Here is a 288,358-nt window from a genome sequence, read left to right on the forward strand (position 1 = left end):
GCTCCTGCCGCAAATTTGGTGTAAAACCGTCCAGCGGTTTGGGCTGTAGGCGTGAGCAAAGTTTTTTCCCATTATGTCTATGGGAAAAAAAAAGTTTTGGGACCCCCCCTATAACTTTGCCCCCCCCAGATGAATCCTCACCAAACTTTGCAAAACAATTCAGAGTGACCCAAATACTTTTTTTGCAAAGTTTGGTGAGGATTCGTCCAGGGAGAGCGAAGTTATAAGCCACCCAAAAAGTGCACTTCCTAAGGAAACACCATATATATATATATATATATATATACACACACACACATACACACTGGCAAAAAACTTTGTTAAAGTAACATTATGGTTAAGTTGCACTAGCAAAAACGTATGCAATTCAATAGACAAACGTTGTTACAGGGACGTTATGGTTACAGGTAAAACCGAAAACCCCCCAAAAATCACGCCACCAGTGTGCACTGCAAGGACTAACACCCATGAGATCAAAGATGCCATCACAAATCTCATTCATGACATCACTGATGACATCACATGTGTGGCTCCCTCTTTTTTGTTCACTGACCTAAGTAGGGAAGTTGCTTTTCTTCATTAACAGTCAGTATGTTAGAGTTGAAAAGGTTCTCTCTTTGTGTACGGCACACTTCTCATATGTTCTTGCACTACTTTCTTTACGGTACATGCATATGATGTCATAAATATACATATAGGGGAAGAAGAAAGCGTAAAACACAGCAAGCATTTTTGTGCATGAAAATAATCAGTTATGTTATGAACAGTTTCTGGTAATAATGCTCCTTTTTTGTTTACTTTAACTTCCCTGTATATGCTCATATTGGTATGCATTGTGGTGTCTTTATGTTTTCTGTACAGTAGTGCAATTATGTAGGTATTAAGGTAATGGCAGGTACTTCTCACATGTTTCACAGTACCCAAAACAGCAAAACAAAAGCATTCATGATGTCACTATGTGACATGGGAACATTTTGAATAGTACACTAACATGGGGCATGGTGCAGACAATGGCTTCCTTTGCACATCAGTTGGTTCAGGTACTGCAAAGAAGCGTGTAATAGAATGGTATGTATAGCTATGCATTGCTGAATGAACTACTTGTCTCATGGTAGATCTTCCAATGATCTTTGAGAGTTTTTTGCCACCATTACAATAAGAATCCCTTGTGGAAACTTTGCATGAAAACTAAATGCCCATGTGATGTCATCAGTGATGTCATGAATGAGATTTGTGATGGCATCTTTGATGTCATGGGTGTTAGTTCTTGCAGTGAACACTGGTGGTGTGAGTTATGGTTGCTTAGCTTACCATAACTTGCAAATTTCGTTTTTTTGGGGGTTTTACCAGTTACCATAACGTCCCTGTAACAATGTTTGTCCATTGAATTGCATAGGTTTTTGCTTGTGCAACTTAATCATAACGTTCCTTTTAACAATGCTTTTTGCCAGTGAATTTCATTGGTTTTTAGCAGGATACCCTTGGTTTGTAAAGAAGAACTGTCCAACATAGTGAAACTGCTGGCTGCATGCTTAAGCAGACAGCAATGGCGGACTATGCGTCTGTTAGCGCACATTGGGTGACATCCAACCTGCTCAGGAAGGCACCTGCTCTCTTACATAGTGGTGGCAATCACTATACGCAAAAAATATATGATGACAGCAGCATGGCAAAGAATGGCAAGAGAAAATGTAGTAGGTGTAGAAATTGTGTACGTACAAAGCAAACAGGAGAAAGTCATTGGGAGGACACCATAAGGGAATGCATCAACAACAGAATTAACGCCTGCCTTCACCAATCGTACCACACTGGTACTGTACATGGGAACAGAGAAGCAGCGGGCAGAGTAACAACTGGCAAGAGCTAAAAGTAGAACATCAGTACAATGTAGTAAGGAAGAACAACTGTCTCTAATGATTGCACAGGTGTTGCAGTATGCAATAGTACATATGTGTAGCGTGTCTTTTTGTAAAGCGGCAATGGCAAGCACCTTCGAGTTGTAGGAAAGAAATATCCCTCGTAACAGAATGACTTTGTACAGTTACCCCATTGGTATGCACTGCACTGTGAAGCGTACATTATGTACTATATATTCCTGCATGTGCACCAAACACATTCTGTTTTCCTTCAGAAAACATATTGGAAAGAAAAGGAAGGCAGTAGAAGCTGCAGTCCTTGCACAACACCATTTGTGCATAGCAAAGGAAAGAAACTGTGCAAATAGAAAAAAGGAGAGGCTGGAAGGCAAAGTGAAAAAATGTGGAACAATTGTTGCCCCTTACAAGTTGTGTACAAACAAATGTTTTGGACAAAATGAAATGGCTGTGGCACACATGCACATATACTCCTTCCCCATGTCGCAGGCCGCCATCACTGCAAAAATTGTGTCATGGGAGACGTGACAGAGACACAGCAATCTCTTCCTTCCCTAACAACTAAGTACTTCAAATCCGAATTTCCGCCCAGTAAGTATGGAATTGTGCTAGCCCTTCCCTAATGGGTTGTTGGAATGTGCAAAAGTGAACATTAATTGTGATAGTGTTGCTAAGTGTGTGGGTGATATGCTTTTTTTCTGAAATGGCGTTCACTCAGCCGAACACAGTCCTCCTTGCAATGCTTGCAATGAAGCAAAAGATAAGTGTCCTACGGAATACCCACAATCACAATGGACGTATCCGTACAACGCCAGCAGGCTCTGCATGGCCGCATGTTGTCCACCACCTAGCAATCCATGTGGGAATGGACGTTTGTGCATACTGCAAGTACATGCATGTGTATTTGTGCCTCTGTGTCCTCGGAACATCAGCACTCTGTAGCATATGCGAAGGAACGTTAATGTGGTTGGGGCGTAAACCCACGTCCTACAAATAGGTCTGCAACTAAGCATCCCACCTAGTGCACCCTATAAGTAGGCAGCATCTTCCCAAAATGGTCAGCGCACATATTGCGCACTGCTAGTCCGTTGAAAATTGGCAACAGTGTGCATAGTACACCCACGCACATGCCCACAATGCAGTGTGACCAAAACGCGTCCAGCAGACAGTCGTCCAAAAGCATAGATGGGAACATTCTGTGGGCAAAAATGTGTAGGGATATTAATGTTTCAAAAATCGTACCTACCATACTGATGACATAACGGGAAATGATGGCACATCAACTTCACCCAATTAAATGACAGGATACATCACAGGAAATCATTTTACATTAACTTTCCCATTATGACATCACAGGAAATGGCCTCAGATAGCATATGGCCTTCAGGAGATCACAGGAGCGTATAGGGGTGGACTGGGAACTAAAAGAGGCCGTGGAAATAATGACTGGGGCCAAAAGAGGCCCTGGAAATAATTTTCAAAGTGGCCCCATATGACACATTTTCAGCAAGCCCAACCCTTTGCCTATGAGAAAATGTGGAAATAACACACAAAAGAGGCCCAGGGTGCAGAGGCCCACCGGGAAATCTCCAGAGTTCCCTAAAGGCCAGTCCACCTCTGGTCCGAGCGCAGTGCCTGGTATGCTCCATCCCATATCCTCAGACCCATCATGATGAAGAGAAGTACCACAGGAGTGACGTGTACATAGTGTCACCAGTTTCTTCCTCAGCACTACACAATTCCCTCTTCAAACATATGAATAACAACAATTTAATTCACCATTCACTTTGGATTTTTAGAACTGGATGAAACGGGTATGAAATCACAACAGATGTACTACTTATGTACAAATGAACCATTTTAATAGGTCTTGGTTAAAAAAAACGACATGTCAGTCAGTAAAGATGAGCAAGTAAATCAAGTGATAATAGTGTACGCAGTAGGTAAATACAGTAACTTTTTAAATAGCAAAGTGTACCTTCACATCAAACAGATTTTGTTTTGTAGAGACCTAAGAAAGGCTACATTTGTAAAAAAAAAAAAAAAAAAAAAGTGTACTTGGTGTAAATTACCCTAAATTATGAGCAAACATACAGGACAGGGTTCCAAAATCAGGGCAGCTTGGAGTAATGTAGATGGTACTTGTAGCAGAGATGGGCCTCCTTAGCTTAACACCCAACAGTTACCAGGAGCTACATTTCACTCCCACACCAACTACTACCAAACAAGGAGACCTATGTCAATTTGAGAAAATCTGTAATTAAACATTAGGACACATCTACATAAAAAACATGCGAGAAAACAATCCGTAGTTAGTCATGAAAAAGTCCTCTACACGTGTTGCACCACAAAGTGTGGATCTACAGGAGGTGACAAGTACTGTTATGTTCATTTATCCTATTTATGATTTGTTTTGTAATTTCACCAGACAATTTGTCAATGCTGTTTGTTCTGGTTGAATGGAATGGGTGTCATAATCCAAGGTTTCTTTGATGGAGAGGAAGAAGCAGATACTTCTTTCCTTGTTGGCCGTGAGGAGGAGTTTCTTTGTTAGGTCAGGCAATCCTTTAAATTAGCTTTTCTTTTGTGCATTGACTGGATTCTTGTGTGTTCGGATTGCTTAAAGGATTGGAATGTGTGTAACGTCTTTATAAATTTATATCACTGTAACCAAAACCTAAGTATCCCTATGTAACTAAGACAAGTCCATGTAACTAACACAATGTCATGCACCAGCGCCTCCATGGCCTTGGGCTGCCAGTGAGCTTTACAAAGCCAATTACATAAATAAAAAAATTAATAAAACATAATATCTCACTCAGTTTCCTACACAGGCAATGTCATTTGACAAGGAACAGATACAGTATTGGGGGTTTGTGAAAGGTGCATAGAAGCGCAAATAACACATCACTGACTTTGCTACACAGTCACTCAGACCTCACAAGATACACATACACTGTTGGGGGTGTGTGCAAAGTGCATTAGCGACTTTCATAAAATATCACTCAGTTTCCTACACATTCTGTCAGACCGCACAACTCGCATATCCCATATGCATGCCGCCGTAGTGGATGACGACAACATCTGCTCTACCAAAAGTGGCCAAGTCTTTGCAAAGTGCATGCATGTCGGCGAAACTACGCTCGGACACAGCGTTCCACAAGGCGTCCACTCCTTCCAAGCCAAAATTGCCAGCAAGGTTTCTTTCCAGAGCATATTTGTACAGATCTAGCACAAAGGTATCATTCAAAGTCCAGACAATGCATTTCGCCATGTCAGCCATCCTCACTACGCACTGTAGAATATACTATTTCACTGCCCCTTTCTGTCAATCACACCCACAGCACCTCATTGGGTAATCCGGACAGTTCCATGCCCATTGGGCAGCATGGTGAGAAGGACAGATTGTGGCACATGAGGTGCTCAAAAGACCGCAAAAGCCTCATCCCAGTACAGCATTAGCAGTCCATCTTCCCTTTCCCCTACTTTCTCCTCGCCGCTACCTCATTGGATATGAGTACATAGCACACACTATTCCGCCAATACCATGGAAGACGTTCGCATCTAACACTGTTTGTTTTACACAACACTTTGTTGGTACCGTTACAAAATGAGCCTGCTACTGTGCTGTTACTGCACAGCTGGTGCACTACAAAGGTTAGTGCACAATTGCAAGATTACTGCATCCACATTCACTTCCCTAAGCTTGCAGTACCACAAAACGAATGTGCAGTATGTTTAATAGTGTACTACCAGTGCCTGTGCGCACAGCATGTGCCACACATCCGCCATTACATTGTTTAAAAGCATGCTGCTTTCTTTCCCATGCCTTCAGTGACATGTGCGTGCAACCTTCTCATTTACCCATATCATCCCTTGTAATACCGAAAAAGGATCTCTGTGCTTTCCTGTCCAGAATGGAACAGAATGTTTTCCCCACTAACCCATCGCCTACAGATATCGCCCAAATATGCCACCTACAGCAGCATGGAATTTATGGTTCCAAGCTAAATCAACTGTAGAAAATATCATTATCTACACAGCTGTACTTGTTTGTAGGCTGCACGATTGCAACACTCTTTTCAAATCTGCCACCTTGTACTCTCCGCCCTCTACCACACATGCAGAACAGCAGTGCCCAACTTCCAATGGTATCTGTCGTACACTCCAATATCGCTAATAGTTCCCAGTGGCTACAAGGCATAAAGTAAAAAAAAAACTCTGCATTATGCAGAAGGCCTTCTGGGCCCTGGGACCTCAATACCTTCAACTCCAACTTTCTATACATGTCCGTGCGCAAGCTCTTTCCGCTTCTGCCACCAGCTCCCTTGGGGTCTGTCACTTTTGCAATAACCCATTTGGTGGTACATGTTTATTTTGCCTGAAGCCTCCCTGTACTACAGCCTCCCTGCCTCCCTCAAACTAGAGGATGAGCATTGCCTGTTCCGAAAGCACCAGAATTGTGAACTGGTCACCTGCCCACTCTGACATGTTGGGCCCATGTGACCTCTCCCCGCCAGGTGAACCCCTGCACTGCCTTTGTAGCAAACCCAGCAAATGGCGAGTGTTCTCTGTATCCCTAACAGTTCCTACGCCACCTCATGTGTCCACTTATCCGTGCACTTGTCGCAAGGGGGCTGTATTTTCACTTACTATTACTTCTTGTTCATCCCATGTACTGTACCTTCCCCTCCCTCGACCCATACACTTGGGCGATGTACGTGACACCTGCCCTAGTATGGTCGTACTCTCTGTCACCCTTCTGTTTCCCCTCCCTTGCCCCATTGTGCTTTTGTTAACGTCTCTATGGCCGCATTACAAATGCCATGGCATACAATTCCACATTATACCATAGCATACACACAATTAATGCACAACAGTACGATGGCTGCCACTTACCGTGTACTCTACAAAGTTCTTCCATGTTTTCCCCTGTACCCCATGAAGTGCACACTTTCCTGAAACATTGCTGAAAAGCAACGGTGCTTCGATGTTACAGCCTTCAAACAAATGCATACCGTTCATGCATACCCCCAGGATACCAGCCCCTTACCTTCCACCATACCCTTCTGCACTTCTTTGTACAAACAAACATGCTGCCACAGTGTTTCTGTACACACCACACCCACTAACCTTCTACAGCACTGTATGTCCCTCCAAACTTTAATTTCCAAGTCTCCCATCCAAACAATTCCTACATGTGGCACGTGCCATCGTGAAAGAACAGCTTAATCCACTCAGTCGTTGTACCCCATTAAGTGCACACTTTCCTGAAACATTGCTGAAAAGCAACGGTGCTTCGATGTTACGGCCTTCAAACAAATGCATACCGTTCATGCATACCCCCAGGATACCTGCCAATTACCTTCCACACTCCCACCATATCCTTCTGCACTTCTTTGTACAAACAAGCATGCTGCCACAGTGTTTCTGTACACACTACACCCACTAACATTCTACAGCACTGTATGTACCTCCAAACTTTAATTTCCAAGTCTCCCATCCAAACAATTCCTACATGTGGCACGTGCCATTGTGAAAGAAAAGCTTAATCCACTCAGTCGTCATACTAGCGAAGGGGCGGTGGGAGGTGGGGTGGTAAGAATGTGAAACAGGGTAGGGGTTTCAGTCTGCAGTACTGTCTCAGAAAGTACTTGTTTTGTTCAATTATTTTCCTCTTGTCCTGTTTTTGTTATGTACGCACTTGCTTCCATTTTTTTTTTCTTGTCACCTGTTCCAATGAGTGTCTGTTTCCTTGTCCTCATCACATTTGTAAGTACTGAACGTGAACATTTACTGTAGACTTCTACAGGATTGTGTTCAACACTTCCTGCAGAGTCCCAAACAAAACTGCATTGCCAATGGAGGTGATAAACATGCAATTTCCTTGAAACCACTGCAAATGTTACTTTTTCATGCTGTCATAGTGGGTACAGATCATCGCAGCACTACACAAACACTCACACATCCTTTTGCTTATAAAACACCTGCTGACCTCTGGCTGTGGCCAAATTACACCGTCATTGTACCATGCACCTCTTGGTGGGATGTAGGAAAAACATCACCTTGGCTGTGGGAAACATTTGCATCACTGCTCTCATCACCTTCTTCAGGTGACGGAGAAAACATGAGCAGGACATCTACCCCAAATGTAGTCCGCCATAATGCAGGACCACAACATGCACAGTACCGACACAGGCCACACATGTACAAAGGAAAACCACACCCAGCACAACACAACAGATGCATACAGGTTAATAAGTGGCCAGCTGCATGCCGGTCACCTCTAGGAACTTCTAAGCGTGCACTACTTCACCACTACACCGGCACACCACACTACAGAAGTACTGACCCCATTAGGTCCACCCATGCACTGCACAGTGTATGAATTGCAACCAATCCCCACAACCATTCAACCAACATGTTATGCCATCATTACAAATCACACACCCAGGGCAACAATGTAAAATCTACTTCACCTCGGTGCACAGATTTCACTGTACACTGTGGACACCCATTCATCGAAGGGGCTACAGCCTTAGCACATGCATCACGCCCTACTGCACTGTTCGTTTCAAGTTTCACGTCCTCTGCTTTGCCCTCACTGACCACTAGCCCATCAGCACACATAGCACATCCTAGCGCAACCCATTTTGCAGTCCTCCTATCATGTCTAATGCACTCTCTATCTGCAATGTGCCCTGCCAACTTTCACCCTGGCCCGATCTGCACATGCATGGCTCCATGACGTTCTGCTACCTGTTCAAAACAGTACATAAGTGGCTGTTTATGTACAAAGGAAAACCACACCCAGCACAACACAACAGATGCATACAGGTTAACAAGTGGGCAGCTACACGCCAGTCACCCCTAGGAACTTCTAAGCGTCCTCTACTTCACCACTACACTGGCACGGCACACTAAATTTCCAGTGCTATGCTGACGACACTCAACTCATTTTCAGGCTGCCCTCTGTCACCTCCTCTCCCTCTCTCATCTCTGATTGCCTAACTGCCATTCAAGATTGGTGTGTCGCCATGATCTTTGTCTGAATGCCAGCAAGACGGAGATCCTCCTCAACGGCACACCTTCACCATCCTTTCCCCTCACTCTCTGGCTGGCCTCCCTTGGCCCTCCTCCTACCCCCACATGCAAGGCTAAGAACCTCGGGGTCATCTTCGACTCCACTCTTTCATTCTCCGCCCAAATCTCTGAGGTCTCTAAAAAGTCAAATTTCCGACTGCACCTCCTCAGCCTTTCCTCTCCTTCCCCCAGAAGCTCATGCTATCTCAAGCTCTGGTTCTCTCTAGCTTGGACTATTGTAACAGCCTCTATCTAAATCTACCTGCCTCTACTCTCCGCCCTCTGCAACTAATCCAGAACAGGACTGCAAGACTTGTCCTTGGACTCAAGCCCTGAGATCGTATCTCTCCAGCTCTGAAATCTCGCCACTGGCTCCCAGTGGATGCAACGATTAAATTCAAAACCCTTTGCAATGTCCACAAGGCTTTCTGGGGCCTGGGTCCAAAATGCCTTCAGCTATCTCTGCGCAAATACCTCCCCTCTCGAGCTCTTTGCTCCTCTATCTCCAACTCACTCAGGTTCAGTCGTGTTTCTAAGAAACGAGCTGGGGGTGGATCTCTGTCTTCGGCTGGGGCCTCCCTCTGGAACAGCCTCCCTGCCACTCTAAAACTTGAGGAGAACGATCTCCGGTTCCGGAAGCACTTCAAGACCTTCCTCTTTTCTTCTGCCTTCGCTCCCCCTCTCCCCTGCTGATCTGTTCTCTCTTGGCACCGTGCACCTGGCCACCCCCTGTCTTTTGGGCCCAGGTACATGCTCATCCTGCCACCCTCCCGCACTGCCTCCGGGCCACCCCTTGCACTGGGGTCTGTATCTGTACCAATGCAGCCCCCCTTGTTCTTCCTGCACTTATCAGACCTACCCTGTCTGCTGCCTTAAACCTAGCACTTGCAAATTGCTGGCTGCATTACCACTGTTTGTTGCCTATATTATTTATTTATTGTTATTTATCTGTTTCTCCTCTGCTTCGCACTTTCCACCTCTCCCCCCTTCCATGCACTTTTCCCCTCCTCCCTCTCCCATGCACTTGCGTGTTCTCAATGTCACTGGGCCTAGTAAGATTGCTGTTTTTTTTCTACCCTGTTCCCCTCCCTTGCCTTGTCGCGATCTGAAACACTTGTGTACGAGCGCGATAGAAATAAAATACCAATCAATCAATCAATCAAAACAAGTGGCCAGCTACACGCTGATCACCCCAGGGAACTTCTAAGCGTCCTCTACTTCACCACTACACTGGCACGACACACTACAGAAGTACTGACTCTATAAGGTCCAGCCATGCACTGCACAGTGTACGAATTACAACCAATCCCCACAACCACTACACCAACACCAACTTGTTATGCCATCATCACAAACCACACTCCCTGGCCAACAATGTGAAAGGTAATTCACCTTGGTGCACAGATTTCACGGTGCACTGTGGGCACCCATTTATCAAAGGGGCTACAGCCTTCGCACAGGCAGCACGCCCTACTGCACTGTTAGTTTCAAGTTTCATGTGCCCTGCTTTGCCCTCACTGACCACCAGCCCATCACCACACATAGCACATCCTAGCGCAACCCATGTTTCACTCCTCCTATCATGTCTAATGCACTCCCCATCCTCAATGGGCCCTGACAACTTTTACTCCATCTACACCTGCATGGCTCCATGACGTTCTGCTACCTGTGCAAAACAGTACATAAGTGGCTGTGTACATTCTCCATATGGCCTTTGGCCATGCACCCAACACTCTAGGTCTTGCCCACACCCACCACAACTTAACGGAGCCATTAAAGCCACCATGTACGCATGTTCAAGAAATAACAAAGCCGACATCTAGCGCCGAGAAAGCCCCATTGGGTCCAATGGACCCAATGTGAATGGGGATTTACTGCCCCACCGCAGCTCTGGATACGAGTTGCGGTAACACTATTGGCGTTGGGCGGTATCCCAGCGGATTTGCTGCCAGGAGACCCCCAACTCGTGATGAGGCCCATAGTTAAGTATCTTGAGTGACGACTGTGCTCAAATTCCAGTGTCATTACTTAACCTCTTTCCCTGGGGAAACCATGTTATGCCACTGCGGTGTATCTGCCAAAATTAGGACAATAGGTATTGATGTTGTGGGTGGTGTGGGGTGGAGAGCCAGACACCCACTACTGCGTTTGGGTGGAATGAGGGAGTCAGCTATGTGTTTTGTGTCATTGGAGGTATGGAAGCAGGGAAATACTCGTCCTTTCATGTTTTTTCTTTGCATTCTGGCAGTTACAGTAATGACCTTATATTGCCAAAAGCCAGAACTACAAGTCGCAGAATACAACACAGAAACAGGACTGGCCTTGAATCTCCCGAATGCCTACATACTAGAATTCGGGAGGCATTAGTCCTCTCCTGGTTTGAACTCTGCATTCTCGGGTTTGCATGCTTGGATTTACCCATTATAATACCAGGACTACATGCCACAGAATGTGTGGCTGTAGTTTGAGAGATACAGTATTTAATCTACTGCCCATGCGCCAAATTCGAGATGCATCACCGGAATACGCTCCTAGGCCTTACAAAGGGAGTGCCGCTCTCTACTGCACATGCGCAAAGGAGGCGACACTAACCTCACAGGAGGACATGCTCAGATGGAGCACCAGGTACAGCATTCCTGACATTAAAGGGGCGCACAGATTCCTCCCTTCCTTCTTTGGCGAGATCAAGGTCAAAGAAGGATCTCATTGGGATGGCGAGAGTGTGTATATCCTCACATTCATTGTCCCTTAAATTAACATGTGACCTTTGAACCCGAATCTTTTCCCAGAGGTACCAGGTGTCCTAAACAGTAGTGCTACCTCTGAACCCCCTGCTGCGACGCTCTCGAGACAAATGCCCTCATCACAGCAGCCCACTACACCCTGCGGCCTCGTAAGCACTGCTTATCGCTTTCTTTCTTAAAGCTGAGCATTTAAACTGGGAGTGATTTAAAAATGATGGCCTATTTAAGTTGAATGTTAATGTTAAATGGTATTTGTACCGCGCACCGTCACCAACGGAGTTGGTCCCCATGCGCTCTGGCGGATCTGCAAGCGTGAAGGCAGGATGGGTTAGTAAGGTGAAGAGGGAGTAGGATAGTGAGAGGGGTGGTGTTCTGTTGCCAACTTCAGCTCGGTATGCACAGTGTGCTGAGCTTTGGTGCGAGTATCGGATCAGTGTCATTCCTCGTGTGCTGTTGGTGCGGCTTATGTGTTGTTGCGGTGTGGTGAAGTGCATGCGGTTTACGGTGCGAGAGGTGGTTGTGTGAGTTCTTGAGTGAGTTAAGTAGGCAGAACGTTTGAGCTTTTTGGTTAGTGGGTTACATGATTTGCATCTAATCTTCACAGTATGCCTAAATGCCTCGATTTCGGGAATCCTTCATGGAGGGCAGAGGCATTAGTCCCACAGTACTCTCTGTTTCAGCATACACTTTACAAGTGTGTATACCACCTCTAGCTCCGAGTGGCCCGCAAAGTCGTGAAGAGGTCTGGACTTCACAATAAACTACGTCTCACCGTACAACATGCAAAGACGGAGGCTATCCCCAGATGTGAGAGTCTTGCACAGTGTGAGAAAGGTCCTGGCCCCACAGTGGGTGGGTCTCCGCATACAACTGACAGATACCGAGGCCACATCCAGATTTGAGAGACTATTGTTTTGGACAAGACATGCTGAACGTTTCCTTGTTAAGAACTGCAAAGGTCCATTTTTATTTTGGAAGCACACGCAAAGCACCAGTTAGTTGCCTAAAATCTGTGCACTCCCCGAGGACAATTAAACATATCAGACAAAACCGTTTTAAACACGCGGCCTTATTTTCACATGTTCATTTTACCATGCCAAAAGACGTTTATTTTAGGTAGAATGTAACATTTTCCTCACATTATATATGAAGCTTGCCTTTGTCAAACATTGAAACACAAACCGGTGCAAACCTGAGTGTTTGTCCTGAAAGTATATTTTCAAAATCCACAGGGCATTATTTTGCATTTGCCTGAATTGCATTCTGGTATTTTTTAGTCTTCCAGGTGGGGTGAATAATGCCACAGTTGTAATCCTTTTCCCTAGCATATTTCTGTAAGGATTTTCATATTTGTGTGTGCACTTTATTTATTATGCACTTTATTATGGTTTAGGTACTTTTCAAGTTCTCTTTCTAAAAACAGAGTATTGTTGAAAGTCAAGTGTGGTGGTGAGAAGGGTAAGGATGGGAGAGCAAGTGAATAATCACTATATGCCCAAGATGTGGCAAGAGTGGATGCAAACCTGCAGACTGGAGGGCTTATTTTCTCTGTTTCTGGCTGTGTGCTGATTATCACAGCACAAGTTGAGGATACATGTGGGAGGACAGCATCCGCCCACTTTTTCTCAGAGCATGTTGGGGCATTTCGACCCTCTACTGGGATTGCATTCCAGATGGTTTGGGTGTGGCAGAAGGACTGCTTGTGAGCCATCTCTTTGTGGGCTAGCTTTGACTCCAGCCTTTTGATAGTTTTGCTACGTGAGGTGCAAGAACCTCCAGAGGTGTAGAGTTTAGCCGCAAGTATGTTGGTGTTCCATTTGAGACTGCTTTGTAGGTGATACATGGTGTTCTGAATATAATCCTGGCAGTGAGAGGGAGCCAGTGAAGGATGCACAGTGTTGGAGAGATGCAGTCAAATTTGCAGGCACCTGTAATGAGGTGGGCTGCAATGTGGTTTGCTGCTTTGAGGGGGGGCAGTTGTATCTGAGTTCATATTCTTATCAGCGAATATAGGTGTGTTGTAACTCATTTTCCATTCTTGTCAGTGAAGAGAAGAGGAGCATTTTATCTGCGTTCCAATTCTCAACAGTGTAAAGAGAAGGTGCGTTGTATCTGATTTTCTATTCTCGTCAATCAAGAGAGAGGTACGTTGTATCTGATTCTCTATTCTCGCCAGTCAAGAGAGAGGTACGGTGTATCTGATTCTCTATTCTCGTCAGTCAAGAGAGTAGGTGCGTTATTTCTGGTTTTTTATTCTCGTCAGTCAAGAGAGAGGTACGTTGTATCTGGGTCTCCATTCTCGTCAGTCAAGAGAGTAGGTGCGTTATATCTGATTTTCTATTCTCATCAGTGAGGAGAGGAGGTGTGTAATATCTGATTTTCTATTCTTGTGAGTGTGGGTGTGATGTCATCAGTGGAGTGGAAGAGAATGTGGAATATTATGATCCTGGGTTTCTGCACAAAACAGTTGGAAAGATGAAGACTGGTGGTGTTCACTGGTGCACCCATCTACTTAATACTGACTTAGGATGTAACTAAAGAGGTGCCTCACTGAAACCCTTAAATGGAAAATTAACTGAGTGTCTAGAGGCCTCACTTTACAACAAAAATTACCTGAATAATAGTGTATTTTTGCCTAAAATATCATCTCAGTTTTCAATGCGCTCTGCACAGAGATTTGCTGATTTCTATTCATTATGTGTAGAAGAAAATGTTAAATTCTACAAAGTAATTTTGTGTTTGTGATAACTAAGTAAAACTGAAATTAAGCAGCCAAATGCTTGTGATCTTTGGGCTGTTGTCTACTATCGCAAACCCTCTCCTCTCAAATAAGCGATGTCAAATAAAAAGCAGGCACTGTGCTTAAAATTGCAGTCAAAAAGTGAGGATGCAAATCCTTTTACAGAAGAGTGCGCAGTACTGGACAATGATATAAGGCACCAGGTAGACTGTATCGTCCTGTGGCAAAGCTGGGATATGAGCCCAACAAGTATGTTCCAGTCTCGTGTAGCTACCTAATCACCTTTGCAGACTAACAGATCAAGCTTTTTATTGACACTGGCGGACAGTTCTTGAATCCTTTTTTTAGAGCAATAGAGCTCAAGATCCTCAATAAACCGATGTTATGTTCATTTTTAAAACTAGCGCAATCTTTTGCTGGTCCGTACTCTTGTAGCAGCATAGGAGGTGTTACTATCTCCAAAGTATAACTACATTCAATCCACCTGAGAAAGATGAAAGGAGGACCCACCTAAGCCTGAATTTGGTACTGTGATCAGGGATCAGAATACTGATCTTCGCAGCAAGTGCATAACACAGCGAGCCATCTTCCCGACAAGAGTGACATTCAGATGTATTAATATGCATTTCAAATTGCCTTCACATGATCAATATATTCTCCACGTACAGGTTAAAATACTATGCCTTGTGCTATAAACAGAGAACATACATTGGGCCTCATTAAGAATTTGGCAGTATTTCGGTGTTAAACCCACCAAAATACTGCCAAACTCAATTAGTGCGCAGTACTGGACAATGATATAAGGCACCACTTGGTCCTGGGGATTTACTGTGGGATTACAAATGGTGGTAGGTGGTGTTCGTCCTCAACTTTGGAGCGCATAGAACACCATGGGGATTTGGGTCGAATTACTGCTGGCTATAATTCCGCCTGCCATAATTCTGCCGATTTCGCTGATGTTTAGTGATAACTCGTAGTATGGTGGTTTTTACTGCACACCACACTCGTAATGAAACCCATTATTTGCTAATGTGAACACAATACATGCTGTGAGGGGTCAGAAATTCGAGATGGACACAAGGTTGTAGTTTACTCAAAGTTTGCTATTTTAATTTAAATAAAAGGGGTGAGACAAACGCCTATACGTCCCTATCCTAATGAGAAGGTGCCTAACTAGTAAACTAAATGCCAAAGAAGGATGACCTAGTTTCCAAATGTATCTGACCCTCACACTAACACATATAGCCAAAGTGAATACGGTAAATATACATGATTTAACAAAACAGTGCGGAAGTGCACAATTCTTAGAAAGTACTCCTTGTGACCAGGGGTTGGTTCCCTTCCCCTGGATCAATTCAGGAAAATCTTTGAAAAAGTTCGGAGCCAACAAAGTTCTGTTTAGCTCAACACAAAATGTCTTTTCCATCCAATATGTCCTTCAACTTGGTAAAGAAAATGTCTTTTGCACAAAACACTTGTTCACAAACCAAAGCAATGATTTCCTTCCCATGATGTGAATCAAATACAAGAATATGACTATTCTTCCAGTGGAATATTTTTGTCAGGACAGCACAACAAATGTCTTTTGTAAGGCAACACATTTTTCAGGATGACAAAGTTAAGTTTCTTTTCAAAACACTTTTTCACAACCACATTTCTTCAAAGCAAATCTTTCTTTCATGGTATACTCGCCTGCCAGGACTAACTAAAGTTGATCCCTTTCCTGGTTTGTTTGCCTGCTAGGAGAGAAAAACTCCTACAACTACAATTGGTCTCTTCTGTTAGTGGCAATGTTTGTTCCAAGGTACTCCACACCTGTATCCTACGTGAGCAGGGTTGTACAATGGTTGCCTATCTTTATAGTCTCCTGACTGTTGGCAATATGGGTTAAAGGTTTCCCCAAATGGGTGTCTCAGGAAAGGGGACTTGTGCCCTTCTTGCCCTTTCACTTCTTCTTTACGGCATCTTGGCTGTTGGCAATGTGGATTACAGATTTCCCCTAGCTGATGTCTCATAAAAGTAAAATTGCACCCTTGCTGCCTTTTTTACTGCTTCTGGTAGCCTCTTGGCTGTTGGCAATGTGGGTTACAGATTTCCCCAAGTTGACATTTCATAAATGGAGAATTTCACCCTTGCTGCCTTTTTACTCTCCTTGTTCGATATTCATAATAGTCTGTTACTGCAAAATGTCCTGTTTGGAGTGCCCCAGGCTTACCTTTCTCTTTAGGCCAACTCACCGGTCTCCTTTGGCATCTCTGCTTCACTCCTTGCTGCTGTAGCAGACCTTCTGCAGTCGATCGTACTATTGACAGCTACTGCAGCGCTTCAGCTGTCTGCATGGCTCTTCTCCAGAGCTCTCCAGGCACCGTTTGGTCTCAGCGTCCTCCTACACACCTGAACAACTCGGGTTGGGAGCACGTCTCCCACATGGCTGGGCTTCTCTCCCCACTGACGTTCTCGACTCTGCTTCCTGCTGCGTGTACTCTGCAAAACCGCATGCCGTCGCTCTGCCTTCTGTGGTAACCACTTTTCGGCTGTCGGCGATCTTCCTGCCTTCATCGGCCTCCCTCCTGACTGCTTCTTCCTCTGCTACTCCTTCCCTCAGCTGTGGCTCATTTACATATTTAAATGTCCCGCTCATGTCCTTTGCCTTGAAACAACTAGACTGCACAGTTCTCTGAGTAGCACTTTTGATGTTCTTTAACGCCCTGTCCCTGTTCCTCGTCCCAGTAGCCCAGGCATTATGGATCTTGAAGTCCCTAGGGGTTGTAGTTTCTTTCATCTCTATTTAGTTCTGATTGATTTATGGATTGAATATAATCCGAATTTGGAGATGGTATGTGATTTGCAATTGCATTGTTTAGCTCTACTTTACAATGCACCATCAATGTTTCAGGGGGAATAAAGGAATCATGATAATTTAGAAGTTTTCACATTTGACTCACAAACTTTCAAAGTACAAAACCTATTCTGTGTAGTGGAATTTTTCACAGAATGTTCTTTGGGTTGTCTCATGGGAGGGACTTGTGCAGTGACAGCATGTCATCAGATATTTTGAAATTATAAGGGTTTCGGCCTCATAAGAAGATGAATACTGCGTCCCTCCCAAGGGAGTCCCACTTCCCCCTGAGAGTCACCCCTCCCTTTTAATTCTCCCTCATGCCGCTACCCCGAGGGTTAGGATCAGGTAGCAGCTGCCTTCCCCTAGGCCACATGGGAAGAGAGTTTAGGCTGGGGTTCAGTGATGGACTCCGCAGGACTCATCACATACCCTTCCCCTGAAGACCCGACATCCCATCCCAGTTTCACTATCCTGACCAAACGGAGGTTTTTTGGGATTCCCAGTCCCAAACGGAGTCTCCTGAGGAAAGTCCTTCCTTTTCCTATGAATTAACTAGAGAATAGGAAACATATGTTTTCTGTTTCTCCTCTTAAGGGCGGTTAGATATTCTAAAATTGACTTGGGCTACCCGATGGACCCACTGATCAAAATGTGGTATTACACTAACCAAAACCAATTGAGTTGGAAGTTCATGTATTATTGCCACTAATAATGGTACCTCCTTTCCTTTCCTAATATGGTATCTGGGTTAGTGGGTATCCCTTTGTCTGACCATGAACACAACCTACAGTCCTTTGTCCAGTAGGTTTCCAATCTGGAGAAAGAAGATCTGCTTTTATGGCACCTCCCCTACTTCCCGTATCTAATTGAGCCCAAACAGTTTTTCCCTGTAGTATTACTGTAATTAGATACTGGCACTTCTGCCCGGTACAAAGCATAACATCAGGTTTTTCCAAAGACATTGCTTCCCTGGAGTGAAAAGATCTATCTTTTCTCCAAGTCACCCATGCAAGTTCATATACCAAATCCCCCACTCTACCACCCCTATTAATTTTACAAGGGCTGGGGGAAGTATTCATGAACACAAACCCCAATTCTTTCCCACAAATAATGAGAGGAAATATTTTCAGTCTTTTCTCAATGAAGGTATAATGTAGAGGGCTACATTGGCTGGGTATTCTGTCTTTAATTGTAAAGAAACTATAATGTTGTCCTTCCCTGGGACTATACAGTCAAGAGGACAAAAAGATGATACTGGTTGCCCTCTACAGTCTTTCGCATAGGGTTAATAGCTTGACTAGATAGCCTTTGAAAAATCACCCCTACATTAACGCAAAAAAGACCAGCACATTTTTATGATCTAGAGTTACTTCTTCCACAGTTATAGATGTAACAGAGGCCTGGTGTTTCAGCATATGACCTGTCAAGAGGAGTGTGCCCATTCCAGTCTTCCTCTGATCTAACGTATGTGCGGTTAGTATCTACCACACTCATGTGGGATCCCCAGTTTCTTTCAACTGAATCCTATACTGATTCCTATCCCATTTCTGACACCATATGTGAGGGATCAGAAATGAGAGACGGACACACCGTGTAGATTTCTTAAAGTTTGCCATTTCTGTTGAAATGAAAGGGACAGATAGGCGTTTATCTCAACCCTATCCTAATGAGAAGGTTCCTACCTAGAAAACTAAATACCAAAGAAGGATGACCTAGTATCCAAATGTATCCAACCCTCACACTAACACATAAAACCAAAGTGTACAAGGTAAATATATCTGATTTCAATTCAACAAAACAGTCTGAAAGTGCAAACTTGTACATCTTAGAAAGTACTTCTTGTGACCAGGGTTTGGTTCCCTTCCCCTGGATCAATTCAGGAAAAGCCTTGAAAAAGTTCTGAGTCAACAAAGTTCTATTCAGTTCAACACAAAATGTCTTTTCCATCCAATACATCCTTCCACTTGGAAAAGGAAATGTCTTTTCCACAAAACACTTGTTCACAACCCAAAGCAAACATTTCCTTCCCAGAATGTAAATCAAATACAAGAATATCACAATGATTCTTCCAGTGGAATATTGTCAGGACAGCACAACAAATGTCTTTTGTGAGGCATCAAGGTTTTCTGGATGACAAAGTTAACGGTTTCTTTTCACAACCACATTTCTTCAAAGCAAATGTGTGTTTCCTGGTATCTTCGCCTGCCAGGACTAACTACAGTTGATCCCTTGCCTGGTTTACTCGCCTGACAGGAGAAAAAAACTGTTACAACTACAATTGGTCTCTTCTGTTAGTGGGCGTGTTTGTTCCAAGGTACTCCACACCTATCATATGTGAGGAGGGTTGAACAATAGTTGCCTATCTTCATCTTTATAGTCTCTTGACTGTTGGAAATATGGGGTACAGGTTTCCCCAAACTGGTCTAAGGAAAGGGCAATTGCGCCCTTATTGCCCCTTCACTTCTTCTTTATGGCCTCTTGGCTGTTGGTGATGTGGGTTACAGATTTCCCCAAGTAGACATTTCATAAATGGAGAATTACGCCCTTGTTGCCTTTTTACTCGACTTGTTCAGTATTCAAAATAGTCTTTTACTGCAAAATGTCCTGCTAAGAGCGCTCTGGGGTTACCCTTCTCTTTAGGCCACTGGTCTCCTTTGGCATCTCCGCTTTACTCCTTGATGCTGCGGCAGACCTTCTGCAGTCTGACCATACCTTTGACAGCTCCGACGTAGCTTCAGGCTCTGTTTGGTCTCTGCATCCTCGTGCACACCTTAACATCTCACGTCGGGTCGGGAGCACTTCTCCCACATGGCTGGGTTTCTCTCCCCAAGGCCGTTCACAAATCTGCTTCCTGCTGCATGCACTCTGCAAAACCGCACGGCTTCTCTTTCCACATCGGCTTCTGCTGTCGCTCTGCCTTCAGCTTCTGTGGCAAACACTTTTCGTCTCTCAGCGACCTTCCAACTTCTTCAGCCTCTCTCCAGACTGCTTCTACCTCTGCTACTCCTTCCCTCAGCTGTGGCTCATTTTCAGATGTAAATATCCCGCTCAGGTGCCATGACCTGAAACAACTAGACTGCACAGTTCTCTGAGTAGCACTTTTGATCTTCATTAACTCCCTGTCCCTCTTATGCGTCCCAGTACCCCAGGCATTATGGATCCTGAAGTCCATAGGGCTTGTTTCTTTCATCTTGATTTAGTTCTGATTGATTTATGGATTGAATATAATCAGAGCTTGGAGATGTTATGTGAGTGGCAATGACATTGTTTGGCTTTACAATGTGCCATCAATGTTTCAGGGAGAACAAAGCAATCATGATAATTAGGAGGTTTCACATTTGACTCATGAACTCCCGAAGTACACAAATCATTCTGCCTAGATGATTTTTCACAGAATGTTACTTCGGTTTTATTTTGTGCTGGTGACAGCATGCCATCAGATATTTGGGAATTATAGGAGTTTCATCCTCAAAGAAAGACTAATACTGCATACCTCCCAAGGGAGTTACCACTTCCCCCCTGACATCCATCTCCTCCCATGTAATCCTCCCTCATGATGCCACCCCCAGGGTTACGATCAGGTTGCGGCTGCCTTCCCCTGGCCACATGGGAGAAGATTTTAGGCTGGGGTTCATTGATGACTACGGAGGAGTCATCACAATGCTAAGTGGATCAAGTGAAAATGTACTTTTCTAAAAACAGCCAGCTAGCAGGCCCAGAGCTAATAGCATTACTAGTATCATGTGCAATATAATGGGGTGTGGATTTGATGAACAAATGTGGGGCGCTCACTTCTTTGAAACCAGCTGCCATGTGGTGGACCCTCCCGAGGTGTGTGCCCCGGGCATGTGCCCCTTTTGCCTCATACAAAGGCGTCCAATCTCTATCCACATCCCACAAAACTATTTGTTGCTGGTTCACCCTGTTAACAAAAATTAGTTTAACAGTAAGCTTGCACATGAACAAAGATCACCCCAGAAAGTGTTTCACCCACACAGCAGCTGCTGAAACATCACATATTACTATGCATTGAATTTGTTATAGTCTATGAACAATATACCACATATAGGTTTGTTTGTTTATTTGTAATGTGTGCTGATTCCGTAGGTATCTGGGCGCGGAAATTCACAGGAAAAGCAAGTATATGTTATGCTTATGTTACAGACAGCAATAGACAGTAATAGAAATATACAGGATACATAGTGAAGATACAAGTCAAAGTGCATTTACAAGAATTGGTAAGAGAAATGGCAGCGTGATTTAACAGAATAAGATATACGAATAAGGTAAGGATATAGGCCTGGGGCAAGTGCCTGGTGGGAGTGCGAGTCGTGCATCTCAGGAGGTGCAGTTTCAGTCATGGAAGGTAGTAGAAGCCATAGGAAGGGGGCAAGTCAAGAGTCTTTGGCGACAAGCCAGTTAATAGTGTTACGCCTGAAGTGTAGGAAGGGTTGATCTATTCTCAGTGATGGAGGGAGGCCATTCCATAGTTGTGTTGCTAGGACAGGGAAGCTACTCCCTCCTGCCTTTTTTTTAGTTTGAATCTCGGCACAATCAACTTGGCAGAGTTGGCTGTTCTGGTCGGTCGAGAGGAAACTTTCTTGATAATTTTATCAGATAGGTAGCGTGGGGCCGCACCATTCAGACATTTGAGGGTGAGGGAGAGCGTTTTAAGGGTGATTTTATCATTGGTGGAGAGCCATTTATTCTGTCTTCTTACGTGTGAGATGTGCTCTCTCCGAGCGATCCTGCATGCAGATTTCAGTGCATTGTTTTGAGAATCTGGATCTTCTTGATGATGCCCTTATTAGCTCCTAAGTAGAGTGCATTACAGTCAGCAAGTTTCGACAGAACAAGGGTCCTTGCCAAGTTCAGACAGTTGTTTTAGAGAGAAAGGGTTTGCATGCTCTAATTAGTTTACAAGTGTAAGCTGTCAAGGATGATATGGCACTTACTTGTTTGTTTAGAGAGAATGTAGAGTCGAGATGGAAACCTAGTGTCTTGGCTTCTATCTCCATTTTGATGGTATTTCCATCAATATTAAGTGAGGAATAGTTTGGGTCAAGTTTGCTTAGGTTGGCTGTCGATCCAAGTATGAGTAGATCTGTTTTATCATCATTCAGGCATAGGTCATGGGCGGCCATCCATGCCTGAATGATTAGATACATTTTGTTCACCAGAGCCAGGTCCACACTGTAGTCGCCCGTAAGTGGAATGAGGATCTGGGTGTCATCTGCATATTTAGTGTAAGTGACGCCCAGGTGGTCCAGTTTATCGAACAGAAGTTTCGTAAAGACATTATACAGTGTGGGCGAGACACATGAGCCTTGTGGCACACCACTGGTGATGGGAATGGGGTCAGCAGCGTCGGTGGTGGAGAAGACTCTCATAGTCTTATTATTCAAGAAGGATGTGATCCATGTGATAGCATCCTTAGAGAAGAGGGCAGCGCTAGTCAGATGTTGACACAATACTTTATGGTCGACCATGTCAAAAGCGGCCGATAGGTCAAGGAGAAGTAAGAGGGCAGTTTTACCAGAGTCTTTAAGGGTGTCAATTTGGGTCTTAAGGTCTAATAGGGCTGTTTCAGTGCCATGTAGTGGCCTGAAAGCTGATTGGCGGACTCCTAATAGTTGGTTGGACTTTAGGTGTTTCTGAATCTGGATATATGCCACTTTATCCAGTATTTTGAGGAGAAATGGTACAGTGGTGATGGGGCAGTAATTAGTGGGTATAGCAGGGTCCAAGGATTGCTTTTTTAGAAGAAGTACCCAGGATTCGTTTAAGGTCCTAGGGCTGGTCCCTGACAAAAAAGAAGCATTGATTAGTTTAGCTATGAAAGGGGATAGGTCTCTCGCAGCATCTTTGATAAGTTTATTTCAATATTTTTCTGTAAAAGGGAAATTTTGATGGATAGGGCATTTTGGATTTTGGATGTTGGTACACCAAGGTTTGTCTTTAATGCAGTCATCAGATTGTGGAATGGGAGCTTCTAGTTCTCGTAAGATTGTGAAAAGTTCCTTGCAGCTGGAACTGGTTTGCTGAATCATGTTATTGTAGGTTTCTTGTTTAGATAGTAGTATTTCTTTTTTATAATGTGCAATACAGTTGGCCAGGTTAGTTTTGTTGTTTGCTGTAGAGTGGACCCTCCAAGTGGATTCTAGCTTTCTTTTATCTGCTCTTATAGCTTTAAAGTGAGGCGTGAATCAAGAGTTCAAGTGTGCTCTTGGTTTACTTTTGCGCAATTTGAGGGGTGCTACTGTATCTAATGCGTTTGTCATGGCAGTGTTGTATGCGTTAACCAAGGTATCGGGGTCATAAGATCCTGTCAAGGCGTTAAGGGCAGGGATGATGAGCGGTAGAATCCTGTCTGCTGTTATGTTCTTTTTATTGCGGGTGAGTATGGGGGTGGAGGCAATTGTGTTAGGTTTAGGGCTGAGAATATTACTTGAGAGATAGAAGGTTAGGAGTGAATGGTCGGTCCACATTAGAGGAGTTATGGATAAGATTGTTGCATTACAGTTTAGGTCCGCCACCTAGTCAATGGTTCGGCCTTTGTCGAGAGTTGCTTGTGTCTCTCTCTGCGTGAAGCCAAGCTCAGAGAGTATGTTGACGATGGAAGAGACCTGAGAATCGTTTGGGTCATTGAACCCGAGATTGAAGTCCCCTATTAGAAGTATTTGGGAGGAAACCTTTGTGTTTTCTGATAGGATAGTGGAGATATCCTCTTCAAATGATCCAATGGGGGGTCTGTAGATTAGGTGTATAGTTAGGGTGCTGGATTTGGAGGTAGGTAGTTTGATCGTAAAGAGTTCGCAGGAGTTTGGGGCTGGGGACAGGTTTATTCTCATATCAAGGTTAGCTTTAGCGATAATAGCAATACCTCCACCTCTAGCTTCCTCTCTATCTGCTCTTAGTATATTGTAGTTGTCCGGGGCGGCAAGAGAGATGGTAGGACCTGCGGCTGAGTGTAACCATGATTCGGTTATGGCTAAGAAGTTGAGGTTGTTTGCCGTAATCTGATCTGCAATCTCAGAGGCATGTGCTACAAGTGATCTGGCATTGACTAATGCCGCTTGAGGTTAGGGGTCTTGATATGTGTCAGGCAGGTGGAGGGAGTGTCTTGAGATGTTTTAGGTTCAGAGGAAGAGTGGATACTAGTGGGGGCACTTTTATTAGTGGTGCCTGACGTATTGAACATGAAGTTAGTAGAGTAGGTCTCATTTCTATCCTTATGTAGGGTTGGGCAAATAGTTGTGTTATTGTCATTACTTCGGTTAGTTTTGTGGTGATTTCTTTGTGGTATTCACCAAGGAATTGCTCGTGGCTTTAGATATATTAGTAGTGGAGGGTTCGTGCATTCTAGGTAGTCTGGCTCTGAGTCTTATATTCCTAGCCACGGTGGCACAAGGCGCATAATATATAGTGAGATCACTGTTCACTGGTTGAAAGGGGAATAGATTAAGGGCATAGTTTGCCATACCAGTATATGCTAAGGTACTGGTTCAGGGTGTGCATGGCCAGTTGCTATAAGCCATAGTTAGGTAAGGTGATTCAATATGTGCTATGTCTGTTAGAAATGATAAGTGTGTGGTTAGGGTAGTTATGGCCAATGCCCAGAGCACTATATTAAGGAGTGAAGCGGGGGCTTACATAGTGATGGTGAGAAACTGGGGTTGAAGGTAATTAGTTGGGAGCTGAGTATGGGTGGCGAGGCTTGAAATAAAGGGTCTAGCAACTGGATACTATTGTGAAGTCAGGAATCATAGGCTGTGCAGCGCAAGGCCTGAGGTGCAGTGAATCAGGGCTGTAGGGGTCGGGGCCCGGGCAAGGCAGACCTAAGTAATAAAGGCAAACATTGGTTGATTGTAACAGGCAATGAAAAACTGTACACAGAAGACTAGTATCAGGCTACATTGAAGTATGGCGATGTTACAATGCAGGCTAGCATCGTTAAATTGCAGCAGGCAATAAGATATGGTGCGCATAAATCAGGTATCGGGCTGTAATAAAAATATGGCAATAGTACAATGATATAATTAGCACTGTGGTCTATACTGGCCTCTTAGTGCTAGTCATGGCCAGATGGGAGCGGCAGCTAATTAGGTAATGAGTTTTTAATAGGACAGCTGAGCTGATAGCATTGAAACATTAAGCATATAAGTACAAACTCAAGCTAACTGGGCAATGCATTGATAGTAAAACAGCTGCTTGCGCATACAGAAATGTACATGGCCGGGGGAGTGTAACTTGGTGGAGGCGGTGTGATGAGAAATAACAAAGCGGGGGCCAACGGTTCGCGGGCACAACATGTTAAAAGTCAGTGGCCGTTATTGGAAATCAGATAATATGTCAAAAGACATGGATAGAGTGGTTGCCAGTAGTAGTCATTCTATAGTGTTTGTACATTATGCGTGTGCTTAGTCTTACCGCACACGTCGAGGCTTTGCTTTACTGTCGAGGTGATCTGGCACAGTTCGACAGGATACGAGGTAGCAGAGATGGGAAAGAACAGTCGGCGAGCATGGAGAGTCCTCTAGTCCTTCATGCTCCGTCAGGCTCAGTCAGGTGTCCTGTACATGATGCCTTAGACGATGGTGCCGGCTTCTGCCTACCGGTCAGGTGGTAGGCGGGATATTGCTCAGGACCACCAATCAGTAGCGGCCAAAGTGTGCAGTGCGTTTACTTCTGTAAGCTCACACCGCCATTGTGGAAAGGCATGGCATGCCTTGAAACAATAGGCTCTGGGATAAAAGGTGCAGGCGTTGCATCTATGGCACAAAGTTAAGCAGAAGTCTGCCACCCTAGCACACGGAGGGCCGGCGTATGAATGTTGATGCAAGTGGCATGCGTAGTGAACATACTATGTCGATGGTCTTTCCAGGGGTACCAATAAGCCCGCAAGCTTACCTATGCCTGGAATGGGCTCTGTGCCTCTCGAGCAGTGCGGGGTGTCGAGGGGAGAGCTCCTGCTCAATCCCGGCTCCCCACTCCGATGCAGAGAGTATGAATGAAGGTAATGAAAATAACACTACTGTGGAGCAGGTTAACATCCTTGTGATTAGAGCATTGGGGCCTGTTTACCAAACACCATCAATATTATGGGGTTGTGTGACGAATCAAGGGAATTCGTCCCTTCTCTCCAAGGGGGAGCCACCCCCTTTGAGGCTAGATTGGTGAGCCGTCTCTGCAAGACCTTCCCTATGGGTCTGGGTGAATGTGACCTCACTGAGAGTGACTTCCTCTTAGGCAAGAAGGACTCCTGTTCCTATGAGGAACTCCCTAGATTGCCCAACATGTCAACAAATATGGGACTGCCTGCTGGGAAGAAGAATGTAACATCTTATTATTTGGCTGCAGGCAGTACTGAACTAAAGCCACCAGAAAAAAGAAAAGAGAATGTCTCTTTAAGACGAGATATGTATTTAACTGAGAAAAGTGGAGGAAGGAAGAGGATGGTATGCAGGGGAAGCCCCCTGACGTGATCACGCCTTGGAGGGGCAGAGCAGAAACAAGTCGCAGAGCCCACGACTTTCCAATTGGCAAAGCCAGAGCAAGACGCCTGTAGACCGGTGAGAACGTCAAGACGTATGCAGGAGCTGGTGGTGGCGTGAACATGAACGCCTTGTGGAGGGTGAGACACCGGCTGTAACAATGCCGAAATCACCACAGCTGTAGGTGAGAGCGCAAGTAGCTTCCTATCACTCGCATACGTAGACAGCTGCATCCTGAGGGAAATCCGAGAACGAGACACCACCAAAAGTCCAGAACAGGATAACCAACAATGGAGAAGGAAGTGTGTGCCCCTCTCCCAGCAACATTCCCTGACGCAGCTGAAGGTACCGGGGAGCACGGGAAACGCGGGAGGCCGCCGGGACAAGCGCACATGAAGAGTGCAACTCGTCCAAGTCACAAAGACGTGATAAGAGGAATAAAGTTGTTTAGTTGTTTGCTTGCCAATGTGAAAGGCTCACAACACAAGTAACAAATAACCCTATGAGTAGAATAAGGAGAGACTGGAGACCATTACCTTGGGAAGAAGGGAAAAGGTCTTATAAACAAAGAGACAATGGCCCTCATTAGGAGTTTCCCAGTACCCCGCTGATTATTCCAGCGGTATACCGGCAAACTTCACTTGGTGGCGGAGAGCCGGTAAGTTCCCATAGGACTCCATGGGATGGGATTTACTGAAGCACCGGCATTCCCAGTGCCAGTGATTCAGGCACTTATCTGCCGTGGGGGTCAGGCCTGCCAGGAGATCTGTGGCCTTCACTGGCAGACTAGTGCTTTGCCGGTCCAGAAAAAATGCTGGTGGCAGAATGACCCGTCATTTTGTTTCAGCATTTTATCCCGACCATCAAAGTTGTAAGGAGGCCCAAAGAGTGGGTAACACAAGACCTAAGCACGGCCTCTGAGGAATATGATATATATATATTTCTGAGGCTTGTGGAATCTGCTTAGATCACATGCTGTGCATAGGCCGACATCTAGTGGAAGCTGCGGAGTATTACAGTTTGTTTTTCGAAACTCGAAAATGGGCGTCGACGCAGGCGTGCCAGTAATACTATCCCTAGTGTGACGTCCACTGTACCCAAGATCCCTCACGCGTCTAGGATCCTCAGATTGTTTTTTTCCGCCATACTGGTCGGAAGCATCTTGCGGAGTTCCCTGGCCTTAGCCATACTTTTGCTGTTATTATAATTATAATTCTTATTCATTCCCTTCCCCACCCCAACGTCGACCCTCGACCTCGACGACGGCTGGAGAAGTCATCGACCGTCGACTGCTGCACGACGGATCTGGGCCTCGGAAGGCCGCTGGCCTCGGCCCGGGCCTAGTAGGCCGCTGGCCTCGGCCCTTACAAGTAGGGAGAGTGGGGGGTGGTACATACTCTTCACTCTTGATATATAGTTACATTTTATATATTCCTACACTTAGCAGCCCGCTGCCTTAAGGTGCGTATGGAGGGTACCCCTTTTCAATTCTGCCCCAAGTGCAATCGCAAATACCCTTGGATCACCCCGAAGCGAACTGCAGAGCGTGTAGTAGGTTTAAACCTAAGACACTTAAGGACCGTTCCACAAAGCGTTGGGCCCACCACGCCAGGCAGGAGGCCATGGCAGCGGAGGGCGCCTTCAGCGATGGCAGCGACGCCGTACTTTCGGACGGCGAGGGCATTACGGCGTCGAAAGACAGCCGGCGAGCGCAGGTCCCCGACCTCGGAAGGTCGTCCGGCAGGGCGGCTATGGGGAAGACCCCCGGCGACGCAAGCGCTACACACCTAACACACACTAAACACACTAAGACCAACCGGACCTCGACGACGTCGACTTCACGGAAAGAGGCACAAAAAGAACGGTCCGACTCGGTGTCCTCTGGGCGCTCTCGATCGAGATCACCTCACGACGCAAGGCAATCATCCACTCTTGCCAAGAGTGCCTCGCTACACACATTAACGGAAGTTCGATCGTCGGGAGACGAAGACGACTTCCACCCCCAGGCCGCGCTCCAAGATACCGAGACCGCGGTTAACACCAGTGAGGCCCCACGAAAGCACACAGATACCTCTCCAGACCCTCGGCGCCAGGCGTCGAAAGTCTCTGGGGCCTCCAAGGGACAGGGAAAACATTTTTCCACGCACGGGGAGGGGGGGAAACAGCGGAAAGCACAGCCTTCCACTCCTGTAAAGCCATCCTCTCACCCTAGGCAGACAAGCAAACACAAGTCTACCCTTGAAAAGTCCCATAAATCATCACCTACTAAAGTAATACCCTGTTCCAGGGAATGGTCCAGTGAAGACATAGACAGGGTTATGTCTAGGATGTCTTCCTTGGCTGATTTTTATGATAAGAACCCAGAACATTTTCTTTCATATAACCCTCAAGGGGCCACACCCTCAGGCTCCTCCGATCCTATCCCGCTAAGTAAAAAGCCCCGGTTCGAAAGACCTGAACCCCTCGAGGTTCAGCCTTACTCCATTCCATATTCTACTCCACTCCCCAGTTTCCAGGGACAAGTTTTCCCTGAAGAGGACCAGGAGTTTGAATTTATGGAAGAACAAACCGGGACAGATTACCTTGCAGAGGATGAGGACCTGGAGGAGGGAGAAAATGAGCAGGAAATTTACAGAGTAGATTCCCCAGTACAAAGCGAAGCCCCAGTTACCGACTCTCCAGTTGATAACCAGCCCCTCCTCAACGAGGTTCTCGCTCGAGCAGCGGAACATTTCCACATCGACACCCACGGTGTACAGGAGGAAAGGGACTTCGCGGAGGAGTTTGTAGGAGAAAGGAGACCGGTCGCTCAGACCATCCCTATCCTCAAATCCATTCAACGAAGAATAGATCCTTCCCTGGTGAATCCTAACCTCACCAGAGCTGTCAACCCCAGAATTGAAAAGATTTTCCGGGCAGCCCAGTCTGACCCTCTGTATATAAGGGGACATCTTAAACCAGATTCCCTAGTGGTTACCAACACTAGAAAAAGGGCTGGCACGCCCTTATCTTCATCAGAAGCTCCTCCCGACAAGGAGAGCAAAAAACTTTACGAGTTTGGCAGGAAGGTAGCCTCAACGTCTGCCTACCAAGCAAGGATTGCGAATTCCACCACCCTGTTGGCTAGTTACAATTGCCATCAATGGGAAGAAGTCGCGGCGCTCATTGCCTCTGCTCCAGAACCGTTAAAGGGCCAGCTGGCTCGGATCTCGGCAGAGGGGAGAGCCGTGTCTGGTTGCATTTTAAAAGCAACTTTCGATGCCGCTGACAACGCAGGGAGATTGATAGCAGAGGGTACTGTTATCAAGAGACATGCGTGGTTACGGCAGTCGGGATTCAAGACAGAAACCCAGGCTTCTTTAATAGACAAGCCAGTGGAACCCGACCTATTGTTTGGGAAAGCGGTCGAAGACGCACTTAAAAATGCCAAAGATGAATATGAGACTCTCAAATCCCTTGGCCAGCTTACCAACAAACCCCCTAACCAGAGGGGGAACAGTAATTTTCGTCGCCCACGCGGCCAAAATTCACAAAGAGGCAACTATGCCCAGGGACAGGGTACACAATGGAATAACAACCAGCAGTCTACCCAGAGTTACGGCAGGGGTAACAAGAGAGGTCGTGGAAGAGGCAGAGGCAGCCCCAACAAGGGAGGTGGCACGCCTCCACCAAAACAGTGACGCTCAGTTCAGGGTCCCTTGTCACGCAACCCCAGTAGGGGGACGCATTTCCACCTTCACCCAAGCTTGGGAAGGGATCACCTCAGACAGATGGGTGCTGTCAACAGTATCCGCAGGATATTGTATAGAACTACTGCAGCGTCCCCGGAACCATCCTCCACGACAAAGAGTGCACTCCCTAGAGCATCAAAGGATCCTTCTCGAGGAGATCGCCATTCTGCTAGAAAAGGACGCGATAGAACTCGTCCCAGGACACCAGGTAAACAAGGGTATATATTCAACTTACTTCCTTGTGCCAAAGAAAGATTTGACAATGCGCCCAGTATTGGACTTACGGCCTGCCAACAAGTATGTCAAGCCCCAAAAATTCCGTATGACCACGCTACAAGAGGTAATCCCCCTCCTAAAAAAGGGGGATTACATGGCAACCTTGGATATGAAAGATGCTTATTTTCATATTTCCATGCTCCCAGCGCACAGAAAGTACTTACGCTTCAAGGTGGACAGTCGCCACTACCAATTCAAGGTACTGCCCTTCGGGATAGCTTCAGCACCAAGGGTATTCACCAAGGTACTGGCGGTGGCAGCTGCACACCTACGCAGGGAGGCAATCCCGGTGTACCCTTATCTGGACGACTGGCTCATAACGGGGGAAACCCCAGGAATTTGCAGGTCGAACATTCAGAGGACTATCGACCTCCTCCACGAATTAGGCTTCTCTATCAACGATAAAAAGTCAAGTCTGGTGCCAAGCACCTCAAAACAGTTTCTAGGAGCTATCCTAGATACTCAGAAAGGATTGACCTTCCCCTCGGAAGAGAGAATTAGGAATATACTTCTGCAAATTCCGCATTATCAGTCGGGTCAACAGATAACAGTACGCAAAGCTATGCGGTTACTGGGCATGATGGCGTCATGCATTTACCTGGTCCCCCACGCGCGTCTACGCATGCGTCCCATGCAAGAATGGTTGGCGAAACAGTGGTCTCAGGCAAGTGGTCAGTGGGACGATCTAGTGGTCGTTTCGCCAACACTCGTACAGAGCCTACACTGGTGGACAAGAGAGAATCTCGCAAAGGGGAAACCCTTTTACGATCCCGAAGTACAAGCCGTGGTGACTACAGATGCATGCCTGACTGGGTGGGGAGCTCACCATCTCCACCACACAGCTCAGGGTCTCTGGTCTCACTCAGTAGCCAAGAACCACATCAATCTGCTAGAGCTTCTGGCAGTATTCCGAGCGCTAAAGGCGTTCGAGCCCCATCTACTGAACTTGTCGGTGCAAATCAGGACGGACAGCACGACAGCCATGTTCTATCTGAACAAGCAAGGGGGGACTCGTTCGCCAAATCTGTCCAAGCTTGCCCAGAAAATATGGATATGGGCACTCAGACAGAACATCTTCCTGTCATCACAACATGTTCCAGGGGAGCTCAATTCCCTAGCGGATGCTCTAAGCAGAGACTCCCTCCCAGAAGAACACGAATGGGTCCTTCACAGAAACGTAGTAGAAGATCTCTTCTCTCAGTGGGGTTTCCCCACTATAGACCTATTCGCCACAAGCGAAAACAAACAATGCCCAGGATTTGCATCCAGGTTTCCCCAGCCAGACTCCCAAGGGAATGCCCTGTGGATGAACTGGTCAGGGATGTTTGCGTACGCTTTTCCACCAACTCCTCTGATCAGGAAAGTGGTGTACAAAATGAACAAGGAATCGATGACGCTCATCCTAGTTGCTCCCATGTGGGCGAGACAACCATGGTTTCCACACCTACGCAGGATGGCGGTGTGCGAGCCCATCAGACTCCCAGCCTGGTACAACCTACTGTCCCAGCAACAGGGTCAAACAGTGCATCAGGAACCCAACTCTATGAACCTAGCAGCATGGCTCCTGAAGTCATAGAGTTTGGACATCTCAAATTACCACAGAGGTGTATGGACATTCTAAAAGAGTCCAGGAAACCAAATACAAGGCACTGTTACTTTGATAAGTGGAAAAGATTTGTTATCTGGTGCCAGAATAAACAAATCAACCCGGTTGATTGCACTCCTTCCAACGTTGTGACATACATGCTCCACCTGCTGGATGCAGGGTTGGTTTTTAACTCGCTGAAAGTACACCTGGCAGCCCTCTCGGCTTACACCACATCCCATAACAAGGTCTCGTGGTGGAAAGTACCAGTGGTTAAAGCCTTCATGGAAGGAGTAAAGAGACTTCTCCCTCCTATTTCGAACCCACCGCCAGGATGGGACCTCAACGTGGTGCTAGCTAAGCTCATGGGACCCCCATTCGAACCCATGCATAAAAGTAGTCTCAAACACCTGACTTATAAAACGGCCTTCTTAGTAGCCATTACCTCCATAAGAAGGGTCAGTGAAATTCAGGCTCTGTCAGTGCAGGATCCTTTCTTTACTATCCACAAGGACAAACTGGTTTTACGCACACACCCTAGGATCTCACCTAAATTCATATCCAAGTTCCATGTAAACCAGTCCATCGAGCTTCCGGCTTTCTTCCAAAACCCGCAAAGCTCGGCTGAGGTGAAACTACACACCCTAGATGTGCGTAGGGCGGTCCTATACTATGTAAATAAAACCAGACCGCTAAGGAAAACAGATCAACTGTTTGTTTCCGTAGCTACAGGCAGAGAGGGGGATCGCGTCTCTAAGGGCGCTATCTCGAAGTGGATTATCAACTGTATACAGCTGTGTTACTCTCTCTCTGAAAAGACTCTGCCTTTTACGCCAAGGGCCCACTCTACTAGAGGCATTGGTGCCACTCTGGCTTTCATTGCAAATGTTCCCCTCGACACCATTTGCAAAGCAGCTACTTGGAGCTCTATTCACACTTTTACTCAGCATTACGGCATTGACACTCATTCCAAGACAGATACACAAGTGGGACAAGCGGTTCTAAGACACCTGTTTGCTCATGACCCTTCTCACATCCCACCTCCTTCTTCTGGTACTGCTCGCTAATCTATGCACAGCATGTGATCTAAGCAGATTCCACAAGCCTCAGAAGGGATACATTACTCACCGTAATCGTATTTCTGATGCTTGTATCTGCTTAGATTCACATGCGACCCACCCTTCCTCCCCTCCGAGAGAAGGCGCATGATTGCTTGTAGTCTTACCTTTCTGTCTATCTGCTTGGATTATCTGTACTCACGCTACTCCTCATGCTTCCTCATGTCAGAAAAAATACAATCTGAGGATCCTAGACGCGTGAGGGATCTTGGGTACAGTGGACGTCACACTAGGGATAGTATTACTGGCACGCCTGTGTCGACGCCCATTTTCGAGTTTCGAAAAACAAACTGTAATACTCCGCAGCTTCCACTAGATGTCGGCCTATGCACAGCATGTGAATCTAAGCAGATACAAGCATCAGAAATACGATTACGGTGAGTAATGTATCCCATATATATTTTTTTTTTTATTATTTTCTTTTAGTTTATTACAAACTTTTGAAAAAAAAGAAGAAACAACTTATCAAAAGCTAACTATCATTTGTCGCACAACTCTATAAATTGTTAAAAGTGCTACATTTAACACACTATTCGAATACTTAAAACTCTTATTACCACATTAACTTTTAACGACATAGTCACATGTCATAGTTAAATTAGAAATGTTTCCATTACTCCACTTCAGAAAGTCTGATTTCCAATTGTTTCAAGAATAATGTGAGGGCGATCACAAGTTTCTTATTTGTGCTACAATGCATTCTTGCCCACCATTCATCAGCAGTGTAAGTCATCCCCATACTCAGTTCTTGTGCCAAAAATGCGGTTCTTTGTGTTTTAAGATCAGGGCATAGCAAAACCAGATGTTTCAAGGTTTAATCTTCTTTGCCGCAGAACCGGCATTTATAGTCACTTGCTAACAATCTGCTTCTATAATTTTGAATTTCTTTGGTCTCATATAGGTTTAGCCTGAACTTCAGGTATCTCCTCCTCAGGTACTTGCACGGGAACACTTTCATGTATTGGGGTATCTCATTAAATCTTTTTGCTTCAGGTGGGGAGTCTCCCATACATTTGTGAGATCTTCTCTTCTCGTAAGTCTCGATCCAATCTAATTCGAGAACTTTCCTCTTAAACAGATTCGGATTGGTTAACAATGTCTCTTCGTCACTTCCTATGTGGTGCAGTATTTCTCTGCATTTTTGTCTCCATATTTGAAGTGGTAATTGATTACCCTTAGGACCATGTTCTGTTAGTATGTCGAATTGAGGTATTGACTTTCCCAGCATTTTACCAAACAGTGTTAGCGAGTTCCATGTTATTCTAGCATTCAAGGTTGACATGCTTGCTTCATATGAAACACATGCAGTTGGACAACTTTGTGGAATTTGAAAAATTTGTTTCCAAAACATTCCTTCACAGCGAGACCAGATTTGACTTGAGCAACCGAACATACATTCTGCTCCAAAAGTTAACGCTGGAATTACTTTACTTTTATAGAAGTTTATAACTGGCTTGTAAGAGAATTTCCCATATCTTCTTTGGGTTAGAGTTGCCTGTGTGGTCAGTTGTTTGCATTTACTTAATGTTTTGGTTACCATTGGTTCGTCTCTTATGCTCGTATTGATGTATGTTCCCAGATATTTGCAGGAATCTGTTTTTGCTGAGTTGATTTCTAGTCCTATTTCATCGATATATGTTTTAAGGGCATTTAGTTTGCGTTGCAACCCTATTGGGGTCAAGTCTAATAGGACGATATCGTCCGCATATAGTATCCAGCTTGGAGGCCTGCCATTTAGCTTTGGTGGTACGGATCTCACTCCATCTATCGCTTCCCCAACTTCAGAAATATAAAAGTTGAACAGCGTCACGCCCAGAGGGCACCCTTGTTTTACGCCGCGGGCCTTTGGAATGGCCTCGGAAAGATGATGACTCATTATCTAGGCGAATCCTCACCTTTGTCTGTGAGTGCAGTTCTTTTATAGCCACCATTTGTCTGTGAGTGCAGTTCTTTTATAGCCAAGATTAAGCTTATTGGGCAACCTCTTTTTAGTAGTTTTGTCCATAGTATTTCGCGGTCCATGCCATCAAAGGCATGGGCTAGGTCAACGAAGGCCCGATATATTTTTCGACCTGTACTGATGGCATCTATCTTTAGAATATTAAGCAGGAAGAAATTCAAGCTGCATCCAACACCTTTTACAAATCCTGTTTGTCGATCGTCCATAGCCTTTTCTGCTTTTATCCAGTTGGATAGTTGTTTTAAAAGTAGACTTGCAAATATTTTTCCCACCACATCGAGTAAGGCGATCGGCCTATAATTTGTTGGTTCCATTCGGCACCCTTTTTTGAATATTGGGACTATGATCCCTTCCTTCCACGTGGTGGGTATTCTTGCTTTCTGCGCTATATTTTGGAATATGATATAAGACTATCAAGAGAGTCAGACAAACCAAGAAAGAGTATAACGGAGAGACCCCAGGAGTGTAGGAATCTAAAAGGGATCAAGTCCCATGCAAAGTAGCCAAGGATGAATTTAGAGACTGTAAAATGTGAAGACAAGAGTGTGAGAGACTATCTCAAAACAAGCTGTATGCAGCATACCCTTAAAGAGGGCACCAAACCCAGAAGTGTTTTACAAGAGTTACAAAAGCTCATGGAGGAGATAGCCAGAGCTTACCAAAGAAGGTAGTATTAATTCCAAGTACAAGTAAGAGACATTGCCATACAGAGACTATCTGAAACTACGAGAAGTCCAGGAGAAGAAAGACCTTCTCTTGGCTGAATTTAAATTTGTTAAACTAGTGGTAGGATTAGGGTTTGGTTTTCACTTTGGGACTTTCTAACGACCGACAAGCACCTTTCGTTTTTTTCGATAGGCAGGGTGATCCCTTTAGCAATAGGGAAAGTTAGGCATTGTCACAAAATTTCATTAAATATATTTCATAATGTCCTTAATGTGTCCAACTCCTTCTTTCGACCCGCCACAAGGGTTTACCAAATGCAAAAAAAAGAAACAAAAATCTAAAAGTAATGAGAAGGAATAACATGCTATTTCACTTAACAAGCATAATTTCGTTGGTTGGTGCATGCTTGAGAGCTGTGGGTCTTATGAAGTCTGGTGTGGTAGAGTAAGGAGTCGGACAAAGTGGTGGAATATTTCAACAAAGTTTTATTTAAGAAATAAAGAAAAGAACCTACCACCCCCTATCTCTTAAGGGTTATACCTACCTAAACTAATATCAACTCGGGTGCTCGTCATCAAGGTGTTTGCCTAAATAAAAAGTGTCTCTCCTCTGTCCAAAAGCCTACTCTTCACTCTTACATCTTTGGATATCACTACTGGGACGAGGGAGATTACTCCAGAGGCTCACTTGGTTCTCTGGGTATCACTACTGTTCCGAAGGAGATTACTACTGAGGTTCTCGACTCTTGATTCTCTGGGCGTCACTACTGTGATGCGGGAGGGTAGTCCCAAGGTTCTCTTGACTCTTCAGCTGCCCCAAGGCCCTACTGGGTCTCCTGCTACTCCTGTTGCTAGTTGGGACTGCATCTCTGGTTCTTCCTGGGATGATGGGCTGACTTGCATTGCTTCAGTGCTTCCTTCACTCCACTCCCTGTCTTGTCCTTGTGGCTCCACAGAGACTTGGGCCACATGGTTCTAGTGCAGTTACAGGACCACATGGTCTACCTCCGTGAAGTCATGCCACTGCTGGCTTCTTTCTCACTGTTCCACTGGCCAGGAGTTAGGCTTCCACCACAGTGCTCTGCCGATCGTTCTTGGATGTCCCCGCCACTGGGGATCAGAGTTCTTGCCGCTTTGAGTTTCCAGGTTTGAACTTCCCAGGCTGAGCTGGCTTCACGCTGACAGCTCTCTCTATTTCCCAGTCCTTTCTCACTCTATTTTCTGTGGCTGGATACTCCCCAGTGTAAAGTCAAAGTCCTTCTTTACTGTTGTTGAGATAATCTTTATGCCTCCTTGGAGCCATATCTTCTCAGGACTTTGGTAAGGTAACCTGTTATTACTCTGCAGGTTTCTTTGGCTCTTCCTTGTCTGGGTCATATTAATTTGTGGTTCAAAGACGGAAGAGACATTACCATAACAGGCAGTATTGTTATGAGAGATTTCTGACAGGTACTTGGTCCCAAGGGAAAGGGGTTAGGGAGTTCCTTCATGGAACTGGAGTCCTTATCCCCATGAGGGGAGTCTCTCCCTATGCGGACCCGCTTTCTGCCAACCCTAGGGGAAATATTGGGTAGCAGCCTCACCTCCCTAGCCTCACAGAGAAGTGACGAAATCCCATAAATCGTCACATACGCTTCCCCTTGTGAGATTGTCATCTCCTTCCAAGATTGAGGTTGGGATCTTAAAAAAAAATAAAAAAGGTCCTTCTGACTTGGGTTTCCAGTAGCCGTTCCCTAATCCCATATAGGTGATGACACCGTAAAGTATTCCCTTTTCACCGTATTTAAGGGGTAACAACTTGGGGAGGAGTGATTGTATTTTACTGGCAAATCATTAAAGCTTAGTGAATCAGTAACTAAAATTATTTGTTTTCTTACCCATGATGCTTCCCTAGTTGCTGGTTTGTGACTGCCTGAACCTATGGAGCTTATTTTGAGATCTATTTAGACAATTTGGGACAACCAATGCAGGAACTGTGGGACATTACTACCTGTAATTAACCGAGCAGGTAGCCTAGGAATTATGGCCACTGCTGCCCAAATTTCACAGGGAAGGACTCCCCTCTGGGGAGAAGTGACAAGAACCCATGAACCATCACAGACGGTAACCTGTAAAAAAATATCAGTTATCTCACATGGAGAAAATATTGAATCTAAACAGTTAATGTGCTTACCCATAATGCATTTCTTTGTGGTTATGGTCTGGAGGCGATCTTCCAGTGATGGCTATGAGGTCGAGCTGTGGCATATATGGCTTCTTAACTGAATGGCCTATCATGTGTATAGAATATAATGTACATAGCAACATCATAGAAGGCGAGAGCATTTACTTTAAATATATTTGCCCAAAATAGCTTAAAACTTCCTGCATGTATGGCTTGTCTTTCAAAAATCTAAAGTGCGTTCAGTTTCATATTTTCAGGCTATTATGCCTCTCCTTTCTCCTTTAGTGTTTTTAACAATTATTTGTAATTATTTTCCCCTCAATAGACTCAATTTGATTGCATCCAGTTTCGCAATAGTTTCTGGTCGAAGTCATGTTGTTTTGCTTACATGTGCGTTACCGTGCATTACCGTGTTTCTGTCACTGCCTGGTCTGTCTATTGTGATCAAATCCACTCTCTGGCACTCGGGGCCCCAACCGAGGTGCCCTGGCGGGCTATGTACCTCACCAAGCAAGATGCTGATGTGCTCAGGGGCAGAACTCACTGGTCAACTTCCCTTGGTCCCCCTTGGAGAGCAGGGGACAGTCACATTACATGTGCAAAGCTTGTTTTGAAGTGAGTGAGCTTAAAGATCAGCACAGTCACACCCACAGTCCACATGACAGAAAAGGAACTCCCAACATTGTGTGCAATTTCATTATTAAGCAAATCCCTGTTGTTACACTGACCAGAGGTGTAAGGAGTGCGTTGGACGTGCCACAAGGATGGCGGAGGATGCCCATGAGCCACAGGGAAGGTTCACAAACTGCCAGCAAAGCATCCATGTTCAGGCAGTGAACCCCACACCTCAGAGCAAATTCATGCACCACTGACTACATTACCCAGTGCAGCCCATGAACCTCAAACCACTTGAATACACTTACCTGAACCTAGGTTTACTGGCCCCATATTACACAATAAGGGATTGCGAGTTTTGGGTCTAACGTGGGCGAGCTTTTTCTGTAGAAGCCAGCATGGGCGCTTACTAAAACGCACACCAGCATTAAAAACGCACACTGGAGAACCAAATGAGCTGCAGCCTTCATACACTGCTGTGAAACTAACCAACCACTTTGAATGGGACCTAAGATGGTGGACAGGCCTAATAGAGATTTGGTCCAGTCCTCTCTTGGGCAGTTGAATTCAGGTGAATTTGGAAAGAGTAACCAATCTCAAACAACCACTAGACACATAGGTGCAGAACCTCACCCATAATCCAGTACAGGCGCCAGGAGGGTCATAATCCTATATAAAAGCAGGCCCCCAGTCAGTTGGTGTGGTAATTGCAGGGGGGGGGGATATTGGTGAATTGGCCTGGAGAAAGAAGACTGGAAAGCATGCAGACCAAATAGAGCGGTTGGAGGAGAAGTAGGTTACAGGAAATTTGGAGGCTGGTGGTAGAGAAGGAGAATGTTGGGAAGAGAAAGGAGGCTGGTGAAGTTGAAACATCAAAGGAGCGGGTTAGTGGAGATCAACATCAGAAGGAGGAGGGTGAAAGGAGAGAAAGGAGAGAAAAGAAGTAGAGTACTAATATCAAGAGGTGAAAAGAGAGGGAGGGTGAGAGGAGATAGGTGAAGGGTGAAAGGAGAGGAAACAACCAACATCTTTAGATAAAAGGAAAGTTAAACCCATTTGTACGCAAATTGACAACAGACCTAACCAGCTGTAAGCCTACTTTATCTTAACAACCAAGTCTTTAGTTAGATTTCACCTCTCTCCCCTCTTTATGGTAATACCCCCAAAAGGCTGTGCTGGGAATGATCTTTAGGTCTGGCATATGCTTCATCTTTTTGCACATCACATATTTACTTAAAGAATTGTAAGACATTTTTTTAGTGACAAAATTCCTTTGACATGCAGTTCCCTACCCAGGATTCAAATGCCCATTCTGGAACTTTACAGCATTCTGTTATTGCGGTTCATTTAAAATAAATATATAGATTTGATTTTATGCGAAACTCTTGGAGTCTGAATAACAAATTAAATTGGCAACTTTCATCCCTCGGCCAATATGAGCATTAATTTTCAAGGAGATCATTGACGGGTTTACAATAAATACTTTCAACATATAAAGAGGTGGACTAGAGGAAGGTTAAATGAAGGGAGGAGTTTGGGAAGGAGCGTGCAGAGTGGAGGATCACTATTAGAGAGGAGGAGGAGTAGGAGATTGGGGATCACAGGGAGAGGCAGAACATCTAGGAGGAGTTTATAGCAAAGGTCTATGAAAGCGAGGTGGAACACACAGAGAGCAGTAGGTGGAAGCAGGGGTAAAGCTAGGACAAAGAGAGTTTACTAGGAGGAATAGATGTGGACCCTGTAATTAGAAAGGGTGAAACTGACAGCTGGTGGTACGAGCACAGAGTGAGGCGTTGAGATGCATTAGGAGATAGGTGGAAGTTGGAAACAGAGCGGGGGTTAGAACAGGTCCCATTAGGAACAGGCATGTGGAGTACCATTCAGCAAGGAGGACAAAGTGGGATGGTGGACATCAGTATCGGGTAGGCGGTGTGGCAGTTCAGAAGGAGGAGACAGACCAGGACTTGTCATTTCCGGTGATTGAACGGTTTATTTAAATAATGAAGAAGGTTTTATTTACTTACCTGTAACTGTATTTCTCCAGCATTGATATCTTTCATAGATTCACATGCTTGAATATTCCCCATCGTCAGACCAGAAATCCTCTGTGATTTAAATAATTATTAATACATTAAAAATATATACATTATTTCCATAGAAAATGAGTGTAGATTTCCCATAATGGCCTATAAGCCATTCACTTGTGTAGTCCCTCCACCTCACTTTGGTCCTTTATGGCCCTAACCAATGAGGTGGAAGGGTTTAAGCTGTGCCCCAGGCAGCCATCTTCAGATTTTGAGCCGTAGAAGACTACATGTATGATGACTGCCGGGCTAGGAGCAGCCTCTCAGGGGAGGCGGGTGGGTGCATGTGAATCGATAAAAGATACCAGTGCTGGAGAAATACAGTTACAGGTAAGTAACTAAAACTTCTCCAGCATTGGATCTTTCATAGATTCAGATGCTTGAATAGAATACCAAGCAGTTAAAACATGCCTATACATTCTGCAGATCCTTCTGTTCGCCTTACTATACAGCAACTAAACAGTTACATTACCAGGGAAAGACGGGAAGAGAAGGCTGCTCCTACCTTACGCAAAGAGATGGCAGTGAATCACTTGACCCACTGCTGACTCTTTGTTGGCATCTTCTGCCAGGCAGTAATGCTTGGTGAACGTATGCAGAGTGTGCCAGGTGGCGGCTCAGCAGATGTCCTTCAATGGTACTTCTGCGTAAAAAGCAACCAAAGCTGCTCTCCCTCTGGTGGAGTGGGCTGAAGGAGGTCTGGCGAGTGGGTCACCTTTAGACTGGTGGCAGTGACTAATACACTGGGAAACCCAACGCACCAAGCTTTTCTTTGAAATGTGCTGTCCTTTTGTCTGGCCAGCAAATGCGATGAAAAGTCCAGTCGAAGAGCGGAACTCCTTAGTTCTTTGTATGTAAAATTTTAGAATCCTTGCCACGTCCAGTGAGTGTAATGATCTTTCCGCATCAGGCTTGTGATTCATGAAGAATGTTGGAAGCACTATGCGCTCGGTGAGCATCATTTCCGACAGTACCTTGGGTAAGAATTTAAGATGCGTTCTCAGAATTACGCAGTCTTTAAGGAACAAGGTGAATGGTGGTTCTGAAGAAAGAGCTTGCAACTCGCTAATCCTCCTGGCTGACGTAATGTTATGAATTGGTTCGTATGGTGGCTCCATGAGCGCTGAAGTGACTGGTGTTGGAGTTGGTGGGGAAGTACGCATCATTCCTTTCAAGAATATCTTGACAGCTGGTTTGGCGAGCCAAGATTGTTGACCTGGATTTGTTTTGTATGCCGAGTTAGCGGATAAATACACCTTGATGGATGAAAGGGAAAGCCCTGCTTTAGCTCGATTTAACAGGTACGGTAGTATTTGTTCGATCGATGCAGAGAGTGGGTTCACTGATGAGGGTTCACACCACTTGGTACATTTTCGAATGTAAGTGGTCCGAGTGGAGGGGACCCTAGAGGCCTTAATTATGTCCCAGCACTCTGCAGGGAGGTTCAGGTTAATCAGCTTTCACTGCTCAGGAACCACGCATGGAGTGACAGGCTTGCTGGGTCGTGGTGGAGCACTTTGTGATCCTGTTGTGTTAAGAGGCTCTGATGAACTCTGAGGTGAATCGGGTGTGACTGCCTAAGCTGTCGAACCCCTTCGTCTTCCAGTCCCTCCACACTCGCCTCACCTGAGTCTTCAGAGTGGCCTGAGTTCCGTAGATTCTGCCGGCTCAGGTAGTCCCGTTCTTTTTTAGGTAGCACTTGCCTGTCTCGGTGAGAAGCCACAGTGACTGCAGAAAATACAGCCGTCCTGGGGCCCCTTTTCCGGGATCAGGCCGGACAAAAGGGAAAAAAAAACCACACGTGGGAAAAAACCCTTAGGATACTTCTGGTAATGAGGTAGTTGAAGATCCAGATTGTAATCTGTAGGACTGGAAGCAGATGTGAGGTCCACAGGGTTGAACACAGGAGGGAAGCCCAAAGCGACACCAATGAGAGGTGAAGGGAGCCAAAACAACGACCGGCCCAAGGACGTTAAAGGCACGGAGAGAATCTAAAGAAGAGAAACACCAGCAACAGACAGAAAAAAGGGAAAACTGGAGAGCCGCGAGTAAAAGAGCGGCAAAGAGGAGAAAAGAAAAAACGCCCGCCGCCGGAGCGGCGAGACTAGAAGGAGAAGCGTAAAAGTGCCGAGGGATCGGCAAGGAAGAGACTGGGATAAGAGAGACCGCTGCCGACAACAAAAACGGCCAACAGGTAAGTAGCAAAAACTTTATCCCCAGGGCCGGGGACGAGCAGGCAAAGAAGACCCGCCGCACGCCGAGGCGAGCAGAGGGCAAGACGCTGGGGGAGCGCAAGAACCAGAGCCGCTGGAGCGAGAGCCAGCAATAGGTTGAAACGCAGCGACTGCCGGGCTTCATGGGCAGATAAACTCCCGGCAGTGCTGTGATTGGCCACGAATCAAAACCAGATACAAAGAAGAGACTACACCGCTCTACCTGCCGGTTAGCCTCCAACGTGGAAGGAGCCGCCACCCGCGGTAGCGATTGCGGATGACATCGGGGGCCATCGGGATAGGTGTCGCAGTGTTGTGTACCAAACTTCGAGAGCACAATCCGGTGCTATTAGAATTACTGAGCAGGCCTGTTCCTTCAGTCTGCAAAGCATTATCGCTATGAGAGGAATTGGAGGGAAGGCATACAGGATCTTCCCTGTCCAGTCCACCGAGAAGGCATCCCATAACGAGAAGTGCTCTGGATATCTGGAGGCAAATGGCATTTGTGGCATTTCCTGTTGGCCCTGGTGGCAAAAAGGTCGATCTGCAGATGTCCCCACTTGTGGAATATCCGTTGGACTTCTGCTTCATCTAGCTCCCATTCATGCTGCTTAACTTGTCTGCCAAGACATTGTCCACTCCCAGTAGGTCCTCTACCTTGATGTGGACCTTGTGATGTAAAGCCCAGGTCCATAGCTTTTGAGCTTCTTGAGACAATAATAATTCTGACCTGGTTCCCCCTTGTTTGTTTGTTTAATGCATCAAGCACGTGTTGTCTGTTTGGACGGTCACCACCTGCCCTGCTACTACTGGTAGGAAGGCCGTCGGAGCCCACCGTATCGCTCTGAGCTCCAGAACGTTGATATGTAGTTGGGACTCTTGGGTGGACCATGTGCCGTTTGTTTGCAGACCTGCCAGGTGTGCCCCCACCCCGAAAGTGATGCATCCATCCTGAGGAGAAGGGTTGATGTCAGCGCTTGGAAAGGCATTCCCTGTAGTAAGTTTTGAGATGTGTCCCACCATCGAAGGGCCTTGTGAAAGGTTTTCGGTAGTTGTATGATATCCTCCCATGACCCGATTGCTTGTTTCCATTGGCGGTCCAGGGTCTCTTGAATTGGTCTCATGTGAAGCCTGCAATTTGTTATGAGGAATATACATGAAGACATCATGCCGAGAAGAGATTTGAGAGAGCGGACTGTGGTTGACATGTTCTTTGGAACCATGATGTCAGATGAATTAACGCCGATATTCTGTCTGCTGATGGTCTTACTCTGGGTATGTTGGTGTTGAGTTCTGCTCTCAGAAAAAGCACTGTCTTGCTGGGAACGGGGCAGGATTTCGCCTCGTTTATCGAGATCCCTAACCCTTTCAAGAGTTTTGTTGTTCTAGCAACTGCGATGCTCGCCCTTACTAGCCAGTCATCCAAATACGGGAAAACCTCTGTTCCCGTTCTCCTGAGCTTTGCCGCTACCGATGCAAGGCACTTGGTAAATACTCTTGGTGCTGATTTTAGACCAAATGGCATGACACAGAACTGAAAATGTGACTCCCCTATTGCGAACCCATGTGGAAGTAGGTGTCTTCCAAGTCCAGGGTGGCCAGGAAGTCATGTTGGTTTAGACATGGGAGGACACTCTGAAGGGACGTCATCTTGAAATTGATGCGTTTGATAATTTTTTTGAGAGCTCTCAAATCCAGGATCGGGCTGCACTGACCGTTTTTCTTTTTCACTAGAAAAAAACGGGAGTAGAAGCCTCTTCCCATTTGATGGTTGGAACCGGCACTATAGCTGCTTTTAGGAGCAGTTTGCAAACCTCCAACATGACATGCTTCAAAAGATGCACCTTGCGTGGGATGGTGGAAAGGGATGGTGGTTGGTCGAGGAATTCGATGGTGTGACCCTCGCGAATTGCATGCAACGCCCACTTGTCTGATGTTACCCTTAGCCAACGTTGGTAAAAACGGCTTACTCTTCCTCCCACTGGGGTGCGTCGCGGGAGGGAAGGATAGGGATTGTCAATTTTGCTTGTTCTGGGTCTTGGCCTGGTTAGAGCCATGTCTACCCCTTTGGGTGTATCTGCTTGTTGACTGATGGTATCTGTCTTGAAAGGTGTTACTCAGCGCTTTCTGATTGTAGGAGGGGCGACTGAAACACCTGTATTTGGAAGATGCACCTCGAAAGGATCTATGATCTTTGTCCTTGTCTTTAAGGAAACTGATGGCTCGTGCCGTATCGCTCTCCACCTTTATTCCCTTGAGATGGTCCTCAATCTTTTTCCAACGAGGTCTTGTCCATCGAAGGGTATATCGAGTATCTGAGCCTGATCCTCTGGTCTAAAGTTTGTTGCCTTCATCCATCCTTGCCTCCTCAAGAATGCACCATGGGCCATTTGTCTGAAACCCAATTCCGCTATGTCCGCTGCCGCGTCGATCATATGGTTGGATGTAGCCTCACCGTCCGATATGATTGCTTTGGGTTCCGCTTGAAGTTCCGCAGGCAAATGCTTGGCCAACTTGGACATGCAGAGCCATAGCTCACGGTCCAGCCGTGCCATCATGGCAAGAGCGTTTCCAGCCCTGATGGTCAGAGAAGCTTACGAAGACACCTTCCTGCCCATGGCTTCCAATTTACGCCCTTGTTTGTCAGGGGGGGGCTGATAGGGGCGATGATGGATTAGCCAACCTTTTCCTGGCTGCAACTGCAATTACTGAATCCGGTTTAGTGTGCCCTCTAACGCATAATGGTGCCGTGTCTGGTGCTTTATACTTCTTCTGTGGTCTTGAGATGAGTGCCGATGTGGACAATGGTGTAGCTAAAATCTTAGCTCCAGTGTCCCATATCGTATCCAAGAGAGGGATCGTAGTAATTGTCCTTCTACGTTTGTCTCTATTTACGTAGAGGAACGATTTTTTCTCCTCTGATGTGACTTGCAAAGTGAAAAGGTCTGTCGCTTTGCTGATTATGGTATGAAAAGAGACCCGTCTGGTGGTGAAGTGTCTCCTGGGGAGTCCTTCTTCCTAGGCTTTTCTACGATGTAATCATCCCACTCACTTTGCTTGTCCGGCTCATGGATAATTTCCCCTTCTTCAGGGTCTGAAAAGTCTCTGAAGGGATATTCTTGCCAGTTTCAAACCGATGCAGTGGAAGGCACTACCGTGGGGTCCCTTGTAGGTGTTCTTGGTGTAGGCGATGATCTTGGAGGGGAGACCCTTGGCGGCGAAGCACTGAGCGTCCTGCTCCTGGACAAATGGGGAGGTTCTGGTGAACGCACTCTCTTATGAGGTCTGCTCCTGGTAGGAGTACTTATTGGAGAATTATGAGAAGAAGAAACATGCCTTCGAGGAGATCTTTCCATCGGTGTGGAAGATCGATGCCTTTGCCGCCTATTGAATTCATAAGTTCTGGATCATATGGGTCTGCGGGTTCCTCCGTAGTAGGATGCCAGGGAGGACTGTTCTCCTCGGGAGTGAGGATCGGCTGTTCAGAAATGAATTTGGTGTCTGAAAACTCCTCCTGTAGGATGATGTCAGAAGCTCTGCCATCTCTCTTAAGGGAGACATCTGGGCTCCTATTGGGAGATTGTGGTCCTCCGGGTTGTGAAGGTCTGTGTCCATTGGCTTGTGCAACTCGTTTCCATTGGACGGCGTGCCTGAGGTATCCGTGCACGGTGCCTTGGCCTTAATCTTCTCCGTTGACGAGGGAGTAATTGTCATCGACAGTGTTTTCGTCTATGGTGGCTTAGTTGCTGGCTTTGTCGACAAGGGTGTCGTTGATGAGGATTTCGTGGACGGGTGATGCTCCTTCTCCGTCGAAGAGAGCTTCGTTGAAGAGTGATGAGATTCTTTCGTCGACGAATGCTTCGTTGTGGTTGATTTCGATGATAAGGACTTACCCATGGACGAAGAGGTCTGAAGCGTCGTCATTGACGTCTTAGGCTTCGTTGACGGCTTGCCTGTTGACAGGCTTTTATCGCCGGTGCTGCTCTTAGACAGTGTTTTCGAGGACGATTGCCCCCCCAGAATTTTTGAAAACGTCTCCTTACCTCCGGAGGTAGTTTTCCCGTTGGGGTGCTTCTTCTTTTGGTCTCCAGAGGCAAGAGAGGGTGTGAGAGATGCCGCTTCCACCTTTTTCTTGCTCTTATGTGAAGGAGATATGCTCCTTTCAATAGAGGAGGCCTGTCTTTTTGAAGTTTGCCTCTCTGAAGGTTTCATAGACCGTACAGGAGCTGTATTAACTAATTCTTCATCAGAAGAGTGTCCTCTTGATTCCAAATGTAGGAGGAGTCTTCTATGTCTGTCCTGAAGGACTTTGTTGAAATTCTTTTTACAAATATCACGTTTGTGAATATGGATAAAGGCAGTATATGCACTGCTCATGAGGATCTTTCATGTAGACAAGTTTCTTCCTGCATCTAATACAGTCCCTGAAAAGGGAAGACTTCTTGGTAGTTAGTTCTTCTGACATGGTGTGAAGAGAAGATTCGCTTGACGAGCCCAGAAACACTGCGTAGGAAGAGCTTGATTAGAGGATTAAGATAGCTTCATCTTTTTTCTCCAAAAATATCTCTAATAGTGAAAAAAAACAAAAGCTCAGAGAGCTGGACGATTCCCTCTAGTCTGTTAGACTGCAGTTAAAAATCTGATGATGGCTGCCTGGGGCGAGCTTAATCCCTACCACCTCATTGGTTAGGGCCATAAAGGACCAAAGTGAGGTGGAGGAACTGCACAAGTGAATGGCTCATAGGCCATTATGGGCAATCTACACTCATTTTCTATGGAAATAATGTATACATATTACATTTTTTAATAATTATTTAAATCTCAGAGGATTCCCGGTCGGACGACAAGGAATAATCACGCATCTGAATCTATGAAAGATCCAATGCTGGAGAAGCTTTGTTCCATTTCTCTTGTAGAGCAACTTACCCATGAATTATCTTATTTAAACTAATGCCCAGGTATTTACATTCAACTACCCTTTCCACCAGTATTTTCCCCATAGAAATGTTCCCCTTCTTGGTTTTGTTCGTACCAAGTACCATATATTTAGTTTTAAGGTGATTTATTAGGTCATTAGACTCTGCATTTGTGGCCCGTTTTCCAGCTGCCTGGGCTAGTCCGACTCTAGTATGGTCCAGGTTGACCACTTCGTCAGTGTTTCAGGGTTCGAAATTGAGGGGAGCTGGGAGCTATTTAGCTCCTGCTTGTAGACTAGAAGAGCCTGGTCAGCTTGGCACCAACAGCTACCAGGGAGCTACTTTGGCTCCCCAGGCCAACTGATGCCAAACAAACACACCGATGTCAATTTAACTCTGCGCTTTTAGGAAAACCAATAAATAAGCATCAGGGTGCATCTAGATGGCATTTAAATCAAGAGGGGCTCATAATAAAAAATAAGCAAAATGTTAAATTATCTTCTTATGTTGAGTTTCATTTGCAGAACGCTATTTACTAGCTGCTGGTTCCCTGCTCACTGGTTAATGCCAGCTAACCAGGAGCTGCTTTTAGCTCCTGCTTATCCAATCTTAGTTTTGACCCCAGGACATGATGCATGCGACTCGTTGTCGCCCAATGTTTGACAGGAAATTCCCCACACCAGTCAAACTCAAAGGCAGGTCAGCCATGTATAAGTTGAATAGCATGGGTGCCAGCACACAGCCTTGCTTTAGGCCTTTGTTGGTCATAACTCGGTCATAACTCCTTTTGTGCTATCCAACCTCACCTTCACTTGCGTATCCATATGCAAATCCCGGCCAATACGAAGAAGGTCCCGCGGCATGCCACAACTCTCCCACATTTTTCCTGTTAACGGTGTCAAAAGCCGACAGACATGAGGTGCATAGGTGGATTACAGCAATTAATTGCCCTGCTTAACAAGATGTTCCTACGTAGCAAACCATGTGACGTGAAGGACCACGTTCTAAATCCTAACTGGAATGGGCCCAGTATCTTTTTTTTCTATCTGCCCATTTATTTATCTACTCCAAAACTATTGTCCTGAATATTCTCCCTGTTGAGTCCAGCATGGAGGATAATCTGTAGTTGAATGGGTATTCTCTTTGATACTTCTTAAAGACTGGGATAAGTACGCCAACTATCTGGGATTGTTCCCTCTTTCCAGATCTTCATAAATAATATATGTATATCCCCCCATTTTTCTGGAACATCTTTAAGGACAATGTTTGGTAATCCGTCCGAGCAGGGTGCCCGAGATCCCTTTAAAGACTTTGGCCCTCATTCCGAGTAGGGCGGTAAGGGATACCGGGCACCGGTAAGGAGACCGGTGCCGGTAATCCCTTACCGCCCTACTACGAGGTCCCTTAGCGGGTCCCCTCCTTAACGCCTGGTCTGACCAGGTGTTAAGGACGGGACCCGTTAAGGGACCTGGGCGCAAATAACGGGCTTGGCTTACGCCAGTCCGTTATTTGCACCCTCACCATTCCCATTGAGCCCTATGGAGGCTCAAATGGGAATGGGGAATGGTTTGGTGAATGGGGACTTACCGGTCCCTGCAAGGTCGGAATGGACCGGTAAGTCCCCATTGAACCAAACCGGAGTCGGTACCGGTATGGGAGGCAGTCATGGCGCAAACAGCGCCATGACTACCACCATACTCGGAATGAGGGCCTTTATCTTAGTGACCACCTTTAGCTTATCAAAAGCCAAATGAAATCAAGTATTCTCAAAGAGTGCCACATCCATGACTGGACCTTCCGATTCCCTATAAGCCCTCCAGATATGGTTTATCCATGTTGGTTCGTCAATAGGGTTTATTATGGACTTAGTTTGAATTCCTCTCTCATGGTTAAATGCTTTCCACATACACTTTATATTATTGGTAGTTAACTTTGCATTTCTGATGTTCATATGCCAGCGTTTGAGCCAATTTGTATAGGAATTGTTTTCCGTCCTGATCATTGTGCATTCCCTCTGCCTAGCAATGTTCTCTTTCATTATTTGCCTTATTCTTTGACACAGCTTACATTTGATTGCCCTAATGTCGGGGTATGAGATTCTGTTCTTCTCCAAGTCACCTCAGGACACCAGCATATTTCCCACTAGGACGGCTCTGTCAATCAAATGTTGGTACCAGGTCACTATTTCATTGCCAGTGGCATCCACAAAATCCAGGCAAGTTGCTTTTTCAGAGCGACTCATGTGGCGACTCATCGCTGCTATATTTTTTTTCAGACCAGACTATTCCGTTTTTTCCTGCATTAATATCGACATCCCAGATTTTCTTGTGCGTACCTATCGTTCGTATATAATTTACTTTTAGCAAGATTACTGCATGGTCACTATGTTCAGTGAAGATAGTGTCAAAATCTTCAACACAATCATTATTGATAAAGAAAGCATCTGACACAGCTGCTCTAGAGGGGCCCTTCCTGGTGCACTTTCCAATCGTGTTACCCTTTAGGTTGCCATTGCCATTAACCGTTAGACCCCATTCCTCAGTACACTTTAACCACGGTCTGCTGTGTTAACTGGAGGGCAAAGCAGTTTATTTCCGGCTTAGGCATTGATATCCCCCCTTCAAGGATCATTGATTCACTAGCCTCTATCCACCATTCCGCGATGGCAACACAGATGTTCTCACGAATCTCAGCACGCAGGGCACCTCCCGGCACCACATACACATTGAAAATGAGCAGTTTCATTTCTAACAGCTTAATCTCAACCACTACTACATTTGATCTGCTTTCCTTCATGTCCAGTTTGTTCGCCAAGTAATCCTTGCTTCGTCCAATGATCAACCCACCCTTAGGCCTCCTCTTGGGGTCCTTTACAGCCAGCTCCTGGTATAATGTATCGCAATCTATCAGAATTTTGTGTCATAACCAAGTTTCTTGTAGGAGGAAGATTTCACAGCCTAACTGAATTTTACAATAAGGCTCCCGGGCAGCAAAGTGGCTATGCCCACGAGTATTCCAGTAAATACCACTGAGGTGTCATGGCTGTACAGTATGAATGGTCTGCTGCTTGCAAGTTGACCAGCTGCACTCGATGAGTACTACTTTTAGCAACTTCACTACTTTCTCAATCATTGCCTTTCTTCCTTCAAGCTCATTTCTAGCGGTTCCTTGTTCACTCACTCTTTTCCATACATGTCTCTCCTCCCAGAGAGGTAATTTTACCTCCTTCCATGGTCGCTAGAATTTTTCATGTACGTAGGGTCTGGCGTCCTATTGATAATCTCAAACTCATACCCCATTTTGTACAGTCACAGAGCATGTTGTTCTATGAGCTCTACTGTGTTGTAGAAATAGCAATGCACATATACAGACTGTTTTGTACCATCCTCCAATAGTTTAAATCCCCGGACTCACCGCAACTTTTAGTACAGCCACATCTCCACAGTGCTCGGGAATAAATTGAACATTGTGGAGATTGTGCACCATCCCTGATAGAGTGCAGCCCTGTTTTGGTTCAAATCCCGCTGGGATGTCATCAATGTTATATTTTCCACTTCTAGATAGCCCCACCATGGGCATGGAGCCGACACCCATTTCAATGGAAATTTCATCCAAGCTATCACTGCTTTCAACGTCACTATCTTCTTCCTCGTGTTGTTTTCCTTATTAGGGTTTTGCGTTTGGATGAGCCGGCTGGTTAGGGTTCCACTCTATTTTGAAACTCTGTTCCATTTTCTATTTGCTTGCTTTCTGTTTTCTTTCTTATCTTAGGACTCTTGTCCTAGGTGCCCAATCTCTGTTGTGTAAGCACTTCAGCCAATCTCTCCACAGCTAATTTTAATTGCAATGCTGCCTCTTTTTCCCCCACTGCCATTTTTCTTTTCTAGTTTGGTAAATGCTGGTAATGTTTTAGTTTAAAGATTCCACTTCTGGAGTCCCTTGCTTTTGCTGCTGATGGGGTCTCTCCAATTGTATTAAGGCTTCTCCGTGGCATTCCTGAACAGTGGCTGGCTCTTCAGCCAGACTCCCTTCCTCGTTTGTCTTATTTAGATTTGGATTTCAGTTCTCAATGCACACTGTGGCTGCGCCCTGTAATTTATTTCTGAGGCTTGTGGAATTTGCTTAGATCACATGCTATGCATAGGCCGACATCTAGTGCAAGCAGCAGAGTATTAGAGTTGTTGTTTTCGAAACTCGAAAATGGACGTCGACAGGGTGTGGCAGTAATATAATCCCTAGTGTGACATCCACTGTTCCCATGGTGCTTCACGCGTCGTGGTCCCTCAGATAGTTTTTTTCCGCCATCATTGTCGGTCGCTTATAGCGAAGTTCCTTCTGGCTATCGCCTTTACTTTCAATAAATTTCATCTAGTATATTCTTTCAGTCCGGCAACGGCATTGAGGACGAGCTACTTCGCCGACAACCACACCAACTCGTCTCAACAAACCTTTCATACGGCCTCGGGAATGCCTCAACGGGCGTCGGCCCTTACAGTAGGGAGAGTTGGGGGGGTGGTTCATTGTTTAGGTTTGGTTTAGGTGAGCTTGCAAGTGTCAATGCGCTGTACAATAAGGAGAGGATGACTTCTTTGAGTAGTTGTTTTGTATTCCTTTTATTTAGAGTTGTAGCCTTTACGGATGACACATGTTTCGGCAGTATTTACAATGCCTTTTTCAAATTCAGGCTGTATACATATGACGTAGATGAAAAGAAAAAAACAGAATATAACCAAATGACTATCAGCTTTGGCAATTCTTCCAAACATAAAAGCAAAAAACATTTAGTTAGCATAACATCACTGGGGCAAGTAAGGTGCTCTATTCATTTAGGCAAAGTTGAGAAAGAAAGGGGGTTTGAGCCTCGTGATTATTGACTCAATGCTTACAATGTGTTCAGATAAAAAGGCGGAAAAGACGGGAAGGGGAGAGCAGGTGATTGTTAGTACAGTATTTCAAAAGCATAAGATGCGAAAGATAACGTTAAGAATCAATAGATGGGAAATGGTTTAAAAAAGAAACAAAGAAAAAAGGGGGGAAGGGTAGTTGGAAAAAATGCAACGGGTTCTTACCCTAGTTGTTGTTTTGAATACCAGCATATGCAATAAAAAGCAGTAGGTCATGGGATCAATCCCACCTGTGTGGAAATTGTGGAAAAACCATTTAGATTCAAGACAAGTAACATTGTAATAGCTAGTATACATCCATGTAAGGGTTGATTGTGTCAGATATAATCTTAAAATACAGAGTAATTGGTGGCATGACATTAGATTCATGGGAAAATTACTTTGTGTACTGCTTCTTAGTATAGGCAGATTGTTTCATTGATATTACTATAATGCGTTTGCAAAAGATATTTATTAAAATATATAGTGACGCACACGCATGTTAGCATAATCTGATTTGGGGCCTTATAGTTGAGAAACTGCATTTCTCTTAGTTATGGGCGGCTTATATATGTGTTTATTTTAAACAGCATATATTCACAAAGTACGCACACATTTGTTTAGTAGTGCAGCGTGTAGCCGGAATAATAATAGAAACACACATGTGCAGCGTGCAGCTGCACGTGTATGAGAAGTCAAAGATGATAAGTCAAAACGATCCCCCCGGTATGGGTGGGTACAGAAAAGAGTCCTACGTCATTCTAATCAGTCCTCCGTGTGTCGGGAGGCCCGCTTCAGCTCCACGGACTCATGTGTATTAATAGAAAGTCCTTCCTTAGTGATTAGTGGTGGCTGCCATATTTTGGGAAGTTAGAAACATGCTGACACTGTTGCTCAACGGGGAACTGCCCAATCAAGTATGTACAGTCGGAAATGGTACAAAAAAAGGAAAATGTTAGTTTGCCGAATCTAAAGGTAGTCTGGTTTGTAGTACCCATGCTACTTGAATGAGGATAATATTTATAAGAAATCCATATCTATATATTATATTTAGTATGGCTTTCTGAACTATTCTGGATGCAGATTGGTACTACCACATGCAAAGCATTGTGGTTATTGTAGTTGAAAATGTTCTTGCGCGTGAGAGAGAATGAGAGAGTAGGCCAAGCATATAGGTTAGAAAACGCGTTTGGAATTACTGAAACCATATTCCTAAGTGCGGTGTGGCTATGAGAGCCCACTAGTTGAATCCAGAGGGCATGCGTGCACATTATTTTTAACATGGTCATTGCAAATAAAAAATAAAAATAATGGTGCGATCCAACAAATACATGAGTAGTGTTCAACAGGCAGTACATTAGAGGAAGTGTGCCAATTCATTATCAGAATTCAAACCAAATTCAACAGATTGGTGATGCCAAAGTCCTAACATGCCAACGACCGAGCATCGAAAGACGCCGCAAGGGCCCCAATCATGGCGAAAATCAACCGCAGAATGGCGCGTCAATGGCCCCTGCGAAAACTACACAGAGCTCGAAAATAGGTGAGCTCATTGAGAAACACGTCCCAGACACGCTATTGAAAGTCGGACGTCGAAGAACTACAAGTCTTCAAAAACACAGAAAAAGAGCTCTAGATTAGGGAGTATGACCCAGGAGGAGGGCACCATTTCGGGGGCTATGCGACATTTAAAAAAACCTGAACCAGAACCAACACCCACCCCACCTGCCCCCCTTCCCCCCCAGTAATCCCAAGTTCATCTCAATGGACAGCAGAAATAATTGATGAAAGTCATGAGACGGATGTCTTCCCTTGCAAATTTCTTTGATGACCACTCCAAGGTCTTGGTAAACATTCAGGGTGCCCCTCCCTGTGGGCCACCTACTACTCAGAGTGGGTCTGCAGTTACCCAGCCCCTAACCAAGAGAGCCCACACAGAACCCACACAAGCCCCCATCTCGCAGCAGGACTCAGGGCAGCTTGCTTATTGTGACACCATGCAAGACTTCCAGGACACTGGAATTTACACTGACCCAGAAGACCAATGGGACATGGGTGATGTCGACCAATTTTACGATGACGAGGATGTCTACGTCATACAGTCACCAGATCACTCAGACTCACCGGTGGCAGACTCACCAGTGGATAATCAAATACAGTACAATGACCTTCTCCTAAAAGCGGCAGAACATTTTAAAATCGATACACAAGAGACACATGTGGACAAGGACTTTGTTGAAGACATATTGGGTGATTAAAAAGTCTGCTACCCCCTACTTCAATCAGTACAGAGGCAGATCCAGCCCTCTCTAGTTTAACACGGGCAGTTAACCTGTGCATTGAGAACATTTTCAGGCCAGCTCCTTCAGACCCCCTTTACATCAGGGGACACTCTGTGCGCAGTATCCATTGGTATCCATTGGTACAGATCTTCAGTGCGGCTTGACTGCTTTGACTGCCAGCGCTGAGTAAGCGTGCGTGTGTACGTGCGTTTGTGTGGGTCCTTTCCTCTAGTAGGAAGTCGCAGGACCCAGACCATCGTTCGAGCAGACGACGGCATCGGACGGCGGAAAACGAAAAGTGAAGATTGAGCTCAGCGTGCCCAGAGGCAGAGGCGAGTGTCTGTGGCGGAGGCGGACACGCCAGAGGCAGAGCGTGCCCAGAGGCAGAGGCGGCGGCTCGAAGCATCCTGTGGGAGCGAACTCAGCGATCCCAGTGCTCTTTTATTACATACTCGCGGGCCACATAGGTGAGAGTTCGCAACGGCTTGAAAGTAGCTTGAAGCAGCCCGCGGCCGCGGCGACCTCTGCTACATCTGCTATTTCTATAAATTATCACGTTCGGTGGGCCACTCATAAACGCTAGTATTAGTACTAGTACTAACGTTTGGCCAATATTGTCAAACTAGTGACAACCACCCTGATCAGCTCTATTAACTCCGACAGCACCCTTGCATGAACCTGAGCTTGCTGGATAGGCAGTGAGACAGTGAGCGAATCCTGGGTTTGTGCTAGTATACAAACACTAATATCGGGGTTGATAAAGGGTGGGCTGTTGTCATTTAAGTTTATTTTATACAGCAGTGCTCTCGGGCTGCAAGTCCCTTTACTAATCTCCTTAATGAGTGAATCAGAGATAACTCTGAGTTAATCCGCAGTTCGCCAATAGAAATTGTGGAGCCTAGGCAACTTGGGCCTAGGCAACTTGGAGTGGATAGTAGAAAGGAAGTGGCCGGGGCCGGGTTTAGGCAATAAAAGTAAATAAAAAGGGGGAGACTGTGGGAGATTTTACTCCTTTGATCCCCCTTTGTTCTTTGGCCTAATCTTGAATCAACGAAGGGATAAGAAATGGCCCGCTATAATTTAAGGAGTGGACAACACGTTGATGACTTAAGAGCTCCAGAATGGGATGGTTCCTATATCGAAAAATCCCTGCATGAGGATGTGAATCCCGTTAATCTCCAAACTCCGATTGCCTCGACAAGGAGTAACAATATAATAGAGGCACAAATCCATCAAGAACTTCAAGCGGATAAACTAACGGAGGGAGAAATTACAAGAGACTCAATAAGGAACACCCCTTTCAGACAGGTGAAAGATTTCACCTTGACATCAACTAATATAAAAGGGACTATTGATTATTACTTCCAGAAACCAGTTCAAGAAAATTTAAATGAACCTATACCACATTCTCTAAAAACCTTTAATCAAAACACTAACTCACAAACGGAGATCAGTGGATCTGAACCATCCATCCTAGTTACGGAACCTTTAAAGACCCCAAATCATCTGTTGAACTCGGTGCAGAATACACAATTGCATGAGGAAAGATTAAACTCAACAGTGGCATCGAGAGGGGATACGGTCGCGTTTGATGGAATCCTACTGGATTTACCAATGCAAATACCGAGTATGATACAGGGAAACAAGAACCAAGACCCAAATGATGGTGTCTCCTCTCTTTCGGCTTTAAATTTTGTTTTAAATTCCTTGGTGAAGGTCTTTGACCTTCTAAAAAGAGATGTGCAGACCCATACAGGGATCTTAATGGAAATGACAAAAGATATTGAACAACTAGAATTTTCAGTCGTAGGTCAAAACAATGTAATAAACTGTTCAGTCCTGCCCCTAATGACAAAGATGGAAGATGGTTACACAAAGCACAGTGGAGATTTAATAGAAATTAAGCACCAAATGACTTCTCTTATGAGTGAGAACAAGGAGATAAAGGAATTGTTATTGCAAATGAACGAAAGAAAAGTACCGCCTTCTTCATTAAACCAAGATCTAGCAATTAAAACTATAAATTTAGTCCCTGAAACGAGCACCTTTGGGGATGATACTCCATTATCTGAATCAATAATGGAAGAATTCTGCCGATTAGCACAGATTGCTGAGTCAACGGTGGAACAGATGGTGGAAGATCGACGGGAAATTATAGAGAATCTTGAAGATGAGGCAGAAAACAACTACATGTGGAAGAAGAGCTCGCAACAATCTTACAAGAGAAGGAGGAGAGAAAGGTGGAAGAATCAAAAACAAAATAATACAGACTCAAAGTCACGAGGTCGACAAGAAAAGAAAACAAAAAATGTGAAGAATATTGGATCAAAAAAATCAAAGATAAACAGCTTTGTCAAGGGGATTTCAGATCCTGTGAAAATCAATGAGAACCAAAATATATTGGATAAAGATGGTAGAAGTAAAGGTAACGATTCTCCACAACAAGAAAGAATTGCCGGGATAAATAAATCCAGAAAACAACAAAGGAAAAGACTTGAGACTGATAGAATTCCCAAAGTAGAGGGAGAAGTACATCCGGTAAAGAAATCAACGAGTACCCAAACAGAAGGAAAAACAGCTGATCTGGATAGAAATCAACCTCGACATGACTTGATTAGATCAGAGATTACAGGGAAATTGTTAAAAACAGCTCCAATATTTCTTCCAAGACAGAAAAAAGCTTTCAAAGCACCAATGCAGACCCAGACTGGCTTAAGAATCGCTCCAATATTCAACCAAATAAAAACAAAGACTAGTGATTTGGTAACCACCCAAAGTTCTAGGATGGGACTTGCAGAGGATACAACATGCATTCAATCATCAATATCGAACACGGATGACCACGATCAAACCAAAGAGGTAAGAAGAGAAGAGACTATAAATATCCCAGCGGGAAACTCATCCTCCGACATGGTAACTGAAAGAACAATATATCCCCAAGAAGATCTGAATCCATATGCAATCCCGAGACTGTGGTTTACTAGTGAGGAAAATCGTAAGTCTGGTAAACCATTGAATAGGAGCTTGATTCTATCACTGGTTAAAAAACTTCCAGAATTATATTTATTCTCAACAAAAGACATTGAATATGTTCGGTTTCCAGAGCCAGAATGTATTAGTTTAGTTGAAGTTGGATTTGTTTCTAAATTGGGGGCAAAAGCTTTTTTAAATCTACAAGAAAGATTAAGGGAGGTGGGTTTGGAAGTATATGAGCAATTGCCATCTCACGTAATAGAAACGATCGAAACTGAGGAATATGAGTCAACCAAGGGAAACATCCCCTTACTGCATGAAACCAACCGGGGAAAAAATGAAAATATTATTAATGGTGGGTCACAAATATCATTGTGGTCAATGTTACCAGAGATAATTATGCAAGTCTGTCAGAAGTTGGGTGTATCACAGAGGTCTCTTTAATAGTGACAAATTGAGAATCACTAGTTGGAACTCTCGGGTATCCAGTTCATTTAGAAATAATAAAATGAGTACGTTGTTGTTTGGGGGAAATGATTTGATCTTGCTACAGGAAACATGGTTAGTAAACACCCTGGAACTTGAAGGCTTTGCATTGATAGCACAACCAGCTAACTGCAAAGCCAAGGGAAGACCGACGGGAGGTTTGCTGATCGCCTGTAGAAAGATTTTATTCAAAGAAATTACAATGCTACCTTGCAAACAGGAAGGAATATTGGTGGTGAGAGTGACCACTTCCCCCAAAGGTTCTCCGGGTAAGGAGATAATAATTGTGAATCTATACTGGAACCCCGTGAGGGAAAAACTCTGTGAGTTTCTAGAATCAATTGCGACAATCCTTTGTGACATCAATATAATGCACTCTAGCGCACATATATTGGTAGCAGGAGATTTAAATTCCCAATGCATCAAATCCAAATCCCATACAGGGAAAATGAAAGAAGCAACAAATAATGGAAGAAAATGGTCGAACTTCTTTGAGCACTGGAATTTAAAATTCCTAAATGGCTCTATAGAAGGTGATGTTCAATCTGTCACAACGTGGGAGAGGGGTTCCTCGGAATCGACACTGGATTATATGCTTTTATCAACCGAATGTTTTAACACCTGTATACATTTTTCAGTGGTCGATGGTGGAACAAGTGATCACAAGCGATTAGTCGCTCATTTAAATTGGTTCAGTGAGGAAAAAATAGAAATCTGGGACCAAAAAGTAGAAGTTAATGCACAGAAAAATCGGTTGACAAAATACAAGAGAGAAGGGGAGCGGTTAAATAAAGTCCTGAATGGATTTGCCAACTCGGGAGAACTAAATATTTTGCACCAGCATTGTGACCCATCACGATTTCACGAATTTTTATGGTCAGTCGATCCCCCGTCAAGTTCCCAAAAGGGTTTGCAGCGAGTACACAAACACTTTTTTGACGAAGCAGTTTGGGAAAAAAAACGTGAGAAGCAAAAACAATTAAGACTTGCTAAGAAACAGGCCAAAAATGTACTAGAACTAGAAATAGCATCGAAAAAAATTAAAAATGATTTGAAGAGTTGGACTAGACAACATAGAGGAAAACTATGGCAGAAAGATGGGGAAGAGATGCTGCGTGCTTTACAAAATAATTCCTCGCGAAACTTTTGGTCACTAATAAATGCCACCCAAACACATCAAACCATTGCTCAGACGAATAATGTGTCGGAAGCAAGTTGGTTAACCTATTTCGGTCCAAAATATCAGGAACCAGTGGGAGGACAAAAATATAGAAGTGACAATGGAAATTGGGGTTTAAATTTTGACAAAGAGGATATTTTAAACTTGATCACAAAATCCTCGGCGTCGAGATCTGCGGGCCCACATGGACTAACTTATCAAGTCCTTAAAGGAAATGAGACACTGTGGGCCGAAATCTTATATACCTTGTACAATAAAGTAATCGCAAATAGAATAATTCCACCTTCTTGGAAGACTGCAATTATAATCCCGATCTTCAAGAAGGGGGATCGTAAAAACCCAATTAGCTACAGGCCAATTACACTGCTTCACGTAGAAAGCAAGTTGTTCACTAGTCTGATAATAAAAGAACTTGAAGCATGGGCGAAACAAAACAACATAATCCCTAAACAGCAGACTGGATTCAGAAAAGGCCATTCAACTTCCTTGAATGGTATAATATTAGCTTCATTATCAAATCTGAAAGATAAAAATAATAAAGGAAGACTTTATGGAGCATTTATCGATCTGTCAAGCGCATTTGACATGGTAAATCGAGATAAATTATGGAGTAAGTTGGAACAACAAGGGGCACCCAAAACTTTAATTAACATACTAGTAAAATTCACGAAAAAAACACAGCAAGGGTAAGATTAAATATGGATGGCTATTTGTCAGAACACATAAACATAGATAGGGGGGTTAGACAAGGTTGTATGGTTGCTCCTTTTCTCTTTAAGTTTTACTTGGGCGATTTTGGAGCCGCCCTAGAATCCTCATCACTAATAAGCCCTAAGGTGGGGTCCTTGGCCATTAGATGGCTTATGTATGCGGACGATATAGTCCTTTTTGATAGGTCTCCCATCGGCCTACAAAGATTGTTGAACGCCCTCGATAAGTACATGAAATTAAACGACCTGGTGGTTAACCCTGACAAATCTAAGATCGTAATCTTTGAGCAGAAAGGTCGCAAAGAAATAAAATATCGGTGGACAATTGGCAATAACCAGATACCGGTTGTAAAAGAAGTAATGTACCTGGGCATCACAGTGTATGCGACCCCCACAGTTGGGAAACAGTACGGTGAAATCCTGGCTAAAGGAACACAACTAATAGCTCAGGTGAAGAAGATTGCCAGCCTTTATGGCAAATTTACAATCATGCCCATCATAACTTTTTATGTGGCCAAGGTAATCCCAGTACTATTGTATGGGATTGAATCTAAACCTTTACTGTGGTCAATAGATTGGCAGAAAATAGAAGGTTACATTTGGAAACAGGTATTGGGATTACCTAAAGGACTACATACGACAACTCTCAGATACGAACTTGGATTAAAATCTCTAAAATACGCAGTTGATTGGAAACTCTTATCCTTGTATAGGTCTATTATTACGCCAATGACTAACACACTATACGAAAATCTCCAAGAAAATATGAACCTAAATTCCTCACTCACTTTGACAGAACTCCAAAAGATAGCAGAAAATCTGCTAACTTATTGTGAAACAGATAAATTAACACTGAGTTTAAACCCACTGAAAGTTAAGAAGTCCTTATCCTTGAGAGACTGGATCACAACAGGGGACATGGTGAGATCAACCTCTGTTCGCGAAGGGTTTTTTAAGTACGGGAAAAAACAGGGTGTAGTACCAAGATACTTGATGAAGTTCCCTAACCCAAAAGGAAGACAAAATTTTATGAGGGTACGGTAAAACTTGATTAAAACCGGATCAGTGTTAACTAAATGGGGAGTCACTGAAGGGGCTTGTAGTCTATGCACGGAATGCTCAGATCTAAGTAAACAAACGTTAGAGAAACTGCTAAGATTCTGTAAAGGCACCTGGAAAATCAGGGTGGAATACTTAGGGAATTTAGTTGGGTCATTGGATAGACTATCCTCCGATGCTTTTTGGGAAAGAATGATTGCGGGTCATGAAATAAAATTGACCTTAAATATCCTAAGGGTCTTGCAAAAGACAGGTTTTATATCGTCAGAATACTGTTGATCTATTGTTATAATAAGGGGAAAACTGTTTTTTTTATAGGTAAACTAGTCATAGATGTGATGAATTTTAATATACTAATTTTATAAAATTGTGACGAAGTAATCTGTGAATGTTATCTAGATATATTTTATGAATATGATGTTTTTGATTTTTTTATATATGTATTGTTTTTTTTTTGAATGTGTAAAAAAACCCAAATGAGGTTATATCACAATAAATAAATAAAATAAAAGAAAGTTAAAACCAGACTCCTTAGTGGTTACAACTACTAGGAAGAGAGCAGGAACACCTCTAGCCTCTTCCAAAGCCCCTCTGGATAAGGAGAGTCAAAAGATGTATACTTTTGGAGGGAAAGTAACCTCTTCAGCAGTTTACCAGGCTAGAATCGCTAATAATACTACCTTATTAGCTAGCTACAACTGTCACAAGTGGGATGAGATGGCCGAGAAAATAGCTTCAGTCTCAGAGTCCCTGAAAACACAACTGTCACTCTCCGTTGCAGAAGGTAAACAAATTGCAAGCTGCATCCTCAAGAACAACTTGGATGCAGCAGACAATGCAGGAAGAAAAATAGCAGTGGGCATATTGATCAAACGCCACGCGTCGCTACGCCAATCTGACTTCAAGCTCGAGACTCGGGCTACCCTTCTTAATATGCCCATAGAGCCGAACATGTTCTTCGGCAAAGGGGTGGAAGATAGATACGACACACTAAAATCGTTAGGGCAACTCACCAATAAACCCTCTGGACAAAGAGGGGGCTACGATTTTCACCGTTTTCGAGGGCAAAACTCTCAACGTGCATCAGGGTACAATCAAGGTCAAAGCTGACACAGTGCCAGTCATCGCAACAAGGATTTCAGAGAGGCCAAAGAAGGTCTTGCAGCAGGGGTAGAACCTCTTCCTCCAGAGGCGGCTCAACACCCTCCAAATAATGACCACCTGCTACAGGTTCCCTCCCATGCCACTCCAATAGGAGGCCACATTTCATACTTAAGCTACTTATGGGAGGGAATCTCCTCAGACAAGTGGGAACTTTCAACTGTAGCGGGCGGTTGTTGTATAGAACTGCTCCAGTAACCCACCACCCATCCACCAAGACAAAGGCACACCTCCAAGGAAGAACAGCGCATCCTACTAGAAGAGGTGGCAGCGCTGCTATTAAAGGACGCTGCAGAAATCACCTCGGCGTACCTGGTAATCAAGGGTATTTATTCAATGACTTCCTTGTGCCAAAAAAAGACCTCACAATGTGCCCTGTCTTAGATCTGCGCCCTGCAAACACCTATGTCAAGCCACAGAAATTCCACATGACAATGCTACAGGAAGTAATCCCACTACTAAAGCGGGGAGACTACATGGCAACCTTGGATATGAAAGATGCATACTTTCATATTTCAATATTCCACAGAAGATTCTAGAGTTTCATAATGGCGAACCAGCACTACCAATTCAAGGTGCTGCCCTTCGGAATAGAATCTGCTCCAAGGGTATTCACCAAAGCACTGGCGGTGGTGGCGGCCCATCTACGCAGGGAGACAATCCCAGTGTACCCTTACCTGGATGACTGGCCAATCACAGGAAAGAATCCCCACATTTTTAAGCAAAATACCCAAAGAACGATCAATCTACTTTTTCAATTGGGTTTCTTAATCAACGAGAAAATGTCAAGCCTTGTACCAAACATAAACAAACAGTTCCTAGGAGCTGTCATAAAAACAGTAGAGGGTCTAGTCTTTCCATCGAATGAAAGTCCAAAACATACTGCTGCAAATACCACAGTATCTGGCCGGTTGGCAGATAACCGTACGCAAAGCAATGCGCCTGCTCGGGATGATGGCATCATGCATTTACCTGGTCCCACACGCACGATTGCGCATGCGCCCAATGCAAGAGTGGTTGGAGAAACAGTGGGCTCAGGCAAGCGGTCATTGGGACGATCTAGTGGTCGTTTAGCCAACCCTAGTACAAACTCCATGCTGGTGGACAAAGGAAAACCTGTTGAAGGGAAAACCCTTCCACGACCCGGCGGTGTAAGCGTTTGACACACCAGACGCATCACTCACCGGGTGGGGGCCCATTATCTTCAACACATATCTTCAGACTGCATAACCCACAGTTAGTATAGCCTGTGACTAATCCTGCTTCATATAACTAGAAACCGAGACGCGGAAACAACGCTTAGTCTGTTTTTTGTCTTTTTAGGCAAAACATATCTGTATATCTAAACAGAGAGGACAAAACAAACAGACCACTTTTAAGAACTAGACAACGTGGAAAGCCATAGGAATCCAACAAGAGGCTATACGCAAGGGTTGTGTAGGAAAGGCAGCATGAACTACAGGTAAGGAACCTTTGAGTTCCTTACCAGAGATGCAATATGGGTCATCATAAACAACAAAAAGAGTAAATCGTGATTTTGGTTTTTAGATCATCATGAACCTTTACGAATCTGAACGCATGAAAAATTGGTATGCACAATGTAAGAGATTTCAATCAGGCACACACCCAAGTCCCGCCTAGCATGTAGTGCGCAAATGAAACCCTTATTTATTTTTGTCTATAAGTTATATATTCTGAATGATATACCACTCATATAACACCCCTCCCACCCCCCCCCCCCGGCCAGGTCACACTGAACCAGGAATCAGGCTGGTTTGCAACAGTAAATATTTATTTATTTAGAATTTAAAAAATCAGAATATATTTTTAATAGGTTACAACCATCACTAAGGGGTAACGAAAACAATGAATAATATCTTTAATGCACTGGGAATCAGGTAATGAACACAAAAAGAATGCAGCACAGAAAAGAATACTTTTGGGTTGGGTTGGAACAGATAGCACTGTGGTTAGAAGTTCCCGCTGCAACACCCCTCAACCCACCAATGGGCAATTTAAATAGATGTGAGGAGAGAGCAAGTACACAGGAATAACACAGACCAAACAGACTATCACTCCCACCTTTCCACCTTAAAGAAAAGAGAAAAACGGATTTGACTTTTCAACTGTCAGAATGGCTTTGAAACTGGATGAGCAAAAACACTAAATGTGGTAAAAAATGCTTAACTTATTATAAGTTTCTACGAGAACCGCTTTGAACAGATGCAAGCAATCACGAGCAATGATTTGATCAAAAGAAAACATTTGGAATCTCAAAGGAAAAGTGGGAAATAATTTAAAGACAATTCACATGTGTAAAACCTTTGCAAAATGTAAATTTGCAGCAAACTTTTACTATGCGATTTTTGATAAACACGGGTCAACTACACTGTTTCGCAATGTGGTTTTGGGTTGTGGGGATAGCTAAGGATGTTAGGATCAGTGGGAATTTCGTTTATATCTTCAAAACTGAGGGAGTTATGGAGGTTTTAGTGAGAGGTGTTTTTCGGAAATAAAGACACAAATTTGGACAAGCACTTCAGTTTAAAATCAGAAAATATGGGTTATGCTTTTACTCAAGACTAGAGCATGCAGGCTAGACAACCAGGTTGGGACGAAGTAAGCTCTGAGACTGATTCATGACTTCAGTAACAGATCCCCAGCGCCTTCCCTGGCGGAACCAGTCCATCCAAACACTCGAAGTGGGATTTTTAGATCAGAGTTACACAAATAAAGACGACGCTTTAGCAACTAGACAGATTAAGATAGCACTAAAGATTCTGACACTGTTACTGGTTATGAAATTAAGGATAGTTCAGAGATTTAGGGTGGAACAAGAGAAGGCAAGGTATACAATAGTTCTCTAGTGTCCTGTTAATACTCACAATCCACTGGGATTTAAGATTTTTGGGCCCGTCAAGATTCTGGTCAATGGATCGGGTCCATCAGGGAAGGATAGCACATCAGGCGCGGGACAGAATCAGCTAGACTGGTCACTGGAACTGCACAGGATCTGCCCGTCTTGTTTCTGGATATTTCACATCAGCGGGATGGCGAGTTCATCAGGCAAGCATTATGGTAGCAAGCCAGATAGTTTCAGGATGCTTCCCCACACCACAGCGCTCCACTGGGTTGTTAGGATTAGTTGAGGATTAATTGAGGATAGAGACCTAGCTGAAAATGGTTCAGCTACTGCTTGGCCTGGTGTATGGCATCTGGATCTGGAATGATGTTAAAGGATGATTGTTGAATGCTGGATCAGAGTGCTTTGCTGGAATCAGAAGAGAGAGTGTGTCCTATGTGTTGTCAGAGGTCCCTATTTATCATGTCAAAATGACATCACAAAAGTGGGTGTATGGGCCAGCTTAACTAAACTCACCCCTGTGGACTGGGATTGGATCAGAGCCTCATCTCCGCTTTGCATCCGAGTGATTGGATCAAAGACAGATGATGTCAAGTTTATGGTTTGGTTTTTACAATCCTTAGAAACCTCCCCTAGCTATTAATATCAAAATTGAATTTTGTCCTAAATACATATTTATACATTTGTAACCTCTATAAAAATCCCATACAAGGATTACATATTTTATGGAGTATCTGTTCATCAAAATCCCACAGCTGTGAAACCTTGTTTCACCTGTTTGCAGCATTTTGTCCATTTCACCATGAAAACATTTTCCGAACTTTCTCCAACTTTCCACAAATATGCTTGTTTACCATAGGTACGTGTGTGCAAAGCTTAACAATTCTAGCATAAATACAGTTCCCATAAAACCACATATATTGCCATTCCTGTTTAGAATTTTCTACAGTTACACCACGTTTTTAAATGTAGGACCAAAAATTAGAGTAACAAATCTGCCCGTTTTATATTTTTCACCACTTCCGATAGCGAGTTATAAGTCTCTAAAAATGTTCATTACATATTCTTAGCAGCAAATGATCAGCCTTTTGTCTGTCTCTGGAGGCAAGGAGAAGCCCCCACCTTTGGGATTTCCTTCTGCAAGCCTAGTTTATGACTTTTCCACACGTCCATTTCCTGGCCTGGAGAATCTGCCATTGTTCAGTACTTGGTAGCAGACAAAAATCTGGCCTACCCCAGAATTATCATGTGTCAGTGAGCCTCTGCTGAGAGGAATGCCCTCCCCTTGGGTGGAAATCTGTTTTTCAACCTCTTGCAGGCCCAGCCAGCCTAAATTAATTCTTAATTTCTTCACTGGAAATCCAGCATAAAACAAACCTGTTGCACCAGATGACATAGATAAATTACATTCTTAGATTTAAACCTGTGGGATCAAAACGACTGAGATCCGTATTACTTTCAGCAACAGTCCTTTTATATTTGCTAATCCGGCAGCTCTTTGGTTTTGGACAACTTTAAAGTTTAATCAGGAGAGCCCATTTGACAGGGGCTGTCACTCACAGGTATCCCAGTGTGGCTGCTCACAGATTTTTCACAGGAATTGTCATTCACAGGCAATCCAGTTTTGCTGAGAAAATGTTTTGCTCTTAACATTTGAGGACCTTGTAAATTCACAGTGCTTCATTAGATTAAATGAATTTTAGCGTCAAGCAAGATTTTGAGTGTTGGAAAGTGTTATGTACCGGCATTTTGAAGTTTCAGTAGCAAAGAAAATGTCATTTACAAGCCGATTTTGGAGTTTCACTTGCAAAGCGATGATGCTCCCTCTGTACTCCATGTTTACTTGTCATGGAGTCCACTGGCACTTTTTCTGCAGCGTGTGCTCTGTTCCACCACACATGCACCATGGGTGGCAGGTTGTGGAGCCATCCTTTTGTGTGTTGAAAAACGCGGTTTTGGCGCGCCCAAGGGTTTTGCCGCCATTTTACTGTTTCTCGCACCATAGATAGCAGAGTGAGGCCGCATAGTATAGCAGAGCGGGTCAATACATCACACAGCAACAATAGATGAGGACAGGTGAGAAGTTTTATAGGGCTTTGAAGTTCCTCATTTTGATAGATGCCAAACTACACAAGATTGTTAGAATTGGGAGACTGATGGTGTCCCCCTTTTTGCACTTTCCTACTTTAGGATTTGTGGAAGGCAACCTAAAACATCCACCAGAGAGATCCTGAGACGCTCTCCCGAATCCATTATGTGGAAAACAAGACAAGAATGAAAATACTGTCTCTTTTATCTTTGCTTTGAATATAATGAATTAATGTCATTATATGTCCTGAAGAAAGTGGTAAGACATTTAACCGGCTGAAACCGGTCGACAAGATGAAGGTTTATGAGTGATGACCTGAACCCTGAGACACACAATATATTTTTTGTGAGCCCGGTTTAAGAAACATCATTTTTTAACTATATTACACAACCAAACAAAAGAGTTGTGTTTTAAAAACACTTGATTAGTTACAATCGAGTTTTCGAGAACAATAATACACACATATTGGAAGCGATACTAATAAAGTCAAGAATCGACTCCCAAATAGTGTGCACATATTTTTAGTTTGTAGCAAAAGTAGTGAGAGAGGATAGGGTGAGTTTCTTTTCTATCGCTCACACTAGACAGGCATTACAACAGCGCGTTCTAGGGATATATGAGCACAGTGAGGGATAGTAAGTAGCTCTGTGTAGGGACCTATGCTCAGACGTAGGGACTCGGACAGTAGAAATAACTTTTTTACGAAGTGGTTCTGTCTACACTGTGTTATAAAAGATTGGGTAGAGACAGAATAGGCTAACCCCAAGACTCTATTTTGTATTTGTATTTAATGTATGACACTAAAGAAGCACACAGCAGGAAGATTAGTGAGCCATGCCGTTGTGGTGCTGTGTAGGAACCACAGTTGGATATTCATAGATGGTGGTGCAGGTTGTAATGGTGTTGCTGTAAGCTTGCAAAATTATGCAGGGCCAATGGTGGAAAATACATACAATTCTATGTGGAGTGTAAAAATGGGCAGGAACAGTTTGACATTGTACACATATCTAGCATATAGTGCTTTCTTCATTAACAATAAGCAAAACAAATACACAGAAGTGGGTCAACGGATACATTAGGGTTTAACATAGATACACAAATGCATTCATCTTGTTAATTACATGCAGGATGTTGTAGGCTTGTATAACGAAAAGAAAAACGTAGATGAGAGCAACATGTTCGTCTCTTGTGAAAACATGATATTAGCAGCTGTCATGTTATGAACAAAAAAGTGCTGTATCGATGGGATTAGTTGAAAAACAGGTTCCATTCTATCGAAACATTGAGTCCTTTTTTCAGAGGCTAGGCGGTATATCCATTTTTGCTCCAACTTACGCAACAAAAGGTCGCAATCGCCTCCTCGAAAGGGGTTGTGGACTATCTGTATTATGAACCAGAACAGGTCTGTGTATTGATGTTTTTTGGACTTGAAGTGAGCTACGATTGGGTTTGTCATCGATTTCATATATATTTTTTTTCAATATCTTTTTATTGATTTTTTAATAACAACAAGAATCAACTTTGATAACATCCCTCTCATGTGCCCTCCACCCTCCCCCTGCTTCCCTTAGGCTCGAGACGACTTAACTTTGCAGCCAGTCTTATGAAGAGGACACTCATTTAGGCTTCAAAACATATTAAGAATACAAATGTTCTGAGGGCACCATTGGAGCATATATTCACTCTGCAGATATTGTAGAATTGGACCCCAGTTCGTATGGAAGTTCTTGGTGGTTCCCTGCAATTTACATGTTACCCACTCCATAGTTATAAAGTGCCATACCTTTCTTAGCCATTGGAGCTCTGTCGGTGGCGTCTGCTGCTTCCAGCCTTGGGCTATGACCAGCCAGGCCGCAACAACCAAAACCATAATCACCTTCTGTTGGCGCTTAGGGTGTGTTTTCTGTATGGGGTCCCATATGCCGGCCAGCCATATGCTGTCTTCTAGGCCTTCTGCTCCCTGGACCATTTTCCCCATTTGCCCCTTGACCTCGTTCCAGAAGGGGATGATACTCGGGCAGGTTCTCCAGATATGCTTCCAGTCTTCTTCTTGACGGCATCCACGCCAGCATAGACCGTCCATGCTCGGATACATGTCCTTGAGCCTGTTCGGGGTAATGTGCCATTGGAGCAGAACTTTCTGCCACATTTCCCGCAGGTGGATGGAGTTTGTCAAGGTGGCGACGTTTCTCCAGGTTCCCTCCCAGTGGGAGCGCGGAATGTCCATCCCCAGCGTCCCCTCTCACCACCTCATGTACAACCAGCATACTTTTTCCCATTGCGAGTTCAGATGTGCATAGAGATTTGATATCAACCCGTGCGTATCTGGGTCAGTTATCAGATAAGTCTCAAATTGTGTAAGGTCTCTCGTTCCTGCTTCTTCATTGGTCCGGGATGACAGCCAATGATTCAATTGAACATATTGGTATTTCTCAGTCCTCGCCACTCCCAGTTCTTGTACACATTCTTCAAACGACCTGATTGTCCTGCCTTTGTACATGCTTCCAATTCTAATGCCTGTTTCCATGATATAAAAGCCTTCGGGTACATTCCCAGTGGAAAATCGGGATTGTGAAATAGCAGCGTAAACGGAGAGGGGTGCGTCGTCAGGCTTCCTCTCCTTACTGCCGAGTCCCATGCGTTGAGAGGGGCACCCAGTATTTCACTTATTCGCGTGTTCATATGTCTATACCTCTTGTGTGACCACAAGAGGTTCGAAAGCGGGCCATCGCTATGTCCTGTATTGCCCATTTAGTCTGTGGATAATCTGCCACCCACTCTTTAACGACGCGCAGCTGTGCTGCTTAGTAATACCACTTGAAGTGTGGAAAGGCCAGGCCTCCCTCCTGAACAGCTGCTGTCAATGTGCTCATTGCCACCCTCGGTCTTCTGCGCTGCCATATGTATGCGGATGCCATTTTATTTAAAGAGAGAAAAAAAGACCTGGGAAGCCTGATTGGAAGGGCCTGGAAGTAATACTGGACTTTAGGGAGGATCGTCATCTTCACTGCCGAGATGCGCCCCCACCACGATATTGACAGTGGCGTCCATCTCGTCAGCAGCTTTTGGAGGTGGATGAGCAAATCCAGGTAGTTTGCAGTGTATAGTTGACTTGTCTTGAGCTTCACTCTGAGGTAGGTGATCTTGCCTCTTGCCGCCTGGACACCCTGCTCCTGGGTCAATTTTGAGATGGTCCTGGGGTCGGCAGAAAGATTCAGTATCTCAGATTTATTTTTGTTAATTTTGAAGCCTGAAATGGCACCAAATGCCTCCAGCTCGCTCATCAGTGTGGGGAGGGATCTGGTCGGGTCTGTCAACGCCAGTAGCATGTCATCGGTGAAAGCCATTATTTTGTGTTCCACCCTGCCCATCTGTACACCCTTAATTAAGCGCTGTTGTCGAATCCTTGTTAGGAGAGGCTCTAGAAACAGAGCATACAGGAGAGGGGACAGCGGGCACCCCTGCTTTGTGCCTCGCGTCTGCGCAACCGTTTTGGACAGGAAGCTGTTAACCGCGATTCTTAGGGATGGACTTCTATAATTTGCTTTTAACATCCCCATATAGGAGTCCCCAAAGCCCATGTGTGTCATTGTTGGAAAGAGCTGCGAACACTCGACTCGGTCGAACGCTTTTTCAGCATCTAAGGCGACTAGTATAGCCTCAATGTCAGTGCGTTCGGCCTTTTCTATTATGTGGCATACTCTCCTGGTGTTGTCCGCTGCTTGCCTTGTAGGGACGAAGCCCGACTGGTCTGCATCTATCAGAGAGGACAGGTGCTCCGTTAACCTGTTCGCTAGGATTTTCGTGAAAAGCTTTGCATCGAGATTAATGAGAGCTATCGGTCTATAAAATCCTGGGTGGGTGGGATCCTTTCCTGGCTTCAAAAAGAGCACCAATTTTGCCTCGTTCATTGACGCTGTAATATTACCCCTTGATTTGAAGGTGTTGAAGAGGCTTGTAAGTCTGGGGGCTAAGGCGTGTCGAAATCTCTTGTACAAGGCTTCGGTGTACCCATCCGGGCCTGGTGCTTTGTTCTTGGGGAGTTGTTTGATGGCTTGTAGCACCTCCTCCTGAGAGATATCATAGTCCAGTGCCTCCCGGGGTTCCTCAGACAGACGCGGGAGGGATACCCTCTGAAGGTATAGTTCTTGGTCCTCCTCTGAAGGGGCACTGGTTGTGTATAAGTCCTGATAAAAGGATCTCATTATCTCACCCATTTCGTCGTTGGTTGTTTTCCGGGCACCAGAGGGGTCTACCAGCGCCAGGATGGATCTTTCCCTGGTCACCTCCCTTAGTTGCCGAGCAAGTAGGGTTTCCGCCTTGTTGGCAAGGATGTAGAATCTTTGTTTCATTTTCATGAGCGCATGGCCCACCTTTCGGGTATGCAGAAGCTCCAACTGACCCTGGATGTGTTGCATGGCCTGCGTTTTAGCCCTGCTAGGGTTCGCCGCTGCCTCCTTCTGGGCATCATGCAGTTGGGATTCCAGGTCTCTCCCCCATTGCCCTAGTTGTTTCTCTCTCTTAGATTTCATTGCTATTAGTTCACCTCTCAGGACTGCCTTAAAGGCATCTCACAACGTATCTTGAGGGGTCTCCCCCTTGTAATTTCCGATGAAATACGTATCAATCTTGTCTTGGATTTCTTCTGCCTGCACTGGATCCTGCAGGAGCTCTGAGCAGAAGTGCCAGGCCCACACCCTTGACTCCCTCGTTTTGAGTGCCAGGAATAAGGTTATTGGGGCGTGATCGGAGAGGACGATGGGGCCCATCACCACATCTCTGATTGTGTCTAGAAGGGTCATAGAGACCCATATGTAGTCTATCCTCGATAGAGAGTTATGGACATGGGAGTAGTGCTTGAAGCCTCGCCGGTCCCTATGCTGTGCTCGCCAGGCATCGGACAGGGAGTCAAATATCCTCTTTAGTGCCTCTGAGGGGGCCTTCAAGCTTTCGCTAGTTCAACTCGACCTGTCCTGAGAGGGGTCCCAGGCCAGGTTCAGATCCCCTCCCAGAATGATTTCCCCCGTCGCGAATTGTTCAAAGAACCTATCATGTCCTTGAGGAAAGTCTCTTGGCCCACATTGGGGGCATAGACCGACGCAAGGCTGATCCTTCTCCCCTCCACCGTAATGTTCAGGATGACATACCTCCCCTCCCCATTGGATCTGTGGTCATGGATCTGGACTTTCAAGGTGTCCTTTATGGCCACCAGGACATCAGCTCTCATCCCCACTGCGTTTGACTCGAAAACATGTCTCACCCCCTTTATCTTGATGCGGGTTTTGTCGCTTTTCTGTATATGCGTTTTCTAATACAATAGAATGTTTGCTTTCTGCTTCCAGGCCTGTCTGTCCAGTTTGGCTCTTTTTGCGGGGGTGTTCATACCTCGTACATTCTGCAAGAGCACTGTCACCAGGACCTCATGTGTCGTGTTCATTGTGGGGTTGGTGGATAGACTTGTTATGGTCGCCTCTTTTGTCAGTTGTAGGAAGTGGGCCTCATTACAACCCTGGCGTTGGACCATGGTGCTGCTAGCACCATGGTCCATGCCGGATTCCGCCGTGGTGGATGGTGGATTTACCGCCCCATTCCAAGGTTGGCGGGGCGGTAAATCCCCATTCACCATGGCCCCTTCCCCATTCCCATTTTTGGCCCATAGGGCTCAATGGGAATGGGGAAGGCGCTAATTACGGCACCGTAAATTACGGTGCCGTAATTAGCACCAAGGTCCCTTAGCGGGTTGGACTTTAACGCCTGCAAAAAGCAGGCGTTAAAATGGGAATCTGGCGTTAAGGGTTTAACGGCGCCGCAGCCTTTTACGGCGCCGTTAACCCCTTAACGCCAGGGTTGTAATGAGGCCCAGTGTCCTGCCGAAATGTCGTCTCGACGCCTCTAACTTGGAATCCCCCCCAATTGCCCTCCCCCCCAACAATACCCATGAGGTCAGGGCCGGGTTGCTACATGCCCTGAGATGAAGTGTCCAGAGCTCCCGGCTCATGTTTTCCCTCGTAAACACATCGTGGGGAGTCCTAAACCCCATTAACAGTTCCATCGGGTTTTTCCTGGTTCCTCTCCTGGCCTACTATTGAACTGACGGGCGCATCAACCACGTTCCTTTTCTCCCGTTAACGTTGCATCAGCGGGCCATAGTTCACTCTGGATTTAAAGAGTGCTTGGCGTGCCCCCGGGCTTGCCTGGCCTTCCTTACTCCTCCTTTCTTGTGTATCGTCTCCCATCCCTCTTGTTGGTTTAGCCCCTTGAGTCTCCCCGGGGATCCGGGCATACCCCATCTTCTCCACTTGATATGCCCAGTAACCTTTCTCCTTCTTCACTGGAAGTGATCCTGTGCTGGACTCCCTCCCATGTAAATAGGAGACCAAACGGGAATGTCCATCTGTATTTGACCTGGGCTTCGGACAGGTGGTGGACCACCGGGCCCATCAGCCGTCTTTTAAGCAGGGTGTACTGGGCCAAGTCCTGGTATAATTGTACTTCCTGGCAGTTCACTCTAATCGGCAGGGATTGCCTGGCCTTCCTCAGTATCTGCTCTCTCTGGGTGTAGGATGTCATGGCCACCAGCACATCCCTGGGTCTAATTCCAGGTTCAGCCCCTCTTTTCGGGCCCACTCTGTAGATACGGTCGATCCCCATCTCTGGGTCGACTTCTTCAGCTAGGATCCCCGTGAACAGTTGCATGACTGTAGACTTCAGGTCTGGGTCCCCTATAGTTTCAGGTAGGTTTTTGATTCTGACATTGGACCTCCTTGATCTGTTTTCAAGATCCTCGCATTGCTGTTCGAGGTACATGGTGGTCTGGGCTATCCTGTCTAATGTCTCTTCTGACTTATGGGTGTCATCCTCTACTTGCTGTAGTTTTCTTTCCACTGTGTCTGTTCTCTCCCCCAGTTTGGTACCGTCCTGTCTGATTTCCTGGATAGATTGTACGATCCCTCCCCTCAGGAGTTTGAATTGCTCTTGGACAGAAGGTAGTAGCTGCGATTGCAGATCTTGAAAACACTCTTGCATGTCTGCTTTATTCATTGTGGTTCCCTCCATCCTTCCTCGTGTCGATGTGGGACCTAGCGGAGGGAAGTCTTCCGATGTGGGCGTGGGTCCGACCTGGGTCTCCCAGAACTGCTTCAAGTTCTTTCCTTGGCTTCTCGGCGGGGAGGACCGTGTGGAAGATCCCGCCCGCGTCTTGGACATTTATGTTCCTTGCTGGGGCTGATTGTGGTATGCCTTGGGGGCTTGCTCCTGCAGTCCCCGGGGGAACTTCCGTGTGTTGACTCCTTAGGGGGCTCGTAGGGTCACCCGTTCCCAGGCGTGGCCCGATCCCAGACGACTGTGGGCTTGTCCTGCAGTGCCTGTTATTTCTAATTACCCTTGTCTGTCCAGGCGGCGCTTGCAAGTAGCAGGTGGGGACTGTGGCCGTTTCAAAATTCACTGGAGATGGATCCGTGGGCCCTCATTACTCGTGAGCCCCCCTTTTTGGAGGTGCCCGGCGGGGTGTCTTTTTATGGGCCTCCCCCCTTCCTTATTGCCGCTTGTGTGTGTGATCCCTTGCCGTGTATGTAGAGGGGGGTAGCCTAGATCTGGTGTTTGGGGCTCAAACCGTCAGTGGTTGGTCCACCTGGGGGTGACCCCACACCGTCTCCTTCTGCAATGCTAGGTGTGGGCCTTTTCACACCACTGGGGGGCCATTCCTGGAGCTGCTCTCACCTCCCCTGGCCATCGCTCGGCCTCCACTCCGATGCGCCCGGGGCTCTCTGTTTGCCTGGTGGGGTGCGCTGGTGTCGGGCTGCACTCCCCCGTTCCTCGGAGCGTCGCCGCATGGGCTCCGGGTCCCCGTGTTGCTCTAGGGATGGGCATGGTCCTTCCGACCCATGCCAGCTCCCATCCGGCTCACGATCTGTCCCACGGGGGAGACGCTGCATGCGTCGGTTCTCCCCAGCACCCCAGTGGCTCCGAGGGGGGAGTCCACTGTGACTTGGCTCTGGTCCCCGCCGGTGAGGCCAAGACCGCACACTCCGCTCACTCACGCGGCCCCTCCTCAGTGCGGGTGTTCCCGCTACCCAGGCCCCTGCACCTGCTCTCCCGGGCTGCGGCTCCCCCCCACCACGGACTCTCCTCCGATGAGCCCGCCAACCTCACGGTGGTTGGTTTTATTGCTGACTGCTGCAAGGTCTCCCGCCGACCGGGCTCGGACGCGGCACAGCTCGTCTGTCTCGGGGGGCCTCCCCTCCGGGTTGGAGCACCGCGAGTCTTGTGTGGTCGTTCTTTCGGGGGGGCAGCCCTTCTGTCGTGTCCCGCTGATGTGCTATCAGGTGCGGGATCGTCCGTTTCGCTTCATTGATGGGCTAAGTTTTGCGGCCCAGGGAGGAGAGAAGATCAGACGCGTCCTCCTACAACCGGCGCCATCTTGGAATCCCGATTTCATTTTTTAATACATGATTTGTGCTCGCAGATGGTTTGGCGTATTTCCCGTTTACATTTGCCTATATAGATAAGTTCACATGGGCATTTGATTCCGTATACTGACCATTTGGTCTTGCAGTTGGTGAATGTGTTTAACTTCCATTTTGTTCCGTTGAGGTCCATTTCCTTCATCTCTTTGGTCAAGCAGCAGACGGAGCAAGTGCCGCATCTGTGATGGCCTGTGACTGGTGGCAGGTGCCATAAGGTGGTCTGAGTGGTAGTTGGTGGTTTGGGTTCTTTGTAAGTATGTACTAAGCAGTCTTAAGATTTTTTTCTGCATATAAAGACAAAACGTGGTTTAGTGGGTTTAAAGGTGTCTGTTTGAAGCATATCCCAGTGTCGTAAAATCGTCTTTCTTAGCGGATTTCTAGTGGATTCCGAGAGAAAAACTAGCTGACAAGATAACGTGTGTGACTACGTTTACCTCTCTTAGCAATCCACTACTTGTGAGTTAAAGGGAGGGCTAGCCTTGACTCTGTCTCCCTCTTGTGTATTACTTCCCAAAGCGCGCCAGTTACTAAAACAAACCCAGGATTCATGCAGATTCACAACCATGCAAAGCTACAAACTAGCTTACATTGCTGGATACTCGAAAATATGAAGTGAACAAGGTTTATTACAAAAACACATCATGTAAATGTCATGTAAACTGACCACAAATAACTACCTAGCATGTGCATGTGAGCAATGCATAGAGGTAATTGCATGCCATTGCGCATTAGGCATTTAGAATGCATGAAACTGGGGCGCACTGGCTTAAGTATGTTAGCTTAAGAATAAGTCCACGACAGACCTTTGAGGTTAAGGGATCCTGCGTGCCTGAGTTATGCGCAGTACTTGACAGATGCACCAAAAAAACTATTGTCCATTTGTCCATTTGGGGAGGAAACAAGGCTGAACTTGATTTGTTGCGCAAGGCACTTACACATGTAACTAAGTGGAAAGTTTGGAGTTACCATCACATGAAATAGTAATTTCAGTGCATAACTGTGGTAGGTCAGCGATAGGGTGTGGACAACTGGAAACATTTTGGGCACTTTCAAGGTACTCACCTAGCCCTATTGCTACAGTGGCGTTTCCCTATTCTAAGAAGGTAACACGTGTTGCTCGTTAGGACGTCGTATGCACCCCGACATTGTCCTCTGTCTAAACCTATACTATCGCTCTCTGACCCGTTCACTAATAAAGGAAAGTAAAACTTAGCCCAGAAAAGTGTTCTTACCCCCACCCCCCGTCTTGGAGTATGCTGGCTGGTGCATAATACCTCTCTCCCCTACCCCCCTCCACCAAAATGTTCCTGGGAGTCCCTCATGACTTCCAGGGCTCTTGCCTTCTTGCACAGATCAAACAAATACGTTTGTTCTGTGGGTGTCAACACAACAAGGATTTCTTGGCTTGCTCTCCTTGTACAGATAAAATCAAATTGCTTAGTCTTCAGCACAGACAGATGGGAGGGTTCCTGTGCCCCTCCACAAAGTCTCTTGGTTAACTTGGAAAAGAAAGGTTCCTTCTTAATGTGTGTTTCTCTGAATTTTCAGGCCGTGGCCTGCTCGGTTAGTTCAAATTTTAAGTTCATACATTTTCAACACAACTAAAAGGGCAAACTCCTGTGCCCTTCCTCAAATTTATGGTGAACTGTAAAGGTTCTTCTCTTAAGTGAACAACTTGGAGGTCTAAGTCTTTCAGTTTTTCAACTGCGGTTTCTCTCGCTCGCTCACCCCTCCAGGGCCACTCAGTTTCATGCAGGTAATAACTGTTTGTGGCCCAACATGGACCTGGTGACTCTACTTCAGGTTTTAATTGGTTCTGGTTTTCCACCCCCGTGAGTGGCTTTGGTTCATCTTTTGAGGAATCCGCCCAACCATCTAAGGTGTTTTCTTCTTTCTAACGTCTGGTAACCCCTCCTAGGGTATAACCTTTAGCTTCACCCCCTTTGGGTGGTTTGCTTGCACTTTGGTTTCTAATAGCCCTCTACTGGGTATTGGATTCCAGTCCCGTTCCCCTTAGTCACCGAGCCATTTGTCTACTTGATCTGTTTTCGTAGCATTCTGTCTCACTTTCTGAGTGCCTCGGAGATCATCCACCCTCCTCCCTCTCCCTCTCCTTGCTGAGAAATATGTACATTCTTTTCTGCTGTGTCCCTAGTTTGGGAAGGCCATTGCGCCTTCCGTGGTGAACTGCGCTTCTCGGGTTGCCAGTTCCCTTCTCCTTCCTCTGGGGACCGCGGTTTGGGCACGCTTGGTGCTATGGATTGGTCTTTCTCCTCTAGAGACCTAGGCGCTTGAGCCTTCCATCGTATCTGGGATAGACAACATTTTGTGGGCTCTCAGTTCTCGCTGCCCACCACCCATGCATCATGGTCCTGCCCCCAGGATGCGTTGAGGGTAGCTGGGAGCTATTTAGCTACTGCTTGTGGCCTAGAAGAGCCTGACTACTTTGATACCATCATCTACTAGGAGCTATTTTTGTCTCTATAAGCCAACTGATGCCGAACAAACACCCCTATAGGGAATATAAGTTTGTGTGTGAGGGACAATCTATAAATAAACATTAGAACACACCTATATGATATTTAAAGCCTAAAAGGTCATAAATGATAGCCAACATTATATGTCTTCATCTTATGTGGAAGTGATATTTGCAGAACGCTATGCACTAGCTCCTAGTTCTCCAGTCGTAGCTCCTGGCCCCTGTTTTATGCTGGATAACCAGGAGCTGCTTTTAGCTTCTTATCCAAACTTAATTTCTCGGGAGGATAGCTCAGCGACAATGTGCTCACCTTGTTAACAAGACGACACGGAGCAACACAGGTTCGATCCCTGGGTCCGCGTTTAGAAACCTCTGGGTATTAAGCGCAATATAAATAACCAATCATATCATAAACTGCTGAAAACCTGGCTCTTCCCCTAAAACCAACCCGTACCAAACTAACCCAAACAGTCCAACAGCAGCTCAAGGACACTAATCCATCAAACCCCACCTGATGCGAGGAACTAACAGCCAACAACCCTAATATAACCTAGAAGGGCAAACAGAATTAAACGAAAAAATAGATCAAAGCAGTGAAAGAGTTAATATGAGTAAATCATAGGGAAACAGTAAAGTGATTTAAACGCTGGAATGACCAGAATGCATATGGAGCGAACGAAATTAATGGCGTGGATCAATTAGTTAGAATGGATAAATCAGATAGAACAAAAGGAATGCGCTGAGTGGAAGAATGATTGAGTGGAAGAACAGCGTAAAACAGTTGAATATCCGGAAAGGATGAGCGCACAGTGGATAAGTATGTAGAACTGATGAGTATGTGAAACGGAGGAGTATGTTGAGCACATGAGTATGGATAACGGATGAATATGAAACACGGAGAGTGTGTAGATCGCTGGAACAAATGAATATACAGACCTGGCGAATGCGGAGAGTATCTAGGTCACTGGAGCAGATGAATGTACATACCTGGCGAATATACAGAGTGGATGAGTGTATAGAACAAATGTGTATAGAACAGATGAGTGTATTGAGCTGATGAATGTATATGACTGATTAACATATAGAGCAGACAAGGGGTTAGAGCGAACGATTGGATAGAGCGGATGAGTAGATAGAATGGATGAATGTATAGAGTGGATGAGCGTATTGAGCGGATGACTGCATAGAGCGAACAAATGTATAGAGTGGACCAGTAGATAGAGTAGACGAGTGGATAAAACAGATGAGTAGATGGAGTTGATGAGTGGATGGAGCGGATGACGGCATAGAGCTGATGAGTGGACAGAGCGGATGAGTGAATAATGTGGATGACGGGACTGAGCGGACGAGTCGATAAGTGTACAGTGAGGATGAGTGTATAGAACAGATGAGTGTAGAGATGAATATATGAAACAACATATTGCTGTTGAGTGCGTAAAGGGATGTGTGCGCAGAGGGGTCGAGTGCGCAGAGGGGTCGAGTGCGCAGAGGGGAGTGCGTAGAGGGATAGGAGTGCATGGAACGGACTGGAGTGCATAGAAGTGATGTTTATAGTAGGGTTGAATACAGAGAACGTGTGAAAGACCATACAACCCACCATATCACATCACCACACTTACTCTCTCCTTTACATCACTATTCAACTAGAACACAGAGATATTATGACACCATTCGGTATATCTGTTCTCATACCAACATCCGCCGGTCACTCCACATCACTCTGAGTAAACACTGCTGGTTACTCACCCCCCAGCCAGGCGTTCTCCTCAGGCCTAACGCAGCCACCTCCGCTCTGGATAAATCCTGCCAGAACGTACACATACTCCTGATCTCTCAACCACCACACCTACCGCTAAGTAGCAGCTATTACACTGATACCGCACGAGCTGCACACATACATGGTGCCCACATGCACCTTTTCGATTCTCTCTACTCTCTCTACTGATCTGAACTTCGGTTCCCAAGGGCATTCAACCTACCAGCGCCTTCAGACCATAGCAATGGTATATAAGGCGCTATATAAATGCAAAATAACAATACCAATAACAATATCCCTGCTCCATGCTGCAGCGGCGGCTGCCGCCCTGCTTGGCTTCTCTCTCCGACTGGTCCTCTCTCAGCAGTCTCTTCATTTCGCATTCGCTCCTCAACACCAGGTAAGGGCCTTGTCTCTCATATGTCTCTACCTGCAATGAGAGACATAATCCCATTGGTGCTGCGGTTGCAGTTTCAAGGAGGGGTCAAACCAAGCATATTTAATGGCCCCTTTTTTTAACAGTATTATCAGTGCCCATGTATGCAGCACTCATTTGGGACATTGGTGTTGAGGGAGATGTTCTAGACAAACTAAGTTTGGAGTCGTTTTCCTCTAATGAGGGTTGTGGGGGTCACCCCCGGTGAGATCCCACTTGCCCTATCCCATAGGGAGTGTTTTGCGTAGCAGGCTCGCCTTCCTACTCTGAAAGGGGGGCTCCCCCTTGGTGAGAAGGAACCTGTTCCCTGGATTCCTCACAGTACCAACACATACACAGTGCTGAACTAGTCCCTACCTAAGCATTCTCGCACTCGAGTAAGGGCTGCAGTAAACACTGAGAGCCTAATAACATGGTGAACTAATGTATAGTTAAAGGATAGTTCCGGGACTTTTTTTTTATTGTCCCTACGGTTCGGCCATGTGTTTTTAAGCATAAATCGGTAGATCGTAGAAAACTTTCCTATGGACCTTACCCGACTTTTCGTCCATTAACGCACTCGAAATCAGCTGCCATTTTGTGATAATCCTATCACTTTCCGCATCGCCCTGGCTGACCTGCTTTTGCGGCACTAAATCAAACCCCCCGCCCCTGAGCCTGACATCAGCAGACGCGTACCGCCCATTTCCCAACGCCAAAGCACGTTTCGTGTCAACAATCGCTGCGCCTCAGCTAATGGAGTGTCGCCATGGAAATGGCAGGACGCCTCTTTCCTCAATAAGTATAAACACACCATTTCCCAACACACAGCAGCCGATTTCCGATTCCATTCCTCTCTCTGTGTTACTTTGAGTATTCTGTGACTCGTTTCTGTGCTCTGGTCAGCTACCTTCGCCGCTTCTAGGCCTTGTGAACACCTGTACCATCTCTGTAAATTATTTTACTTTCTTTACCACACAATGGCTACAATAATGCCGTATATGTACGAGCCCGAGTACACCGAGGAGGAACTACTGGAAAGGCAAGCACGCGAAAACGATGGGGATTCGGACGGCAGTTGGGAGGACCAGTCAACGGATGAAGAGCCTGGACCATGTCGCATGGACGGCGTCTCCACCTGGTGCACGTGCAATCGGTGCGAGCTAATGCCAACTGAGGAGGAGAACTGCTGCTGCCGTGAAAATTCCGGGTGCTTGGCCTACATTTCGGAAGGCGAGCCAAGTCCGCAATGCATCACCGAGCTGCCAGAGTTCAGGGAAGCCTGCCTCTCACGGACCGTGTTGAGGATGATGATGGTGCTTATGCACGAACTTCGCGGCACTGTTCGTCCGCGTAATCCGAGTAACGAGTAAGTATACTCTGGTTGTGATGTCAGTGATGCCACTATTTCATGGTCATCTCCCACATATAAAATTACATCTACATATCATTCGAACGCATGTAAATTGGTTCCATTGCATCTTTCTTTTTCACAGGTGGTACAGGCTGGTGGCCTATCGTTGCTTCACTTGGTGGCTTCACGGGAGGCTCGGACACCGCGTTCGGAGAGTAATACCTGCCTGTGCGGTACTTGCCATTAGACAACATTTCCCCAGCGACAGTGGACAATACCGCGGATTTTCCCTGGATGTGCTGCAACCGGAACTTTATAATGTGTAATGTTTATTATTTATGTTCAATTGAAATTAAGATCTAAAATAAAACCCAACATATATTTTAACAATGGTTGTTTTGATTTGGTATTTATAAACTCACCCCCCTGCCTTCCATGTACTAGATCCTGCAGCCTGCCTCTTACATGCAGTTAGATGGCCTCTCCTTGGTGAGGCCCTGCGGCAAACGAGTCTTGTCTGCACGACCACCGCCCCAATCCACCCCCCGCCCTATCAAAGGCAGTTCGCACCGGGGTACTTGCGCTGGCAAGTGGAGCTGTCAGGGAGCGATAAAGGCCAAGAGGTGCCAAAGACCATGTACACTTCAAAGTGGTCTATAGAGCATGGGTTGTTGTTCCCATGTCTACCTCCAGACCCCGTGTCTCCTGCCAAGCATCCCCCCTCACGCTGGACGCCCCCCTGCAATCCACATAAGTGTGTCTCCATTCACGAGTCTTCCTGTGTCTTGTCTGCACGACCACCGCCCCAATCCACCCCCCGCCCTATCAAAGGCAGTTTGCACCGGGGTACTTGCGCTGGCAAGTGGAGCTGTCAGGGAGCGATAAAGGCCAAGAGGTGCCAAAGACCATGTACACTTCAAAGTGGTCTATAGAGCATGGGTTGTTGTTCCCATGTCTACCTCCAGACCCCGTGTCTCCTGCCAAGCATCCCCCATCACGCTGGACGCCCCCCTGCAAACTGCATAATGCCACGACATATACACGTCATTCATTCACAAACACACCCCTGTTTCGAATTCTTTATAACCCACTTCATATTTCGAATGAGAACTTCTTTGCGCTTTGCTAGTCCACCCGTGAAGGTGCTGGTTATCTGCTCTTCGTCTCTGTGAACTTCCGTGACCACTTCGAGCAAACTCGTCAGTTTGCAACCTGTGAACTGCTCCCTGTTCTACGACAAGAAACTACTCTGATCCTGCATCTAACTGTTTGTTCGTCAAGGTAAGGCCATGTAGCATAATCATTTTGCGTCCAATTTTTTAATTTATATCTATTTGCTAGTAGTCATCAAATTGCATCCATGTTTTCTTTTCGTTCAAGACAGTACATGCAAGGAACTAGTCACATGTTCTGAGTTTAGTCAAATTATTTTTCTATTTTTTTTAAAGTTATTCAAATACTTATCCGCATGTGAATAACGTGTATAGTTCCAAGAACCAAACCGAACCTTGCATTGGACCTTTTATGTGTCATTTAATTTTTTAACACATTGGTATTCATTGAGAATTGTTGATCTTTACTTTTCAGAACTTTCCACAATGCCTGCCTGTTCCATTGGCGGTTGCCCTTCGAAGACCCATAATAAATCTGAAGGTACTATAATGCATGTTTTCCCTAAGACAATAGATCAGATAAGAGAATGGGTCCGATATTGCGGATATCCACCGTCTGAGCTTGAAAGTAGAGTCCTAGAAGTCTTTGCGGACAAGAGGGGTGATCGATACCGCATCTGCAGCAGGCACTTTAGCTCAGACATGTACTCCACATCATTGCTAATAAAGAAGAAAACACCGCGAACGAGGTGAAAATTGCTCTCAACCGCTATTCCCACTCTATTCGTCCACATCCCTCCACTGGTGAGTCAAGTTTACGGATCTAGCTCTCGGCCTTGCGGTAGTGTGTAGCATTAGCTAACAATAATTTCCCCATTTATGTATCCACTCAATATGAAGGCGGAAGATTCTCCATCCGTGTCGTTATTGCAGTCATCAGCCACTTCAAGCGCCTATCGGGTAATCTTACTTAGCTATTCTGCCACTGACTTGTTTTAGGCATGTAAATCAATACTTTTAATTTATCGTGTAATTATTTTACCTAATGGTACACCCTAGTACTCGTCCTCTAGTCTTTGTTTTCAATTATAATTATTGTTATCCAAAATAATGCAAGTACTGTCTTTCAGGGAGATGCTGAGGAGTCCAACGCATTGACGACAACCGTTGATGTCACTCAGATGCTCGAGGTACGTTTCCGGACAGTTCCATCGATGGAGATCATCAGATCTTGCATTCTTGTAGCGTGATTGTTACACACAATGTTTCTTTCGTTTTTAGCCATTGATATGTCCTTCTGTCGTCGCCCTCCTATGTGTCTTCTTTTTTCAATATTGTGTTCATTACTAATGAAAGTCCTATGTTTCAGGGAGTCGATGGAGCATTAGTCCAAGAAGAAGGGGGAGCATGCAGTTACGGGTCGGCGCAACAGCTTGCAGAAGTGTGCACCGCAGTTACAGCGTCCCTTGATGTTCTCATGCATTTCGAGGTATGGATACTGACAGTTCGATCAAGCGAGATCATATGACGTGATTACATCCGCTATACTTCCTTCTTTATTAACGCAAGTACTATGTTTCAGGGAGATGACGGAGCTTCTTCTACAAGAACATCACCCCTAGTAGTTGATGCAGATCTCTGGGTGGTGACACTTCCAACGATCGAGCAAATCCAATCATATTTAGGTATCCATTATTTATTTTTGACAACTGATCATTTGTGCAGGTCTATTTAGATGAGCCGTTGACGCCTGCACAAAGTTTATGTTCTTTTTAACAAATAGAAAACCATACTAATGCAATTACTGTGTTTCAGGGAGTTGCTGAAGCGTCATCTTCAATAATATCATCAATGGAAGTCTATGCGGAGCCCGAGGTATGGATCTTGACAGTTCCATCTAACTAGGTCAACAATGCGTGAATAATTGTCGTTTTAATGTTCTACACAATGCGTTCATTCGTGTTTTGCTATTGAGATGTACGTGGGTATTGGTCCCCAAGTACATTTTGTGTTTTCAATATTATTATACATACTAATGAAAGTTCTATGTTTCAGGGAGTCAATGGAGCGTCAGTGAGTGATGGATGTGCTTATCGTGAAAATATAGTCGTTGCATCGCAAGAGGAAGTGGAGACATGCACACACGAGTCGGAGAAACAGCGTCCAGATGTTGAAGTTCGAGGCAAGAAAGTTTCAAAGAAAAGAACGCAAAAGAAGGTTAGTGTCCTGGTCACTATATTATGTTGTTTTTCACTGTTAATAGTTCAATACTGTAAGTTGTGTTTAAACTGAACATCCCTTTTCCAATCTTTCCTCTAGTTGCGAGTGGGTGTACGAACTAGATCTACACAGACAGTGAAGCGAACGAGAGATGTTGCTTGTCAAACCTTTTGGCAGGGACTTGAGACTGGAGATGCATCGTGCCAATGGGAAGAATATGAAGTGATTGACAACGGAGCTATACCACCACCAGCCATTGATAGTGAATGTCCTCCTGGTGGTTCGGATGCAGTCGGAGATCAATTCACAGAATCCACACCCGCAAAAACTAAGACCGCGAGAAAGTTGAAGAAATTGTTTTATTCTCCCATCGCCGGAGAAGGAACAGATGTTGCAATGGAAGAGAATGTAATGGACAACAGTGAAACACCATCAATATCACTGAACATAGCGGAAGACGATATCAGAGATTGTACCTTTACTGTGAGTGACATGTCCTCAACGTTACAGGCCGAACCAGCTGGGATGCAGAGTGACAGTATAAGGAAAGAGGCCAAATTCATTGTATTCGATAGTAGTTTGATTGATATTATTATTATGCTGAAATGTGGGCATTTGGTTGGTGGGGAAGTATGTGGGGAGCCATTGATTAATGTGACTCGTGCAATTCGAGGCACTAACCTTAAAATACATGCCACCTGTACACAATATCATCCGTTCTCATGGTCTGCACAACCCATGCTGGGGCAACTGCCAGCAGGCAATCTACTTTGTGCAGAGGCCGCACTTTTTAGTGGTTCAAGTTTTAAAAAGTTAGAGTATTTCTTTCAGTTTGTGGGAATCCATTTCATTGCGAAAACTCAGTTCTACAAATACCAAACCGATTATCTATTTCCAGCCATTAGCGAAGCTTGGAGAATGGAAAAAATGTCTATTGAAAGTACATTCGCGGGCAAACGGTTCAGGCTAGCCGGTGATGGACAGTGCGACAGCCCAGGATTTTCAGCCAAGTACTGCACCTACCACTTTCAGGACATGGAAAGTAAGAAAATTGTGAGTTCGGTGGTCGTGCAGGTGTCACAAAGTACATCCTCAGTGGCCATGGAGAAAGTTGGCTTTGTAGCATCATTGCAAGAACTACAATCGCGGGGAATGGTGATCGACCTGATAGCCACGGACAGACACGTTTCAATTGCCAAGACAATGAGAGAAGAGTACAAAAATATAAATCACCAATTTGACGTATGGCATCTTGCAAAAACAATCAATAAAAAAATGTCGGCTGCAGGTAAAAAAAAAGATATGCAAGGTATTTCACAGTGGTCCAAGTCAATCAGCAACCATCTTTGGTGGAGCTCAAAAACATTTGAAGGGTCATTGGAAATTCTACTGGAAAAATGGCGGTCAGTAATGCTACACTGTAGCAACGTTCACCGCTGGAACACGAACCAACATTTCCACAATTGTGAACATGGCCATTTGTCCACAGAGGAGGCACGGAAGAAGAAGTGGTTGATTCCTTCATCACCCACTCACAAAGCCATTGAAAAGATTGTATTTGATAAAACTATAACAAGAGATTTGAGGGGACTCACGGAATTCTGCCACACAGGAGATTTGGAGGTGTTCCACAATATGTGCCTAAAGTACAGGCCAAAACGATTGCATTTTGGCATGGAGGGCATGATAAATCGGACTCTTCTAGCGGTCTTGGCACATAACCATAATGTTGGCCGTCAACAAAGTAGGACGACCAGAACTTTAGGGACGCTTCGCTACAATAAGGCCTTCACTAAAAGAAGTAAACAATGGGTGATCAAACCAGTGTTTGAGGATATGCAATATGAGTTTATTGAGAGACTTATTGTTGATGTTCTAGATAGGCACATACATGGAGTTGTGAACGAACCTGTGCAGGGGACAACTGCATTGCCACCCAACATTGCCTCTGTTCCATGTCCACCTAAAGCAGAGCTCATTGAGAAATACACATCACGGTTTAAATGATTGTAATTTGATTGTCTGTTCTCTCGAGTCTCCTCATGTTGCAGGCCCATTGAATATGTGTATCTATGTAATGTGTAAATAAAAGTGATTGCTCAGTGTACATGCAATGTGTCTCTCCACCCTTGCCCCTCCCTTCACGGTGCAGTAGTGCGAACCACCCGGGTGTCACCTGTGACTTTGCTCTCGAGTCTCCTCATGTCGCAGGCCCATTGAATATGTGTAGCTATGTATTGTGTAAATAAAAGTGATTGCTCAGTGTACATGCAATGTGTCTATCCAACCTTGTTCATTTGCGCATTAAATTAAACCAAACAGTAATATAAATCATTTTTCAAAAAATATAGAATGTCTCTGTATTTATGGTTCTCTGGGGCTGCAAAGCACGCAGACAAAATGCAAAGATGGAGTGTAAATTTCAAGTCCTGTGAGATGGCCTTACACTGAATGTAGCTAACTAGGAATGTGTGCTCGTTCAAAGTGAAGGTCAGCTGCTTTGATTTTTTGCTCGGGTGCTGGAATGGCCCACGACTCAGTATAAGGTTCTATTGTTATTTGACCTTGACAGGCCGGGACCATCCCGAAAGACTTCTTTTTGGGGGTGTGGTGCAATAACGTAAGAAACGATAATGAATAAAATTTCAGAAACGATAGCCATTTAATGTTCGTTCATTAGAAGAAATAACGTCGGCATAGAAGGAGTGGTATTTCGGGGCTGCCCTACGCACAGACACAATGGAAAATGCAAATATAATGTAAGTAACTCTTTAGATGAGTTTATACCGCAATTTAATTACTATACAGTAGCTTTAAAGACGGGTTAAGTTGTACTTGTTCGTTCTATGTGGCATATTGTTTTGTACCGCGCACTATCTTGAGGAGAACCATCTCCTTTTACGGAAGCACCTCAAAACCTTCCTCTTTGCTTCTGCTTTCTCTCTCCCTCTCCCCTGCTACAACTGGTCCACTGTCTGCGACCTCGGTCCTGGGCCCTTCCACTCTCCACCTGCACTGCCTCCCTGTCAACCCCTGCACTGGGGGACTGTCTCAGTATCCTACAGCCCCCCCTTCCCAGCACTTGTTCTGCACTTACCTTGCCTCGCCACGCCTTGAAACACTTGTGTATAGGCGCGTTGCAAATGCCATATTATATCATATCAGTGACGAAGTGGTCCACTGGCGCTCAGGCGGCTCTGAAAAAGGCGGAGGAGAGGGGGTGGGTTACTGGAAATGACGTATAATACCCAGTTGCACTGTCCTAGCTATGAAATAATTTCCCGACCAATATATAAAATGAATAATTTTAATAAAGATCTGATGGTGAGACTAATTTCATTTTTTATGTTTTTAAAACAGGTACATCCTTCATTATTGTCCGTGTCACGAGTACCAGACACCGGCGGATGGATTTTACAGCCGCCAGTTGCTTCTCCGCGTGAACAACGTTACCACCCTGACCATTTTATGGGACGATCGCCAAGTACAAGTATGCCCTTACGCGGTACTAATGGCTAGATGCAACATACATACCGTTGTGGTGGCCTAGTGCCTCGTTGTTGGAACAGCCATGCGATTATCAGTGCGACCGAAGAGCTTATTTTATCGTAAACCAACACCCTGTGTACTGCACACGAACATCGCTTGCCTCAAGACAAACTATTTTGGATCGAGAGCAAAGAAAAATGCAAATCGCTGAATATTCTCTAAACATTTGATGTCCAATAAATGTACTTTACCAAATGTACCGTGTTGCGGTTTGATTTTAAAGTACAGTTTCATATTCCGAATTGTGGCGCGCTGTGTTGTGAGCTGATCTGTGTCGGTTTCCGGGTTCTGTGTGGAGTCGCGTAGAAGACGCCTGGGCGCGTTTGCCTACGCAGCACAGTCACGTCACGGATAGAGGCGGGGAATATGAATGTTTTGATAAAGTCTGTTTCAGGGGCGGGGGATTTGATTTAGTGCCGCGAACGCAGGTGAGCCAGGTCGATGGGGGGAAATGATAGGATTATCACAAAATGGCGGCTGATTTCGAGTGCGTTAATGGACGAAAAGTCGGGTAAGGTCCATAGGAAAGTTTTCTACGATCTACCGATTTATGCTTAAAAACACATGGCCGAACCGTAGGGACAATAAAAAAAAAGTCCCGGAACTATCCTTTAACTTCCTTACTGGCAATTATCACTAGTGCACGGCGAGTGCACATTTTGAGTCCTGAGAAAGGCATACTGTGCAGCTATGAAAAGAAGGTATTGTTCACATGGCATTATACATGGCCCAGTTTTCCTATGAGAATAAATATCAGCCTTAAAAACTAATGGCATACAGAAATGTATTTGTTCAGAGGAAAAAAATGGGCATAAAGTTAATCTGGAATTGGCATTGCACACACAAACCTGGTACTGCAAACGGAAACCGGTCATACATAAAAAAAAGCACAACTGATGGACTCCGGTAAAGCAAATCCCCAGAACATTAAGAAGTGATTGACCAGTGGCACAAAACTACCAGAAAGGAACTCCAACATCCTTGATAATTCCAAAGTCATGCATTTCCATTACCTCCTGAACAGAAATGCCACAGTACATGGTACAAATTGAGAAGCCCCAAAATGCTAGCTCCAAAAGAGAAACTGGTTCCCCTTCATACATTCTCCAGCCGAGGACGTTCAGGCGTGGCACCAAGTCCCATACAGCAGAGTACAGCAACTGTAGGGGTAGGAGTGGAACGATATGCCCAACAACAACCTCCCCCCCCCACGGATTCCTAAGTTGAACATGCAGGACGTTCTTCACACATGATGTCCTGGCGCCGCCTCTGTAAGGTAGTGACCTGTGCTGGGTTCTAGCAACCGTTCTGATGGAGTGCACGGCATAGAATCTGGAAGTCCTTGCCTGACTCTGCAGCATCATATTAAGCTCTTAATATTCCCTAGCCACTACTGACCATCAGGATAGACCTCATAGAACGCTGAGACAAAAAGATTAACATGGCTAACTGTGCAATTAACAGCAATATTAGAGAAACGTAATGTTAATTACAACAATGAGACCAAAGAAATCCAGCAGGAAGGGACAACGCCATGTCCTGAATAAATTCTTCAGGCTCACAGAAACTGTACAGTGGAAACTTTCTGCCACCACCTGAGGAAATCGCAACTACATGGGTTTCTTCCTTCCTCCCACAATCTGCTCATCTATTATGAACCTATCCACAGTGCAGCCGCTCTTTGGAAGCTTTTCCAGCACCAGGGGGCGCAGTGTGGCTCTGCATCAGCTCCGTCCGATGGCTCTATGCATCCTGTGCCGGACATGAGGTCAGGGCCTATATATAATGAGGCACAGAGCTTGGTGAACTTAGTTCTCTTTTTCCATGCACTCCGTTCGCTTCAGGGACAAGCTTGTTAAGTTTTAAGTGTGTTATCGTCATGCCCAATCCTATGAAGGCCTTGGAATTTAAACTGTGTTTGGACTGCGACCAGCAGATGCTGGTTTCGAATCTGCACCAAATTTGCATGTACTGCTTGGCCAAGGAGCACGACACCCAGGATTGAGGGTTGTCAGTCCATGTACCCGAAGACCCTCTTAGAACGGGCGGCAATATGTTTTGTCTTTGTCCATGAGACGAAGGGTGATGTTGCCCGGTCTCGGTTGAAGTCACGCAGAGATTCGGTCCGAGGTGAGGTCCCCTCTGTGTAAGCAAAAAGAAGCAACACAATAGATCCTTACGCCAGCATTCTTTATCCTCTTCCAAAAAGCATCACAGATCCAGAGGCTCTTTGGAGCTGGATAAGGTACCTTTTCCCACCAATCCTCCACCCTATAGGAATAGGAACAATTTCAGCCACTGCGCGGGTGGCTTTGGGCCTGGCATTGACTGGACCCACCCGTGTTCCACAACCAGCATGGTGCTCTCTGTGGTCCGCTCCCAAATGCCTATGGGCTCGAGCTTGGCCAAGAAGAGGGAAGAACTTCCCCTCTGCCCGACTCCACTTCAGGACGTGGATTTCTCAGCACCGGCCCTGACTTCTGCTTTAGACCGTTTAGACCCTGTATGCCAAAGATGTGTGATATCTGCGATGAGGTAGGGGACCAGGTATCCATTTGGGATTGAACCCTGGTCAATGGTTGCATTTTCAAGGCTAAATATAAGACCTTTTACAGGTCTCGGACAAGGTGGCTCAGGGTCTTGCGTGGCTAGCCTTGCGAGACAACTTGTTGAGAGGTGCGTTGTTTTGTCTCGGGCGACAGTCGTCACAGACGCGTCTCCGACTGGTTGAGGTGCTCATCTGTCGGATCTAACTGTGAGCGGACTGTGGTCTCCCGCAGAGTCTCGGGAACAAATTAACTTGCTTGAGCTGAGGGCAAGCAGGCTGGCCCTGGTCACCTTCCTCCCCTTTGTGAAACGCAAGACTCTGCCGATCTTGATGGACAACACCGTGGCCATGCACTACCTCAACAAACGAGGTGGGGTGAGGTATTTGCCTCTGATGTGGCTGTGTTTCTGGGCTGTGGTGAATGGCATCTCTGATGGCAGCTCATCTTGTCAGAAGAGAGAATGTCACAGCTGATGTCTTGAGCAGGAAGACCTCGGCCTCCCACGAATGGGAGTTCTGCCAGGAAATTCTGGAGATCTTCTCCTTTTGGGGAACTCTCAAGTGAACCGCTTTGCTTTCAGTCTGAACAGGAAGTGAGAGTTGTTCTGCTCCAGTGAATTTTGATGTTGGGGAGCTGTGGGGGATGCACTGGCGGTCGAGTGGACTTTCGACTTCCTTTATGCGTTCCTGATGATTCCTGTCATTCTGCTAGTTCTAAGGAGATTGTGCCTGTTCGGAAACACGCTAATCCTGATAACACTGGACTGGGCCCGTAAAAAAATGGTATCTGGAGTTGGTTAAAATGTCCATCCGCCATCCCTGGTGCCTTCTAAGGAGAGTCGATTTGTTCTCCCAATCAGAAGGGTGGTTTCTCCTCCCAAACCTCAGCAGCCTGAACCTTCATGCTTGGCTACTGAGAGGCTGAGATACAGGGGTGGGAGCTGTCGGATTATGTCCTTGATGTGCTCCTTTCACTGTGGAAACCCACTACAAAGTCTATTTATGTCTACAGATGGCTTACATTTTCAGCCTGCTGCCAGGAGAGGGATCTGGACCCTTTATCCTGTCCATTATCCTCTGAGTTGCATATTATGTTGTCCTTGGCCCAAGTGGGCCTGTTGATTGGCACTGTTAGGGGATACCTTGGTGCTATTTTGGTTTTCAAGATGTCCCTGGGAACAGGGCTCGTTCTTCACAATCCTCACTGTCATGCAGTTCTTGCGAGGTTCGTGTAAGCAGTTTCATTCACACCAGTTTGTGGTCCTGGTGTTGGATTTACACTTGTTTTGGACTTTCCTTATGGGAACTTCGCTTGAACCCCTTCATTCATCTTCTGTTAGACTGCTCACCCTTGTTGCCATTACTTCTGCGAGACGGGTGAGAGAACTCCAGTCCTTATCTGTTCAACCTCCCTACGTGGTTTCTTTAAAGAGAAGGTGGCTTTGAGCGTGAGGCCCTCTTTTCTTCCAAATGTGGTCTCGGATTTTCTTCTCTCTCAAAAGACCCATCTTCCTCTGCCTCATCCGAAAGATCAGCTGGACCGGGTGCAGACCCGCAGTTACTGTGTCTCTCGGGCGAGAGAGGCTAGGCAAGATGACCAGCTTTTCATTGGTTACCCTGGGGCTCATGCTGGCAGTGCTGTGACCAAACAGACCCTCTTAAGGTGGATTATTCTCTACATCTTGGAATGCAAGATCTGGCTGGAAAGGATGTGCCTGTGGGTCTCAGAGCCCATTTTACCAGAGGATTGGCACCACCTCTGCCCTTCAGAGGGGAGTCCCCGTCCTGGTCATCTGCCAGGCTGCAAGGTGAGCTTCTTTGCACTAGTTTGCTAAGCATTACTGCTCAGATTCACATTCCGGAGAGGACACCCGCTTGGGTAGGGCAGTCCTCCAGAGTTTTCTGGTATAGGTGGTGTCCTTGCTCTCCTCCTTCCTCCGAGATTAGTGTACTGCTTTGGGAGTCTTTCATGGATGAGGAATCTGCAGGAGGATGTAATACATTAGAAGAAAAATGTACTCCCATATCAGTAATGTACTGTCTGATGGATTTTTCTCCCATGGATTACTCATCACCCTCCCTACCCGTCCCTCTTGGTGGATAGCTAGTCCACCATCAGTTCCACGGTGCCTGAGCGTCGGAGTGCTAGGGATAAAGGGTGGAACTGCGGACACGGCTTGTGGCGCATAGAGTTTAGTTTAGTTTATTGTTTGCTTGTTAGGCGCTTATACAGCAAATACATTCTGTTTCTAAGTGCCCACAGGGCAACAGGGAGTAAACATGGGATTGCAATACAATTAAAATATACATAGATTACAGTGGGGGAAGGGACGTCCGAACCTACTATGCCTTGTGAGTATTCAGGACGTGCAAGTACAGCAAGGAAGAGGGCAGTGGGGTAGGTGCTGGGGTGTCCGTGCTCGAGGGTGAGCCATAGACGAAGTGCAAGGTATGATAAGTGATATGCGGCCATGAGCCGCATTGGGTGGAAAGTGCGAGTCTCCAGTGCAGAGGCTGTGCCGAGACAAATGGTGAAGGTAGACAGAAGCTGGGGAGATTGGATATGATTGGTCCAGGGCCCCGAGGATGAATAAGGGTCCAAGACACCAATCACAGCAAATATGAGATTAGCAGAGTTGTTTGACAGACCCGACATTCAGCCTCACTGCATCCCATGGCAACAGAAACTATTCTGAACAGAAGCTGCGCTGTGGGTAGGATTATCCTAGATGAGGAGTCGTGGGAGGAACATCCTTCAGAAAGAGCATTACCAATAGGTAAGTAACTATTCTTAAGTAAGATCCAAGACCGTGTCCTCTTTGCTTTGAGTTAATGTAAGGGGACCCATAACCATCAATGATATACTGATGACGTATATGATGAGATTTTGTGCTCTAGTCGACCATTGTGTGGATAGTCTATATTTGTTTGTATCAGAATGCATCTGTTTATTATTCTTTTATGAAGTGCCAAATTGCAACAGAGCTGTTTCAAAGTGCAAAGAGAGAGGGGATGCGGTAACACACGGCAAATGCGAGAGTGGGATAGGAGAGTGCAATAAACAGTCCCATTATGATCTAGTACCTGTCTGTTTAACATCAGGTGAATTCTACAGATTTGCGACTAAAGCGTCCTAGGAGTGATGGTCAACATTGGAAAAGCCGTGGATGGATGAACAGGGAAATGTAAAGGGTTTCTCGTAGTCATGGAGTAGGTTTCATCAGGAAGCATCTGTGGAAAGCGCGCTGAAGGCCGCATGGCCCATGATGGTGCCACAGTTTTTATTGACATAGATGGGTTTGGCCCAGAGACTTCAGCCATTTGAAATGGGGATCTGATGGGTGGTCCATTGGATGAAAAAGGATGATTTCTATTTTGCTGTAATTCAAGCAGCAATTGTCTGTCATCCAGTCTTAACTCCTTTTGTATTTTTTTGGGGGAGATGCCATTAAAATGACATCTTCCGTGCATCTCCCAGACACATACAGTGGGGAAAGGAGTGCGTTTCTAGGCTTCAAAGGTGCATTGACTTGTTGGTCCTCTCATTCAAGTGACGCCCAGCTGCATATATTATATCATTGTGATCCTTTTGTGTGATGCAATTGAAGTACTGTCAACTGATTTGCTGAGTCTGATGTTTTGCTCGTCCAAAAAACCTGATTAATGTCACCTTATATGAGACAGGTTTTTTCTGTCTCTAGAGTGGCTAGATGGAGCAAAACTTACAGAAATTAAGGTTGGGGGTGGGGCTTTGCTGTCTGATCGATTGTCTAAACACTACCAGGTAGAAATACATTTGACTAAAGAGACAATATAAATTGTAGAATGAAAGTGTAGAGGATCTTCTTCGTTTTGGTGATTTAATTCCTATCGAGCACTATGGAAAGAGGAGAAACTAGAATTCTCGGAGAACCTAGACAAATAAATTAAACATATTATGCAAAGGAATACAGAAAGTAATGGCCCAATGTTTTGAGGTGGTGATCTGAATTTAAAACTAGGTATCGGGCCGATTGAAGAACACTTTGATGACTATCAAGATAGGGCATATGGCATTCCCCAACCAACAATGTTGGATGCTCGAATGCATGCTGTGGGTTTTTGTATGCATATATTCTTGTGGGATAAAGAAAGCGCTAATGTCAGAATACCACTGATCTCCAGGAATAACCAACTTCATTGGATCAGTGGGCAGCACAACAATTGATTACTTTATTACAAGTGTGACGCACTACCAATTAGATACGTGATTTTGTGGGCAAAGTGATCATTCATTGTTTCTCCTAACTAAGATTGCAATATTGGTTTCGTTCAGGACACCTGGTATATCTTTCTGCCAGGTTATGTTACTCCTTCTTTCTTGTTTAACACATATTGCCTGGTATACTCTCCTGCCAGGACTTTTGGTTCACCCAATTGACATTTCCTGGTATAACCTTCTGCCAGAGCTTCTGGTTTTCACATATTTGTGAATGCTTGGTATACTCTCCTGCCAGGGCTTCTGATATTCACACACTTGTGACTGCCTGGTATACTCTCCTGCCAGGACCTCTGTTCATCAGGGGTCTTCACCCGCTCCCAAAGTGGCTTATATATTGTTTTGGATAATGTAGTCCCCCCGCGGCATCCACTTGACATGCCTGCTTTCCTCTTGGTTCCGGTAAGTGAAGTACTGCTTGCTTTCACCTGCAAATGCCCAGAAGTCCCTCACCAGCTCCTGGTGTTCCTACAGCATGTCCTGGTGCAGCAGCTTCTTTCTGCTCCACCACAGCGCTCCCAGCCTTTCTGCTCTTGTTCCTCACAGAGAGGCATAGAGGCGTAGCTCTCTCTGTCTCGCCAGTCGGCATAGCTGAGCTGGTAGTCTCTTTTGCTCTATATAGCTTGATCTCTCTTTTTCCCTGTTCTTCATAGGAAAGGTAGTAGATGCATGACAATACACCAGGGTTTCAGATATGGGAAGGTTATTTTCAAGGAAAATGGGAGATACCATGTCTCACCCGATGGAGCAATGACATCTCCCCGGAGACTATCTCCTCCCTTGTGATCCTCCCTCATATAACTGCCCGCAGGGACTAGGATCAGGTAGTGGCTGCCATCAGTTGGCCACATGGGAGGAGGTAATCGCCGGGAAATCAGTGATGGATCAGTGGGCAAAGCGATCATTCATTGTTGCACCTAACTAAGATTAATCCCCTGGGTAATCAGAAGGTGGATAATTGCATAACTTCCTAGAAGGTGATTTATCAGCTAATCATTGTAAGGTGTGATGGACGAACACAACAGGTGTACAAAAGATAGAACACATTACAGAAAATAGATCATTCACTGAGGCCTGCTTAGTGGAGGCAGCTACTGCTCAGGAAAGTTTGACTAATGTGAATGCTCTAATGAAGCGACTAGGTGAAGCCTTTTCCACAATTCAACTCCCAAAAATAGAGCTTAGGTCATGTGGTTGTTGGACATGGACTGTAACTTCATTAAGAAAAGTTAGTTGGGCACTGCCTTGTTTTTTACAACACCCAACAAACTATTCCTTTGGGTTCTTTGCCCAGAATGCAATAGAAAGACTCACTAAAATGCTGCAAACTGCCTGGGATGAACTGATGAAGTCTGTAGCAGCTGGTAACTTATGAGTATGTTGGAAAATGGTTACGTCTGGTCCATTTTGCCTATGAAAATGGCAAAAGGAGATCGTAGCGCCCCCAAGAGCAGTGGTGCAGGCACTTTGGTGCACTATATGGCATTCCCTTCAACACTTCTCCCAACAAAACCCTAATCAGTCATCATGATAGACTTTCAACAGTGCCTGAGGTACATTATAATACTCAATTTGACAATCTGAAGTGGATGAAATGCAGTCTGCTATATCCACCCTTAATGTGGCTTAAGGTCTGAGTCCTGCTTTTTTGTAGCATCAGTCCTTTACATCGTCCATTAGGGAATCTGGGCTCCTTTTCTCACTAGGTACGGTCATCAATATAATGGTAGAAAAATTCCTGTACCCCTTGTCTTTCTTAACTCCATTCACTCCTTGCTCTTCATCACACCTTTGGATTTTCCTCCTCCTTCTAATCTCCCCCTCGCTTAGCCCTTCTCCATCTCCTGAACTTTCTCCTTCTTGAGATTCTCCCCTTTAGGTGACTTCTCTTTATTCTTGCTCTCCCTGTTCTCCAGAATGTTCCTGCTTACTCCCTCCTCCCTTTCAATTGCCTTTTCTCCCAGCCTCCCCTTTCCTCAGCTAGAACCTGGAGCTATTTATTTGAGGCAACTATGAAAGGCTGCCAATTGGAACCCTGAAGGAGAATCTCTAGATCCAATCAAGGAAGTTATTAAGTGAAAAAGCTGGTACTTGAACGCAACATTCCAGAGCCACACCAGAAACTGATCACCAGGTCAAGCTTTACATGCTGGACCTTGAAGGCAAAGCACCTGGCACTAGTGAGAAAGTGACTTAAAGACCCATTGCCAACTGAGAGAGACATCTTTGGATACCCAACAGTCTGACAAATTATGTTTAAATCAAAACTCTGTGGTCTGACATGATCATTTTAAAAGTCACCACACATTATTGTGTGAAAGTCACCACACATGGTGTGAGAAGTGCAATGATGGTGGACCTGCAGAAAGTCCAACCTATGGAAGAAACTGCTCCTGGACACACCCAAAAGATAGAATGCTGACTGTCATCAAACTTGCGCTGTGTGCATAGACCCTTATTAGATGTTCAGAACCAGTAGCGAGATTGAATTTCTATACTGCATCTTCTAAATTCACTGCGCCCTACATGTAGGCTTGGGTTGACTTCACCCCCATTACACGGGACCGTTCTAGCACTTTCAGAGGGCTCCCCCTAGCGCCTCTGCCTACACAATGATTGCCTCTCGGCGTCTACCCAAGGAGTTATGGGCTTTTTCCTCAAGCCCTCGTGGTTTTCCTTTCTCCTCTTATTTCATCACAAGTGTCAACAGGTTTTCTTCATCATTCCTCTTCCTTTTACAGTATGTTTGGGTATGTTGACTGCATAACTCTGGTAAACATTCTCAATCTCAGACCCTCTTCTATAGTCCGACTCTTCAGAAGTCACTTTAGTACTGTAGCCTCTTTCCCGGCCTTCAGAAGTGCCCTCAAGCCGTTCTTCCTGGCGAGCGAAAAGCCAACATGTAGCCCTCTCCCTCCTCAGCATCCACCTCCCTCCCGATTTGTACTTGATGCATAAATATGTAAAATTTAAACATGTGTATCTGCAGTGTATCATGTCATCTTCCCCCTCTTCTGCCTGGTTATCAACTCTGCACACTGTTCTCCTCCTGTACAGCGTTTCTGATTGTAGCGCTCAATCTCTTCCTCATTGTGAAAAAAAAAGATAGTACTTTACACTGGTAACTAGTGACTAAAGCAACAAACCTAAAGCATGCGGTACAGGGGGGCACAGCCAAGGGAGTCACCCACACCTCCAGTAGCTAATAGCTGCCATCCATCCTCAGGGGGGAGTTTGAGTGCTGCTGTACCTCAGAAGTTGTGTTTTCGTAACTAGAGATGATGGCATGCTTCTGGATATAATCTTTACAGTGTTTGAGAAACTTTGGAGGAAGGTGTGCTAGACAAAAGCTTATTGAAAATGCCCCCAGTGTTCCAAATGTAGGGGGGCTGGGAGCTATTTAGCTCTTGCTTATAGCCCAGAAGAGCCTGGTTAGCCTGGCACCAACAGCTACCAGGAGCTACTTTTGGCTCCTCGGGCCACCTGATGCCGAACAAACACATCTATGTGAATTGAACTCTGTGCGTTTGGGTCAGTCTATAAACAAACATTAGGACCCCTCTATATGCCATTTAAAGCATGAGAGGTCATAAACAATAGACACAATGATAGAGTTGCATCTTCTGTGGAAATTAGATTTGCGGCACATTATGTACTAGCTTCAGTGAAAAAAACCTTGTTAAAGTTCTATTCATTGGCATCTTTGAAAGGGGTAATTAAGGTCACTGTATCCTACTAACATTTCAACAAAAGACAGAAATGTGACTGTGGCCCTAGACCTTCATGTGGGAGGATTGAATTGACCCAATGTAGTAGATGCATTCTTCCCAGCTTCTTTCTTATAGTGTCACAGAGAAAGGCTGATTATTCTTTTCTGCTGCTTTAGAAATCAGTGTTACTTTTCACAGAACTTTGGCACTCTCTGCTGTTCTCTAATCACCTCCCTTGTGTACAGAATGGAAACATTACAATTGTTTGTTTTAATTTATAGAACACACATTGCCTTTTAATGCTATTTCTAGCTACAATAGAACATTTATAAACATAACCTTTCACTTTTAATCTACAGATGACTGTTGCAGGCCAGTCAAGACGAAATGATGATTTATTGACGTGCTAAAACTAACATCATAAGAAGGCTTATTTGGAAAGAAAAGGGAACCAGACGTCAGATGCAATAAGGAAGGAATTGGAAGAGCCCAGAACAGGACTGCTTGAAAAAGTGAGGTCTTCAATCCCACATATTCTTTCAGCTATACATCAAGAAGTACTAAGAATTGAGTAATCTGACATGACTGTCTGAATACTTATAATCCGGAATCATTTAATTCCTGTAATTAAAGTACATGGTAAACAAGAGCTTGTACACCAGCCGACCGTAAGAAGAAGGCCAACAGCGCAGCAAAAAGAAATCCAACAGCACAGCAAGAGGTCCAACAGTAGAGCAAGTAGTCCAACAGCACAGCCCATTATGTGCATGAACTGAAGCAGGATATGGACTATATCTTTATGAAGCACACAGGAGACACCTCAGTTATAAATTAAATCTGATCTCCCGTGACAATAGGTTGTAAGAGAAACCTCATTGCTGTTTCTTTTCAGAAAATCTTTTTTCAAAATACCAGGTTTACTGTGAGAGAGCACACCCAAGGATAATATGATCAGGTCATCATTAGTAGAGCCAGATCCATCAAGTGAAGTATATGAGGCAACCTATAGAAGCTGACCATAGAGGAAGCAACATATTGAATCCAGAGCAAAGCTGCATTTGAGAAGATGTAAGCATTCTCTAGAGAGCACTGCAGCTATTTCGAGCGATTACATCTAAGTATTATCCATGTGTACCCTCCTCCTGGAGTAAGTTTTGTTTTGGCATCTCTTGGGTGTTGTATAGAGCAAACCTAGCTGGCAAACATCCGAGTACTGTACAGCAAGGGGATAGTTTTATGGATGCAATTTAGAAGTACTGAATATTGAGGGTCGTGTTATAATTATATGGAAAGACTTGATACAGAGGGCTGCAGGAATGCAATGTAGATTAAGGTAAGAAATGAGAACCACTGTCTGGTTAGGGATGTTCCACGCATATGCTCCTGTTGAAGCTACATTTCTGTGAGTTTCCAACACTTTGCCCACCTAAGTTTCACTATCGAGTCCGTAGGCCTGCTTCATTGAGTCCCTCCATTGCCTTCTGCTGTCTTACCACTGTATGTTTATCTCGCACTTAGAAACTGGCCTCCGGTATTAAGGGTGTTATAAAAGAACAAATATCTTTACAATTATAATTATAGCAAAACCAGCAATGGAGATGCTCATGACAGAGGAACATTCTCAGAGCACTGAATGTCTGAAAAGATTCAGTCATAAGACTAGTCTTATTCTGCATGAGCAAATGCAAGCAAGAGAAAAACGTTACCAATGCACTGAATGTCAGAAATGCTTCTATCATAAAAGCAGCCTTATTGTTCATGATAGAACACACACGAGAGAAAAGCCTCACCAGTGCAGTGAATGTCTGAAATGCTTCAGTCAAAAAAGTTATCTTATTAAGCATGAGAGAACTCACACAGGAGAAAAACTGTATCAGTGTAGTGAATGCCAAAAAGGCTTTATTTATAAAAGCGATCTTATTAAACATGAGAGAACACACACAGGAGAAAAGCCTCATCAATGCAGTGAATGTCAGAAATGCTTCGGGCATAAAGGCAGCCTTACTTATCATGAACGAACACATACAGGAGAAAAACCTTATCAGTGCATTGAATGCCAGAAATGCTTCAGCCGCAAAAGCCATCTTATGATGCATGAAAGATCCCACACAGGACAAAAACTATACCAATGTAGTGAATGCCAAAAAGGCTTCATTCATAAATGCAATCTTATTAAACACGAGAGAACACACACAGGCGAAAAACCTTATCAGTGCACTGAATGTCAGAAATGCTTCAGTCAAAAAGACAGTCTTATTCATCACGTGAGAACACACACGGGAGAAAAACCATATCAGTGCATTGAATGTCTGAAAAGATTCATTCATAAAACCAATCTTATTCAACATGAGAGAACACACACAGGAGAAAAACCGTATCAATGCCCTGAATGTCAAAAATGCTTCGTGCATAAAGGCAGTCTTACTTATCATGAACAAACACACACAGGAGAAAAACCTCATCAGTGCATTGAATGTCAGAAATGCTTCGGTCGCAAAAGCAATCTTATGCTGCATGAAAGAATCCACACAGGAGAAAAACCGTACCACTGCAGTGAATGCCAGAACAGCTTCATTAATAAATTCAATCTTATTAAACATGAGAGAACGCACACAGGAGAAAAACCTTATCAGTGCACTGAATGTCAGAAATTCTTCAGTCATACAACAAATCTTATTCAACATGAGAGAACCCACACAGGAGAAAAACCATATAAGTGCACTGAATGTCAGAAATGCTTCAGGCATAAAGTCAGTCTTACTCTTCATGAACGAACACACACAGGAGAAAAACCGTATCAATGCACTGAATGTCACAAATGCTTTGGGAATAAAAGCACTCTTACTCATCATGAACGAACACACACAGGAGAAAAACCTCATCAGTGCATTGAATGCCACAAATGCTTCAGTCGCAAAAGCTATCTTATGGTGCATGAAAGAACCCACACAGGAGAAAAATTGTACCAATGCACTGAATGCCAAAAGGGCTTTATTAATAAAAGTGATCTTATTAAACATGAGCGAACCCACACAGGAGAAAAACCTTATCAGTGCACTCAATGTCAGAAATGCTTCATTCAAAAAGTCCATCTTACTCTTCATGAGCGAACACACCTGGAGAGAAACCATATCGGTGCATTGAATGCCAGAAAAGCTTCAGTTGCAAAAGCAATCTTCTGCTGCATGAAGGAACCCACACAGGAGAAAAACTGTACCAATGTAATAAATGCCAAAAAGGCATCATTAATAAATACAGTGTTATTCCTCATGAGAGAACACACACAGGAGAAAAACCTTATCAATGCACCGAATGCCAAAGCATTTTCTTAACAAAACCAAGCTCAATTTACATAAAACACACACAATAATGCAAAAGTTGAAAAACTAACCCTAGCACTGTTAATCCCTAGCACTGACTAATGAACCCCAACACTGACTAAGAAACAGATGTTGGTGTACAAAACGTGCTCGAGTCATAAAACCACCTGGAGATGTCATGGTGTTTCACTCCATTCTGCCCTGCAGGGTAGGAGCAACAGGTGAAGCCCCATCTCATTTCAGAATATCACTTCATAATAGCAGAACTAGCATTGGCTTATTGGCTGTAAATAGCAGAGTAGAATGTAGTGACTTGTAGAGAGAGCAGAACTTGTGATACAGGCTTAAAGGCAGCCTAGACTGCAAAACATGCAATATTTAAAATAGCAGCATTAGTGCTACAAACAGCAGAAGTATACTCAAAGCACTTTAATGCTCAAAGATGTTCCTAGAGGCCTATATTAGCATTGTATTGAAAAGTATTGAGAAGTGTGTTTCTGTGTTAACATTCATTTATTTTACTTTACCACTTATTATAGCAACGTGCTAAGTGTCTTCATAGCTTTATCATATCATACATACATGCATGCATGCAAACACTCTTACACATGCACATTTGATAACAGTCCAGTACATATGCTTACATATAGTCTATAGCTATTATGAGTAGGCCATGAAATCAAATGCACTGCAATTTCCATGTTGGAAGAGTACGCATTTTTCTTAAGAACCAAGACATAACAACCCATGATGTATAGTTCTTGAGTTAAGGACATGTTGATATTTTAGCTTGAAGCTTCAGTGATAAAACGACAAGGAGCTGAGGCTTGATAATTTAGCAAGAAGCTAAGGTCTGATAATTCAGCAACAAGCTAAGGGGATGAACCCATAATATTGTATACCTACATCATACAAATGAGGGAGGAACTTCCAAGTGCAAATTAGATTCAGAAGCCGGGGATTTGCCCTCCAGAATTTTATGGTAAGGGGCTTTCCAAGCAAAAATATCCTATAAATATGGCTGGCCTGCTGTGATCCTGTCAGGGCTACAAGGGGGTGTGAGCTCTGTGCTACACCTTAAGAGCTTTTTAAGATGCAATAGGTTATTGAATAGTGTGAAATGCTGGTCCTTTAGTTCATGGATGCTGTGTTTTGTGCTTTGTATTGAACATTGTCATTTATTGAGAAGCATATGATTGCTTTATTGATTTAAGCTTTTGGTTTAGTTTGGAAATAGTTATATTAGCATTCTGATTTGACTTTAGAAGTGTTGTGAATTAAGCCCCACATGAACAGGGCTTTTGCATTGGAAATATTCGTTAAACCCTGCGTTGGAATGGACAAGGCTTTTTGTTTTGGATTTGTGAATTAAGCCCTAAGGGGAGAGTATTTATGTTAATTGATTTATTTAAAGAAAAGTGATTTGTATCTTACCAAACAAATGTGTTTGAATTTTATTTCAACTAGTGAGACGTATTGAGGGATTTTGAAGATGACGACTGTTTGCACAATGTGATTTAGAGAGAAGAAAAGAGGGATTATAAATGTAAATAAACTTATTCTTTTACACAACGTTGTTCATTCTTAACCCGGAGATATATATATTCACTGAAAAAACTGTGTTAAAGGGACCTTATGGTTTAGTTGCACTAATAAAAACCTATTTGTGATGTCATCTTTGATGTCCTGGGTGTTAGTCATAGCAGTGCACGTGGTGGCGCGAGTTATGGTTGCTTAGTTTACCATAAGTGGCACATTTCTGGGGGGTTTCGGTATTACTTGCAACCATGGCGTCCTTTTAACAACGTTTTTTCATTGAATTTCATAGGTTTTGATTAGTGCAACTTAACCATAGCATCCCTTTGGTTTTGTCAGTGAATTTCATGGGTTTTTCCAGTGCACACTAATTTCCCACAACTTACTAATACTTAACCCAATATAGCAACATTTTTGTCCAATTTACTAAGTTTCACCTTAAAACTCTGCAATTCCCCGCCTTTTAGCATCATTTGTAACACTTCTATACACTTTTAACAACTTTTTCCACTGTTTTTGTGTTTGACGTCCACAAACGTCTGACGTCATCGCAGGCTTTCCATACAGTGTCACGTGACCACGCACGTGGCATGATGACAAGTTCGCGAACACGTCTGCACTTCGCGAATGGGTCCGTGCTTTGCAAATAGTTCAGAACTGCATTTTCTACTCAGCTAGGAACTTTGAAATGTACCCTTACACAGCCCCTACACCCATTCTTACTCATTATCCATTAACAATTTAGCACACAGCACATACTTTGAAGAATATTAGTAAAACTGCTATTTATCTTTAATATGGCATCAGCTATTGCTATCCCTCCTCCCCAAGAGCCACCACCAGCTGGAGGACCTACACAACAAAAGAAGCGCAGTACTTTAAAAAAAAAAAACAATGAAGAGGACCAAGAAGATGAGCCTACCTCTAGCACCCAAAGAGAATTATGGGGGTGTCAGTTCTTTACCACTGTTGGGAATGTACCATAGGCTAAAGTGACCAAAGTGAAATGCACTCAGTCGCGGACTACCTGGACAGTACTCCTATGGGACCACCTCCATGTGCCTCCACACTTAATCCAACCACGGCAATGCTCTCAGAAAGGTGGGTCCTTTCTTAGGAAGTAGTAGGCTGCCTTCTTCCACCTCATCTTCCTTTAACCAATACTGTAACCACACAGCTACTTCTGTGGGACACAAAATCCCACCAGCTACCTTTCAAGCGATAAAAGAGGCTGTTGATCCATATCTTTCTAAGACAACAGTACTTTGTATGTACTGTAACACACCACTCTGCAGGGGGGAGCAATTTCAAAGTACTTTTGAAGCTGTAATCAAGGAGCATGAGGCAACACTGCCCTCTACCTTAGATGTAACACACATGCAACATCTTCCTCTGTCCACCTCCCCCTCCAGATTTGTGGTTGGTGCCCCTTCCCTCATTTCTCTCCCCACCTTACTTTCTGACTTCTGCAAAAATGTACATTTAAAAAAATAAAACCCACCAAAAAAATGTATTAGGCATAATGTGGTTTTACAACAACAAAAACCTTAAGCCATTTCTTACACTTCATGTTCCTATATAAAATTTATTAAAAATTATTCCTCATAGATAAGAAAAACATATTCATTTTAAACTATTGCTGTTAGTTTTCTTTCTCCCCCTTCTAGTCAATTGGTTCTGGGTTCTTTACATTTACCCTCTCGTTTGTCCTGGTCCAACAGTTTGATTTTCTTAAAAATTGTTGTTAACAATCTAACCAAGGCCAAGTTGGTGCTTGTTTTTTCTCCTTCGGTAAAGACATCCCACCATACTACGATTTCTCTATTTGTTGTTTTTTTAGCAACTCTTTCCAAGCACTGGTTCCGTTCAGCAGTTAGACCCTTACACTCGAGTGTCAAGTGTTTCAGTGATTCAATTGCATCCAGATTCAGACATATTCTGCATTGGTTTGTTCCAACTGTCTTTGATCTTCTGTAATTGATTTTGTTTGTAGGGAGAATGTTCCATCGGAATCGCATAAATTGTGCTCTTCCATGCCAGTTTGGAAAGATTCTCAAATATGCTGAAATCTTGTTTAGTTTTCTCGGAACTGCCCAGAAATCTTTGTGACTTTTGTACTTCGTCAGATCATCTTGGGTCTGAATCCAGTGTTTTGTGTAAAGTTTTTTCTTAGTTTTTGAAGGGTTATTAAATAATCTTATAGACTTCATCTACTTTACATTTCTCAGTAAAGTAGTTAAACCCAATAAGATTCTCCAACATTACCATTAGCATTTTGTGTTATGTTAATGGGAATAATGGACAATTGTATACTAGAGAAACATATTAAAGGCCAGAAACAATGTTATGTCCCGAAACATTTCTCTAACATATAATAAGGACCATAATCAATGGACCTTTGTGACTATCCGTGGTCTTCACAGTCCACTTTCCAGGCCAAAGATCATTAAAAGACCCGGATGGCACATGCACACCATCGCACAGGGCAGCCCTATACCCTTTTTAATTTTATATTTGTAACACTCCCTCAATGCCTGCTTTCAAACAGTCATACATCCACCCACCAATCACTTCCAAAAACTGTACATATAACTCTATGATCATATTAAGCTTCCACACACCCACTGCCACTTAACAATCTTCTACAAATCTTCTGTATTTGTATTTTGCATTTATGTAGCACACATGACGGACTTAACCGTATAGCGGCGCAGTTGGAAAAATAAATTCACATGAGGCAGAACTGAGCGCAGGAAAGAAGCACATACAAAAAAACAGGGGTAGCCTTATCTGAACAAAAATGGCTTCAAGGCCCTATGATTTCTAAAGGAATTGAATTCCAAAGTTTTGGACCAAACACTGCAAATCTTCTGTCACCCCTTGTCATATAAACTGAATGGGGAATAGACAGGAGGAGACAGTCTCTAGATCGTAAGCATCTTGAGGGTTGGTAGTATTGAATCTTATCTTTCAAATATGTTGGAGCAAGCCCATTCAGGCATTTTATGATAAGGCAGGCTACCTTAAATCTGATGCATTCTTCCACTGCTAACCAGTGTAAGGCACGACAAGAAGGTGAAACATGGGCGGTTTTGCCCAATCAGAAGACCAGTCTAATTGCCACGTTCTGGGCTTTTTGGAGTCTCTGAACTTGTTTGGACTGAATGCCAATCAACTGACTAATGTAATAGTCCAAATGTGCATTTGTCAAAGCGCCCACCACAGCGGCATTATCCTCATTAGGAATATAGGGAAGTACCTGCTGCAAAGGTCTCAAGGCATAGTACACCGCTTGAGCCTTGGCTCCGACCTGGCCTTCGCTGCCAAGATCATCCTGCCAAATACAACCCAGGTTCTTAACCTTGGAAACAAATTTTAGATTGGTTCCTAGGAGGGTCGGAATAGACAGTTTCTTGGCAGCATTTAGTAGGTGTCTTGGGCCAAACAGAATACGTTCAGTTTTAGCTGCATTTAACTGAAGCTGATTATTAGACATCCCTTGACTAACATCATCCAAGCACTGTTTAAGCCTACTAAATGCTTCGTCAAACTTGACGATTCTGATGAAGATTTGAGTATCATCCGCATAGGAATGAAAACTCACCCCATGTTGTCTCAAAATCTCCAGCAATGGCCACATATACAGATTGAACAGCAAAGGCGAGAGTGATGATCCCTGCGGGAATCCACCATTCATCTTGATGAAGTCCGACAGGAACTCGCCCAATCTCACCCGCTGTTAACAATCTGTCAAGAATGATTTAAACCAGCCAGTGGCATGATCGGAGACCCATCTAACCCCTCGCAGTCGGCCCAAGAGACTAACATAGTGCACTGTATAAACGGCAGCGGATAGGTCCAACATCACCAACAAGGAAAGTTCACCTTGATCCGCGGCCTCTAATAGGTCATCTCGGACAGCCAAGAGAGCAGTCTCGGTTCCAAACCTAGGTCTGAAATCCGATTGGAAAGTATCCAATAATAGTTCTCGCTCCACAAATTCCTGCAGCTGGCCAGTGACCACCTTCTCGAGGATTTTTGTGGGCCAGGAGAGGGCTGCAATGGGTCGATAATTCTGCAGGAACTCCGGATCCAAGGTATATTTTTTTCAATAAAGGTGTGATTATAGATCGTTTTAGTTGTTGAGGGACTGTCCCCTGAAGCAGAAATGTATTAATAAACCTGGTGTCAATCCCTGAATCTACCTCCCGACACTCCTCCTCACCTGTATCTTCAATTGAGCTGTCAGGAGTCTCAGAGTCCTTCTTTTTATGTGGTCCTTTAAGTTCCTTAGGCCTCCTCTCCTTCTTCTGATGGAGATTGGGACGGGCTCCCTCGGAGGCCACCTTGACCGGGAATAGAATCCAATCCAGGGGATCCCCAAAGAGCAAGCCCCAAAAAGATCAGGGAAAAAGCCTATTGGCAGAAAAACCCTGATAGAAGGTGAAGCTGTTATTTGTCCAATAAGTCTGTGCTCAATATGGAAACTGAGAAGGAAGGACTGCTCGTGATGACACAACGAAATAGTAGGTCCGTATCCCAGGTGCAGAAGTTGTGTAGACAATCTACGGTGGAAGCCTGGATTCGTAATCTTCCTTGAAGTAAGGATAAACTTCTTGAACTGGCGTGTCAAAGAAGACAATGGGCAATAGATTCAATGGGGAAGAAAGAAGTCAGAGAAAAAGGAAAAGGAGCAGCGGGCTGAAATATTGGGTAAACGTAAGTGCCAGAAAAGTTTGTCTGAATGAGAACAGAAGATAGCGAGCACAAGAGGAAGCCGGCTCTGAGAGGATGACAACCGCCGGAAGATACGAGAATGAAAATATGTCCGAAACGGCAAGAACGGAAAGGAAACAGATTGTGACCTCTGAAGCTAAGGAAGAGAGTGCTGTCGGTCGACACGACCCGGAAAGGACAGGTAAGATGCTGGCCGTGGCCGACGGGAGCGGGTACCACCGATCACCGCGGGCAGAAAATTAAGAAACTGAAAGTAAAAAGCAATTAAATACAGATAACTGCGGAAAAAGAAGATTCCCAAGGAGGATATGTAAATGGAAAATAAACAAAGGAAAACTAGGTGAAAGGAGAGAAGGAAACAAAGAATAGGTAAGAAGACAGAAAAGTAAACAAAGCACGGATTGATAGGAGGTGAACTAGAAATCATGGAAACCACAAGGAAATACCTGAGCCGAAATAAACCACCACAAAGGTGACAAAGGCAAGCAGAACACAAGCGAAGGGTAGAAAGAGGAATACGGGAACTCTGTACGAAAACAAGCTCAAGCAGCGTAGTCCAAGAGACGGATACAACGCAGGGAACGAAACACTTCCCCAGGAGTTAAGGAGTAGGCGGCCATATTGGAAAAAGACTAGACCGTCAACTGAGAACCATCACAGCCATGTTAGGTGTATTTCCATCTGTTCCAACACTTCCAAGGGTGATGTATGACACCTAGTGACAAAGGGGGTCCATTTCCCTTACTTATACAAAAGTATTGTACACAGTGCTCCTATAAATGCACATATGCATTGTGCAGTGAGAGAAGTGCATAAATAGAAGGGGTAGTACGGATGGGCAAGTGCTCATGAGAACCCAGGAGGGAAATACCAAGGGATGCCAAGGTGGGACACCACTGGCTAACTACTGGAGCAGAGGAGTCCCAAGCATGGGATGCATCTTAGCCCTAACATCCCTTTAACAACTGTCAATTTAATAGGTTTTTATAAGTGAACATTTTTCATGGTGTTACATCACTGTATATATGTAATTTCTGTATTTATAATTCATCTTTTCATATATATTAAACAACTATAAACCTCCTTTTAGAAACATTTTTTGCAACACATACTGTCTGTCGTTTTCAGCAGCGCATGCTGGGGCTGCAAATCATCGTTCAATTGCCCATGGCATAAGGCTCAACCATAACCCCAGCCGAACCAAACCTCCCCGATTATTCACTGCGCCTACCCTGCATCCTAGCTCAGTGTCCAGTATACCCTAATAATGTAACCAATGGCCAGTGCTCATGGCTTGCAACCATGGCCAGTCTCCAGTTCCATGGGGCATGGGCTTCGGTCATGGCGCATTCCCCAATAAGCAAATCAGAGTACACATTTGTGTTTGCCGAGGGCCAGGCCCACTACCCAGACACCAAATGTATATCACTAGTTTTTCTACTTACATTCTTACACTTTGGAAAAATAAAACACAAGACATATATTTCCAAAAACATGCTTGTAGGTCCTTGCTAATGCTTGTTGTGTAAGTTTGTTGTAATCTAGTCCACCACTGCAGGTTGGAACCGCAAGCAGAATATATTTTCATATTCAAAGCTACCGCTTCACCCATGCCACATGCCCCAATGATGTATAGAAAGGCAGTTGATCAGGGCGTGTTTGGACAAAACAACATATAGAAAAATTAATCTGATTTTTTATCACAATTATTGTGTATTTTATATGTAATTATGCAATATGTAAATTATACAAAGCATACCATACCATCAAGGTATAGCAAGTCTAACACCATCCATATAGAACATGCACATTTTTCACAAATCTTACAGTAAAAACAACATCTAGTGATTTGTACAGACGAGCCTTGTGTTGCCAAGGTTTATACAATAACACAATATACAAAACAAGTAATGTCTTTTTTTCCACTTTTGAAACACTAAAACAAAAAACAAGTCGACACTTTGGCCTATTGTATTATATCAGCTTCAGTTGTAATGGCATTCATCAGGACAGGAGTAGTGAAGGTGTTGCCTCACTGCTTGTGGTGTGTATATATAACAATTAGCGAATTAATGCTTTCGGTCCAGAATATTCCTTAAAAACAAGCGACAAACTGGACCCCTGAACTTATGGGACCAGGCTCCTTCACGACCTGTTGCTCCTGCACTGCCTCCAGGTCTCCCAACCTCTTAATGACTGTATATGCAACCCTAGAGTCCCCTGACTCTCTGCACTTATGAGCCACCTTCCTGGCAGCACTTACGCGTTCCTTGCACTCTTCCCTCCACCTCCCCTGGCACTTCTCCACCTGCCCCCGCCCTTGCACGGTCTGAATGACACAAGGCCTAGTAAGATCGTTGTTTGGGCCCCCTTCTCTCTTCCCTTCCTTGTCTTGTCGCGCCTGTTAAAAACATTTAAAGGCAGGCAAGGGAAGCCTGTGAAAGTAACTAAGAAGGAACTTTGTGAATCATTGTGTATTTAAGAATTGTGAAGCCGGGTGAGGGAAGCCCGCCAGAACCTATTGAACTGAACTGTGTTTCCCATGGAACTGATGGTGAGTCAGGCGAGGGAAGCCCAAAAGACTTTTGTGAATACTTTGAACTGTGCATACTACCCACCTTGAAGGAACTTTTAAAGAGCCCCAATGAATTAAGCTTGGGGAAGGCAGCTGTGAACCAATCCCATTGCCATTCTGACATTCTTTTGATACTCTTTTATTTTTCCATGCATTTTCCCTTACTTGGTTATTGTAATGCTTGAGGGCAACTATAGGTTTCTAACAGACTTTTCTTTTGTTTGACTGACTGGCTTGAATGACTTTTCTTTACTTTGATGGTCGAGGCTACTCCCATTATAGAATTAGGGCCAGCTAGGAATTCTCCAACCCCATTCAGAATATAATAAAGGTGTTGAAAATGTGTAACTTTGAGTCTGTGTCTAACTTTTGATACCATGCCTGCGTCACATATGCTGTCAGGGGTGGGATGTGGCTCAAATGAAACAGGTTGAGGGACCCATGTTACTGATTGTGCTACCTCCAGTTGGGGAAAAGATTATTGTTGATATTGAAAACTGAGATAGAGTGCAGACTATCAAACATTCCATCTTCCTCCAAATCCATGTTCCCGTCCGAGACCAGAATTTATTCTTTCTGGTTTCAACTACTATTGGATACTCTTCCTGTCTCCCATTATCAACTTCATCAGTGGCACCATATTGTTCTTAAAAATAAGAGCTCCACAAACATACATAAGACCTAGTGCTTTGTGAGATTCACTGGTGGAACAAACTCTTTCAGGGAATAAGTCACCTTCTAGCTCAAGGACCTTTCTTCCCGATTCAAAAGATGTATCTTTCATTCATAAAATTGATCCTGATACAGAAGGATCAGAAATGTTTTGGGAGTGAGTTTGATGGAGAAGAAAAAGCTGAATCCCTTTTATTTCTGAATCCAGAGGTGAATCATATCAAACTTTAACACCATATCCCAACATGGCCTCGCCTTAGCCCATCTGGCCACTCACTAATTACAAGCAGGAACATGACTACAAACTGGGTTAGAACAAATGATTGCTAACCAAACAAGACCCCATCTCCCACAAAGGGTCTTACAACTGTACCATGAAGGCGAAGACTTAGGAAACCCTTTTCTAAATTTTGGAAGGTAGGCAGCCCAGTTTAGGTAGGAAGATAATCTCAAAATATTTTATATACGACCATTGTTAAGATATGAGCTCCAAACGTCCTATCAATTACTTAACCTTCAAAACAATGTCACCTTTGAGAATATTAAGGATAAGACAAAGAGTGGGATAGACTAGCAATTTTTATCGACAAAAACTATGTAACATCAGACTTAATCCAGGAGAAACTCTCTTCGAACTAGGCAAAAGAATACAAAATACTATCTCTTTATGGATGGAGAAAAAACACTGCCAGAATTAATAGAAATGTTAACCATCAAACAGATTATTCATTCTTTGCCTCCCTTATTACAAAGATTGGTGTTACAATTGAATAAACCCACTCTTACTATGGCCATTGAAACAGTTCAAACCTTTTCTGAGGCTAATTGGTACTTTCACTCCCTACATAAAATGGAAGATAAGAGAGATCATAAAATCAAATATTTTTTCACATGAAAGAGGAGGGGAATCCTTTTAAAAATAAGGAGTGGTTTAACAAGGAGAAGGAGAAATCTGAGAAACAAACAGAACTGAAAGGTGGGGAAGAAGGGAGTAGAGAGGAGGTCAGGACAATTAAACCCCAAACTTTAACTTCTTTTTTCATGTAGAGAACAGGGACATACAGCAAGGAATTGCCCGAAAAATACGAAAGAAGGACCCATGGGAAGAGGATTTGTAATGGGAGATGAATGGGATGAACTCGAAGGGGAGATTGAAACCCTAAGTGTTTGTTTTTGCAATTCACCTACAGAGTTTACTCATGAACCAGCTATTGTTAATGGTTATTGTTAAAGGTAGATCGTTACAAGCTTTTGTAGACTTGGGAAGTAAACATACTGCAATTCGGGCAGACCTTGTTTCCCTGGAAGATCTTGGAAACCAAAAACTAGTAAGAATTACAAGTACATGGGATAGAGAAATATATCCCAAAACACCTGTATCCATTAACATCAAGGGAATGCTAACTATAATACCCTAAGAGGTCATGCCAGGTCTTCCTGAGGAAGTTATTATTGGATGAGATTTGCCCAGTTTTTCCACCTTAATACAAAACATTCCCTCACAATCTCCTTGTTTTTCTCCATTGGAAAGTTGGCAATAAGAACCTTTTGTGCCCACCTCAAACATCTGAGATTGGTCCGAGATATCCACAACCAATAAGGGAATATCTAATATCCCCAAGAGATTTATGGGGTATTCTCAATCATGTCCTGTTAACCTCAAAGACGACTATCGGTCATTGCCTTTTCCAGCCAGAAAACACCTAGGCTTCTTCGTAGGGAATGGAAGTGTACAGCACCAAAGGGATAACGTAAAAGCAGTCCTTGAAGCAGCAACACCTAAGACCAAAAGAGACCTAAGAGCCTTCTTGGGATTGATAGGATGCTATCGTATGTTTATCCCAAACTTTTCTGATAACACCTCCAGATTGACGGATAAGCTCAGAAATGCAGAACCACAAAACCTCCAGTGGAAAGATGAGGATGAAGTTTGTTACAACTGTTTAAAGCGACATTTGTGCCAAAATCCCATTTTAAAGGTAGTGGACTTTTCTAACGATTTCATTCTTCAAACCAATGCATCCCTGACTGGATTAGGTGCCGTTTTATTGCAAAGTTATTACAGTTTAGAGCATCCCATACTTTTTGCCAGTAGAAAACATTTTCCCTGGGAGAAAAATTACTCTGCTCTGGAACTTGAAGCTCTCGCTATAAAATGGGTCATCCTACATCTTAAGGATTATCTATTAGGAAGAAAATTTGAATTCATCTCGGACCACTCTCCCATTGCATGGATGAATCAGCAAAAGGAATCTAATCCAAGGGTTATGCGCTAGTTTCTGGACCTACAACCCTATTGCTTCACAGTGGAACATAGAAAAGGAAAAGACCAAAATAATGTGGAGTTGCTTTCGTGGTTCCCCTGTGAAACAGTGCCATCCATATTGCATCGGGGAAGGATATGTGGAAAAGCTGAAGGTGTTTCACAACTCAGTCCTCAGGGAACCCTTATTCAGGTGGCCAGGGAAGGGCTATCGCTATTGGATCCCAACCCTGGGGATGGACTAGCAAGGGTGGATCACCTGGATAGGGGGTCCTCGGGAAGCGGGGAGGAAACACTGGAAGGTAAGAAATGGTATCCCCCATTTCCTGATAATCATTTACCTTATATTCCCTACGCCTTTATGGCATACTACAACTCACATAATTCCCCTTCCTCTCCTTATCAGCCCGGTTACTGAGAAGAGGAAGATTAAGACTAGGAAGGTTACTACTAGTAAGAGGCAATGGCCGTGCCTCACTAATAAAGTCAGGCAGGGTCAGGCGCTCAGCCACACCCACACACATCTGAAACTTATGGACAGTTATCCAAGGTATAAAAGGTGGAGCACAGAAAGACCAAGAGCACGAGACCAGGGTCAAGAAAGATAGCAAGTCAGATGGTGCGATGAAGGGGCAGCTGAGTGAGAGCTGCTGAGAACCGGGCCAGGGAGAGCAGGACGCTGACAAGCTGCGAGAGAAGACAGAGGAGAGCGTGGTGAGGGAGCCGTGTCGCAGGGAGCAAAAAGATAGTTCAGCGAAGGAAGTCGTGGGGTCGTCTGATCCCTTTCTTCCGTGTGGCAGAAGATTGCTTGTTTCCTTCCTAGGGCTGCGGGGCTGCCTGGAAGCGTCTGAGGGGCAGGTGGGCAAGACCCTGACCTCGAAGAGCAGAGCAAAGATTAATACACTAAAGCTATCACAACCGGTGAGTTCAAGGAAAGGGAGCCCGGTTTTTGAAAGGTGAGATTTTGTATAGTTATAATGTTACACGTGAGATTGGGCATGAAGATAAAAGCAATTTTTGATTGAAGAATGATCGCAATGACCCGGTGAGTGAGCCGATGGGAAACAAAGTAACAGGAGCCGTGTCATATGCAAGGACACATTATTGAACTCTCTGTAGGAGATAAAAGAACTGTGAACGATGAAAGTAAAATGTGTACAAAGCCATTGAAGGGAAGTCACAAAATACAGAGAGAGCGTGCAGAGGTCACAACAAGGCTGATACAGAACTGAACTGCGAATCAGTTTTTGTGAAAGAAGTAACCGAGAGGGGCTAAGGGCCCAACCGAAGATGTTACGTGAAAGAGGCATGAGTCAAAAGAACAAGAAGACCCTGTTGTCAGAGTGGTCAAGCATTGGGGTGATGGCAAAGTGAATGTTAAGAATTGAACCCTGCTGTTGGAGTGGTCACGATAGGGGTGAGAGTACTGTGTGGTTGTGAAGGTCTCTAACAGACAACAAAAAAGAAGTATAAAGGTTGGGGAAGGGAGGTTTCCCAGAGCTCTATGAAGCAGACCTGTGTAGCTGGAAGGTGGTCCAGCGGCGTGATGTGGACTTGAGGACGGGGAAAGGGGTTTCACTGGAGCTCTATGAAGCGGAGCTGTGTAGCTGGAAGGTGGTCCAGCGGAGTGATGTGGACTTGAGGACGGGGAAAGGGGTTTCACTGGAGCTCTATGAAGCGGAGCTGTGTAGCTGGAAGGTGGTCCAGCGGCGTGATGTGGACTTGAGGACGGGGAAAGGGGTTTCACTGGAGCTCTATGAAGCGGAGCTGTGTAGCTGGAAGGTGGTCCAGCGGCGTGATGTGGACTTGATTGAGACAACAATGGAATTGTTATAACATTTAAAGGCAGGCAAGGGAAGCCTGTGAAAGTAACTAAGAAGGAAGGAACATGGTGAAACATTGTGTATTTAAAAATTGTGAAGCCGGGTGAGGGAGGCCCGCCAGAAACTATTGAACTGAAATGTGTTTTGCATGAAACTGATGGTGAGTCAGGCGAGGGAAGCCTGAAAGACTTTTGTGAGCACTTTGAACTGTGCATACTACCCACTTTGAAGGAACTTTTAAGGGCCCCCAATGACTTAAGCTTGGGGAAGGGAGCTGTGACCCAATCCCATTGCCAATCTGACATTCTTTTGATACACTCTTTTATTTTTTCAGGCATTTTCCCATACTTAGTTATTGTAAAGCGTGAGGGCGAGTATAGGTTTCTGACAGAGACTTTTCTTTTGTTTGACTGACTGACTGGGATGATTTGTCTTTACTTTGATGGTCGAGGCTACTCGCATTATAGAATTAGGGCCAGCTAGAAAGTCTCCAACCCCATTCACAATGTAATAAACGTGTTGAAAACCTGTAACTTTGTGCCTGTGACTAACTTTTGATACCATGCTTGCCTCACACTGGCCACACACACCGACGCCCCGGGCCTCGTCCTCCTTCCTTCCTGCACTGGGGACCACAGCACGAGCACCCGCGGACCACGGGGCCTCGTCTGCAGTGCTGGCGGTCGTTGGAATAGATCTGACACAGGTTCTGAGAGCTCTGCATGGTGGGTGCTCCCAACAGCGCACTCCGACAAGGACGGGCTGCACACATGCTGTCAATTGCATCGTTCCCAGTTATTATGGGGCAGGGTAAGGCTGTGCCCCTACCTGCATGGAATCACTGACAGGAGCCGGTGAGTTCAGTTGATAACTGGCGCATGGGAAGTTGTGTGCCACTTTTAGTGGGACGATCACTTGTTGTACCATGTGTCACCAATATGTGACACCGCACAAGCCCTGGGAGGGGCTTGAAGTCACAAAAGTGTGGGCACTCAATGGCACACGGGACTCTGTGTTGCAGTTTCAGGGTCGGTTGGTGCTCCAAAACTGTGCACGCCCCATTTATAAGAACGTACTGACGTAGCAAGCACTATTCTTCTCAAAGGCCCATAACAATCTTCAAGTTTCCCCATAATAAATTATTTTCGAATGAAAGGAAGAACTCAGAATGCAGAGTGTTGCCGAAGCTCATAAGGCTGTACTGCAATTGAACCCCTTCAATTCTCAGCGCTGATGCTTTGTGCCACATCTCGCCACTCATGTCCACCATCTGCACATTTTATCACACTTCCACCCAGTGTGACAAATCTGAGGGAATGCAGCCTATAACTAATGGCAAGCCATTGAATTAGACAGACTATTTTAGCAAGGTGAATCAGAGTGACCTCGGCCACTAATGCCCTTTTTCTGGCTGTGTGTGGAGCGCTGAGAGCACTACAACATTGTGTCGAGAGGAAATCAAACTATGCACTATTTGGGTTTTTGGTGTGGCCATGCTGCTCATTACTCAAATTTGCAAATGTTCATAGTGTGGGTCACGGGCGTGTAGCCAACACGCAGGTGATCTTAACAAAATGAAACATATGCAAGTGTGTTCATGGTGATGTAGCACAATACATGCCCCACTTCCGCAGAAACTCCCGCCCCTCCCAGGATCGTGCAGTGTCACGGGCAGAGGGACACGTGGGAAGATGTTTATAAAAGGGGTGCATGGCTTCCCGTGCACCAGTCAATACCACCAGACACCTGCCTGCAGTGTGTCCTTTGGCACTGCGCAAGCGCCGCCGCACAGGCAGTGGGCCTCCACCACATGGCCCTGCCCACTGGATGCCAGCCTCCTCGGCATTCAATCAGTGATCCTTGCGGCGCCCGCAGGTCCAAGAGTTGGTCCTCAACTGGGCCGTACCCCGGCAACTCAATAACTAGTGACAAAGGTTTGTTTTACCCAGCGTGCTGCCCAGTCACGCCAGTGCACAAATCTGCGAGTGCCTGCCCACGGTGCTGGCCGCATGTCAGCATACATGCCAACCCTCCTGATTTAGGCGGGAGACTCCTGATTTTCTAGTGAAAAATACTGCTATTTTTCACGTTCTCCTGCCTAAAATAATTATTTCCCCAATGCATTTCTATGGCGAAATTGTTGTCTCCCGATTTCGCTGTAGAAATCTCCCTCTCAGCCGCTTCGGAATGTTGGCATGTATGTGTCAGACCCATCCCAATGACCGTCGGCCGTGCCGGCGAGGTCCTATTTCCTATGGGCTTATCCTGCCGGGGAGCCCGTAGCATCTCTGCAATCAGGGGGGAGAGAGAGAAAGACAGGGCAGCCGCCGCACAAAGAAAAGAGGAGTGTTGCTGCGCTGAGAGAGTTGCAATCTCCTGATTGGGGGAAGGCGATGCTCCTTCACTGCTACATGAAGCACATTAGCTGCCACCTGGAGGAGGAACAATGGCGCAGCACAGCCTCTGCAGCCGCACAGGGCAAAAGGCTGTACCCAACCAGGGAATGTCAAGTGGTGGCTGTGACCGCAGCCTAACATCGGCTACCATCCCCCATGAACAGATAAAGAGCAAGTGATGTGGCCACGGCTGCTTGCGGGTGCGGCTTTCCGGGTTTGCCAGAAGCACAATGAGCTCTCTTGCTGAACTATAACAAACCGTTACCCATGTTGTGTAGCACAGTGACTGTGAAGTGCTGTTTGGAACTGTGATCCCGCATATTTCAAGTGATTAAAGCGGGTGCAGTAAGAAGTTGGGGTCCTGCATGTTCAACATGCTGAAAGAGGTGTAATAAAAATGCAAGTCCAGCGCAGTATGAAGGAACGCACTTATCAGCTGAGAGAGTAGCACTCTAAAAAGGGGAGGGGCCCTTTCTCATATATGCAAATTAAAAGCTTAATAAAACTAATACATAAATCCTGGGGCACAGGTAAGTATAATTAAACTTAGTAGAATGAAGCGCAGTAAATAGGTCCCAAAAGCCTGTTTTGTTTTAAACGTATGAGAGCATTTCAATGGTGGCAAAGGCCACTGCAGACGGTACATTAGCACCAAAAGTGTACAGAGAAGCACAGAGGTTGTTACTTTTTAAGGTCAACTGATTAGAGCGCACAGGGTTTGCCAGTGAAAGAAGAATATATGACCATTTTATAATTCAAAATCATTTATGAAATGTGATTTTCTAGTGAAGCCGGCAAGACCCACAGCAGTTTCAAATCGCCCACAGACCATTTTGCCTGGGAAGAGCGTCTGAATGTTCCCGATATGCAGCAATCATTTTACAGTATGTCTGTGGGTCAAGGCTCTGATGATGTTGTGGTGGGTAGCCGGTCCCATGGGAGACAGGAAGAGGTGACCAGGGCAGAATAATGAACTTCCACTAGTCCTCTCAAATGTTTCAGTCATTTAATTTTCTGTTGTGGCTATTGGGGTGGATTGTGACATCACATTAGTGTAATTGAGGGCGGTGTGGGAAGGTCATGGACCCAATCATCCACCATAATGTATGGGGTTCTATATGAGTCCAAAGTACAAGAACCAATAATTTCTGTGTGGGGACATTTTTTCTGTCGCACGATCGCAAATGCTAATTTCTTTACTGTCTAAAAATGTTTTCACTTTGAGGGCGGTTCTTTGACAGCGCCTTTTCATGCAGTCCTGTTCGGCGTTCTGTTTGAATTTGCTGTCCCAGCTACGTCTGGGGCCCTGAATAAACTTATGTTACTTCTTGAACCGGCATACACTCCTTTTTGACTACTTTTGTAATTTTTTGGTGAGAGCTACGAGACGACCCCCGATACATCTTTGGAGGCTCCAGCAAGATATCTTTGCCGTTCCCCCGAGGTGTGAAGAATTCCAGCCGTGCTCCCTGAGAAGTACGGGGCAGCATCCGTTGGCCAGTATAAAGAGCTCAAGAGAGGTCCGTGGACACCACTTCTCAAAAGTCTGTTGGGCCCGGCTGTGCCTTAACTCTTGCCCGAAAGAGCAGGCCTTTAAAGGGAGGCTTTGAGGTTGAAAGAAGTGGATAAAAAGATATGCAAGTGTACCCGTGGATGAAAGCATCAGAGGCGGGAGGGACTTTTTTACGGTGTATAGGATGCACCCTTGTTAGTGGTGAAGAGGGTGATTGACCATGCTAGTGTTAGATATTAGGTCTGCCATTCCGATAAGTAGCAGGCAGAGAATGGCACAACCGCATTAGAACAGAGGGTTGCATAGTAAGTGGCGGACCTTGTTCGACAAGAGTTGCCGCATAGAGCAGGCAATTGGTATAGTTGTCATTTCTTTTTTCATGGGGAAGGTTTTATTTTGGGTATTTACGGACATGTATTTGTTAGTAGCAGCATTTCGTTGTTCAGTGTTGTGAAAAGTGGTTGTAGTGTACGTTTTATGTGGCTGTGGAAGGGGCGGAAGAGCAAGAGCCAAATTGCTGATACAGCTAAAAAATAGTTATAGGCGGCCCTCTACGAGAACAAACACAGCTAATTGACCTGTTCTTTGGGAAGGTACCCACTTGTGAGTCCGCAAGCACACTTTAGCTCACTGTATCTTTCACAGAAGGGAAATATCCATTTGCATATCTGTCTTTGTCCCACCGACATGGGCAGACCAGCACCGAAAAGCTATGGCAATTCTCTACTGAACAATCTCTTAATTCAGAGGGCCTGATGCAACCAAAAGAAAACTACAGGTTCCTTTCCTCTTTGGATTTTCACAAGTATTCACTTTAGGTGATTCACTATTCACCCGGATCCCCCTCAGTCGGGCTCAGATCTCTATAGTGCAATGTTTGTTCCCTTTGGCTCCCCCTCAGTCGGGCTCAGATCCCTTTTTAACACAATTAGTCTCCCTCAGCCAGGCTCGGACCAATGTCAATCAAGTATCAAAGACTTTCGAATGTGCACAGCATTTGGCTTGACCCGTCGCAGGTCCACTTCGATTTTACAACGTATTAAATGGAAGGCATTTTGGTACTTGTAGTTTTCATATAGCAAAGTTCACATTCAATGTTGCAAACACCTCAAACCACAGAGCGGACTTTCACTGCTTCAATTAACTCACTGGTTGGGTTTAGGAGTCTCTCATTATCGCCTCTGTTTGATGTTGGAGTCAAAGACTGTTGCTCTTTATCGCCTCAGCACCTCCCCAACTCTGCTGTTCATGCTGGTAATGTTGTAGCATTGTATGCCATGTTTCTCCTTCTCTGCTGAGCTGACTTGCACAGCCCCCTTGATTTCTAGGCAGTAGCAGTCTCTCGACAAAGGGCTTTCACTCCCCAGCCTCCAGGATCAGACCTCTGGTCTCTCGCTCTCCTTTGCCTCGCCCTGGAAGTACAGCCTTCTCTTGTGCTCTGCCTCACTCTTGACTCCTCAGGGTCTTCCTCAGTTGGGCTCAGACTCCTCAGGGATCTCCCTCAGTCGGGCGCAGCCTCCTCTTTCACGGTTTTCAAAAGATATGTTTTTGGACTTCAAGTCCCATAATAAACTTCTGCATATTTCCCTCACACTTCCTCAGCTCCCCAAAATGGCACTAACAGTTTAGGAGCATTAGGTGCAAAAAGGGGATCTTCTGCTTGAGGTCAGGGTCCTACCACCTGTCCCTCAAAGGCCTGGGCTCTCTGGTGTGGCCCAGGGGAGGAGCTCTGATGTGGGTGCTATTTCCACCATTGAAGGGACTGAATGCAATTAAAGAAGAGATGAGGGCATTGCGCATTGTGGCCCTTCAGAATCGCTTCATCCTTGACCTCCTAACAGCCATTGAAGGAGGTGTGTGGGCCCGATTTCGGTCAAGCTGTTGTGCGGCAATCCCTGGAAGGAAGGCCTTGAATGGAACTTTACGTGCACCTAGGCAAGAGATAAGGACACCACAAGGAATGTTGGCAGGCGAAGTTAATGGAGTGCAAGCAAAAGACAGATTGGACAGAGTATTTACATGGGTGCCCACCTGGCTTTCTGGACGATTCAGAGTGACTGTCCCTGTGCTAGTGCTGCTTCTCGACACCTTCTGCGTTTTTAAGAACACTCTTAAAATATTTTTCAATAAGCAAAAAGGATATCTGATGTTACCCTTGACTACTGATGAAAATAACAGACATAAAAACCAGGAAAAATGTAATGGGGGAAAATGAAGGGGTGTATCATGATGTGTGGGTATTTACACAGCCTGCTGATATCGAAAATGAGGTCCTAAGTGAAAAGATATTTTTCTGAAGATCTCTTCCAAACAAATCAATGTAGCAAGACTGCTACATGACGGCATAGAGCGGTCTTTCTAAATCATACTGTCACGCCCCTGCTGCACACGAGTGCACACAGGGGGTGACAAGCTCAGCGGGACCCAGAAGGGGGGGACGAGGAGAACAGGTGAGTGTGTGAGCATGTGTGTTGTGTGTCTGGCTGTTTTTTGTTTAGGGAAGTCTCGGGTGGGGAGCAAGGCGGCGGGGGATGAGTGTTGGGGGTTCGGCCAGCAAAACACTCTATTTCAGGGAAATACTGTGGGAAAGGGTGGCGGGAAGAAGAATGGGGGGCTCGGGAGGTGAAACCACCTGACATTTATTTACTACAAAAACTCATTTTAAAGCTCACAAGAGAAAATGACATTTACAATGCTGGTTTTACGATCAATAGAACATTGATCATTGTAAATCAGTCTTTTTCTCTTCAGAGCTTTAAAATTAGATTTTTTCACATAGAACCGAAAATTATAACCAGTATTGTATCCAATGCCGAAAAAATAGGGCAGGGAGTGTCTGGATTGGAGAAGATCTTAATGGCTTGGAAGAGACAGGGAGAGACATGACCGGGTTAGAAAAGATATGGATCCATAAACATGAAGTGGCTAAAAAGGAATGAAAGGCCCAAAAAGATTTAGTTATTAATAAATGGGGGGACTAATGTAATTAAAAAAGTCCAGCGTGGTATGAAGGAGAGCACTTATCAGCTGAGAGAGTAAAAGGGGAGGGGGCCTTTCTCATATATGCAAATTAAAAGCTTAATAAAACTCATCCATAAATCGTGGGGCACAGGTAAGTATAATTAAACATAGTAGTAGAATGAAGCACAGTAAATAGGCCCCAAAAGACTGCTTTGTTTTGCGATCCCTGGCCAAGTGTACAGAGAAGCACACAGATGTTATTTTTTTAGGTCAACTGATTAGAGTGCCCAGGGTTTGCCAGTGAAAGAAGAATATATGACCATTTTATAATTCTAAATCATTGATGAAATGTGATTTTCTAGTGAAGCCGGCAAGACCCATGGCAGTTTCAAATCGTCCGCAGACCATTTTGCCTGGGAAGAGTGTCTGAATGTTCCCGATATGCAGCAATCATTTTACAGCATGTCTGTGGGTCAAGGCTCTGATGGTGTTGTGGTGGGTAGCCGTTCCCATGGGAGACAGGAAGAGGCGACCAGGGCAGAATAATAAAGTTCTGCTGGTCGTCTCAAATGTTTCAATCATATCATATACTTTTGTGTTGTGGGAATTGGGGGTGGATTGTGATGTCACATTATTGTAATTGAGGGCAGTGTGGGAAGGTTCATGGATCCAATGATCCACCATAATGGATAGGGTTCTATATGAGTCCAAAGTGCAAGAACCAATCATTTCTGTGTGGGGGAACTTTTTCTATGTCGTACGACCGCAAATTATAATTCCTTTACTTTCTATAAAAGTTTTCACTTCCAGTGTGGTTCTTTGACAGCACCTTTTCATGCAGTTCTGTTCTGCTTTCTGTTTGAAATGAAAAAAGCTGTGTTTCCATCCATTCGAAAAAAAAGTTTAAATTGGATCCAGTGTAAGCACCCGTCAGGCGCACTGCGCACTTCACCTCTCCTGGACCAATAAAGGGTCACCTTGGATATGTGTGTTACAAATGCCCCACAGACATTGATATAGTTTGGTGGTGTGCTCCTGCTCATACAGCGAGCTAAAAGCAGACACAGTTGAAGTGAACGTTGTCCGCATATATGTAATGTATTGTGTGCAGTAAGGTGTTGGTCTTCATTTTATTTGAAACCCTTGGCATGGAATGTTGTGACTTAAGCCCCTCCTGGGCTCGTGCAGTGTCATGTGCAAAGTGACATGTGGGATAATATTAATAAAAGGGACCCACAGCTTCCCGTGCGCTAGTCAATGTCACCAGACCCCTGCCTGCAGTGTGTTCTTTGGTACTGCGCCAGCGCCGCCTCACAGACAGTGGGACTCCACTAAATGGCCCGCCCACTGGATGCCGGCCTCCCCGATCTTTGCGGCCCCGGTGCACTAGCACGGGGCGAGGAGCGGGTTCTGAAGTGTGCCGGGCCCAGTCACTTCAACTCTGTTGCCGGCTCCCCTGGCAACTCAACTTCCTTGTTCCCGGGGTGAGCTGAGCAATGACCGTCCTCTGAAAGGGGCCATTAAATGATCTCAGGCTGATGAGAGTATATTGGAGTTAGCCTGAGTGTCTCTCACTGGTTCTCAGGCCAATAAGTGGGCTTGAGTGTGCATTATAAGCACAGGTCGTCTTTGCGCATGCCCCGACGATTTGTACCAAGGTTTAGTGTTGACACCACTGCGCAGGTGCTGGTTATTAGTATCAAGCTGCAATAGTCAGGTCACTTTTTTGCATGCCCCAATGATTAGTATCGAGGTGTAGTGTTAAGACCACCTCTGCGCAGGCTCTGGTTATTAGTATCAAGCTGCAATGGTGAGGTCACCTTGGTGCATGCCCCGATGATTCATATCGAAGTGTAGTGTTGCTTGGATTACTTACTGGTAATCTTCATTACTCGTAGTCCTACTCTCCCTTATCCCAGTACTCAAACATGAGGTGACCCATGTCCCACAGGAACCCCTTTTCTATGTTTTATTTCCCCTGCCCATGCCTCCTCTCCCCCCCCCCCACCTCTGAGCATTATAGCCTGCCTCCCCCAAGCCGCAACAGCAAATAACACTGCCTGAAAAGGCCCAATCGACAATGGGGCAGGGGGAGGTAGGAAGTTTATACTGGGACGAGGAAGAGTAGGACTAAGAGTAATGAAGATAGATTATCGGTAAGTAATCCAAGCATTTACCTCCACGTCCACTCTTCCTCTTCCCAGTACTCAAACATGAGGCATGCCAACTCCAGAGAGAATGGGCTGAGATCACAAACATCACAGACCAACTGGGATATGCAACCCAACCAACACCAATTTATTGAAGCATACAGTCCAAGACATTTCCAACACAAGCTAGTCACAGAAGTGCCACACTCAAGACCCTAGCCCCGAAAGCCCCAGCTTCACTATGGTGGAGGTTCAAAAGGTAGTGCCGAACAAATGTATCCGGGTCAGACCAGGTGGCGGCGCGACAAATGTCCTGAATATGAACACCACGCGCCTCATTCCACGAGGAAGCCATCCCCTGTGTGGACCTACCCTGGACCCAGACGGGAGAGTAGAACCCACAGAAGAATAAGCCAATGAGATGGCATCCCGCAGCCAGTGACTGATTGCGGGAACAGATGCCACCAGGGGCAGCGCCACCAAACTTGACAAATAGGCTGGATGCAGAACAAAGAACCCTACTGCAGTCCAAATAAACCAGAATAGCCCGCCTGACATCCAGAGTAGACCAGCGGACCTCCTCCGTGGAGGAGGACGAGGCAAAAAAGGAAGGAAGAACAATCTCCAGCGAGGCGTGACATTTGGAAACCACCTTAGGAAGGAAGGAGGTGTGACACTTAAGGAACAAGAGAGCCTTCCTGAAAATCTTCAGAAGCTTGATAGGAGTCCCTACTTAAGGGAGGAAAAAAAGAACTGTTGTGGCTTGGGGAGACAGGCTATTATGCCCGTAGGCAGGGGAAGAAGGAGCGTAGCTAGGGGAAATAAAAATAGAAAAAGGGTTCCTTTAGGAGGTGGGCCACCTTATGTTTGAGAACTGGGACGAGTGGACTTGGAGGTAATGAGACCACCTCTGCGCAAACGCTGGTTATTGGTATAAAGGTGCAGTGTTCAGGCCACCTTTACGCATGCCCCATTGATTGGTATCAACGTGTAGTTGCAAGACCACCTCTGCGCAGGCGCGTGGTCATTACGATCAAGCAACAATGGGGAGTTCGCCTTTGCGCATGCCCTGATGAATTAGATCGAGCTGCAGTTGAGACATGAGACCACTTCTACGCAGGCGCTATTATTCGCATAAAGCAGCAGGGCATCCATTGGCGCGCATGCGTCAATGATTAGTATCCTACTGCAGTGTTCGGAAACCCAGTGCGCATGCTCTGATGATTAGTATTTAGGGCCGAGTTGAGGCTGCATTTGTGCAGAGGAAAGTGATTAGTTCCCAGTTAAAGTGCTGGTTCACCTTAGGCATGCGCTGATTATTTGACCCATGCAGTTTGGTGTTTACAGTGATTCTGCACAGCCTCAGTACAGCGCCGGGGTCTGAACCCCACTCTCCAAGGAGAGCTTCGAGTTTGTGGTCCCTGTGGCTCTTGGGTCTCGCGGAATCCTTTTAGAGATCACAAGGAAGAAATCCACACAGGATCAGTGGAGAGAAATCCACCCAAAATCCTTGCAGAGAAATACCCGGACAAGGGTAAGATGAGGCGAGTCGCCTCCCAGGGCGCGTTTTCTTATGAAGATAAGTCATTGCAGCCCTCTTTCCTATCCCTTTTAGATAGGCGGTGCCACAGCGTTACATAGAGCGCATTAACATCACGAAGGGAGAGGTGTTCTTCCAGTCAGGGTGAGCGTTAGGGTACACATTAATAGTGTGAATATTTATTGGCATAATGAAAGCCTCACATGTCCTTTTGTTTTGTGTGATACTGGCAAGTGACTTTGCCATGATGCTCACCTTCTGCAAAGTTGCTAACCGACAATGCTTTGTATTCTAGGAGTTGCAGCTTCTGTTGTTCCATAAAAAGGGCCTCTAGTGCTACGATTCCCAGCATGCATGATGTTTGCTCCACCAAGGTGAACTTTATGGGCAGTTGCCAGCGATGTAGTACTTCTATTTGTATTTTTTGATGAGAAAGTTGAGTGCTTCTATCAAAAATATCTAAACAGATTCGGACCAGCCGTTAGCGATAATTGGGCCTCATTACACGGATGGCGGAGAACCATGGCGCTATTAGCGCCATGGTTCATGCCGGTAAAATACCGGCACCGCCTTGGCGGAAAGGGGAATAACCGCCCCATTCCAAGGTTGGCAGGGCGGTAATTCCCCCTTCCACCATTGCCCTTCCCCATTCCCATTTTTGCCCCATAGGGCATAATGGGAATGGGGAAGGCGCTAATTGCGGTACCGCAAATTGCGGTACAGTAATTGGCTCCCTGGGTCCCTTTGCGGGTTGGTTTTTAACGCCTGTAAAAAGCAGGCGTTAAATCCCCCAACCCGCAAAGGGACCTCATAGTAAGGCGGTAAGGATTTACCGGTACCGGTATTTTACCGGTACCGGTAAATCCTTACCGCCATCCGTGTAATGAGGCCCATTGTCTCTTGTCGACTTAGAAATGGTCTGCTGTCTGTAGGTATATATATATATATATATATATATATATATATATATATATATATATATATATATATATATAATATAATTTGTGTTTGGTTAGTTAAAACCTTTACAAAAAATCTCAAGGTACAAAAGAACACAAATTTTGTACAGAACATATTACAATACAATGTGTTGCATCAAAAGAAATATCTTCAAAAAATATCAGCTTTTCACTTTACATAAAACAACTTTACAATAAAATTAAGAGAATCTTCCCATTTTTTCCTTAAATTCCACAATTATTTGTTTCAAAGATTGCTAAATCTTTTTCTATAACCTTTAAGAGATGTGCTAATGCAAAAACTAATGGATAGTATGAACCTTGCATAAATCTATGCAAAACAAGGGGGGGTCTGTAGCTAAAGACTTTGTAGAGTCTCTCCCCGGGGTTATTCACCCAAGAACAGGTCATTGGGCTGTGTTCGTGCTGGTAGTGAGATTCCTAGACCCCCCTTTGTTTTGCATACATCTATCCCATAAGGTTTCAGTAGAATCTGCGTTTCCAGAACACACAAATCGCTGTCTGTAGGTATAGAATTGAGGTGGCCAGTGACTTTTTATGGTTGGCTATTAGCCTGCAGCTTACATTTTTACCTCTACCCCATACGATTAAAAACACACAATGAACAAGGCATAAAAGTGTAAAGTGCAGAGCACCGAGGACGCTTGGGATAAGATTGGCTCTTTTTTAGTGAATACAAAGTGAGAAGTAATTTCAAACATCTGCAGGACTGTATCCTTTGCTAATTTGTATGGATTGTTTTACACTATTCTTCAGATGTTTCCCCCCCCTCACACCAAAAATCTAGTTCGAATCTGCCTTTATATACAAACAAGTATTCTTAAGAGGTATGGGCCAGACTCAAACCTTTGTTTGGTGCAAGTAAGGAGATGCGCTCATTCAGATACTCTTCACTCCTCCATCTCCCCGTGCACGTTTGTTCAAATAAGGGGGTATTTCTGGGCATTTTAAAGCGCATCCCGAATTCACAAGCGGGATGCGCTTTAAAATGCTCATAAATGAGGGTCCTTCCCCCTCACTCTCCATGTGTCATTTGAAACCAGCAAAACAGAAGGCACAAATCATGACCCGGTCACCTGTGACCAGGTCATAATTTTTATATTGAAGTGTGAGAGCTGCAAGGTAAACCGCATCTGTCGCACTTTCATTTCCAGCTTCCAAATGGGCATGGAACAGCTTTTTTTCCTGGCCATATAATTTTTCCTGGTAATTTCATTGAGACTGGCCCTTTCCCCGCCCACTTCAGTGTAATGCACTCCCAGCAACCATGTGGTTGCTGAGAGCCTGTCATATACTAATGCATTTAAGGGGACTGTCCAGGGAAGTTTTGCGCAGCTTTCCAGCCCCTCCAGAAATGCTCAGGTCACCTGAGCATTTCTGAAAGCTGCACAAAGTAAACAAGCGCATTCTCTTCATTTGCACTTTTTTTTAATGAATCCGTCCCTATGTATTCAGATCCTTACTGTTTTGGTCGATAGTTACAAGTCTTATCAGTGCAGTTTGTGAATGGGGAACTTAGACAAAAGTCCCTGAAGTAAATGTGTGTGTACCGTTCCCTAACCTACCTATTCTTTCAATGGAGAAAAGTCTCCAAACAGTCATTTAAAATTCAGGTTTTAGTCTTCTGAAAAAATGAAATTATTTAAAACATTTAATTCTCAATTTCATATATCAAACAATATATGTTCTTCCTAAATCAAGTAAAAGGTTCAATCATCTCGAGTAGTTTGTAGAATTACATAATAAACATTTGCCAATGTAATCCATCAAATCATGTAATTGTCTCTCTTTTACAAATGTAACCAACGAAAATGAAATAGTGTTCAAGTATCTTCAGAATCAATTGTAATATTGTTCCCAATCAATAGCAATATCAAAGTCTGGTGAAGTACAATCTTTTCAGCGAGTTTCCGGTATTTGTATGGCACACTTATTCAGGAAATGCAGTCCCTGACTTCCTATATATGTAATAAACATAAAGACATATGTATTTCCTAATTTGATCAAACAAACATCATATGCTTCTAGATGAAACCATAATCCAATATTCCCGAAATCAGACACAATTGTGCCCCCTAAGGTGTAAAAAGAACTACTCAAGTGGATCTTTCCAAATGGAACGTTGTAGTCCCAATCTCTAAATATATGAAGATGGGTGTAATATACAGGGTTCTATTACAGAGCAAGAAGCCAGGCAAGTTCTTAGGATATCTGCCAAGAAGTCTTTGAGGGTGATGGATTACACTTCAAGATGGGGCTGGCCGATATATCAAGTTTTAGAGATATATAGATATATTTTCAAAATCGATGTAGGATGAGACCTTATCATTAACATTGGGATATAGCCATATATGACATGCATTACTCACCGTAATAGCATTTCTGATGATTGTATCTGCTTAGATTCACATGCTGTGCATATAGTCCGACATCTAGTGGTAACCGCAGAGTATTGCATCTTGTCTTTCGAGGATCGAAAGGGGACGTCGACATGTTACGCTTGTAACACTATCCCTAACGTGACGTGTAGTGTACCCAGAATCCCTACGCATCGAGGTCTGTCCAATTGTATTTGTTCTGCCGTGGGGGACCCTTATGACTATCGTGAGTGAGTACAGAAAGAGAGAAGAAGTAGTAAGAAGTCCATGTTTCCTTCCATCCGAGTGGGGAGGAAGGGTGGGCGCATGTGAATCTAAGCAGATACAATCAGAAATGCTATTACGGTGACTAATGCATGTCTTCTGATGCTTGTGATTCTGCTTAGAATCACATGCTGTGCATAGACTAGCGAGCAGTACCCAGAGTTGGTGGTGGAATGCGAGAAGGAACAGTAATGAAAAGATGTCTTAGAAAGATTGTCCCACCTGAGAATCAGACCTAAAGTGAGTGTCTAGGCAATAGTGTTTTGTAAAGGTGTGTACAGAACTCCAGGTTGCCGCTTTGCAAATGGACTTGAGAGGAACATTTGCAATGGGCCTCATTACGACCCTGGCGCTAATGGGTGAACGGCGCCGTAAAAGGCTGCGGCGCCGTTAACCCATTAGCGCCTGATTACGAGGTCCCTTTGCGAGACCCGATCTTAACGGCTGGTCTACACCAGCCGTTAAAGTAGGGACCCGCAAAGGGACCTTGTTGCTAAGTACGCCTTCCCCATTCCCATTGAGCCCTATGGGGCAAAAATGGGAATGGGGAAGGGCCATGGAGGAAGGGGGAATTACCGCCCCACCAACCTTGTAATGGAGTGGTAATTCCCCCTTTCTCCATGGCGGAGTCGATAAGTTACCGGCATGGACCATGGTGCTATTAGCCTGGGTCGTAATGAGGCCCAATGAATGCTATGGAAACCCCAGTGCCCAGAGTAGAGTGTGCTCTAGGCTTGAACAGCATATCTCTCTTGTAAGAGTATAGCAGAGTGTAATGCAATTTGACAATCCACCTTGTGATGGCTGATTTGGCCTCATTATGAGTCCGGCAGTAGCCGTGCTGGTAAAAACGGCACGGCTGCTGCGGGAGTCATTATTTTTCCAGCACCTGGCGATGGGGAATCACCGGGGCACTACAGCCCTGGCAGTCCCTCCGGCCAGGGGCCATAAAAAAAGAAATCCCAGTTCCCAATCGAGTCCCATAGGATTCAATGGAATGGGGAGGACGGTAGCACCGGCACTGTTCGAACAGGTGCCGTACCGCCCGCCAGGTCACGCCTGGCGGGTTGAAAGGCACCCGCTCGCAGAACTCGTAGTTTGCTGGTCCGGTAACAATGTTGCCGGTAGGCTTACCAGCACCATTGTTACCGGACCGGCAACCTTGTAATGAGGCCCAGGGTCCCCTTCTCTACCAGCTGCCACTGAAACGAAAGACTTGTTTGTTTTTCCAGTGTGTGTAGGCTTCTTTCTGCCAAGTTAGTGGCGTTCTGGAAGAATGTGGGTAGTTCTGAAGACTGGTTCACATGGAAACCGTGGGTGAGTGCGCAGAACCATCTTATCTTTGTGAATTGTGAGGGGTTTAGGATTGAAAGGGCCTGTAGTTCACTGACTCTCCTTATAGAAGTGACTGCCACTAGGAAGGCAGTCTTATAAGTGAGTGCTTTGAGGCTTGCCTTGTGAATCAGTGCAAAGGGAGACCCCATTAGTCTGGTTAAAACCACATTTAGGTCTCATCTGGGAGCCGGGTTAGAAACAGGGGGATGAATTCTCTTAACCCCTTCCATGAAAGCTTTAATTACTGGGATCTTCCACCACAACACCTTTTGCTGGGACGTGGTATAGGCTGAAAGTGCCGCTAAGTGGACCTTCATGGAATTAAAAACTAGACCTGAGTCTAGTATGTGAGTAAGGTATAGTATAATATGACTAGGAGAGCAGTCAATGGGATTGATGCTCTTGGAATGCACCAGATAACGAAGCGTTTCCATTTATTGGAGTAGCAATGTATGGTGTTAGGCTTTCTGGCTTCTTTAAGTATATCCATGCATCTTTGAGGGAGTTTGAGATGCCTGAACTCTATGACTTCAGGAGCCAGGCCGCTAAGTTGAGAGTTTGTGGGCATGGATGAAGTGTTCCTCCCTGTCTTGTGACAGCATGTTGTATGGGCAAGGTAGTTTCAGCAGAGGAGAGAGTGACATCTCCATCAGATGGGAGAACCAGGGTTGGCGGGCCCACATCGGGGCCAATATCATGGTGACTGGTTCCCGGTGCATCTTGTGCACAATCCTGTTGAGTAGGGGAGTCAAGGGTTTGGGGGGGGAGTGTATACACATTTCCCTGACCATATTATCCAGAGACCGTTCCCCTTGGATTGGTTCTGAGGGTACCTGGATGCGTAATCTGGGCATTGTGAGTTCTCCAGAGTTACGAACAAGTCTATCTCTGGGAAGCCCCATTCTGCGAAAACGTTGGAAATGATGTCTTTGTGTAGTTGCCATTCGTAGGTTAAAGGTAGTGGGAAGTCTCTGCTGAGCACATCTGCTAGAAGATTGAGTTTCCATGGAACATGTTGAAATAGTATGAATATCTTGTGTTTGAGAGCCCACCTCCAAATGTTCTGAGACAGTTTGGATAGCCCTGGAGAGTGAGTGCCCCCTTCTTTATTGAGGTAGTAGTACATGGCTGTGGTGCTGTCTGTGAGGACTAGTACTGTATTTCCCTGCAACTGTGCCTGTAAGGCTTTCAGAGCTTTGAACACCGTTAGCAGCTCCAACAGGTTTATGTGGTTGGAAGCTACTGCTGGGGACCAAACGCTGTGCACCGTCTGCTGGAGGAGGTGAGCTCCCTATTCAGCGAGAGATGCGTCCATAGTGAGAGTGGCTTCTATTGCGGGGTTGGTGAAAGTTTTCCCCTTCAAAAGGTTTTCCCTCGACCACCACTGCAGAGAGAGACCGAAGGCTGCCGAGGCAACCACTAGATCATCCAATTGTCCACTGGCCTGACACCACTGGCTGTTGAGCCACTCTTGCATAGGGTGCATGCGCAAACGTGCGTGAGGAACCAAGTATATGCATGATGCCATCATCCCTAATAGTTGCATGGCCTTGCATACCGTCACCTCTCGACTGGCTTCATATTGAGGGAATTGAAACAGCATGTTTTGAACCCATTCGTTGGAGGGGAAGACAAGGCCATCATTTGTTCGAATTAGGGCCCCCAGAAGCTGCTTGACTTGGCTGGGGTCTAGACTGGATTTCTTCTCATTTATGGAGACTCCCAGACTGAAGAGTAGGTCTATCGTCTTTTGGGTGTTTGACAGGCATGTTTCGTAAGCGTCCCCTGTTATGAGCCAGTCGATAAGGTAAGGATATACCGGGATGGACTGCCTGTGCAGGTGAGATGCTGCAATGGCTAGCACCTTCGTGAGTACTCTTGGGGCTGAGGCGATGCCGAAGGGAAGGACCTTGAATGGATAGTGCTTGTTCTGTATCATGAACCTTAGGTATTTTCTGTGCACTGGCAGCATTTAAATATGCAAGTATGCATCTTTCATATCCAATGTTGCCATGTCATACCCCTGTGTCAGCAGAGGTATTCCTTCTTGCAGTATTACCATTCCAAACCTTTGTGGTTTGACAAATTTGTTCGCTGGGCGCAAGTCTATCACAGGGCGCATGGTGAGATCCTTTTTGGGTACAAGGAAGTACACTGAATAAATACCCTTGTTTACCTGTAGAACGAGGACGACTTTGATTGTGCCCTTTTCCAGCGGGGTCTTGGCCTCTTGCAACAGGATCCTTTGGTGTTCTGGTTTGAGGCTCCTGGACTTTGTGGTCTGAATCGAGGTGGTTGGCTGAACTCGATGCACTACCCATGGGCGACGGTTTTGAGCACCCACTGGTCTGTGATTATCCCCTCCCATGTGTGTAGGAATGTTGTTATATGTCCCCCGACTGGGGAGGCATGGGAGGAGATCCGGATCTGTGAGTCATTTCTGACTGGAGGCCGGGGAGCCTCTAGGGGTGGCATTGCGACCCCTTCCTTTCCCACGGTGCTGTCCTCTAGGTAGATATTGATTAGATGCAACTGAGCCCTGTCCTGAGGACCACGTGTTACCCGGGCTGTATTGGTTATAAGGGGGACGTGAATAGGAATGTCCGCGAAAGGAGCAGCGAGAACTCCCACCTCGCTGCTGAAAGGGCCTTTGAGTGATCTGGTGTAAAGATGTCAAAGTCTTGTGTTCTTATTTTCTGCTGTTTCCAGCGCCTCATCTACAGCTTTGCCAAACAGGTTAGAGTCATCCACCGGTTTGTTGATGAAGGCCACTTGTGTCCCAGGCTTGAGCAGAGTTTTTCAACCAGGCGTGTCTTTTTAAAAGGGTACCCTGGGCCAAAGGTCTCCCTGCTTTCTCCGCAGCATCTAGGGTGTTCTTAAGGATATTGTGGTTTACTTGTCTACCCTCTGACACAATCGAGAGCAGGCGAGAGCGTACTGGTTTGGAGACCTCCTGTAGCAGGCTCCACTGCACATTGCAATAGCTGGCCAATAGGGTGGTATTGTTTGCAATCCTAGTGGTATACGCTGCCGCCGTAGTAACATGTTTTCCTAGGACGTACAGTTTTTTGCATTCCATGTCTGGCGTTGCCTCACCCATGGACAAGGGAACCCCTGCTCTTTTTCTTGTTGTAGAATGTCCCCGAATATAGAGGGGGTCAGTAGGGGAGGGTTAAAAATTAAATTCTGCCCATGGGTTAACAGCCCTTGTCTGAGAAGGTGTGGGCAAAGAAAGGGCGATATGCCGCTTAACAGAGTATAATAAAGGGAGAGCTTGACTGGCAGGCGGCTTCTCCTTTAAAATGTCCTCCACGAAGTCGGAGTCCTGAACCTCTTCTTGCGTGGCTATTTGAAAATGTTCAGCTGCCTTTTTCAGAATGGTATTAAATGCCATCTGGTCATCCACAGGGGATGCCTGGCGAACAGGTGGAGACGAGGGAAGATCAATGCATATTGTGTCCGGATCTTGGGTATTGGTAGGTGACATCGATGGTGGATTAACCACCAGTGGCTCATCCCTTCACCCAATCTGGATCCTGGCCAGTGGGTTTCTCAAATGGGTCATCCTCTGCTAAAAAGGGTTTTGAGGAACCTCTTCCTGATCTGTAAGGTCAAAAACCTCCTCCTTAAGAGAGTAGGAGGTCCTCTGGAATTTAGATATTTGTGGGTAACGGTCTTCCTCCCTAGGCCTCTTGGGCATGGAAAATCTCTCTGAAAAGTCTACGAATCTTTCAAGCCTGTACATACACCCCTCCAACCTATCCCTGGTCCAGGAGGAGGTGCCAGAGGGGCACAGGGGTCTCAATTGGGGATCTACAAGCCTTGAACATTGAGATTTGTTTGAGGAGAATCTGAGCTAAGGGCTGGGGTCTCTCAGAATAGGGTTCCTGGCTTTTAGGACTTGTGGGTGTGTATTTTGACCTGTCCTTAGTCTAACAGGCCGCCGAAACAATCTTTGCGAGACTCTCGCAAATGTTCGGCAGTTCCGGGAGGGGTTTAGGGTGTTCAGCCGGCTTCGCCCTAGATTTAGACACTGCCAAATCTTTAAGCGTCGGCGCTGTTAAGAGGCGTCTCGACGGCCTTGTGACTTTTGGTGCTGATGCCTTGTCTTTGGAATGCCCGGACGCATGCCGCTTACGTGGTAGCGGGGTGGGCTGCCAACCTACGTGGATCGGCAGGTGCCGCCAAGGAGCTCGGCGTACGCATAGGCGCCTTGGGCCGTCCCAATGAATCCGTCGAGGTGGCACGGGAGGGGGGGGCTTGTGTGCTTGTCTTTATGGGTAGCCTGTGTGTCCCTGTTGCTGGGATTTACGTTCCCCATAGCAGAACTATTGCCCTGCCTGCCGGTGCCGGGGACTGACTTTTCGGATCGAGGTCGCTCCACTGAAAGGTCGATGGCATCTGTATCGGATCCACAGCCGTCGCTTAACTCCTCATCACTCTCAGCACCTGCGGCAGTGGGGGAGCTACCCTCGGCCTGCATCATGGCGTAGGCCACCCACCGTTTCACTCAACGCTTGACACTCGTTTCACTTGATCGTTTTAGGAAGCAAGAGCTAACGAGACCGATCGGACACCTCGTGGTGATCGTGAGGGAGACACTTATTGCAGCTCCGGTGCGTATCCTTCCAGGGGTACTTTCCCTTACAAGAAGGGCACAATTTAAATGGTGTCCTGTCCATAGCTCAGGTTGTTTAAAGCGATGACAAAACCAGAGGGGCAAAGGGAGGGGACAAGTAAATACATACTTGAAAGAAATGGAAGACCCCTACCCCCACTCTCCCTACTGTATAGGCCATCCAGAAGGTCCAGCCACACAGTTGACAGTGTCGACCGGAGCACCAGCCGTCGAAGTCTGTGGTTGTCTTCCGCTTTCTTCCACAGTGGCAGAGAAGTAATCGTCGAAGAAGGGGACGAAGAATATATAACAACCGGAGGTTGTGGGAAGAAATATACTTTGCAATTATATAACCCCTTCCAGCCCCTCTGCACTTGCCGCAAGGCCCTGCACCACACTGCACTTGTACTAAAAAACCCTGAGAGCTTCTCCAGTCTCTCCTGACGCACTTGGTTCCCTGCCCTCCCACACTTGCATGATATGTATACAGCCCTGCCTGAGGGTCGTCTGTCTGTTCTCCATTGTCTTCATCCCTTAATGTGCACTTGGAAAAACCGCAGAATCGCCGGCAGGCCTATTTGCTGTATCTAAACTGTTAAATGTTTCATATTCACTTAATCTGGACGTTATCGTCTCAGAAATTCTTGGTGCACTACACTTCATGTTAGGCATAGTGCTACAGGCACGCCCATGTCGATGTCCCCTTTTGATCCCCGAAAGATACAATGCAATGCTCTACGGTTACCACTAAATGTCAGACTATATGCACAGCATGTGATTCTAAGCAGATTCACAAGCATCAGAAATATTATTACATATGCTACCATTTTTTATATTTACACAGCTGGTGCATTCTCAAACAGGAAAAGGAACCCTGTATTTGCACTTTATTTTGATCAGTGTCTTATGAATAAATGTGTTTGTCACATGTAGTTGGCAGCTTACAACTGAGAATTTAATCCACAGAAACAATATTGAGATATGACTTTTGGTCCATATCGCCCAGTCCTACTTCACACATTTTGTAAAATTCAGATGATTAAATAATATCCCTTCATGGTAAGGTCTATACAGGGAGAGGATCCAGAGGTTCCCTGCAGAATTAGTTTAATATTCGAGCCTATCACAAAGCCAATCCACACTCGGGTGCTAGCACAGTGTTTCATTAGGATCTTAATTAGCTAATAAATACCCACAAACCACTTCTCAGCCCCCGACCTTCCATCCTGCCACTACAGGGAATTCTCTGGGGTACTGGGTATTGCATTCCGGGTCTCAAACAGTGCAAGAAGGCCCCACATTCAGGATTACTTTGAGAAAGAACAACATAAATACACCATGGATTCTCTGTGGTTTCCAGAAAAGCAATAGGGCACAAGTCACTCGGTAAAAAAGTTCTTGTGATGCAAACCAAAGTCTCTCAATCCATGGTCCATCCTGTTAGTGCTGATCAACTCTGTCACAATCTAGGGGGTTAAGTGACCCTGCAGTTCTTTAGGGCTTCTGGGTTTCGTCAAGTAATTGGGCCTCATTACACGGAAGGCGGTGAGCCATGGCGCTATTAGCGCCATGGCTCATGCCGGTAAAATACCGGCACCGCCTTGGCGGAAAGGGGATTTACCGCCCCATTCCAAGGTTGGTGGGGCGGTAAATCCCCCTTTCGCCATTGCTCTTCCCCATTCCCATTTCTGCCCCATAGGGCTCTATGGGAATGGGGAAGGCGCTAATTACGGCACCGCAATTTTGCGGTGCCGTAATTAGCTCCGAGGTCCCTTAGCGGGTTGGTTTTTAACGCCTGCAAAAAGCAGGCGTTAAAAACCAACCCGCTAAGGGACCTCGTAGTAAGGCGGTAATGGTTAACGGCCACCGTTACCATTAACAGTGGCCGTTAACCATTACCGCCTTCCGTGTAATGAGGCCCATTGTCTTATTCTTGTCCTGGTCCCTTTGCCCATAGACGATTCCTCTGCCTGGGTTCCCAGTCTTTAGTGCGATTGCATCTTAGGCCAAGGCAGTCAGCCGACAGTGAGTACAGGATTTCCAGGACAGGTCTTAGGGTTGCCACCAAAAACTTGGCCACTTAAGCCGGTTTTGTGGGCTGGGTTTGCTACTGCACCTCTTCACCCGGGTTGGGGAAACTCCAACCCCTACAACCTCTGTCCTCTCAAACACACCAGGACAGTCTTGATTCTAATGTTTCCTCTCCTCTTTTTGGAATTCTTCTAATGCCATTTCATTTTCCTCACTCATTCTATATGCGCTATCAGGCATTAGGTCCTTTGCCCTGCCTCTCTCACTCCCACAGTCTTGTAGTATGCCTGTTTCTATCTCCTCTCTTTCACTTCAGCCCTTTCAGAGCAATGTTTATGTTCCGTCCACAGAGGTCTTTCTCAACTTCATTCAAGCCTCTTGCTCACTGTCACACCTGTGGATTTTACTGTACCTTCTGATCTTCCCCGTGCTTAGCTCTTCTCTATCTCCAGAACTTTCTACTTCTTGTGATTCTCCCCTTTAGGTGACTTATCTTTATTCTTGCTCTCCCTCTTCACCAGAATGTTCCTGTTTACTCCCTCCTCCTTCTCACCGACCTTCTCTCCCAGCCTCCTTTTCCCCTTTCCTTAGCTAGAACCTGGAGCTAAAGTTATATGAGCCAACTATGAACGGCTGCCAATTGGAACCTCCAAGGGGGAGCAGGGAAGGGAAGGAAAGGGGGCTCTGGCTACCTAGGCTGCTCGGAATGTGGGCTTGTATCATACAATACAGTCCTTGTTCCGAGCTTCCTCATTGGCCAGCGGCCCCTCCAGGGTGCTATTAAGTTAAAAAGCTGGTACCCGAAAGCAACTTTCCAGAGCCATGGTAGAAAAAGATCACCAGGAGAAGGACAAAGCACATGGCGCTAGTGAGAAAGTGACTGAAAGAACAATTACCAACTGAGAGACACATCTTTGGATACCCAACACCCTGACAAACTATGTTTCAATCAAAACTATACGGTCTCACATGATCATTTTAAAAACCACCACACATGGTATGAGAAGTGCGATGAAAGTGCACCTGGCAGAAGGAAGACAACTGCTCCATGGCACACTCAAAAGAGAGGATGCACACTCATCAAACATACGCTGAGAACTGTGAAGGCATCATGAAGTAAGACAGAGCCAACAGACTTAAAGTTCAAACAAAAGGTGTTTAACTTGCCTCATTACGACCCTGGCAGAATGGGGTTTACGCCGGCGCTAACAGCGCCGACCCCTTCCGCCTGACTACGAGGTCCCTTACCGCCATGGCGATTTTAACGCCTGCTTTTTGCAGGCGGTAAAATCCATGGCGGTAAGGGACCATGGAGTTAATTACGCCACCGTAATTTACGGTGGCATAACTAACGCCTTCCCCACTCCCATTATGCCCTATGGGGCAAGAATGGGAATGGGGAAGGGTAAAATGGGGATTGGGGACTTACCGCCCCGCCAAGGTCGGGATGGGGCGGTAAGTCCGCCAACCACCATGGCGGAGTTGGCAGTTTAGCGCCATGGACCATGGTGCTAATAGCACCATGGCCCTCCGCCAGGGTCGTAATGAGGCGAAGGCCTAACTTGCCCCATGCTAAGGTGGGATTTCCCTACCTGAAAGAACTAAGGAAAGTCTGAGTGAAAGAGTTCAACTTAAAAGTCTTTCTCTGTCCAAAACCTGTCCTTGCCCTAACAAGTAAAGATGTAGGAATCATGTACAGCAACTGGTATGCTCATATGATAGGTGAATGTTTTTAGTACAACCGTCTCCAGTGGCTGTTTATGTAAAATTATTGATTGATGTCCATGGGCCTCATTACAGGTCCGGCTGTAACCCTGAAAGTGCTACAGGTGGGTTGCCGCTGGACCCGATAGAAATTACTGGCACCTGACTTCCTGGTGCCACCGGGCTATTCCAAGTCTGGCGGCTGGGAAGTCGGGCGCCAGTAATTTCGTTAGTCCCCCTTCCCATAGGACTCTTTGGGAATGGGGACACGGGAGCACCGGCACCATTAGTAACAGTACCGCTGCTCCCGTGAAAATTCTGCGGGTGGGTGCCGTCAATCCCAGCAGGTTTGACCTGCCGGGCGGGACAGCACCCGCCCGCAGAGTAGTAGTGTGCCGGTCAGGAAACAACGGTGCTGGTAAGCTTACCAGCACCGTTGTTTCCAGACCGGTACACTTAGAATGAGGCCCATTAATGTCTCTTTTGTGATTAATTGTTTGTGATGAACTATGTATACATGTTTTGCTATTGAGGAAAAAAAAATTGTATTAATAAACTGTTCTCTCTCTGACCCAGGGGGCCTCATTACGACCCAGGCGGTAAGTTACCGCCTGGGCCGTGACTTTACCACCATGGCGTAAACTACGTTTACGCCATGGTGGTTGGCGGACTTACCGCCCCATTCCGAGGTTGGCGGGGGCGGTAAGTCCCCAATCCCCATTTACCCTTCCCCATTCCCATTTTTGCCCCATAGGGCATAATGGGAGTGGGGAAGGCGTTAATTACGCCACCGTAAATTATGGTGGCGTAATTAACTCCATGGTCCCTTAGCGCCATGGATTTTAACACCTGCTAAAAGCAGGTGTTAAAAGCGCCATGGCGCTAAGGGACCTCGTAATTGGCGGTAAGGGGTCGGCGCAGCTAACAATGGCGTAAACCCCTTACCGCCAGGGTCGTAATGAGGCGCCATGTGTGCTGATAAATGGTAAGTATCTTTTTCCGTATCTAGGCCCACCTACTGATGTGAGGAATGCCGAGGTAGCCTATCTCCACAGTATATTAGATGTCTTCTGATTTGCCCATAAAATGTGGTATTTAGTTCCGTATTCAATAAGTGAAATAGCTTGTACGGAGGGGCGGTTTCGTTTGTTCTGCTCTGCTCGATTTTGTTCTTTCTTCGCTTAAGAGTAGCGTGCTGAAACTACTGATTTTCTTTTTCCTTTTGCCTACTTTCTACACTTCATTTAGTAACACTTTAGAAAGTTTGGAGATTTTACGTCTATCTTGTAAAAATCACTTTGGTGATTATAAACTTGTAAATAAAAAATAAATAAAAAAATAAGTGAAATTGCAAGGCTGCATTCAGTTCAACACCCAACAAATATTCACTTTCCTTATTTTCAAGCTTTAATTCAGTTTGATATTCAATGTGCATTTGTTATGCTTGATGTAAAGTTTTTCTTCACTTTGGTGTTTAAATATGCACTCAGTATGTTTTCCAGTTCAATATTCAATAGATATGCATTGTTTAAAGTTTTCCTTCAATTTGGAATTAAATATGTTCTCAGTATGGTTTCATATCAAGTTGTTATTTAGTTTGGTATTCAATAAATGTTCATTGTGCTTAATTTCAGTTGTCTGTGCAGTTCGGTAATTGGAATGCTTTCATTCCCTAGTCGCAGCCTGCTTAGGAATGCCCCTGTTATCGTGTGCCTCTCCCCGACACTCCACAGTACTTGGCATTGTGCCCGAATGGCTCCAGCTGCTTCTTTCTTCCTTGCAGATCAGCGAACCAGCTCTGGTGAGTCCCCAGGGCCCGCCTCTCGCATGCTGGTGGCTCTGCTGCCTTGATGGAGACGCGAACGGCATCCTCCTTTCTTCTACACAGTTTAACAACGCAGAGGCTCCCTCTATGGGCTGCTGGCCAGCGTCCTGGCTCTTCCACAGGTCCCACCAAAGCTGCCTCCTCCTGGGAAGGGTCCCCTGCTGGTCTCTTCCCCACCGGTCTCCCTGTTTCTCTCCTGAATACCATTCTCTGGCTCTCATTTCAGACACCTGCAAACGCCCAACAGATTGCAGGTGTAGACCCTTCATTAGGTTTCCTTGACTTTGATTTAGGGGACATGCCTGACTCTCACCATACTCTGCAGGCATCTTCCTTGTCCCAATACCAGAGTGGTACAATGTAGGTGTAGTGTTCATTATTCTTAGTCTCCTCTTCCTTGTCCCTGTACTTTCGACTGTCAAATGTTGGGAATCGAAGGGATAGGTTTTGTAATAACCCATAAAGGTTGGGGGAGGGTTAAATTGGTCATCAATAGGGAAAGGGGGATACCATGTCTCGGCTGCTGGTGCCCCACTCCCAATCACTGAGGACCATCCACCCAAGTAATCCTCCCTCGCTTCTTCACCCCAAGGATTGGGATCCAAGAGCGGTGGCATTTTCCCAGCCACCTGAGCAGAGGATCCAGGAGGAGTAGAAGTGAGGATATCCGCAGGTATTTCACAGTACATAGACCCTTACTAGATGTTCAGAACCACAAGCAGGATTGGATTTCTATAATGCATCTTCTATATCCACAGCTCCCGACACCTAGGCTTGGGCTGGCTTTATCCCCATTACAAGAGACTATTGTAGCACGTTCAAAGGACTCCACTTAACGCCTCTGCCTACACAATGATTGGCTCTCAGTGTCTACCCAAGGGGTTCTTTGGCTTTTTCCTGAAGCCCCCAAGGTTTTCTTTTAGTCCTCTTATTTCATCACAGGTGTCAACAGGTTGTCTTCATCATTCCTCTTCATTTTACAGTATATTTGGGTATGTTGACTGCTTGAACTCTGGTAAACATTCTCAATCTCCAGAACCTCTTCTATTTCCCGACTCTTCAGAAGTCACTTTAGTACTATAGCCTCTTTCCCGGCCTTGAAAATTGTCCTCAAACCATTCCTCCTGTCCAGCGTAAGGCCAACATTGGATTCCTCTCCCTCCCTAGCTTCCACCTCGCTCATGATTTGTACTCAATGCATATATATGTAAAATGTAAATATTTATATAATGTCATCTTCCTACTCTTCCACCTGGTTATCAACTCTGCTCACTGTTGTTCTCCTGTACAGCGTTTCTGATTGTAGCTTTCAATCTCTCCCTCATTGTAAACAAATAGATTTCCCAGAAGTTAGTGCATGAACATTGTCTAGCTCTGATGCATCTTGTCCAGTGCCTTGTATCATTCGAGTGCTCCTCGCACCAGCTTTATAGCTGTATGTCGAGTGCTCCTCGCACCAGCTTTATAGCTGTATGTATATCTTCTATGTCTGCAGCTCTGTACCTCTTCTTTTACAGTTTACAGACCTGTATCCACTCTAAAACAGACGTTGGCTGACAGAAGCCGTCATGACCACGTATGAGCCCCACTGTGCCCACACTCGGGAGTGGTGAGGCTTGCTGGCTGACCACATTTGCTGCCAGCACATGCTTCCCATGCTGTTCTCTCAGAGATCCCTGAACTGCACCATTTGTAATGGTTTCTCTCTCTGATCCTCCTGCATCAGCCCGTTCCACAGCTGACTGAAAAGTCCATGAGCGCAAAGTCCAGAGATAGCAGCAGAAGTGATGACAGGAGGGTGGTAAGCCTCTTCCACAAAGGGGGTTGGATACTGCATAGAACTTTGTATTATTTTATTTATTTGTTTATATAGCGCTGCAGCCCGCAGGCATCAGAGCGCATTCCATGTAGACATAGACAATGGTGATGGGACAAAGTATATATCTGTGTTTTAATTATCTAATATTTGCATGATGGATTTATTTGAAATGCAAGGTCTTCAAGTTCTTTTTAAAGGAGTTGAGGTTTGGTTTGGTTCTGAGGGTCTCAGGTAGTGTATTCCATTTGGTTATTGCTTTAGCCGAGAAGGCTCGGCCCAGGGCCATTTGCTTTTTTGGTTTGCATGGCTTGAAGTAAGCCTTTATTTGCTGATCTTAGATTACGATTTGTTTTGTACCACTGGAAGTGTTTGTTTAGGTATGTTGGAGCCAGTCCGTAAAGACAGCAATGTACCATTGTTAGGGACTTGAATGTGGTGCGTTCATTTATGGCTAGCCAGTGTAAATCTCTTCTCTCGCCTGAGATGTGCTCCCTCCATGTTTTGCCAGAGATAGTCCTTACAGCGTTGTTCATGATCACCTGCCACTGTTTTAGGGATTTGGTGCTAGCACGCAGCAACAGAGCTTTTCCGTACTCTAACCATGAGAGAATAGTAGTGTGATGCTGGAAATGCATTGGAGGGACAGGGCCTCCCTGTCCTTGTCCTGTAGTCCTTTTGTGTTCTGTATTGTTTTTTGCCCCGGAGTCCATGTGGGACTCCTGGCAGTGCAGCTCTTCCTGTTTTTGGCATGGTGTACAGACCCATGGGATACCCTTATGGCACCCATGGGTGGAGGTACAACCCTGTGCCCCTAGTGTATGTTTTTGGGCACCTGTGTGTGGCCCACAGAGCAGGGTATTGGCTGGTGGCAGGTCCATGCTGAATTTGACAGGTGCTCTGAGTATCCTCCATTTTGGGATACCCAGGCCCTGCCATTGGAATCAGTTGATTCCTGATAGGAAACAAGATGGCCCCTGTGGCCTCTTGCTTTCTATTGCCTGTTACCTTGTTTTCCCAAAGTCCTGGGAAGCCCTGACTCTGTCCCTTCCCCCTGACTGGCTGTTGGGTGGAAGTTACATATATAGTGTTGTTGTGAAGTCCAGGCCAGACTGGCTGGAGCCTTCCCAGTGACTGTATGTTGTGGGTACACCCTGTGGGTGGGGCCTGGGTGAATAGAGTGTATGACCAGTATGCACTTCTTGTTGTGGATGTCTGGTTTCTGGTGTTAGACACAATGACTGAGACAGCCCTGCACGAAACTGGTATGAATGCTGAGTGGAGTGTTGAATGGCTGGGTACTTGTCCCAATACACATTCCTTGTTGTGAGTGTCTGAGAGGGAGGAGAATGGCCTGAATGCACTGTATGCCTGATTGTCTGACTGACTGACTGACTGACTGCTGAATGCCCTTCTGAGTGATTGGTTGCCTGAGTGTGACCCAGCAGAATGGATGAGAGATCAACTAGTATATCTGGGGGCCTCTCACTGCTAGAATTCGTTCAGAAGCCAGAGTTGAAACTAACATTGAAACTGAAGCTGAATCTCGAAGCCGAGCCTGAAGAAGGTTGACTGCTGTCTCCCTTCACCGAAATCTGAAAGCCAAAAGCCGTCAAGACTGATCCAAGAGAGGACCTGGTTAGGCACCCTCTTCCAGTGCTCTGAGGGACCATCGAGCACCTCTAACCTTCGCCGAAGCGCTCTGGAAGTCAGACCGTCGAAAGGCTTCCGACCGGAGACTGGGACCACTGAGGAGAACGAAGAACAGCACCAGACATTCCGTCCACCGTCGTCGACCAGGGTTCACAAGTTTGCTGTAACCGCTGGAGGCCCGACGAAGCTGTGTTGTCCGGAAAAGGAGATCGCTTGACGCCGTGCCACCGACGACCGGAGCCACACGCTCCTTTGCCTAAGACTTTTGATTCACGGACGCGCTCGTCTGCACCGCTGCCCGCCTTATCCCAGCGGAGAAGGCCAGGCCGTTGACGCACCGAGGAGCATTTACCGGTGGGTTTCCCGCCACCCAATGACCGTAGAGACGCCGGACGACTCGACGCCCCTGCTGGGCCACAGTTCTTCACGTTCTCTTTGCGGTCCAGAACTATCATCATCGAGGTGCGCCGCACACCTCTTCCTTGCAGGACGCCTTGGCTTCGTCGATGACGAGCACTGCTGGGACCGAAACTGCCGCCTCGATGCCGAGTTCACTTTCTTTGTGGGATCTCAATGATCCGTGGCTCCTCCTTTAAAGGGAGCCGCTCATGAAGGATCTGTCGACGACCCGATGACAAACCCTGCTATTCCAGGTACATTGGGGTTGTAGAACTATTGTAGAAGGAAATAACACTTCTAGAACAATATATGGACTGGACCTGTGATATATCTTTACTTTACAGGTTGCCCAGGTGGGGGAGGATCTCCACATTGAACTGTGTTTAACAGTAAAGGCCAGTATTCTGCCAATTGTTCTAACCAACTGCTTTCCTCCAATGTCTATTGTTGGTTGCCTTTATTAAGTGATCTGTGTGACATTTAACCAGAGTACAGTTGAAGCACTTTAATGAGATCTGCTAATAATTGTGATACCACTTAGAACTGTATATATTTGCCATTGTAGATTTTCTGAGCACAAAGTGAGTTATTGTGATTGTGTACATAACCTTGAACTTAATTATATAAAGACTGTGTTTTAACTAATACAGTGTGTGGACATTCCTTTGTGGGGGCTTGGGGACTACACTGTACTTAAGCACCGGCCTGCATCACCTCCTGAGAAGCTAGGCCTTGATTGCTCCACCACGATACCAATAATAGAGAATCTTGGCTGGGGTCCTCTGTGCCTCTCCTCTGCCATATAGAGAGCAGAAGTACAGAGCCCCCTACAGTCTTTACAAGTAGCCCTAGCAATTATGATGCTGTTTTGTTTATTTAGTAGGGGTCTCGTTTTTCTCAGGAGTTTCTGATGGTACTGGCAGTTATTTTTGAGGTAGGCTACTTGGGCTTCAGCTCCTAGCGATGCTTGCAGGTAGATTCCTAGGGTTTTAACTTTATCTGCTACCATGATGGGTGTATCTTTGATGTTAACTGATGCATAGGCTGAACTAAGTTTTTTCCTAGCGCATGGTGAGCCGAAGATCATTGGCTCTGTTTTAGTGCCATTCAAGCACATCCAGTTAGTTATCATCCATGATTCAATGATGGTGTATATGGATGTTAGTTTGGCATTGTCTTGGTTATAGTCTCCGCTGAGTTCATATACTAATTGGGTATCATCAGCAAAATTTGTAAAGAAGATGCCGAGATGGGTCAGCAGTGCACATAGGCAGCGTAGATATAAGTTGAATAGTAGCGGGGAAATGCTAGCTCCTTGTGTAACACCGCAATCCACTGGTGTAGGTGCTGAGGAATGATTACCCCAGCCTATTTTGGATTGTCTGTCTTGCAGGAAGGAGGAAACTCAATCAATGGGCCTCATTACAACCCAGGCGGTAAGTTCCTTACTTTACCACCATGGTGTAAACTTTGTTTACACCATGGTGGATGGTGGATTTACCGCCCCATTCCAAGGTGAGTGGGGCGGTAAATCCCCATTCCCCATTTACCCTTCCCCATTCCCATTTTTGCCCCATAGGGCATAATGGGAGTGGGGAAGGCGCTAATTACGGCACCGTAAGTTACGGTGCCGCAATTAGCACCAAGGCGGGTTAGCGCCTTGCATTTTAACGCCTGCTAAAAGTAGGCGTTAAAATGGTAATCAGGCGTTAAGGGTTAACGGCGCCGACGGTGCCGTTAAACCCTTAACGCCTGGGTTGTAATGAGGCCCAATGGCTCCCTGGGAGCAGTTCCCTGCTGTGTCTAGGGCCTCTCGGAGCTTCCGGTGATCGAGCAAGTCCAAAGCTGCCGAGAGGTCCAAATGTATCAGCAAGCCTGCATTGCTCTTATCTAGGAGGCCAAGCATCTCTGCAGATCTAGCAATGCGGACTCTGTGCTGTGGGCATTCCTGAATCCCGATTGTTGTGGATGGAGGAGGTTGTTTCCATCTACATAATCTTGAAGTTGTTTTGTGGCGATCTTATCCAGTATTCTTAATAAAATATTACAGTTGGTGTTCGGCCTCAGATTTGCGGGATCTTGTAGGCTTAGTTCTGGTTTTTTGGGTACTGGGCATTGTATAGTCTAGTGTTGGGACAAACTCCAATGTATGCCAGAGGGCCACTAGGAGTTTGCTGACTCTTGGAAGGCCCAACACCTTCCTGAGGATAAACAGAGGACTCAGCCAACGGCAAGTTGAAACTGCGGTTTATTACAAACAAAACCAACAGTGATCAGCACAGGAACAGGGAAAATCCATGCACCTCTCGTTCGTCCTCGGCTCGCAGGCCGGTTTTACAATACAATTGCGTCAGAATGATGTCACAACCTGGGCCCTTCTCCAGGAAACCTATTGGCTCTCCTAATTGGATACTCAGCCTCTTACCACCTATAGTGGACACTATATACATATTATTCTACTGGCCCTCGCATGTCAGGCGGCTGGCCTGGTCCATTCCAAAGTCATTTTCTATAACAATGTTGCATTGTGAGGGTCTTACCATTGGTTCTTGCCCGGTGCTACCCACCCCTAGGATACTGAACTGTGGTTGGCTAGAGCTGACGTCCCCAGGCCTGGGATCTGCAAAGGTTCTCAGCTCTCGGTGTACCTTTTCAAGGTAATAAGAATTACTATTTGTCTGCATTGTAACTTGAGTGCACCACCTTAGTCTATGAAAGTGCTCTTTTGCTCGGTGCAACACTCCTATTGGTGCATCTTTGTTGCAGTCCTCTGTCTGGTAGCCTGAGATCGGCTCTCGTTCCCAGGGCTGGTCGCTGTCCATTGTCTGCTTTGGCCGGGTCACATGTTCAGAGACCACGAATTTGAGCTGTGCAGCTCTGAATTGCAAGGAATTACTCGTATTTACTGCAGTTGGTGCCTTTGTCATCTAGGGAATGGAATGCCACCTGTATCTTGTGGCCTTGGTTGTGGGTCCCGTCTCGCACGTCTGGCTCTCTGGCCAGCCTGAATTCAGCTCAGCTCGACTCTTGCTGAGAGGCCTGTGGCCTGCTGTACTTTTCCTAAGCCATTGTAATGCTGTTTCTACAGTGTTCATGCTTTACTACATTCTCCATAGGTTAGTCACACTTGATTCTGTCAGGTCCCATAGGTGCTCCTACAGTTCCATAGGGTTATTTGCATGTAAGCATCTGCAAGCTGTGCTCATGATCTCTTGCTTCTTGCAGTTTCTGCCTTGCTGCATTTGGCTAATGGCAAAAATAATAAAATCAATGACAGTATGTATATGTGTCTGTCCTCTAACTATAGAACTGTACGCTTGTGTTCTTCATGTATTAGAGTGTGTCTTTGTGTCTCAGAGTGCGGATGGCATGCATGCTTCGAGTCGTGGTGTCTCTAACAATGTCAGCATCATTTAATCGGGACTGTCAATTGAGGCGTCTTTGGGCATAGCCTGGGGCTCGTAGTCTACTCAGGGGTAAATTTGTACCCCACCTGGTCTGTAGGGCTGGTTGAGGGTGTATGGCTGGCTGAGGGGGTATCTCTCAACATACTTGTTAACCATTGGTCCGATGGGAATTCATCCAAAATAGAATGGGTGATTGCAGTGTTTCCTGGCCTTCTTCCGTGTCAAGAATTTCGTGGGAGAGGGAGGAGGGGGCAGGCTTCCCCATCCGTCTTCAGCCCCCCTCTGGTCGACCTGTCGACCACATCCTCATATGACAGCTCTGGGCTGCCATATCTTCGTTATTCCTCTGAGTTGTCCGTAGTAATTTATGTGGTCGTCGAACAACCAGTGCATGTAACAGCACACTCTTTCGGGCTTGCACCAAACCCACTTCCCTTCATAGTACTTTGGATCATGCGGATTGTCCAGCTTCATGGATTCAGTTGGGAATAGCTGACACTGTGCAATTTTCTCTCTACGCTTGTCCCGTTCTGCAACAATCTCGTCTTTTGTTCCTCCTATGTTTACAACTATCAGGATCTGCGTTCTGAGAGCCTCTTCCGCTATTTTCTTGCATCTTGTAATGCATATTTTGATCCCGCACATGGATGCTACTCCCAACACGAGAGCCCCCGCTATCACCTTCAGTCCGTCTGACAGCCATGATGGCATCCATGACCATATGTACGCTAGCCAGCTCTTGTCCTTCCCGGTTCCTCATGCCTCATCTTCCATTTTGGCATGCATCTGTGCCATTTGTGCTACTGCATCCGATAGAGTTCCGTTATGCTTTGTAATTCAATAATCATGTCGCAGAAACTGAGGGTTAAAGGTTTAGCCTGGCCTGTGCTTGTGGTGCACCGTTTACATGCGAGGCAGAGGGGGAAGAGGCTGCCTATCAAATTCATGCGGAGAGGAGCCCATGTGCGGAGGGCAGACAGAGCACAGAAAGGAGAGCGCGAGTCACAGCTCGGCTGCCCAGCCATTGTGGATGCTGTGGGGGAAGTACAGTAAAGTACTCATTAATTAAGCTACCTGGGCATATGCCTGCAGGCTGTGTGATCAGTGCAGGGGACTGTAAAAGCCCTACACTGATAAAACTGCCTGCAGGCATATGGTATTCTTCATGTTTTTTGAAGCAGGGACTCCAGTGATTTGCTGCCGTCGCATGCTTCAAAGAACATTTCAGAACGTCTTATCAGGCTGTTTTATCAGTGCGGGGCTCGCACGGACCCTGCACTGATAAAACAGCCTGCAGGCATATTGCTTTCTCAATGTTCTCTCAAAGAAACGTCCTACATCATCGGTCATGTGATGGGTCATGTGACACTCCTAGGCCCCTTTAAAACTGGAGAGGGAACGCTCATTCAGTGCTTCACAGCTGACCCAATCAGGCACTGTTCGGCGTCTTCCTGTCTCTGCATCTTGAACCTGGACTACGGACTGTTCTTCTTGGATTCCTCTGTCAAGCCCTTGGATATTGTTTTGCTCTGCTGCTTCAGGACCTTTGAACTGTATTCTTGGATTCCTTTGGATTACCCCCTGGTTATGACGAACTTGGCTGGCTTTTGACCTTGGAACTCTTAACGGACTGTTTTCGGATTTTCCTCTTCTGTTACCTTTTGGAGTACCCTCTCCATACAGGTTTTGCAGTGCCTATTTCTACAACAATCTACGCCTCACCGCTGCCGCTTGCTACACTCTGCAGCCACACGGAACACCTCCATTTTCCATCTTTGTTCTTCCTGTCCCCAGACCCTTGGTAAGCCCCTTGATATTGGTTACCTCGCTATTCAGTATATTGTTTGCCATTGTACTGACCCATTGCTTGCTTTACAGCGGCCGAGGGGTCACCGGTGTTCCTGGTTCCTGGCGTTCTTCGGCACTCCAAAAACCTGTGGCCTCAAGGATTGCTCAGGAAGTTATTTGTATCTTTCTGAGCGGAACTTGTGGACAGAGGCCCCATAATCTTCACGACCATCAAGTCATAACAGACTGTGAAGCCGACAGGTCGTTCGGATTATGGAGGCATCGGCTGGGGACCCCGTGGCCGCTCTACTGCAAGCAGTTACTACCTTGAGAGCCGATATGGCCGCGGCCACCACGGCGTTACACCACCGCCTTGACTCCCTTCAGAGTGCTCGCCATCCCCTACCTTCTGATACCGAATTTGGGGACTACACACCTCCAACCCCTGGTCCTTCTGCCACTCCTTCGAGCTCCTCCATCATTACACCAGTAATTGCTCCCACTCCTTTTCTTTTAGCACCCCCTGAGAGATTCCAGGGAGACCCCAGGAAATTCCGTACATTTTTGAATCAATGTAAATTACATTTCCTTTGTAGACCTTCAGCGTTCCCTGATGCACCTGCCAAGGCTGTGTTTTTGCTGTCCTATTTGTCTGGCGTCGCCGCCACATGGGGCAACCCGTTACTTGAAAACAATCATCCAGCCCTTTATGATTTTGATCTGCTAGTGACTGAAATTTCTAAGGTTTTTGACACTAGACACCAAGCTCAATCCAGAGATTTAAAATTACTAGACCTCACTCAGGGAAAAAGCACCCTCATAGAATACATAACACGATTCAATCAGTTAGCGGCAGAAACATCCTGGCCGGAAAGCAAGAAGGCTGTAGTGTTTTACAGAGGTCTAAGTGGCTCCATTAAAGACGCTTTGTCAATGGTGCCGTCGCTTCCAATTCAATACGCTGATCTGGTTGATCTAACACTCCAGTTAGACGCTCGACGCATCGAGCGCAAGGCAGAAGTCAGATTCTCAGGTACACAGTTGTCTGTCTCTCCTGATATAGCCAGTGAACCCATGCAAGTGGGTGGAATATGTAGCCCTATAACTATGACGGAACGAGAAAGGCGGAAAACCGACAATGCTTGCTTTTATTGCGGACTTAATGGACATTATGTCAAGACTTGTCCACGCCGTCCAAAGCAAAAGAATCCGGGTTTTCTGACTGCTCATCCCTGAATATGGGGGCCAGGACGAGTTCTCCACAGTCCCCCTCTTGTTCTCCTCCGGCATTTGGGCCTATTAGACCAGTCACAGTCCACGCCATATTAAAGCCGACTCCTGACATAATGCACCCCGTTCAGATTATCATTGATTCCGGGGCCACTGGCTGCTTTATCGACATACAAATGGCTTATGCCTTGAACCTTCCACTAGTTACCAAGGAGTTTCCTGAGCCTGTACAGGCTGTGGACGGGACTTCCCTTGCTTCTGGACCTATCCGACAACAGACTGCTCCAATGGAAGTAGTCATTCAGGAAACACATAGGGAAACACTTACCTTTGACCTCATAACCACCCCTCAATTTGGTATCATTCTTGGCATCCATTGGTTAAAAAAACATAATCTGCTAATCAATTGGGGTACTGGCCAGGTATGTTTTGAATCCGTAATCTGTCAACATTTTTGTCTTATCGAGAGAGAGGAGGTAATCGATACACCTGCTGCAGCGTTGGGTGCAGTAGCACACCTGACCCTATCCGAGACTGATTAACATCACTCTTCCACTTCGCACATGGTTGGTGCTGTCTTTTCCAACATACCTCCAGTTTATCATGAGTTTTTGTCTGTCTTCGACAAGGGCACCGCACAAAGTTTACCTCCACACAGACCCTCCGATTGCCCCATAGATCTGGTCCCTGACGCTCAGATCCCCAAGGGCTGGATCTATTCCTTATCATCAGTAGAGGATAAAGCCTTGAAAGAATACTTGCAGGAGGCGTTACGTTTAGGCCACATTCGGCCCTCCTCCTCGCCTGCTGCATGCCCTATCTTCTTCGTTCCAAAGAAAGAGGGGGATCTTCGCCCCTGTGTAGACTACAGACGTTTGAACGCCATCACTATCAAAGATAGATACCCCATACCTCTCATCTCTCCACTTTTGGATAGACTAACACACGCCTCCATCTACACCAAATTAGATCTTCGGGGAGCATACAATTTGATACATGTCCGCAAAGGGGATGAGTGGAAGACAGCGTTTTGCACCCGACAGGGTTTATTTGAATACCTAGTAATGCCCTTCGGTTTGTGCAACGCCCCTGCCACCTTCCAGCGGTTTATGAATGAGGTCTTTGGGGACATTCTGGACAATTATGTGGTGGTCTATTTGGACGACATTCTGATCTTTTCCACCTCTTTAGACAAACACATTCTTCACGTTCAAGAAGTCCTATCCCGTTTGCGCAAGAATGCGCTATTTGCCAAGCCTGAGAAGTGCCAGTTTCATACCAAAGAAGTAGAATTTCTGGGTTTTCATATTTCACCATGTGGGTTGACTATGAATCAGTCTAAAGTACGAGCCGTTTTGGAATGGCCGGTTCCCATAAACTTGAAGTCTTTACAGTCTTTCCTGGGCTTTGCCAATTTTTATAGACAGTTCATCCCTGGCTTTTCTACTATAGTGGCACCATTAACTAAATTGACCAGTCCACGTGTCCCATTTATCTGGACCCCTGAACATCAAGCCGCTTTCGAGTCTTTGAAATCTGCGTTTACCTCAGCTCCGGTCCTACAACACCCGAATCCGGAGTTGCCATTTGTTGTCGAGGCAGATGCATCATCCTTTGCATTGGAAGCGGTATTGTCACAACCTTGCCCAACCTCTGGTCATTTACACCCTGTAGCTTATCATTCACGCAAGTTTACATCTACTGAGTCCCATTATACAGTTACCGAAAAGGAACTCCTGGCGATTAAAGACGCATTTCAGGTATGGAGACACCATTGATGGGGGCCAAACACCAAGTCACAGTTTTCACTGATCATAGGAATTTGCAGGATCTCGCAGCTCTCAAGTGTGTCAACAGTCGTCAGGTGCATTGGCACTTATTCTTCGCAGCCTATGACTTTGTTGTGATACACCATCCTGGTCTGTCTCATGGTAAAGCAGACGCTCTATCCCGCTCCCCTGGGGGGGTGTCACTTCCGATCTTCCCAGAAACGGTGCTTGACCACGGGCATGTAGTATGCTTGTGCACTCCTTCGCCTCCTCTGTTGTCAGCCATACGCACATGGGTTTCCCAACATCCACAACAGTTAGAAGAATGGGATGCCGTTTATCATGATGGTCTACCTTTTGTTCACAACAAGTTGTTCCTACCCTCTAGTGACACTCGAAACCTAGCTATGGAATGGTCTCATGATGCTGCCATCCATGGCCACCCAGGACAACAGCGTACTCTGGATCTACTTAAACGCTGGTGCTTGTGGCCTTCGATGAGGCGTGACGTTGAGAATTATGTTAACACCTGCTCAGTGTGTGCCCAGTGTAAGTCCCGTAGAGGCCGCCCTTTGGGTCTTTTACAGCCCTTGCCGATTCCCTCCAGACCCTGGCATACCCTTACAATGGATTTTGTGACTGATCTCCCTCGTGCACAGGGTTATGATATGGTATGCGTAGTAGTAGACGCCTACACAAAAATGGCTCGTTTTATTCCTTGTTCTGGTATACCCTCTGCACCTACATTGGCAAATCTGTTTTTCAAGTCCATTTTTTGTTTGTTTGGGCTCCCTACAGTCTTGGTTTCTGACAGAGGTTCACAATTCACGTCCCGTTTCTGGCGTGCGCTCACTAAATTATTGGGTATTGATGCACGATTTTCCTCGGCTTACCATCCGGAAACCGACGGCCAGACAGAGGGTAAACCAGGCCATGGAACAATATTTACGCTGTCTTACACTACAACATCAGAAATCATGGGTACACCTGCTACATTTCGCTGAATTCGCCCATAACAACTCCTTGCACTCTTCTACTGGCTTTTCTCCGTTCTACTCCCTTTATGGCCAACACCCCTGTACATTGCCCATTCTCGATTATGCCTCCTCTTGTGCTCCTGCTGCCTCATCTTGTGTTCGCGACGTGGCCATGGTTCATGCCCAGACTCTTGCCCATCTGCAGGAAGCTCAGTTGGCCATGAAAGCTTCAGCCGATAAGAAATGGGTTGCTGCTCCCGTTTAGAGAAAATAGAAGAGGGCCCAAAAGGTGGGGCCCTCCCGTCCCCTGCACACTATTTACTGATGCCACATAGGGCCTTCAAATATATAGATATAAATCTATCAATGTATAAATATATAACAGCAGTTTTGTTAGTTGAGCATATAACGATTTATTTGGCAAAGAAGAAAACAAAATAAAATTTGCCAAAAAGCACAATCTGTTATACAAAGTAATTCATGACGTATGACATATTAAAACAAATTGCGATGAAGCAATAAATGATGAAGAGATGATGCTGTCCAATTGTGGGGTGGCCGACGCGTTTCGAGGGTAACCTCTTCTTCATAAGGGCCCAATTGAACTGTTGACAACATTACAAAGAGACAAAAAGTAAAATCTTTTATTTGATTTCCATACCAGTCAAGGACTGACTGACAAGCTGTACATAACTCGAGATGCTAGCGAGATGGTGAAAAGCAGAATACTGGAGATCTAGTATGGTGAAAAGAGTGAACTCTCAGATAAAAGAGAAATACTCTATACTAATAACTAAACCCATAACAAAGGAGATGTATTGTGTGAGATCCACCTACATGGTGGGATCTAGAAAATGGCGTGATAAAAGATTGAACAGATCGAGATAAGCCAAAGGCGGTAGTGGGTTATAAATAGCAAGGACCACCCTTGAATAGTGAAAAAGCAGAGACAATATGGGGAGCGTGTATAAGAAAAAAACCTTACCCCTCCTATGGACGGGAAAAGAAAAAAGAAAAACTCCAAAAGAGCGTTACTGAATAAAATAAATAATACTTAGAATGAACCGGAAACGGTTTTAAAGAATGCACTCACTCGAGTTGCGGGACGGGTAGCCAAGGTCTCAGGGGCATCCGTGTGGTCAACAATTATTTGAAACAATTATACGATGCAGGGCATCTGCAAAGAGACACGTACTGCTGGCACCTAAGTGGGGACACATACATTTCTGTTATACTGCTCCCGTTTACCATGTGGAGGACCGAGTTTGGCTGTCGTCCCGTTATCTACACTTGCCTGGCTGTCGTAAATTGCTTCCCAAATTTGTTGGTCCTTTTCGGGTGTCTGGTTTCCTGAGTCCTGTGGCTTATCGCCTATCCCTTCCTTTGACTTGGAAGGTCCATCCAGTTTTCATACTTCCCTCCTGAAACCATGCCCTGGTCCTACGCGCCTGGTCTCTCGCCCTGCCCCCGTGTCACTGGATGACCCTGATGTTTATGAGGTTGGGGGTATTCTGGGCTCTCGTCTCTTCAGGGGGCAGCTCGAGTATTTCATGGATTGGTTGGGTTACGGTCCTGAGGAGCGCTCTTGGGTTCCTGCCCGGGATGTGCATGCCCCTCGTTTAGTGGCCCAGTTTTATCGGGATTTCCCTGCTTGCCCACGGGGTCGTGGGCCTTTGGGGGGGGGCTCTGTTACACCATCCACTGGTCACCTTACGCACACGAATGCCCGTGCAGTCACTAAGCCCTCCATCTCAGGTCCTGTTCTGCCTTCCTCTTCTGATCTCATGTCCTCACTCCCTCAAGCAGCATGGCAGCGGTGCACACGAGGGCATTTAACGCGCTATGGTCACCTATTGCAACGTTGGCAGCTGCCCTGGCGTCTTGGAGACAGTCAACGGAGACGCCGGCTTTTTCCTTTGTTTCTTCACGCCCTCAGGAAGACCCAGCAGCGGCGTTTTGGAAACTTGGGTCATGTGACAAAGAAACGTCCTACATCATCGGTCATGTGACACTCCTAGGCCCCTTTAGAACTGGAGAGGGAACGCTCATTCAGTGCTTCACAGCTGACCCAATCAGGCACTGTTCGGCGTCTTCCTGTCTCTGCATCTTGAACCTGGACTACGGACTGTTCTTCTTGGATTCCTCTGTCAAGCCCTTGGATATTGTTTTGCTCTGCTGCTTCAGGACCTTTGAACTGTATTCTTGGATTCCTTTGGATTACCCCCTGGTTACGACGAACTTGGCTGGCTTTTGACCTTGGAACTCTTAACGGACTGTTTTCGGATTTTCCTCTTCTGTTACCTTTTGGAGTACCCTCTCCATACAGGTTTTGCAGTGCCTATTTCTACAACAGTCTACGCCTCACCGCTGCCGCTTGTTACACTCTGCAGCCACACGGAACACCTCCATTTTTCATCTTTGTTCTTCCTGTCCCCAGACCCTTGGTAAGCCCCTTGATATTGGTTACCTCGCTATTCAGTATATTGTTTGCCATTGTACCGACCCATTGCTTGCTTTACAGCGGTCGAGGGGTCACCGGTGTTCCCGGTTCCTGGCGTTCTTCGGCACTCAAAAAACCTGTGGCCTCAATGATTGCTCAGGAAGCTATTTGTATCTTTCTGAGCGGAACTTGTGGACAGAGGCCCCATAATCTTCACAACCATCAAGTCATAACAATAAGTAAGCCAAGTGGCAAATAACTTTGTGGTGCAAAATACTGAAATTGCACTATTGTTAGTTATGGAGCAATTCTATAGTCAGTTTTAAAAAAAAAATAACAGCATGATATATTAACATAAACTCTGAAGTGAATCACAGAGCTGCAAAGAAGACACAGTGGAGGTCATTACGAGTATGGCGGTAGGGGTTTAACGGCACCGGTAAGGATGCCGGTGCCGTTAACCCCCTACCATTGCATTCCGAGGTCCCATAGCGGGTCCCACTAGGGGCGGCTGGTTTTACCAGCTGCCCTTGGTGGGACCTGTTAAGGGACCAGGGAGCTAATAACGGGCCTGCAATTTGCGGGCCCGTTATTAGCTCCTTCCCCATTCCCATTGAGCCCTATGGGGGCTCAAATGGGAATGGGGAATGGTTTTCGGAATGGGGACTTACTGGGTCCACAAGGGTCAGAATGTCCTGGTAAGTCCCCATTCCAACACCACGGACCTGGACACGGGTTTGGAGGCAGCCAATTAGCACCATGGCTGCCTCCAAACTCGTAATGACCCCCAGTGTGATTAAATGATCTGCCCAGGATCACACACTTTGGTTGAATGGTGAAAACGGGATGTGGACAATTTAAGCAACTGAGCACATCTTCCCAGGTTTAGTTGATATAGATATTTAAGGTTTCTCTTTGAATTTCATGTGCTTAGATAATACTTTATTTATAGCAATGCCTTGGAAGCAAAGCACGTTCCAGAAGAAACTACCATTTCATAATAGACTTTACACTATATACATCGTTATAGAAATATATTGAAACATAAGCGGATGGCTTTATTTGTATTTGTATTCGCCCCATCCCTAATGTCACAATAGCATCATGCAGATTAATGTTAGACTAACAAATCCACCCTGGGTAAAGCCATAGTCATTATTTCACAATGCCTGAAGTATTATATACTCTTCTCAATGCTGATCACTCCATCCCATGCACATTTCTAGAGGGATAAAGTCCCTGCTAATAGCCCCCTCCCTCCCATCAGTGCTTAATGGCTCACGTTAGCTCACAGACCTTGGGGACATTGTCCTGGCATAGGGACACCTCTACCATTCAGAGAGGGTCAGGTGTCCTGCTGCCAGGACAATTATCATACTGAGCAGGAATTGCTCAGCACACATTGTTCTCCCAGCGAGACACCTTTCCCGTAGGGTACCATCATTGAGGTGCCGAACGGGAGAGGTGTCCCAGTGACAGAATTCCTGGTCAGGCTCTAAAAAGAGCCTGTTGTGGGGGCAGCTTGCCCTCCCATGCCCACACCCCCTGCTCGGTACGCCACTGCCTGTAGCTATGGGTGCCAAGTTTTGATTTTGGTTACAGGGGCAGAACCAAATTTTGCGATTGGGTGGGGGGGGGGCAGAAATTCTTATACTGCAAAGCGAGGGGGCCAGATCCATCCACCTTTTTAAAACCCATTTACCAGCAGGAATTGGGAGAAAAAAAGCGGCAGCATTTATAGGCAGGTCTAAACTTATAACAACTTGGCAGCAGTCGCCTAAACTGCTGGGCTGTCTTTGCAGTATTCTGCTTTTGTAATTCCTATTTTCCTGACAGCTCGGCATCAAACAGTTTGGCCTGTCCACCACCTACTTCCAATCAAGGCTGACCACAATAAGGCAGTCCGTACCCCCTTTGAAGTAGTGAGAAGCACTTACTAATTTTGCAAGATGTACATTAACACTTCACTAAGCCAAAGCCAACAGGAGAGGAGGCCAGCCTTGGCGATTCAGAATAGCAAGCCAATCAATCTGGATTCTTTATGGTTGCAAAATTACACTCCTGCCGTGTATTTCAAAGAGAACGGACGGGGGTGGGGTTGACCAGTGCCCCTCTGCCTGAAGGCATTGGCCCTCATCAGGAGGTTGGAGGTAACCATGCCGCTTTTATCCGCATGGTTGCCTCCTTAACGCATCCTAAGCCCGGGTTCCTCAAATGAAGACTTACTTGGGCCATCGCAACTTTGGCGGACCCGGTAATTCCCCGTCCAAGGAACCCGGTCCATCCCCATTCGAGCCCCCATAGGGCTCAATGGGAATGGGGATGGCGCTAACAATGGGCCCGTTAATAACAGGCCCGTTGTTAGCTCCCTGGTGTCCTCCCGGGACCCGGAATGGATGCTTGGTTTTTCCAGGTGCCCATTGCAGGTCCCGCGAGGAGACCTCGTAGTAGGGCGGAATGGATTTACCGGCACCTTTACCGGTGCCGGTAAACCCATTCCGCCAACCTTGTGATGAGGGCCATTGCCTTCTTAATGTTCTTTGAAACGTGGGAGTATAGTGATTTGTCTGCACATTGTGTCTCAAAACAACATTTACAAGGTCATATGCCTGCAGGCAGACCTGCCTAAGTTTGAAAATAAAAAACCCTGCGATTTCTGCAGCCCAGCTTCTATAATTACTGTAACTCGGTCCTCGCCTTTCCTTATATTGAAAAAGGGGACAACCACTTAAAATAAGACACAGAATCGGGCAATGTGAGGCAGGTCTGCCTGCGGGTTGTATTATCAAGAGGTTGTGTGTTATCAAGTGTCTGGGAATAATATTTCTCCTGCCCGATGATTGGTAGGAGATATATTCTTCCCAGCCATTTGCTAATGGTCATCCTGGCACTGAAAACACAGCCTAAAGTCAAGAGGCCTTCTATATGTCTTTGAGGTGCCAGACTGCAGCAGGACCGACTGAAGATTTGCCATGGCTCATGCAGGCCCATTTGAATCTGATGTTTGGGGGCCCCTTAGCGTGGAGCGGAGACAAAGTCTGAGGCACCCGTGGGGTGCAAACATTCTTTTTTCTTAAAGTGTTTTACAGTTTACAAGAATCTTTTACACTTAAGTAAATTACACCACATAAATAAAAATGAAATTATACAACCAAATATACATTCTAAAGAAGACAAAGAAATACTCCTTGTGGGGCAGAGGAAGAGGTTTATTACCACAGATTATCACAAGACTGCCAAACAGCGGGGAACTGAAACACTAAACTTCCACTGAAAAGCTATGTATCCATCTTTAGCAGCAAGGGTATATTCTGAAGCCACCCGGTTTACAAGGCAACAATGTGATAACCTTTCTAGATACCAAGGAAGCCCAAGGAAGGTGACGGCCTGAAGGACTCCAGCAAATGCAGCTTGTTATGTGTGTAATGTGTGCACTGCAAAGCACGCATTTAAAGTATGGATTACAAGAAGTATTTTGCAATTTCATGAGATTCCTGACTGCCAGCATGGGGACAGTTGCTGGTGGAGCCTCCCAGACTTGGGTCCCTTTCACCTGAAAAGGTTGAAAAGCCTTGACACCTCCTGTGGACTGCAGTGATTTGCTGCTGTCCCACGATTCAAGGAGCATTTAGAAGGCATATACGTGCAGGCTGTATTCTCAGTGCGGGGTGGTGTGCAATGTGGTGTCTGGGAATAATTTTTCTCCTGCCCAATGATTGGCTGGAGATACATTATTCCCAGCCATTTGCTAGAAGTTGTGCCGCAAGGATAACCTGCAGGCATGAGGCCTTCTAAACATTGTTTGAATATCCATGTGATAAATGAATTGTGCCTGGGCTGCATGGTTAAAAAGGCCCAGAAATAACCTCTGTAAAACATTTTTTATTAGTTGCAACTGCGCCTTATTTAGGCAATTGCCATGGTGCAATTAACTGCTCATCCCTTTAAAAATAAAGATATAAAAATTGCTAATCATTTAGGTTGGGTTGCTAATCAATTATTTTTTACTTAGCAATTTCAGCTAATCAATTTTGCAAAACTAAATTATGCCTTGCTCTGAGCTCTTCCTTTATCGCGCTGAACCCATTCACAGTAGAGTTAACCGTTAGCATCAGCTCCCAGCGAGTGATCTGTAACCACTTGGCGTTTGTGTATGTCTTTGCGGATGGTATTATTGATGCGAAGAACATTTGTGTCTTTCTGAACAGCCTATGCTCTGCTGGGATCTCATCGAGTGCCGTTTCTGAGAAATAATTCCATCCCCTCTTCACTCTGCTCAATCTTGCCCATTTCCCCGCTTTCTCTTCGTTGGCTGTTGGTGCCACCTCGACCAACCTCTTCCTCCTCTTATTGTTGTTCATTTTCAGGAATTCATCAAGCTTTGCATCCTTCCTCCGTACGACCAACGAGGGCATGTTGATGTGTACCAACGAGCAAACTCCTCTCCACTCAGGTGGCAGCTTTTCATATGCTTTTGATCCACAAGCACAGTAGTGATTCATCAGTACTGCTGTTCCCGCTCTCATAGCTGCAAGTTGTACAATTGTTTTACACCCGACGTTCTCGCCAACTTCAACCTCACCATTGTTCTGATAGCACAGGGCTGGTGTCTTCAGAGGGATTATCGGCATTGGTCCTGCTTCATTTTCCACCCATGTCAGTAATTTTGTGCTCGCTTCCCATTCCTTCAGGCATTTGTCATTTTCTTCTTGTACCATGTTTACAGATGACTGTGCTAGTGTCAATGCCTTGCTCCCACCACTCCATCTTGCCATCCATTGTTTGTGTACACTCGTCCATACACTAGTTCCTGTGGTCTTTCCCAGCAGCCAGGCTCTCCTCAAATCTCCCTCACTCTTGTGCAGGGACATGGCAGTTCCTACAATGTGATAGTCTTTGTTTCTCCCTTCTCAGGTCTGTCAGTGACATACTGTATAGCTTCATCTAGCTGCCAATAATTGTTCATCATGTCTAATGTCTTTATGTGATTATCTTCATACAGGAATGGTCCTTTGGACATCATCTCAATGTTGCTGACTTCCCCTGAAATCTTCCTTGCGTTTGCACCATCGTGAAATACATCAGGCATTGTGCTCTTGCTGCTGATATTTCAGTTGCTATGAACGTTCTAGAGGCACTCATTGCATAGGGGATTAAGGATCAGATATAACCGTCACCCCCCTGGTGGTTTCTTTACCTACTTTTGCCATGTGTTTGTGCCACATGTTGTTAAACACTCGAGCAGTGTGAGATACATGTCTGCTCCATTCATGTCTGTGTCAACACCGTGCTAACCTCTCCTTACTTTATCACCATTGTTTTCTTGTCCACCTGACATGGTCGTTCTACCTGCTTGGGTCTGGGGAATGTTAGGAGAGGGTACAACGGTAGAAGTAACAACAACATATAACTGATAGAATATGAATCCCATCAACCCATTGGGAATTAATAGACATGATATAACAATAATGTTCTTTATTGTTCCCTTCATTTCCAAGTACGCTGCTTGATCCTTGAAGCTTGGTGATACAGTTGTCCGCCAGAAATGCGAAAAGAAGTGCGTTACTGGGTTAGTATTGTCAGTGCCCTTAAGACCCGCGGACCAGATAATCACTAATTGCAAAGGCAAACACCTTCTCCCAGACCTTTCTTGCTGAGGGGTCTCTTAATGTGGTCAGCACTGGGAGCTCACTGTGCTCAATTTGTGGGTATCTTTGGGCCAAATACTCTACGAAGACAAGATAATATACTCCCGAAGATCGTGCTCTGAATCGGTTGGGTCTTCTTACACTGTGGACAAACTGGTTAGACAAAGTGTTAGAGTAAGTGTAAGGGTGGAAGGTAACATGGATGAAAACAAATAGTACAATCCCCACAGCGTTCATGTAGGCCCTGCGTGTGCAGAAAAGGAAAATAACAAACAGTATATCTTTTAGTCAATTTCTGCAAGTGTTCCAGTCACTGCTTCTGCTGGTTGGGTTCGTGTGACCATGGGGTGTCCATGTCTCCCTAGCCGTGTAAGTTCAGAGCGTACTTTCAGCTCATCTAGGTGCTGAACGTTTGCCCTGTCAGTCACGTAGACTTTGTTGCCAGGTGAGGCCATTGCTTTGTAAGGCTTGATGTCCTGCAGGTCGTTCCATACCACCTTACCGACTAACTTGACAGCACGGTCAGCTACCTGCTCGACCACATGGGGGCTGGGAAACCTGGGCACGTTCCAGCGGCGTATAAAATTCCTTAAGAGAACTATGTCACCCACTTTCACAGGGTGTTCTAGGTCACAGTCTTGTGGTGCGTCATTACAGTTGATCTTTTCGCTGTCTTCTGGGCACCCCTGAATTCGCTGTATCTGGCAAGAGATAAAAGAAGCGCTAGCCACCAGAGAAGTAATGTACTCATACATTTCCTGTCCTAACACACCTGCACAATTCTCAGTCTTTCCGTGCCCTTGTGGGAGGAGCCAGGGGAAGATACATGCACCATCCTGTCACCACCTCATGGGTTGTTAAATGGTGGTCAGACACTGGCTTATTGCGCAATGCAAACAAGGCAAGGGACAAACAGTGCAACCAATTTTTCTTGGTGCTTTGCTGGGCCTTAGCTATGCACTCCTTAGGAGTCCATTCAGGCGTTCACACACTCCATTTGCTTTCAGGTGGTATGCACAGGCAAACTTATACTGAATGCCTAGCAGGGTTGTGATGTGCTGAAACCTTTTGTTGGCAAAGAGAGGGCCGTTGCCAGACCGCAGGACCTCACAAAATGGGCCTACTGGTTTTGGTACGGCTCCTTTCACAGGTCAAGCAGTTACTCACAAACTCAGTCACATGTTCATTTAAATTTGGACAGAACCGCGTTTCTCCAATGCGTGTAGCAATGACCGCCTTCCCTGTGTGTGTTGGATAGTGCAATTGTGCTAATGCTGTCTTCAATAATGCTAGCAGCATGACCACTTTCCCTGTGTTGTTCTGTCACCATAAGGCATCTGTTGGAGACATTGAGCACTCTCTCCTCATCCATAGCCCTTTCTCCTCCTTGGGTGCAGCTCCTTGCAGCTCCATAATCTTTGTCTCTCGTAATACATTCTAACCCTCCTTCAGTACCATAGTTCTCGCCCCTCCTTGTGCCTTCTGTCGCTCTCTCAGTTCCCACAATTCCTCAAAATACGCTGCACATTTTGCCTCAAAATTTGATGCTTCATTTCTTCTTGAGATAGGGTCTTCCCCTTTTGTGTGGGCTTGACACTTCACTATTGCTACCTTTGTTGGATAAGCAATCACCTTGATCAATCAGTCCAATAATAGCGCATGCTGCACTGGGGTCCCATCTGCTCTCCTGAACCCTCTCCTGAGCCATCATGCCAGTCCCGAGTGTGCTGTTGACATCACATAGGCGGAAGTCAGAATAGATCATCACCACCTTCTCTATGCTGCTCTCCAGTGCGAGAATGAGGGCCACTAGTTCTGCTGCTTGTGCTGAAAATTGGGATGGTAGTCGTGCACTTGCAACCACCTCACTTGTCCCGTCCTCCTTCAGTCTTACCACTGCAGTCCCAGTATGTCTGACCCCATCAGTTTGATCAATTGTCGAAGAACCGTCAATGTAGCGCATGTCTGCCCCTCAAGTGCGTCCTCCTCTACCTTCCGCGTCTCACTAAAGATTTCTATGTTCTTTGTGCAGTCGTGTGCATAGTCTCCTGCCTGGAGGATGTCTGCCAGAAATGTCGCTGGATTTACAGTCTTGCATCTTACTATCTTCAGGCCTACATTCGATAGCATCACCTACTACCCAGATGCTCTCTGTGTGGTCAGTATGCTCTTTGGCTTCTGCAGTATTGCAAAGAGGGTATGCTCCATGTGAAAAGTGGTGGTGCACCCCATTGTTACTGCTGCTGATTTCAGCACTGCGAAGGCCGCAGTTGCCAAAGCTTGTTCGCACGGATAATGTCCTCTCATCACCGGGTCAAGTTGCCCACTGTAGTAGGCTATTGGCTAATGGCCCTTGCTTGTCTTTTGTGGCAGTACTACCTTCATCACTGTACCGTCAGTGTGTGAGAACAGGAACAATTCCTTTTTTGTAGTCTGGGATCCCTAACACTGGGGCAGTCTTATTGCTTCCTTCAGTTCCTCAAAGACCTCCGTCATCTCTGTGGTTCATGTCAATGTCTTGGTTACCATCTGCGCCTCTTTCAGGGCACACAATGGTGGCTTTGTGTATGTGCTGTTGTCGAAGACCCATGCTCTGCAGTAGTTGCATAACCCGAAGAATTGTTGCATTTCCCTCACTGTCGTGGGCTGAGGTGTTTTGCATATTGTCTCTGGTCTCTGTGGGGTGATCTGTCAGCCCTTCTGGGGTATCATCTGTACAATGTATAGCACCTCCTTCTGACAGTACTGTAACTTGGCCTTGTCCACCTTGTACCCTTAGTCAGCTTACACCATCAGCATGTGCACTGAATCCCCCCAACACTGGTCTTCAGTGTCACTGCAAATCAAAATGTCGTCTACATACTATAAAACTGTGCTTTCCTGTCTGTATGTTGCTCAGGTCCATCTAGATTTCCCTGTTAAAGATATATGGTGACTCACAGTACCGCTGTGGGAGCCGAGTATGTTTCCACTTCTGGTTTCTATACATAAAGTTGGTCAAGTCTTGTGAGTCTGGGTGAAGTGGTACTGAAAAGAACACATTCTTCAAGTCCATGTTAGTGAAACAGGCAGTTTCCGCCGGAATGCTGCACAAAATTGTTACTGGATTTGCAACTAGAGGATACTCTGCTTCTACAATATGGTTTAGAGGCCTTAAATCCTGAATGAAATGCAATAAGACCCCCCTTTTACCTTGTGCACGGGGTACACTCCTGTGTTACATGGGGATTCTGATGGTACCAGAATGCCTCTTTCAATCAGTGCTGTGATTGTCTCATAAATGCCTTCATCTGCTTCCTTAGTTATGGGGTACTGTTTTCCTCTTGGCAAGATCGTTCCTGGCTTCAGCTTGATCTTCACTCCCCCTATGCTCTTTATGCACCCCACGTCATAAGGACTTGTGGTTGATAAACTGCTGGGTACCTTGGCTGTGTTCTCCTCTCAAAATTAGGGCGGCGCCTCCAGCGCCCTCGCCATTCTCTTTGGCACCTCTCTGTAGTATATCTGTAACCAGTAGGTTAGACTCATTTCGAACACCATCTCCAGTTCCTGTCTCTCTTCCTTGAATAGTTTGTCGTCTGTCACTGTTGTTAACCTGCACCCGTCTGCAACTGCAATTATTGCTCTCCATGCCTGCCCTGTGTCATCCATCCCGTGCACTGCAATCCTCTCTTGCCACCACTGCCTCTATTTCTAGGAGCACTATTGTTCCTTCAGGCTCATCGAGTGTTGTTTCTGGCCTGAACAGGTATTCTTTTGGAACTCTCCACACTTTCCCTGCAATGCCTGGAAGCCATGCAATGGCGATGTCAGTTCCATACTGGAACATCTCTGGGTCAACTGGCACCCCTCTGTACCATGCGTCCACAATATGCTTGGACAATCTGCCTTACATTTAGCATGTGTATGCCTGATGTTGAGCATACTATGCCCTTGTCTGTGAATGAGATGGTCATGTTTAGTCTGCTCATGATGTCTCGTCCCAGTATGTTTACAAGTGTCTCTCGAGAGTAAAGTAAAGGCAGTGATAAATCACTATTTCCTATAGTGAGATATTATCTGTAAAAGGAACCACTTCCGAGCCCCAGAGTATCCTTGAGTGTTCATGGCATTGCCTGACAGTGTAAATGTTCCTTCCTTAATGCATGACCTAGTCGCTGCCGTAACAACAAGAAATTAAAAAGTTTTGTCACCTATTGCCACCCCTATGCAAGGTTCCTCCATAGCGTTGGGTGTGATCGACATGATGGGACACATCAAGTTCATCCGTAGGCTGTCCTATTGGGGGTACAGGGACAACCCATTTCCTGGAAAGGGGTTGTTCCCTACCATGGTAACTCTCCCCAGTTGTCGGACGGGTACTGTCACCACTGTGTCAACGTGTGCTGGTGCGTCTTCATTCTGTATCTGTGCTAGTTGTGTGCTCCCTCGTATCTGTGGTGCTTGTAGATACTGTGGTACTGGTGCTGGCATCTGTGGTACCTACATCTGTGCTGCTGGTACTTGTGGCATTTGTTGATATGTACCCTGCATCTGCCCTTGTGGTGACTGGTCCTGTGCATAATAATCATCCTGATCCCGTTGATATGGATGTTGGCCAGGGCCTCCCTAATTCTGTTGTGTCCCTCTGAACCGACATACCCTTGAGATGTGCCCTATCTGCCCACAGGTCCAACACTGTGGTGGCTCCCGCCCTTGTCCTTGGAAACTCAACAAAATGTCCCCTGGGTTCTGCTGCACCTGTTGCCCATATCCCCGAAACCCTCCTGGAATCCCCCATTGATTGTGATGCATCTGTGGTCTGAAGCCACGTCCCCTCTGTAGGCCTCCACTTCCTTGGAACCCTTGTTGCGGGTTGCCCCACCCCATGTACTCCTCCCATGGGCGGTGCAAACTGCTGTGATTGTGACGGTTGTTGCTGCTGCTACTGCGCATGTGTTGTGGGGCGGTTATTACTGCCCCTTCCATTGCATACTTCGATAGTTTGTTCTATACTAGTTTCGCTTCATCTGCTTTCCTATCCTCCTTTTTCTTAACCTTCTCCTGCAAAAGCCTGCAATGGTGAACTATTGTGAGCTGTATCTCTGGCCATCCCTTCGCCTCCATCCCTACTCACTTCCTGAAACTCTTCTGCACTGCTTCCGGTAGCCCCTGTACTAGTATATGATAGAATATTGCTACTGCTTTATCCCAAGGCTCTTCTGTTTTGAGGCGCCAAAGCTCTTGAATCTCCTGAATGTACTGCACAGGATCTTCATCTTCCCTCATTTCACGTGACATAATGGCTCCCATGTCTGACGTGTCTAGGTATTGTGTCCTTAATGCTTGCCACACTGCTGACCTGCAGTTTGTTAATGGCGACCCATCATGTGCTGTGTTCTGTGTTGTCATCCCTGGGAAACCCACCCTCTTCCATGCGTCACCGGTTGCATCTCCTAATATCGTTACTAGCAGTCTCTTTACGTCACCCACTGCTAGCTTATAGCCAGCTGTCATTTTCTCCATCTCATAAATGCACTTCCACGCTCCCGCACTCAGTGATGGTAACCTACACTTCACATTCTCCTTGTCTGTGTGCTTCCATGGCACGTACTGAGGTCGCACTCCTCCTCTCTCTAGTAAGGGCTGTGTGTATGCAGTCTCCTCCTCCTGCATCCTCCTAGTCAGTCTAACATGTCGATTTCCCCGCTCTCACTCTCAATGCCTGTGCATACAACTACTGGTTCCAATATAGGCACTCTCCTGTTGTCATAGACTCTAGTCAATCGTCCCCTTGAACAAGCTATGGCTGCCTCCCCTCCCCTCTCCTTCATTCTGGGAGATCCCTTAGTCTATTGATATAGGTGCTGTGTGAGGTGCAGAAATCACCTGCCTGATGTACCTGTTCCTCCGAGCTGCTTCCTCCCTCCCCAGTGTATGCGTCCTAAACTCCCATAACACCCATTTGTCTTTCCCCGTCCCTGATGACTGGGATTGATACTGCTCCCCCCTCTCGTCCCCACTGTATTTGTCCTCATTTTCAGACCCCGTGTCCATGTTACTACAGAGATCATCTGCAAAACAAAGTCTCCTTGATGTCAAGTCTGTGTTGGGCTTCATGCTGAGATCGATGTCTCTCGAGTCATACCTACTTTCCCCTGCCCAGGTCCATAGGCCTGCTTTTCCTCCTTCGGTTGTGCTCCTGCCTGAGAGTTTGTGCTATCTGACTCTGTCCGTCTGTCTTCCTCAAATCTATTCTTTCCCCTATCTAGTGCTACTTGTGTCTTCACCACCCTTATTGCTCGCTCGTCCTCTTCCCTGCGTGCTCGTGTCTTCGGAAGGGTGTAGGCACACTTCTGCGACCAGCCCACTTGCCATAAAACACCCCACACGCCAGCTCCTAGGTCCGCACTTTGCGTTATAGCCATGAATTCATGGCAGAGAGATAACAAGTCAAGCATAAAAATTTAGCATTTATTTAACAATTAGCAAACTAAATAGACAGCCATTTTAGGAAAATGGTAAGAATACAATGCAAGTTATAAATCACAGATATTTAGAACACAGTCTCATCTCGCGTTCCTTTTTAGCCAACGTTTAGGACCCTTCTCAGCTTAACGACCGGCCTCTCATCTCAGGATGGCACCCCTCTGGCCGGACACTGTACTCCCTGCACCCTCCTTATCCGGTCAGCCCTTATGTGAGAAGGTGGCAAGCAAGGAATGCCGCTTGGGGGCAAATGAAAGCCCAGGCACCAGCACACGTTTGGTACAAGCCCACGGAAGAGTTGTTACCGATTAATGTCGGTATGCATTCTTATAAAGTAGGGCTGTCAATCAGAGTGACGTAATTTTCCAGAACCTTCCTTCAGTGCGAAACATGTTTGTGCTGGTGGAAAACCCCATTTCTGCTCTGCACTCCTCCCCCCTCTGCATCTATAGCTAGGAAGCGTTAATTACTTAGGAATGTGGTTTTTATCTGCACCTGCCAAGGTCGCACCTTTCCCATGCAACCCAGTGTCTGTGTACTGTGAAGCTTCTTGCTAAAGTGGGAGTTGAATGCTGAATGCCAGGCTTGCAGTTAACCCTCTGTAAACAACTTCAGGAGGGCTCACGTTTAATATAGCTCACTATGCTTGATGTCTAGGCACTGCAAAAGCATTACTATTATTAAACCATTTATAAATTTCTGATCATCTGCATTTAATACACTCTGCGAATAAGCTGTTAGTCTTTTCTGTTAATACAGCAAGCTATAGTCCGAAAATGCAATATGGTTAGCACCTACGCCAATGCATCTATGCTTTACACTACAGCTCCCTTGCCAGTCTGTCCAGCTGTAACTTCCTCTGTTCCCTCTCAGCTAACTTGTGTTTTTCTTGTTCTACTATCTCTCCCTGTCTTTCTACCTTCTCCAGCTCCCTTTCACCTTTTTCTCTCATCTCTCTTTCAACCCTCTTCCGCTCCTTGAGATCTCTCTCGATCCTTTCTTCCCATTCCCTTTACAGGTGTTCCTTCTCTTCCTCCCTCCTCCACTCCCTCCTCCACTCCCTATCTCTCGTTCCAGTTTCTCCTCTCTCCTTCTCTCTCTGTCCTCGCGCTGTAACCTCACTTCCCTCTCCCCGTCCCTCCTGTCTTCCTCGTCCATTATCTCTGCCCAATCTGTTGTGTCGCTGCTCCTTTTCAGGCCTTCTCTCGCCTCAGTCACCCCTTCGGCCTCCCCATTTGTCTCCCCTTGAAGCTTCAAGATTACCAGTGCTGCTATCCATTTGTTTGTGGTTATGCCCTCAAGCCTCTCCTTCGAGCCCTGCTGCACCTCACTGCTCGCCCCTCTGTGTCGCTAGCTGGTTGCCCTGCACCTTTCGGCTTCTCCTCTTTCGTATAAGGTGGCAGTTTATAGGTTGGGTTCGAATACCGAGAGGCTGATGAGGAGAGACACGACCTTGCCCTTTTCGACAAAACCTGCAGACCTTCCGCTGAAAGAAATGTAAGACCGAAGACAATAGCCCAAGTGTCCTGCAGCTGATGTCAACGGTACACAGAGCGTATCAACACCGATAAGCTGGAACGAGGGGAAACTCCTGCTTCCGTGGTACTGGCCTTGACTCCAGTAAAGTAGATCGCCAAGCGGTGCCTCACAGCCGGTGAGTCGAGGGGAGAGCCGATAAGTATCACAAGAGCTGTGGTGAGTGAATTTGGAAAAGTGGCAAAGTAAGATAAACTTAAAAGAACTGTGATATTACAAAGGGGAGATGAGCTGAAGATGGGGGACCGGCACCATGTGGGTGCTGCTCCAAGAAACTCTGGTCGATCCCCATCTGAGTGAAACTACAGATACCAGAAGACCATTGGAGCACCGCCAATATAGGTCAAAGTGGTCCTACAGGAGGTCGAGCAAAATCCCTGTACAGTCAAAAGCCTTTGACCTAAGAACTGTGAGAAAGCAAGGGAAGTGAATCCCGCAAAGTGTGCGAATGTGTAGTTGGCAAGAGATAACCCGGAAGAAGGATACTGACGAGAAGGGGGCAAGTCTAAAGTCCCAAGAAACTGTGTGTTGACCAGAGTGAACCCGGCCAAGGGATGTCCACTGCAACTGCTTAAAAAGACATTAAGATTTGTTGAAAGCCATAGTGAACCCGGTAGAGGGAAGCCAACAGTCGAGAATGATCCGAGCCCGAACAAGGGAGATTCAGGGGTGAAATCATCACCCAAGGTTCATTAAGAGAAGGAACTGTTAGTTGATTTGTGGCATACGATTTGAGAGGGGTCATTGCCCGGATGAGGGGGACCCAGTGTGAAGAATCCTAACCCTAAGTGAAAGCAGGAAACAAACTTTAATTTGTTGAAGAAACATTTGTTTTTGTTGTTTGAATACATCAGGGTCTCGAAGGCAAGAGACTTTTAAGAGAAATGAGACTTGTCCATTGAGGCTCCTGATAAACTGGAACAGAACTGTCGACTTGTGCTGGGGAAGCTCGAGTGTGTGCTGTGCTCCAAGATCCCACCTTACCACGTGCTCAAAATGTGGGGAAGGGAAAACCAACCTACAGCATCCAGACATATTATTTGTGAACACTTTTGTCTTTGCTTGAAAACCATCCTACACCCTTTTTGTATTAGTTGTAAGGTTTGGCAATAGGTTTCTTAGCATAGGCCCTTTTTATTTGACATGACACCACGAGGACTGCCTTATTTAAATTTGATGGTCGACGCTTGCGCCCATTTTAGATTTAGGTTTAGAGTACGTTTTTTTTTTACATGCGGCATACAGTTTAATGAACACCCTTGAACTTTGATCACTTGTGTCTGTCTTTACTGTTGCTACCATGAGTTCCTTACAATGGAAATACTTGAATATGTGGATAGCTACAAATTATTCCATGAACTTTTGGCATCTACTCGTAGGCAAAGAGCCGACTTTGCCGGCACAAGACAAAGTAGGGGTAACAGAGGACCAATGGGTAGTTTTTATTAGTAGTACCTTTGATGCTGTGGAGCATGACAATGGGATAGTCAAACTTAAATCTATAGCTAACACACTGGTAAGCCATCATATTGAAGAGGAAGTAGATTTGGTGGCATCTATAAGTAAGGCTAAGTCCTCAAGTGCGGTCAGCCCCAATTTGGTCTTGAAGGCCGACTCGCAAATGTGGGCCCACATTCTACATAAACTTTTCCGGCAGGTCTGTGTAATGGGTAGTATCCCCAGAACATGATTTGCATATGGTCTTTCCCCTTTTGTAATGGCTTGGCAGGCGAAGAACGATGGTCTGGAGGGTTACCCAGAGCAATGCCAGAGGTCAAGATTTATTCTAAACCTTCCAGCCATCAACTCTTTTGTTTTGCTATTGTCACCTCGAGTGGGAAGGGTATGCCCAGACGTGGGTCCCTTGCCTGCTGGGCCTAGAGACTCAAGCTACTCCTCACTGATGACGCCCAACAAGGCTGAAACATGTCTGGGGATGCTTGTGGTCTCGTGCAAAAAGGATTTGACCTAGCAGTTCGGGCTGGACTACCCCTTTGGGGCTGGGACCAAGCCTGATTTGCATATGGTGTTTCCCCTTTTGTAATGGCTTGGCAGGTGAAGAACGATGGTCTGGAGGGTTGCCCAGAGCAATGCCAGAGGTCAAGATGTATTCTAAACCTTCCAGCCATCAACTCTTTTGTTTTGCTAGGAGCAGCATATCATGCCTGGAAACTAGTTGCCAGCAGATTGATTATAATCCCAGAAACATGTTAATGAAATGATGCTTTTGCTCTTATTACTGTAGTGTGTGATTATGAAACTAGTTATTTTACATGTGATTTTACAGGCCTACTTCCGGCCTTTTTAGTTTTGGTTATTTTGTATTGATATATTGTGGTTGGTTTGTATTATCATGTATTAGTGTAGAAGCTTTTAATGGAACTAAATGCACTTTAAATTCATTTAAATAAATAAAAAGATTTGCATCTGAATCTGCCTTTTTGGAAAACAATTCAGTTTTGTCCTTGGAGCCTTAAGTGATTTTAAGCAATCTTAGAAGCTGAAATATACACCATATTGCTTTACTGCTGCGTTCTGTTCGGCACACAGAGGCTGAGAACCCAATCCTGCAACACAAGTATGTTGCTAAGATTCATAGGCCCTTTTAAAGAGTTACTATTTATCATTTGTAGCTCAAAAGATGACACCATATACATGTCTCAGGACTTAATCGTTTCTGTCTACGTGTATTCTGTGCCATCGTGGGAAGTCTACCATACAGTATTTCATCACCAAAAGAAAATATTTTATATCAATCAAACAAATCACTATGAGCATCTTTCCTTTTACCAAGCCCAACGTAACCTCGGGCATAATTCTGGAATTGAAAAACTCCATGTACTTGGTGAACAAGAAAATCTCTGTCCAAATATAAGACAAACGATTGCCAATTTCCCAAACATATCATAAGGACCAGAAGCATGGGAAGCCACCTAGGCCAAAGTTGGACCAGGACTGGTCATAGGATGTGACCTCCTTGTAGGACAGCAGGATTTCACATAGCTGCGCCATTAAGCAACTGTGTTGCAATTGGTTGCGGTCAGGCAAAACTTCCACAGACATGAATTGGAAACAGAGATCTGGCAAGAGCAGATTCAAACCCAATAATAGTCCTCTGGTTGATACTCATATGAGAGAGGATTCAGTCTAAAATCCTTGCCCTCTTCTATCCACCCAGCCTAGTTTCTTTTAACACACTAGGCCTGATATCCAAATCCTGCATGCAATAATTACATATATATTATTGTGCATTGGTTTATAATAAAGCTGTCACATAGAATACCCCTAGAAATATCAACACATGTTCACAAGTCTACAATATATAGAATATGTAAAATTAAGTGTTTGAACATCAATCAAATGCAATAACCTAATCTGTCAATTAAAACACAATGTAATTAATGCATCTGATCGCAGCCAAGGTCAGGGAAGCCTGGGTTCCTGTGAAGAGACATGACCAAAAGACAGTGGAACACAGGAAAGCCTCAATCTAGACAAAATCAACCGAAATGGAGTATTGTGGCCTCCAGATGACTGGACGATCAAGTATAACGTGTCTCAGTGACTCACGCTGACCGAAGATCTTACATGATCTGTAGCTCTTGTAGAGAGGAGATTTTAACATCTCAAAAAGATATTATGCTAGTGTGCATTAGGAAATGTACATAAATAAGGAGGAATAATTCACAGGTTTCTTTTCCAGCCAAACCCTTATATAGTTTAAATCATGTTATGGCATCTCTGGTCGCAATCCATTTCCATCTGCCACAGTTTTCTTCACGTACAATATAATCTTCATATGTAACCCCAGAGGAGGTCTAGTCTACAATTACACTTCACAGATAGCCAATAGTAGAGCCTAAATCTATGATTTTATTTTAGTCCATAGACGATGAATCTTCTGGGAGGAGCGACAATCTTATAAAATAAAGATGAAGGGTTCCAGCGACCCCTCACCTGTGGTGAAGTCAGTCCCATTGTGTATCGAAGAACACCAGCCAGGACACAGTTGGTACGATGTAGCACACTTCTCTAAAGAATGCCATGCAATCTTTTTGTCTTTCCCAGTCATCTAAATTCACAATTCCAAGGCTGTAAATGGCACATGGCAAAATTTAGCCATTATAATATTTAATAACTGGAATAACTGAGATTGCTCAAATCTGGCATTCAGTATCATCAGCTGGGCAGAAAAGTGAGCCATTCTTGTCTTGAGAATTGTTTACAGGCTTTCTAAGCTAGCTTTCTTAAAAGTCCAGAATAAACAAGTCAGATGTTTGACTCCTTTTGATTCTCTACCCTCTACAGACCATTATTATCTTATTGTTTTTTTTTTTTTTTAAAGTAGAAACCAAATATTGGTTTTCCCTGAATATATCGCCAGCTTATTTTCTATGGTAAAGCTTTCATCATTAGTTGTAGGCCAAATGAGTAGTGGTCAAAAAGAATGTCATCCACGTATGCTTAAATATTTTCTCCAAAGATGGCCCTACCGAGGTGGGAAAGAATGTAGCTTTCCCAAGGTCGGAGACGTACAGGTTGAAGAGACAAGTGGCAACCACACACCCCTGTTCCAACCCTCTATGCATCTCTATATTTTTTGACAAAGTTCCTGAATAATTCAACCAAATCTGAATGTAAACACCTGAGTGGAGTTCAATGAGGATACTCAGAGTAGAGAAGCCGTGAATCCCCCGGCCACCAAATTTCCCCATAAAGCAGCTGTTCAATAAATCAAAATCTGCTGAGAGGTCAATGCTGGCTGCAAATATATATGCAGTTCATTTGTACCATGCCTGCTGCTGAAGGGAGGATAGCTCAGAGACAACACGCTCGTCTTGGAAGCAAGACGACGCGGAGCAACACAGGTTCGATCCCGGGTACGCACTTAGAAACCTCTGGGTATTAAGCGCGATATACATAACAAATTACAATTACATGGGACACCAGAATATAACCATTCAAAGACATCCCCACTTTTTTCCGAAAACCCATCTGGATTTTTTCAGTCTTCTGGTATCTCTCGCCCACCTCCCCAGATAGTTGAGAACTAGTGATGCAAAAGGTTTGCTGCTGACACTCTGGAGAGCTATTGGTCTATAGTTTATTTATTTATTTAATTGTTTTTTTTCTAACTTGCCGAATACCATAACTGAGTTTGGTTTCTAAGCACAGATGCAGGATTTGAACCTCTATTGCTCTGCGTGGTCTTGCTTCCCAGACCAGCGTGTTGCCCCTGTGCTATCCTCTGTTCACCTGATTACATCTACCCCCCCTTTATCTTAATTTTAATATTGTTATAGACCCAACATATTATGTTTCTGCTAGTAACATGACCACTGCTATGTTGTGGTTGGAATAGAAGCTGACGGAGCAACACTACATCCATCTTTTGAACCCACTTATGCTATTACCTGGAAGGCACCTGGTGCCTTTCACAGTGAATTCAACCAATGCAATTATGTAGCTGAGGGCTGAAGGAGATGTAATGAAACACATGCCTTGGGTAGTTGTAATGTTGAATTTATTAAACATTGAGTAACATAACATCACCAAATCCTATCACCAGTACCTGGGCAACATAATGTTCTATTATTTGCGTCTTTGAAAGGGGTTATTAAGGTCACTGTATCCGAATAACATTTCTTCAAATATTTGTTACAACAAAAGACAGAAATGTGACTGTGGCCCTAGGCTTTCCTGTGGGAGGATTCAATTGATGCAAAGTGGTGGCTGCAGTCTTCCTCGCTTCTTTCTTAGTGTCACAGAGAAAGGGCGACTGATTTATGATTTTTTTTTTGCTGCTTTAGAAATCGGCGTTACGTTTCACAGAACCCTCACACTCTCTACTGTGCTTCAATCACCTCCCATGTGAACAGAATTGAATCATTAAAATGTTTTGTTTTAATTCATGGAACACTCCTTGCTTTTCTTTAATGCTGTTTCTAGCTACAATTGAACATTTATAAACATAACCTTTCACTTTCAATCTACAGGTGACTGTCTCAGGTCAGACAAGACGAAATGATGATTTATCAATATGCTAAAACTAACACCCTAACAAGGCTTATTTGGAAGGAAAATGAAACCAGACATCAGATGCAATAAGGAAGGAATTGGAAGAGCCCAGAACAGGACTGCTTGAAAAAGTGAGGTCTTCAATCCCACATTATTTCATCTATACATCATGAAGCACTAAAAATGGAGTAATCTGACATGAGTGTCTGAATAATTACAGGAATGCAATGATTCCCAATTATAAGAAAAGTGCACAGTAAACTAGGAGATTGTACACCAGCTGACCGTAAGATGTCGTCCAACAGCACAGCAAAAAGAAATCCAACAGCACAACAAGGAGTCCAACAGCACAGCCCATCATCTGCATGAACTGAAGCAGGATACGGACTATATCTGTTTGAAGCATGCAGGAGACACCTCAGTTATAAACGAAATCTGATCTCCCATGACAATAGACTGATTGCAAGAAAAATCTGATTGCTGTTTTATTTCTGAAAATATTTTCTCAAAGTAACAGGATTACCGTGCGAGAGCACACACTGGAGGATAACATGATTAGGTCATCATTGCCACAGCCAGAGGCATCAAGTAAAGTATACGGGGCAACCTATAAAAGCTGCCCATTGAGGTGACAATATATTGAATCCAGAGCAAAACTACATTTGATAAGATGAGAGCATTCCCTAGAGAGCACTGCAGCTATTTCCAGCGATTTAGATTTAAGCATTATCCATGTGTGCCCTCATCCTGGAATGAGTTTTGTTCTAGCATGTATTGGATGGTGTATAGAGCAGACCTAGCTGGCAAACAACCGAGCATTGTACAGCAAGGAGATAGTTTTATGGATGCAATTTAGAAGGACTGAATATTGAGGGTATAGTTATAATTATATGGAAATACTTTATACAGAGGGTTACAGGCATGCGATGTGGATTAAGGAAAGAAATGGGAACCACTGTCTGGTTAGGGATGTTTCACATGTATGCTCCCATTGAAGCTACATTTATGTCAGTGTCTAACACTCTGAAAACCTAAATTGCGCTATTGAGTCGTGAGCTTGCATCAAGACTCTCCCTTGCCTTCCGCTGTCCTACACTGTATGTGTATCCATAGCAAAACCCGCCATGGAGATGCTGATGACAGAGGAACCTTCTCAGAGCACTGAATGTCAGAAAAGATTCAGTCAGAAGTCTAGTCTTATTCGTCATGAGCAAATGCATGCAAGAAATAAATCCTATGAATGCACTATATGTCAAAAATGCTTCTGTCAGAAAAGCTATCGTATTAAGCATGAGAGAACACACAGAGGAGAAAAATTGTACCAATGTAGTGAATGTCAAAAAGGCTTCATTTATAAAAGTGAACTTATCAAACATGAGAGAACACACACAGGAGAAAAGCCTCACCAATGCAGCGAATGTCAGAAATGTTTCGGGCATAAAGGCAGTCTTAATCGTCATGAACTAACACACACAGGAGAAAAACCTTATCAGTGTATTGAATGCCACAAATGCTTCAGCCGTAAAAACTCTCTTATGCTGCATGAAAGAACCCACACAGGAGAAAAACTGTACCAATGTAGTGAATGCCAAAAAGGCTTCCTTCATAAAAACGATCTTATTAAACATGAGAGAACCCACACAGGAGAAAAACCTTACCAATGCCCTGAATGTCCGAAATGCTTTGGGCATAAAGGTAGTCTTATTTATCATGAGAGAACACACACTGGAGAAAAACCTTACCAGTGCACTGAATGTCAGAAATGCTTCAGTCATAAAGACAGTCTTGTTCATCATGAGAGAACACACACTGGAGAAAAACCACATCAGTGCATTGAATGTCAGAAAAGGTTCATTTATAAAACCAGTCTTATTCAACATGAGAGAATACATACAGGAGAAAAACCTCATCAGTGCACTGAATGTCAGAAATGCTTCGGGCATAAAGGCAGTCTTACTCATCATAAACGAACACATACAGGAGAAACACCATATCAGTGCATTGAATGCCAGAAAAGCTTCTGTCAAAAAAGCAATCTTATGGTGCATAAAAGGACGCACACAGGAGAAAAACTATACCAATGCAGTGAATGCCAGAAAGGCTTCATTCATAAAAGCTATCTTATTAAACATGAGAAGACCCACACAGGAGAAAAACCTTATCAGTGCACTGATTGTCAGAAATGCTTCATTCAAAAAGGCCATCTTACTAATCACAAAAGAACACACTCAAAAGAAAAACCCTATCAGTGCACTGAATGCCAGAAATGTTTTAGTCAAAAAGGCAATCTTATGGTGCATGAAAGAACCCACACAGGAGAAAAACTGTATGAATGCAGCGAATGCCAAAAAGGCTTCATTCATAAAAGTGATCTTATTAAACATGAGAGAACTCACACAGGAGAAAAACCTTATCAGTGCACTGAATGTCAGAAATGCTTCATTAATAAATACACTCTTATTCATCATGAACGAACACACACAGGAGAAAAACCCTATCAGTGCACAGAATGCCAAAAATGCTTCAGTCAAAAAAGCAATCTTATGGTGCATGAAAGAACCCACACAGGAGAAAAACTGTACCAATGCACTGAATGCCAAAAAAGCTTCATTCATAAAAGTGTTCTTATTAAACATGAGAGAACCCACACAGGAGAAAAACCTTATCAGTGCACTGAATGTCAGAAATGCTTCAGTCAAAAAGACCATCTTACTAATCACAAAAGAACCCACACAGGAGAAAAACCTTATCAGTGCATTGAATGCCAGAAATGCTTCAGTCAAAAAAGCAAACTTCTGGTGCATGAAAGAACCCACACAGGAGAAAAACTGTACCAATGCACTGAATGCCAAAAAGACTTCATTCATAAAAATGCTCTCATTAAACATGAAAGAACCCACACAGGAGAAAAACCGTATCAGTGCACTGAATGTCAGAAATGCTTCAGTCAAAATGAACATCTTACTAGTCACAAAAGAACACACACAGGAAAAATACCTTATCGGGGCATTGAATGCCAGAAATGATTCAGTAAAAAAACAAAAAATGTATGGTGCATGAATGAACCCAGACAGGAGAAAAACTGGACCAATGCACTGAATGCCAAAAAGACTTCATTCATAAAAGTGTTCTTATTAAACATGAGAGAACCCACACAGGAGAAAAACCTTATCAGTGCACTGAATTTCAAATTGTTTTCTTGCCAAAACAAAGCTCAAATTACATAAAAACACACACATTATAATCTAAACCTAACATGGTTAATCCCTAGCCACTGCCTAATGAACCCTAACACCGAGTAAGAAACGGGTGTCGGTGCACTAAACATGTTCGAGTCTTAAAACCACCTGGAGATGTCATGGTGTTTCACTCCCATTCTGCCCTGCAGGGTAGGAGCAACAGGTGAGGCACCATCTCATTTCAGAATATCCCTTCATAATACCAGAACTAGCATTGGCTTATTGGCTGTAAATGGCAGAGTAGAATGTAGTAAACAAAAATAAAAACGAAGGTAAAGGTGGGCACTACGATGTAACTCATACGTTGAACATTGAAAAGTTGTTCAATCTAGAAAAGCTTTCGCCTGGGGCTACCAGTTATAAAGAGGTCCTGTGGCATAAGGACCAAAAAAATCATGGAACAATGAGATAGAGTAAAAATGCTCTATCAAGAACTGGTGCTCGCAGTTGGCCCTAAAGTGGGCTGAACATTCGGAAGATAATGTATCAAATAGTTTGTCCACAACTTATATAGTAATTTATTTTCGCTGTCAATTATGATGATTTATAGAAATGTTTATTCACAACCCTTTTTCGTAGCTCTTTTTGAATATTATTCTGTCATATTCAATGAGGCTGCACCAAATCTGGTTAGGATCATATGTACAGATGCCCATGCATTTCGGTTACAAAAAACCTTCATCAGGGCGGTACATTGATTCAGTGATCTATCTACATTAACCAACATTTCAGTAATTGTCAACCATTGCATAACAACAACATTTCAGATGAACAAATTTAAACACATACCCAATCCAAGGGTTCCACAACGGAAAGAACATGAAAAGAAAAAAGCAGAAAAAGCTCTATGTCAATAACTGAGTATCTATATATACCGCAAATTAACAAAACCTTGTTTATAAAAAATTTCCCATACCTTATGTTTCAAATAATTATTAAATGTTTCTCCATATGCGTGAGAAGCAACGAGTAGAAGTGTGGGCTCCTGTAAAACCCACAGGGAAACTAATCAATAACAAGAAACGTTAATTGAAGCCGTAAGAGCGGGGAAAATGGAGTCAACCTTACCTGTCAGACGCTGTGTCAGTGACAACTGCATTCGCACGAGCGCGCGCACGAATGACTGTTTCTGTATTTGAATGTTTCCATGGTGATCCCAAAGGCGTCGTGTAGATGCACGTACGCCTTGGGGCCCACCTTTGTGACGTCACAGAAGGCGGGACAATCACCATGGGAGCAGGGAAGCTTTGCAAACCAGTGCATAGACAATGCGTGCGCTTTCTCCAATGAGAAAAAGCGACTGTGGCGCTGACACAAAATCTTACATATCTCGTAGAAAGGTTAAATGGCAATCAGGCAAACAGAATGTCATTTCAAGCATAGAACTCCAAGAACATCATGAGAACAAAGAATGTAGTTACAAGTAGAATTTGGAAAAATCTGCAGTGGAACACAGAGAATTACCAACAGTTGCAGTTTTAAGGTATGTGTTAGTTGGCCCAAGGTGGGGCATATTCATAATGCATTTTTATGTCCACAAATGGTGAACTGTTCTATAAAGGTGTCCATCTTAAAAAGCTTGGTGATCTAAAACAAGGAGACACACTTAGAATACAGGGGTATCCCAGATGGCAAAACAGCACGGTTCATCCCTAGAAACGGAGGAAAAAACAGCAAGGTTCATCTCTAGAAACAGAGGGAAAAAAATAAAAAGTAAAAAATTGCAGAATTACAAATAGCACATATAGTTTATCTCTTCATTGATACCCTTCGGCGCCAGAGTGCCCAGTCAATCAATCCAGTACGTTTCTCGTTGGTCAAGTCGCTTTTGCAAGTTTTCATGTTTGTTGTTACTTTGTACCACAAATTTTATCTGTGCCAAACTATGTTGTTTCTCGCACCAATGTCTTGCTACTGCTGAGGTAACTGTTTGGTTCCTGATGCATGATCTATGTTCGTTCCAGCGAATCTTCGCTGTGCGTTGTGTTTGACCTACATAGAAAAATCCACATGAGCATTTGATACCGTAAATGATGTTTTGAGTTTCACAAGTTGCATAGGGCCTCATTACGATCCAGGCGTTAAGGGTTAACGCCGTCGTTAATCCTTAAAGCCTATTCTGATTTTAACGGCTGCTCTTAGCAGCCGTTAAAATCCATGGCGCTAACCTGCCATGATGCTAATTACGCCACCGTAATTTACGGTGGCGTAATTAGCGCCTTCCCCACTCCCATTATGCCCTATGGGGCAAAAATGGGAATGGGGAAGGGAAAATGGGAAATGGGGATTTACCGCCCCACTCACCTTGGAATGGGGCGGTAAATCTGCCATCCACCATGGTGTAAACATAGTTTACACCATGGTGGTAAAGTTGGCGCAATTAGCGCCTGGGTCGTAATGACCCCCATAGTCTCTTAATTTGATTTTTTCTCCAGAGTGCGGATTACTGATGATTGGTCCTTTTATGATATAGTTGCAATTACTGCAATTGAGGCAAGGAAATGTTCCAATGCGGTCTGTGAATTTCTTCTTGCGTGGAGGTTTAGTGTTCACTAGTTTGTCTTTAAGGTTTTCACTACGTTGATACGCAAAAGTAGGAAATTCCTTAAACAGGTGTTCTATTCTTTGATCACATGTTATTGTGTTCCAGTTCTTTTTAATTATGGTTTTGATCCGCCTGCTTTGTCTGGAAAATTTGGATACAAATACTAAAGGAGGTGTGGATTTCTTCTTTACTTGAGGTTTCAACAAATCTTTTCTGTCTTGTGTAGCTGTGTGGACGGTGGCTGCCTCTATTTCAGCCGTAGAGTAGCCTCTCTCCAAAAACCTGTCTCCCATGTCTTTCACTGCTTTTTCATAATCAGAAGGGTCACTGACTATCCTTTTTACCCTTAGCATCTGACTATAGGGAAGACTTTTGATTAGGCTCGGTTGGTGAAAACTGAGTCTTTGCAAAAGGTTATTGCGATCAGTACTCTTTCTGAAAATAGTTGTTTGGTACTCACGGTCTGTGATCCTTATTTCCACATCCAAAAAATGTATCTTTTCTCTAGATTATTCATGTGTGAATTGTATTCTGGGATCGATACTGTTTAAGCAATAAAAAAATTCTAGCAGTTCTGTTTCGGTGCTTATCCAGATGCTAAAAATATCGTCAATATATCTGATCCACAACCCTAGGTTGTTGTTCCAATTGATGTTTTTAAGAACATATTCAGTTTCAAATGTATGCATAAATGCATTGGCATAGGAGGGTGCCATAGTGGCCCCCATAGTTGTGCCGGTTACTTGAAGGAAAAACAAATTCTTATATTGAAAATAGGAGTTGTTACCGATAAATTCAAGAAGTACCATAATGATCTCTTTCTGTGCTGGAATGTATTCTTCTTGGAAAAGTAACCATTCTACTGCTTCTTGACCTTGTTCATGCGGAATCGATGTGTAGAGACTTTTGACGTCTATGGTAAAGCAAATATGATTGGAGTTGAACAGTATTGATTGAAGTTGCTGTAAAAAATGTGTAGAATCCTTTATATAGGTGTTAGTCTTTTGAATGAGTGGTTGTAAAAAGAAGTCTATATATTTTCCCAGAGGTTCAAGAATGCTGTCCATACCGGCTACAATAGACCTACCTGGTGGTTTCAGAGGATCTTTGTAAACTTTAGGCAAAATATAGAAATGTGGAATACGTGGATGAGAATTCGTAAGAAACTTTCTGGTGTTGTGACTAATCCATTCTAATTCTTCCACTTTTGTGAGTAGGCCCTCAAAATTTTTCTTTATTTCTTCAGTGGGATCAATGTCTAGTAAAGCATATACGTTGGTATCATTGAGTTGCCTGATACATTCTTGATCGTAATCTTGGCTGTTGAGTAATACTAGACTGCCTCCTTTATCCGCAGACCTAATGGTAATAGATTCATCTCCATATAAATCTTTGATCAACCGGAGTTCATGTGGTTTCATGTTGCGATTTTTGGAATGTCCAAATGTAATTTTCTTAAGGTCTCTGGTAACTTGTTTTTGAAATATATCAACAGAAGGTACAGTGATAGGAGGAATGAAGTTGCTTGTACTCTTAAATTCTTTGAAATCTAAGGGGTCATCATCTGTGGGTTGATCCTGCTCTAGTTCACTGAAAAACACTTTGAGCTTCATTTTGCGTATTAGTTTGTAAAGTTAAATCTTTGACTCAAAAAGGGTACTGTCAAATGTGGGAACGTAGCTGAGTCCCTTCTGTAAAGTTTGATTCTCTTTAGGTGTTAAGACCCTTGAAGATAGAATAATCACTATGTTTTCTTTTGCTGCAATCTTGTGATCGGTTTTTCTGTTAGTTTTTCTTTGGCCCCTTCTTGTTCTCTTCGGCCTTTGTCCAAAAAAGGAACTCTGTTTCTATCAGAGTTATCTGGAGTACCTGATGATCCCGAGGTATTTGGAGTGGGTTCTTCTTCCTGTTGAGTAGTTTCTCTTTCGGTATCTGTTCCTGAACTTGATGTTTCACTCGTATGGTTTGCTTTAGGTTTTTTTATTGGGGGTCCGTATTTTTCCATCCAGGTATATACCTCATCCTTTAAATAGTCATACGTGTCTCTTTTAAATTTTCTAATCTTCTTGCTTTCCAGCTCTTTAGTGTAGTCTGATAGTTTGTTATTGATATCCTCTAGTATGGCATCTACTTCTTCTCTGTTAAGGGTCGCAACTAATTCTTTCTCTTTCTTGTATTTCTTTTCCCAAATCATCGAGATTCTTTGCCAATTCTTGTATCGTTAATAGAATGAGATCTAGAGAGCATTTATTAAGTATAGCTTCCCACCTTTTGACAAACTTTGTTTTCCGTACAGAGAGTAGGCCTTAATTGAATGCGTAGGCCCCTGGGTATTCTTTGGTTCTTGTAATATCTGCCGAGTGTTATTGCATGAAGTTTTCGGTTTATTTCCTTGTGAATCAGGTATTCTAACTGTTTGATTTGCTGTGTTGGATCTCCTGCGTTTGTGTTGGCTGTGTTAAAACCAGTGTCTTTAATTAATCCTAAGATTTTGTCAGCCTCTTCAGCTGTAAAGCCTAATCTTTCTGCTTTTTTTGTGGTCAAGCCTTCTATGTCAGCGAATGACATGTTATGAAAGATAGAAAAAATGTTTCTTTTGTGGAATTCTGTATAGGTGTGCCTCCACCTTAATTTATGCCGAGTATGAAGTAACAAAAACAAAGGTAAAGGTGGGCACTACGATGTAACTCATACGTTGAACATTGAAAGTTGTTCAATCTAGAAAAGCTTTCGCCTGGGGCTACCAGTTATAAATAGGTCCTGTGGCATAAAGACCAACAAATCATGGAATAATGAGATCGAGTAAAAATGCTCTATCAAGAACTGGTGCTCGCAGTTGGCCCTAAAGAGTGCCTTGAAGAGAGAGCGCAAAAAGTGTGATACATGCTTAAAAGGCAGTCTAGACTGCAAAGCATACAATATATGCAATATTTAGAATAGCAACAGTAGTGCTACAAACAGCAGAAGTATAAAAGCACCTTAATGCTCAAAGCGGCTTCACGAAGTCTATATTATCATTGTATTGAAAAGAAACTACATAGCAAGAAAGAAGTGTATTTTTGTGTTTTCATTCATTCATTTATCATTTAAAGTTACCATTTATTATAGCTAAGCGGTTTGATAGCTTGACCATATACATAAATGCATGCAACCACGCTTACATATGTACATTTGAGCAGGCAAGTACACTAACCCCATATGCTTACATATAGCCTATCGCTATTATGAGTAGGCTATGAAATCAAATGCACTACAGTGTCCCTGTCAGAAGAATAAGCATGTTGCTTGAGAACCAATATATAACAACCCATTACGTAGAGTTCTTGACTAGATGTTTTAGCTTGAAGCTTCAGAGATAAAACAGCAAGGAGCTCAGGCTTGATCATTTAGCAAGAGGTTTGGCCGAGGAACCCATCATATTGTATACCTACATCATACAAATGAGGGAGGAACGTCCAAGTGCAAATGGGATTCAGAATCCAGGGATTTGCCTACCAAGTGACAGCATTTTATGGTAAGGAACTTTCAAAGCAAGAACATCCTATAAATATGCTGCCAGCCTATACACAAGGGCTGGCTGGCCTGCTGTGATCCTGTCGGGGCTACAGAGGGTGCAAGCTCTGTGCTACACCTTAAGAGATTTTTAAGATGCAATGGGTTATAGCTTGCTTGAATAGTGTGCAATGCTGGTGCTTTAGTTAATGGATGCAGTGTTTGTGCTTTACATTGAACATTGTCATTTATTGAGATGCATATGATTGCTTTATTGATTTAAGCTTTCGGTTTAGTTTGGAAATAGTTGTATTAGCATTCTGATTTGACTTTAGAAGTGTTGTGAATTAAGCCGACATGAACAGGAATTGTGTATTGGAAATGTGCATTAAATCCCATGTTGGGATGGACAGTTGATAATTAAACCCCAAGAGCAGAATTTTGATGTTAATTGATTTGTTTAAAGAAAAGTGATTTGTATCTTACCAAACAAATGGGTTTGAATTTTATTTGAACTAATGTGATGTGTTGTGGGTTTTTGAAGACGACTGTGGTTGAACAATGTGATTTAGAGAGAAGAAAAGGGGGACTGTAAATGTGAATAAAATACTTTTTGTATACAAGGTTGGTCATTCTTAACTCTGCCGAATAAATTTATATATTACACGGCCCGCCGAAGCGGCTGTGTAGTTATGGTTAAGTTGCTAAACCCATAGGAAGACCACTTTTTCGGCGGCTTATAACTTCGCTCCCTCTGGAGGAATCCTCGCCAAACTTTGCAAAAGAAGTATATGGCCCGCTCTGAACCATTTCAGCAAGTTTGGTGAGGTTTCGGGCAGGGGGGGAAATGTTATAGGGGGTCCCAAATAATTTTTTTTTTTCTCCATAGACTGAATGGGCAAAAACTTTGTGCGCCGCTACAGCCTAAACGGCTGGACGGATTTGCACCGGATTTGCACCAAATGTGCGGCAGGAGTGGGGGCTTGGTTCATAAAGCGTGCTTTTGTGTGTTTGGTAGAAATCCGACCAGTACTTTTGTTGCAAAGAACTGAAATGTACATCTCAAAAAATGTGTGATATCTGGCTCCACTCCGCAGACCCATTTCCCTGTTCGCTCCGCGGACAGAAGTCTCATTGGCTTGCAGTACGCCATGCTGGAGGTAAGCGTGCTAGGCGTCAAAGCCATGGTGTATCAGAGGACAGTGCAGCGCCAAAAGGGACTGACAAACATTATGTACAGCATGTGGTGGTGGGAAGAGGGGATGGAAAGGGTGGGGGGGAGAGAAGTGGGTCATCTGAGATGTGTGATTATTAGGTGGACAAAGACAGTGGTGTGCCTGAAGTATTTGTCCATACTGCGCCAATTCCCTGCACAGGCGACTACCATGTGTTGTGAATGCAGGCAGCCTTCGTTGCGGCATGATAGCTTGTGCCGTGACCTCTTACCATGCTGACTGGTGGAAGCTGAATAGCAGAAGGAGAGTGCATAGAAAAACATATATTACGCCATGTGTTGTGGTGCGAGGAAGGCATGGAAAGGGTGGAGGAGTGAGAAGTGATTAATCTGAGATATGTCAATATGTGGACGAAGACTTTGATGCATACAGCGCCAATTCGCGGGTTTCTGCTCAGCCGACTAGCATGTGTGCTGAATGCAGGCAGGCTTTGTTACGGCACAATAGCTGGTGCAGAGACCTCTTTCCGTGGTGACTGGTGGGAGCTCAATTGCAGAAGGGGAGTGCATTGCACATGACATGCACGTTGTAAAATAGCGTGTGTTGCATGTGGTACGCCCGTAGCCCATTCGATGCACGGATGGAGGCCTTGCTCCGACAATTAGTTTTCACATTATTGGCTTCTGTGTGTGGTTCATCAACATTGCAAACATTGTTCATTCTATGGGTGTGCCGCTTCTTAGCACATCCCACACTACTTACTCCATGGCTGTAGAACAGTTCTGCAGTGTGTGCACTGAGTGCAGTGTTGGAATATTGTCACTATAGAAGAGGGTAGGGTTGAAGTGCATCTTCTATGTGCATGGATACTGCAGTGTGTGAAGTGGATGCAATACTTAAGTAGTGTGTGCATAGAAGTGGATAAGGGCGAACTGCATAGCCCAGAGGATTGCGTGGTGTCCATTGCGCGGAGTGCTGACTACTGTACTGCACTATGGGTTATTGCTTTTGTGTACTGAATAGAGTGCTGGGAGCAGGGCCACTGTTGCAAAAAAATCTTTGGTTTGGTTGGCAGTAACACCATACTATGTGAATGAAAGTGGGTATGGGTGCTGGAGGCTGTGGTATATTTGTAGATTCTGCTAACTGTTGCATGTTTCCATGCATAGCTGTATTATGGTGCAGAGGTTGGGTAGCAGTGGCGGTGGCTGTGGTACGTGTGTGGAGTCTGGTACTTGGGCACATGTTGACATGCATGGCTGCATTACGTTGCGGTGGGTGTGGGCAAGGTCTAGACTATTGGGTGCATGGCCATAGGCCATGAACCCATTAGTCTAGGCCTTGCCCACACCCACTGCAGCAATGCTGTTTAGACTGCATGTGTCAGAGGGTGCTCACCTTTACAGAATGGTTGTGGAGCACGTTTTAAACTTGCTACAGCACCAGAAGGCAGCTGACATGCATATACTGTTGGTTGGGTCGGTTGGCAGTAACACCATAGTATGTGAATGAAAGTGGGTAGGGGTACCAGAGGCTGTGTTAAGTTTGTAGATTCTGCAAAAAGGTGCATCTTTCTATGCATAGCTGTATAACAGGGCAGAGGTTGGGTAGGGGTGCCAGTGGTATGTGTTTGGATTGTGGTACTTGGTGTCATGTTGCCATGCATGGCTGGATAACGTTGCGGTGGGTGTGGACAAGGCCTACACTATTGGGTGCATGGCCAAAGGCCATAGGCCATGCACCCAAAAGCCAAGGCCTTCACCACACCCACCGCAGCAATGCAATTTTGACTGCATCTCTCCACTAACAACCACTAACAAAACTAACTACTTAACTACAAAAAAAGTCTTCTCAATAAACGGAAATATCAACAAAGATAGCTTCGCCAACATCTGTGGAGGTGAGTGGAGTCACACCACTAGCACAGAACCATATTTCAATGAATAAACATATACAAAAGCAAAGAAACCAAATTGCCATACATAGCAGTGGGCGAGGGTATGAAAAACTTAATAATACCATTATGGAACAAGAAACGTGGCTCACAAAAATATCCCCAGAAAACGTAGTATCAACTCTCCATTCCACTGAACCAATGCGTCCAGTCTACAAATGGCCATACACATCCATGTGTAACATAGGCAAAAAATCTTTCACATCTTTGACAGTTGCTCAATCAATATGTGAAAGGCAACGACAAATTGAAAATAAAACTATTACAAACTATGGACTACTGTCCAGTTCGCAAATACACAGGAATACAAGGACATTCATTAGCCTGCATTTCTGAACCTTTTTGCAAAAGCACCTTCCACTGTACTATGCCAAAATTCCTGCTTTAGCACTGGGCAATTTAAATAACAATCTTCTACATGGTGCAGCCAGAGAAACTACTCGAAGAAATGGAGCATATCCAGAGAAAATATTTTGAAAGTGAAAGCCACTTACAAAATCCAATGGCTTTAGAACAGACTAGCAACAACTTTACATATGCCAACCTTCTACTACACACATACAAAAAAGAAATACTAAAGTTTAAAAGCACATTTGCTCAAGTACCAAACCATATGTGTGTGTGTTGCCGCACAACTTTTTTTTATAAGAATAGCACAAAAACTGTAGACATAATGTACAAAATATAAGACCATGAAGATTCCAAGTGGTTCCAACTAGCTCTCTATCTTATAGCAGAAAACAAATATGAAATTACTAACCCCTTAATACTTTGCAGTTACTGCACTGTAAAACTTGACAACAACCAAATACCTTCACGTGCTATTACTAATAACTTGGAAATATTCCTACTACCAAAACCACTGCAACAAACTTAACTTGTATGAGAGCATCATTAAACAGTGCACCCATTTCAAGCAATAATACGCCTTCAACCAAAGAACAGCAAAACTACCTCCCTCTGAATTACTGAAAGGCATTCGTGGCAAAGTAGTTTATTTGCCATTAGATCTCAGAGAAAATGTACAGATTCTGGGAGTGCAACATCCATTAGATCAATGTTTGATTATCCTAGTAAATGGCGTACCTACAAAAGGCAAAATAAATTGGCGGCAACTAGTGCACTTACATAAAGTTAAAGAAGCCCTGCAATATCTAAAAGACAACAATGAATACTACAAAGAAATAAACATTGATGAAAACCTGAGGGAAACCACGAAATAATTCAAGACTCGTCAGAAACTGGCCAATTTCAACTTCTAGATCCTACTACAGAATCCAATATTTTAGACTATTATACAATTCACCCATTGCACTCTAAAGGCCTCATAGATGATGCACTGGAAAATTACCAAATGTGACAAGCCAAAGGATCACCAATCAGCATATGGGGAAAAAGTGTAGAAGTACAAGCCTTTCCTCTACTCTTTCCTACTGGAAAGGAGGAAGGTGCGATGAAAGACCCACACAAATAACAGCATCAGAATACCGCTCTTTACGAATGTATTCTGAAGACCCCAGATTCAGACAAAACGTGGAATACATATTCCACCTTCTCTTTGAAAGTGAACAAGCAACTCCATGCTACAGAGTTGCTCACACATTGAAATCAGGTACCAATTTTCAAAATATATCGGCTATGCAATTACTACAAAAATTGTAAGAAAAAGATGAAGTTTTACAGTCAAGCATTACAAATCTTTTAGCAAAGATGCATGGTACAAAAGAATACTGGTTCTGACATCATGCAGATGTACGCTGTATGTTCAGAAACCTAGGCCCACCCACTTGGTTTGTAACATTAAGTTGTGCAGAATATGCATGGGAAGATTTACACAATCTCCTACGCATAGCAAACAAAAACAAAACAAATATAGATATAAAAACACAAGGAGAACTTGCTCTCTAGATCCTGTAAATGTATCAAGATATTTCCATCATCACTTCATTGCTATGCTACACTTCATTTGTAATAAAACAGTGCCTCCCCTCGGAGAATTTCAACACTTCTTTTGGAGAAAAGAATACCAAGCCAGAGGAACACCACACATCCAGATGCTTTTGTGGATTAAAGATGCTCCTAAATTTGCTCAGGACAGTGATGCCACTGTTTTGCAGTTCATTCAAAAATATGTCACTTGTCAAATCCCTTCAGAAACAACACATAGTGACCTTCATGCACACATTTTACAATTTCAAAGACACAAATGTGCAAAGTATTGTTGCAAATATAAAAAAAAGGGAAATACTACAACAAGTGCTGCTTTGGTTTCCCTAGACTAGTTTCAACAACAGGTCAAGTGAACAACTTCATGTCTTCAGTTAGACATAGTGTCAAAGGTAAATCACCTAAGAACACACATTGCATAAAAAGAAACGAAGGATCAAAATACATCAATAATTGCTATACAACAATTGCCAAATAGATGTGCAATATATTGCAGACAATTCCACTGCAGTTGCACGATATGACACAGCCTACTTAACCAAAGCAGAAAAAACAGAGCTCAAAGACCTCTGGGATGACATATCATCTGACAAAACACGATCACAGAAATTGTACAGCTTAGGCATAAAAATGCTATCCCATAGAGAATGTGGCTGCTATGAAGCTTCAGACCATTTAACCGGTACTGCCTTGTATTGAAAATCTGAAAACATAGTATGGCTAAGCCTTAGTCCTGCCAAATCTAGAAAATAAATTCTCAAATCATATGAAGACATAGAAACAATAGCCAAAAATGATCCCAACAGCCAAAACATTTTGAAAAAAAACTTACTAGACACATACTACCCAAACAGGAGTACCACTTTGGAAATCATGTGTCTATACCACATAGCCCAAAACTTCACATACAAAAATAATATTAAACCAGATGAGAAGAAAGGTAGATACAAAGTGGAAAATTGTGAAGGCAGCCTACCAAACAAAGCTTAATTAATCATATGAAATTGTCATTAGAAACTCCTCAACATAAAGAACTGTATTACAAGTCCCTACTACAACGTTTTAAACCATGGATAAAAGAAGATTTACTAGATACCCATGACTCCTATGAAGGTGCTTTCAAAGCAAATGAAAGCACTATAACAGAAGTAAACTTTATGCAGTACAAAATAATGTTATACATTGAACAGCAACAAGAAGAAGAACTCCAGGCACAACTAAATGTAGACACTCCTGACAGCGGTCAACCTTCGTTAACAGGAAGCCAAGAATCACTTGGACAGCCACTAATAGCAAATGAGGCAGAATTAGCCATGACTGAAGTAGAACGACCATGTGTCAGTATGAGCAATCTGCAGAAGACTTTGCTCTACTGGAAAACGCAACTAACCAATGAGCAGCGTAGCATTTTCCTAGAAATAACAAAACAAATTGAACATGGTATGCAGCATGAAACTAAAAATAGTACCTGTCAAGACTACAGAGTGGTCAAGCTGGTTCAGGCAAAACATTCTTAATCAAAATCATCAGCAAGTTCTTCCAACAATTGACAGACAACAAACTGTCAGCTGTTGTAACTGCCCCCACAGGTTTAGCTGCCTACAACATAGGTGGTGTCACTTTACACTGATTACTACTACTTCCAGTAGAACACCAAAAACAAATTAGACTACTATAAACTTTCCCCAGAAGCTGCAATGGAACTACGCAGAGTTTTGAAAATAAATGAAAATGCTACTAATAGATGAAGTGAGCATGGTCTCCAACCTAATGTTGGCTTTGATTCACCTGAGATTACAAGAAGTGCTCAAAACAAACTACGAAGAGCTCTTTGGAGGAAAACACATTATTGTTTTCAGAGATCTTCAATTGACGCCAGTGAAAGTTGAACCTATTTTTAAAACCTTAGGACACAAACTCTGCCGTAAAACTGTTGGCAGCATAGGAAATGTCAACCTTTGGCAACATTTCCAATACAGAGAATTAACAGAAAACCTGCGCCAGTCTGCAGACCTCACCTACGCCAACCTTTCCAATACAGAGAATTAACAGAAAACATGCGCCAGTCTGCAGACCTCACAAACACCAACATTTTAAAAAGTATTAGAGTTGGTGTACTATCTCAAGAAGCACAATCTATATTAAATACCAGGCACATCCATGCACTCTGTGGCCATAACTCATGTGCTACTGATGTCATGGAACAATTAGCACAAAAAATGGAAACTGTATGGCCTTAATACCAACTCTTGCAAGCTGTGCTCAATTCAGTGAAACAATGTTGAAAAATGAAATGCAAACAATAGTTGAAATTTGCTCCACAGACAAACTGGACGTATACGGTATGACACTACCCATGTGTGAACAAGCCACATCACGACTAAATACCTTCGAAAACTCTCAGGGTAATTCATAGAATTTCGCAGAAAAGTGTCGCAAGCGGCTGGCGCAGAGTGTCCGCGTGCGATTGTCTGCGCCAGGCACGTGCGCTAAAACCGATTTCCGCGCACAGCATATTCATGGATTTTAGGCTCCCAAACCAGCCGTGGCGCAGAGTATCGCAGCGACCCTGCAGCAGCGCCAGTAACGCCCCCAAGAACGCCCTCGCGCAAGGAAAAGCCATCAAAATCGCTAAATCATCGCAAAGGGCTGCGCTAACCCTGGACCAGTCTACAGGGCTGCCAAACAAGGAACGCAAAGCGGGTAACGTGCATATCAGGGGTACGCGTGAAGTTATACACGCGATTAGCCAGGGTACGTGTATTACAGGGGTACGCGGGAAGTTCTACACGCGATTGGCCAGGGTACGTGTATTACAGGGGTACGCGTGAAGTTTTACACGCGATTAGCCAGGGCACGTGTATCACAGGGGTACGCAGGAATTATCACACGCGATTTGGCTGGGTACGTGTATTACAGGGGTACACGGGAAGTTCTACACGCGATTCGGCTGGGTACGTGTATTACAGGGGTGCGCGGGAATTCTCACATGCGATTTGGCCAGGTACGTGTATTACAGGGGTGTGCAGGAATTATCACACGCGATTAGGCTGGGTGGGTCCTCACAGGTGTTCCCTGTACACCCTCCACGGCCCCTGCAGGCAGCCCACAAAACAGGGGACTACCCTGCACACCTGCTCATGTCCCCCTGCACCCCCACCCCCCAGCAGTGCAGGGGCAGCCTCCACAGGGCCCCCACCCATGTCTCCCAACACCCCCACCCCCCAGCAGTGCAGGGGCAGCCTCCACCAGGCCCCCACTCATGTCTCCAACCACCCCCACCCCCCAGCATCCAGGGGCACCCTCCACCAGGCCCCCACCCATGTCTCTCACCACCCCCACCCCCCAGCCACCAGGGGCAACCTCCACCAGGCCCCCACTCATGTCTCCCACCACCCCCACCCCCCAGCAGTGCAGGGGCAGCCTCCACCAGGCCCCCACTCATGTCTCCCACCACCCCCACCCCCCAGCATCCAGGGGCACCCTCCACCAGGCCCCCACCCATGTCTCCCACCACCCCCAACCCCCAGCCACCAGGGGCACCCTCCACCAGGCCCCCACTCATGTCTCCCACCACCCCCACCCCCCAGCATCCAGGGGCACCCTCCACCAGGCCGCCACCCATGTCTCCCACCACCCCCACCCCCCAGCATCCAGGGGCACCCTCCACCATGCTCCCACCCATGTCTCCCACCACCCCCACCCCCCAGCAGTGCAGGGGCACCCTCCACCAGGCCCCCACCCATGTCCCCTATCACCCCCACCCCCCAGCAGTGCAGGGGCACCCTCCACCAGGCCCCCACTCATGTCCCCTATCACCCCCAGCCACCAGGGGCACCCTCCACCAGGCCCCCATCCATGTCTCCCACCACCCCCACCCCCTAGCAGTGCAGGGGCACCCTCCACCAGGCCCCCACTCATGTCCCCTATCACCCCCACCCCCCCGCCACCAGGGGCACCCTCCACCAGGCCCCCATCCATGTCTCCCACCACCCCCACCCCCCAGCAGTGCAGGGGCAGCCTCCACCAGGCCCCCACTCATGTCCCCTATCACCCCCACCCCCAGCCACCAGGGGCACCCTCCACCAGGCCCCCATCCATGTCTCCCACCACCCCCACCCCCCAGCAGTGCAGGTGCACCCTCCACCTGCCCCCCACCCATGTCCCCTATCACCCCCACCCCCCAGCAGTGCAGGGGCACCCTCCACCAGGCCCCCACCCATGTCCCCTATCACCCCCACCCCCCGCCACCAGGGGCACCCTCCACCAGGCCCCCACTCATGTCTACCACCACCCCCACCCCCCAGCCACCAGGGGCACCCTCCACCAGGCCCCCATCCATGTCCCCCACCACCCCCACCACCCAGCAGTGCAGGGGCACCCTCCACCAGGCCCCCACTCATGTCTACCACCACCCCCACCCCCCAGCCACCAGGGGCACCCTCCACCAGGCCCCCATCCATGTCTCCCACCACCCCCACCCCCCAGCAGTGCAGGGGCACCCTCCACCAGGCCCCCACTCATGTCTATCACCACCCCCACCCCCCAGCCACCAGGGGCACCCTCCACCAGGCCCCCATCCATGTCTCCCACCACCCCCACCCCCCAGCAGTGCAGGGGCACCCTCCACCAGGCCCCCACCCATGTCCCCTATCACCCCCACCCCCCGCCACCAGGGGCACCCTCCACCAGGCCCCCATCCATGTCTCCCACCACCCCCACCCCCCAGCAGTGCAGGGGCACCCTCCACCAGGCCCCCACTCATGTCTACCCCCACCCCCCAGCCACCAGGGGCACCCTCCACCAGGCCCCCATCCATGTCTCCCACCACCCCCACCCCCCAGCAGTGCAGGGGCACCCTCCACCAGGCCCCCACCCATGTCCCCTATCACCCCCGCCACCAGGGGCACCCTCCACCAGGCCCCCATCCATGTCTCCCACCACCCCCACCCCCCAGCCACCAGGGGCATCTTCCACCAGGCCCCCACCCATGTCTCCCACCACCCCCACCCCCCAGCAGTGCAGGGGCACCCTCCACCAGGCCCCCACTCATGTCCCTTATCACCCCCACCCCCCCGCCACTAGGGGCACCCTCCACCAGGCCCCCATCCATGTCTCCCACCACCCCCACCCCCCAGCAGTGCAGGGGCACCCTCCACCAGGCCCCCACCCATGTCCCCTATCACCCCCACCCCCCGCCACCAGGGGCACCCTCCACCAGGCCCCCATCCATGTCTCCCACCACCCCCACCCCCCAGCAGTGCAGGGGCACCCTCCACCAGGCCCCCACCCATGTCCCCTATCACCCCCACCCCCCGCCACCAGGGGCACCCTCCACCAGGCCCCCATCCATGTCTCCCACCACCCCCACCCCCCAGCAGTGCAGGGGCACCCTCCACCAGGCCCCCACTCATGTCTACCGCCACCCCCACCCCCCAGCCACCAGGGGCACCCTCCACCAGTCCCCCATCCATGTCTCCCACCACCCCCACCCCCCAGCAGTGCAGGGGCACCCTCCACCAGGCCCCCACCCATGTCCCCTATCACCCCCACCCCCCGCCACCAGGGGCACCCTCCACCAGGCCCCCATCCATGTCTCCCACCACCCCCACCCCCCAGCCACCAGGGGCACCTTCCACCAGGCCCCCACCCATGTCCCCTATCACCCCCACCCCCGCGCGCCCAGGGGCACCCTCCACCAGGCCCCCATCCATGTCTCCCACCACCCCCCAGCAGTGCAGGGGCACCCTCCACCAGGCCCCCACCCATGTCCCCTATCACCCCCACCCCCCGTCACCAGGGGCACCCTCCACCAGGCCCCCATCCATGTCTCCCACCACCCCCACCCGCCAGCAGTGCAGGGGCACCCTCCACCAGGCCCCCACTCATGTCTACCACCACCCCCACCCCCCAGCCACCAGGGGCACCCTCCACCAGGCCCCCATCCATGTCTCCCACCACCCCCACCCCCCAGCAGTGCAGGGGCACCCTCCACCAGGCCCCCACCCATGTCCCCTATCACCCCCACCCCCCGCCACCAGGGGCACCCTCCACCAGGCCCCCATCCATGTCTCCCACCACCCCCAGCCACCAGGGGCACCTTCCACCAGGCCCCCATCCATGTCTCCCACCACCCCCACCCCCCAGCAGTGCAGGGGCACCCTCCACCAGGCCCCCACCCATGTCCCCTATAACCCCCACCCCCCCCGCCACCAGGGGCACCCTCCACCAGGCCCCCATCCATGTCTCCCACCACCCCCACCCCCCAGCAGTGCAGGGGCACCCTCCACCAGGCCCCCACTCATGTCTACCACCACCCCCACCCCCCAGCCACCAGGGGCACCCTCCACCAGGCCCCCATCCATGTCTCCCACCACCCCCACCCCCCAGCAGTGCAGGGGCACCCTCCACCAGGCCCCCACTCATGTCTACCACCACCCCCACCCCCCAGCCACCAGGGGCACCCTCCACCAGGCCCCCACTCATGTCCCCTATCACCCACTACCCCCACCCCCCAGCAGTGCAGGGGCAGCCTCCACCAGGCCCCCACTCATGTCCCCTATCACCCCCACCCCCCTGCCACCAGGGGCACCCTCCACCAGGCCCCCATCCATGTCTCCCACCACCCCCACCCCCCAGCAGTGCAGGGGCACCCTCCACCAGGCCCCCACCCATGTCCCCTATCACCCCCACCCCCCAGCCACCAGGGGCAACCTCCACCAGGCCCCCACTCATGTCTCCCACCACCCCCACCCCCCAGCAGTGCAGGGGCAGCCTCCACCAGGCCCCCACTCATGTCTCCCACCACCCCCACCCCCCAGCATCCAGGGGCACCCTCCACCTGGCCCCCACTCATGTCTACCACCACCCCCACCCCCCAGCCACCAGGGGCACCCTCCACCAGGCCCCCATCCATGTCTCCCACCACCCCCACCCGCCAGCAGTGCAGGGGCACCCTCCACCAGGCCCCCACTCATGTCTACCACCACCCCCACCCCCCAGCCACCAGGGGCACCCTCCACCAGGCCCCCATCCATGTCTCCCACCACCCCCACCCCCCAGCAGTGCAGGGGCACCCTCCACCAGGCCCCCACCCATGTCCCCTATCACCCCCACCCCCCGCCACCAGGGGCACCCTCCACCAGGCCCCCATCCATGTCTCCCACCACCCCCAGCCACCAGGGGCACCTTCCACCAGGCCCCCATCCATGTCTCCCACCACCCCCACCCCCCAGCAGTGCAGGGACACCCTCCACCAGGCCCCCACCCATGTCCCCTATAACCCCCACCCCCCCCGCCACCAGGGGCACCCTCCACCAGGCCCCCATCCATGTCTCCCACCACCCCCACCCCCCAGCAGTGCAGGGGCACCCTCCACCAGGCCCCCACTCATGTCTACCACCACCCCCACCCCCCAGCCACCAGGGGCACCCTCCACCAGGCCCCCATCCATGTCTCCCACCACCCCCACCCCCCAGCAGTGCAGGGGCACCCTCCACCAGGCCCCCACTCATGTCTACCACCACCCCCACCCCCCAGCCACCAGGGGCACCCTCCACCAGGCCCCCACTCATGTCCCCTATCACCCACTACCCCCACCCCCCAGCAGTGCAGGGGCAGCCTCCACCAGGCCCCCACTCATGTCCCCTATCACCCCCACCCCCCTGCCACCAGGGGCACCCTCCACCAGGCCCCCATCCATGTCTCCCACCACCCCCACCCCCCAGCAGTGCAGGGGCACCCTCCACCAGGCCCCCACCCATGTCCCCTATCACCCCCACCCCCCAGCCACCAGGGGCAACCTCCACCAGGCCCCCACTCATGTCTCCCACCACCCCCACCCCCCAGCAGTGCAGGGGCAGCCTCCACCAGGCCCCCACTCATGTCTCCCACCACCCCCACCCCCCAGCATCCAGGGGCACCCTCCACCTGGCCCCCACTCATGTCTACCACCACCCCCACCCCCCACCCCCCAGCCACCAGGGGCACCCTCCACCAGGCCCCCATCCATGTCTCCCACCACCCCCACCCCCCAGCAGTGCAGGGGCACCCTCCACCAGGCCCCCACTCATGTCCCCTATCACCCCCCCCCCCAGCAGTGCAAGGGCTCCCTCCACCAGGCCCCCATCCATGTCTCCCACCACCCCCACCCCCCAGCAGTGCAGGGGCACCCTCCACCAGGCCCCCACTCATGTCCCCTATCACCCCCACCCCCCTGCCACCAGGGGCACCCTCCACCAGGCCCCCATCCATGTCTCCCACCACCCCCACCCCCCAGCAGTGCAGGGGCACCCTCCACCTGGCCCCCACCCATGTCCCCTATCACCCCCACCCCCCAGCCACCAGGGGCACCCTCCACCAGGCCCCCATCCATGTCTCCCACCACCCCCACCCCACAGCAGTGCAGGGGCAGCAGGCAGTCAGGCAGCAGCAGGTGGGAGCGTGCTCGGGGCTCTGGGGGGCAGTAGTTCGGCCTTCCGGGCAGGAGCGTGGTATTCCGTGTGCGTACGCGTGGCCAGCTTGGTACGGAGTGATTTGGCACGTGAAAATCCTGCACGTCAGCGTGAAAACTGAGGAAAGGCCCTCAGCGCGTAAGCGTGTCTGTGACGTGACCCGCACGGGTGTTTCCCACACAGCACGTGATGACAGAGCACACGTGGAAAGACTGCACGTCAGAGTGTAATCACGTGTGATTGGTGGAAATGGCCCTACACGCAGAAGTGACAAAGCGTGTGATTGGTGGAAATGGCCCTACACGCAGAAGTGACAAAGCGTGTAATTGGTGGAAATGGCCCTACACGCAGAAGTGACAAAGCATGTAATTGGTGGAAATGGCCCTAGCGCGTACACACCGCGTAAGTGACGCTGGACGTGTGGGCCTGTATAAAAGGTACGTGTAGAACACGTTTTCCTTGTACGTGCTTTTCGTGGAGAGCGAGTGGGTGAATTCTGTACTTCTTGTCGTTTCACACGCGATTTACTTCACGGCGTTTCAAGTTCGTATTCCCTGTTACCTCTGACAGCTTTTTCTCTTTTTTCGCTTTTACTGGTTTACCTGGGCCTGTTCCCTCAAACGGTGTTCCCTTCTACTGTTGTCCTGTCTCCTCAGACAGCGTACAAATCTTCTTTTGGCGGGGGTTTTGCCAACCAAACGTGCTCCTTTTACACGCTCGTTTACCAGGCAGACGGTGAGTCACGCACGTATCTAACATCTGTGCTTGCCCCGTGTGTAGCCTACCCCTTCAGAGGTCATTCTAGGCTGCGTGTGACACGCATACGTTCATTCTTGTGTTACTGGGTGCCACAGCGTAGTGCAGGTTTTTCTTTCTGCACACGTGGTCTAGGAGGGGTTGCGTGCACGTCATCTCCCTTTTTTGGGGCTCCTGTGCGTAGCGTGACCCGTCATCTTTCCCCAGGGGTTACAATCAGCCTTGCAAGAGCACTAGGGTACAATTACCATCTGGTACCCAACCCCCTTGACCCCCAATTGCCCAGGACAATAGTTTACAGCCACTCCCATACGCACATTTACATCAGTGCCATGGCTGGGAGGCGAGGATTCCGTAAGGGTGGCAAAGGTGGAAGAGCCACAAGTGGTGGCCGTGGTGGATCCGGTAGGGGACGTGGTCGTTACTTGCAGGGTGAGCCTGTCCCCCATGTGTGGAGGACCAGTCAAGGGCACCCATAATCCCCCCCCCCCTCCCGTTGATGCTGATGTGGCTGACACCATCCATGCTCAGCCCTTGTTGGACCAGCCCATTTGGCACCAGATCTGGCTGACTCCATGGCTGACTTCCAGGTCAGCAGGCCTATGACACGTGCGCTGGTGCACGTTGATGTCACCATGCCACGTGCATCTGGGCCAGCAAGGTCATCTGCTGCACCAAGGAGGCAGGGCGGAGAGGCTGCAGGGGCAGCTGCGGCTCCATCCACCCCAGGCCTCACACACCCAGCCAGGACAGTGTCGGTCCTAGTCCATGCTGCTGACATTCCCCCTGACACCATCACACTAGAGCCAATGCCTGCACCAACTCCCATGCTGAGTGTGCAATCCCACACTCTTGATACAGAGTCCACCAGGGCTCCTGCCCCTAGTGTCCAGAGCGGCGCAGGACACTCAGGATCACCACCACCTTCCAAGCGGAAGAGGAAGAGTGCTCGTCCGGCACAGGCTGATGCCCCAGACACGGCTACACAGTCCGGCCCGTCCAGGAAGCCCAGCTTCACGGATGACGAACTGAATGAACTTGTCGAGTATGTGTCCGGACATGACAACGAGATGGTCATTGTTGCAGGATCCAAGACCACACCTGCACAACGCCAGGCACACTGGCAGACCGTTGCGGACATCGTAAGTGCCCTTGGAATCGTGAGGCGCACAGCCAATGATTGCTATAAGCGCTGGAATGACCTAAAGCGCAGGGCAAAGAGTAAGCTGGCCTCAAGTCATGCCGCAACTCTAGTGACTGGAGGTGGGTCTCCAGTAGTAGACATGGAACTCACTCCACATGAGTCAGTCGCTGGGACCTACGTCACGGAGGAACAGATCCAAGGCGTGGGAGATCTGGCTGATTACGAGGCATTGTCCGGTGAGTGCACATGCATGTGTGTGTCATCCATGTGCATGGTGTGTGTGTGAGGGCTTCTGTTTGTGTGCCAGGTGAGAGTGTGTGCTTCATGCAATACTTCCTGCGCAGCTGCATTTGGCCATAGCAGTATCCCTTCTGCCAACAGTAGACATCTAGCCCAACTGCACGCCAGTTGCCCTTGAAGTGTCACCTTGCCACAACATAGTTGCTTATTTTTCACTGTTCATTCAGTCAGATTGTTTGCATTCCCCCACTTTTACTAGGCATGTCGCTGTCCACTAGTCACATGTCTGACATGGCTATGGTAAAGTGGAGTGACTTTGTTACCTGGATATCATTTGTACACACATGTTCCTGTGCAATTGGACCATTTCAGACTGGCAGCTCCAGGTGAAAAATCTGACCTGTTAGAATTAGAAAAGCGATTACATGCGGGAACTGGACTGAATGAATAGGTGCTGCCCTCCTCTCCATCTTCACTCAATAGCAATGGTACATGCCATCTGTGTGATGGCATGTGTGTTTCACCTGGCAATCACAGGCCAATGTGTGATGCCACTGCCAGGCAGCATGCAGAAAATGTGTTCATCTTCCATCTTGGTGTCATCAGTGTGTGCCATTTGCCTGCACTTCATACGCAGTGAGGGTGCATGCATGGGAGGGTTTTAGTCATGTGGGACATGTGTCAATCAAGTACTGGTTCTCTTGCTTCTCAGCCCTCATTGTGTGCCATGGTGCTAATGCCTGTTTCCATTTCTTTGTTTTCATGTCTTTGCAGGGGAAGACGCACCTGATACTGCTGGGGTTGTGGAGATGGTGCAGAACCAGGAGGGGTCCGAGGGCCGACCAACCACCAGTGAGGGACGTGGTGTGGTGGTGGGGGAGAACCCACAAGTGCTGCAGGTAGTGCTCTCAAGGGGTGTCTCTGGCTGCACCTCCCCCGAGCTGTACTCAGGTGTTTATTCGGATGAGACCTACGTGCCGTCGCAGGTGAGTGTTCCAGGGAGGGATTCTGTTCTGTCTCACCCACCTGCACCAGGGTCAGAACCCTCCATGGGGATGTCAGTGTTGGCAGCTACGCCTTTGGTGGTTACGGATGCAGGGTCACACTCCGCGACATCTGATCCTGTTCCTGGGCCAGCAGATCAGAGGGGGAATGCAGTCCTGCAGCCTCAGGCAGTGCCGGCACAGCAAGGCGCAGTTCGCCTTGCCCCAGACAGGTGTGGTGCCCGCCGACGTGGTGGGCGTACGCCACCTGGCAATACCGCATGGGAGCAATCCATTTACGGTATGGCAACCCAACAGGCTGCATCATCCGAGATGATGGCTCAGGCCATGGATAGGGTGGCCACTTCCATTGTCCCCCCAGAAAGGCTGATGGAGCGACTAGAGCAGGCAACCGACTCCATCTGCCAGTCACACAGGGAGGACATGTTGGGGTCCAACAGGGACAGGCGGGCGGCACTGGCGACTCTGCAGGAGGCCATCTCCATTGAGTCCCAGGGCCACAGGGAAGCCCTGAGGCAGGAGCTCCTTCACCTCAGGACGACTCTTGTTGAGCTTGAGGCTTCAACACACCAAAGGACAGAACAGCAGCTGGAGCGTCTCACCCTTACGCTCTCAGCTGAGATGCAGGCAACGAGGGCGGAGGTCCGGGCATCCCGTGAGTTGTTGCATGGGGACCTCCGCACACTCATCCTCCAGAACCAGACCTACCACACCCGCATGCTTGCAGCCATGGAGGAGCAGACTAGGGCCTTGCGTGGGCTGCCTCCCATAGTGCAACCACCTCCGGATGCAGCTGCACAGGGTGATAATAGCGACAGCAGTGATACTCCCACAATAGGGTAGCCCTGTGGGCCATGAGCCCATGGAGGTGTTTTATTTTCCCAGGATCCACGCAGGTGGGTTCTGGTGTGCATCCTGTCCTCGGACCTCCTGGGTGGCCTCCCCAACCCCCCTGGGCCCATCAATGGCCATTTTTGATTGTTTCTTATTTTTATTTTTATTTTTATTTATTTTATTCCCTATTTTTTGGGGGCGATTTGTTGGCTTCCGTGGTTCCTGTGGGCATACGCTGCATTGTGGCTGGGCACATGCAGGCTTGTAATGTATTTGGTTCAGATGCTTGGGTTTGAGTCACACACACCCCTCCTGCTTCCCGTTTCCATGGGCTTGCAAAGGGTGTGCCCAAGTGACAGTGAATTACACAGTGACGTTGGACTCCCCTGAGCTGTGTGGGCAGTCTGTAGTCAATACTGTGTATACATTCCTAGTGCATATTGCTGTTGTGTTGTACACTGCATGTTGCATTGATGTGTAACTCATCTTCTGTGTCTACCTCCCAATTTGCAGGTCCCTTCCTCATGTCTACACAAGGACCTCTAGTCTGGAGATGGGGTCCATGTTGGCAGCAGTGCACCTACAACTCTACATGGCGCCAACACTGCACAGTTGGTAGTGGTGGGAGTGCAGGCATTTCCAGGTGGTGAGACTACTAATATGTAACATTTGTGATGTCATGTTAATGGTAGTACGTGCTCAAGTATGTTGTTGGTCCGGCATTGCTGTGAGCATTTCTGGTGTTGCAGGTTTCTAATAGGGACACTGTACATAGTGACACTAGTGTCATGTTGTGGGGATTACTTTGTTTACCTGCAAATAGCATGACATGGCACGGTGTGTCGTGTGGCGGTGCTGGGGTTGGGTTGGCTGACATGGCACTGTCCTCTTGTTGCATTTTGCAAGTGGGTATTCATTTTAGCTGCTTGAATGTGTAACTTCACAAAACTGCATTGGTGGTGTCTGTGTGGGTAGGGATGCACACATTGTGACACTTCCAGGTGAACAATCTCAGGCTGATATGGTATTCACGGTTCATTCTCCAGACATTCAGGATCAGTGTCAGGTTGAGTCATCATTGATTGTCAGATGGAATGTGCCAGGGCAGTGTGCACTCCACAGGGGTGTGATTTCTATGTGAAGTAATTAGCCACTAGCTGTGTACGGGCTGCCTCCCCCCGTGCCCTTTCCCCTCCCATGCGCAGCGGCTGTGCATGTGGTTGGGGATGTGGGGCCACCACCATGTCCACGGCCAGGCCCCGGCGTGTTGCAACGTTGTGCAGGACACATGCTGCCACTATGATCCTGCACACTACTGGGGGAGCGTATAACAGCTGCCCGCCAGAACGGTCAAGGGAGCGAAAGCTTGACTTTAGCACTCCGAATGTGCGCTCCACTATGCCCCGGGTCGTAATGTGGGCTGTGTTATATCTTACCTCGGGTGGCGTGGTGGGGTTCCGAATTGGCGTCATCATGTGGGGGCTGAGAGGGTAGGCACTGTCCCCTGTGGAGGTCGTGATTGGTATCATTGGTGGGGTTGTGACCTTGCTCAGTATCCAACATGCATGCATGTGCAGTGGCATACATACTCACCAAGCAGCCATGTATCGCCATGCCGCCCAGCTTCTAGGTCCCGGTTTAGGGTGGACATTCGGTAAATGAAGCTGTCGTGGGTGGACCCGGGATAGTTGGCATATACTGAGGTGATGATTCCCTTGGCATTACATGCTACCTGCACGTTGATGGAATGCCAGTGCTTGCGGTTCCTATAGATGTGCTCAGATGCCCTGGGGGGACGTAGAGCCACATGGGTGCAGTCGATGGCACCTAGCACTTTGGGGAATCGTGCCACATCGTAAAAATCCAGGGAGGCAGCATGCCTTTCTGCAGGTGTTCTGGGCAGGTATATGTGCCTGCGGACTGATGGGCGTGCAGTGATGATGTTCAAGACCTGGTGTAGGCAGCGTGACTGGGTGGCCTGTGACACCCCACCCACTATGGCACTTGTCCGCTGAAATGATCCAGTGGCTAAGAAGTGCAGTACATTGAGGACCTTCTCCAGGGGGCTGAGTGCTTGGGAGCACAGGGTGGGTGATGTGAGGTCATCCTCCCACTCACTCACCAGGTCCAGTATTATGTGTGGTGGAAACCTGTACCTCCCATACACCTGGTCATCAGGCATCCCGAAAAGGCTGGTTCTGGGTGTGAATATTCTGGCCCTGACTATCCTCCTCCTCCTCCTTTGGTAGCCCACTGCCACTGCTGCTAGGAACGGTATGTTCATCCTGGCGTCTGAGCTTGTTATTGTTAAAGTGCGCACATTTATGCTTTGCGCGTGTTCTAGGCGAGCGTGTGACCCGCGCACCCCTGGAATCCAGTTCCCAGTCCAATAGCGTGTGGAAATTCCCACGCACCACGGGATACAGGTGCGCTGACGTACTTGCGTGTGTAAGTGCCCGCGCACCCATGAAATACACGTACATAGGCCAATCGCGTGTACGCGCACTTTTGTCCAATTACACGCGATGACACTCTGACGTGCAGTATTTCCACGTGTGCTCCGTCATCACGTGCTGAGTGGGGAACACCCGTGCGGGTCACGTCACAGACGCGCTTACGCGCTGAGGGACTCTGGTCCAATAGAATCGCGTATGCGTGCTGACGCGCTTACGCGCTAAGGGCCTTTCCTCGGATTTCACGCTGACGTGCAGGATTTTCACGTGCCAAATCACTCCGTATCAAGCTGGCCACGCGAAAACACACGGAAGACCACGCTCCTGCCCAGAAGGCCGAGTTACTGCCCCCCAGTTCCCCGAGCAGCCTCCCACGTGCCATCTCCTGCTGCCTGCCTGCCTGCCTGCTGCCACCGTGCCCTGCCATTTGTTGCCTGCACATCCGCCATCTGCAGGGGTCCAGTTGCTGTGTCCACCCCTGCTGGAACTGAAGACTCCCGACTGGGATTACATCGCTCCACAGCCCAGCCCCAGGACCCAGTTGCCCACCCACACCTGCCTCTGGGGTTGCCATGTCGGGCACTTCCACATCTGGCACCAGTGGCAACCCCAGGCCAGAGGGGCAGAGGGGCACCAGCTTCACTGCCACCGAAGTTGGTGTCCTGGTGGAGCATGTCCTGGGGCAGTATGATGCCCTCTTTGGATCGTCCCGCGCCAGCAAGGAAGGACGGGAGAGGATCTGGGCCGACTGTGTGGTTGCCATCAACGCGGAGGGGGTGGCAACCCGCAACGTCCTGAAGATCAAGAAGCGCTGGGAGGACTTGAGGTCCAGGACCCTTGTGAAGGCCCGGCGCCTCGTGGAGGGGGGCCGGGGCCGCATGAGTTCCATCCAGATGAGGGTCCTGGAACGCGTACGCCCAGCGCTCCACGCCCAGATCCTTGAGAGGGAGGCCCGTCTGGAGTTGAGCGGTAAGTGTCCAAGCATTACTGTGTGAGACAGGGCATGTTGCGGTGTGCTGGTTCTATGATACTTGCCTGTATGTGTGCCATAGGCCATGTATGCATGTATGTGTGCAGGGACATCATGGTAATGCATGTGCGACCAGTGATGTGTGACCCACATGGTTGTTGCATGTGTTCAAATGCAGCATGGGGAGCCCTATGCAGATTTTGAACATGAGAGCATGCCAGTCTCTGTACCTGGACATGGGTGGGGGTGAGGGATGGGTGCTGATGCCAGGTACATATATGGTAGCCATGTCTGTGTGCCTGACCTGTGTGTCTGTGACTTGTGCATGCCATGGATGCATGACACATGTGTGTGACAATGCACAGATACAGTGAAGCAGCCAAATTACCCTTGTATCCGCTGTGTTTGGTGTGTTTGGGGCCAGATGGATGTGACTGAGGTGAAGTGTGTGCATGTGATAGGCATGAGCCATGATGCATGTGAGTTACATATCATTGAATGTTTCAAGAGTCCATTGGACATGCATGGAAATGTCCATGGCATGCACCATGCCTGTTACTGTGTGTGTTTTGCCTGGACTGACCCATGTGTTGTGGAGGGACATGATGGAAGTGTACTTTGACAGTGGTGCTCATCTGCTATTGCTTCCTGTCTAGGGGACCATTGTACAGTGCCCTGATGCTTGTGTTCTTTGTCTCCTTCTACGCAGCGGCTAGTGAAGAAGAGGGCGGAGATGGCGCTGTGGAGCAAGGCGGCGGGGATGCCCCCACGGCTGCAGCGGAAGGGGTGGGTGAGCACCCACAGGGGCCTGCTACGGTGGGAGACGGTGAGGAGCCATCCAGGTTGGTGGTTTGCACAGAGGAGGAGGAGGCCGCCACTGGGGCACACATGGGGCCTGGTGGGGGCATCCCTGCTGGTGCAAGTGGTGCAGTCCAGGGCCATGGGCAGGAGGCAGCACAGGTCACCGTGGAGGGGCCTGTGCATGTCGCTGTCCCTGACCCTGTGAGTGCACCACCATGCACCAGCAGGGATGCCCCGTCCCAGGCCCGTCCGCAGGTAGAGGGGATGTCCATGTCACCTGACTCCCCTCCACCTGCGGACGTGGGAACCCCTGGCCGTGTGGAGAAGGTCCTGATTGGGGTCGCGATGCGCACGGCTGTGATTCGTGATGCCGTGCGTGCTTCCCGGGAGGAGCACGCACGTCATCACGAAGTGCACCGTGCCGACGTGGCCCAATTGGGATCGGCCATGTTCGGGGGTTTCCTGCATGTGTTGTCCAATCTGGCGGCCCTCTCCTCCTCTGTGCAGGCTATACACCAGTCGTTCTCCTTGCCGTCTTCCGGCCCAGATGCCACCAGGGCCCCCTGTGGACCTGCCCCGACCAATGCAGCCAGCTCGGTGGGGATCCCATCCCTGCCACAGTTGGGAGTCGGAGGTCCAGCAGGGGTGGACAACACAGCAACTGGACCCCAGCAGATGGAAGATGTGACAGCATCATCGGGCAGGGCACGTGCACGACGGCGTCGGTGGTTTCCATCAGCCTGGATGCCGTCGTGCTGGCAGAGGCAGTGGCGTCGGAGGCAGCAGCAGGCTCGACGTGGGAGGCATCATGGCTCGGGGCCATCAAGATCAGAGGGGCAGGCATCGGCCGGAGGGCAGGGCAACCCTGGGATGGTGGTGTCTTCCGTGTGGGAGCAGTTGGTCCAGCGGATAGGTGCGGAGCGGCAGCGGGCGGAAGAGGAGCGGCTCACCATGGTCAGGGCGGAGTTCTCCATGCGTCGGGCGTTGAGGCGGGCTGAGTGCCTCGAGGAAGCTCGCAGGGAGTTTGAGCTGGACATGGGGTTATCCCTGCGAGACCTCGGGGCCAGGACAGAGTCCCGCCTCCAGGACATCGACATGGAGTTCGATGATGCCCTGGCCAGCAACATCACTGAGTGAGCCGCAGGACTTGCCCGCTGCCTTTGTATATAGTTATTTAGTTAGTTAGTGTTAGGTTTCCTTTATTATTTTTTATTTTTTTGGACCGCTCGTACAATGGCCACTTTTTTGTATATATTATTTTCATTAGGTAGTAGTAGGTTTCATTTATGGTGTTGGGCTCATGGACCCTGGAATATTCGTGTATATAGTTTGCTTTTTGAAGAAACTTTTTTTTTATTAATCATTGTGTTCACCATGAGGAAATGGTTTTTCATTATTTTCCTTCCACATGATATTGCTTTGGACAACATTTGTTTTTGGATTACTTTGTTTTTTTTATTTTTACATTTGTTCTCGGACATGGACCATTTATTTTGTTATCCCCATTGTTGTATGTTTGATTTGTTTACTTATTTTTCATCTTTAATACATGCTTTTTTAACTTTCACTTGTGGTATTTTCTCATTGGTTTCATACATGTCATGATATGGGTTTTGACATTCACTTGCACCCATTGTGTATGTGTGTGTGACGGACATGTGTTCATTTACAGACTTGCCATTGGGGTTGTATCATGTAATTGCATTCACTATGTGGGTGGATGCAATCCTTGCCTGGGTGTTTGTGCTGGGTATGCTGCCCATTACTGCCATGATTGAGTATCGTCAGGACCTGGGGGCAGGGGGACATGTGTGGGTGCCTGGTGGAGGCTGCCCCTGCACTGCTGGGGGGTGGGGGTGGTGGGTGACATGGGTGGGGGCCTGGTGGAGGGTGCCCCTGGTGGCTGGGGGTGGTGGGAGACATGGGTTGGACATGGGTGGGGGCCTGCTGGCAGGTGCCCCACAGTGCCGGGGGGTGGGGGTGGTGGGAGACATGGGTGGGGGCCTGGTGGAGGCTGCCCCTGGTGGCTGGGGGGTGGGGGTGGTGGGAGACATGGGTGGGGCCTGGTGGAGGATGCCCCTGCACTGCTGGGGGGTGGGGGTAGTGGGTGACATGGGTGGGGGCCTGGTGGAGGGTGCCCCTGGTGGCTGGGGGGTGGGGGTGGTGGGAGACATGGGTTGGACATGGGTGGGGGCCTGCTGGCAGGTGCCCCACAGTGCTGGGGGGTGGGGGTGGTGGGAGACATGGGTGGGGGCCTGGTGGAGGGTGCCCCTGCACTGCTGGGGGGTGGGGGTGGTGGGAGACATGGGTTGGACATGGGTGGGGGCCTGGTGGAGGGTGCCCCTGGTGGCTGGGGGGTGGGGGTGGTGGGAGACATGGGTTGAACATGGGTGGGGGCCTGCTGGCAGGTGCCCCACAGTGCTGGGGGGGTGGGGGTGGTGGGTGACATGGGTGGGGGCCTGGTGGAGGGTGCCCCTGGTGGCTGGGGGGTGGGGGTGGTGGGAGACATGGGTGGGGGCCTGGTGGAGGGTGCCCCTGGTGGCTGGGGGGTGGGGGTGGTGGGAGACATGAGTGGGGGCCTGGTGGAGGCTGCCCCTGGTGGCTGGGGGGTGGGGGTGGTGGGAGACATGGGTGGGGGCCTGGTGGAGGATGCCCCTGCACTGCTGGGGGGTGTGGGTGGTGGGTGACATGGGTGGGGGCCTGGTGGAGGGTGCCCCTGGTGGCTGGGGGGTGGGGGTGGTGGGAGACATGGGTTGGACATGGGTGGGGGCCTGCTGGCAGGTGCCCCACAGTGCTGGGGGGTGGGGGTGGTGGGAGACATGGGTGGGGGCCTGGTGGAGGGTGCCCCTGGTGGCTGGGGGGTGGGGGTGGTGGGAGACATGGGTTGGACATGGGTGGGGGCCTGCTGGCAGGTGCCCCACAGTGCTGGGGGGTGGGGGTGGTGGGAGACATGGGTTGGACATGGGTGGGGGCCTGCTGGCAGGTGCCCCACAGTGCTGGGGGGTGGGGGTGGTGGGAGACATGGGTGGGGGCCTGGTGGAGGGTGCCCCTGGTGGCTGGGGGGTGGGGGTGGTGGGAGACATGGGTGGGGGCCTGCTGGCAGGTGCCCCACAGTGCTGGGGGGTGGGGGTGGTAGGAGACATGGGTGGGGGCCTGGTGGAGGGTGCCCCTGGTGGCTGGGGGGTGGGGGTGGTGGGAGACATGGGTGGGGGCCTGGTGGAGGCTGCCCCTGGTGGCTGGGGGGTGGGGGTGGTGGGAGACATGGGTGGGGGCCTGGTGGAGGATGCCCCTGCACTGCTGGGGGGTGGGGGTGGTGGGTGACATGGGTGGGGGCCTGGTGGAGGGTGCCCCTGGTGGCTGGGGGTGGTGGGAGACATGGGTTGGACATGGGTGGGGGCCTGGTGGAGGCTGCCCCTGGTGGCTGGGGGGTGGGGGTGGTGGGTGACATGGGTGGGGGCCTGGTGGAGGGTGCCCCTGGTGGCTGGGGGGTGGGGGTGGTGGGTGACATGAGCAGGTGTGCAGGGTAGTCCCCTGTGGTGTGTGCTGCCTGCAGGGGCCGTGGAGGGTGTACAGGTAATACCTGGGAGCACACAGCCAAATCGCGTGTGGAACTTCCCGCGCACCCCTGCAATCCACGTACCCTGCCTAATCGCGTGTGGAACTTCCCGCGCACCCCTGAAATCCACGTACCCGGCCAAATCGCGTGTGGAACTTCCCGCGCACCCCTGAAATCCACGTACCCTGACAAATCGCGTGTGGTACTTCCCGCGCACCCCTGAAATCCACGTACCCGGCCAAATCGCGTGTGGAACTTCCCGCGCACCCCTGAAATCCACGTACCCTGACAAATCGCGTGTGGTACTTCCCGCGCACCCCTGAAATCCACGTACACGGCCAAATCGCGTGTGGAACTTCCCGCGCACCCCTGAAATCCACGTACCCTGCCTAATCGCGTGTGGAACTTCCCGCGCACCCCTGCAATCCACGTACCCTGCCTAATCGCGTGTGGAACTTCCCACGCACCCCTGAAATCCACGTACCCGGCCAAATCGCGTGTGGAACTTCCCGCGCACCCCTGAAATCCACGTACCCTGCCTAATCGCGTGTGGAACTTCCCGCGCACCCCTGCAATCCACGTACCCTGCCTAATCGCGTGTGGAACTTCCCGCGCACCCCTGTAATCCACGTACCCGGCCAATTCGCGTGTGAGACTTCCCGCGCACCCCGGTATACACGCACATGTTTTTTTTCTGTCAGCGCGTGTCTGTGTTTGTGGGTACCCCTTTGCACGTCATTTGTCCTGGAGGGCCACAGTATTGGGCATTCATCATGGCTGTATATAGGTGCTATTTGTTGGCGCACCTTTTGGCGCACATTTCTTCCAGGCGCAGAGACGCTACCGCCTGCTTTCTTGTGGCGGTCGTGTTTGTGCCTGTGCGCTGGTTTGAGCGTGCGCTTTTTTGCCCTATTCTAGTCCATGAATACGTGTTGTAGGCGAGCGTGTGGGCGTTCCGCGCACTTGTACCCTGTGCTTCCCCCGTGACGCCCACATTTTTGCAAGTTGTTCCCCATTCCGAGTGGTACGCCCCGTGTTCCGCCTACTTTTGTTGCGTGCGCCGCGCTATGTGCGATTTTCGCTCTGGCCTGTGCGATTTTCGCTGTGACCTGGCGCACGCTGTTTGATGGCCTGTGTGCCAACGTGCGCCGCGCACTTTTTTATCGCACATCCGCTGGTTTTCTCACGCACGGACTTCCATGAATCGATGTGCGCTGCTTTTCGTGCGATTTTCGCACTTGCACTGCGATTTTCGCTATTCCACTGCGAATCGCACGTTTTTGCCCACTTGCGCCGCGCTAATTATTCCATGAATCGGCCTGTCTATCTCTAACACAGTTGGTTTGGAGAAAATATTAAAATTATCTTTAAACTGTAGAGTAATGCTTAAACGTAACCTTGATGTGGAGCAAGGACTAGTTAATGGAGCACTTGGTACAGTTGTTGGCATTCAAACATACCCACGTGACAAAAACATTCCGTTTGTCAATATTCACTTTGACAAACTATCAGAAGTTAAAAGGACGCTCAACAGCCTGATTCCTTCTTTTGAAAGACATGTATGTATGCAGAGAACAATGTTCTCTATCTCTAGCATATACTGTCACAATTCATAAATCACAAGGTCTTACCCTAGATAAAGCACTGATAGATATTTGTAGCACAGTGTTTAAAGAAGGAATGAGCTATGTAGCACTATCACGCTTACGTACACTTCATGGACTATTTCTAGTCAGCTTCGGTGCAAGTAAAGTAAACGCTGATATTCCTTGCATTCTAGAATACAATAGACTGCGTGCACTCTACGCCCCATCTCAAAACCTATACTGTTCCTCAAAAAGCAGAAGTTTGTAAAAGAAAACTACCTCTTCAAAGAAACAACGCGCACTCCAAACCAATAACTTGGACACAGAAATGTCTGGTCCATTCCAGTTTTCAAATATAACTGGTGTAAACTGAAATGCAAATGTAGCAATCAATAGTCTACTCCAATTGCCATCAATTGTTGAAAACGTTTACTTAAACGTCACAGACCAATTATGTTTGCAAATGTTAGTCCTTCACAGAGAATGCAACCAACAATCCTGACAACACTTACAGTGTTTCTGGAATAAGGCAGGAATTGGACTACTGTTCTGGAATGGTCAGATTCACTATAAACACACAAGAAGATCCGCAAGAATCTCTAATGTACTTACTACAAGTACTTGAAAACAAAAACATACCTATAAATGAAATCTTCCAGATTTCATACATGTGGAAACATACATGCACTCTCTGCAGCCACGTGGCACAGGAGCAAGTCCCTAATGAACGCTTCGTGTATGTATCTATACCTAACTGTGAATCCATTCCATTCCATTTCAGCAGCTTGTACAAAATGCAAACCATGGCAGATTATGTACTACCTACCGATAATCGTTCCATCTTGCAAATACAGTCACAGAGTGAATACATAATAGTAATGCTTTTGCGTTACAATGCAGATGATACCAAAAACAACTGCAAGCTGACTGGATTCACACATAGACAAGTATCACTTGGCAAGAAAACCTTCACAACAGTTGGCATAATCTACCACGCAGGAGCCACAACCAATGCAGGTCACTATACTGTATACATCAAAAAGAAATGTGGATGGTCCAAATGTAATGATACTTCCATTAATCTAAAGCAGAGATTACCAGCAAATCTTGTAAACGCTTACTTAATATTCTTAAAACCAAAATTTAATCACTAATCTGAATATGAACATCAACAAAATCTCCTCAAAAACCTTTAAATACATAAACTTCAACCAGAAAACGTCAATATACATTTTCCTAAGGAAACCCTGCAACACTTATTACATATAAATAGCCTCACCAACTCCAAAACTATCAACAGTTAGATTACACCAACATGTATCTAACTGCCCCAAGATTCTCCAACAACCAAACAGATAAATGAATACTACTAAAATGCAACAAGAAATAAACAATTGGAATATGCCAAATGGTATCTAATTACAACATTACTACCACCACTTCCAAACCAAAAGCCATACACCTATTCAATTCCTCCTATTGAAATCAACCACAGAAAGATATTGTACCATAGCGTAAATCGTTTTTTTTAATCCGGCATGAATTTTTCTCCCCACAAACCCAATGAATTCATGAACAAGGAACTGAGCAAATTGCACGGTACATTGGTTTCAACCATGGTACTTGTAAAGTATTAACTATGAGGGTCAACAAAGTAGAAAAATGTCTACTATGCAATGCAATAACTCATTACAAACTACTTACACTAACATGTGTTATTTTCTTTTATCACAGAGATTGAAGAAACAATAGGGGTCATTCCGACTATGGAGGTAGCCATGCCGCTATTTGCGGCATGGCTACCCCCATACAAGGTACTGGGTCTGGGTCCCTGAATGGGGAAATACCGGGCCATTCCGACCTTGGAGGGCCAGGTATTTCCCCATTCAGGGAACCCGGTACATCCCCATTTGAGCCCCCATAGGGCTCAATGGGAATGGGGAGGATGCAAACAACGGGCCCGTTTTTTGACGGGCCCGTTGTTTGCATCCTGGTCTGCTTGCGGGACCCGCTAAGGACGCCTGGTTTTACCAGGCGTCCTTAGCGGGACCCGCGAGGAGACCTCGTAATGAGGCGGTAGGGGGTTAATGGGGCCGGCAGCTCTACCGGCCCCGATGACCCCCTACCGACAGGGTCGTAATGACCCCCAATGTCTGCTCCAATTACCCATGTCATGAAAAAAGTACATACAACCACAACACATCAAACAGTAAGTATATAATGATTGGACTCACAAACACCACAGCATAACACACCCATTCAAGAAAACACCTAACCATAGAGCACTATACAAAATGTTTCCTTGCATGGGTATCTTATGATGCTGTAATTGTAGCCAAACCCTACAGTCTTGAGTGCATGGCCTAGCCAAAACTCTGCATAGAGCCTCAACAAAGCAAACACCGAAACATAACACACCCATGCAAATGAACACCTGACCAATAAATACAACCCAAAATGCCTAGTCTTGAATACCAACATTCTGAACACAAACAAAACAAATACCACACATCATGTCACTATCCCATAAACACTATTACACTACTGCCAATTGGTACACAAACTTTTGAAAACATATCCCCTAAGCAGCCCACATACCACAGTCAAACGGTTTGCTTGCTTGGGTGTGTTATGCTCCGGTGGTTGTGGCCATGGTCGGGTCTTGGGTGCGGCCATGCACCCAAGACTCGAGACCCTGGCCACAGCCACCGGAGCATAACACACCCATGCAAGCAAACACCTGCGAAATGACCACAACCCAAAAACATAACACAACCACCTCAAAACCTATCCACTTCAATTAACATTCTGAAACAATAATTACAGCCAATGCACAAACTCTTCAATACATACCCTCTTCACCCAATGCTCTACTAACTACCCAAAACCAACATCAGGGTATAGTAAAATACCCAGTAATGCACCCAGTGTCTGGTATGTCCGCGGACAACCGTGGTGACCGGGGACACCGCAAACACATCATGGCCTTCTCCCATCTAAACAAGTACAGCATTTGACCCATCTCTCACTCCCTTACTCTCTCCAGCCATTCCTACACAACAACACACTCCCCAAAATTAGATTTATGCTTAGTTCCACACCGCGCTGTCCGCGGATGTTCATGGATCCAAGATGGCGGACGCATCGAGAGAATGTGACGCACCTCATGCTTCACTCCAACCATTCAGCGAACACGCTGGGTATCCGTGGACATAATGCAAGTCAGTTAGCCAATCGGTGTCCGGTCTGCAGAGCGAACAGGGAAGTTTGCTCACGGAGCGGACATAGATATCACAAATGTTTTGGGACCTACTTTTTGGTTGTTTTTAAAAAAAATACTGGACATGTTTCCACCAAATTTCCAAAAGCATGCTTTCGGGACGAAGCTGCCGCTTCTGCCGCAAATATGGTGAAAATCCATCCAGCGGTTTGGGCTGTAGGCGTGAGCAAAGTTTTTTTCTCCATTCAGTCTATGGGGAAAAAAGAAATTTTGGCACCCCCCCTATAACTACCGCAGCCATGTAATATATATATATATATATATATATATCAGTAAAAAAAACTTTGTTTAAGGGACGTTATGGTTAAGTTGCGCTACTAAAAACCTATGAAATTCAGTAAAAAAACTTTGTTAAAGGGACGTTATTTGTGATGTCATCTTTGATGTCCTGGGTGTTAGTCTTAGCAATGCACGGTGGTGGCGCGAGTTCTGGTTGCTTAGCTTACCATAACTAGCGAATTTCAGGGGTTTTTCGGTTTTACTTGGAACCATAACGTCCCTTTAACAAAGTTTTTTTTAACTGAATTTCATAGGTTTTTAATAGCGCAACTTAACCATAACCTCCCTTTATCAAAGTTTTTTTTACTGAATATACATACTTATAGTGTAAATTTCATAGATGTTTACTAGGATTCCCTTACTTTATATACATGTAACATGGAATATACTGAACCCCCTGCTAGTGATTTGATGTCCGCGGACTGTACGGATGTCTGCGGACAACATCAACACTACCCAAAAACTCAGGGGGTATCTTAAATTATTCTTTCATGCCGTATAAACACTGAAAAAGTTCAAAAAGCAGCACATACACACATTATATGTAATAATAAATAAGAAGTGGAACCTATATATGCAACACATCAACCGTCCATTTAAATAGCATATGTACTAAAATGGAATATACCAAAACAAAAGAGATATGCCTCCAACATAATTACCTCACAGAAACTGCACAGCAAGAAGCAACATAAGACCTACACAACAGTAACAACAAAACTTACCAGAAACTAGTAAGTAAACTTCATTTTTCTTATATATTTCTAAACTTTCTGTATAAGGTACACTAAAAGTAATATATTTTTTTTACACAGAAATGTCCAGTACTTTGTAATGGCTTGAAGAAAATTTCCCACATGAGGAAATGACTGAAGACAGTGATACTAATGGTAGACACTTCTCTATATAAGGAAATTAATAATCATTACTTTATGTGTACTTAACATATATATTTTTTTTAACATAGAATACAAACATTGAAAATAATATAGCAAAAGAGACATTAGAAAATACTCTGCAACGCATGGAACAAAAAATGGATATGCTTATGGAAATTTTCAATCTTTTAAAACATTTTGTGGAGGACCACATAAAAGAAAAAATGAAATATCATTGTCCCACATGCACCTGTTCCCCCTCTCCATGTCCCAGTCAACTATCCCCAAACCCTCACCACCAAGAAAAACGTTAGGATGAGACTTCCATCCCATCATCCCCTCCCATCCATCCTCTCAAAACCCCTAATTCCCCTGTATTTGTGTCAGTTTCTGCTTCTCCCTCTCCTTCATAAATTGTATATCTGTGTATAATAAAAAAATATATATATTGTGTTTTTGCAGTCCTTTGTGTCTTATTGTTTTTAAAAAGGCAGTTAGGATATCCGCGGTCAGCGTGTCCGCAATTAACCAAAATTTAACCAGCCACTATACTGCTCAACTCTATTGAATCCTTCCTTCTTTTTGTTCTAGTCCTGTGCCCTTTCATCTTCGTGTACTTGTCGCGCCCTGATGCTTGCGAGCTTCGGCGCGTTATATAAAATAGATAAATAAAATACATAAAATGGAAGTGTCCTAGGGACACTATACTAGTCCGTACTGTTCGCAAGCAAGATGAAACTGTTCTTAGAACACACTCAGTGTCCGGAATATCCGCAATTAACCAAAATGGAGGTGTCCTAAGGACATTATACTTGTCCGTAAAATCTGCAAGACAAGATGAAACTGTTCTTAGAACACACTATGTGTCCAAAATGTCCGCAATTAACCAAAATGGAGGTGTCCTAAGGACACTATACCTGTCCGTACTGTTCGCAAGCAAGATGGAACTATTCTTAGAACACACTCGGTGTCCGGAATGTACGCAATTAACCAAAATGGAGATGTCCTAAGGACATTATACCTGTCCATACTGTCAGCAAGCAAGATAGAACTGTTCTTGGAACACACTCGGTGGCCGGAATGTCCACAATTAACCAAAATGGAGGTGTCCTAAGGACACTATACCTGTCCGTACTGTCCGTAGAACATCTACGCACATGCGCACCACACGCATAGGTCCTACGAACATCGCGCCTGTCCGTAACTGTCCGTCTCATGTGTGTCGCACTTTTAATTAGTTTGAGGAACCGAACACTGTCCGTAGAACACCCGCACGAATACGCACAACTGTTCCTGCGCATTTGGTGTCCTGCGGACACCCATCCAATTTGCGGATGTGTTTGCAACATCATCATGTGATCGCACCCACGCTCAGCATGTGTCCTGATTTGCGGACACTGTTTGGGTCCCCAAACATTTTGAAAGTACTTTTTTGGACAATTCAAAGTGTTTTACAGTACAAATTAACCATTGCACATGTCCCAGACAATGTCCCTGGTGTTCTACATAGTATTTGAGCCTTTTTGGGGTGTTTGATCTGTCTGTGGACACCGCACCTGCACCCCTATAAAAGGCCACACCCCAGAGCTCATCCTGTCTTTTTACTATTGAAGATTGACCTGCTTTCGCTGCCTTTGCTGCTCTTGCTGTGATTTCTACATCAAACCTGATGGCATCCATGGGTGCTGCTGTTCCAGCTGGTGCTACTTGTGCTTCAGCGCCACCCCCACCCCCCCACCCCCTCCACCACCACCACCTCTCCAAGGGCCTGCAGAGAGGAACATCCTCAGTTTTTGCTCCTGTCACCACAAGAGACATTCCTGTGGGACACTGCATCCCTCCAGCTGCCTCACAGGCCATTCATGATGCTGTTGACCCTTACCTTTTGAGGGTCACAATATTGTGTATGTACTGCGACGCAGTACTCTGCAGGGGGGATAATCTTCGGAGTGCTGTCAAGACTGAGGTCACGGGGCATGAGAAGGTCTGCTACCTACCTAAATAAGGCCCACCCTACATCTTCCTCTCTCCACCTGCCCTTTCTTATCCCCATGGTTGGTGTCCCTTCCTTACCCACCTTTCCCCTCCTTTCCTTGTGTGTCGTGTTTAAAAAAACAAAAATAAATAAAACAACAACCCCCCCCCACCCCCCAAAAGGCTCTTTTCAGAGCCGCCCTTCACATTTTAAAAATAGAAGTGACAAATAAATAGTGCAGGGCCCTGTGCATTTTTTAGAAGTCTGCAGACAGTTCACAGACATATAACATTTTGGGGTGCTACCCTGTCATAACCATTGCACTTTTCTATGGGAGGAAGTGGTGGCTCTGAAAATAGCCTTTTGGTGGTGTTTATTTGTCTTTGAAAAACTTTAAATGGTCAACACCTACAGCAAAATGGATGGCTGTAATGCCCAAAAAGGTTGCAATGCATTTTGTACATTTCTCAGAAAAATCTGATTGCCAGCATAAGTAAGATGGACTCCATCTCTGCGAAAAACGTATGTGCTACGAAACATAATATTTTCATTGTGAAAAGAGGACATGCCAACATCTCTTAAAAAGGCACAAACAGCCTTATTGACATTGTGCCTCGCTTTCTCAATTTGTGGACCAAATGAAGAAGAACGCAGCCACATTTGTCTCTGCGCAATACAAAAAAAATTACTTGGGAATTGGAAACATGTCCATGACCTTCCCAAGTCCTTCTTTCATTGCAAATTGCAAAGAAATTCCAGACACATTTCCTAAACTGTTCCCTCCACAATGAATTATAATTATGTCTGGATGATGCTGTGTCTCCAAAGTAGCACAGAGAGGTGCCAAGTCCAGCCACTTCATTCCATGCACTCCTTGCCAGTGCACTTTGACATGAGGGAATCCAAGATCTGCAGCTACTCCACAGCGTTCTGCATGCACCTCCAACCAATGTATCCACGAGTCTCCCAAAATCCAGATAATCTGTTCTCTGAAACACACAGCCATAGCTATCTGTTCTTCTCTCAGGAAAAAGACTTTCTGACAAACTATCTCCTTACACAACACACCCAGTAAACTTTATTGACCAATCCTTTGCTCTACCCATTCTCATTTGCATGCCTCTCCACTCCAAAATCCCTGTATGTAATAGGTGGTGTCCGCAGACTACCGCCATGTCCGTAGACATATCGAAAATCTGAGCGTGGTGAATTTAAATTTAAATAGTGTGCCCCATTTCCCCTTTGAGGTTGGCTCTGAAAAGAGCAGCTTTTTTCAGATGCTTGACAGACTCCTGTTATTTTGTATTTTTTTCTTACTTTACACCTAAAATCTTCACATAACCGTCTCCAAAGCAACCCTTACATTCCAAAACAGCATGGCATTTCCCATAAAAGATAAAGAAATGCCATCTTCTTTAAAATAAACAGCATTACTGGAATCAATATTCTCATTATTACAGAAGAACATACCAGCTCTAAGCATGAAAGCACACATGCCTCGGTGGTTGATTGCACACTTAACAATGGTTTGCTGACGACAAAAAAAAGAACTATTGCCCTAGGTACTAATCCATAAAAATAACTTTGGCCTTTGGAAGGATGTTCATTACTGCTTGAACCAAGTGTTCCAAATCTGCCCAAAAAGTAGGAGCACTGACATAGCCCAAATGGAAAGCACCACAGTGCAAAACTACCACATGGGGACTGTACATCCTGCCCATATCTTCACAAACTTGTACAATTACCTACACATTGCAATCAGGCACAGTGCTCCACACCACCTCCACTCCTTTAACATCAAAATTGTTTGCCACATGCCTGCATTGAGCGTACTGCTGTAAACCATGCACAAACATATCTCCAAGCCCCAACACCCTGACTTTCTCCACCTCTGCCATCTTCACTACACACAGCCTCTTTCAACACAAATCCACAGCCTCAACACCTGATTGGCTAATCCCTACAATCCCCTTTCCATGCTGGATTTGCTGGAAAACCTCGGATGTGGCACGCTCTGTCTTGCGGACAGCCGCGATGTCCGTGGAGCGTGTAACTCTTGGACCACCCTTCTACCCTTTCCACTTCACTTTCTGTGCCATTCCCTCATTGGATACAGCTAAGTAGTCACACAACCATCCACCAATCACATCCAAGACCTCTACATCTAACTCCATCATCAGAGTTCAGCACTTCAAATGTACTGTTGATGAAACCACCAGGGGGCGCGGAGCATGCAGGACGTGTAAGCATCGCGCTCCTGAAAGCACCTCAGGGCCTAGTGGACTTTCCTAGTCCCCAGCCTGGAGTACGAGACTGAGCCAGAGAAGACCTGTCCCCTGATCAGAGGGCCCTACCCTGAGAGTACCGGGGGACCCACCGCTGAGACCCGCCGCGGCGTCGGCCGGGGCCCTGGCTATAGAGGTGTCCTGAGAAAGTGCACACTAGCGACACCGGATGCCGCCGGCACCGCGAAGAGGCCCCACCCCCACTGTCCTAGAAGCATATTTCACAGAGGTGTGCTGGGGATGCACCGCACCGTGGGGGACCTGCAGTGGGGCGTATACGGACGCGGCCCCCACCGACACAGTGAATCCTACGAGAGCCGAGGACCAAGGAGGACACAACCCGGGCTTCCCGCCCGCTATCAGCGCAGCGCAATGGGTGCAGCACAGAGGGGCGCCCCCCCAATCTACCGGGGCCTTGAGCTTGTTCCTGGCCCACACCCAGCGCACGGAGGCCCCTGCGACCGGCATTCACCCCGGATGCGCCTTGGCCTACTCAGTGGAGCCCAGCACAGTGACAGGGAGCAGTTGGAGGTGAGGAGAATGTGGGGGGGGCCAGGGACAATGGAGTGGACGAACCACCTAGGGGCAGCCCCCCCAGGGCCTTCTCCTTGGTTGCATGCAGGTACGCCACCCGGTCGGGGCACGACGAAAAGAGCACGGGGCCGCCTGAATTCGACGGATTCTACTAGGCCCATTATCGCTGAGACTCTTCTCAGACCAACAGGCCCCACCTAGGGCACAGCGCTACTCACGGATCCACGTGCCCTCATCGTCCGAGTATCCAGTGGCCCGGCCACTGTGGGGACCCTGGACCGTCGACCCCGACACCGGCCCTCATAGGGGGTATAGCGGCACCGCCCTGAGGTGCGCCAGAAGTCTCGGACCGTGGAGCGACCCCCAGTACCCAGGGTGATCTCATCCCTCCAGTGCTTCCGCCGACCCCTCGTGGCCACGGGTGCGGCCCCCAGGGAAGCCATAACCACCATGCCAGCGGGTGGCGATCCCCCTCCCGCAGCACTCACCAAAGAGGATCTCAAGGACATTCTCCAAGAGATTAAGGCGATTTGCACGGACATTCAAGCCTCCATAGTGGATCTCAAGGGGAGGGTGGAGACCCTGGAGGATAAAATGGAAGGCATGGAAAATAATCACCTCCAGGCAGACCTGCTCGACATGAAATACGAGGCTAGGCTAACGGACTTGGAAATGAGAGAGGACTTAATTTTGAAGATGGACGATCTTGAAAACAGGGAACGCCGAAACAACCTGCGCATCATGGGTGTGACTCAAGAGAGAGGTGAAACTGCGGCGGACGTGGGGAGGAAGGTCCAGGGCCTGATAAATCAGCTTTTTACTCTGGATGGCGGCAAGGAAGTCCAGCTGGAAAGAGCGCATCGAGGTGGAGGGGGTGTGGGCGGGGGACCGAGGTCCATTGTGGTGCGGTTCCTCCGTTATAGAGAGAAAATGGAGGTCTTGGAGAAGGCAAAAAGACTGGGGAGCTTTATCTTTGAAGGTGACACAATTAACATTTTCCAGGACCTATCCTCCCTCTCGCTCACCCGCAGAAGAGATTGTCGTCCACTCAACCAGTGGCTCACAAGCCAAGACATTAGATATAGATGGTCCTTCCCCTTCGCCCTTTCCTTTGAACGGGCCGGGGTAGACTATCAAGTGATTAGTGGCAAAGAAGCCTCACAAGTGCTCAAGGGGGACGCCCCGGAAGGGGGAAATATGATGGAGACCCAAGAACCAGCCGATACTGTGAGAGAACCGGCGGGTCCCTGGTCCACGAAGAAGAAAACAAAGGGCAGGAGAAAATTCAGGAAACCTAACACGCCAACGTCAGAGACTGAAGGGGACTAGGAGTGTAAAGATAGTTTAACGAAAAGATTAAGTCTGGCTCGTAGGCGACCCCGGCTGGGGACACAGAGCTTATTAAGAGAACTGCGGTGCAGGAACATGCACACACCCTGGTGGCTTGCCCGTTGGCAGGCGTCTTGGACAAAGGAGGGAGGAGGAAGGGGGTGGGAGGGGAATTGATGTTCAGGGGCTCAGGACACGATATCCACCACACTTCAAATGGGCTCAGGGCAGCCCCGACATGACCGGGAAGAAAGGATACTTAAGAAGGGAAAGCAATGGCGGTCAATGAAAAAAGGGGCCAGGTCGAGTCACTCAGGGTGGGCTCGCTCAACGTCAAGGCGCTCAACTCGCCGACGAAGCGCTCCCTTCTCGGGAGGGAAATGAAAAATGGAAAGGTGGATATCTTGTTTGTTCAAGAAACCAGAACAATGAGGGGGAAGAGAGGGCCATTCCAGGATCTCACGTTGGACAGACCTTTTGGGCATCAGGTCTGGTAAAGAAAGGCGGAGTGGGCTTCCTACTCCAAAGGAACCAGAAAATGACAGAGGTGTCCCGGTGGGAGAGGGAGGATGGAAGAGCCTTGGTAGTGTCCAGCAACCTACATAACTCCAGAGTCAGCCTAGCAGTGATATACTTCCCTAACGTGGGCCAGAGGGAATTTGCTCAAGTGGCCCTGGAGGAGGCGATGGCTAAAACGGAAGGGCTCTTGATCCTGGGCGGGGACTTCAATATGTGGGCAGATCGATAGTGGGAGTTCGGCCACATCAGGCAACAGAGGAGCTGATCCTCGTGTCGGGTTGCGGGAATTAATGTGGGAGCAGGGATTGGTAGACATATGGAGGGAGCTGCACCCTAGACGTAGGGGATACACCTTCTACTCTGCAGTCCATGGCACCAGGACCAGGATAGATTACCTTTTCATGGGGAGTCAGCACATGAGCAGAATAGAGGCCTGTGACATCCGCCCGGTCAGCTGGACAGACCACAACATGGTCTGGTCAGATGTCAGCATAGCAGGCCTGAAACCCAGGGAGTCTCTTTGGAGGTGCAATGACTTCCTGCTGAGGGACGCGGTCTTCAAGTAAGACATGTCCGCCGCAATTAAAGAATTCTTTGAGCTAAATGATACAGGAGAGGTGAGCCGGGAGATGGTGTGGGAGGTGGCTAAAGCGACTTGGAGGGGAAGGTTGATCAGCGAAGGGGCATCCAAAAAAAGAACTAGGACCCTCTTGACCCACAGGTTGAGATCTGAAATAATCCGCCTAGAAAGCTCGGAGGGGAAGGCGGAGACAGAGAAAGAAAGGGATCTGAGCATAGCGAGGGAGAAGAGATTAGAATTGAGGGAAATGGAGATGGGGAAAATTGTAGCGGGGCTCCAACATCTACGTCAGAAATACTATGAGAAGGGGGACAAGGCTGACGCTATGCTGGCAGAAAAATTGCGAGGCCAAAGGGCTGATAGATGGGTGGCAAAAGTGGTTAGCGCTGAAGAGGGAGAAAGATCGGATCCGGAAGGGATAGTTGAGAGTTTTACTTCTTTCTATGAGAAGCTCTACGGGAGGAAAGGGGAGACAGAGAAGGAAGAGAGAGGTTTATCTCAACGGGGTCACCCTCCCCTCCCTCGATCCCGTAGAAGCGTCGGCCCTATATGCCCCCATAACTGAGGAGGAGGTGCTTAAAGCCATATCGGGACTTAAACTGGGCAGGGCCCCGGGGGAGGACGGGTTCACGGCAGGTTTCTATAAGGCTTTTTCGGGCCTCCTGGTGGGGTTCCTTGCGGACCTTTTCTCGAATATTATGAGAACAGGGAGGGCACCCCTTCCTTTGGCAAAGCGCTGATCACGGTGATTCGGCAGGAGGAGAAAGACCCTGCGGATTGCCACTCCTACAGACCCATCTCCCTCCTGAATGTAGATGCGAAGCTATTTACCAGGATTATCGCCTCGAGACTGGACAGCTACATGCCGAGGCTAATTTACTCAGATCAGGTGGGTTTCATATGGGCAAGGTGCAGATACACTGCGCAAGACGTTGCACCTGATGAGAGAGGCAGCACCGAAGGGTGGAAACCCCGTCCTGGTGTCCATTGATGCTGAGAAGGCATTCGATCGGGTTGACTGGGGGTTCCTTCAGGGGGTACTCGAGAAGCTGGGCTTCGGGGCGGGGATTAAACAAGCCATCAAGGCCCTATATGTGTCACCAACCACCAGAGTTACAGTCAACGGGCATCTGTCACAAGTCTTTCATCTCCAGAGAGGTACGAGGCAGGGTTGCCCCCTTTCCCCTCTCCTCTTCGCCATGACAATGGAGTTTCTGGCGGAGTACCTCAGGGAGGCCTCAATGGTGAGAGGAATTGAGGTGGGCGAACGCACCTTCAAATTAGGCCTCTATGCAGACGACATCCTGCTCCACCTGCGGGATCCGGCAAGGTCGGTCCCAGCCGCTTTGCAGGTGATTCAACAGTTTGGCCACTTCTCCGGGTTCAAGGTAAATGTCAGCAAGTCCATGATCTTTCCCTTTGCACCTGATGCGGATAGAGACCTGGCAGAACTCGTCCCACTGGGCCTCCGAATCTGTTCGGAGGAGATAAAATACTTGGGGATCAACATAGTCCGTCCCGACGGGGATCTAGGCCAGGCAAACTACCCCCCGCTCTTTGACAAACTATTCAGGGACATGGAGGCTTGGGGGAAGGGGCAGATCTCCTGGGTGGGAAGAATAAACGCCATAAAAATGAATTTGCTCCCCAGGGTGTTGTACGTCTTCCAAATGCTCCCCTTGGAGGCTCCTGAATCATACCTTAGAGAAGCCAAGAGGCGCATAGTGAAGTTCATATGGCAGGGCCAGAGACATAGGATTGGGTACGAGACTCTCACCCTCCCCAAGGATAGAGGAGGGGTTGCCCTCCCGGACCTTAATGCCTACCATAGAGCAGCCCAACTTAGGGCCCTGGCTCCCCACCTTAGAGAGGACACAAATAAACAATGGGTATACATTGAAAATGTCTACCTACGCCCAGTTACGGTGGGGGAATGGCTATGGGTCCCACTGAAAAAGCTCCCCAAAAGAATTAGGGACCACCCAATACTGGGCACAATGTGGAAAGCACTAGCAGGGAAAGGATCTAGCAAGAAAGTCACCACATGGCCCTCTCCTCTTAGCCACATTTGGTCAACGCCAGTCCTGGAAGAAATTCCGGGCCACGAACACTGTCAGTCATGGTTTGACGCGGGCCTGTGTAGAGTAGGCCAATTGGTAAGGGAAGACACTTTCATAAGTACCCAGGAACTCGAAGCGGCTCTGGGAATCGGCAGGCTCTCCCCGCTCCTATACCTGCGCCTTGAGGGCGTCCTAATGAAACCTAAACTAAAATCATGCTTACAAAGAGAGCTGGTCCCGGTTGAAAAAAATGTACTGTTGATCATTCTGAGTACAAGTCTCATATTATTGGAAAGCACCTACTACAAAAACTACCGTACAAGTCTCCACTATTTCTACTTGCAGCTGCATGCATATCCACATGCATGAGTACAAACTACAGGTATGCATATTTTATGCAGAGTACATGTACAACTCTTGTAAGTTCATATAAACAGAGTAACTGCCACTTAACCTGTATAACCTATAAAATGAATTTACTATTATTTTTCCCATCTGCTATAATCAACTGTCACTTCCAAACCTGTCCGCTATCTAAATTCTTTTTTTACACACACAACTTTCTAAGAAATTATAATATTAAAAGATGGGAGAAATAACAGTATAATTGTAGAAAAACACTTAGTAGTGTATTATAAAATTACACACAGCCAGGATAAGTTCATGCATCTTTATACACTCACACCGATAGACACTATCATTGAAAAACTCCCACCTGAAATAACACCACTGCCTGTAAATCACATCCTTCTGCTTTTTGACCCACAACTTCAGAAATGCATACATTCTATGCTTTTCTATACAGTTTCTGCCATTTACCTTATAAAAATTATTGCAAAATAAGTATATCATTGTTTCTTATATCTCCTAACATGCAATAACACAGTTTTAAGAAACCAAGTGAGTTTCATACACTTAGTATTCTACTCATTTGCAAAGCATGTTGAACTAACATATGGTAAGTAAAATATAAAGGCTGCACATATTCAAAGGAAACTGCATGCACACACTATGCTCAGTTATCAAACAACAATACTACTACAAAAACATAAAAATCAACGTCTAAATTAACATCAGTGCTATAAACACAAAAATTACTAACTTCTTTCTTTTACAATTGCAGTGAAGACCACTCTCCTGAAAAGCAGCAGCATCTGAAGTACAAACAACAACTCAGAAGAAACCTGCTCATTCCAAACAAAAAAAGTTAGTACAATACTACCATAATATTCTTACTATTACTCAAACACACTGTGGGGTTGATTCATGGAATTTGTGCACCGAAAAACACGGATTTGTGCACCATTCTGCCTACAAATCCCCATTTGTTAAACAGGGATTTGCAGGCAGAATGGCACAAAAATCCCTGTTTTTCGGCACACAAATTGCATAAATCAGCCCCTAGAATGTTAGTATTGCAGAACAAAGAACTGTTTTAATTCTATACCATTAGATTTAGCATTAGTGCTTCTCCTCACCACTAGCTTACTTTCTACTGTCATCTCAACCCCAGTATAGTAACACATAAATACAAGAATAGCCTTCCCAACTAGTTGTAGCTGCCCAATGCACAATCACACACCACCACATACAGCCTTACCATCATACTCAGACACTCATGCACACAGCACACATACATTGCAGAACAGCCCAACTCATATCTTCTTTTTTTTTCAACAGACCCCAAAGAATGCCTACCAAAAAGCAAATCCATAGAAAGCAACGCAGAAGTAGAGCAAATGAAAATAAGTGTCAAAATAAGCATCCATCTCTAGCAGAATTTCTACAAAAAGTTCAAACAAAAGATCTAATAGAGTCATTTAGCGAAACAAAACAAACTTCCAGTACAAAAACCTTGCCTCCTTTTTCAAAATGTAAAACAAAACATAAGTTGATTAAATTGAGGAAGTGAACAAAGTTAAATATCTCGGAATATGGCTAAATCAATCCGCAAACGAGTCAGAATCGATACTGATCCTCAAAGACAAAGCATTGGCATTAGCACGGCAAGCAAAGGTGCTGCATACAAAATATGGAAAATTCTCCATGATACCAGTCACAACATTCTATAAACATAAAGTGATGGCAATACTTACATATGGCGCAGAGGCAATGCTGAACATAGAAAATGCCATATGGCAACAGATTGAAGGACAGTTCTGGAGGAATGTTTTTAATTTACCTACTTCATTTCCCATGCTACGCATTCGAGCCGAACTGGCGCTGCAATCACTGCAGTCTCTTGTTCTCTGGAAACAAATAGATTGGTACAGAAAGATCACGAGCGAGAACCATGCCCCGCCGCTAGAAATCTTCCAAAACAAAAGCAACGGGATGTTAGTACAACCACTGGAAACTTGGAAAAACTTTATCGAAGCGAAATGTGAAGCCGAAGGAATATCCAGAGACCAGCTCATAAACAGACCCCAGAAAGCAAAAAAGAGACTGATTGAAAATGATTGGATAAAGACAAATGAGGCCAAGTCCAAATACGCATTGGACATTCCATGAACATTAGACATCAGACCAATCAACAAACTACCAGAATACCTAAAGTGCTTCCCATCAGCGAAAATCAGAGACACCTTCATGAGAATGAGATTGAACATCTTTCTCACACGAGAAGTCATGGCTGCTAGGAAAACAATAACAGATCAAGAAAAATTCAGCAGATTCTGCGGCGACGGAGCGATAACAGAAAGCTTGCACCAAGCGAAGTACCAACAAGTACCTCTTTGCTTCGGGACGCTGCTTTTGGGACTCAGGATCAGCTGTAATCTTTGTTTCCTGCATCGCCCTTTGCGTGATTTCCCAAACTGACTGAAGGTAATAAAAACTGTATTAGAAAAGGATTTGAAGATTTTAAACATTTAAACGTTTAAATAATTAGGGTAACATAGTAATAACTGCTTCTTTATATTCTCGCAGTGTCAGAAACCACACCCCCATCTTTGCCGTCTACAAAAACAGACGTGTGCGCGCACTTGCATGCGCGCACCAAGCGAAGTACCAGCAAGTACCTCTTTGCCTCTTCGCATCGTCACGGCGGAGGGGTGGGAGGGGCTTCCTGGATACTTTTGCGTAGCATCGAGATTGAGAGAAACAACTATTGACGGCTCTGAATAAGGCGATTAATTTGAGACTTAACAGCATGAAGGTTCTCTCCCTGAAAACCGGTATGCCATCCAACCTTCATAATCCATCTAACATAATGAACCCGTCACATCCCCCTCACACATCAATGCTTCTGAATTCTACGCCAGTTAGAAACAAAGCAGCTAGAAGGGGCTCGCTCAATATGGACATCAGAATGTTTTGTAGTGGTTCCTTATCGGCCCATAAAGCCAAAAGTAGATTGGAAATGAACACGCCATCAGTCCAACAAAAGGAGCAAGTCAATGAACTGCCTGACAGGCCCCTGCTTGATATAAAAAAAGTAAATGAAATCAAGCAGGATTGTTCCACGAAGAAATCAAACGCCCATCAATCAATATCTGACACAGCAATGTTAGAGAATATACCAGTCACAGTGCAACCAACCGAATCTATCTATTCAATGCCGTCCGCAAAGGACGTTGCAATCATTGATTTGGATCTCAATGATTCTGTATTCTCTGACAAAATGCTATCTTAAAATCTCTCAAAATATCCTCTAATGTTCACTGAAGTCTTGCATTCAACATCAGAAACAGTCACTAAGACCTCAAGCACTGAAATCAGTAGGACTCAAACAAACACACACGGAACTAACACGTCCATATGGACGTACAAACCTGATTCGACAATAGATGTTACTTTGCAAGGAATGAATCTAGCCATCCAAACACTTGGCAAAATACACAATTCAGTTGACAAATGATTGGCAGTACAAGAAGCGCTCATGCCAAAATACTTACCACACAAGATTTGATAAAATCAGGAACACGGCCACATGTCATTTAGCTCTATCACACAAAGCACCTATAAGATCTACTGCCTGCCAAACGCACAATCAGAATGAGGGAAGGTTGCAAATACCCTTGCCCCCAAAAAGTGGAGTAAGTACCGAGTTCACAAGTATCCTGCCTTGTATTAGTGCCATCATATACGATCCCTCATGGAACGTTGAATCGCTGTCGCAAGATCCAAATGCGAATGAACCTAAGGAACAAGTAGCGACCAATCAGGGGAAACTTTGCTCTAGCTTCAATTTGAAAGCTTCTAAGACCTCTAAAGAAAAAAATCAAACTAAAACAGGTGACGAAAATTAGTCACTGAATACAGGTCTTAATAAAGAGAAAGCAAAAGGTAAAAAAAGCAAAACGTTGCCAAAAAATTGTCAAAATTCTGAACCAAAATTAACAAAAAACAGGAGCATCCCGAAACAACTGGGGAACGGGTCAACGAAATGCTTTATCAAAATGATATCATTACCCAAAAAAAATAATATAGCTGTGTCACAAGCCATCAAGAAGAAATACTCCTTACAAAAGCTCATCAAAAAGAAAATGAGCTCGGAATTTTTCCAACCTTCCCAAGCACTAAATTATCCCCCGTTAGAGGAACTCCTCAAAATGCTGAGACAACCGCCGTGGACAATAATGAGAAATCTTGTAGTCTAACTCAAGTGAGGTCCCAACAAAATGACAACAGAAAAGTAGCGCCTACTAATAGTCAAGAAAAAGGCAAAATGAGAAAGGCAATTGACGCCTATATGTCGGGGGACGCACAACCCCATATTGAAATATACAATAAAGCACCTGAGTCTACATCACTCATTGTGGTTGCGCCCTGCTAGTCACACATCACCACCCATGAGAGTCAGAACTCGCAGCAGGAGCCGAGGGTAGCAAACACACCCCTGAGAGCACCTGATAATTACGACACATCAGAACCAGAAATATCTAAGCAAAGTGTGTCACAACAAAGTAAATTAATTGGGACATTAGCAAACGACTCAACGATGATGAATGATCTCTCTGGGTTGGTTACTCGTCTAATTGAGAGTACGCTGGGAAATTTCAAGACCTCCAATCCGTCAGAGCAAAGTGCACCGAAAATTGAAATACCAAAGAGTAATACTCTGAAAAAAGAAAAAGTCACAAGTAGACCAGCGCCATTTTCTTTAGTGTTGTCTTGTAACCCTTCTCCTTCCACTCAATATGACTTAAATCGCAGAGCGGCAATGGACATATTTTCAGAAATTCAAATATTAAAATACATCAGGTCAACTGACCTGGCTCTGGTTGAGTTTCCTGACAAAAATAATCTGAATGCAGTTAAACTCTGCATGAACTCCAGAGTAGTACAGAGTTTAATTTGGAGTGCAAAGGAACCTCTGTCTAAATTAGGTTTCTATCTGAGTAGTGACCAATCCTCCTCACAAGTGTCTGCATCTATTCAGAGTCAGCCCCAATCGAATTCCAAAACAGTCAATGCAGGATGCGATGCCATTTCAAATGGTCAGTGTGTTTGCCAATATAATATGCAACAGAAGTAACTAAGCCATACTGTAAGCACCCAGCCTTTCTCCCTCGTTAGTTGGAACTCATGAGGGTTTAAGCACTTGACAAATACCAATCAGCATCAACTAAACAATTATGATAGAGTACTTTTGCAGGAAACAGGGTTGCTCACTGCCCCAATCTGGGTTTGGTATGAGGTATTCTTGAATCCTGCCATCAAGTCCACACTGGGAAGGCCCATGTCAGGGCTTGTAACTGCTGTTAAAATCAAATGTGGTCTCACATCCAAGTTATGGGCGATGCCGAATGATTTCATGATGCTGGTGAGAGTTGATGCGGGCATGGATAAATATGCTGTTTTGAACGTGTATTGGAATTCTGTAGCCATAAGTGATGAGTGTTTCTTTAAAGATCTGAATGATCTGTTAGACATGGTGGTGGAAGACAGCCACACAAGGTATCTCATATTAGCCGTTGACCTGAATTTAAAGTGTTTGAACATCAAGATTAAGCAAGTCAATCAGAGACTTTTTCGATGGAACAGTTTAATCTCAGATAGAGGCTTGCATGTTCTCAATGGCACATTCGCATCTGACATACCCCCAGCTTCAACCTGGCATAAAGGTTCATTAGCCTCAATCATAGATCATATTTATGTTAATACAGAATTGTGGCCAGATGTTTGTAAATTTAAGATCTCTAATACCAATGCCAGTGATCATAATATGTTGACAATGGAATGGGGTTCACAAATTCGACACAATTGTATTGCAAAGGCATCTGCAAATGGCTGTTTGGTGGCTAATACAAGACGAAACCGTCTTTGATGGTCAGAGGATGCTTTAGTTCACTTTAATGAACTCTTAGAAACATCGAAATCCAGAGACAATAATACACTAGAAATTGTTGGCATCATATATAGTGATGCAATTCAAACATTTCAGCGAACTAAAATGTCATGTGAAACAATACAAAATCATCTGCATGTTTTCAATAATATGATCCGAACAAAGAAAACTGCATATCGAGCTGAACTAAGGAAACCCAATAAGCATCCTCCGAACCTCAGAATGGTATTCTCCAAAAAATTGTGTAATGATTATAGCAATTGGGTCAAGGGGCACAGATCCGCGCTGTACCAAAGAGATGGAGCTAAAATGCTGTATACTCTAGCCAGTAAGAACATCTCTAAAATGTGGTCAACAATTAACCAAACCATGGGACAGCATCAAATTGTCACGCAGACCACTGCGGTTAGTATGCAAGAGTGGGTAACACACTTCAGTCAACTTTACGCTGCCCCTAAGGAATGCCCTAACCTAGAAGTAGCAGAGACACCTGTCATCTTTATTCTGCCCCTTGACGAGTTTGAGATTATTAACCTAATCAAAACTGCCAGTAAATCAAAAGCTGTTGGGCCGGATGGCTTGTCCAACTTTGTCATGCAAATGCATCGGAGTTATGGGCTAAGAGCCAAACACTACCACGCACATTGACTGAAGCGATAACAGTTCCTATCTATAAAAAGGGTGATCGTCAATCGCCAGTGAGTTATCGCCCAATCTCACTGTTGGATGCTCTGGGAAAAATATTCTGTAGAATAATACTCAAGGAACTGAAGGTATGGGCTGAAGAAAACTTGTTACTAGATCCATTCCAAGCGGGTTTCGTGAAGGGCCTGGGCACCATTTCTAACATATTTGCACTTTCTATGATCCAAGCCCATCAATTATCACAGAAACAATCACTTTATCTAGGATTCGTTGATTTCAGAGCCGCGCTTCTGACAAAATTAAGAAAACATAATTGTCCCTCCTCTCTACTAGCATTAATTACCCTTTTTCACACTAATACATCATGCGTGTGCGAGTTTCGTTAGATGGCATGTTTACACCGCGAACTGCCACGCACAGAGGCCTGAAGCGAGGCTGTGCCTTAGCTTCATTTCTGTTCAATTTTTACATTTTGGATATCGGTGATCATCTCAAAGATTGTGTGGGAGATCCCCCAAAAATTGGAACACAGCAAGCACCATACCTGCTTTACTCGGACGATCTGGTCCTCCTGTCAAAGACACCGATGGGGCTATAAAACATACTGGATCGACTAGATGCGTATGCCCAAGCAAACAATCTTAGTATCAACAATTTGAAGACTCAAATTCTTAACTGTGATCCCAGTCGAGGATCTAAAGCACACAGATATGAATGGCATCTGCAGCGGCACAAACTAGCAAATACATGCCTATATAAATATCTAGGAGTGTCAATCCAACATAATAAAACATCGATGCAATATACGTGCAAATTGAAAACCAAGTTACAATGTGGTGTCTCAATCTAAGATACTAATCAAAAAATTTGGCAAGTTTTCAATGAAACACATTATTATGTATTACAAAATGAAAGTCACTCCAATATTGTTATATGGCATTGAAGCCACCCTGCCAAAAGAACGTACGTTTTGGGCCCGTATAGAGGCGTCTTATTGGAAACAAGTCTTATAACTACCAAATTGTACGCCACTTGCGATAATTAGTTAGGAATTAAGACTCACCTCACTCAACTCGCACGTATTTTGGAAGCAGTGTGCCTACTTTCGCAAGTCCCTGGAAAATTTAAGTAAACCATCCATATTGCAAATCACAGCCCATAATCTGCTCACATCGAAAAGCAAATACCCTCTAAAATGGTGTGAGCACACTATGGATGTTTTAAGCAATGCAGGCATCACTATTCAATTACTGATGGAAAATCCCGACCAACAAAACTAAAATATTCCAACACGATTGGGCGGAAAACTTCACGAAATGCTCGTCACATAAAGATTTTGATATCTATTTGTTTTGAACTAAGAGACATGGGATAACAGCTGATTATTTAGTCAAATATCCATGCATGGTGTTCTGCAGGGAATATATGAGATTTAGACTTAATCTGTGGGAAACTCGTGACGTTCTATTTCAGAGAAAAGTTATACTCCGTGAGCAAAATTACTGCCGATACTGTTTAAACATCACCCCGACAGAAATTTTGAAACATCTATTAGTTGACTGTGAGGCAATAAATAGCATAAGAAGCAGATGCTTCAAGGGTAAAGTAGTGTTTTAGAATCATCTAACACAATCAGAAACATGGCAAATGCTATTCTCTAATCCTAGAATTACAATACAAATTGCAATTGTCCAATTTTTGAATACTGTTCTACCACCCTTAATGTGCAACAAACTCTGCTATGATTTTGATTAATGATTTGATTGATTAGAAAAAATAGGAAACATGACCTTTTATCTAACCTCTATTTTTGTTGAGGAATATACGATATTGAAGACGTTTGGGAATGAAATCAGTCCTTTAACCCTTTTGAATATTTGTTTTGTATATATTTGTATAATTTGTGTATGAATATGATGTTATTTTTATTGTAAATAAGTTAAATTACTGTAATGAAATATTCATTTGTAATTGTAAGAATAATTTGAAAAGTTGATATATCAACTAACCAAATATTTTTTTTAAAAAGCATGCACCACATAATAATAAAATGCCCAGCTCTAAGCGAGAAAAGAAACTTAGCTGTAGGATGGTTCATACAGAATCAAACAATACTCTCGCCTGAAGATCGTTGGGTACTTATTTTAGCTGGGAAAGAATAAAACTGATATATGCAGTAGTTTCATACTGGAACAATATCATGGAGCGCCCACAGACGGGCTGAGAAACAAGAAAGAAAGAAATGAACTTCCTAAATGGAATAGTATTGGGCATATTGCGCAATATTTTATAAAATTGGTGAAAGAAAGAAAGAGATATAAGATAATCAGACAAAATGAAAGGTTTGAAAGGCAAACCAAAACATTTAAAAAAAAAAAAAAAAGTGGTTAACAAGAATTCAGCTACCACTACTGCTAATACTGCTCCTATAAATCTAGATGTAGTGGCAAGTAACCATACCAAAAATAAAGTATTTTACAAAATATGTTCCGCCAGAGTCCTTCAGAATCTTATAAAAACAGGAGAGAAATCATGCACAATCCTCAAAACCTACCGTAGAAAATTTGTCTTAGAAGCTCTCATAGACCGTGCAATCCTTCTCAAGAGGAAGTTATTTACTTTAGTGTTAAACAAAATGAAACCACTAACAAAACTAACTACTTAATTACAAAAGAGACTTCTCAATAAACGGATTGTCAACAAAAATAACTTCTTAAATATCTGTGGAGGTGAATGGAGTCACACCACGAGCACAGAACCATATTTCAATGAAGAAGCGTACAAACAAAAGCAAACAAACACAATTGCCATACATAGCAGTGGACGAGGGTATGAAAAGCTTAATGATACCATAATGAAACAATAAACGCTGCTTACAAAAATATCCCCAGAAAACTCAGTATCGCCTCTTCATCAGACTGAACCAAAACGTCCAGGGCACAAATGGCCGTGCATGTCAATGTGTAACATTGACAAAAAAATCTTTCAAATCTTTACACCAGTTCCTCAATCAATATGTAAAAGGCAAAGACAAATTCAAAATGAAACTTCTACAAAATATGGATACCTGTCTAGTACGCAAACACACAGGACTACAAGGACATTCATTAGCCTCCATTTCAAGACCTAACTGCAAAAGCACCTTCCATCATATCAAAATGATAAACACATCATTCAACTATAAGAAATCTAGTCCATAAACTGTACTATGCTAAATGTCCAGCTTAAGCATTAGACAATTTAAATAACAATCTTCTACATGGTACAGCCAAAGACCTACTCGAAGAAATAGAGCATATCCAGAGAAAATATTTTGGAAGTGAAAGCCACTTACAAAATGCAATAGCTTTACAACAGACTAGGAACAATTCTACAAATGGTGACCTTCTACTACACACATACAAAAAAGAAATACTAAAATTTAAAAGTACAACCGCTGAAGTACCAAACCATGTGTGTGTGTGTGTGTGTGTGTGTGTGTGTGTGTGCTGCCGCAGAACATTTTATAAAAGTAACACAAAAACTGTAGACATAACATACAAAATATAAGACAATGAACATTCGAAATGGTTTGAATTAGCTATCTACCTCATACAAATACGAAATAAATGACCCCTTAATACTTTGCAGTTACTGCACTGCAAAACTTGACAACAACCAAACGCCTTCACGTGCTATCACAAATAACTTAGAATTATTCCCACTACCAAAACCCTTGCACAACTCAATTTATATGAGAGTATCATAATTCAACCAGTGCATCCATTTCAAGCAATAATACGCCTTCAACCAAAAACAGCAAAATTACCTCCCTCAGAATTAGTGAAAGGCATTCGTGGCAAAGTAGTTTATTTACCATTAGATCTGAAAGACAATGTACACACTCTAGGAGTGCAACGTCCAATAGAGCATTCTTTAATTGTCTTACTAAATGGTGTACCTACAAAAGAGTAAAGAAATTAGCAACAACTCGTAGACTTACATAAAGCTAGACAAACCTTACACTATCTAAAAGACAATAATGAATACTACAAAGAAATGAATATTGAAGAAAACCTGAGGGAAACAACTGAAATAATTCAAGAGTCACCAGAAACTGGTCAATTTGAACTTCTAGATCCTGCTACAGTATTCAATATTTTACACCATTATACAATTCATCCATTACACTCTAAAGACACCATAGATGATGCACTAGAAACATACCAAATGCGACAAACCAAAAGATCACCAATCAGCATATGGGAAAAAAGTATAGAAGCACATGCTTTTTTTTATTTTTTAATATGCTAAATCCAGCAACTAATTGTCTCACGTTGCGTCGATGTTTGGTAGAATCGAATCCATGAAGTTAATGGTTGCACAAGTTAGTTGGGTGTTTATGCCTGAAATTAAGTAGCTCCACCAATCCTGCATATTTCCGTTTTTTGGCACGAATCGTGCCAGATGCAAAGAGCGTTGGGCAACGATTTCTGGGCACTCTGTTATCAAATGTTTACTCGTTTCCACGTCTTTTGAACAAAACCGGCAGATATTACTCAATGTCATTGGATCTGTACTTTGCGTCAGAACCTCACGAGTTTTATAGAGGTTTAGACATAATCTTAGAAATTGATTTCTATGGTGTCGAGAAGGAAATTTCACAAGGTATCTTGGCAAATCTCCGAGCCTGTTTGATGGCAATCCCAGATCTATTGACGAAGTTAAAGCACTTTGTTTATTCGTATTTGTTATCCAGTTCCATTGGTGGAACTTTTTTTTCGCTACCTCCGGAGTCGACAATAACAAGTTCATGTTGATGTTGGCGTCAAGTAGGATTGCCTTCAGTTTTACTTCCCATTGATTTAATAGGCCGGCTGACGGATCATTGGTTTTTTCATTTAGGATCTCATAAGCTTTTTCTGGTGGTGATCGACGCATTTTCCGAAGCGCTGAAAGCGACTTCCAAACCACTAGATTGTGTAGCGAATCTAGGCCCAGTTCATATCTAATTGCAACCATTGATAGACATTGAGGTAATTTCAAGACTTTTCGCCAGAAAAACCCCTCAATTTGAGTCCAAAAGTCCGCATTTATGTTCCACCTAGCCTCACTTCCAAATGTAACTGCAGTAGATACTTTTTGCATGTAAAAGATTATTATAGGTTGCAGAGTGAATTTGCCATGTTTAGCATGCAGTTTCGATCCTTGTTGTGCGAACATCTTCATGCGGGATAAGACATCAAAGGTCCAGCTCCATTCTCTGATTGAGGTGTTGAACAACACTTCCAGGTAACAAATTGCTTCGGTTTTCGTTAGAGCTTCATTATTCACTTTCCAATTGAACACTGACTTCTTTGCCTGCGTCATTTGGCCAAAGGCAATAACTTTTGATTTCTTGACGTTTATTGCCAGGTGATTTTGAGTTAAGTAAACTTGTAAGGCTGTCAGGAGTCTTTTGAGGCCAATTTCGGTGGAATCAAGTAAGACTATGTCGTCAGCATAGATTAACCAGCTTGGATGTTTGCCATCCGCCTTCGGTGGTGGAAATGACCTTGTTTGTGACAAAGCTGCTGGTAGGTCTGAGATGAGCAATTTAAATAGTAATGCAGCTAACGGGCAGCCCTGTTTCACACCTTTTGTTGTTACAATTTCATCTGTTAAGTCTCCTTTTGCGTTCGTGCGCACACGAATGGTGGTGTTCGAATGGAGTGCCATTAAGGGCGACAGTAATTGCGATGGGCAACCCCAGGCCTTGAGTTTTGCCCATAGCAGTTGTCGATTGACGGTGTCCAAGACCTGTTTAAGGTCAACGAACGCAAGAAACCACCTTTTCTTGCGATTCAAGGCATCCAGCTTTACCAGGTTAAGAAGCAATAGGTTTAATTCCACTCCCACTCCTTTTGTGAAGCCAGTTTGCCTTTCGTCGATCAGTTTTGCTTCTTCAGCCCATCTTGCAAGCTTTTATTGTAAAAACGTGGCAAACATTTTGCCCGTAGTATCGAGCAGGGCAATAGGACGGTAGTTTGCCAGATCTTCACGGTTTCCTTTTTTAAACACTGGTACAATCACTGCTGATGTCCACTAAGCCGGAAGAGTTAGTGTTGCTGCTATTCGATCAAATAGGGCTTTGATAAAGTTTGCCCATTTTTTTCTATTTGCTTTTAGCATTAAATTTGATATGCCATCCGGGCCCCCCGCCCTTGAGTTCTTCAACTTTCTGATAGCGTTTTCAATGTCTTCTGCAGTTTGGATAATGTTCCATTTGCTGCTTTCCAGCAGCATTGGTCCAATTACGTCAGCATCCAAGGATGTGAATACAGACGTGTAATGTTTTACCCAACTTGCTGCAGACACACCATTTGATGATGCGAACACTTGTTTTAAATGGCCGTTGTTAATTAATTCCCAGATGTTTTGGCTGTCTTTTTGCGTTATTAAACGCAGCATTTGTTCTGCTTGATCTTGGTCTCGGATGCAGTTAAATGATTTTAGCCAGTTTCGGTAACGTAATTGTCTCATCACAATTAGTACGCTTGCATTTGCATCGGCTAGTTTTGTCACGGATGGCACTCTGTTAAGAGTGGCACAGGACACCCAAGAAGGGTTTGGGTGGTTGTGCCGAAGTAAGGTGGACAGATAAGTACACACACAGCTAAAAGTAAAGATAACGAAGAGTAGGCAAGTGTAGCAAGGAAATAAGGTACAACAGAATGGATTCCCTCTTGGGGTGTATACAGATATAGGAAAAGAGTATTACGCAGACCTTAGGAAAAACTCTAGCCTTCTGCACAGTTTGCCATAACAGAGGCCCACGCTGTTTGCTCATGGCTTGGAACAACAGTTATGAAGCTATGAAATGAAGGGAAAGCCATATAACAGGATTGGATAGGGATAAAGAACAGAGGGTTGAAAACAAGGAAGAAGGCAAGGGAGCAGCAGTAAGGAAACAGGGGCACTGCAATAACTGAAAGTAAATAATGTAGGTAAACTGTTGTGGATAGCAGAGGACGGTAGGATACAAGGTTGAGAGCTCAGAGGAGCAGGAAAGCAATGAGCAAGCCCAAAGGAGCAGGGCTGTAAGGAAGGGAGCCCAGAGGGAAAGGGCTCAGGGCAGCGGAGTAAAGCAGGCTGCACAGCAAGGAGCCCAGAAGGGCCGGGCAGCAAGGAGTGAGCCCAGGGGAGCAGGGCCACTGGCTGAAGAAGGCTGCAAAGGACTGTAGAGGACTGCTAGGCTGAGAACCCAACGGACAAAGGCTGTAGGTAGCAAGCAGCGGAGCGTGATCGGCTGCAAGGTAGGAAGCCCCAAGGACAAGGGCTGTTGGCAGCGGAGAGAAGCAGGCTGCGCGGCAAGGAGCCAGAAGGACTGGGCAGCAAGGAGTAAGCCCAGAGGAGCAGGGCCGCTGACTGTAGAAGGCTGCAAAGGACTGTAGAGGGCTGCTAGGCTGGAAGCCCAGCGGATGAAGGCTGTAGATTGAAGGCAGCGGAGCGTGAACGGCTGCAAGGCAGGAGCCTGGAAGACAAGGGCGGAAGGTAGCAGCTGAGCGTGATCGGCTGCAAGGCAGAAGCCCGGAAGGGCAAAGGCGGAGGCTGGGAAGCAGCAGAGCGTGATCGGCTGCAAGGCAGGAGCCCAGAAGAACAAAGGTGGAGGCTGGAAAGCAGCAGAGCGTGATCGGCTGCAAAGCAGAGAGCCCGGCAGGGCACTGGATCCAAAGCAGGAGTAAGGAGGAACCGCATACAAAGATCTGTAGCTCGAAGCAAAAAGGTGCTGGAAAGACTCTTAATGCAAGAGACTGAGCCCTGCAGGCAGCAGCTTTTATACCGCCCCGCCCAGCACAGAGGCAGGCTAATTGGTTGCACCTGAATCAGCACACCTGCATACAATCTGCCTCCCCCCTCTCTGTTCCTGAGCTGGTGGAAGCAGAGCTGATCCCTAGGGCTTCTGGGGATTGTAGTTCTGAAGATTACGAATAGGAATGGCCAGGAATAGATAGTTCTAGCCAAGTGCCTTGTGGTAAGTGTAGTTTGTTGGGAAAAATAGAAAAGCACCAAAGTCTCGCAAATTCGAAACAAGGTCCAAAAAGTGAACAACGGTTGATCCAAGAGTTCTCCGCAGATAAATGAATAATAATTAGTCCATATTGATCGCCAGTGAATGCGCCCATGGCGCAGGCATGACAAGTTTCTTCAACCGCCGAATGTCCTTTTTTAGCGGCTTCTTGGCTTCAGATAGTTCTTCGCTGAAAGAATGTTTGTTTTTTGTCACTTTGATGTTATGCCTGTTTGAAGATGAGGAAAATTGCAACGACAGTGGTGCGTAATTATTCTCATTACCCAACTTGTTTTCATGAATAAAGTCAGCGGTCAGGATGTCAATCTGATGGCTGTTTATCTTGAGTCGGTTTTGCGCACTGTTTATAGTTAAAGATGTTTTGTATCTTGACTGGGTGCTTTGATTTTTCAGCTCCCAGAATACCGTCAGGGCATCGTGATCGCTCTTGGGCGATTTTGTTGTAGTCAGCTTCGAAATGTAACCGTGTAGACTTTCGGACACCCAAATGTAGTCTAAGGTTTTACTCAGTTGTCCTCTGTGCCAGGTGTCGGCAGCGGGGATGTCGCCCTTATTGCAGCCATTCAACATCGTGCAATGGCGCAAGCTTAGTTCGTACTCCCATTTGTGACCACGATCGGCTGATTCAGAGAGGTTTTTAGACCGATTCCCTGTGATGCGTGTGTTGTCTTGGTTGGAACATGGATAATTCAGGTCCCCGCATATCAGGACGAGAGGGTCGTCAAACTGCACAAAACTGGCATCTATTATCGCCATGATTGATGATAGATACTCAGATTCTGAAATCATTGCAGGGTTCCAGTAAGTGTTTATTATCAGAAAGTATGTTTTCTTTTTAAATTGCACTTCACATGTAGATTCTAAGGTTATGGCTTGCACGAACAAATTGGGGTTTGAAATGTTTATCACGGCCCATTCAAATGTATTTTTTATTAGCGTAAGTAGCCCTGAAAAAGGTCGGCCAAATAGATTTTTCCCCGCAGCATTTAGAGCCACGGAATATCCGTCACAGACAGGTAAAACACGGAGCCATGTTTCTTGCAGGCAAATTATTGGGCTTCTTAGATCCGCCGCTGATCCTGGTTGAAACAGATGTGTGAATCCTCTTGTGTTCCATGAAGTTAACAGTTGGGTCACACATTGTGACCCTTCGTTGTCCTAATCTCTCTTAGTCTGGTTATTTGTGTTAAATGAGAACGATGGCTGCTCTCTGACCTGATTCCACAAATCGTCTCTTTTCGATTTGTTAGAGCCGGTGGTTTTGGAATCATTTGAGTTGACAATATTGGGTGATGACTGATCTTCACATGTCGTTAGATCGAAGCCAAAAAACAATAGGTCATCTTTGGCATCGAGCAGTGGTTTTGCTACGTGTCTTGATTTCATGTGAAGAATGACCCAGTCGGTCCTGCGTTCTGATTTATACTCTATGATCGCTATATCATCAGACAATATGCTGCATAGTGCTGGGACATAGTGTAGCAGCTTCATTATATTGACACGATTCAGATTTACATCATTTTTTTTCCTCAAGGATATTTTCCAATTCCAATTTCCACCATCGTGATTTTGATTGCCCAGTTAATCGTTTTTTTGAGTTGGACTTTAGCTGAGCATTTTTCGTTAAGTGAGCTGATGTTTGTTTCGGATTAATCTTCAATGCAGGAGACTCTACTGCTTTTGATGTTATTTTTTTTTGAAGTTTTTGAATACTGGGCCATATTGGTCACTGACGACGGTCTTTCTTTTTGTTTATCCTTGGGTCTTATGGATACCTGAGGCTTGAAAAGATGTTCAGTTGGCTTCCGCGCCGCATAGTCGGCTTGGAGGTCTAACCGGGGCCAGGGACATTCGTCGCCCAAAGTGACGAAAGACGCTGAGGAGTCTTCGTCGTCAATTGAATAGGTAGAAAGGTCACACAGTTCGATTGAAGCACTTGAAGAGGGTATCTCTGAGACAATAGACTCTTCTCGTCTGCGCATAGCAGTTGAAATTGGTAAGCGATCTAATTCTTTAGTGGAAATGCATTTTTCTTTTGGCTTTTCCTTTCTGGGTTTCGTGTCACATCAGGGCGTGGAGGGGTTGTCAGATTTCTTATACATTTTTTTGCACCATTAGAACGTGACCTTTTCAGGAGAGGTTCATTTGTGCAAATATTCGTCTTTTTGTTAACATTTTGTGTTCCTTTTTGAGTTGATTTATTTGCTTTTGCGATTTGTATTGATTTGGCAGGACCAGAAAAGATGCCAAACGAGACATTTTGAATTGCTCCTGCTCCTTTTGCAATTTGAGGTCTTAGCGGTGTCGGCTCTTCCGCCTGATCGGCAACTGGTTTATGAGTGTTATCTGAGATCTCTGCGTTGGAAAGTGATAGTTGTGGATCTCCTTTTGTGGATTGTGGTAACACCACTACTGATTTGTCTGCCACAACTGGTTGTATGATTGTTGATTTCAATTTTGTATTCATTTTATTGTTCAATTCCGTAGATTGCGTTAGCGGAACCTTATTCACGGTGGCGGCCGCTGGCAAAGGGCCAGAATTTAACTGTTGAGTCCCTGGACAACAGCATGGGGCAGCAGTTTTTGAAGCTTTACCGTTAACCGATGTGTGCCTCATCCATTTTACTGCATCTAGTAGCCCCTCCATTAGAGAGTTGTTTTGAAAGTGGTGACGTGCGGCGAGGTCACTCAGCCGCTCTTGCCATCTTAAGGTTTGTTCGGCCTCATGAATCAATTGCGTCTGTAAGGACTCATTGACTGCTTCAAATTTTTCCATCTTTGTTTTTATGCATATAATGAGTGCAGTCTGATCTTTAAAAGACTCATGAGGAGATTCGTACATCTTTAGGAACGGAAGAAGAGCTGTCGAGGAAGCCGCTAGAAAGTTGTTGAAAATTTGCATTGCAGCGGCAGAGGGGAGACTGGGTTTGGATTTAACTCCTGAGTTTTCTTCCAAGGATGAAGGTGTGTTATTTAGAGTCTCTGACTGTAGATCACTACAAGTGGATAAATTTTCTGTTGTGGCACAAATGTTCTCTTTTAGTAATTGTGCTGAGTTCGCGCGTGCATCCAGAGCTTTTGGCGTACTAGCTTGTTTCTTTCCGGTTTGAGATAGATATAGCTTTGAATTGGGTGTTTGCAGTGAGGAAACTGCGGGATCACACCTAGCTCTTCCAACGAAGGGCATTGTATGCGGATTTGATCTATTTTTTGGAGAGGTAGAAAGGCTGTAATCTAGTCGCGTCACGTTTCGTGGTCTGTCATTTTTTTTGCTAGTATTTTGCGGTTTTTTGAGTGTTCGCAAAGGGGCTGTAGGCTCAAGGTCACCGGTTGATGTGCTCAAAAGCCGGTAGGCATCGGCAGTCTGCTGGTGCATTGAGCACCTTTTCTCAGAATTATTTTGAAGCTGCATAGATTCTGGGCCTGTGAGCGTCGGAGAGAGTGTGAGTTCAACTGTCTTAGTCACCTGCCGCTCATCAACATCAGCTTCCAATTTGTTATCAGTCTCAACTCTGGTGTTGAAAGATTTGTTTTGCAGCTCAGTTTCCTCGTCGCATTGTGAAGCTTCCATTAATTCAGCGTCAGTGAATTCAAATGGAGAGGAGAACTCGTCGACGGTCTCGGCTGTTAGTAACGACTGCTCAATAAGTGTTTTTGCCAGAGGTGGAGATGCGGTTGAAGGTCATCAGGAAATCAGGGGTAAGTCTTTTAAGGTGAGTAGACGCGTTTGGGGGAAAAGTTCGGGGCTGCGAGTGGCTTCTAGGCGGATTGAGAGTATGGAACCTTCCGCTGATTCCACTTGATGGGCAACCAGCCCATTTTCTGGCAAAGTTGCCACAGCGGCGTCTGATTTGTGAGCTGCATTTGCGGGTTGCGCAGGTGATATGTCCTGTAAGGTAAGCAACGAGTGGTTCGTGTCCGCCATACCGGTCGTTCCCGTAATCACGGCTGTTTGCTCTCCCACTGCTGCTGATGATGGAGTTGTCTTGGTAACAGAGATTATGATTTCGGCAGTGTTATGCAGTGCAAGATTAGCCGTAACAGATAGTGGTGGTACTTGGGGGTCACAAGAAACAGTTGGCAAGAGCTTACTGCTCGGCTTGCTTACCTTTGGTTTCTTGAGTGTTGAAGACGAGCCCTCGGGCTTGAGGGCAGTCCAAGGGTTTTGCATCCAGCGCTGCTGAATAGTTTTGCGCCTTAAGGCAGGGCCGCCATGTCTCGATTGAGCAGTCATTGTCTGCGCGGTAGCAGGCAGCCTGGCAGCCAGTCGCGGACTAACTCTGCGCACAACGCTGACTCAGACTCTTAATACTACGGCCTCACTGCGCCAAACAGCCGCACAACAGCCAGCGCCCTTTACCCCGTTGGGCTTGACGCCGCAAGGGTGAGTTGTGCTCCTCTATATGCCGGCAGTGAGTCATGTGTCCTGTCACGTGAGCGCGACCACGCTCCGCCTCCTCCAGGAAGCGAGCGTGAGGTCTTGGGCGCTGAGGGCTGGTTTTCCACCAGCAGCAGGCAGCGGGTATCAGGTAGGCAATGAGCCAATGTCCGGCAAATGTCCAGCAGATGTCCAGTGAAGGACGTGCTTTTCCTCTACTCTTTCACAATGGGAAAGGAGGAAGGTACGATGATAGACCCACTCAGATAACAGCATCAGAATACCGCTTGTTACGAATGTATTCTAAAGATCCCAGATTTAGACAAAATGTGGAATACATATTCCACCTACTCTTTAAAGTGAACTAGCAACTCTATGTTATGGAGTTGCACACACATTGAAATCAGGTACCCATTTTCAAAATATGCCAGCTACGCAATTACTACAAAAAGTGCAAGAAAAAGATGAGGTTTTATAATCAAGCATTACAAATCTGTTAGTAAACATGCGTGGTACTAAAGAGTACTGGTTCTGACGTCACGGAGATGTACGTTGTATGATAAGAAACCTTGGCCCACCCACTTGGTTTGTTACATTAAGTTGTGCAGAATATGCATGGGGAGATTTACATGATTTCCTATGCATATCAAACAAAAACAAAACAAACATAGATATACTAACACCTGGAGAACTTTGCTCTCTAGATCCTGTTAATGTTTCAAGATATTTCCATCATCGCTTCATTGCTATGCTACACTTTATTTGAATTACAGTTACAGCAACAGGTCAAGTAAACAACTTCATGTCTTCAGTTAGACATAGTGTTAAAGGTAAATCACCTAAGAACACATATTACATAATAAGAACAGAAGAAGCAAAATATATCATTGATTACAATGCAATCATTGCCCTCTTATGGAATGCAAACATAGATGTGCAGTACTTTGCAGACAATTCCACTGCAGTTGCACGATATGTTACAGCCTACTTAACCAAAGCAGAAAAAACAGAGGTTCAAGACCTCTTGGACGACCTATCATCGGACAAAACACTGTCTCAGAAATTGTACAGTTTAGGCATAAAAATGCTCTCTCATAGAGAATGTGGCTGCTATGAAGCTGCAGATTGTATAACCGGTACTGCTTTGTATGCAAAATCTGGAAATATAGTATGGCTAAGTCTTGGTACTGCTAAATCTAGAAAAAGAGTTCTCAAATCATACAACGACATAGAAACAATAGCCAAAAATGATCCCAGCAGCCAAGACATTTTGAAAAACAATTTACTAGACACATAACTACCCAAACAGGAGTACCACTTTGGAAATCATGTTTCTATACCACATAGCCCAAAACTTCACATACAAAAATAATATAAAACCATATGAAAATAAAGGTAGATGCGGAGTGAAAAATTGTGAAGGCAGTTTAGTGAAACTTACCAAACAAAGCTTAATTAATCATATCAAATTGTCATTAAAAACTCCTCAACATAACGAACTATATTACATGGCCCTGCTACAACTTTTTAAACCATGGAGAAAAGAAGAGTTACTAGATATCTATGACTCCTATAAAGACGCTTTCAAAGCAAATGAAAGCACTATAACCGATGTAAACTTTACACAATACAAAACAATGTTGCACAATGAACAGCAACACAAAGAACTTCAGGCCCAACTAGATAAGGAAACTCCCAACAGTAGTCAACCTTCTGTAGCAGGAAGCCAAGAACCACTGGGAGAGCCACTAATAGCAAATGAAGCAGAATTAGCTATGACAGAAGTAGAAAACACCATGTGTCACTATGAAGAAGATACAGAAGACTTAACTGTACTGCAATAAAAACTGAACAATGAGCAGCGTAGCATTTTTCAAGAAGTAACAAAAGAAATTGCACATGGTGTACAACATGAAAATAAAGAATGTACCTGCCAAATTTACAAACCTATACTACTGTACGTCAGTGGTCAAGCTGGTTCAGGCAAAACATTCTTAATCAAAATATCATCAGCAAGTTCCTTCAACAATTGACAAACAACAAACTGTCAGCTGTTGTACCTGCCCCCACAGGTTTAGCTGCCTACAACATAGGTGGTGTCACTTTACACCGATTACTACTCCTTCCAGTAGAACACCAAAACGAATTAGAATATTACAAACTTTCTACAGAAGCTGCAATGGAACTACGCATAGTGTTAAAACAAATGCTACTAATAGATGAAGTGAGCATGGTCTCCAACCTATTGTTGGCTTTGATTCACCTCAGATTACAAGAAGTACTCAAAACAAACTACGAAGAGCTCTTTGGAGGAAAAGACATTATTGTTTTCGGAGATCTTCTTCAATTGACACCAGTGAAAGGTGATCCTATTTCTAAAACCTTAGGACACAAACTCTGCCGTAAAACTGTTGGCAGCATAGGAAATGTCAACCTTTGGCAACATTTCCAATACAGAGAATTAACAGAAAAGATGCGCCAGTCTGCAGACCTCACATATGCGAACATTTTTAAAAGTATTTGTCACAATCTCATCCACACGTAGAGCTCATGGGGGAAACAAGGTGAGCGTTACAGTATTAGAGTTGGTGAACTACCTCAAGAAGCACAATCAATATTAAAAACCTGGCACATCCATGCACTGTATGGCCATAACTCATGTGCTACTGATGTCATGGAAAAATTAGCACACAGAAATGTCAATTGTATGTCCTTGATGCCATCTCTTGCAAGCTGTTCAAAATTCAATGAAACAATGTTGAAAAAAGAAATGCAACCAATAATTGAAATTTGCTCCACAGACAAACTGGACGTACATGATATGACACTACCCATGTGCCAACAAGCCACAACAAGACTAAATACCTTAGAAAACTCTATCTACAACACAGCTGGTTTGGAGAAAATATTAAAATTATCTTTAAACTGTAGAGTAATGCTTAAATGTAACCTTGACGTGGAGCAAGGACTAGTTAATGGAGCACTTGGTACAGTTGTTGGCTTTCAAACATACCCATGTGACAAAAACATTCAGTTTGTCAATATTCTCTTTGACAATGTATCAGAAGTAGAAAGGATAGGACTCTCAACAGCTCGATTCCTTCTTTCCAAAGACATGTATGTATGCAGAGAGCAATTTTCTCTAACTCTAGCATACACAGTCACTATTCACAAATCACAAGGTCTTACCCTAGATAGAGCATTGATAGATTTTGGGAACACAGTCTTTAAAGAATGCATGGGCTATGTAGCACTATCACGCTTACGTACACTTGACGGTCTATTTCTAATCAACTTTGATGCAAGTAAAGTAAACACTGATATTCCTTGCATTTTAGAATACAATAAACTACGTTCACTGTACACCCCCATCTAAAAACCTATCCTGTTCCACAAAAAGCAAAACGTTGTAAAAGAAAACTACTTCAAACAGAAATGCAACAGGATCTCACTGCAAATCCTCCAAAGAGGGTAAAAGAAGCTAATACTTCATCACTTACTACAACCAAAGAAGAATCTACTACTCAAAGTAACTCAGGTACTTCTTCAAAGAAGCAACACACACTCTGAAGAAATGACTTGGACACAGAACTATCTGGTCCATTAAAATTTTCAAATATAACTGGTGTAATTTGCTATGCAAAAAATATTCTATTCCAATTGCCACCAATTGTTGACAACATTTACCTACACAATACAGACCAATTGTGTTTGCAGATGTTAGTCCTTCATAGAAATGCAAGCAACAATCCTGACAACACATACAGTGTTCATGGAATAAGACAAGAATTGGACTACTGTGCAGGAATGGTGAAATTCATTATAAACTCACAAGAAGATCCACAAGAATGTCTAATGTACTTACTACAAGTACTGGAAAACAAAAACATACCTATAAATGAAATCTTCCAGATTTCATACATGTGGAAACATACATGCACTTTCTGCAACAATGTGGCACAGGAACAAATCCCTAATGAACTCTTCGTGTATGTATCCATAGCTAACTGTGAATCCATTCAATTTCAGCAACTTGTTCAAAATGCAAACCATGGCAGATTATGTACTACCTGCAATTCAGATAATCGCTCCACCTTACCAACACATAGTAAATATGTAATACTAATGCTTCCATGTTACAATGCAGATGGTACCAAAACCAACTGCAAGCTGAATGGATTCACACATGGTTAAGTATCACTTGGTAAGAAAACCTTCACAACAATAGGTATAATCTACCACACAGGAGCCACAACCAATGCAGGTCATTACACTGCATATATAAAAAAGAATTGTGGATGGTTCGAATGTAATGATAGTACCATTACTCTAAAGCAGAGATTACCAGCAAATCTTTTAAACGCTTATTTAATATTCGTAAAACCAAAATTTAATAACTAATCTGTGCATAAACATTAATAAAACTTCAATTAGAAAACTATAAACAGTTAGAATACGCCAACAGGTATCTAACTGCCCCAAGATTATCAATACCACTAAAATATAAGAAGAAATAAACAGTTAGACTACGCCAACAGATAGAAAATTAGCCAGAAACAACAAATAAACACTGAAAACAAAGAAAAAAATGTATTGTACCATAACAAAAAAAGTTTTTTTTTATTCCAACATGGATTTTTTTCCCACAGACCCAATGATTTAAGAAACAAACACAGAAACTGAGCAAATTGCACAGTACCCTGGTTTGTAAACTACTAAATATGAGGGTCGAAATAACGCAGAAATGTCTATTATGCAATGCAATAACTCTTTATAAACTACCTACACTAACATGATCTTTTCTTTTATCACAGAAATTGAAAAAGAATATCTACTCTAGTTACACAAGTCATGAAAAAAATATATCTAATCCCAAAAAATCAAACCGTAAGTATATTATAATTCAACTCACAAATACTGCTCCATAACACAACCATTAAAGCAAACATCTAACCATACACCACAATCCAAAATGTTTACTTCCATGGATATGTTATACTGCAGTGCTTGTTATCAAACTCTACAATCTTAATTACATGACGTAGCCAAAACTTCACATACAAACTATACAAATCAAACAGTACACACACTGTAGATTTGCGGATATTTGATAGATGTTTGATTCTATGGGTGTGTTATGCTGCGGTGGTTGTGGCCAAGGCCTAGAGTCTTGGGTGCATGGCCTACGGCCTATGGCTTTCGGCCATGCACCCAAGACTCTAGGCCCTGGCCACAACCACTGCAGCATAACACACCCATAGAATCAAACATTTTACCTGTGCTATATGGGCTACTGCATTTTTCATGTCCGCGGACAGCCCCGGTGACCGCAGACCTGATGAACACATCAGGGACGCCTGCCACCTAACCAAATACAGCATTTGACCCATCTCTTACTCCCCAACCCTCCCTAAGCACTCTTACACACCAACACACTCCCCAAAGTTGTATTTTTCCCCCGTTCGTCACTGCGCTGTCCGTGGATGTCCGCGGATTCAAGATGGCGGGCGCATCAAAACAATACGACGCACCTCACACTTCATCCTAGCCAATCAGCGAACACGTCCTATGTCCGCGGACATGACACAAGCCGATTAACCAATCAGTGTCCTGTCCGCGGAGCAAACAGAGAAATGTGTCTGCGGAGCGGACATAGATATCACTAATTTTTTGACACCTACTTTTTGGTGTTCTAAAAACAACTGCTGGATTGCCACCAAATTCACAAAAGCACGCTTTAGGGACCAAGCCGCTGCTCCTGCCACAAATTTGGTGCAAATCCGTCCAGCGGTTTGAGCTGTAGGCATGAGCAAAGTTTTTTCCCCATTCACTCTACGGGAAAAAAAACATTTTGGGATCCCCCTTATAACTTTGCCCCCCCCGCACCAAACCTCACTAAACTTTGCAAGAACATTCAGAGTGGGCCATATACTTTTTTTGCAAATTTTGGTGAGAATTCTTCCAAGGGGAGTGAAGTTATAAGCCGCCCAAAAAGTGCTCTTCCTATGGGATTAGCAACTTAACCATAACTATACGGCCACTACCGTGGCCCGTGTAATATATATATATATATTCAATGAAAAAACTTTGTTAAAAGGGACGTTATGGTTCAAAGTAAAACCGAAAACCCCTGAAATTCGGCAGTTATGGTAAGATAAGCAACCATAACTCGTGCCACCGTGCACTGCTAACACTAACACCCAGAACATCAAAGATAACATCACAAATGTCATTGATGACATCACTGATGACATCACATGTGCATTTACTTTTCATGAAAACTCTGTAGGAGGGATTCTTATAATTTTGACCAAAAAGTGTCAAGGATCATTTGAATAAATATCATGAGCTAATTAGTGCATTAAGCAATGCATTGATATAAATAGCATTCTATTATGAAGTTCTATCCAGTATACTAAGCAACTCATGTCGAAACTTAGGCAGTGTGTGCAGTATACATGATGAAGGTGCAATATTCATAATCTTGCCATGTAGAATAATGAAATGATAACTGCTTTCTTATTAGAGTTTTGCGTACTGTGAAACATATAATAAGTAGCTAATAAAACCCACTTAATACATAATTACATTATTACAGACAAAACACAAAGAGACAACACCACATACAAATATGAGTATATACAGGGACAGAGAAGTAAGCAAAAAAGCAGAAATAGTAGCAGAAATAGTTCATAACCTAACTGATTATCTTTATGCAGAGAAATGATTGCTCTGTTTCAAAGCTGCTACTTACTGTATGTATGTGTATCAAATGATGTCAGTGAACCCTAAGGAAAGGAGAGTGAGTATAATGTATACAAATATGAGCATATACAGGGAAGGTATAGTAATAAAAATAAAACTATGAGAAAGTGCTGATAACTCTAATGATTATCTTCATGCACAGAAAGGATTGCTCTCTTTGAAGCCTTTGTCGTCCGCTATATATATGTTTCATATGATATGACTTTATACCCTAAGTCTACAAATAGTATTCTAGTGAATGTGAATGTTAAATGGAAATCCATGTCTATCAATGCAAAGATGCAGATGTTTCCTATTAAGGAAACAATCCCTTCATGTCCAGGGAAATGAAAGGATTATTTTTGTTGGTCCAGAAAAGGTAAAGCTCTCGATTTAGAATTACTGCCAGGACACTGTGGAGAAAAGTATTGCTTTCTTTGAGGGTAAGTACTTACCCAGAACTAGAAACAAAGCTTATAGTATTTAACAATGAGACACATTCAGGAATAGAGATGACGGGAGCATTATTTCCTACAAAGGCCCAGATCAGGCCCTCTGCGTCTGAAATGGAAATTGATTGTTAGTTCGATCACTTTGGACTTCCACCCAGAGGGATTGCTGGGGGGGGGGGGATGAGGGGGCTTTAGCCCATGGTCTTTTGGTTATAGCCCCGGATAGAAGCTCAGGGTTGTCACACTGCTGAGACCGTGGAAGTTATGGGCAAGATGGAGGCGCTACTAGGTCCCAACAGTCTGTCTGTGAGCGGTCCAGTCTTTTTGTTGCTGCTGCATTTAAGGAAGCCACGCCCCCTGCGAGTCGCGTTGCAACTCGCTATGCTGACTTTCGATTTTGTGCCTACTACCGTTCCTGACATACCGAGCTCCTCTTTTGTTTTCTCGGTTAATCTCCGCGGCCCTCCGCCTTCTCGTTAGGCGACGGCCGTTCTCTCTTGCCTTTCCTTTCCCCTTATCTGGTCCTCGGTTCCAGCCTAGCTTCGCCCCCCGTAGTACCCTCTACCTCGCTCGGCTGGTACCTGTCTTCCCCGTCGGCGAGGTTCCGGTTTTCCGGTTCCCTGTTGCTCGGGGTCTTTTCCGGCTTCCCTCGGTCTTGCCATCCCTCTCTTTCACCCCCTCCTTCTTTCGCACTCTCACATTCACTCGCTCTCTCATTCATACTCTCTTGCATTCACTCTCTCTCCCATTCGCGCACTCCAGCATTCACTCGCTCTCTCATTCATACTCTCTTGCATTCACTCTCTCTCCCATTCGCGCACTCCAGCATTCACTCGCTCTCTCATTCATACCCTCTCGCATTCACTCTCTCTTACTCTCACGGACTCACTACTGCTCTCTATTGCTCACGAGTTTTCTCTCTCTCTCTCTTCCCATACCTTTACCTATCTACTGAAACAACTTACCTCCGTTTGCAGTCTTCTGTGCCTATGTTTGATCCTTCGGAAGCATAGAAGTTCTCCTTTGTGGCTCCACACTCCATCGCCTCTCCCAGGGCTCCTTCATCCAAGCCAAGGAATCACAGTCCGGTAGCTGTCATCCTTTGGAGTATCAACTGGACATTGGCCTCAAGACTTTTAAAGCCTCTGGATCCGCAATTCCTCCAATCTATCCTCGCCTGCAGCCTCACAGGGTTTTTTCTGCCTTACTGGCTTTTTCCCTGTTTTGGGAGGGGCGGACTTCCCAGGGTTCACCTGACGGTTTATTCCAATAACGGTCAAGGTGGCCTCCGGAGGAGACCGTCCCTATCTCTTCGAACGCAAGAAGGGGAAAGGATTCCTTAAGAAGGATACTGAAGAGGAGAGAACCCCGAAAGACCGGAGGAGAAGACAGAAAGTCGCCAGTCACAGTGAAGACCAAGGTGAGGAGACTCCTGGGGAAGGAACTGTGGGAAGTGGCTCTGACAGTTTGCAACGCCAAACGAGTACGATGGCCTCCTTGGAACAATACCAGGAGATGGTAACAGCGATTCAGGGTCTCCAGGCGGAGGTTCAGAGCCTTCGAACAGAGAACATCAACTTACGTCAACAGGTGGCGGCTCGAGAGGATTTCCGAGGTGACCTGCCTCCCGTGACGTTCTCCTTCGGGAAGTATGATGGCAGTCTGCAACTCCTGAAAGAATTTTTGGATGCCTGTATGATTTACTTTACCTTTCGACCTAAGGCCTATGAACTCGATAGGGCCAAGGTTGGGTTTTTGGTCTCCAACCTAGTGGGCAATGCTTTGGCCTGGGCTACTCCACTGATAGCGCAAGCAAATCCTGCGGTTAATGACTACGCACAGTTCACTCAATTATTGCGGGACAGATTTGAACGACCAGAGGTCCAATATTCTTCTTATGAAGCCCTCCTGGATCTCCGTCAGGGAAATCAAGGTGTACTCCGCATTTATGAAGTTGGCTACGGAGGCGGGGTGGCCAGATTCAGCCCAACAGACCCTCTTCCGACGAGGATTACATGATGAACTCAAGGACGAACTAGCCCGGATGGCACGTCCTGCTTCCTTTCCAGAGTTGGTCATGATGTCTCTGCAGTTGGAGTTTAGATTGCAGGAGCGAAGATTAGAAAGGAGGAGGTTCAGACCACATCAGACTATTGGAATACCCGCCTCAAATCCTCCTACTCGATCGCAGACAGAGGAACCTATGCAAATAGGATCAACTAGGGGCCCGTTGACTCCCGAGGAACGAAAAAGACGCAGAGAACAGGGTCTTTGCATTTACTGCTGATCCTCTAAGCATCTGCTTAGGAGTTGCCCCGAGGTAACCCCGAGACGGTCGGGAAACGCATCTCCCCGGTCTTGAGCAGGGAAAGGAACCGGGCGGAATTGATTAATCCCTGCAATTCCAGCCAGCAGGATAAGCCGAAAAGGGCCATAGACTCATGGTATTTACAGTTCATCTGACTTTCGGATCTCTTGCTTCACTAGAAACCTTGGCTATGCTGGATTGCGGTGCTGCTGGTAACTTTATTGATATTCAGTGGGTTCAAGAACAAGCTATTCCCCTACTTCAGAAAGACTGTCCTTTACCGGTAGAGGGTGTAGACGGAGCTCCTCTCTCTTCTGGACCTATCATTCAAGAGACTTGTCCAGCCACTATGTCTTTGTTTCAACACCAGGAACAAATTACCTTTGATGTCATCAGAGCTGCCCATTTTCCCGTCATCCTGGGCATACCCTGGTTGCGCAAGCATAATCCCAGGATAGACTGGGCTACTAATACTGTAAGTTTTCTGTCTTCATATTGTTCCACTTCGTGTCTCCCCCAGACATCTCCTTTCAGGGGGAAGGGGGTTGCTGTTCCAACCTCCTCGGCAGTGGTTCAAACGATCCCTCCTTATTACCAGCAGTATGCCGAGATCTTTGAGGATATACTTCCCCGTACTTTACCCCCACATCGAGCAGAGGATTGTGCCATCAATTTGAAACCTGAAGCATCGGTACCGTTTGGACGCATGTATCCGATGTCCCTACCAGAAAGAAGGGCATTGAAGGAGTATCTAGATGCTAATCTACAGAATGGCTTGATCCAGGAATCTCACTCCCCAGCAGGGGCTTCAATGTTCTTCATCCCAAAGAAGGGCTCTGCTGAACTCAGGCCGTGTATAGATTACCGAGGATTGAACAGCTTGACTATTCGAGACAGATATCCTATGCCTCTCATAAAGGAGGTACTTGAAGCAGTAGAAGGAGCCTCTATATTCACCAAATTAGACCTTCGGGGAGCCTACCATCTGCTGAGAATAAAGAAAGGGGATGAGTGGAAGACGGCCTTTCGACTCCTCTGGGACATTTCGAATATAGAGTCATGCCCTTTGGCCTGGTGAACGCCCCGGCAGTCTTCCAGCGCTTTGTTGACAAGATTTTTTCCGACTTGCTGTATGCCTCAGTGGTGGTCTATTTAGACGATATTTTGGTCTTTTCCTCCTCTCTCTCGGAACACCGAAGGCATGTCTCCCTGGTCCTCCAAAGGTTAAGGGGAAATCAGCTCCTGGTCAAGCCAGAGAAGTGCATTTTCAAGGCTGCCTCAGTGTCATACTTAGGTTTTATCGTCTCAAAGGAGGGGGTACAGATGGATCCTGAGAAGGTAAGGGCAGTCCTTAGATGGCCTCTTCCGAAGAGTCCCAAGGACATACAGAGGTTTTTGGGTCTTTCCAACTTTTACAGACGATTCATCCCTAACTTCTCTGACATAGTCTTGCCCATCACTCGTCTTCTAAAGAAGGGCCAGAAGTTTGAATGGGATAAGGATGCCGACCAAGCCTTCCTGGTACTCAAGAAAGCCTTTACTACTGCTCCCATTCTGGTGCAACCAAACCAATCTCTCCCCTTTGTGGTTGAAACGGATGCCTCTGGAGGGGCCATTGGAGCTGCCCTCCTACAAGTCGGCAAAGATGGAGCGGAACATCCGGTGGCTTATTATTCTAGAACACTTACACCTAGTGAAAGGAATTACTCGGTGTTGGAACGAGAGCTACTGGCTATCCGACAGGCCTGTATTGAATGGAGACATTTGTTACAGGGAGCTGCCCATCCCTTTCTGGTTCGTACTGACCACCGGAATCTGAAGATATTGCAGCAAATGGAGTGTCGCAATTCCAGACACGCTCGATGGGCCTATTTCTTTTCCCAATATGACTTTGAAATCTCATATCTTCCCGGAAAGGAGAACGCTCTAGCGGACGCTCTCTCTCGGAGCCTGGAGTACCAAGAGGAAGAGAAACAGGGCCAGGATGGGATACTTGCTGGCAAGAGAATCCTGGGAATGGTCAGCTCTTTCCTACAAGAAGTAGAGCTTGCCACTAATCATATCGATGTGTCTTCAGAGTATCAACCACTCCTGGTGAAGAGGGGTGGGTTGTACTTTCATCAAGGCGCCCTATTTCTACCGTCTAAGGAGTTCCAAACGCAAGCCCTATATTGGTGTCACGACCTTCCGGCTGCGGGTCACAAGGGACAGAGGGCAACCCTACGCCTGGCTTCTAGATATTTCTGGTGGCCGACAATGGTAAAGGACACTAAGGCATACGTGATGAGTTGTCCAGTATGTGCGGCCAACAAGAATACCACTCACAGACCATTGGGCCTGCTCCAACAAGAGCCTCTTCCATCTCAGCCTTGGGTACATGTATCTACCGATTTTATTGTAGATCTTCCCCCCTCGGGGGGATACACAGCAATTATGGTGACTATTGACTCCCTGAGCAAGATGGCACATTTCTCTCCCTTACATGGCTTGCCTTCCGCTCCCATGACGGCCGAAGTATTCCTGAGAGACGTAGTGAGATTACATGGCCTGCCTCGGACCATAGTGTCGGATAGGGGAACCCAATTTACCTCCCGTTTTTGGTCAGCGTTATGCAGCTCTCTGGGGATTCAGAAAGCATTGTCTTCTGGTTACCATCCCCAGAGTAACGGCCAGACCGAACGCTTAAATGCAACCATCGAACAATATCTACGTTGTTTCTGCAATCAGGAGCAGGATAAGTGGCAGTCCTATCTAGCACTGGCAGAGTTTACCTACAACAATACCCAACATTCTGCTACAGGCATCAGTCCCTTCTTTTTTACCTACGGGTATCATCGAGACATATTCCTCTTTTTGGGATTCCTCCTACTACTGTGCCCTCGGTGGATCAACATCTTCATGATCTCGGTACCATCCAAAAGGAAGCTGTACAGAAGTTGGAGGCAAGCCGGATACGTTACAAGAAGTATGCGGATAAGAAGCGATCCCCTAACCCTAACTGGGCTGTAGGAACCAAGGTGTGGTTATCAACCAAATATCTCCCGCGTTGGGTTCACCCAGGAAAATTCTCGGCCTGCTTCATAGGTCCTTTCCCTATTTTGTCCCAGGTAAATCCTGTGGCCTTTCGGTTACAATTACCACCCAGGATGAAGAGGATTCACCCTGTTTTCCATACGTCTCTCCTAAAGGCTTATTTTCCCGATCCTACGAGTCATCGTAGACGCTCTTCTTTAAGGATCGAGGACCCGGACCCTGACGAGTATGAAGTGGAGAGGCTGGTGGATTCCCGTTACAGACATGGCACTATACAATACCTGGTCCATAGGAAAGGGTACTCAGCAGCAGAACGATCTTGGGAGCCCAGACGTAACATCCATGCCCCACGCCTTCTCAGATTGCTCCATCGCCTTCACCCAGGGAAGCCCGGAGGAGAAGGGATAAGGAGAGGGCATACTGTCACACTGCTGAGACCGTGGAAGTTATGGGCAAGATGGAGACGCTACTAGGTCCCAACAGTCTGTCTGTGAGCGGTCCAGTCTTTTTGTTGCTGCTGCATTTAAGGAAGCCACGCCCCCTGCGAGTCGCGTTGCAACTCGCTATGCTGACTTTTGATTTTGTGCCTACTACCGTTCCTGACATACCGAGCTCCTCTTTTGTTTTCTCGGTTAATCTCCGCGGCCCTCCGCCTTCTCGTTAGGCGACGGCCGTTCTCTCTTGCCTTTCCTTTCCTTTCCCCTTATCTGGTCCTCGGTTCCAGCCTAGCTTCGCCCCCCGTAGTACCCTCTACCTCGCTCGGCTGGTACCTGTCTTCCCCGTCGGCGAGGTTCCGGTTTTCCGGTTCCCTGTTGCTCGGGGTCTTTTCTGGCTTCCCTCTGTCTTGCCATCCCTCTCTTTCACCCCCTCCTTCTTTCGCACTCTCACATTCACTCGCTCTCTCATTCATACTCTCTTGCATTCACTCTCTCTCCCATTCGCGCACTCCAGCATTCACTCGCTCTATCATTCATACCCTCTCGCATTCACTCTCTCTTACTCTCACGGACTCACTACTGCTCTCTATTGCTCACGAGTTTTCTCTCTCTCTCTCTCCCCATACCTTTACCTATCTACCGAAACAACTTACCTCTGTTTGCAGTCTTCTGTGCCTATGTTTGATCCTTCGGAAGCATAGAAGTTCTCCTTTGTGGCTCCACACTCCATCGCCTCTCCCAGGGCTCCTTCATCCAAGCCAAGGAATCACAGTCCGGTAGCTGTCATCCTTTGGAGTATCAACTGGACATTGGCCTCAAGACTTTTAAAGCCTCTGGATCCGCAATTCCTCCAATCTATCCTCGCCTGCAGCCTCACAGGGTTTTTTCTGCCTTACTGGCTTTTTCCCTGTTTTGGGAGGGGCGGACTCCCCACGGTTCACCTGACGGTTTATTCCAATAACGGTCAAGGTGGCCTCCGGAGGAGACCGTCCCTATCTCTTCGAACGCAAGAAGGGGAAAGGACTCCTTAAGAAGGATACTGAAGAGGAGAGAACCCCGAAAGACCGGAGGAGAAGACAGAAAGTCGCCAGTCACAGTGAAGACCAAGGTGAGGAGACTCCTGGGGAAGGAACTGTGGGAAGTGGCTCTGACAAGGGTATACAACGAAAAGGCAAAGTAGCCGGGAATCCCGACAGTCCGGACATTACCATAGCCCCAGATCTTTTCCAGACCTAGCAACACTCCTGCTGCCTCCTCTTGGGTACCTTGCTATTGGAGGCATGCAGATGATTTAGAAAGGATTCCATGAAGGTGTTGGTTTACTATAGCTTTGTTCCTCATTTATCTATTTTATGTTCAACTCTTTGACTTGGTCATCATGTCTATTGGTTATGATGGCCCAATGTGGCACAGTTTCGCTATGGATGTTGGCAGTAGCAATGCATACGCTTGAGCGCTGTGTCTGTCTGGCGCACGGGCAAACGCTTCTCTGCACATTGCATAGCTTCAAGACAGAATCTGCTGGAACAATGTTGGCATTTTCAGAATTCCAGATGGTGTTGAGGGAAATGTGCTGACTAGTGCTATGGAAAACTGGCTACTAAAAAACTACAATAAATAAAAATAGCTCCCCTCTTTAGAACTTGAATGAGCTCACTTTTACTGGGCAACCCTTCCAGAAACTTATTATTTATTTATTTACTTATTTATTTATTTAATATGCTCGTAGCCAGTACTGGCTTTACAAACAATAATAATATATATACATTAAAAAGCATCAATCTTTTATAAAAGGTCTAAAAAAACATTTCCTGATAGAAATCAATCATATTTAACATCTTCGCTTAATCATAAAATGATATCAATACACAATCCCTGTTGATAATTATTTTAAAATCTCTAAAACAACTTCACTAAGTGTCATCATATGATAGATCACATTCATATCATTGCCACTTAACTATACTTCCTATATATCATTTATGGTTCTTATCTTTCTTGTGTTGTCATATGCTACCAGGCCTTTTGTATGCAGATTATGCAGGCTTTCACACTCACATATATGTTTTACTGACTCAATACATATCGATCCACAGAGTCTACAATATCTGGATCCTCTAGGTATATTCAATTTTGCACCCAGGATTTCCATGGTATCTCTCATATTACATTTAAATAACAAATAAGGTCTGCCAGTTGTGCACTCAGGAAATCCCATCTGGTAACTATGCTTACACCTTGCTTCTGACCAGGATTCCAGGGGTAGACCACTATTTCTTTTAGTTGCAAGGTTAACCAGATTTTGCTCTCTTCTTTGGGCATTTATCACTCGTTTCAATGACCATTTGCTTTTGTCATTACAGAAGGTTAGCCAACTATTTGCATCATCTTTGGACCATTTATGAAATATACTACTCGACCTCTAAACTATTCTTAGATCTTGTTTCTTATTCATGTTTTAAAAATGATTTGTCAAGTCTACTATAAATGTGTCATTGTCCAATTGTGAAACACTTGTGTACGAGCGCGATAGAAATAAAATATCAATATCAATTACTAATTTCCCATATTACATTCTAGCAGTATATATTCCCGAGGTAAACCTTTGGGCATTCTCAACAATATTCTTAAACTTTTCGCTTCAAATCTTTCCAATTATTTTATATATGACATTCCCCATATTTCTGCACCATGTAGTAAACATGAGACAATCTTAGTGGAGTACAACATCACAATTGTACTAACAGAAAAGCCACCTTGACATCCTATAAAATTACTTAAAGCCATTGTTGTAATCATACATCTCCTTTTTGTATCTTGCCTGTGTAATTTCCAGGAGAGTTCATGATCAATAATTATTCCTAGATATTTATAATCTTCCACCAACTCAATCAGTTGGTCATTAATGTACAATTTATGGGTTTTATTACTAATTTTTATTTTACCATGGAATCTCATTATCTTAGTTTTACTTATATAAATGGTCAAGTGATTGCTGGTAGCGAATCTTTCAATGGTGTCTAATTTTGCTTGTAGACCTTTCGGTGTGTCATCTAATAACAACATGTCATCGGCATACCCTAACCAGCCCAACCCTTTTGTGCCAATTCTGATGGTATTCATTTTAGGGTCTGGAACATTTCTCATAAAATCTGCCAAATACAGGTTAAAAAGTATTCCAGCCAATAAACAATCTTGTTTGATTGACTCCACGGTTTGTTACTATAGATCCGGATAATTTGCCTTCCGCCTTGTCATGATCTCTGCTTCCAAAAGGTCAGGGTTTTCCCAACTCCCTTGGGAGCAGATCCATAACCCAGGTTCGGAGTGCCAACCAGTCCCAATTGGGACCTTTTGGACCCAGTCCTGGCGCCAGTGGCACCAGGCTCATAAATATGCCCAGTCCCAGCGCTGGAAGCGCCGGGCTCATAATGCTTGGGTGGATTTACCTGCAGCAGACCATGCTGCTTACTTGCCTGCCAGTTGAGTCTCTGATCCTCTTCTGTTTGGAACTACTTTTCCTGTTGGGTGGGGCAGGAGCCACTCCCTAGATTCAGAACACTGGAACTCTTCTGGAAAGCAGGAACTCTTTTCTTACCTAGGCGTGGCTGTGGAAGGAGACACCTAAGCACTACAGGAGGCTATTTAAACCACACCCGATGGATGAATCTTGCTTTGCGTTATTCTGCATCCTCAGCAGCAGAACGCTCATCGTGTCTTCTGCATCTGATCCTGGGCCTAAGGAAAAAGGCTTACCATTCTGAATCCAGTCTTCAGCAACACCTATAAAGACAAGAAAGAACAGGTTAGCATTACGGTCTTCAGTGACAGCTCTTCACTTACCTGGTCCATCGGCTGTCACCAACGCCTCGCGCTGCATTCCGGCATCTGAAAGACAAAGGCTTACCTACTCTTCGTGCGCTCCGGAGGTCTTCACACTGCATTCCGGCATCTGAAAGACAAAAGCTTACCAACTCTTCGCACGCTCCGGAGGCCTTCGGCGCTGCATCCCGCATCTGAAAGACAAAACAAGGTGCGTTTAAAGACAATGGGGAACTTTAATACTCACGTGCCATTACTCCTTTCCACATCTAACCCAGTGGGTATTCCGGAACCCTGCAGCCGCCCCGAACTTGTACCTGCAAAATAAAAAGACAGTTAGAGCGCATCGTGAAGCAGGCAACAAGCGCTTACTTACGTGCTTCCAGGCGCTTCTATTCATCACACGGGCTCCATCTTCAACTCACTTCAGCCCGCCATCCGCCATCGCCGGAACCCTGCAAAACAAGAGACATCATTACTAAAGACTTTAAAGACATTAGAATTACTCGAAAATTACTGTTCGTGCAGTAAACGACGGACAGCAGTCCTCTGAAGTCAAGAGGCCTGCTCCCCTTATCCAATGAAGAAACTGGTTACAGCACCCTGCCTCGAGGCAGATGGAGAGCACGACGTTCACTTACCTAAGGTGAGAGCGTTAACCTTTGGGGTTCTACAGGAGAAGAGAAAGGGAAGAAGAGAGAGACATTCAATAACCCAGTTCATTAATCCCACATTTTCTATCTGCAGACATCTTACCCTTCGAGCCAGACATACAGTGCACAGAGGTCCAGCCCAAAGAGCCAGCCGTGTGTTACACATCACCTTTGAAGATACAGTATACGCCCAGTCAAGACCGGCGCCTCTACGGGAATCAGGTGAGCGTTACAGAATGCAAAGCCTACCACAAAACTCCCGTCCAGGCGCTATGGAAACCTCGGATACCGACCAGCTAGCCCAGTTACTTGGGGAACTAAGGGCAGAAGTGCATGCAGCCCGTCAGGAAACGAACGCTCTAAGAAGGGAACTGATTATTTCCAAGGAGCGAACAGATGATCTCGCTAGACAATTGCTACAGTCACAAGCCGGACAGACCCCGTTACCCGCATCTGGGGGAAATCTTCCTTCTACATCCTCTATGAATCCAGTGGAGATCAACCTACCAGGGAATGTACCACTGGCTCCGCCCGAATGATTTTCTGGTGACCCAAAGAGGTTTGCAGTATTTATCAATCAGTGCCGGTTGCATTTCTTATGCCGGCCAGCAGCCTTTCCAACTGATCAAGCTAAAGTAGCTTTCGTGCTTTCGTACCTTAGTGGCAATGCGGCAGACTGGTCGATCCCTCTAGTAAATCAAGATGATCCGGTCCTCCATGATTTTCAAGCTTTTCAGCTCAGTATGGAAAAACTGTTCGCAAGACATTCACAGGGGCAGGCCTTGGACAATGAGCTTCTTTCGTTGCGACAAGGTAATCAAGACCTTTTGGCTTATATTGCGTCTTTCAACAGACTGATAGTGGAAACTCACTGGCCTGAGGACAAAAGGATTACGCTGTTTTATAGAGGTCTACGCGGAGAGCTCAAAGATGTGTTAGCCCAAGTAGTGAATCCCCCACAAGATTGTTCGGACTATATAGACTTAGTCGTTCAAATAGATCACAGACTGCAGAACAGGAAGGCCGATCGTTCCAAGTTTGATGCTCGAGTATTTTCCAAACCGCCAACTCCTTCCAAAGGAGTAGACTCCGGGGAACCCATGCAAAAAGGGGGTCTGAAAGGTCCTCTAACACAAAAGGAGCGGGAAAGGAGAAAACAGTTGCAATTATGCCTCTATTGCGGAAACTCAGGGCACTTTCTTCGAGACTGTCCGGTGAAACCTGCCAAGAAGGCAGTAGGAGCTGCAGTTACCAAAGTTACAAACTCTGAGCAGGGAAACGACCTCGCCCGACAAGAATAGAGGTCCTCTTGCCGAGCGTGAAAACCAGTTCCGTGACCTCGCATTTCGTGATACCTATGGTCCTCATTAGCCCTGATAATCCGGATCGATTACATGCAATTGAAGCTTACGTCGACAGCGGTGCCATCGGCAATTATGTGGATCATGAAATGGTTTTGAGGATGAATATAACTCTTTGTCCCAAGGCTGTAAAGGACGTCATTACTACGGTGGATGGTACGGAGATAGCCTCCGTGCCAGTAACGCATACCACTCAAGAAGTGACGCTAGTAAGTCAAGATGGACACCATGAGAAGATCGTGTTCGATGTGATCAAGGCCCCTCAGTTTCAGATTATTCTAGGAATACCTTGGTTAGAGAAACACAATCCTCTGATCGATTGGCGAGCAAGAACGGTCCAGTTTCCAGAATGTGTCTCTACTTGTCACCCTCCACCTGGTGTTGCACTGGCAGCAATTTCTTCAGAGACTCCCCAGTTACCTCCCGAATACCTAGAATACCAAGATGTTTTCCGGAAGGATCAGGCTAACTCTCTACCTCCTCATAGGTCTTATGACTGCCAGATCGACCTGATACCTGGATCTACTCCTCCTTGTAGTAGAATTTATGCCCTCACCGAGCCTGAGAACCTTCACCTTCGACAATACCTGGATCAATACCTGGCAAATGGGTTTATTCGTCCTTCCAAGTCCCCTGCTTCTTCAGCTTTCTTCTTCGTTCCAAAAAAGGAAGGAGACCTTAGAACTTGTATAGATTATCGCTCCCTGAACCAGATCACTGTTAAGAATAGATATCCGTTACCTTTGATCCCTGAACTCCTGGACCAAGTCAGAAAAGCATGCATATATACAAAGCTGGATCTTAGAGGAGCTTACCACTTGGTACGAGTAAAAGAGGGCGATGAATGGAAGACGGCCTTCCGCACCAAGTATGGGCTATTTGAATATCAGGTCATGCCCTTCGGACTTTGTAATGCCCCGGCCGCCTTTCAATATTTTATGAACGATGTCCTCAGAGAGCTCATAGATGTGTGTGTTGTTGTTTACATTGACGACATCCTCGTTTATTCTTCATCGGAATCTGAACATCGGAAACACGTGAAAATGGTCCTCGAAAGATTGCGTCAACACAAACTTTTCGATAAGTTGGAAAAATGTGTTTTCAACGTGACTGAAGTTGAATTCTTGGGATTCATATTATCACCTGGCGGAGTGCGTATGGATTCAAAGAAGGTCGATGCAGTTCTCAAATGGCCATCACCATCCTCCGTAAAAGGTGTGCAAAGCATGTTAGGCTTCGCTAACTTTTACCGCAGGTTTATCCCCGAATTCTCTCGAATAGTCCAGCCCATCACTGCCTTGTTAAAGAAAAACAAACGTTTTGAATGGTCTACCGAGGCGGAACAAGCTTTCCAGGATTTGAAGACTAAATTTATCTCTGCACCAATCTTAAAACACCCTCGCCCCGAACTCCCCTACATCGTGGAAACTGATGCTTCAAGCCTTGCCATGGGGGCAGTTCTATCACAAAAGGACCCGGTAACCAATCAGTTGCATCCCGTGGCATTTTGGTCCCGCAAACTCTCGCCTCCTGAAATCAATTACACGATTACTGACAAGGAACTTCTGGCTATCAAGTCTGCCTTTAAGGCTTGGCGGCATTATCTGCTGGGGGCCCGACACACCGTTACTGTGATTACGGATCACCGAAACCTGCAATATTTGAAAACCGCAAAAGCCCAATCCTCTAGACAACTCCGTTGGGCATTATTCTTTGCCGAGTTTGACTTCATAATTACCTATCGACCTGGTACAAAAAACGGTAAAGCTGATGCCCTTTCTCGGATGGGAGTGGAAGAACACTTGATCAACCCTAAACCTGTACCAATCATTCCCGAACAAAGAATTCTGGGTGTAATCGCCACAGAATCCATAGAGGAAGTTAAGGATAAAGCCAGGCAACTTGTAACTCCAGCAGACATACAGAATTGGCATCTGCAGGGAAAGGACTTTGCAGTAAAGGACAACTTATTGTATTTCCAAGAACGATTATACCTACCCAGCACAGATTTACAGAAAAAAGTAATCTCTTGTTATCACGATTCTTTAATGGAAGGACATCCCGGTATACCCAAGACCTCAGAAAAGATCAAGCGCTACTTCTGGTGGCCGTCTTGGAAAAAAGATATCAGAGACTTTATAATGTCCTGTGGAGTATGCGCCCAAAACAAGAGTCAAAAGGAAAGACCAGCAGGCCTCTTACGCCCTATTGACATCCCACCTCGCCCTTGGCATACGCTTTCTATGGACTTCATCACCGATCTACCTCCATGCTCTGGATACAATACGATTCTAGTAATCGTGAACTTATTCTCCAAGATGGCGCATTTCATTCCGCTCAAAGGCTTGCCAACAGCAGCAACGCTGGCCCGAGAATTTCTCGAAAACATCGTCCGACTGCACGGTTTTCCTTCGGTTCTAATTTCGGATCGAGGTAGTCAATTTATTTCTCATTTTTGGCGAAGTTGCTGTCGGTCGGCTCAAATTGATGTGAGACTATCGACCAGTCACCACCCTCAGACCGACGGACAAACCGAGAGGACCAATCAAACTCTGGAACAGTATTTACGCTGCATGCTGCAACAAACTGAAAAAACTTGGAAAGACATCCTTTGGATAGCCGAATATGCCTACAATAACTCTGTCCATTCGGGAACTGGGAAAACCCTGTTTTTTCTTTTGTACGGCAGTCACCCTCGAACCTCGGAGTTGGATCCCCTCCAAGATCTTGAAACACCAGCAGTAGACTACCTGCATTCTACAATCACCCAAGCCTTTAAGGAAGCTGTTTCTCACCTTCAAAGGGCTAAAGAACAATACAAGAAAGGAGCAGATCAACATCGGAAGGAAGCCCCTCAATATCAAGTAGGGGATCAAGTCTGGTTATCCACCAAATATCTACCTCTAAAAGGGCCACGCACATTCAACCCAAGATACCTTGGTCCCTATTCCATCACTACCATAGTAAACCCAGTAGCGGTCAAGTTGGACTTGCCCCCGCACATGAAGATACATCCGGTCTTCCACGTCTCTCTATTAAAACCCGTGCAACCTCAAACCCGACTAACCAAATCTCCAAAACCTATCCTAGTTGATGGAGAACTCGAATTTGAAGTCAAAAGTATTCTGGACTCCAAGATCTCCAAATCTAAACTATTCTACCTAATTGACTGGAAAGGCTACGGCCCCCAAGAGAGATCCTGGGAACCTGCTGAATATGTCCACGCTCCTCGCCTAATCAAAAGATTTCACCGAACATTTCCTGACAAGCCAAAACCCCCGGAGAAGCCCGGTTTGGGAGGGGCCTTGAGGGGGGTACTGTCATGATCTCTGCTTCCAAAAGGTCAGGGTTTTCCCAACTCCCTTGGAAGCAGATCCATAACCCAGGTTCCGAGTGCCAACCAGTCCCAATTGGGACCTTTTGGACCCAGTCCTGGCGCCAGTGGCACCAGGCTCATAAATATGCCCAGTCCCAGTGCTGGAAGCGCCGGGCTCATAATGCTTGGGTGGACTTACATGCAGCAGACCATGCTGCTTACTTGCCTGCCAGTTGAGTCTCTGATCCTCTTCTGTTTGGAACTACTTTTCCTGTTGGGTGGGGCAGGAGCCTCTCCCTAGATTCAGAACACTGGAACTCTTCTGGAAAGCAGGAACTCTTTTCTTACCTAGGCGTGGCTGAGGAAGGAGACCCCTAAGCACTACAGGAGGCTATTTAAACCACACCCGATGGATGAATCTTGCTTTGCGTTATTCTGCATACTCAGCAGCAGAACGCTCATCGTGTCTTCTGCATCTGATCCTGGGCCTAAGGAAAAAGGCTTACCATTCTGAATCCAGTCTTCAGCAACACCTATAAAGACAAGAAAGAACAGGTTAGCATTACGGTCTTCAGTGACAGCTCTTCACTTACCTGGTCCATCGGCTGTCACCAACGCCTCGCGCTGCATTCCGGCATCTGAAAGAGAAAGGCTTACCTACTCTTCGTGCGCTCCGGAGGTCTTCACACTGCATTCCGGCATCTGAAAGACAAAAGCTTACCAACTCTTCGCACGCTCCGGAGGCCTTCGGCGCTGCATCCCGCATCTGAAAGACAAAACAAGGTGCGTTTAAAGATATTGGGGAACTTTAATACTCACGTGCCATTACTCCTTTCCACATCTAACCCAGTGGGTATTCCGGCACCCTGCAGCCGCCCCGAACTTGTACCTGCAAAATAAAAAGACAGTTAGAGCGCATCGTGAAGCAGGCAACAAGCGCTTACTTACGTGCTTCCAGGCGCTTCTATTCATCACACGGGCTCCATCTTCAACTCACTTCAGCCCGCCATCCGCCATCGCCAGAACCCTGCAAAACAAGAGACATCATTACTAAAGACTTTAAAGACATTAGAATTACTCGAAACTTACCGTTCGTGCAGTAAACGACGGACAGCAGTCCTCTGAAGTCAAGAGGCCTGCTCCCCTTATCCAGTGAAGAAACTGGTTACAGCACCCTGCCTCGAGGCAGATGGAGAGCACGGCGTTCACTTACCTAAGGTGAGAGCGTTAACCTTTGGGGTTCTACAGGAGAAGAGAAAGGGAAGAAGAGAGAGACATTCAATAACCCAGTTCATTAATCCCACATTTTCTATCTGCAGACATCTTACCCTTCGAGCCAGACATACAGTGCACAGAGGTCCAGCCCAAAGAGCCAGCCGTGTGTTACACATCACCTTTGAAGATACGGTATACGCCCAGTCAAGACCGGCGCCTCTACGGGAATCAGGTGAGCGTTACACGCCTCTAGTCGTATTCGTATTGAGGTGTAATTATATAAAAGTTGAATCATATACAAGAGTCCAGGAGGAATTCCCCAAGATTTTAGCGTAGCCCACAGGCGACCACGCACAACTGTATTGAAGGCTTCCGTAAAATCGATGTAAGCAATATACAGGGCGACTATAACAGGTCCACAAGTGTTTGATGGCAGCTACTAAGTTCACAATGTTGTGGACAGTAGAAGAGCCAACTCTAAATCCTAACTGATTAGCTGGCAAAATATGCTCAGTGATTATCCACTGGTTAAGTTAATTAAGCAATACTTTGGAAAATACTTTTGCGGGGATGTCAAGCATCGCCAACATCCTATAGTTGGCTTGGTCTTTCCATTCGCCTTTTTTATAAATGGGTAGAATTATACTTCAGCGACATGAATCGGGAATTTGTCCATTGTTACCAATCTATTTAAATAATATATGTAGCGCCTGTGCCCATTTATCGGGTGTAAGTCTCATCAACACATTACATGTCCCATCTGGTCCTACAGCTCTAGAATTCAGCAGGTTCTTTACCAGTTCAGTTAAAGTTTTAAGCGTGTAACTACCCTGCCATACAGTAGGGTTACATAGACAACTTTCTTCTTCCTCCACTGCGGTACCAAGAGTCTTCGTAACATGTGCTATCCAGTTGTACTCAGACACACTATTGATGGTGAGGATTTTCTTTTTAGTATTATTAATAATTTACCACATTTCACGAGTATTTGTATTTTTCGCCTGTATTGCTAACATTCGCCATATCTCATCTGCTTTGCTTTTATGATGGCATGTAAGCCATTGTTTATATTGCAGTTTGGCTGTTCTTATGCCTACTGCTGCATCTGCGCTCTTTTCATATTGTAGAACTCATTGGGCCTCATTGCGAGCATGGCAGTAGCCGTGCCTGTATGGCAGGCACGGCTACCGCCATGCTTGCTATCGGCCCCGCCACCCGCGATTGGGCTCCCGATCCCCATTCTGCCCCAAGATTGCATTTTCAACTAAGGTTTAATACACTTATCTTGTTCATTTAAAAACCGTTTGTATCTTTCTCTTTCACAGGTGGTACAGGCTGGTGGCCTATCGTTCGTTTACATGGTGGCTTCACGGGAGGCTTGGACACCGCGTTCGATGAGTAATATCCGCCTGTGTCATTGGTGCCATTAGAGACACATTCCCCAGTGACAGCGGTCAATAAAGGGGAATTTTCCCTACTGTGCTGCACCCCGAATTTTACAATGTGTAGTACATTTTTGCCATCAAAATCAGCAACAAAATAAAATACAACTGAACTTTTATCAATGGTTGTTTCAATTTTTCAGTAAATCAAGTGTGTCTCCATTCAGCAGTGTTTTCCGGCCCTTTCCTGCATGCCTCTTGGCCGTCCGTCCCCCCCTACCCTATCAATGACTGTTAGCACCTGTGGCCATGCCCTCTCAAGGAGGCTGGCAGGGTGGGAACGGCCGAGGTGTCACACACCATGTACACTTCAAAGGTATCTTACATGCACGGGCCATTGTTCACATGCCCTCCTCAGACCCAGTGTCTCCAGGCAGGCTCCCCTGAAGCAGGCCCCCCAGCATAGTGCTAAAAGGCCATGAAGAGAACCTGCGCGAACCCTGCCGCTGCGCTGTGGATGAGCTTGTGATGCGAGGTGTGGGTGTATGTTGTGCCTGGCGTGAAACAAAGGCTGGTTTGGAGTGTGCATGCATGACAGTATCTTACGGGCAGGGGCCATTGTTCACATGGCCTCCTCAGACCCAGTGTCTCCAGGCAGGCTCCCCTGAAGTGGGCCACGCCCCTGCAATCCACATAAGTGTGTCTCCATTCAGCAGTGTTCTGGCCCTTGTCTGCACGCCTCATGCCCCTCCATCCACCCCTCCAGAATCAATGACTGTTAGCACCTGTGGCCGTTTTCTCCCAAGGGGGCTGGTAGGGGTGGGAACGGCCAAATTGCCAAACACCATGTACACTTCAAAGGTATCTTACGTGTAGGGTCCATTGTTCACATGGCCTCCCCAGACCCAGTGTCTCCAGGCAGGCTCCCCTGAAGCAGCCCCTGCCCCTACAATCCACATAAGTGTGTCTCTCTTTTCAGCAGTGTTCCGGGCCTTGTCTGCATGCCTCATGCCCATCCATCCCCCCACCAGAATCAACGGCAGTTCACACTAGTGGATGTGCACTGCCAAACGGGGCTGGCAGGGGTGGGAACGGCCAAGGTGCCAAACACCATGTACACTTCAAAGGTATCTTACGCGTGTACTCATGGCCTCCCCAGACCAATGTGTCTCCAGGCATGCTCCCCTCAAGCAGACCGCGCCCCTGCAATCCACATAAATTTGTCTCCATTCAGCAGTGTTCCGGCCCTTGTCTGCACGCCTCATGCCCCTCCTTCCACCCCTCCAGAATCAATGACTGTTAGCACCTGCGGCCCATACCCTCCCAAGGGGGCTGGCAGGGTGGGAACGGCCAAGGTACCAACACCAGGTACACTTCAAAGGTATCTTACACACAGGGGGCATTGTTCACATGGCCTCCCCAGACCCAGTGTCTCCAGGCAGGCTCCCCTGAAGCAGGCTGCGCCCCTTCTACATAAAACCACGCCATATCAACTCGTAAACGTGCTAACCGAGAACATCTGTGACCACTGAAAGTCAGCTCGTCATTGTGCTACCTGTGAACATCTCCCTGTTCTCCTGCTACTAACTACCCTACTTGCTGAATCTAACTATTTGTTGGTCAGGTAAGGGCAGGTCACCTAATCATATCTTCTTGATCTCTAAATTTCTATCTATTTCGAACGAATGTACCCAGTAGTGTAATGTTCATTCATCTCATTGCCGTTACCATTGACTTGAGTTTAATTTGTTCTGTTCTCGATATATAGCAATTGTCATCCGTGTCAAATGGGATAGAATTACATCCTTCGCGGACTGTGTCTATAAGCATGTTTCCTTTTGCTGCATGATAGTACATTCAAGGGACGAGTAACATGTTATGATTTGCGTCACATCAATCTATTGTGTAGGAAAGTTATCCTAGAATAATGTCGGCTACGCTACACAGGTTTTGCTTCAGTGACCAAAACATACATTGCATAGATAAATGTATGATATAATTCTATCTTTCTCATGCTTTTATGCAAAATAGTGTTTTAACGATATGGACCTTTTTTTTCTTTTTTTTTTTTTACAGAATTTCCAACAATGCCTGCATGTATGGTTTACAGTTCCCGTTCTAAGACCCATAACAAACCTAAAGGCACAATAATGCATATATTCCAGAGGAATATAGATCTAATAAGATAAGGGGTCAGATATTGCGGATTTGCGCCGGAAGAGCTTGAAAGTAGAGCCCAGGATGTCTTGGGGGACTTGAGGGGTGATCGATTCCACATCGCAGTTCACAAAGAAGCATCGACTCAGAACGTCTCGTAAATTGCTTCCTAATGCAATACCAACTCTATTCATGCACACGCTGCCTCAGGTGAGTCACGGTTCATGTTTTAGCTGTAGGCCTTGGGGTAGTAAACAGGTAACTACATGGACGGATTGGTGTTTTCGGTTTAAATGTTCCTCATAACGCTTTTCATATTCCCAAGATTGTATTGCTTTATAACTAAACCCCATTTTGCTATACATCTGTCCTTGGTTTTAGAAGCATCATAGAAAACTATTTATGTGCACAGGAAACTATGCTATAGTGCTCTTGGAAATAAGCATACTCTTTTCCTAATCGGTTGCTTTACTTGTCCATTTTTTTAGGTTAGCATTTCTAATTCAAATATAACTTTCCCTTTACAACTCCATGACAATGCACTGAATATGAAGGAGCAAGATTCTGCATCCATGTCTTTCCCGCAGTCAACAAAAGCGCGTATCAGGTAGTTTTATTTTGCTATTCAGTTCCGTAAATGTATTATGCAATGGATTAGAGATAATATGATAAAGTTTACGTATCCTGTTGTTTGTTTACATAATGATTAATTTATGGGTTTTTATTGATATGTCCCATTGTATGTGTTCAATTTCACTTTTTTCATCCATACTAAAACAAGTACTGAGTTACAGGGTGATGCTGGTACTTCGACTACAATTCCATCATCCTTTGAAGCTGATCCAGAGCCTGAGGTATGTGTACTGACAGTTCCCTTGAATGAAAGAGTATCGTACATATGATATGATATGGCATTTGTAATGCGCCTATACACAAGTGTTTCAAGGCGCGACGAGTCAGGGAGGGGGGGAACAAGAGGAGACAGACAAACGATCCTACTAGGCCAGGTGTCATTCAGATCGCGCAAGTGCATGGGTAGGGGGGACGGGAAAAGTGCAAGGGGGAAAGGGAGAGGGGAAAGTGCAGTACAAAGTGAATAGTAAATACAAGATAAATAATAAGGGCCAGCTGGTGGCAAGTGCAGGATAAGTGCAGACTAGTGCTGGGAGGGGGGGCTGTAGGGATACAGAGACAGTCCCGTAGTGCGGGGGTTGCCAGGTAGGCAGTGCAGGGGAGAGTGGCTGGGCCAAGGGGAGAGTGGCTTGGCGAGTGGCCCAGTTGCTGATTCAGTACAGTATAATACTATTAGACAGTGACATTATTATAAACTAGCATCTTTTGCAAAATGCTTCAGTGCAACATTACAATCAGTGGGTTTCGCACAGTGATCTCTGATCGAGTACACTAGCCATCAATCAGGTGAAATTCAAAATGTATATTTTGACTAAATGACGTACACAGTGTACGAAGGTATGTAAGCCATGTGTGCGAGGAAATAATTTAATTTCAAATACGAATTTCATTTTTTTTTAATTCAATATTGTATTCTAGTAATGTATACACGATCAGGAAATAGAAGAGGAGGCACGTGGATCCGAGGTGGTGGAACCAACTTGTTGGTGCAGTCGTTACAGTGAACACAGTTTCACAGAAAATCAAGAAAGCAAGGGTAACTAACAAACAATTTCGATTACAAAAAGTGTTTTGGGCTGGTGTCTTCATAACATGCTTTTTTAAAAATCTAAAGTGCTATAAACTGTATGTTACTGCTACTCTGCGCTACTTTAAAGAAGGTGTGCACCTAGCTAAGTACCGTTAAGTACCGCTGGGCCACGATACTCTCTGCTACTCTGTGCTACTTTAAAGAAGGTTTACTTCAAGGAGTCTACTGGTGTGCACTACGTCTCCCAGAAGATGAAATTGGACTTATCCTGAGGATTGTTAAAGGATACATTGTTGAACAGTATTATTCAGGGCATATTCTCTTTAATTTTAGGCTTACTGGCAAGTACACAGTGAACAATACGCCAATTTCTGGAGGCGGGACTATATATTGTGAGTGCGCACACACCAGCGCGTGCGCCCCTAGCTAAGTACCGTTAAGTACTGCTTGGCTGCTTAACCTCGGCGACGCGGCGACCTTGCGGGCCACCCTGCCCATTTAAGGTGGAATTATGTCGACGGGGAACATCAAACGTAAGTGAAACTCTACTACCCTTTGTTGGATTGTTCAAGACCAATTTTGCAGACAGGGAGTGTTTAGGCTGTATACATTGTGCTCCCTCAGGGGCAGTTAATTTAGTGGGTGTTTAGAGGTACATCATTGTTTATCTATCTATGTCTTATCTTCCATATTTTTTAAAAACTAATATGCCTACTGATTCATGGTTCCCATGTGATACCCCCAGCAAAGATCACGGAAAAAACAAAATGTGCGTATCGTACGTCTCGGAAAGTTATAACGATAAACAAACCACACAGTCCGTAGGCTCCCCACAAACCAGTATCAGCATGGAACTCTGTAAGGACATGAGGGAGATACCCATGAAAATGGATGCTCCCAAAGTAGGAGTTTCAGATTAAACTATCCTAAATACACCTCAGACACTGATTAAATGTATTCAGCGTAAAAGGACCATTTCTATAGTAGAAGAAGAGGTTACATCGTGTGCAGAGGATATAGAAGAAATTGAAAAGTGTATTCCATCTGCTGATACTTCATTGCATGCCAGTATTGGGAACTTAGAAAGCTCCAGGTTTACAAATGTAACTGATTATAATGCTCTATGTTCCGTGGATTCAACCAGACGGGTTATAAATGATTCATACATCCAACCAACACCACAACGTTGCCTATCAACTGGTAAGGTTGGCAATACATCTGAAAATCTGGCACTCATTCAGATCACGCTTGGAGCTCTGAATACAACCATAGCCAGTCTCTTCAAACTCTTTGAAGGACTTGATATGAAAATTACCCAACAGGCAGTAAAAATTGATCATATCTCAGAATGGATTAGAAATGTAACGCATGATTCAGTGAATGTGGAGGTGAATAAAAATATGTTGGAGAGACTGGCTGTCATAGAACAGAATATGGAGCAAATAAATACATGCTTAGCGTCTGCTATGACGTCAGTTCTACCAATGTTTTCAAAGGTAATACGGCCTGTAGAGTGTGGTGAGGCTGAAATAGTAAAGATAAACTACTCATGGGTCAGCGTGGATTCACATTCGGACAACCCATGTACGTGGGCAGGTGTTGGTCATTTTGATGTCTTCTCTCGGCAGGCGCGTAGTAGAATTCGGAAAAAAACCCAAGCAAGGAAAACAAAATCAGCTGCATATAAAGCAATTAATGTGGGGAAGAACAGAATGACCAATACAAGGAGCTCTCAAGATCTAATGGCTCTGCCACCGACGTTTCCAAAGCAGGAAAGCCTGCTTCTGATGCTAATCAGCATGTTGGGGATATTGCAGTAGTGGCAAAACAAATAAGTCCAGCGATGATCTTAGATCAAACAGCTCAGTCTTTACCTGTTACGCACGCGCCGCTGAATGACTTAGTTGAACTACTAGAACATAAGATAAACAGCACCACACAGGTCCAAAAAGAAATAACATCTGACTCTAATTTGGTCAAGCAAGCACAATTAGCAACAATGAATTTAGGCAAGTATAAAATCCCTGTAGTACTGTGAGACCCTGGGTGTAAGGACCGAATTATAGCAAAAAAATCAGCGGTTGATGCATACTTATTACAACGTATCTCGGAAGCCATACCACATGTTAACTCGACTGGACCAACACAGGACATAGGTCAAAATCAGTCGAATATGAATTGGGTATCTTATGCAGAAAGTGTAAGCAAGGCGTATCTAGATGTACCTTCAAGAGAATGTTGGCGAACACAGAATATAAAGGACTCTCGGAGCACAAACACCAATGTGCCCATATTGAACAGGTCAGAGGAAGATTCTAGCTCCAAAAGTAGGAGTAGAGATTATAAAACTAAAAATAGAAACAACTTTCAATCCTTTCACACACTGATTATGAAGTGTTGTGATGCCCCTTTTGAGAAATATGACTTATGTCGCTCCAGCATTCTAAATATCTTTGGAGATGTGAATGCTTTAGAAGACCTAACCTCTAGTGACTTTGACCAAGTTGAATTTCTGTGTGACCAAAATCTGTCTATAGTACGGTTGTGGATCAAATCAGGATTAGTGCTTAATACAATATGGAAGACAAAGATGGAACTCTTCCGGATGGGTTTCCTTATAGCGCAAGGCCCAGAACAAATGGTCCGAGAAACAGAGGTAAGAAATACATCTATAAAACAAGCCAATACTGGCACACAACCTGAACCAGTTTGCCAATGTCCATATTGTGACACAGCAATAAAATCCCAGCGAGCCAATGAAACGAAGAGGCAAGCATAACCAATAATTGAGGAAAATAGAAAGGAACTCTCCCTGGCAAGCTGGAATACATGGGGTTTTTCCCACTTGCAATGGGCGAAAGATAATGCTCTAAACCATTTTGATATAGTAGCCCTGCAGGAAACCTGGATGCTGAATGTTCCAGCATGGGATGATAATGACCTTGTTTTGTTACCAGCTGTGCCGGCAGTTAAGAGGAGGCCAACCTCAGGTCTGTTGATAGCTGTAAAATCAAGTAAGGGTTTGAAAATCTTCCCATGGGCTGCACCAAATTACTTTGTACAGCTGGTCAGGATCACTTATGCAAATCATTCTCTGGCTTTAATTAATTTATACCAAAATCCTGCATGGATTGCAGATGATGAATTTTATAATGACCTGTCTAGTCTTCTGGAAACAATAGCCAAGGCCAATAATACATCAGCCATGCTAATGGTGGGTGATTTAAATCTCAACTGTGTTGACCAGAAAAAAGGAAAAGTAACCCAGGATATTCAGAGGTGGATTAGTCTAATGGAGGATACGACCCTAAGAATGGCTAATGGCTCAATCCAAGGAGACATTCCATAATGTCATACCTGGGAGAGAGGTGGATCAACGTCAACCATTGACTACATCTATATGAACGAGAACATATTTTTAAGTGCAACAAAATTTGAACTCGTTAAGCAAACCGCCAGTGATCACCATCTATTGACTCTATACTGGACCACAATAGACCAGCAACACACTAAAGAACAAGTTTGGTCTAGACAGACTCTAGTCATTAATAACGCTAAAACGTGGTTTAGATGGTCGAATGGCAATTTAGCAACTTTGAATGACTCCCTCATGAATCATCATTTGTCGAATAATTTTGATTTGTATGTAGATATCTTGGACACATTTAAAAACATCCAGATTGTCAACAGTAAACAGGGTAATCAACAGAACCATGGGTTTGATCTTCTCCTCCAGCATACGAAAGCAGCTCATAGAAGAGAAATTAGAATAGTTACGCAAATTGCCTGCTGAAGAATGAGACAAATCCATTAGCTCTGCCAATTGTAAGTACCGTAACTGGACACGTGCTACAAAAGCTAAGCTGTTTCAAGCAGATAGTGAACTATTCATATCTGCCTGCCTTAATAAAAACTCATCACAGGTTTGGTAATTGCTGAATAAATGCACGTCAAAGAGCCAAGTGGGTCATCAACTAAATGTGGTAACAGAAGCACACTGGCTCGCGCACTTTGTACAACTATATGCTGACGAGCGATTCCCACAATTTAAGTATACCAACAAAACATCCTCATGTTGGCATCTAGAATGCTCAGAGGAAATTGTTGAGGAATGTATACATAAATCGTCATCTTCCCGAGCATCAGGTCCTGATGGGTTGAACAACCATATGTTTAAACAGAATCCTAGACAGTGGGCAACCTTTCTTGATAATGCCTTTCAACACATTCTGAACACTCGAAATCTTCCGAGGTCGTGACGCTCTTCGCTGATCGTGCTGATCGTCAAAAAGGGTGATCGCAGTGAGGCCACCAGCTATCGTCCGATTGCCTTGCTTGATGCTCTGGGAAAACCTTTTTCACGGTGAGTATTAAGAGATTTCAATTCATGGACTCCCCAAGCAAAGCAGCGAGACCCAAATCAGATTGGGGTTGTGGCGGGTATGAGCATCGCCGTAAATCTTCTCACACTTAATGCCCTCAAAGCCCAGGCTCATGCAACAGAACAGCACATGTATTTCGCCTTTGTTGACCTACATTCCGCTTTTGGATGAAGCTTATGACAAAACTAATAGAGGCAGAATGTCCAGCATCTTTATGTGATATCATATATGCTTTACACTCAGTCACTTCTATTCAGATAAGGTTGTCAACTATGGGCTTACTGTCATCTGCTATTGCGACAGCAGAGATGTGTCCTAGCTTCAGCCCTCTTTATTTTTTTATTAATGATGTCAAAATGGTGTTTGTGGGAGTGAGGGCAGACTCTCCAAAAATGAATGGTATTGAAATCAAATCTCTGTGGTATGCGGATGATTTGGTACTGGTCTCCAAAACACATCGGGTTACAAAACTTGCTAGCAGCATTGTGTGCTATCTTTAGTCATAATGAACTGGTTGTCAATTTGAAAAAAACTCAAATTGTGCTTTATGTTTCGAGAACTTCATACAGAAACAGGATGGATTGGAAAATTGAGAATACAATTGTAGAGGTGGTGCCTAACTATATATATCTGGGTCTGATTTTTGATGGGCTCCCATCTGCTAATTCTCAATTGAAAATAATTGAACATAAGTTATCTTCAGCCATATTGCAGACAAGACTGATTCTCTATAAATATGGTAATTCTCAATCAAATCTGCGATAACGTATTGGATCCAAAATGTAACGCCCACGCTCCTCTATGGTTTGGAAACCAAAAAGATTATCTGATCCACTTATTTCAATAAGTTGGAGGCACAATTTTGGCGATCAGTACTTCAGTTACCACAAGATACACCAGGTCCATGGCTGCGATATGAGCTGGGGCTGACGTCCCTGGCGGACATGTACAATTGGCGTATGTGTGCCCTGTTTTGGAAATGTTTACTCTCTGCTAAGAATGGTTCTACTTTAGCAATCATATTATATTATATGTTGTCCTCCCACTCCCATCATGAATTTGCACAAAATTGGACTAGATATGTTATTACTTCTATGGCCAATGCTGATATAACAATTGACTTATCTTATTTTCGGTTTGGTCCAAAAAGATTTAGGGATATAGAATCCTATCTATGTAGAGCCCCGAACCCACAGATGAGAAGAGCAATATTACGAGTGCGATTCAAATTATGGCCAACACGTGATGTACAGGCTTGAATAAAACTTATTAAATCTGAAGATAATTATTGCCGTTTCTGTGGTGATCCTCATAGTAAGGAGACTTAAGAACATTTCATAGTAGAATGTCAGTCGCTCATGGGGCTAAGACAAACATAATTTATTAAACACATGACCTATTTTGCTAACCTGAATCCTGAAGACAGATGGTTAGCGATTGTGGCCACGAAAATTATGAGTATTCGATTAGCGACAGTACACTTTTTGAATGCATTGAAGCTGGTGGAGTAGATCAAATCTGTAAATGATCGATATAAGAACATAGAGAAATAGAATGATTCTTTAAGAGTTTTGAAGTGGCATTGGTGAGAGCAAAAGACTCAGATGATATCATTAAATTTTGAGTATGCTGGAACTATAAGTATTAATTATGTAATGTGATTCAAGGTGATTTTGTGATGTACATTGGTACTTTTATGTCCAGATAGGCATAATCAAGTTAATACTCTTCTTTCCTTTCTCATCTAATTTATTTTTTAGTAGGAATTTGGAGATGCCTGTTTGATGTAATTTTATCCTTTTTCCTAATTCGGTTCTCTGATCACTTACTTATTGTATTTGTACGCTAATGAGTTGTTTTAATATGTGATATTATGTTTTTCTTTTTAATTGTATGAATTGTTTTCTTTTCTGTTATTGTGATTGTAATGATTGAAAAAGTTGAGTATACTCAGCTAACTCAAAAAAAAATGTATGTTGGTTTTACATTGAACATGTTTTTACAACCCATCTCTCAGAGGCCCAGATGTAAACGAACTATGAAGACACAGAGAGCGACTGAAACCAGAGATGCTGCTTGCCAAACTGATTTCACCATGGAGCAACTATTGTTTGAGGCCCAGCGTGTTGAAATCAATAAGCAGACTCGAGATGCTTATGCCCAATGGCCAGAAAATGAATTGAATGTTACCGGCGAAGCCAGCAAAGTGTTGTTTAACCATTGCTACAATGCGAGAACTCCACAAGATGAAGATGAAACTGAATATAATGAAGATGCTTTTGAATTACTCGCAGACCACTTGACACAATCGACACCAGCAAAAAAAGGGCCACCCAACAAACAATCGACATTGATGTTTTCTCCGATTTGATAACACAAGCTCAAATAACAGAGACTGAAGCCTCAACACAATTGACCAAGGAACTAGCCAACGATCTCGACTACAGTGCGTCTTGTTCGGCCGATATGTCCACCACAGTTGAGTCACAAACCACATTCATGCAAGACGATAGTCTAATAAAGGAGCCCAAATACATTGGGCCTCATTACGAGTCCGGCGGTAACTGAGCCGGAAAAACCGGCAGGTTACCGCCAGACTCGTATTACCATTCTGTCTCCGTGATTCCCAGAATCACCGGGGAATTACAACCCCGGTGACCGGTAATTCCGGAGGCGGTATTCGGTAAATCCCCGTTCCCATGGGAATGGGGAAGTGGAAACACTGGCACCATGCTGTAATAGTGCCGGTGTTTCCACGTCTGCCTGCAGGTGGGTGGTGTTAAACCCGCCAGGTCAGACCTGGTGCGAGTTACACCTCCCGCCTGCAGAACTCGAGATCAGCCGGTCTGGAAACAACAGTGGCGGCGGGTTTACTGCCACCGTTATTTCCGGACCGGCTGACTCGTAATGAGGCCAATTGTATTCGACAGCTGCCTGGTGGAGATTATACTGATGCTGAAATGTGTCCATCCAGGGGGAAGTATGCGGCAATCCATTGTTGTATGTGACTAGTGTATCACAAGGCACTAACTTGAAAATACAAGCCAGCTGTGATCTGCTCCATGCCTAATTTTCATGGTCCACTCAACTGCTCGGGAAAGTGGCAGCTGGAAATCTACTGTGTGCAGCAGCTTTACTTTTCAGTGGCTCTACTTTTAATAAGTTGTCCAGTTTCTGTCAATTTGTGTGAATCCAGTTCCTTTCTAAAATGCAGTACTACAAATATCAATGTGAATATGTATTCCCTGCTATTAGTGAAGCGTGGAAAATTGAACAAATGTCAATTGAAAGGACCTTCTCTGACAAATGGTTCAGGCTAGCTGGCGATGGACAGTGTGACAGCCCCGGATATTCAGCAAAGTATTGCACAAAAAAAATATGGTGGTCGTGTAGGTGTCTGACTGTAAATCCTCAGTGGCCATGGAGAAACATGGTTTCATCAAATCCCTGGAAGATCTCAAATTGAGGGGAATGCAAATAGACCTCATAGCCACGGACAAACATATTTCAATAGCCAAGACCATGAGAGAGCAGTTTCCAAATATTTGCCATCAATTTAATGTATGGCACATTGCCAAATCAATCAATAAAATAATCTCAGCTGCTGGAAAAAAATAAAAGGTTCTGAAAATATTTGACAGTGGTCCCAGTCTTTCAGCAACCATTTTTGGTGGAGCTCCAAAACTTGTGGTGGGTCTGTGGAAATACTACTAGGAAAATGGCGGTCACTAATGCACCTCTGTTCCAACGTTCAATCTTGGACAGAAAACCAACATTGCCAACAATGTGCACATGGACCTTTGTCAGGGGGAGCAGGAATTCAAGAAGAAGTGGTTGATTCCATCTTAACCTCCACACAAAGCTCTTGAGAAAATCGTGTTTGATAAAACTCTATCATGAGATCTGAAGAGACTCATAGAATTCTGCCACACGGGAGATTTGTAGATGTGCCACAATATGTGCCTAAAATACAGGTCCAAGAGATTGCATTTCGTCATAGACGGGATGCAACATAGGACATTACTAGCGGTATTAGCGCATACTGAGAGCGTGGGGCGTGAGCAATCGAGGACTGCAGGAAACTTTGGGATGCTTCGTTACACAATGGCCTTTACGAAAAGAAGCAAAACATGGGTGGTCAAGCCAATATACCAGGAAATGGAGTTCGATTTTGTGAAAGATCTTATTTTGAATGTCTTGGACATACATACTCATGGAATCACGCACGATTTTGTTCCGAGGACACATACATTTCCACAAAACATTGCAAACGTGTCCTGTCTACCGAAAGCAGAGCTCGTTGGACCAGTTCACTTCCCGGTTCAAATGATTAGCAGCTAATTATTTGTCCAACAATGTGTATATAAAGTGTCCAAATAAAGTGTCAAATTTGTCTTTTGAAATCTATCCTTGTTGTCAATTTCTTTTTGCAAGAAGTGCCTTTTGGAGAATGCCATACAGTGTAATGCTGTGCTTTCACACTTCCCAGTTTCGTCGAGCTCTTGTGGGTCCTTCACTGATGGTGGAAGAGTCAGATGGATATCAGCATGTAAGCAACATTGGGGTTATGTAGTTGTCCTACCAAACACTTGCCCAAATAGCTGAATAACTACGTGTCCCACAAAAGGAATGGGACCTAGGCTAGATAAGATACTTCGCACACAAGAACTACTGACTGGTAAGCACAACAGCACATCAAAGGGAGTTGTTGGTGAGAAATAGGTGCATTCTGACCTATATTTTCATGGGGGCATGTGTTAGGGGTCGTTGCTAATGTAAGGAAGGAGTGGGTCGGTTGAGCCACCCGCCATACATTCTACGAGAAAGGGACAATTTGCTCTTGCACTCGTGGGGGACGCCTCCTTTGCCCTTCTGCAGCCATGGGGAATAAGGCCCTGACATAAGCAGAGGTGGGGCTATTGCTAGACACACTTGGACTCCATTTTCTGTACCCTCGCCTCCATCTTTGGACTTGGCCGTATTCTGGCATTGCAAAGTCTCCGCTGCCCTCAGCAGTGCCGCGCACAGCAAGCACTGACAGCACCCACCTTTTCCTCCTGCGCCTGTGCCTCCCAAGTCCCTTTCTCACGGATGCGCCGAGACAAGATGTTGCGAGCAAAGAATGTATTAATTTCATTCTTCCTCTAAGATCACTGTCCTGTGTGTGACCGGGCTGAACCATGACTTGTAGTTCATCCATCTCAACAAATCTGCTCCCGCACCTCTCACCCCCGCTGTTGGAAAATGACTGCTTGTTCAACCTTGTGCCCTTCCAAATCTATTTTTTTGATGTACCAGAAGTGTGACCCTTCCTTGCTGACCCCCCCAGAGTGAATCCTAATAAAACAAGACCCCAGCCACAGTATATTCTGTCCTAAACTAATATGTGTCACTCAACCCCCTTTCTCGTTATGATGTGCCAGACCTGTCAGCTATCAATTCCAACCCCTGCAGGTTACCTCAGGGTCAAGAGCCCCACACCCTTCACCTCGCTAGTGACCCAAAGTGGGATAGTACAAACACACGTGTGCAATTTATAGGCCTCTAATATATACTTAAAAGGTACAGTGATGATCATTATTTAATGCATGTCTAGGATAAGTGTGAAGATCAGTGTGGGGAGTGAGCACCTTCACTATCGGATGTCTTATCACAGGTGCCAATCTTTGATTTGAAGCCTTTGGAGTCTTACGATTTCAAAAGCAGTGGGGGTAGGTGCCAGCGTTACCAGAATATATGACCAATCCAGAATAGGTATATGGGAGGTGACGTTGAGGTGGTGAGGGGTTAGGGTCTGGAAACCAGATGCGTTCAAAGGGAACTGGGGTCATGGGTTCAGGGGACTGCGGCCTGGCAGGAGGGGGTTGCAGCAGGGCTTGCTCTGACATTCTCAGATGAGGACATTTTGTCAGGGCTCGAGACTCGCTCCTTGCGAAAAATGTTTACGTGATTTGCCGTGTGAACAGGAGACGGGCTGAACTGACAGGTGGTGTGGGCTGGCTGTGGGAGTCACTGGGAGAGTGCAAAGTTCTCCAGAGGAACATTATAAATAAGGCATTTGGAAGTAAACTAACTGTAAATGGAGATAGGCAGAGAATATCACTAGGTTTGGTGATGTCAGCCTCAGGGGCGGGGGATATAATTTAGTGCCGCCAGGGCAGTTCACCTTAGGGCGATGCGGCAACGGATAAGATTAGCGCAAGATGGCCGCGCCCTGCTGCCTGATTTCACATGTGTAAAAATTAGGAAAACTACAGTAAGGTGCAAAGGAAATGTTTGTACGATCGATCAACGTATGCTTAAAAACACATTTCCCTGAACCCTCGGGACAATAGTATTTTTGAGCGCACTATTCCTTTAAGAAACAGCTACTTGAAACCATTGACAAGGGAAAGTCCTCGCTCCTCCTACTCCTCGATCTCTCGGCCACCTTTGAGCTGGTCGACCACAAGATCTTGTGCAAACACCTTACGGATACCGCTCACTTTTACCAAGAAGCTACTACCTGGATAACGTCCTTCCTGGAGGGTCGAGCCATGAGGGTCTCCTCTGACCAGGCATCAGCCATTCCATCCCCCATTGGTTGTGGAGTCCCACAAGGGTCTTGCACATCCCCTACTCTCTATAATCTCTTCACTCTACTCCTGTTTAATGACTCAGAAGAGTTCGGCAAAGCATTTACCAACTATGGCGACGATACACAAATTCTGCTCCCTCTAACTAGTGACTATGAGCAAGATCCCAACACTTTCCAGAAGACATATGCACTCATCCAGGCTTGGATGGCGGCTAATGACCTGTGTCTTAATGGGGAAAAAACAGAAATCCTATTGGTAGGCCCAAAAGAATCCCTGAAAAAACTAGTCAACAAATACAGATCCTTTAACATTGAGAATACGGTAATCACAGTCTCTGCAGTAAAAATCCTGGGGGTATACCTTGATTCCACCTTGTCAATGGAAAGACAAGTCAGCGCCATCTCATCATCAGCAGCTCTCACGACAAAAATTATTAAAAATTGCCTCACCATTGCCAGAGGCACCATTGGCGCGAAGGTGGATTACTGTAATGTCCTTCTCCTAGGTACATCATCCAATTACCAGAACAAATTGCAAATCATGCAGAAAAATGCTTTCAGAGCTGCTTTAAGTATCAGGCTAGACGAGACACCCATTGGCTCCCGATCAAAGAGCTCATACTCTTCAAGGCTCTCACCATTACACACAGATGCTTTTCTCAGTCTGCTCCCTCTTATCTAGTGGAATGAATACATCAGGTGCCATGTCACAGACCAAAATGAGACCAATACTCACACCAACTATCAGTCCCTGCTTTCAACCGAGCCAAAGTCGGCGGTACTAGCTTCCAAGTGTTAGCACCAAAATCTTGGAACGCCCTATCACCCAAACTCAGAAAGGAAAACTCTCTCATGGCATTCAGAAAGGCTTTGAAAACTAAGTTATTGAACTAGACTGCACCTGAATGTGTTCCCCTGTAACCATGGAACATTCCCACTGCATTATTGTTGTTAACCTCCATAATTCTTTCTAATTAATCTGTTTTTAAGCTGTATCTAAGTGAATATCCTGTAACAGCGCCACGATGCCTCAGGGCCACTGTGCGCTTTATACATTTAAATAAATAAAATATCCCACCACACAACCAAGTGATGGGGTAGTCCTCCCAGGGGCAAGACGGTTTGGATTTGTGCCCCACCTGTAATGCCTGGTCACTCCCCTCAGTTTCTATTTACTTAATACATGATTAATCTATCAGGAAACACAAAGGAAACAATAGGTCCTGTTACTCAAGTGATTCCTTCCACAGCTCCCCCTATAAATATACCTTACGGTGACCTGAGGAGAATGGGATACACAATGCTCCACTGGTCCCAAAAAGTGTTCCTACATGCGGCCTTTCATGGAGAAAAATTGCACAGATTACTTCACTGTTCTAGAGTCAGTTCACACACAGTTAACTTCACTGTCCAGACGGCGTTACAGATGGAGGTACAAGGATGCATGCCTCCAGTAGAGAGACTCTAGATGTGGCTAGACTAGAGTAGAGGTCACAAACACATAGAGCCTCTGTGAATTCTAATAGTTGTTTGATTCAACAGATACGTTCTATGGATATTAATTAAACCAAAGGGTGTCTCATGGGACACCTTATCGGCCAACATATCCAACTGTCACCAGCAGCTACACAGAATGAATGAGGGTGTAGAGGGAAGTTAAGACAGTGCTGCAGGATAGCCACAGGACTTGAGGAAGCATAGAACCAGGGGAAGAGCTGGAGTGACCAATTTGGGGGAGAACCAGGCAAGGTGGCCAGGCTCTCTGAAGAATGTCAAACATACGCATGAGTTACCAGCTTGCTTATGAACAAAGATGGCCCCCATGAAGTTCAGGTCTCGTGATGAACACAAGATCTCGTAAAATGGTGACTGGATGTAGGTTTTCACTGTGCTGCTGGGATCCATAGTCCATTGCACGAGGCTATCTCTAGTGGCATACTTGCGTCAGAGGAGATCCCATTCAGTCCCCCTGTAACAAGACTGACATATTCCTGTGGACCTGTGTTGGTCCGTTCTTACAGTGTACACAGAACAGCAGACACCTTGAAGGTCCTGCAAAGACACTGCTGTACTTGCAATGCTTCGGCTGTACTAAAAGACTGCAGCAGCGAGTATACGCTCCGGGTGACAAGCGTGAGTTAATGTGATGAATGAGATGAGTGGGAGAATATATTAGCATTGCCCAACATGGACGTCA

General features: G+C 45.8%; 1 protein-coding gene across 2 annotated transcripts; it reads left to right on the top strand.

Moving 5' to 3' along the window:
- Window positions 1-11,591: 11,591 nt before the first annotated feature.
- On the top strand, window positions 11,592-187,325 carry LOC138489276 (zinc finger protein 268-like). 2 transcript variants are annotated; one of them, XM_069616973.1, is made up of 3 exons: window positions 11,592-11,850; window positions 100,016-102,560; window positions 179,023-187,325. In XM_069616973.1, exons 2-3 carry the CDS (start codon window positions 101,249-101,251, stop codon window positions 180,450-180,452), a joined length of 2,742 nt encoding a protein of 913 aa, XP_069473074.1. In that variant the 5' UTR covers window positions 11,592-11,850; window positions 100,016-101,248; the 3' UTR covers window positions 180,453-187,325. The 2 variants fall into 2 exon arrangements, with proteins under 2 accessions (XP_069473074.1, XP_069473073.1); XM_069616972.1 differs by lacking the exons at window positions 11,592-11,850; window positions 100,016-102,560 and adding an exon at window positions 126,938-127,136 and having other exon boundaries at window positions 177,405-187,325.
- Window positions 187,326-288,358: the final 101,033 nt, after the last annotated feature.

Source organism: Ambystoma mexicanum, chromosome 9 (assembly GCF_040938575.1).
Source record: "Ambystoma mexicanum isolate Mex_15411 chromosome 9, UKY_AmexF1_1, whole genome shotgun sequence".
NCBI classification, from domain to species: domain Eukaryota; kingdom Metazoa; phylum Chordata; class Amphibia; order Caudata; family Ambystomatidae; genus Ambystoma; species Ambystoma mexicanum.

What these genes read in the sequence shown, in the direction of transcription:
- LOC138489276 (XM_069616973.1), top strand. Translation starts at nt 101,249, where the DNA reads ATGGAGATGCTCATGACAGAGGAACATTCTCAGAGCACTGAATGTCTG. An exon ending in GTGCATTGAATGCCACAAAT is followed by an intron (nt 102,561 to 179,022) that starts GCTTCAGTCGCA and finishes AATGCCAAAAAG; the next exon opens with GCTTCCTTCATAAAAACGAT.